Here is a 263,484-nt window from a genome sequence, read left to right as displayed (position 1 = left end):
GGGACTTCACGGGGGTATTGGTGAGGAGCTGGGGCAGGCGTGTTCCCTGCTGGGTCCCATCATGGCTCCAGAGCTCCTGAGTTCATGGCTGCCCCTGCAGAGCATGGGAGCCTGGGGCCAAGTTGGCAGCAGCTTCTGTGGGGCTGGATGCCCTCCAGATTCTGCTCGTGAGGCCCTGCAGCTCCCAGGGGCATCTCTGGGGCTGCCCACGCCATCCTGTCCATGGCCCAGAGCAGGGCCCTGGGCTCTGTCCCAGCGACCCTGAGCAGCCCTGCAGGAGAGGCAATTTGGGTGGGATGCGTCAGGGAAGTCTGCACACACACACACACACACACGTGCACACACACACGGCGCGTGTCAGAGAGGAGGCTCCCTGGTACCTGCACGCCCACCCTCTCAGCCCAGCTCTCCTTCTCCTCCTCTGCAGCTGCACCCAGGACAGCAGCACCAACTCCCCGAGCAGGTAACCTCTCCTTCCTGCCAGCACTGGGTCTCCCGAGGCCGGGCTGTGACCCACGGCCGGAGGGAAGGGGCTCCTTGCTGGGGTGGGAAACTGTCAAGAGGAGGCACCGGGGTAGCGGTGGGGGAGGTTGGGGAGGGCTGTCGTTTAACCAGCAGAGAGGGCACTTCCCCATATTGTCCCCCCAGGGTCCCCTACCCCTGGTGTAATGGGTTGAGGACTGGGGTATCCCGGCCCCCACCTCTCTCAGACCCGTTGCTGCCCTTTCTGTGTTCCTGCCATGCAGATCCCACCCCGGGCCGTGCGACCGGCAGCAGGAGAGTCTCATTGCCCGTTATCATCTGCATCATCCTGGGAGCCCTTCTCTGCCTGCTCCTGGCCCTCCTGGCCGGGCAAGTGCGAATCGCCAGGGCTGGGCGCAGAGGTGAGTCCTTCCCCCGCGATCCCGGGGAATGTGTCTCCCTGGCAAGGCCGGGGTGCTGTGGGGTGTCAGTGAGCGGTACAGGAAGAGCAGAGGGGACAAGAGTGTGTGCTGCCTGCTGTCCCACGTACCGCCCCATTGACTGCCTGAGCATGGGCCAAGGGTAGGGGGAGTGCAGAGATGGGGAGATGTAGGGATGGGGTGAAGAGAGAAATGGCAGAGTGGGGCTGAGGGAGATGGGAGGAGAGGGGAGACAGATGAGGACGAGCCACTGGCAGTGCTCTGGGCAGCACTGGAGGGGGTGTGGGGCATGGAGATGCTGGGAGAAGCGTGGGGCAGCAGGGTCCGTCCCTGTGGTGTCAGGCCCCCAGGCTGTTCCTCCACCCATCCCTGACCTCCCCGCGGCAGGGCAGGGGCCGTGCTATGGATCCATGGGGCAGAGACGGAGCAGCTCCAGGGGCAGAGGAAAGGTGGAACTGCTCCCAGCTCAGCACCAGGGGCCTGACCCAGGGTCCAGAGGGGCACAAGGGCTGTCTCTGAGGGGATGGTGCGAGGGCGTCACTGCCCCAGACCGTCTCCATGGGGACACTGCCCTGACTGAGGAAGTGGCAGCAGTGACCGGACATCGCAGCGGGTCTGTGCTGTGGGGACAGCCCTGGGCTGGCCCAGGGGAACAGGGCTGGGGGAGCAGAGCGGGATCCCCTCCCCTCTCTGCCCATCCCTGGGCCAGCCCTGCCTCTGTCCGCAGGCTCCCAGAGAGCTTGGGATCGTGTCCCTGACGCCGTGTATGAGGAGATCGGTTACAGCCCGGCATGGGAGAAGCAGGCGAGGTTCAGCGGCTCAGGTGGGTGAGGGTCCCTCATGGGGGGCCCATCTGCAGGGCTCTTTTCCCTGGCCCCCAGCCAGGGCTGACCCACTGCAGCCCCCTGGCCCATGGTCGCTGCAGCACTGGGGCTGTGGGGTCTGTGGGGAGAGCAGCCAGGTCCCGGGCCCAGGAGAGAAGCTTCCTCCCCACCAGCTCTGCCTGTCCCAGCCTGGGACAGCCCCTCTCTGCCTGCCCCTGCACCCCATGGGACACCTGAGGGCTGAGGGAAGGTGCTGTCCCAGGGCAGCTCTGGGAGCCCCTTTGAGATGGGGGTTGTCCCAGGGGAGCAGGCTGAGTTCTGAGTGCTCCTCTCCCCTCAGCCCTGGCTCTGGAGCTCCCCTGTCACCAGCAGCACTGTCCGCAAGCCGGGTCAGTGGGGCTCAACCCATCAAAGCTGCTGTGCCTCTCTCCAGGCTCCTATTCAGAGGGGTCCCTTACCAAGCTGCAGCCCTACCCTGGGGACAGCAAGGAGGAAGATGGTCCGGGGCCAGCACCAGGTAACAGGGGGCAAGAAGAGGTTGATCTCTCCTCCCTGCAGCCATGGGGTGGACAGCAGTGTCACTGAGTGTCACCCTCAGAGTTGGGTAGGACATGGCGGGGGGTCTCCTGTGGTGCTGCCCACACCATTGTCTGAGCCCCATGTCCCTGTGCAGCCTCCCATCTGCTACTCTGCAGGATGTCTCTTCTCACTGTCACCAGCTCCCCTCTCCTTTCAGACATCCCTGTCCTGCCCGGAGGTGACCCAGCGGATGGCTATGATGATGCCAGGGAGGTTTCTGACCCTGCGGAGGATCCAGCCCCTGAGCAGGGAGACTGGGAAAAGTCCAGGGTGCCAGAGGAGGGAGCAGGGCCCAGGGATGCATCCAGAGGTGAGAGGGAAAGATAGCACTGCTGGTTCCTGGGGTGCCATCCCTGCTGCCAGCGAGTTGCTGCCGTACTGAGAGCCCAGCCTCCTGGGATGGGGGAACCTGCCCTGGGAGTTTTCCTTGGGGAGACCGGGGCTGGGAGAGGGAGCTGAACATCTCAGGACTGGTGAGGAGAAGGGAGGAAGGTGATGTATAGACCAGGAGGAACACCCCATGGGGTGAACGTGCAGTGGCCTGCCTTGCTGCTTGCAGGGGCAAACCTGTGCTCCCAGAGAAGTGCTGGGGTCCCTGGAGCTGAGGGAGATGCCTGGTCTCTGTCCCCAGAGAGCACGGGCTATGACGATGCTGAAGAGGTGTCTCTGGTACATCCCCCTGAGGACACCAAGGCTGTGACACCAGAGCTCAGTGCACAACAGTCCCTGAGCCCTGGGCACAGAGAGCCCATCCCTGCCGTGCAGCTGGGTGCAGCCAGCCAGGAGGAGAGGTCTGTGCAGCTGGGAGAGCCGTGAGCATCAGGAAACCATCTCCTTTTTCCAACGGGCAGCAGAAAGAGCTGGGATTGCCTCTATTTTTATTGCCTGCTTTACACCTTCCTTCATGTGTGTTCTTATTAAAAGGCTTTGGGGTTTGAGCCAGAGCTGGTGCTTGCCTGCCCAGGTGTTGGGGTGTCCCCTGAGGCTGACTGGGGGGAGCAGAGCACACAGACATGGCAGTGGGGAAGGGGCACATCTCGGGGACTGCGGGCTCAGGGTCAGGCTTTGTGGCTGCTGTGCTTTGCGGAGGAGCTGCTCCTGGGCAGAGCTGTGTCACTGCAGCGCTGCCCAGTTGCCAGGAGCTCCCTCTGTCCCAGGAGCCCAGCCCAGCTCAGCACAAGGACCAGCCCAAGGCGTCACTTTTTCTTGCCCCTCTGGGCTCCCTTCAGGTGTCCCTGGGGCTCCAGGGGAACCTGCTGTGAAACAGGCTGAAGGAATCACTGAGGTTCCCTTCCTCAGCCAGGGAGACAGACTTCTTTCCAGCAGTGCCATTTCTCCTATCAGGAAAAAACTGGGCAGGAACATTGCCTTTCCTTGGCCCATCGTTAGGCAGGACACCCGGACAGTGCCAGGGAGGGATCTCCTTTACCCCTGCAGAGGGAAGGGATTCAGCTGAGTCAAAGGAGGCACCTCCTCCTGTGTTTTTAGTCCTGGGCCCAGAAAGGGACTTGGGTCCCTCCCATGCACACCACAATCTAGGATCTAAATCCATCAAAGGAGGTGGGATTCCTCTTGCCTCAGTTCAGGTGTGCACAAAATGGCCACCTGCATGTGAGCTCCTTGTCTCAGCTCTGATGCTAATTCCTGGAGATGGAGGGCAGCAGTGAGCTGCTCAGACACCAACACCTGGTGACATGTGAGGTCCTAGAGATGGCCCAAGACACGTGCAGGGAACTGCAAGCTCTACTGGAGCAATTTTCTGAGACCAGGCAACATCTGGAGGCATCTTCTTGGAGGTTGTTGGGCAAAGCCTTTGGCCAATTGAAATGACAGCAGATGCCAAAATTTAGGGCAACTGAAGCTTTCACTACTCAGTGTGTTCAAGGCTTCATCACGCATAACGGTAACTTGGAGAGACAAATACAATAGACACAAACAAACACCCCACAAACACCTTGCTCGTTCTTTCCCCAACTTTTATTGCTGAGCATGACGTCATGTGGTGTGGGATATCCCTTTGGTCAGCTGGGTCAGCGGTCCTGGCTGTGTCCCCTCCCAGCCTCTTGTCCATCCCAGCCTAGTTGCTGGTGGGTCAGCGTGAGAAACAGAGAAGGCCTTGATGCTGTGCAAGCACTGTTGAGCGATAGCTAAAACATCGGGGTGTAACCAGGACTGTTCTGGTCACAAATCCAACGCACGGCACCATATGGGCTGCTATGGAGAAAATTAACTCCATCCCAGTCAAAACCAGGGCAAGAAAGCCCATCCTACTCCTACCACGCAAGCGACACGCAGCAGAGAGGAGTGTTTGGGAACACTGGAGGGGCTGTTGCATCCCACAGCCATCCTGCTGATGGGATCCTTCGATCCCATCTCTTGTAACTACCCAAACGCAGCCAACCCCCAAACCCCACCTGCCCGGATGGGCTCCCAGTAGCAGAGACGTGGGGGCTGCTGCGAGAACCTGACCAAGGCTCCCACCGGGCTCGGGGGACAATGTGGCAACCAGGACTCCCGGGTCATGGTGCTGGGGCTGCCCTGAGCCACAAGGCTCCCATGGGAATGGCTCAGTCCCCTCGCGAGGGGGGCCATGCAGGGCCAGCTTACCCTGGGAGCTGTTACCTCGTGGCGTTCTGGCTCTGGGATGAAAAGGGGTCCTGCGTCCCCGCGGCTGAGGTGACCTTCAGCTCCCACAGGGCTCTCACGAGCCAGCTGGAAATGTCTCTGCTGTAAATCAGCCCTTTACCTTGGACTAGTCTCCTTTGGGAGAACCTCTGTTCCTTCCCATGGGATCCTCTTGTGCCACCGGGTTCATGCCCTGGGCTCTGGGGTGCCAATCCCTTTCTGGGGGTTAGATGGCCACAGGCCTGGTCCTGAGCCCTTCCCACATGCCCATTTCTGCTCCAGCCCTGCCCTGGGAGCAGAGTAAGGCTGGCTGGCTGAAACTGGGGCACAACCCAGCTCCGCAGCCATGGCAGTGTTTGTCTGGGCTGTTTGTGGACACCTGCATCTGTCACCGCCTGGGCGAGGAGCTTGGCGAGGGGCCGTGAGCTGGCTGGCCCGCAGCCTGACACCTCTTTCCCTTGCTTTCCAGAGGTTGTGGCTATCTGGGATGCTGTGTCTGCGTACATCCTGGGACAGCTGAAGCTGGACAAGGTGGGCTGGCATCTCGGCCCTCCTTTGCCCTGGAGAGAGAGCCTGGACCCCGGGGAGCAATCCCTCCCTCAGCATCATGGCAGCACACCGAGATAACCCTGTGTGCCCAGAGCTGCTTCTTGGTCAACCAGGAGAGAAACCAAGTCCAGATGTAGTCTGAGAAAGCATTTGGTGCCTGATAGGGCTTCACCCTTCCCTATGGTCAGAGTGGAGAGACCAAGCAGAGAGCCTGGGCATTACGCTGGGTCCGTGCCAAGGATAATCCCTGGGAACCAGTCCCATAGGTATTCCTTGTGCTGGAAATGCCTGGGATCTTCTCTATCCACGGGATGTTAGCCAATATTTTGAGGAGGGGAAGAAAACAAATGCAGAACACGGGCCTTTTCCAAAGCTTTCACTTTTCCCATCTCTAAAATACCCACTCATCAGCCTTTTTGTCTTTTTCCTGGGCAGGGTGTCGTGGTCACAGGACTCGGGACCTTCGCTATGGTCCAAGAGCGATTCCTCGGTGAAGAAGAGGCGCATGTGGTTCGAAGACCCGTCTTCCGGCTGGACATTGATGTGTTATGTGTGCAGGAGCTCGCGTTCCCCACAGTGGTTATCCCTGGTGAGAAGGCAGCGGCCACCCTCCGCTTTCCTCCTCCGTGTCTGGGGGTGGGTGCATGCTCGCTGCTCTTTGGAAAGGGCTGGGAGAAGTAGGGAATTGCCTCCAAAGGTCGGGGGAAGGCTTGAGCTCCTCTAAAACAAACCACTCCCCAAGAGCTGTTTTTATAAACCACCTTTTTGATGGCTTTTTGTTATGAATCTTCCATGGAAATTTGGCCTGCTGTGGCACTGACGACGTTCCTCCTCCTTGCAGACGATGTCAAGATCAAGCCACTGAACTACAAGTGGCTATCGCAAGTCACCTCCTTCCCGCGGCACGTGGTGGAGGACTGTGTGCAAGAGACCATACTCTTGTACTCCTTCCAGCTGAGGAACAGGCAGCGCCTCGCCTTCGCCTTCAAGGACATTGGCGTTTTGTCCTGCAAAGACGATGTCCTGTGCATGCGGTTTTATTACGACTGCGTCACAGGGCTGGAGAGCAAGGCCAGCCGGATTGCACTGCTGCACACTGTGAGTTGCTGAGGTTTTGAGGGCTGCTTCAATGTCTTTGGGAAGCCTATTGAAGGGGAGCAACCCAATCACCATTGGCCAGCCTGGACGTGGCAGGCCGGCCCAAACGCCTTTCCCTATGCTCACCCCCACTGACTCCTCCATTAGCAAAGAAAGTTTCTTCTGAGTTTCTGGGTCCTTGCCCTAACTAAAGCCCGGCAGTGTTATTGCGCAGTCTCAGTGTTTGCTGTGCAGCTTCTCCAGAGCAGAGCAAGGGCTAATGTTCATGGAGGAGGATTTGGAAGAGGGCTTTGGAGAAGTGGCGTTCCTTTGGAGCAGGAGACAGCTCTGCTTCCTTTGGGAGCCAAGAGAAGACTGCCTTGGAAACCTTCTAACAGCTCTGGGTCACTTTGCAGAGGCTGTGGATGCCAGCTGCAGCTGTCTGCGGTGGAGCAACCACGGCTCGGGGGATGCAGGCTGCTCCTGCCGAGGCGTTCCCGAGGTGAGTGCGTTTCCTCCGCGGCCCTTGACCGACCGAGCGGGCGGCTTTCCAGTTCCTGCTCAGCAGTGCACGTTGTCGGGGCTCGACACTCGGCATCGAGTCAGGGATCAATCCTGAAGTGATTGGTTTCTGGTTAACTAATGCTGAGTTGGGAATACGCGTGTATTCTCCTGGAGTGACCGGGCGTCGTGATTGTGTTTCTCACGCCCAGCCTGCCGTCATTCCCATCAGAGAGAACCGAGTGCACACGGAGAGGACTTCAAGCTCCATTTTCTGGTGTTGGGGGGAGATTGCCAGTAAACCCTGTGCGTGGCCACAAAGGAAAAGGGATGCCATGCCTCGCACGACAGTCAGGAGGGTTAGTGCGGGGAAGCTGCAGAGGGTGGGGGGTCACCCTTCTTCAAGCCTGTGTCATCATTTGCTCTCCAGGTTTCGGTTCATTGTGTTCAGCAGAGCGGTGGCCGAGGCTTTCTCCACCTGGCACAAGAAGGCTGCAGAAAGTCACAAGATCAGAAGACATACGGGAACGGGTCCCTGCTGTCCAGGTGGGGCCCTGCCCCACGCTGGGTGACCACAGCCCCACTAAAACGCACTCCCCACGGGGCTGCTCTGAAGAGCTTCCTCCTTTCCCAGGTGCACAGGGGCATCTTGACAAGCTGCTGCAGAGGCGGGCAAAGTTTTCCCTCCCCGTGCTGCCAAGCCAGGGGCCAGGCACGAGGCAGCAAGGCACACGGAAGAAGTCTTCTGCCAGGTGAGACCCTTGTGGGAAGGGAAGAAAGGGATCCTTGCACCCATGTAGGAGAGACATCCCCTTTGGACAGTCCGGCTGTAGGGACTCGGGAAGGTCCCTGCCACATGCCCCACGGTTTTTACGCGCTTGTTTCCCCCATTGCAGACCCCGTAGTGGGGAAGGCAGAGGATGCTGAGTGCACCCCACAGCACTTTGCTTGCCCTTACAACAGACCTGAGGGGCCCTCCTCCCCCATGCATCTGATGGGGCTCAGGAAAGGCTCCCCTGTGCCATGGGAAATGGCCCCACCTCCCCTGCTTCTTGCGCCAGCCTGGGGAACTTTGATACCAGACAAAAATGGGAGACCAACCTGCCCCGTGCTCATGCTGACTCCTGGTGTCTCTTTGCAGTGTGCTCCCGCCATGTCCAGGCAGCTCCCCCAGGATGAAGGAGGCAGGCAGGCAGGAGCCAGCTCCTCCAGCCAGGCCCACCGCTGCACTCCCGTCCTCTGAAGGCTGCAGGAGAGCGTTGCAGGTACGTGCGCTGCCTTGCTGCAACTACCATGCTGTTTGAGACTCAGCAAAAGCCTCTTTGTGCAGAGAGCCATCCTGAAAGGATCCCTTGGCGTGCGTTCATTGTAACCTGTCTGTCACGTCCTTCAGATCTTCTTCATGAAAAGGAAGGTGCTGCACACCCTTCCTGCCTGTTCTTCTTCCCTGGGCTGTCACGAAATGCTGTACTCTGCGCTGGGTACTGCTTTTCAGGTGTACTCGTCCCTGGGTAAAGAACTGGCTGGATGGCTGGGCCCAAAGAGTGGTGGTGAATGGAGTTTACTCCAGTTGGCGGCCGGTCACAAGCGGTGTTCCCCAGGGTTCTGCGTTGGGGCCAGTCCTGTTTAATATCTTTATCAATGATCTGGATGAGGGCATTGAGTGCACCCTCAGTAAGTCTGCAGATGACACCAAGTTGTGCGGGAGTGTTGATCTGCTTAGAGGGTAGGAAGGCTCTGCAGAGGGACCTGGACAGGCTGGATCGATGGGCCGAGGTCAATTGTATGAGGTTTAACAAGGCCAAGTGAAAGGTCCTGCACGTGGGCCACAGCAACCCCATGCAACGCTTCAGGCTTGGGGAAGAGTGGCTGGAAAGCTGCCTGGCAGAGAAGGACCTGGGGTGTTGGTGGACAGCTGGGTGAATATGAGCCAGTAGTGTGCCCAGGTGGCCAAGAAAGACAACGGCATCCTGGCTTGTATCAGAAATAGCGTGGCCAGCAGGAGTAGGGCAGTGATCGTGCCCCTGTACTCGGCACTGGTGAGGCCGCACCTCGAATCCTGTGTTCAGTGCTGGGCCCCTGTCCTGGTTTCGGCTGGGATAGAGTTGATTTCCTTCCAAGTAGCTGGTGTAGTACTGTGTTTTGGGTTTTAGTATGAGAATAATATTGATAATACGCTGATGTTTTGGCTGTTGCTAAGCGGTATTTACACTGGTCAAGGACTTTTCAGCTCCCCATGCTCTGCCAGGTGCAGAAGAAGCTGGGAGGGGACACAGCCAGGAGTGTTGATCCAAACTGCCCAAAGGGCTATTCCATACCATATGACGTCATGCTCAGTATATAAAGCTGGGGAAGCATAAGGAAGGTGGGGACGTTCGGAGTGATGGCATTTGTCTTCCCAAGAAACCGATACGCGTGAGGGAGCCCTGCTTTCCTGGAGATGGCTGAACACCTGCCTGCCCATGGGAAGGAGTGAAGGAATTCCTTGCTTTGCTTTGCTCGCGCGCGCGGCTTTTGCTTTCCCTATTAAACTGTCCTTATGTCAACCCACGAGTGTTCTCACTTTTACGCTTCCGATTCTCTTCTCCATCCAGCCGTGGGGGTGGGGGGAGTGAGTGAGCGGCTGCGTAGTACTTAGTTGCCGTCTGCAGCTAAACCACGACAGCCACCCACTACAAGAGAGACATTGAGGGTCTGGAGCGTGTCCAGAGAAGGGCAACGAAGCTGGGGAAGCGTCTGGAGCACAAGGCTGATGGGGAGCGGCTGAGGGAACTGGGGTTGTTCAGCCTGCAGAAAAGGAGGCTGAGGGGAGACCTTATCGCTCCCTACAACTGCCTGAAAGGAGGTTGTAGAGAGGTGGGGTCGGTCTCTTCTCCCAGGTAACAAGTGATAGGACAAGAGGAAATGGCCTCAAGTTGCATCAGGAGAGGTTTGAATTGGATATGAGGAAAAAATTCTTTACTGAAAGGGTGGTCAAGCATTGGAACAGGCTGCCCAGAGACGTGGTGGAGTCACCATCCCTGAAGGAGTTCAAAAATGTGTAGATGTGGCACTTCAGGACATGGTTTAGCAGGCATGGAGGTGTTGGGCTGACGGTTGGACTAGATGATCCTAGAGGTCTTTTCCAACCTTAATGATTCTATGATTCTATGATTCTATGCTGGTACCGCAGCAGAGGGGAAGGTGGCGGGAGTGGCGGCTGTGGCAGTGGCTGTTAGCAAAGGGGCTGGGAGGCTTCTCAGCTGCCGAGATCCCCCTATAAATACAAAATAAAGAGCTCTGGGGCTGTTCCCAGCTGGACTGACTGGTTTGTGCCTGGGGATGGATGTGTCTAAAGGGATTATGCACACCCCACGTGTGATCCCAGCACTGCTGTAGGGGCAGGAGGGAAGAAAGTCCACGCGTACCCCACATGTGCAGCCCCACTCCTGCACATCCCAACACACAGGCAGCACGACAGAGGAGGCTCTCGCACTCTTCCCAGGAAACCAGCACAGCCGGTGCCTCCCTGAAGGGCCTGCAGGCTCACGCACACAGCGTGGAGAAGCAGCAGCAGGGCCAGAAGTCTGTGTGTGATTACGGGACTGTGACCACACTGGGACCGCAGTGCGAGGGCTGCGTTGGAGGGACACAGGCTCTTCAGGAAGGACCCTCTGCGAAGGCGAGGAGGTGGACTTGCCTCCGGCTCGGGGCAGGACAGGAGCCAGCTTATGGGTCAGGATCAGCAGGCAGACCAACGTGGGTGCTGTGTTAGCAGGTATCTGCTGGAGACCTCCTGTTCAGGAGGAAGATGGAGATGAGGCCTTCTGCAAACAAGGGAAAGAAGCCTCACATTCGTAGGGCCTGGTCCTGCTGGGGGACCTGCACCACCCTGGTACCTGCTGGAAGGACAATCCAGCAGGGCTCTGTGGGATAATTGCTGGAGGTGACTGAGAAATTAAACTTATATTCCCAATTTTAGGTAAGGCACAGCGTTGAAGAAGCTTCCCGGGTGGAGTGCAGCTGACATGCAAGGAATCCATTCCATGGAAGTTCCCTAGGCCTGCAACCTTAGATGTCAGCAACGCCAGGGGAACTTGGTGTGTTGGCTCTAAGAGGCGCTGCTTGGAGGATGGAACAGTGTGGAGGCACCACGGCCAGGCTCTGTGATAACATGGGAACTTGAAGGTACCACAGAACCGATAAGCTGCATATTTGCTACCCTGGGCCAACCGCCTGTCATGTTTCTGACAAAATGCTGTCCTTTTGGTGAACTTTGCTCATTATAACATCGTTACAATACCAAAACACACCTCCATCCCAAAAGCTACCCGCCTCCAAGGTGCGACCACCCCTCACTCAGCTTGCGCTTTGAATTTTCCTACCTTATAACTTGAAAAGCAAAGCAAGAAAATTTTACACGAATCATAACAAAGGTATGTATGACTAGAGTCACTCAAACTCCACCTGGAAGGTAAAAATAGTATAAAACAGCTTAAGAGACAGAGAATGCTTACAGAAGACACCATCACGTACCACTCTGGCTTCTGGGATCAGTCGATGGGCTGAGCCTCTCTTCCCCCCCATCGGGACGCCTTTGGGTAAGATTCGAACACTTGGTTATACCAAGTGCTTCCCCGGGAAACTTAGAAATGTCTCTAGAGTTGCTTTCTCTCACGTGCCAGCGGGCATGGCAGAGCACAAAAGGTGCGAAAAGCCAGTGATCGCCGTGCCAAAAGCCACGATCTTTATCGGGGGGACGGGGTGAATCCTACCTGGATTCACCAGGTAGGTGAATCAGTCCATCCCATGACCACAGTCATGATCTGAGAGGTTTCTCTCGCGTGCTGGCACAGTCACCTCTTGCCTCCAGAGTTAAAAGGGGGCACAGCGTTGGTGAGTTCAACACCCACTGTGGATCACCATTCTTTAAGCGTCTTTCAGCTCTTGCAAGGTATCGTCAGCAACCAACCAGTCACCCCACAATAAACTATCAACCACCTAACAATATCCAGCGTTCTAGCACCAATTAACAATAGCAACGGGCGAACATGTGAGCACCATCCTGGGGTTGTATTGGGACGTCTAAGATACGGACGAGGCTCGGGGGGGTAATGCCGGTCGCATGGGTCAGGTTTAGGGGCATGTCAGTGTCACAAGTGGGATTCAGGGTAGCGGGAGTTTCAGGGGCGGGTTTTAAGGGAGTAGACTTCACGGTGGGCGTGGATTTCGTTCTGGTGCTCTTAATGCAGTTTATAATAATACAAATTACAACAATCCCAGTTATGATCGTTATCAGAGATTGAAGGAGGCTAGTCAGCCTCCCTGACATGGAAAACCCCAAACGCGTTAAAAACTTTCCCCAACCAATTAGTCCCTAGCGCAGCAGCCATTTCTGTCGTGTCTTTAGCTATCTTCTTCATCTTCTTCATCTGTTCTTGTAGTGGCACCGAAGTGTTCGGGATGTGGATGCAACAGTCGTCTACTGATAGATTCAGCCTCCTGTCTCGTCCCACTCGGTGGGTTGCGAGAGGGGTGAATCTTTTCAATTCCCCAACTGTTTGGGTACTGACAAAAGCCGATCTCTGCTCGGCAGAGCCGCATGGTCGGTAGAGTCACGACAATGGCTCAGAGGAACAGTCTGGCCAGCAACTTTATTAACTGGCAAATTCCACAAACGGACAAACTTAACGAACTGGCGAGCTTAACGAACGAACAGAGGCGATTTGGCAATGGAGCTATTTTCCGGGTAACCCGTCACAATTTATCCCAAACTTGCATATATATTGGAAGAGTAGAGGGAGAGAGAAGCGAGAAAAGGAAAGGAAAAGAGAGGAGGAAAGAGAAAGAAAAAGTATCACCACCCTTGGATCCCGCGATGACGATGACAGACGTGGCGATCCTCCAGTGGTGGGCGTGCGCGCTTCCCTGGGGGGGGGGCGAGCCTTTTATAGGCTAATCCCTGCCTCCAGGTACGCCCCTTCAGGACTTACATGGTTCTTGATCTAGAAAGTTCTCAATCTTCTGCGCAGGCACTGAGGGAGGGGGTGGTCGCAAGGGGTCTTCAGGCGGTTGCAAGCCCCTTCCTCAGATAAACCCTGTGTGACCTCTGGCCATACATGGTCAGGTCCGGCAGAACCCGGAACCGCACATCCTCCGACGCGTTCTCCACGTCCCACTCTCGCGCTCCCCCACCCCGTGCTGGCCGACCTGCCGTCGCCATGCAAATAGTGCCTCAAGTCGCCACAATGTTTGAGACATTAACTCGTTCAGTCTCTCACACCTTCTGAATACACCTTTCTCCTTCAATAGGATTCAGTCTAACATGGCTCGGTTTCAAATGGTCATCTTGCCGTTTTCTTGCCATTGATGGCTTAAGAAGCCATGCTGTCATGCGTAGAGTTTATTAGCACCTCTAGCTGTAGGCTCAGCTCTAGACTAGTGTGTCTGTTTTGCACTGGAGCGATCCCCATTCCAAAGATTGACTCTAACCACCACCCAGTCCTCGCTGGAGCATTTTTCCACCCCTTCCGTACAGCCCTCGGCACACGATTCCACCGTTGCTGCGGTAGGGGCCCTTCCCGGGTAATAGGACAGAGGAAAAGCATGGCTAACGTGCAGGCCAGTTTGGGGATAGTTGGGTATAGCTGGGAATAGAGACGGCCATCAGAGCACACCCACACTAAATTAGGAGGTGCAGAGACAAAAGATGTTTGGCACGAACCTGGAGTGCTGGTGAGGGGGCGACGATAGTCTCTTTTATGGCAAGGTAGGACAGAGGGACGTGAATAGCTGGTATTGCTGCATAAGCAGCCTTGTACCAAGGCTTCTGGGGCCGGTGGATATAGCCACACCAGGGGCATCTTACCTATAGCCTCGCACCCCATTTCCATTTGGCAGTCCCAGAGTGGACATTCCCCTGTTGGGTGTGCCTCATCTTTTCCTCCGTACCAACCAGGTACATAGGTGTACCTGGCCCACGTGCAACTGAGCGGGCGGTCGAATGAGTTGTTCTTGCATGCGCTAGGGCATTCGGTACAGTCTCTGTCAGGATGTTTGATACACCAAGAAGCGTTCAGTGGCTTGGTACACACCAGTGAGTGATCAGCAATGTCCCACAGACAGCCACGTTCGGTGGTTCCTCAGAGAACTTCGGGACAGGGTGTGGTGCTGTTGACGCCCACCCTGTGGCTTTATGGGTTGGTTGGAGAATGTAATTGCATTTAGCATCCCATACCGAACTAGCATTTATTGTGCCTGGTGGGCAGCTATAAACGATACGGGTATAGCCTACGTCCCCTATGCTTTCCCGGAACTTCCAGCTATAATTGTTATATTGATGCCGTGTTAATTCAAGGGCTAGAGATATGATGATGTCCTGGACAAAAATGGGTGAGGGGTCCTCCGCTGACCTGGGGGTGGGTAAACAGACTGTTACCCATCTTAGGTTCATCATCCATGCAAATCTTACCATCAGCTTTGCCACTACGTTGCCATCCAGGTCCGAGTTGTCCACATCAGTTGCCGTTGCCACCAGTAGGAGCAACAAAAGGTCCATCCCTCCATCGTCTTTAAGAGACTACAAAAAAAAAGGCCTCAATCCCCTGGACCGGGCTTTCAGGGTTAGAAGTCAGGGATTATCCACCGAGCACTAATACGGTGGGTTTTTCTGCTCCTGTCCAGAGCTTGCCAGGCATATAAGCCTCTGGGTTTTGCAGGGTCATGGGCACGATGCCAATGGAAGGTAGTTTCACCATTACAGGTTGGTCCACATATGTCCGTAGTAGGAACTGGTCCCTTTTATCGTCCAGTATAGGGTCATTGCCTGTTAATGGTCTCGCAGGACAGAACGCTCGGATTTTGGGGTTTCCATAACTTCCCCAGCAGTTGTTAACAAGAAAGACCACCTGTGGCAATCGCATGTCCCAGTTGTGGCGTGAGACATCAGCATATCTCTGAATTAATCCCATTGGCGTGGGGATAATATGGTGTATGGAACACCCATTCGATGTCTTCCCGTCAAGACCAGTCTTGCACCACAGTGGCTGTGAAATGCGACCCATTATTACTTTGGATGCACTTGGGGGTGGGTAAAACACAGAATCACCGAATCATCGCCCATCGATCCAGCCTGTCCAGGTCCCTCTGCAGAGCCTTTCCTACCCTCAAGCAGATCAACACTCCCGCACAACTTGGTGTCATCTGCAGACTTACTGAGGGCGCACTCGATCCCTTCATCCAGATCATTGATAAAGATATTAAACAGGACTGGCCCCAATGCAGAGCCCTGGGGAACACCGCTTGTGACCGGCCACCAACTGGAGTAAACTCCATTCACCACCACTCTTTGGGCTTGGCCATCCAGCCAGTTCTTTACCCAGCGAAGAGTACACCCATCCAAGCCATGAGCAGCCAGTTCCTCCAGGAGAATGCTGTGGGAAACTGTGTCAAAGGCTTTACTGAAGTCTAGATAGACAACATCCACAGCCTTTCCCTCATCTACTAGGCGGGTCACCTTGTCGTAGAAGGAGATCGGATTGGTCAAGCAGGACCTGCCTTTCCTGAACCCATGCTGGCTGGGCTTGATCCCTTGGTTATTTTCTACATGCAGTGTGATGGCACTCAGGATGATCTGCTCCATCAGCTTCCCCGGTACCGAGGTCAGGCTGACAGGTCTGTAGTTCCCCGGGTCCTCCTTCCGACCCTTGTTGAAGATGGGCGTCACATTAGCTAGTCTCCAGTCAGCAGGGACCTCCCCCGTTAGCCAGGATTGCTGGTAAATGATGGAAAGGGGCTTGGTGAGCACATCTGCCAGTTCCTTCAGTACTCTCGGGTGGATCTCATCAGGCCCCATAGACTTGTGAGTGTCTAAGTGGTGCAGCAGGTCACTAACCATTTCCCCCTGGATTATGGGGGCTCCATTCTGGTCCCCGTCCCTATCTTCCAGCTAAGGGGGCTGGGTACCCCAAGAACAATTGGCCCTGCTATTAAAGACTGAGGCAAAGAAGGCATTAAGTACCTCAGCCTTTTCCTCATCCTTTGTCGCTATGTTTCCCCCTGCCTCCAATAAAGGATGGAGAATCTCCTTAGCCCTCCTTTTGTTGTGAATGTATTTACAGAAACATTTTTTATTTCTATTGTCTTTTACCATAGTAGCCAGATTAAGTTCTAGTTGGGCTTTGGCCCTTCTAATTTTCTCCCTGCATAACCTCATGACATCCTTGTAGTCCTCCCGAGTTGCCTGCCCCTTCTTCCAAAGGTCATAAACTCTCTTTTTTTTCCTGAGTTCCAGCCAAAGCTCTCTGTTGAGCCAGGCCGGTCTTCTTCCCTGCCAGCTTGTCTTTCAGCATATGGGGATGGCCTACTCCTGCGCCTTTAAGATTTCCTTCTTGAAGAATGTCCAGCCTTCCTGGACTCCTTTGCCCTTCAGGACTGTCTTCCAAGGGACTCTGTCAACGATGCCCCTAAACAGGCCAAAGTCTGCCCTCCAGAAGTCCAAGGTAGCAGTTCTGCTAACCCCCCTTCTTACTTCTATGAGAATTGAAAACTCTGTCATTTCATGGTTGCTATGCCCAAGGTGGCCTCCAACCATCACATCATCCACAAGTCCTTCTCTGTTTGTGAACAACAGGTCCAGCGGGGCTCCTTCCTTAGTTGGCTCACTCACTGATTGTGTCAGGAAGTTATCTTCCTCACACTCCAGGAACCTCCTAGACTGTTTCCTCTCTGCTGTATTGCATTTCCAGCAGACATCTGGTAAATTGAAGTCCCCACAAGAACAAGGGCTAGCGATCGTAAGACTTCTCCCAGCAGAATATTTAATCTACCTCTTCATCCTGGTTGGGTGGTCTAGAACAGACTCCCACCACGATACCTGCCTTGTTGGCCTTTCCCCTGATTCTTACCCATAAACACTCAACCTTTTCATCACCATCGTCAAGCTCTAGACAGTCAAAACACTCCCTAACATTGCAGGGCTACCCCAGCGCCTCTCCTTCCTTGCCTGTCCCTTCTGAAGAGTTCACAGACATCCATTGCAGCACTCCAGTTGTGTGAGTCATCCCACCATGTTTTCATGATTGCAATTACATCAGAGTTTTCCAGCTGCACAACGGCTTCCAGCTCCTCCTGGTTGTTGCCCATGCTGCATGCATTGGTGTAGATGCACTTCAGCTGGGCTATTGATCCTACCACCTTTATTGGGGGAGAAGCCCTAATTTCTTTGTGACTGTTCTCAGGTGCTTCTGTGGTTTCTAACACATCGATAACCCTTGTGTCTTTGCTGCCACATGGACCCCCATCCCCTGCTTCCACTAGAATGGCTCAGGTGTTGCATGCATTAGCACAGGGACATTTCAAATGTGCTCTAGTGTACTCAGCACATCGTGGAGCAGCCTGAAGGACCTCGCTAGCACACTATCCTTCAAACACTGGTGTGCTGCCCCTAGGCTTATCTCTAGCGAGCCTGGTTTTATTCCTCCCCCCCTTCAAATCTAGTTTAAAGCTCTTTCAGTGAGCCCTGCTAACTCTTGCTCAGACATCCTTTTTCCCCTTTGAGACAGGTGCACCCCATCTGTCACCAGCAGGCCTGGTGTTGTGTAGACCAACCTATGATCAAAAAGCCCCAAATTCTTCCAGTGACACCAGTCACAGAGCCAGATGTTGATCAGATGGCTCTTCCTGTTTCTTCTCTCATCGTTCCCTGCAACTGGAAGGATAGAGGAGAACACTATTTGTGCTCCTGATCCCTTAACCAGTCGTCCCAAGGCCCTGAAGGCTCTTCTGATTGCTCTTGGACTTCTTATTGCAACTTCATCGCTGCCTACATGAAAAATCAATAATGGATAATAATCTGAGGGCCTTACCAGGGTAGGAAGTCTTCTCGTCACATCTTTAACCCATGCCCCAGGGAGGCAGCAGACTTCCCTAAGAAGTGGGTCAGGTTGGCATATTGGGCCTTCTGTTCCCCTCAGAAGACAGTCTCCTATGACAATGACCCATCTTTTTTTCTGAATGGAAGTGGTTTTGACGCAGGGCGCAGGCTGACTTAACTTTGGCAACGTCTCTAACCTAGATGGACCATTATCCTCATCATTGTTTGGATCCACTTGCAGAGCCTCATACCTATTGTACAAGGGCACCTGGGAAGGTGGGGTAGTCACGGAGGAGATGCACCTGCTGCGCCGGGCAGGAACTTGTCGCCATTCCCCTCCTATCCCTTCAGTCACCACATTCGGCCAGGTGGAGAAAGCGTAGGGAATCCTCCGCATCATGTGTCCTGTCTGCCTGACAGGCCTGTCCCAGGGAAGGCAGGGCACAATTCCAGTAGTCTCTCTCTCTCTCAGACTCTCTGATGCTCCTCAACCTACTCACCTCCTCCTGGAGCTCTGTCACTAAGTGGAGGAGTTCCCCTACCTGGGCGCACCTCCCACAGGTGTGCTCACTACTGCTGTCCCATACTGGCATAAGAGTAGGGCACACCCTGCAGCCTGACACCTGGGTGGCAGCACGTTCCCATTGGAGCTCTGTCTGTGAAGCCGTGTCAGTTGCGGCGGGTGCAGAGTTTAGAGAGGCCATGGCTTTCTGCCGGGTGGATACCATTGCTCCCTGGTCAAGCTGGCAGAGCTTCAGTGCCCTTCCTGTGTGCCCTTCCACGCAAACTGCCACACCACACCCTTGCTGATGTGCCACGCCCTGTTTGCCCATCCTGTTCACAGCATTCCTGATCGCTAGTGCTCCCTAGGGGCTTCTTTTATAGGTGGGGAGGGCTTGGCTGCTCTTGCTTCTGGCCCCACCCAGGACTCGTCAGCCACTGTCGCACAAGCTGCGGGCTCCTGGTGGCTCTCTCAGCTTCCCCTGAGTTTTCCCCAGTTCAGGAACCCCCCTCGTACACCACGTTAGAGCACTCCGCTGTGGATCGTGCCAGCACTGGAGCTGCTCGCCCCAGTGACTGAGATTGCTGGCTGCATGTGAGTGTGCTGGGCACCCATGCACTTGCCATGACACCACACTTCCTTTTATGCCATTACAATGAGTTGTCTTCAGTGCAAAGGTGTGGATGTGGTTTAGCTTTGTAGTGCCTTGAACTCCAGTAAATTCAGGGGATGGATCCTAGAGGGCCGTTCTGGAGCACACCTGCTGAATAGAATCATACAATCATAGAATCATAGAATATCTCCCGTTGGAAGGAACCCATAAGGATCATCGAGTCTAACTCCCTCTCCTCACAGGACTACCTAAAACTAAACCATATGACTAAGAGCATGGTCCGCTCCTTAAACTCTGAAAGACCTGGTGCCATGACCACTTCCCTGGGGAGCCTGTTCCAGTGACCGACCACCCTCTCAGTGAAGAACCTTTTCTTATCTGAGGAAATCCAATCTGAACTTCCCTGATGCAGTTTCATTCCATTTCTTCGTGTCCTATTGCTGGTCACCAGAGAGAAGAGATGAGAACCTCCTGCTCCGCTGCCCACCTTGATTGGGTAGCCTCTAGTAAGCACCAACCATGAGGTTTCCTTTGTTGGCTTGGCCCTCATCTTTACCCAGAAGCTCTCAACCTCTTCATCACTCTTTTTCCAAGACAGCTCTGGGCAGTCAATCCATTTGTTTACATAGAGGGCAGCCTCCCCACCCCTCCTTCCTTGCCTGTCCCTCCTGAACAGTTTATAGCCATCGCTTGCAGCACTCCGGTCATGTGATTCATCCCACCACGTTTCAGCGATAGTGATTAGATCCTTGCTTTCTAGCTGCACAGCAGCTTCCAGCTCCTCCTGTTCGTTACCCATCATGCATGCATTGGCATAGAGGCACTTCAGCTGGGCTATTGTCCTTGTCACCTTTGTAGAGGAACACGCCCTAATTCCCTTCAGGCCTTTCACTGCTGTTTCCCTGTAGGTTCCTAGCACACCAGCAGCCCCTGGCTCTTCTCTGTTGCTTAAAACTCCATCCCCCTCCCCCACTAAATCTAGTTTGAAGCTCTCCAGAGAAGTCTGGCCAGCTTGTTGGTGAAGACCCTCTTGCTGCCCTTGGTCGGGTGAATCCCATGAGCTCCCACCAGACCCAGCTTCAGACACATGGACACGTGCACAACTCTGAGTGCATTCACGTTCCCTGTGTGTGCTCTGTGCGACGTGGAAGGTGAGAAATGGTCGCTCATGCTTGCAGAGCCCCTTCTGACTGCACAGTTGAGATGCTCCACAGAAATGCTTCTTTCCTACTAGGGAATTTAAGGCACAGGCCAGAAGGGCAGGGGAGGGTAACCTAGCAGACAGGGAGCTTGCAGGCAGGTTCCTGATGTGGCAGGCAGCAAGCTGTCCAAGGCAGGTGAGAGAAATCTGACTGGGATGGTGGGGGTTTGCTCCTGGAGTCACACAGAGAAATGTAAGGGCTCTGAGTGAGGTGTCCACATCTGAGTTGGCCTCACGCACACCTCATACACATAAGGGGGCTCAGAGACAGGAGTCCTTCTCTTGCACGTGCAAGGACAGTGCACTGCAGCAGTCGTACGTCTCTCTGGCCTTCTCTTGCCATTCCCAGAGGCTGGAAGGCATCTAAGCCCTGTGATGTATCACCCTGCTCTGAACTCGTCTTAGGCACTACATGGCACAAGGCATAGTCACGGGGACCTAGATGCAAGGAAGCACATCCCAGCGGTTGTTGTCTGGGGTACGTTACTCACAAATTGCCGTGATCTTGGGAAACCTTCTGTCCCACAGGCCTTCAGAGCACCCCTAGGAGTAGCTGAAGGCACTTGTGTTCGCTCAAGTTCACCTCATCACACACACGAGATGTGCACTTCTGACCTAGTCATTTGGTGTCCATCTGTGGAGGGACAAATGACCTCTCCGAGCTGGTGTGAGTGGCCGGTGCTGGCACTGGCAGTTGTGAGGGGCTGGTCCATTACAATTGCCCTGGGGTAGCTTCCCCAGCGTGTCCAGAGGCCGTGGCACAGACCAGGTCCTGCTGTACTGATCCTTCATTTCTCTCCCAGGAGAGACCTGGCTGTGCGAGGGCTGCTCCAGGACTGCTGAGTGCCCCAGCCTGCACACTCATACGGTTGTGGTGTACGCTGATGTTATCCTCTCCTGGGCACTCGCCAGCCCAGCCCCTCGGGGGCTCTCCCCACCTCCTCAGCACAGCCCAGCAGAGCAGCCTAGTCTGGGCTGGCCCCACAGCAGTGCCTGCCACAGGGTGCTGCAGAGCTCTGGGCACTCACCCCACAGCCCCAGCCCCTCTGAAGGGCACAACAGCTGCTGGGGGACAGAGAGGGGTCTCAACCTCCCCATCTGCTCCAGAGCTGGAGGCTCACAATGGCACAAGGAAAAGGAGGTCAGTGAAACTGCAGGACCCATGGCCTTGGGTCCAGGAGATCCCCACTACAGACTGCCTGTGCCCCCTCAGTGCCAGCCCCTCTCCCAAGGCTCCCAAGGCTCCCAAGAGTCCTGACCCAGCGGCAGAGTACCTGTCCTGAGTGGGTGCCTGCAGAAAGAGATTTCCCTTTCTTACTGATTCCTCCCTGCCGGCACTGAAAAGCTCCCTTGCTTCCTGGCCAGCCATTCCCGGTTCCCTACTTGTGCTCCCCACAGGGCCCCATGCTGGTGGTGCTGCTCTGAAGAGTGAGGGAGCTGTGGTGCCCTGGGGCCGTGGGGTGACCCCACAGTGGCCATGCTGGTCAGGGTGGGAAGCAGACCCAGCTGGACTGGGGTCACTGCTGCTGAGCCCCTTTCCATCCTCCCTGATGGCTCAGGAGCCAAGAACAGGGCTTGGCAGGACAATGGGGTGTCTCCAACAGCACAAAGGGCAGCAGAGGGCTGCACTAGATCCAATCCAGCCTGTGGGGTTTCCAAGAGGGTATGCTGAATCACTCCCCAGTCTCATGTCCCTTTGCTTGCTGGCTCCTCACAGCCTCTCCTGGAACTGCAGAGCCTTCGTTAGCCCATGGGCTCCTCAGGTTTGCCTTTTCTTCTGGGTGACTCCTCCTGGGATGGTCATTCATTTTATGAGGTGCCACTCACTGCCCACCCAGGCTCACACAGTGTCCCTGGAGATCCCCTGAAATCTCCTGGCAGCTCCAGGTTCCTCTCCAGGATAACACCTGCAATCAGCCACTCCACAGGTGGGACAGTGCCAGGCAGATAAGTCAAAGACCATTTGCTGTCTGCTTGGACAGGTGCCACCAAGGAGGGAGCTCTAGGTCCAGCCCTTGGTCCCTAACAGATCCCCCTGGGACTCTGACCCTGTCCTCCAGAATCTGTGGACAACCCCAGAACACCAAGAGGACTTTTCAAGGAGCAGCTCCTTGGGTGTATTCCTGGCACCAGCTTTGTAAAGGCCTCTGACCCTGCCCTGAGGAGACCCTTTAGTGACAGTGGTGCTAGCAGGGAGGCCAGCTCTGACACAGTGGTTCACATGGCCTGCTCCTGCCTGCAGCCACAGGGATGCCACTACGGACACAACGGGACTGTCAAATGTTGCACAAGACCTTAGGACTGACACAAACGCAAGGACACGGCAGGACATCATGGAGTGACCAGCACTGAGAAGACCATGTCCTGCTGCTGTCAATGGCCGTGGCGCCAGGGAATCAGCAGCGCTGACTCACAGGCAAGAGAGAGGGAGTGCCCGCTGAGGCAGCGAGGGGCAGCCCCGAGTGCCACCAGGGCTGCTCATCCATGTGGCAGCTTGGATCCTGAATCCCTTCTGCCTACTGGGGCTGGGCCCCAAGCTCCAGAGATATAAGAGACAGGGAGTAGAGACAAATGATTACCTTTTGGTTTAGCTATGCAAAGAGCCTGCTTCCTTATGTACAGTAGGTTTACCAGCCAGAAAAAAAAAAGGTTTGAAGGTTAAGAAGAAGTTGGATGAATAATATTATTTAATTGGAGTTAATATTATCACAGGTTTAACAAACAAATACAAAATAAAGAAACAGAAGAACAAAAGATAGGCTGGATTTCAGGCTGAGTTCCTGGGAGTTGTGTGAGGGTGGTGGGCACCTTATTAATGCTGGAATGATGTGTCTTCATATAGGACGCTCAGGGCATCCTTGCTCAGGGCATCCTTGAGCTCCTTGCTCCTCATGCTGTAAATGAGGGGGGTCACTGCTGCAGGCACCACCGAGTACAGAACTGCCATGACCAGGTCGAGGGTTGGGGAGGAGATGTAGGGGGACTTCAGACAGGCAACCATGGTACTGCTGATAAACAGGGAGACCACGGCCCGGTGGAAAAGGCTTTGTGCCACCCTTGCTCAGAGGGGATCCTCAGCACAGCCCTGAAGATCTGCACGTAGGACAGCACGATGAAAACAAAGCATGCCAAAGTAAAAGAGGCATTAACCACGAGGAGTCCAACTTCCCTGAGGTAGGAGCGTGAGCAGGAGAGCTTGAGGATCAGGGGGATTTCACAGAAGAACTGGTCCAGGGCATAGCCTTGGCAGAGTGGTATGGAAAATGTCTTGGCAGTGTGCAGCAGAGCACAGAGAAACCCACTGCCCCAGGCAGCTGCTGCCACATTGGCACAATCTCTGCTGCCCAGGAGGGTCCCGTAGTGCAGGGATTTGCAGATGGCAACGTAGCGGTCATAGGACATGACAGTGAGAATAGAATACTCTGCTGCAATCAGGAAGACAAACAGAAAGACCTGTGCAGCACATCCCAGGTAGGAAATGGCCCTGGTGTCCCAGAGAGAATTGGCCGTGACTTTAGGGAGAGTGGTGGGGATGTAACCCAGGTCGAGGAGGGAGAGGTTGAGGAGGAAGAAGTACATGGGCGTGTGGAGGCGGTGCTCACAGGCTACGGCAGTGATGATGAGGCCGTTGCCCAGGAGGGCAGCCACGTAGATGCCCAGGAAGAGCCAGAAGTGCCAGAGCTGCAGCTTCCGCATCTCTACAAATGCCAGGAGGACGAACTCGGTGATGGAGCTGCTGTTGGTCATTTGCTTCCTCTGTGCATGGGGACCTGTCCAAGGAGGAAAAGGCAGCAAAGAGTTAGGACAGACAACTCTGAGCAAAACCTATCCCATTTCTCACAGAAACCCCCCACATGACCTCTCCTTCCAGAAGGACCTTTGTGCAGCTCCCTGGCATGAGCTCTGTTCTTTGCTGGCTGAGGGTGCAATGGGGAGCAGGGGACTCTGCTGTGGGCTCTGGAGGAGTCAGTCCTGCTGTGCACCCCCAGGCAGATAGGAACCAGGAGTGATCTCTCTTTAAATCCACTCATGATATCAAAGAGAGTTCAGCATTGTCCCTCCCAGTTCACCCAGCTGCAGAGGAGAGCTGTGGGGGTTTGGTTTTGTTTATTTTGTTCCTGTCCCCTGTCCCACCTGAGGAGTGTTTGTTGAAGGCAGACGTCCTTGGCATTCCTGCTACACTACCAGCGTATCCTGAGAGCCCTGGCAGGCAACGGGACAGACCCTTGGTGCAAAGGGAGGAGACGGTCTGTCTATCAGTCATGCTCTCAGCTGCCCTTGGCTCACACCTCTCTGAGCTGGAGGATGATCATGCTCAGCTCTTCCCCTGAAAGGGAATGTAATAGTGCTCAGAAGAGAGGAATCTAGTTTCAAAATGCAGATGACCTCCACGCTCCCCTCCCCAGGGAAGAGCTGTGAGCTTCTGGATGCCTTGAAGATGGGGTGTCCTTAACAGAGAGCCAGCTTTATCCCCACCCTACAGACTGCATTGCCCAGAGACACACAGGTTAGAAGGGGGCTTGGGCACCTTGCTCCCATGGACACAGCTGCATGGCAGGACCTGCAGGGTCAGTTGCTGAGCTGCTGCTCAAGCCCCCACCCCAGAGAGCCTGAAAACAGGAGCAGCCGCAGCAGGGCCAGGTGGAGAAACAAGGAGAAATGCCCCAAGGCTTCTGCCAAGTGAGGCAAGGCCAGGGAGGGACAGATGGGCGCTCGGGAGAGTCTCCTCTGCTGCAGCTCTGGCTGCAGAGGAGGCAGCGGTGGCCCTGGAGCCAAGAGCCTTGAGGGCAGAAGCTCTGCTGGGTGGGAGAGGAGACTGAGAGGGCTTGTTTGGGGGAAAACATGTTCAGTGAAGGGCTGACAGGGAGATGCTGAAATCCACCCTCCCAGCCTTTGCTGTCAGCACTTTTCTCTCACTCCCTGTCCATGTCTCTGCTGCCTGGATCCATCCCTGCCAGGAGCTGCTTCTCTGTCCCCATGTCTTCTCCCCGTGCCAGTGCCCACAGACTCCATCCCACCTGCTGTGTGCTCCGGTCTGTCCTGCAGACCCCCTCCTGGCAGCAGGGCACTGCCCAGGAGCATGTCTGTGTTGGCAAGTTGTAAGGAGCAGGTCAGATAAACCCTGAGGATAACACACACAAGTGACGAGGCTTTCAGTAGGCAAAGGAGCAGGTGAAAGGACTTAATCCGTTTCCTCACAGACCTACTGACCTCTCAGACTCATGCTGTAAGAAGTCTCAGTCTCTTGTCCAAACCTGACAGCTCCATTGCCATTTTCCCCCCCAAACAGGGCAGGAAACTGAAAGCACAGACCTCAGAAAGCACCTTTCCTTCCAGGTAGTCCCTGCCTTGATGTGCTTCTTGAAAAGCTGCCTCTGGCAATGTCCTGCAGTGACCTGGAGCTGTGAGCAACCCTGACCCATGCAGCACCCTCTTGACAGCAGAGGGACTCTGCCCTGCCCTGCCTTGCCTTACCCTGCTGGTGGTCGCTCCTTCCACCCACAGCTTCCCTTGCAGCGCCATGGGGAGCTCCCCGGGCAGGATGAGCGCTGACCCTGGCAGGCGGCAGAGTCCTTGCCCCAGCACACAGCTCCCTGGGGCACAGGGACCGGGGACCCTGCTCTGAAGGACAGCCCTAGGCACCCCTGGGTGCACACCCACCTTCACACCCTTGCAGCCATCCCTGGGAGAAGAAAGTCATCACGCCCTGTCTGTCTGACGGTGCAGCAGGGAAGCCCTGCTCTGGAGCACATCCTCCTCCTCTACGTTGGAGAGAGATCTCTGTAGGCCACGACAGCTTTATGAGACCCCTCCACGAAGCTCGTGTTCATTACCCTGCACCGAGAGAATTACCGCGTAGAGGGCTGTGAAGATTTCTCCCCCAGTGAGCTCTCAGTCGTCCATCCAGCCCAGACCACCTTTAACATCTCTCTGCCTTGCTTGTCTCCCCTCAGCACCTGCAGGCAGCAGCTCAGCCCTGCTGCACTTTGCAGAGGAGCTGCTCCTGGGCAGAGCTGTCTCTCTGCAGCGCTGCCCACTTGCCATGAGCTCCCTCCGTCCCAGGAGCCTGGCCCAGCTCAGCAGCAGTGGACCAGCCCAAGGCTTTTTAATGACCCCTCTGGTGGGTTTGGGGCAGAGTCTATGAACCTCAGACACTGAGAGGAAGTTGAAGAAAGCTCTCAAGAAGTCAAAGTCTGATGCAAACTCCAAAGTCTCAGAGAGCATTAATAGGTCCCACAGAGGACCGTTATCAACAAAGCCTCCCAGGGGCTGGTTAGAGCAGGAAGCTGGAGGCAGTGATGACAGGTAGGCAAAGGCAATGTAAAGGTGGCTCTGACGCTGAGTAAACCGGGATGTGTCACATTAAGCCCAAGGGCCAAGCCCTGACTCCCGGCCCCTGGGAAGGGAGATCTGTCCCTCATCCCTCCCATCCTACTGCTCTCTTTTCTGCCTTTGCTCTGGTTTCTGCTCCAGCTATTGCTACTTCTTCCGCTTTGCAAGCACCTCTCTGACAAGAAATTATAGGGCCAGGACTGGAACATGGTCAGCTTTCTGTGGGAACACTTTGTGTGCCTTTTCCACCTGCTGATTTGGTTTTGGGGCAACAACAAGTGCTCAGACTGTGGGATGATCCAGACAAGGTGATACAAACTATATGCGACACCTTCCACATTGATGACCCTTTGTGGGCTGACATGCAGCAACGATTTGAGGTGTTCTTTACTCCAGATGAAAAAATGAAAATCTGGGAAACAAGTCGCAGATGAGCCAGGGAAGCACAGGGCAGAACCCCATGGCCAGCCAATGACCCAGGATGGGATCCCAACTTAGCAGCTGATAGAGGTACTCTGAAAAGAGTGAGAGGGGGATTCTTAGAGGCATTAGAAAGACTCTAAATTGGGCTAAGGCCCAAGGATGTCAGCAAGGAAATACCAACCCCCACCTCTGAACATTATGCCCGATTGGCTAAACAAATAAGAATGTTTGGAGGGGTCGACCCTGAGAAGGAGGAAAATTGATCTTTAATGGTATCTTCCTCTGTAGGTCAGTCAGCCCCAGGTATGAAGAAATATTCTTTCTAAACATGTGCCAGGATGGCAGGGCAAAGCATTGGATGAAATAGTCAGCATTGCTACGTTCGTGTTTAACGGGACAGATTAAAGACAGCTGAAGCAAAAAAGAAAGAACAGGAAGAGAAAGCTAGTCTGTTGGTAGCGGCATTAAGTAGCTACCCGAGACTAAGAGGATGGGGACACAGAGGTTTTCAAGGTAAGGGCAGAGGAGGAAATTTTAGGAGCAATGGACCTCAAGGAACTAGAGACTGTTGTAATTATTGTGGACAACAAGGCCATGGGAAGCGGGAGTGCCCACTATGACCAAAGGGCCTCCCCAAAGGACCTCTCAATCCTCCGGTGCAATCTTTCCCTGCTGTATGCAACAGGGGCAGGTAGATTTCACCCAGGATTGACAGTTAGCAGGGACCTATTGTGCAGTCACTACAGGAGTCTCTGAACGGGAAATATTTTGCCCTTGTTCTTACGAGAATCTGGTCTTAAACTTTTCGACTGATGAACAGAATTAGCCCTGTCTAATAGATACAGGGGCAACATTTTCTACCTTCAAACAGTATACCTATTCATCTGGACTCTCAATACCTTTTGCCATTTACCTGGGAGAGATACAGCTAACATGGACAAGGCTTTGCTGGGTCCTCCATTATGTTTTCTAAGAATTTTAGTAAAAGATTTGCAGGATGTTGTGTTTACAAATGGATATGTTTTGATACAATATGTTAATGATCTATTGGTAGCCAAGGAATCTTATATAGGTGACACCCGTACCTTACTGTTTGCCTTGGCTGAGAAGGGCCATGGGGCTTCTCCATGTAAGTTACAATTTCTGAGAGAGAAATGTAAAATACCTGGGTTACATTCCACAACAAGGGGAGCGTTGTTGATCCAAGGACTGTATTAAAACCATTCAAAATCTTCCTCAACCAGTTACTGAAAGCAAATGTGAGCCTTTTCCGGAGCTGTAGGATTCTGCTGCCCCTGGATAGCTGCTTCTGGGGAAATGGCAAAACCCCTGATACAGACTACTGCTCAAGATGCTGGAGAAGCCCTTCACTGAACAACAAATAAGGTAAAGGCATCTGAGCTTTTGAAGCAAGCATTAGTGACTGCACCTGCTCTGGGATTGCCAGACTATGGTAAACTGTTGACCTTGTTTGTACATGAAGATATTTAGAGTATGGCAGCCAAACCCAGGACCGTCTGGCAGCTCCAGGATCCTTTGCTTGTATCCCTAAGACAGCTGCTGCAGCACTCCTGGTTGAACAGAGTGAAAATGTGGTGTTTGGATCCTCTCTAGTGGTGCTAGCACCACATGAAATTGAAATGCCCACTACGGGACCCCCCAGAGATGATGCCAGCCTCAAACCAGGGGTCTCTAAGCAGAATTGTCTCTGAGCCCTCTCCAGCCCCTTGGGTAAATGGGGGCTGGGACTGGCCCCTCTTCTTGGGGCACCAGGGACCCTGGGATGAGGGAATACTGGGAGGTGGGAGGACAACTCGGGGCACGGGCAATGGGGATGGCCGGGTGACGGGGTTCTTCAGTCACTGGAGCCACTGGGGAGCACTGGTGAATGTTGGGCACAGGGAGATGAGAGCTCGGCTTGGGGGAAGTGCTGGGGTGGTTGCAGTGCCCAGCTACAGCCCACCCCATTTCCCTTGCACTGCAGGCCCCAAACTGGTCCAGTCCCCAGCCACAGCCTCCCCAGAGCAGAGAACAGAGGGGAATATCCCCTGCCCTGGCCCTCACCCTGCCACTGCCTGGGGCCACCGTGCCCTCCCACACAACCTGGGTCCCACTCTGCAGAGCTGCCCCCAGATGGTGGGTCCCAGTGACCCCGTGCCCAACAAGGCTCTGGCTCCAGGCCCGTCCCTGGCTGGGACTTGGCCACAGCTCACCAAAGGCCCTTGTCCCCACACAGTGTCCCTTCAATGCCCTCATCCTCGGCCCTGGCCAGCGCTGTCACTGAGCATGATGTGGCCATCCAGAGGCACAGGATGAAGCGGGCACTTGTCCCCAGGCAGCCACTCGGAGCTAATTGTGGGAATGGAGCTCCCCTGGCAAGAGGAGGGATGTTTGTCCCCACAGCATTTCTGATAAGCTTTATTTGCGCAGAGCCCGTGGCACAAGGAGCCCGTTCAGCAAGACTGATGGTTCCCGAGAGTGCCTGCTCAGGGGGAGTCTGGGGAGGGGGGTAAAGCAGCCTGGACGCCTGGGCTCCCACCAGCCCTGGCAGCAGGCAGAGCCCACAGAGGAGGGCAGTGCTGGGGGAACTGGTGAGGAGCAGGTCCTGGGGCACTCCACATGCTGGAGCCCAGAGGCAGGGGCAGTCGTGGGAGAGCAGCCTGACACCTGGGGTGTCACTCTCCTTCGGGAAAGCCTGGTGGCAGGGGAGTCCTGCAGAAGAGGGGCTTAGATCAGCCTGGGTGATGGAGCTGTCTCCCCAGGGTCACTGCCAGGCTTCCCCATACTGATATTTCAGCTATCGTCCTCTCTACTAACAAGGCTTTAGCCACTTGGTGTGTTTGATTATGGCGCACGTTTTACATTCATGGATAACCTGTGCAATGGCATCCATGGTCAAGTCCACCCCTCAATCATGACCCATTTGTATGTTGCAACCCTTACTACATGTCCTGATGTGTCATGGGTCCATCGAGCTATAAATAGCTCACCCTTATGTTCCCAGTCCAGATCCACCTGAGCCACTTCAATTCTAGCAGCCTGGTCCACCTGCTCGTTGTTTTGATGTTCTTCAGTGGCCCGACTCTTGCATACATGAGCATCTACGTGACGTACTTTTACAGCTAGGTTCTCCACCCAGGTAGCAGTATCTTGCCACAATTCAGACACCTGGATGGGTTTGCCTCTGTGCTGCCAGTTGGTCCGCTTCCATTGCTGTAGCCACCCCCACAGAGCATTTGCCACCACCCATGAGTCAGTATAGAGATAAAGGACTGGCCATTTTTCTCATTCAGCAATATCTGAGCCAGCTGGATGGCTTTCACCTCTGCAAACTGACTCAATTCACCTTTTCCTTTCGTGGTCTCTGCGATTTGTTGTATAGGACTCCACGCAGCAGCTTTTTCCACCTCCGGTGTTTTCTCCCAGTATGACAGGATGCGTCTGTAAGCAGGGCATATGGCTTCTCTTTCTCTAGTCATTTATTACACAGTGGGGCCTCTTCAGCACGAGTCACCTCCTCTGGTAACACTCCAAAGTTTTGGCCTTCTGGCTGGTCCATGATCACTTCCAAGATTCCTGGGCGGTCGGGGTTTCCCATTCAAGCCTGTTGCCTTACCAGCGCAACCCACTTACTCTGTGTAGCATCAGTTGCATGATGTGTAGAGGGGACCCTCCCTGTGAACATCCAGCCCAGCACAGGCAATCGAGGTGCCAAGATGAGCTGTGCTTCAGTACCAACTGCTTCTGAAGTGGCTCAAAGCCCTTCATATGCTGCTAATATTTCTTTTTTAGTTGGAGTGTAGCAGGCTTCGGATCCTCTATAACCCCAGCTCCAAAACCCTAGAGGTTGACCTTGGGTCTCTCCAGGTGCTTTCTGCCAGAGGCTCCAGGTGGGACTGTGGTCCCTGGCTGTGGTGTAAAGCATGTTTTTCACATCTTGTCCTGTCTAGACAGGCCCAAGGGCTACTGCACAAACTGTCTCTCGTTTAATTTGTTCAAAGGCTTGTTGCTGCTCAGGGCCCCATCAAAACCGTTTGTCTTCTCAGTCACTCGATACAAGAGGGCTTATGATCAGACTATAACCTGGAATATGCACTCTCCAAAAGCCCATGACACCTAAGAAAGCTTGTGTTCCTTTTTTGTTAGTTGGTAGTGACAAATCTGTTATTTTCTTGATCCCATCCATTGGCCTATGACAATGCCCATCTTGCTATTTTATTCCTAAAAACTGGATCTCCTGTGCAGGTCCTTTGACCTGACTTTATTTTATGGCAAAACCAGCTTTCAGAAGAATCTCATTTATTCTTCTCCCTTTCTCAAACACTTCCTCTGCTGTATTGCCCCACACCATGGTGTCATCCATATACTGCAGGTGTTCAGGAGCTTTGCCCTGTTCCAGTGCAGTCTGGATCCGTCCATGGCAAATGGTAGGGCTGTGTTCCACTCCAGGGCAGCTGATTCCAGGTGTACCGAATACCCCTCCAGGTGACAGCAAACTGTGGCCTGCACTGCTGCCAAAGGGATTGAGAAAAACACATTAGCGATATCAATTGTTGCATACCACTTGGCTGCCTTTGACTCCAGTTCATATTGGAGTTCTAGCATGTCCGGTGCGGCAGCACTCAGCGGAGTGCATGCCTGCACTCAGTGGAGGCATGACTTTGTTCAGGCCACGCTAGTCCACTGTTAGCCTCCACTCTCCGTTAGATTTTTGCACTGGCCATATGGGAGTGTTAAAGGGTGAGCGAGTCTTGCTGATCACTCCTTGGCTCTCCAGTCGCTGAATCCCCGCTTACGGATGGGAACCAGGGAGTCTCGATTGGTGCGATATTGTCACCAGTGCACTGTCATGGTAGCAAATGGCACCTGCTCTTCTTTAACCTGCAGCAACCCCACCACAGAAGGATCCTCTGAGGGACCAAGCTAAGCACCAAGCAGGCAAGCTAAACAGCTGTTTAATCTTCTCCGTACTCAAGACAGCTATACCAAAAGCCCACCAGTACCCTTTTGGGTCCTTGAAGTACCCTCTCCAGAGGCGGTCTATGCCAAGGATGCATGAAGCCTCTGGACCAGTCACAACAGCATGCTTTTGCCACTCTTTCCCAGCCTCCAACACAGACGGTTCTCGGGATCCTCCCGTCACTCCAGAAATACAGATGGATTTTGCCCCTTTGTAATCTGCTGGCATTAAAGTACACTGTGCACCAGTGTCCACCAGAGCTTTATACTCCCGTGGGGCTGATGTGCCAGGCCATTGAACCCACCCAGTCCAGTAAACTCGGTTGTCCCTTTCCTCTGCCTGGCTGGACACAGGGCCCCTTTATTCCTGGTCAGCGTATTCATTACTTGGTTTTTGTAACTGCAAAGCCAAAGTCCCTTCCTCAGGGTCGAAAGTAAGATCAGCCCTTCTACTCTGCCCAACAGAAACTGGAGCAGTAATTCTCCTGGATGGATGGAGGCCTTTTGGCTGTTGTTTTTTCTTGCAGCTCCTGTACCCGAGCTTCTAGTCTCCAGGTAAGTTCACCATCCCACTTTCTCATGTCCTCTCCCTGGTCGTGCAGATAGAACCACAGGGTGGCACGTGGTGTGTGCCACCAGCACCCTTTCCCTTGAGCAGAAGGCGGCTGACTCTTAAGAGCTGAGACATTGGTCGGTATGAGAGAGGAAGGCATCCTTTTTTAAATGCTGGAACAATTGTTGGGACAGTTTCTCCACAGCTGAGCTGCAGGCCCGTAGGGAGGAAGTGAGATTCTCTTTCAATTCCTGCAGTTGGCTGGCCAGTCCATCCACAGTTGGTGCCTCCGTGTCTGTCCAGCTCATTATCGCCAGGGTGTTGGCATATGACGTCGGTGCACTTTGTGTGACCTTTGGCCACATGGACCGCATGCACTGGATTTCATGCAGTCTTTGGATGCCTGGTTGTTCTCCCGGTTGCTGTAAATCACCTCCACCATGGGTAATTCCCACAGATACTGTTTGCCTCCCTCAGTGGTGTTCCACTTGTTTGGGAATTTGGAAGATCTTCCTTGAAGTGTTACCTTTCCTTCACACTCAACAGGGGTTGCCTCCAGAGGCTGAGGAATGACGGCCCTTTTCCAAACCCTTTGTCAATGGCCTTATCCCTAGCAAGGGATCCCAGCTGCCGGGCTTCCTTACCCTCTAATTCTGACTTTTGGCCCCAATATCCCAGCATTGGAGCAACCAGCTGATAATTTGCTCCCCTGGATGACGGCTGAAATCTTTTTGCATATCTTGCAAGTTGACCTCAGCTTCCATTCTTCCTTCTTGACTATAGGGGCAACTGATATAGTGGAGGGCTGGGTCTCTGGTTTAGACACAGTGTCTGTTTGTATGTCTCTAGATGCAGAGACCCTTTCTTCTCCTTGAGGGTGCTGAATAGTGCTGAACAGTGCTCAGCAGGCGTAGGCCAGGCCCCAGCACAGTGCGACAAGTTGTGTTTCTTTGGCATAGCCAAGGCCAGGGCACCCTTTTTTCAAATGTTCTCTCACTTCATCAGGATCCCGCACTTGTTTGGGTTGAAGTCCCAGACCATCAGAGGTGACAACCATTCTAGGTACCTGCCCATATTCTCCCACATGCCTTGCCACCCATAACCACACTGCCTCGGGGCCTAGGTGATATTCCAAAACAGTTGGTTAACTTTAGAAAAAGCTGAAAAAATACTCTTGAGAAGTGCCAATAGGAGTATTTTGGTTACCCAAGGATGTTCAAGATACTGAAAAGTTATTGTAATGAGGGAGAAAACATCTGCCACGCAGGAGAAGGTGATGAAGGTGCCATTCTGTGTTTCCTCCACTGAAAACCTCTCGGAGGAGAAAAGGTGAAAAGTGTCGTTGTCAATTGTCTCCATGAGATGGTTCCCAAAGTAGAGTAATGGCATCAGTGCAGAGCTCAAATAGCCGAGTAAGCTCAAGGCCAGTACTTTTATAATATATCTCCCAGACAAAACAGCACCAAGCGCTACAGAGCACAGCAAACGGCAAAAGCCCAAACCAGCCAAAACCAGAGACCCCCTGCTGAGTCCCGTCCTTCCCCCCCACCCTCCACATGAACTAAGGGACACTGGGAACGGGAGGGTACTGGGAGATGGGAAGCAAGATGGAACCATGGGGAAAACAGGACCCCCACTGTCCGTCTGTCCCCACTGACATGCCTGCCAGTGCTGCAGAGCGGCCTCTCCCCTCTCCTCCCACTCCCCCATCCCTTCTCCTCCCCTTTCATGCCTGCCTCTGTTGGTTTCTCTCTCCCTCCCTGCCTCCATCCCTGGCTTTCCTGCAATGGGGCAGGGGAAGATGCATCTCCAAATGGTAGAGGGGAGAGCTGAGGTGATTGCTTAGGCTCCAACCCTATATACGTATGCAAGATGAACAGATAAACCAAGTGTTTCCACCAAAGAAGAAGTAGCACATGCACTTTTCTTTGTCTCCCCTTTCCCCCTGTAAAACAATGGGATACCTCACTGCAGCTCAAAGCCTGAGGAGAACAACCGTGCTAAAACTGTATTTGGAAAATAAATGTGGTAAAACTTCCACTGCCTCACAGAAGTGACTGCAGGAAAAACAGAGAAACTTCCAGAAGTGCTCTCAGCCCTGCTCGCAGAAGGTGGAGGGATTAGCTACACTTTAGACCAACCTGGTGAAGTCTCTTGTCCATCTCTTTGTCAAACTGGCAACCTCGTGACATTTTACTTTTCAAGATGCTACTGTTACAAAACCATGAGCACGTCCTTTTCGATACCGTTAAACCAGCAGATGGGATCTTCCTGAATAGCACCTTTACTGTTAAGTGGATCTCAAATGCCATCCACCTGATTTGCGTTTATCTCAAAGGCAGCCTTGACCTCTCCTAAGTCAATTTTCCTCAATTATGATAGTGCATACAGTTCATCAATTCTTTTCAAAATAACTTTGGAATACAAATCACGTCACAGCATATTTCAATATGGTAAACAATTCAACACTGTGTAACTTAGCTATCTAATAAATAACACACAGAGCAGAAGCAGTCAAAATGAGAATCTTCCAGGTGACTGCCTGCTCTTTGGGCAATTTCCAGAACAAGTGTTCAGGTCACTTGCCTTAAATCTCTTCACAACTGATCCACAACAGATCTCTTCTTTATACTTAGTGTCCCGTAAAGATACAACCATATCCATAACCCTTAGAAATGACATGTAACGTCAGTGAAGAATCTGAGCCATTTACAGTTCCTGTGAACCACTTATTTTTCTTTCTTTCAAGCCATGACAGGAGTCTGTATCATCCTCAGAACAAAACCAGTGACACCTTGGTTTCACTGAAATGCAGGCAAACCTCCCACGGACTTCAAAACCTCAACTTGATTTTTACCACCGGCCTTTGATTCCCATCTTGTGTCTCATAAAAATAAATTATCCTCACACCCTCATAGACAGAGGACTAAAATAGAGCACTATTTTGCTTTCAGACATGTAACATGGACTGCTGGATGGTTTTGGAAGTGAATGGCGATTTAGAAGCACAGTGTGGTAGCTTGAATTACTGTGGCACATAATAAACAGAGGATGAGTTTAGAGAGGAGCGTGCCAGCCTTACAAAGTGTTCATGGATCTGCTATCATACTGTTGATGTCCCATGAACTCAGTACAGGCAATGAGTCCAATGCATTCAAAGCTGCTGTTGCTCAGTGCAGCTAGTGGATTTGCTGGGCATTACATGTGGTTACTTCTGACTATCAGCTGCCAAAAGAGACAAGTAAATACGTGCTGCACCTCCTGACTGAGACCTTACTGGCCCTATCTCCTCCCAGTTCTATCTCACAGCACCAGTAAAAATGCTGGTCTTCTCATTATGCAGAAAGAAATAAATACCTGTCCTGTCATCTACCTCTTCCGATAGTTGTGGGCATCTACAAGGAGGCAAAACAGGGGTGCCTGAGCTTGTTGACCCAAAATATGCCCATCTTCATTATGAGTAAGTCCCTGCTAACAGAGGTACCAGCTATTCCCTCTGCTGTTTGGGGCACCTGAATCCTTGAAGAGAGCAGTGATGGCAGATGACGTGAGTGTCACAACTGGAAAGAATGGGTGCATCGATGCCGGATTGCTGGAAAAGGTCTTGCGTGGCTGGTGTGAGCCAGGCCAGCAGCTGCACCCAGCGGCTCTCCCCACTCAGAGTGGAGAGCTGAACCACTTGCGTACAATCCCACACTGCCGCTGCCCCACACTGGCCAGAGGATGCTGCCCAGGGCCCCAGGATGGTGATGTTTGGGCGAGGGGTGCTGTGAAGGAAACCACCCTGGAAAGCCAGGAATAGCTGCAGGGTACACACAGGGGGAGTGGGAAAGGGACGCAGTGCCCCTGGGGAGACAGCTCCATCACCCAGGCTGATCTAAGCCCTGCTCCTGCAAGACTCCCCGGCCACCAGGCTTTCCCAAAGCAAAGCAACATCCCTGGTGTCAGGCTGCTCCCCCACGACTGCCCCCGCCTCTGGGCTCCAGCTTGTCCCCACGGGAGCAAGGGAGCCCCAGGCGTGCGGGGTGCCCCAGGACCTGCTCCCTCCTGGTCCCCCCAGCACTGCCCTCCTCTGTGGGCTCTGCCTGCTGCCAGGGCTGGTGGGAGCCCAGGCGTCCAGGCTGCTTTAACCCCCCCAGACTCCCCCTGAGCGGGCACTCTCGGGAACCATCAGTCTTGCTGAACGGGCTCCTTGTACCACGGGCTCTGCGCAAACAAAGCTTATCAGAAATGCTGTGGGGACAAACATCCCTCCTCTTGCCAGGGGAGCTCCATTCCCACAATTAGCTCCGAGTGGCTGCCTGGGGACAAGTGCCTGCTTCATCGTGTGCCTCTGGATGGCCACATCATGCTCAGTGACAGTGCTGGCCAGGGCCGAGGATGAGGGCATTGAAGGGACACTGTGTGGGGACAAGGGCCTTCGGTGAGCTGTGGCCAAGTCCCAGCCAGGGACGGGCCTGGAGCCAGAGCCTTGTTGGGCACGGGGTCACTGGGACCCACCATCTGGGGGCAGCTCTGCAGAGTGGGACCCAGGTTGTGTGGGAGGGCACGGTGGCCCCAGGCAGTGGCAGGGTGAGGGCCAGGGCAGGGGATATTCCCCTCTGCTCTCTGCTCTGGGGAGGCTGTGGCTGGGGACTGGACCAGTTGGGGGCCTGCAGTGCAAGGGAAATGGGGTGGGCTGTAGCTGGGCACTGCAACCACCCCAGCACTTCCCCCAAGCCGAGCTCTCATCTCCCTGTGCCCAACATTCACCAGTGCTCCCCAGTGACTGAAGAACCCCATCACCCAGCCGTCCACATTGCCCATGCCCCGAGTTGTCCTCCCACCTCCCAGTATTCCCTCATCCCAGGGTCCCTGGTGCCCCAAGAAGAGGGGTCAGTCCCAGCCCCCCATTTACCCAAGGGGCTGGAGAGGGCTCAGAGACCATTCTGCTTAGAGACCCCTGGTTTGAGTTTGGCATCATCTCTGGGGGTCCTGGAGTGCTGGGAGGTGAGGAACACTGGGAGATGGGGGGATCTGGCTTTGTGGCGCCCTTGGAGGACGGTTTCATGTTGGAGCATTGGGGGCGTCATCGTAGGGTGTCCGGCTGTCAGGGGCGCACTGCCTGTTCCCCCTTGCCACCCGCAGATGCCTGGGTCCTTATCCGTGCAGCTGCCCCATGCTGGCCCTCCACATCCCCTGCAATTAAGCTTCTTGTGCACCAGAGCCCAGGTTCCTCAGTGAATGGTTGGACCTGTCCCCTGCCTGGGAGGGTCCACCGCAAACTCCTGTGAGGGCCCCCACCGGTTTCTTGGGTTCTGGGAGATTTAGGGGCATCCCAGGGTAATGCCACACTGGGCAAGGGGCTCTGGGTGCCATATGGATCCCAGGAGAGCCAAGTCCTGTCCTGGGTATATTGAGGGCTCCAATTCCTGTCTCCTTCCCCAGCTCTCTGCAGAGAGAGACGGTGGGGACAAGGCCTCTCTCATGTCCCAGCGGATGTTGGGGGCTCATTTTGGGCTCTGTCTTTCAGGACTGGAACTGGTGGTGACACCCCTGTCCTGTCCCCTCCAGCGGCATGAGGACATGATCATCCCTGGATGACCCCAGCTGATCCCCTGGGAGCCCTGGGCCATTTCCCTCTAATGAGCAATAAACCCCTTCAGCAAAGCTACGCTCTGTGTGTGTGTGTGTGTCCGTGTGTGTGTGTCCACGTCCCCTCTGCCAGCGCCTGGACACCTGGGACCTCTCTGGCTGTACCACCGCAATGAGCAGAGTGGCTGAGGGAGCCCCGAAGCCTGGGGCGTGTCTGTCAAGGAGATCCCTTTCCCACCACCATGTGTCCCCATATAAGGGCAGCTTTGGGCAAACTGGTGCCAGCCCTTGGGGCAGCCAGTGTTTTGGAGGCACAGCGGGAAACAGGTTCTTACCAGGGCTCTAGTGAGCACCATCCCCCAAATAGCACAATTTGGTTTGGGGGCAGGAGAGGAGCACGGAGAGGCAGCCCAGACGCCTGGGTCTTCTGCTCTGCTCTGGGAGGGGTGGTGGGTCCCTGCCCCATGGGCTCAGCACTCCTGGGTTCAGAGATTTCAGAGCCCCACGCCGGGCCCATGCGCCTTCCTGGACCCCCAGCCCACACCCTTCTCTGGGCCACCCCCCATCACAGGCCAGGAAGGCATGTCGAGGCCTCCAGACACTGCAGAGGATCCCCCACGGATATGTGGCCCAGCTTCATCACCATGGGAGTGGGAGAAGCTGGTTCCCTGGCCGTGAGCCCCTGTGCGACTTCTCTGGTGTCTAGGAGTGAGGTTCATCACCAGCTGCAGTTGGTATCTCCACAAAAAGGCACAGGCAGGGCTGCTCCCTCTAGCCTGGAGGCCTGCTCTCAGGAGTCCTGGTGATCTGGGGGGCTGGAAGTGGCCAACAGGGCCAGACCTTCTTAGGGGAGGAGGAGGGCTGGGGAAATCAGGGGCACATGATGGCAGTGCTGTCATTGAATCGTTATGGCCTCACCTTGGGAGAGAGGTCTGTGACAGCTGGGCTAAAACTCAGTCCTTGTCTCTGTGCTGTGCTTCTCCTGCCTCTCCCAAGCCCTCACACTGCTAATGGCTGATGTCACAACCTCTCAGGGAAAGTCCACAGCAGTCTGCAAAGCTCATTCTTGTCCTCAGGGCAAGGCAAGGCAGGGCAGGGCAGGGCAGGGCAAGGAAGGGCAAGGCAAGGCAAGGCAGGGAAAGGGAAGGGGAAGGGGAAGGGGAAGGGGAAGGGGAAGGGGAAGGGAAGGGAAGGGAAGGGAAGGGAAGGGAAGGGAAGGGAAGGGAAGGGAAGGGAAGGGAAGGGAAGGGAAGGGAAGGGAAGGGAAAGGAAAGGGAGTGTGCTGTCAGGGCTGACACTCACTGGGTCTCTCCCTCCAGCCCCAGAGGCAGCTCTTCTCCCAGGGCTATTGGTGTTCACAAGCTGTTCAGCTTTATGTGCAGGGAGAAGGCAGACAGATTCCACAGGGCCTATTCAGGCCAGATGGTCTGGGAGCTGCTGCTGCTGGAGATTCGGAGATGTCTGTGCTGGGACACTGGCCCTTGTGCCCAAGCCCATGGCATGTCCCCAGCGCTGCTGATCAGCCTCTCCTGGCTCAGGGATGGGACCTTGGCCTTAACGTACATCGACCCTCGGGGAAAAGTGTCTTGGTGTCGACGCGCCGTGAGAGGCAGGACAGTCTCTTGCGTTTGAAGAGAGAGACAAACATTGGAGGAGTCCTTTCTTCTTCAGCCAACCGCATCCCATCTTGAAACACTTTCCCAGGGGCCAGTCCTGCCCTTGGATGGGAAGGGAGCAGGGCAGGGCCCTGACACCAGAGGCTGCTGCACTGCATCCCACGAGGGTGGCCAGGAAACCCCTGCTTCCCGGGTGCTGGTGGGAGCAGGGGGATGAGCAATGAGTTATGGAGAAAAGCATTAGCTTTAGGTGTTCCAAAGATGGCAATAGAGGGACACCCGACAAGTATAATACTAAGCTTAATACAAGCATTCCAAAAATTGAGTGGCAATGGGGAAACTGAACAGCCCCCTAATGTCCCAGCACCGACACAAGACTCCACAGGGAGACCAAAACCCTTTTAAACCTCTCAGGGGGAATTGCAAGCCTCGAAGTCAAAAAACGAATAGCGCCAGGACGGCAATTGGGCCTGCCCGTCCAGCGCGTGGAAGCCTACCAATGGCTAAGCGAAGGAGGCCCTTACATTTTAATTCCAGTTGGCCCTCAACGACAACTGATAAAATTTCTAATAGACACAGGAGCACAAATTTCAATATTAACACAACAGGATGCTGAGAAGCTGGGCATGCGACCCAGAGGGCAGAGAATTAAAGTCATCGGAGTAAACGGAGCAAGTGTTAATTTGCTAAACCGCAAATGTTAATTTATGGCTCCCGGGCGAGAAGCACGTCGTCTACTCGCTTTGCAATTGAAAAGCACAATGAAAACATTTTAGGTTTTGATGTTTTGGCCGGATGAACCTGGCACCTGCCAGATGGCAACGTGTGGTTTTTCGGTACAAGTACCGACCCCAGCCCCAGTAGAAACTGGGAAGCTACAGCGCGTGTACTCCTGGATTTTCTATCGTTGCTCGCCCACTGTACTCACTTTTGCAAAAGGGAAAACCATGGAAATGGAACCCAGAACACAAAGAGGCAGTCAAAACTCTACTACAGGAATTAAAGGCATGTCAGTCACTGGGGCCAGTACACCCCCGCGACCCTATTATAGCAGAATGGGGTTTTGCAGAAGATGGTACTTACTGCAATCTAGTCCAGACCGGGCAGAGCAGGCCAAAGAGGCCTTTAATGTTTAGCTCAACCGCATTTAAAGAGACAGAACAAAGATATTCCAAGTGGGAAAAGGGACTTTTGTCTTCAGTCCGAGCAGTTAAACAAGTTGAGCCACTAAGGGATCACCTGTCCGGAAAAACCCCGCCGGGACTTGTATTGTTTTGCCCTTCCAGGAACGATACCGGGAATGATACCAGCACACCTCCCCTGGAGATCAGGTTAACAATCGGAGGATCGCTCATCCTTCTCACAGGAGCAATCATTGCCAGCGTGAACCAAATTCAGTTCACGTGTGGACAAACCCGACCCACAGGGTGGAGACCCTCACTTCTTTTATTTATGCTAATCAATATGGTAACTCTAGTACATTCTGCACCATACATGTTTCTCAGTGATGGGTGCAATCTACTGTAACAGCAATTATAGGAGAAGGCGATGAGAGCACCTTGCTCACTGAGTTTCGAAAGGTAATTTGGGATAATGCCATTCAATTCAAAAGGGATTTCCAGTCTTAGTGGCATCCAGTTAATTTCACTTATGACCCCACTGATGGCAAAGCCACAGCTTTTGTTCTAACAATACGCAATGCTTCGGTGTACACCATCTACCCGATCGTTGCGCTGGGATTAAATCCCAATGGAACTGTCCTCCATCCGTTAGAACACAGAGCGTGGGCCCAACCAAATGGGACCAAATGGCAAACTATTGATGTGGATGCGTGTGTTGTACGCAAACAGCAGGGGTTTATTTGTGAAAGTAATACCATTAAGGGCCAAGACATTTGTCTTGACACTGAACAAAATGTTTGTCATTTGGAAATACATCCTGATGAAACCCCTGAAACGGTACTTGTATATGTTGGAAATGGATGTGCTTGCATGAGAACCCTTTGTGATTCGATATTTACAGACAACACCACTGTAGAGACATATACTCACTCCAATATCTGTATTTGTAATTCTAACAACATTATGGGATGCAACTTTAACTATTCAGCTCCTGTCACGTCTCACCAATTGATACAATGTAACTGTACATTGCATCGAGATTTATTGCCTACCCCCGTTGGAATGAATCTCACATTGAGAAGACGACTGTTGCAACACGATGACCTGAGTCAATTGCTAAAACGAACTCGGAACAACGGACAAAGAACCCTGATTACCATCCATCACGATGCAGAGAGGATACACCCTGTCCCAGAAAGAGTGAAGAAAGATGGAGAACATCACTGGTGGGAAACTCTTTTTGGATGGTCACCAACAGCAACTGGAATTTTGAATTTGACGCTGCGTCCAACTGTAGTTTTGTTAGTTTTGACCTTATTACGTTTACTGCTTATAACCATTCTGTATGTCAAAGTTTTGTGAAAGATGAAACAAATTATGTCAATCCAACATGTAAGATTTATAGAACCAACTGGGTTTATATGTGAAATGGTATATAACTAGCATTAATTGTGACACTTAAACTAAACAACTTCTCAAATAATCGGACTCTTACCACTGATCTGCAATACGCCCCATATTTATGACACAGAGGCAAGAGGTAACCATACTACCACTCTCTGAGTCGATAAAGTGGATTGACTGTAGTCATGGGGTGGAGTGTGGCAGATGCACTCGACCCCTTAACCAAACCAGTGGTAGTTTGGTTCCGGCTCCAAAGGAGGTAAAGGCCTGAGCTGTGGCCAGGTTAAGAACTCCTCTGGTCCCGACCTGTTCTCTGAAAACCCACAAAGGAGCAGAGTGACCCAGTGAGCATCGATAACATGAGCTTGGAACACCGATCACGTGATTAACACATGAAGAGCGGGCGGCTTTTCCAAGACTCATTTCTCAAGGAACAAAGAAAGCTGTGGGTACAAGGAGTCTCATGCATACCTTTCCCATCGCATGAGACAACATGCCCAGTCTCCCCCAACGTGCCCCACATCCTCGGCGTCTCCCCACACCCCCAACATCCCCCGCCCCTCCCCACCCCTCCGTCCCTGTCCCCAGGCACGACGCAGAGTGGCTGGCGCCGGAAGCCCGGGGACGCCTGGAGCGGCTGCGCCTCCCGGACCACGTGGAGGCTGAGCGGGCGCACAGAGCGCTGCTGGAGCTGGAGGCCCTTGGGTCAGCCATCTTCCCAGCATGCACTGCCCAGGGGGCACACAGCTCCTCTGCCTGCCCGCAGACACCGGGGCATGCACTGGGGGCTTCTGCCTGCTCGGGGGCACCGGGGTCCTCCGCCTTCCCAGGGCACACTGGGGGGACAGGAGGAGGCCGGGCTTTCCCAGCATGCACGGGGGCCCTCCACTTTCCCACGGGGCATTGGGGGTCGCTGCCTCCCCAGCATGCCTCGGGGTCCTCTGCTTTCCCAGCACGCACCACGGTCCTCCACCTTCCCAGGGGGCATGGGGCGAGGGGGTGGGGTGCGCAGTGGGTGGGGCCCGTGGTGGGCGGGGCGTGCGACTCTGCTTCCTCCCCCCCTCAGCGCGGCAGTGGAGAGCGCGGGGTGGCCCGGGCGGAGGCACAGGCCCGGGTGGAGGCCGCCCGCATCGAGGGCGAAGCTGCCATCCTGCAGGCCAAGCTGAAGGCGGAGGCCATCGCCACAGAGACGGGGTGGGGCTGGGGGAGGGGGAGTCATGCGGGGGGGCGGGGCCCACCCTGGGGAGGTGCCCCATGCTAGCCCTGCCCCAGGAGGCGGAGCTGTCACAGCTGGAGCGGCTGCAGGCCCAGGAGGTGCGGGCCCAGCGGGCGGGGGGGGAGGCGGAGGCGGCGCGGGCCCAGGGCTGGCAGACGTGGAGGCCTCAGGGGGGGGGGAGGTGGCGGCTGCCCTGGGGCCCGAGACCACCTGAGACATCGCCCAGGCAGGGCCCGAGCTCCAGGTGAGGGGCGGGGCTTGGTGGGGCAGGGCCACCGGGGTGGGGCCAGGGGAGGGTCTGGGGGGTGGAGCTAACTGGAGGGGGTGGTGCCCGAAGGAGGCGTGGCCACCTGGAGAGGGTGAAGCCTGTTGAAGGGTGCAGAGGCGGAGCCTTGGCTGGGGGGTGGGGTCTTGCTGGAGTGGGAGGGGCTTTGCTGGCATGGAGTCTTCAGGGGGTGGGGCCTCCATGGGGTGGAGCTTCTCATGATGGGGTGTGGCTGGAGGGTGCAGGGAGTGTTGGGGTGGGGTTTGCTGAGGTGGGGCGTGGCCTGCCGGGAGGCGTGGCCAGCACTGTGCCCACCCCCAGGTGAAGCTGCTGCAGGGCCTGGGGCTGCAGTCCACCCTCTTCACCGACGGCACCGCCCCCCTCGGCCTCTTTGCCACTCCCCAGGGGCTGCTGGGGCTGGCCCCTCCTCAGAAAGCTCCCCCGCCATGCCCCACCCTCTGAGGACCCAGGCATCTGGGCTCCCCTCCCTCCCTGGGACCCCAGTGTCCAGAGCAGCTGGAACCAGCCCAATAAAGCGAGCAGGGGGCAATGGTGGTGTCTGCGTGATGCTGTGATGTCATAGTGATGCAGGGCCTGGGGCAGTGATGGCAGAGGTGGCAATGCTTGCAGTTGCAGCTGCATAACTGTTAACTCCCCAGTGCCCATGGGGCGGGGTGCTGGGGGCTGTGATGTCAGCGATGAGGGCAGCGGGGGCAATACTGTCATAGTCCTGGGGGGGTCGGGAACTGCAAGGTCAGCAGTTGGGTACCGGGACAAGCAATGTCACAGTGACGCCAGGGGCTGCGGTGCTGTAGCCCAGAGGACCAGGGGACCGTGAGGTCAGAGCTAGGTCGGTATGGGGGGGCCTGTGATTTCACAGCGGCACAGCGACCCCCATATTGCATAATCGGGTAGAAGGGACCTCGTAATACCCAGCCTTGCACACTCGCCTCTGGCCTATCCAGTACTCGGGTGGGGGCTGCCAGGGGAGCGTCAGGCCAGAGCCCGCAGCCCACAGGAGCCTCTGGCCCCTCTCCCATGTGGTTTCCCTTGCTCCGGTCTCCCCAGTCGCTGCCCCACGGACCCCCCACGAACCGTGGGCTGGCTCCGAGTGCTGTGCTCGTCAGGAAGGGGTTCAATAAGCAGGCAGGACGGGCTGCGCTGGTCATGCCTAGGGCATAGCGTGACCAACCAGCAAGCTATTTTTGCGTGATGGACCCTTTTTATCCCTCTATTTTCCCCTACTTGTTCCTCCCCGAATCCTCTGGATCCTTCCATTTGGTTCTTCCCCAAAACATCTTGCGTGATGCAGAGACGTTCATCCCGAGCACCCCTTGAGTTGTCCTGTGGGCACGCTGGCACTTACTCATCACGATAGGTTTCATACCTGGACCGCGGGGCCGAGCTTTTCCCAGGACAGCCCTGGCAGGAGCCCGGGCGGGCTGCGCCTTCCTTTGAGTCTGTAATTTGGGTTCCTGCTGCTGTGCCCCTGCTCTCCTCTGGGCTTGTGAAGACAGGTGGGCCGATGAGCCCTGTGGTGGGACATGGAGAAGCTGCTGCAGGGTATTTTTTGAGGTGGCGGGGGGGGGTTTCTCCACCTGCTGGGCTCCGTTGCGGGTGTGCAGACAAGCTTTTATCATACAAGCTGATGTCCTCTCACAAGTCCAGGTATAAATTCCAGCCTCTCGCCTCGCACAGCCCTTCCCAGCCGACCCTTCCACCCCCAAGGAACGCGCTCCTGGAGCAGGAGGCTTGGTTGTCGCGGATGGAGTGAGAGTGCACTTCACTCGTAAGAGAGAAGTAAAAATAGAGTTTATTGATACAGAATAGGGAGTTAACAAAGTTCAATGCGACAGTGGTTTAACAAGATTTGATGGCAAGGTACACTTGATTATTTACTGCATAGAGGACAGGGTCAGACAAAACTGTCAGGGAGACCCTCCCGTTGAGTCATGAGGTTCGGAAAAGGATCCCCTTGCTTTCTAAACTCCTTCTCAGAGAGGAGTCTAGGTGCGGCTACATCCAATCCTAGTCCCAGCCTTGGTCAACGGTTTATGTCTAAAGGATTATATGCGCACAATCAATCCTTTATATCACTTAGCTAAGATTTCAAAGTTTAGCATGCTATTAGTCACTTACCGAGGATGTGTTGCGGCAAGGAATCCCTCAACCTCGAGGAGTAACCTTGAGAGGCGTCCCTGCTCAAGGGGAGATCCTGGCGTGCAGCCCGCTGCCGTGCAGGAGAGCTCAAAGGGCCCTGGGCTGTCCACTATTTAAGGAGTAAGATGATTGACTTATGGTCATATTTGCATATCGGCAAGACGTTTAGATCACTGCGTCAGGCAGCCCTTGGTCAAGGTCCAGCATAAGCTGGATGCAGCTATCAGGATGACTCCCACTGATGGTTACTGCTTGTGCAGGGAGGGGGGAGCACACCGCCACATTGGTGCTGCTGCCAGCTGCCTCCTAAGGGGTTTGTAGGTCCCCGTTGCGCAGCCAGCCCAAATTGTACGTTAAACGTGAATAGCAAACGGGCTGCTGCTCCCGGACTCGGTGAATTACCACGTGTGTCAAGGAGGCGCGTTTACGCGGTAGCACCTGGCCCCGTATCATGAAGGTTTCCATCCCTACAAACCCAGTGTCCCCACGTAAGCCGCTCTGCAGCGCGCAACGCTCTGGTGTTCGCAGGGCTGTCCTTCCCCGGGGTTCCCTACACCAACCCCTATTTCTTGACCGCAGCAAAGGAGTCCTGCCCTCCAAACTGAAATCCCGTACCCCCCCAGGTACTTACCAGGTCACACAAATCAAAATACATATGGACTGTGCAAACCCAATTCCTCACTTTTTAACGAGCACAGCTGTGGTGGCTGCAGGGGCTGTCATTCCCCTCGGTTCCCTGCTCCCATCTGTATTTCCTGATATCGGTAAAGTTTTGCACTTCAAATTCAAACCCCACACCTCCCGGTGCACTACCCAGTCCCATACGTAACCTCCTCGCACCTCTTGACCCACAGCTTACCAATGCAGCTATGGAAACAAATGCAGCTATGGATATACACATATGGATATCTGTACCTCACAGAGCATTTTCATTGCAAAGTTGCCTGCAGCGTATTAGTAGCTTTCACAGCAGATCGCAAGCTGCTTGCAGTGTTGTGGCCGCTCGGGGACCGTGAGTGCAGGCAGAGCTGCCTGCTGCTTCCGAACGTACCTCCTCCACCGACAAACCGTGCTGCCTGCGTGCCACAGGGAGCAGACAACAGGGCATCTGACAGCTTGCCCCCAGTCTCTCGGGGCAATTGGCCACAACCACGGTCAGCTCAGGCTTGGGCTGCCTTGGGCAGTTCTAGCACAATTAAAGCAGGAGCATCAGGTGAGCTACAGCCCTGATCTGAACGGGGCACAGCGATGGAAAAGGGGTGTTTCAGGTGGCATGAGAGGTCCCTGTGCCTGCAGGGGTGGGCGAGGGTGCCCGGGTGGGGTGTAGCAGCCCTGTTGGTCAAGCTGGCCCCACGCTGGTAACGACCCTGTGCTTAACAGCAGAGCCAGGGTCAGCCCCAGCCCGGCCCCTGCGCTGGGGACTGGCCTTGCGAATTGACTGTAGGTGTTGGAGAGGGCGTGGGGGAGGCGGTTCAGGCAAGAGGACACATTTCAGGCCTCCCTGACATGACCTCTCCTCCCTGCACAAGAAGGGGAGCAGTCTGAGCTCCAGATGGGCAAAGATGCGCATGGGAGCCACCCATGCAACAGCAGTTGTTGGAAGAAAGACTGGAGAAGCGCAAGGGACTGAAAATAGGCAGGACATCCTCCCAAACACATGACCAGGAGACTGGCAAAACCTAAATGAAGGTTAGGTGTCAGGGGAGAGGAGCCTGCCAGCCCTTTTTTGAAGGCAGCAGGACAACAGCATCAAAACATCAAGGATGGAGAAGAAAGATGGAGAAGAAAGAAAACCAGCCCACTCCAGTGTGGCCTTCTCTTGCCAAAGAGCTCTCCAGCCCCATCACCTTCACTGCTGCACCTACGAGCCACCAGGGACCACAGCCACTGGTGTGAACCAAGGGGCACCAGCTCCACGGAGTGTGTGCTTGCAGCAAAGTTAGAAGCGTTAATGGCTTGCACGTTGGTACAGCCCTTGGCAAGACAGGACACAGAGCAGCCTGCAGCTCCTGGAGGAATGGCCCTTGCAGGCCGGGAGCTCACTCGGCCCTAAGAAGCTGGAGGAATCACAGCCCTGCCTGCAGCACCAGCAGAATGAGTGCTGGAATCTGGTGGAGAAGGTGCTGGAGGTGGAGAATCATAGAATCATAGACTCACAGAATGGTTTGGGTCAGAAGGGACCTTCAGAGATCATCTAGACCTACCCCCACCCCACCATAGGCAGGGATATCTTCCACTAAATCAGGTTGCTCAAAACCCCGTCCAACCTGACCTCAAACTCTTCCAGGGATGGGACATCCACAACTTCTCTGGGCAACCTGTGCCAGTGTGCCACCACCCTCATCGTAAACAATTTCTTCCTTACATTCAATCTAGATCTACCCTCTTCCAGTTTCAAACCATTGCCCCTTGTCCTGTCACTACAGGCCTCGGTAAAAGTCTCTCTCCATCTTTCTTATAAGCCCCCTTTATATATTGAAAGGCCACAAGAAGGTCTCCCCAGAGCCTTCTCTTCTCCAGGCTGAACCACCCCAACTCTCTCAGCCTTTCTTCACAGGAGCGGTGTTCCAGCCCCCTGATTATTTTCATGGCCCTGCTCTAACAGGGCCATGTCTTTCTTGTGCTGGAGACCCCAGAGCTGGATGCAGTGCTCCAGGTGGGGTCTCACCAGAGCAGAGTAGCTTCCCCCATGTCAGACCGAGCCAGCTCCAAGTCAGACCCACCGCTGGCCAAAGCTAAGCCCAGCAGCAGCAGTGGTAGGACTCTGTGATAACATGGTTAAGAAAAGGTAAAACAACCACTGAACAACAGCAGCTGGGAGAGAGGAGTGAGAATATGTGAAGACAGAAAGGACTTTGTCCTTCAGAAGACAAGTGTTTTCCATGGCTACTTCTATTCTTAATTGCCAACATGTAATTATTGTCTTACATGTAATTATTGTCTTAAAAGCTAGGACATCAGCATTGCAACCCAGCAAATACAGGATCAACACTATAACAAGTCACCATCCTGTAGAGACTTTCTCTCCAGCACTTAATGGTAGCAAGTTTCACTATATATACACACTCAAGGTCCACTTTCTTCAAAATATCAGTGAAATCTTCTCTAAGGGGCTTCAATGAATGAAGATATTTATAGATACTTTCATGAAACCATAATTTTTGTTTTCACGGGTATCAAGTGCTATCAGAAGAAAAAGCTTGTGGCTCAGTATGCAGAAGTGATGTCAAACATGAATGAGAAGGATACACAAGTGCATAGCATTAAGTGCATAGCTTAAGGAGGGCTTTTTCCATATGCTTTTGAAGTACACTGGTACCCTGTGTACCTCATCAAAACGATTGTATAAAGACAGCTGATGGTTAATACAGCCGATATCACAGGAATACAAAAAGTAAGCCAGTCACACTCTTGCTTTGACTTGAATATTCAGGAAAAAAAAAAATCTAAAGACCCATACATTTAGATACAGATTAGAAGGTTTCTACACCTCTTATATACCGCCAAAGAACATGTTACACTGCTTATAAGAACAAGCCTGTTCTATACAATTTACAAGGTGACAAAGCCCATGGTAAAGCTTTACTATAGTAACACCAACACATTTCAAAGAAGAATATGCTGATGCTTTCAGAGATGACTTTCTGCAGTAAAACCAAAGCAACAGGGCGCATCAACCTTTTCTCTCCACGAGACAGGTCCGTACATTTCTTCTTGAAGGACATCTTCTGGCATACAAAAGACAGGATTGACAGCCTTCATTTGTTCTTTGCCTAATAAAGACAGTCCAGCAATTCCACGTAAGGTGTGAAATGGAACCACCTGGGAGAAGAAAGAAAGTTTGTGTTCATCTCCAAAAGCCATCCAGCTTTCATTTGTACAGGATAAAGCTTTTGTTTGTTAGCAAGAAAACTGCAAACCTCCATGGCTGAAGACGATGCTGCAACTGAATAAACTTTTGTCTTGCCTGTCAACACATATCAGAGCAATTTCCGTGGCATGCGTTTACAGCACTATGATTTACTCGGAGATGCTTGTAGATCGTTTGCTGCTAAGACAATTTTCAACTCCGCATTCAGCAGGAAGCACTCGCATGTCCCCAGTAACACGTAATGGCATCGGACAGCAGAGGCAAAGATAACAAAGACTGGAAAGGTAAATTTGATCACCTCCAAATGCCTCTTCCATAAATTCCCCATTTACTCTTCAGCAACAATATAATGCTCTTTAACAGTCTCTGAATACAGAGCTTTGCTGTAAAATCTTAAGAGGGGAGCAGCAACCTACTGTGCTATAAAACTGAAAGGACAAAATACAAGGAAGAAAAAAAACCCACCACCCAAAGAGACAGCAGCAGTTATCTGGTATCCCAGTATTCCTTCACTGCATGAACTTTCCCCCAAAGCATCTGTCATCACACAACCGCAAGAGACTATTTAAAGGCTCATGGCACGAGCATCCCGTCAGCAGCGTTAATTAGTCATTCTACAAAATCCTTTCTAAAATTACCCATGGGGTCTGGTGCAGGGTACATCCTGTTGGTATAAGTGGATCTTATCATAAAGGTTGTATATGGCAGCAAACTGAGGGGAATTATCATGTTATAACCACACGTAGGAGCCCCAACCACTGGTCACAGCCCAGAAGGTAAAACTACACTAGCATAACAAATCCTGCTCCTCGGTGGTTTGGCAAACACATTGCAGGTATGGTCAAAGCACACGGATGTCTATGTTTACTTGCTCCTTCTCAGAACCAATATGTGGCCATTAGAGGAGGGGTAAAATAAGTACCTAATAAAATAATACTTAAAAGAACAGTACACCTTAGGAACAGCAAGGCAAACTTTCCTTGTGTAGATGGGCATGACCAGAAAGGGGAATGTTCCCCACTGGCAAGGGTGTAAATGAAGTTACTCATTGCAGACTCAGCCTCTTGATGAACAGGACGTATTTTCAGGGAAGCCTGAATGCCTAGGTGATGTTTGGCCAGGTCATCCTCTGCTCCTTTCTGCAATTCTTCTTTAAAAGCAAATACAAAAGGAAAAACCTGCTAATAAGCACAACTGCTATATTAGGTTCCAAGCAGCTAGTTCCTGATGACTATAAAGGTTTCTCTGTCTTCTTTTTCTTAAGTGGTTCAAAACTTGAAATACAATCACAATGTCAAATCAAAAGACTACAGTCTAAAACTAATTTTTTTTAAAAAACCTAACAGGATCTGTTAGCAATGAGTTTCTGCAGGTTTCTGGGTCAAAGCAAAGACACCTGTAAGCAGCAGTGTTTCTATGGCTGTGCCCACTTCCGCAATAGATACGCTAGGTAAAAATAATACAAAAGGACTCCTAACATAACATGCAAAGACGCCCAAAGGTGCCTGCGTTAGGTATAGAAGAACTCTGCAAACTTGGTCTTCTGGCAAGAGAGAAATAGCTCAAGTTTAATCCCAAGACCAGAAAAGCATTAGGACTTTGAACATTTAAACATTTACATGCTTTTCTTGGGGCATTCTGAAGAGAAAAAGGTCTTTCTGTGAGCTCCTCAGAAATTAACAAACCTTTCCATTTTAACACCCCCAAACCACTTTCCAAGTGGCAGAGAAGAATAGAGATCCCCTACCCCACCAGTGCAAAGAATGTATCGGCTTACAAAGAAACAGAAAGCTGCATCAGTTGGTAACACATCTGTGGAGAAAGGAAAAGACAGCTGTAATAAAAATAGCTACAATTTCCCCCAACCTTTGCCAAATAAGCAGCCAAGTGTTCTAGAGGAGTTGCACTGAGGTCTTGTAACACCTTTAATTTTATCTGATGAGCGCCCTTGAAAGACATGATCTTAATTTGCCACTTTACTTGGCCAATCTCAATTACTTCCATTTGAAACGAGACAGAACAGACCATGTTAAATAAACCTTAACGTGCTCTCAGCCACAGGGAAAATCCATACCACCAGCCTCTTCATAATGATACCCCCAAATCTTCCTCCATCTAGACAAATGCCAGTGAGAGGATTCATTCAGTGGGTGGGCTGGCACAGAACAGACATTGGGCTGTAGGGATTCTGAATAGTAATTTCTGACTCATTTAGCTCAGGCAAAAGCACCAAGTGTTGAAGACTAATTAACCCACAGTGGTCTCTAGAAGCTTACAAATTGGTGCTTTTTTTTTTCTAATAGTATTTTTACCGAGATCTTCTAAGTGGTCTTGTGAGAAACAATTTGCATGGTATGTGTTTTGTGAACCAGAATTAAGAACAGCAACTGACCACGGTGTGGGATGTCGCAGTGCAAGTGCAATGTAAAATATCACGTGCTCCCCAAGTAAGCCTTCTAAAGCAACTCTACCCTATTCTTTCCCTCTAATTAAACTGCAGCTTTGCAGAACGCTTACGTCTGGGTCACAAGTTACACTCAGATGAGAAAAAACACTTTTTCAGTTGAAGATTTCCATTAAGAAAACTTTATTTAGTTAAGGTTTGTTTACTATGTCTCCTGGTCTGTCAGCAAATCCTCCCATCTCCCCATCCTGGCAAGCCACAAGAAAGCAGCGCAGTTTCTCTCCCTCAATGCGAGGTAACCTGCCAGTCACCCCCAGAGATGCTAGCACCTCCCATGAAAGACGCACATCAGGGAGCTGGCAAACAGAGCAGCAGAACATTAGCTGATTGTGTTTTAAACGTGGCATTGCAAATGGTATCGGTGATTCTGCAAACGACTAGCTGTGCTATCGCAATACTGTTGCAGAGAAACAAGGGTTTCTTCGTGGTAAAAATTTGCAGATGCAGTCTCTTTTTAGATGACCTCTTCCCTTCAAGAAACAAAAATGCAAGAATGTGATTTTCAAACAGCCTTCACACCTTCTACGGGAGAGGCTAAAAATCCACAGCACCCTCTTCATGAGTAATTTTTCAAATTTTTTTTTGGGGGAAAAAAAGAATCTGTTGGGTGATTAGCCATTTGTCAGAGGAGTTTATTCCAGGATACACAACTCCCTACTGTGACACAAAACACTATTATACCTGGGATTAGCATCCAGTAAAACAGTAATTTTTCTACAAACCCTAAAGAAGAGAGAATTCCCAATGGCAGAAATATTCAGGCCCTGATTTAACAGGCTACTGATTCAGGTGGTCAGCAAGACATACTTCAGTACATATACTTTCCTGACGTGAGGCCTCAAACAAAGAGTAGCTAAAGGCTGGGTGACAAGTGGTAGCGACAAAATGAAGAAGCAAAACCAAAGCCAGTTCACAAAGCATTTCTTGAAAGTCTTGACATTTTCCACAGATTCTTCAAATTTAGAAAAAATAATCTCTATTGAGCTCTGAACAAACAAAGAAACAAACAAACATCTGATACCTTCTCTGGTCACCCGTTGAGTGCTCCAGACAGTACCTGATGTTCACAAAGCCACCAACACAGCAAGTCAACATTTATTTGATGTAACCGGTCTGTTATAGCCAGTAATCCCGTGACACAATAGACCCAAAATTACAGAAATACGCTTGTATTGAAAAACTAAGTATAGTTTAGCAGAGTAAACGCAGGAAGATCTCAAAGCAGGAATCCAGTCCTGTACGCATGATGCAAAATAAGCACGTATCTCACCTTTTAGTTTCAAATGAGTTTTACTTTTCCATTAGATTAATGTTGCTGTTATATAAAGTTCCAGTTACACAATGCAATTACAGAATGGTAGTGTTTAACTAGTATTACACTAGAACAAAGTTGGGAAAAAGATCCTAAAGGATCAGGCAGAGCACTGCTGATTTCTTTAAACACAACCCAGAGAGTACTCAAACTGCTTTCTGCAGGCTGGATACGGCCTTTAGGATGATTCTGCATCCAGCCTGTGGTTTGATCCTGTACATTCCTCTTACCTTAAGGCTCACAGAGGGCAAGCTACAGACCAAATGGACAGCTTAACCCTGATCATTAACGTTCCTGGGAGTCCCACATACATCTACCACCAGGCTTATTTACAACGTGTCATGTAACACACAGGCATTGACAAATCCCACTGTTTTCCCTGGGAAATAACATTTGCGACACTTCTGGCCACATTGCAGGCGGTCACTAGGAAAGTACAAATTGCAGGAAACAACAGTATCACCCAAAGCCTGCTCATAATCACCTTCCCCTGATAAGAAAACACTCCCTCCCCTGCCCCGCCCAAAACCCAACAAACAACCAACAAAAACAAAAGCACACACAGCAACAGGGATATGCCTATCCAAGAATACTGCAAGGTACTTGAAATATTCCCCGAAGATTTCTGAACTGCTGTGCAAGCAAAGTAGCTGCCATTTACAGCATTTAAAAAAGTGTGTGAATATGGATAACAAATTTAACCCTTCCAGGAAATGCCAACTGCAAACGCAAAAAGCAATGTACAACCCCAAACAAAAAGATATCATTATTTAATTATACATTCTAATAGACAGTCACCTATTTCTGTGTGCATCAATACCTAGAAAATCCAAACCTTTACTCTTCCTCTGGCCATACACATCTTTCACCTCAACATACACCAAGAAGAATTTGTAAAATCCAAAGGCAATTTTCTACAAGATTCCACTAAAACCTGTAGCGAAGAAATATTTTGAGCAGACTGCTACAAAGTTCATGAAGAATGCAGACAAAATCACCAGTAAAGGAACACTAAAAGCACAAGGTTCCCAAAAGGGAATATTTTTGTTAGGAGATGAATACTAAAGTTTTGCCCATCAGATTATTTATTAATAATTTACTGAAATAGTTGTCGTCATTGGTATCCAACAGCGCTCAGTCCCTAAGTCTGCAATCATCAAGACCATGAATTGCCAGTGGTTGTTTCTACAGCCACCCCTGTTACATTTACCTGGACATGCCGAGGGTCGACAGAAGATGAGGATTGTCACCTCTGCAGGCACCTACTGCACCACATCTGTGCGGACGCGATTTGACGAACGCCAGAATTTTGTCTGTCTGCCTTCGGTGCAGCTGCCGCACGAGATCCATTGCTGTCCGCCCCCGGAAACACTGCTCATCCTCAAATACGCCGACAGACTGCACCCCTAGCAGGGCATGAGATTAGTTCTGAATCACCTAAGCACAGCATCAAAACAGAGCAATGAAAACGCCTCAGTTAACATTTACAAAGGTTGCAGCGTGTCAAACATTTTCCCGCCCGTTAACAACTTAGGGTGTACTAACCACTCATACGTGTTACGTGCATTAGGCACACGTGCCATACATGTATGTACGCATACATATGTACAGGCACATGTGGGTGTATATACCTACACTACTACATTTCCTTGCCCCCCTCTATTTTCTAGTCCAGGAGTATCAAGCTCAATGTCAAGTGAAACACATGCAAGCAGTGAGGCACCTACTCACTTCAGATCAGCAGGTATTATCTTGGCATCCAAACTAACACCACACCACCCCAACGACTCTCAAAAATAACATGTCTGTTATTTTTAAGACTAACACTTCAGACTATCATTCTGTTATTTTACAACTAACATTTCATGAAACTTACTGTCAAGTGCCAAAGCTGCCACAAGCTGAAATGGCACTAGGAAGGGAATTCTCATATGCATCTCTCTCTCTCTCTTCTCCACCTACGCTCCCCGTAAGCATTATTTTCTTGATGCAGTACTGCATGTTTTCAGCACAGGTACAACAGTCATAAGCAATAGTGCCTCCACTTCCTTTGGGGACACTAAACAATAACTGCAACTTTTTGTCCCCCTCCAGACATAAGCAGCTATTGACATTTTCCACCTCCCGCAACCAGAATCCAGTTGTCGTGGGCTACGTCTGCTGACCCACAACTGTAAAACCAGCGCTACTTGCAGTGTTTATCAACCCGAGCAAGCACAGAGCAGTGCTGTGGCCAGACTCGGTACGTTCTCCCATCAAGAGAGCCATATGGAAATACAGCTACAGTCTCCTTGCAGGTAGAGGAACAACAAGAAGTTCGCTTCCCAGGTCTCAGAGTCATTCTAGAGCTAAACTGATCAGCTTCAGATTTGTGCACAGATAATACGTGCCAACACCCATCACAGACCCAGGGGAACTAACAAAGCAGCTCCCTTGGTACGTCACGGGGGACCGCAGGGCAAGAGAGGAGCAGCTGGGGAGCACGCACCCAACCCCTAACTCTCACCGAGGGAGGGAGAGTTATTACGCTCACTAAAAGCACAGCTGGGCTGAACTAAGTCAATACTTACCGAGCCACCTCTCCTCGTCCCACACGAAGCTCTACGGGCCATGTGTTTCTCCAAAAGTAACCTGCTCGGGCATCAGCTTTTCTTATCGCGTCCCGTCGCGGTGTCACCTTTAAAAAGCACCGACAAAACATCAGTTGCGGTGTCAGCTCACTGGGTTTTCGTGCCCGGGGGCAATTCGGGCAACTCATCAGCAGTAAGCGCCTCTTTGGACACAGACCTTTCTCCGCCCACCCTGACCACGGGCACATTTCCTGCTGCACTTCCCGGCCTGGCAAAACCCTCTCTGAGGAAGCCTCCCAACGAGGCCGAGGTGAACCACCAGCTCGCCACTGACCGCCCCGACCAGCAGAAGACCTAGACCCTGCTGAGGGGGCCCAATGCAGGCCCCGAGGCCTCCCCGGGGACAGGCAGCCACCCAGGGCCACTACAGTGGGGTCCTGCCAGGCACTGCCTCCTGCCCTGCCCCGTGGCATAACGCTCCAATGCCTTCATTAATAACCATTTCAAATTCTCTCAAAACCCTTATGCTCTCTATTCTGACACCACTATTTGAAGGATGTTCCTACTGGATTTGCAAGCTGAAACACAGTCCTACAAGTTGTTCAGTGAACAGACTCACAGAATCATTTAGGTTGGAAGGGACTTCTTGAGATCATCTCGTCCAACCCCATGTACGGAACTCCACAATATTTTTTATTTTTATTTTTAACAACGAGGGGATGTGTAATACATTCAATAATTATTTAATTTTATTTCATGGTCCGAGATCAAATTAGCTTGGAAGGATTACACTGCATACATACAATGCCTTGTGACCTACGACTGCTGTGCTTAGGTACCCTTTTCAGGCAAACGGGTACAAAGGCCACTAAAGAGTAAAGTCTGTAATTGGACACAAATACTGGTTTCACACACAACACAATTCTTGATCATAAGCAGCCAAATGACAGTAGTGTTTTGGTGGGTGTGAGGACAAAGGTACAATGAAATAACCTACCTCGCTCCTTCATTGATCATATGAAGATACAACAGGAGAATTACATCAATGCCATTTCCAAAATAGGCATTTGAGTCACATCAGAGATTTGTAATATTCACTTATCTTACCACGTTGCTAATCCACTGCTTTGTACTTGTGATAACAGAAAAGTCTCATTATATTTTCTCAGCTTAATCTCTACATTTCAGTCTCCTTCTGAACTTCAACTGTTTTCTTTTGGTTGGTTGGTTGTTGTTACCAGACCTCCCCAAACCCTGCTACTGGAGCAAAATAGTCAACGTTCAATGTAACATCAAGCACGCACGCTGAGCACGCACGCTGAGCACGCACTGCCCCGCGAATCCCTGGTTGTCAATCTGACACAAAGGACTCCACCTACTCTGACAAAATTCTAATGAAGGACCGAGATGTACCTGCAGCCAGGGGGATAACCAATTGCACTACTAACCTGTAAGACAGGTGCGTACAAACTTCAAAAAGGGACACAAGATCAAGCACGCCTCTAGGAATGAAAGTTAGATGGAGAGCTCTAAACAGACTATCTGGAAGGAAAACCAAGGTAGAGATCTATACTTTTAAATTGACTTGCTAAGGGGACGACTTTCTGCGGGCATGAAAATTGGCCATCTGATTGGCTCTGTCATGACTTCTAAAAAGCAAGTCAAAAAACTCTAGAGATGGGGAAATGCTTTAAGTCCAGCAGTGCCTCCTCTTCACCTCGGTCAGAGAAGTGGGTTGCCAGCTTCCCAAATAACAGGGACTTTCCAGACCTTGCTAGGGTGGGAAGAAGGAAGGCTGCCTCATGTGCATTTCTTCATACCTGTTTCAGTTGTTTTTTTTTTTTTTTCCCCCAAATGATAACGAGTCTCAACCCAGCTTCTCAGATCTGTCTACCTATTTCTTCATTTACTTTAACTAAGGGACAGGCATTTGGCAGACAAGGAAGGTACATCAACAGGCATCACTGATGGATCTGTGACCAGTACACCCCGCTGCGATACAGGGGATGCCTGCACCATGACGGAGCGGGAAGGGGGAACACCCTCACCGTCAGCTAAACCCCGAGACACCACCTCCGCTGTTCTTCCTCTGCCGAGGACTAAGCGAGCGACACATGGACTTTTTAAAGTCAGAGCCTACATTACAATGCTTGTATCATGCACTAATTCTTAACCATTTGACCAGATCTGCAGAGGGTCCAGGTGACTGAAAAGTCTTAAGGAAATTAAAATCTAGGTAATAGGAAAGCTGTGCTCATTGCTAGAAAATCCTGTCTGGCAATAAGCTACACTGACTGCTAAAGTCTTTCTAGAATAATAAAGCTCCAAATATAACTACAACCCTGCAGCCAGTTCTCATTCTACCAAGGTGCCTTAACATCAAGAGCCTGGCTGTCCCCATAGCATCGGGTAGGGTCAGGTGACACAGATCTCAGAAAGAAACCTTTATAGGCAGTATGGGATGCTGGCTAATTTAAAACGTCTCCCCATAAAGAAAAACTCACCCGTCCTGCATGCGATTCAGAACCAAATCCACCATCCGAGCTCGTAAAGGATAAAGACAAATCCGACTGCATTCCCCACATCAAGAGCATCCAGTTTTCCCTGCAAGGCAGAACAGCAACTAATGCACCACCCTAGCCAAGCTCACTGCTGCAGAAGCTTCAGCAGTGCTAGTGAGAAGGGTCTGCACTTGTGCAAGCGACGATATAGGTCTTACCAGAAGTGCCAGGAGTGCTGCAGCGCAGAGGGAGAACCTTGTAGCTATTTCCCCTAGAAGGCAGGAGGGGAGGGAATGAAATCAATATATATTTATTTTCTTTTAACAACAACAAAAATACATTCAAATCACCATTGAAAATATGGAACAAAATGCTAAAACCCCTGGGTTTCTATTGAACAAAGACTAACCTAACTAAACAGTGCCCCTGTACTCTTTCCTTTTCCATCCCACAGATAATCTCCTCAATAATCAACAAGCGCACATTACAACTCCAGTGATCTCTGTGGCTACTGTGCATCAAAGAAAACAACTCCTTTGCAGCTGGTGTATATATCCACATATATATCCAAATAAACTCAAACAGTGTAACTTGCAAAGAGCTATGTGACCTTAAACTTTCCCTGTAGTGCCCTACTGGATAACTGCAGAGCTGCGGACTCTCAGAAATACTGGGGCACAACTCCTGGCCTGCCCGAGATGTTCCTGGCTCCCTCAGGTATCTGGGCAGAAGCAGAAACTATTCCTGGTTTTACAGCAAGACTGACCAGAGCTGCAGATTTTCTTTTGCATACTTACACCTAGAAGCTAAACCAAAACAAGCCACCCCTGCAGATGAGCGACTGCTGGGCATGTCCACACCAACAGACACTTGGAGCAATTCATAACCCAAGTCAACATTTTAGGTTGGACCTGGCCACAAGTTATGAAACAAAGTACCTCTGAGGTCCAACTGATGCCAGTCCTTTCTTCTTACAAAATCCACAGACCGCAGGAAGAAAGAGAACACACACTCTCCTCTGCTACATCTGGTACCACACTCCTTCAGTTGAGCTTTTATCGCCTTTCAGAAATAATATAAGAAACCCCAAATGCAAAGATATCATCATTGCTTTTTCTCCTTAAAAAGCAAATCGGAACACCTGACTGCTCACTGCAATCCAAGGAAGATGTGACGTGACCCTTCCAACATCAGGGATGCGTACGTGGGACTAAACAGTGTCTGTGAATCAAGAACACGCACGCTCCTTAAGACAGGCTGGTGAAGTCTACCACCGCATCTCCACATCACCATTTGCTAACACTGCTCAGCTTTGGGTAACTCCAGCGGCATTCAGTTAACGTCAAAGCATCTCCTAGTAACAGCCAGTATTAAGCCAAGAACTATACCTGCCACCTAAATGGGAGAAAACTCAAACTGTGGCCCCTCCTCCTTACACTGGGTCAGAGCTGGGAACAGTAACTTGATTCCACAGTTTGGAAAAGCTCCAAGGTCGCAGCCAAAAGACACTGGAGTTTCCTGGGTCTCAGAGTAATTCTAGAGCTAAAGGGGTGATAGACATCAACTCTAGATCAGATAATACATGCCAACACTCATCACTGACCCAAGAAAGCTACCTCCTCCTGTCCTACCCAAGGCTTCCAAATGCAACACACTTTCTTCCTCAAACAGGATGCTACCGTATTTGTTTGTAACACCATTAAGAGATTTCTTCCTTGAGATGGGACTAGAGAGACATTACACAAGCAATCCAGCCACTGGTCGGAAGCACTGGAGCCTTTTGGGTACTGCTTTTCACCACGGTTTGCACAAGAAGGAAAATAAATACAGGACAGATGGTGAGAAACTGAATCTACAATGGAGCGCGCTATGGTGAACAAATAGGATCGAGACCAAGTCCTTTTTCTCAGCACAACACTACACACCAAAGAAAGGAACGCTGAACTGACCGTCATAATCCTCAGAAAAAAACAACCCCTAACTCTCACCGAGGGAGGGAGAGTTATTACGCTCACTAAAAGCACAGCTGGGCTGAACTAAGTCAATACTTACCGAGCCACCTCTCCTCGTCCCACACGAAGCTCTACGGGCCACGTGTTTCTCCAAAAGTAACCTGCTCGGGCATCAGCTTTTCTTCTCGCGTCCCGTCGCGGTGTCACCTTTAAAAAGCACCGACAAAACATCAGTTGCGGTGTCAGCTCGCTGGGTTTCCGTGCCCGGGGGCAATTCGGGCAACTCATCAGCAGTAAGCGCCTCTTTGGACACAGACCTTTCTCCGCCCACCCTGACCGCGGGCACATCTCCTGCCGCACTTCCCGGCCTGGCCGAACCCTCCCCACGGAAAGGGCGCGAAGGAAACCTCCCGACGAGGCTGAGGCGAACCACCAGCTCGCCGCTCACCCGCCGAGGGGTCCGGCCTCCCCTCACGGGCGCCTCCCCTCACGGGCGCCTCCCCTCACGGGCGCCTCCCCTCACGGGCGCCTCCCCTCACGGGCGCCTCCCCTCACGGGCGCCTCCCTCACGGGCGCCTCCTCACGGGCGCCTCCTCACGGGCGCCTCCTCACGGGCGCCTCCCCTCACGGGCGCCTCCCCTCACGGGCGCCTCCCCCCGCCGGCACGCCCGGCCCGGCCCGGCTCAGCCTCATTGCCGGGTCCCACCGCACCGCCGGATCTGGAGCGACCGGGGCCGAAGCCCCCGCGCCGCCCCAGGGCTGCAGAGGCCAGCGGGGCCGGGCCGGGCCGGGTCCTTTCCCGCCGCGCGGTGCGCAGCACCCACCTCCGCCGCCGCCCGCGCCGGAAAGAGCGGCAGGCCGCGGGGCGGGGCAAAGGCAGCTCCCGGCAGGACCCCGCTATCGCTGCCCGCGCCGTTCGCCGGGGCCGCGCTGGCGCACTGAGGCGGCGCCGCGGCCGGGCAGGACCCGGCGGTCAGGAGCGATGCCCTGCGGCACGGAAGGACCCCGCCCGGAAGCGGGGGTCTCCACACCGGCCCCGCGGCGAAGCCGGTCCTGGAGCGCAGCCCCAGAGCAGGTGAGGGCGACTGCGCTTCCCTTCAGAAACAAACCCCTCGCCTTCCTAATGAAAACTGATTGCTTTGCTTGCGCTGTTAATTACCAACGTTGGACTCTGGCAGACGTGATCCGTGCCGGGCGGGAACAGCATTTTGAGACTATAAGTGAAAAACTGTGTATAGTGCTGGCTGGCATAGAGCAACTGAAAATAAGGTCTCTTTTGGGGGGTTGTTTTTTCGGGGTGGGTGGGTATTTTGGGGGCGTTGTGGCGTTATGGGGGGGCGTTGGGGTTTTTGAGCGGTTTTGATGGGGGGAGGGGTGTTGGGTGGTGTTTTCAATACAGCAAATGCTTGTCTGGCATGCCACAGTATTGATCTTCCCGCAGGTAAGCAAGGTGGCGGTTTACAGCCATGAAGCACGTCCTTAAGCAATGTCAACGTCGTACGTGGTGACAGGATTTGCACCGTCCAGCACTACCTTCAGAGGGCGGCTGACAGGGACCGTAGTGAAGCAAGGGCGTTTCGGTGAGTAGCTGCAAATGAATTCACAGAAGGGTTCAGGCGGGAAGGGACCTCTGGAGGTCACCTAGTCCACCCCCGCTGCTCATGCAGGGCCACCCAGAGCCTGCGTCCCAGGACCACGTCCGGTTGGGGTTTGACTGTCTCCAAGGATGGAGCCTCCACAACCTATCTGGGCAACCCGTGCCAGCGTTTGAGCCACCCTCACAGTAAAGAAAAGTGTGTTTTCTTGTGTTCGGGTGGGATTTCACGTGTTTTAATTTGTGCCCCTTGCCTCCTGCCCTGTCGGTGTGCTCTACTGAGGATTGCCTGGCTCCCTCCACTTCCATCCCATGAGGTGTTCGTGCACATTGATAAGATCCCCCTGAGCCTTCAGCAGGCTTCAACAGTCCCAGCTCTCTCAGCCTCATGCTCCAGACCCTTCATCATCGTCATGGCCCATCCCTGGACTCTCGCCAGTACATCCGTGCCTTGGACGTGGGGATCCCAGCACTGGACACAGCACTCCAGGTGCGGCCCCACCAGCGCTGAGCGATTTCCCCAAGAAGTCTGGGGAAAGTGTGTTCTGCCAGCGCTGAAAGAAGGGTCTACCCAATGTAAAAGAAAAAATCCCACAAAAATTCCTCCTTCTCAGCTGGTCTTGCTGCAAACATAGTCAAGTATATATACTGATGGAAAGGAATAATGGGTTTAAATACACTGGATTTGGAATAAACGTGATGCTGTAAGTCATTCTTAAGGAAAAGTTACATGCTTTCCCTTGAATCATCCTAACTGAACATTTACTCGCTTAGGAAGTGTAGTAGTGAAAGAGGCCATGCTCTCTGAAGCTGATATTCTGTTACTACTGGATAGTATCTAAATCCTTAAGGCCGACACACGTGCAGACAACAGCAACGCAGCCCTTGGTATTGCGGAGCTGGACAGGCTGTTCCGCTGCTGGGGGCTGTGGCACAGTGAGAACTGCAGTACAGCTGTAACATACTTCACACACCGGACAACCTACCTGAAATACAATTTAAATGATATGACGAGCAAAGTGAATAAAAGCAACTGCAGCTCTCTGCTTAAAAATAGTTTTTATTAAAATGCAGCAATGCCTGTCAGAAATACCATTTTGATCATCTCATTTTACAGTGTGTTTAAACGTTGTGTTGTGAGGTTCTCATTTCTTGGCCCTTACTGCATTTGGGCTTTTGGGGCAATACCCAAGTTTAGAACAGCATTGTTATAACTGAAAATAAGGCAGTTTCCTACAGGTTCTTTCGCATGGGATCAGTTAAAATGAAAACATGTATCAAACTGAATGATCATACTTCTTTTTTCCCACTATGATAAAAACACATACCGGTATTTCTCAAGAGCTGTACTCAACATTCATCTGTAAAGAAGTCGTCTTGCTTAAGACACAAGAAAACAAGTATTTTCTTCATAAACGTTACAGGTTTCTGTGAGGCACAGAGATAAACGCTTTGACTGACAATTTCGGTCTGCTGGACTCGGGTCAATAAGATGGTTAAGTTACAGAAAAGAAGCCCTATTAAGCTGTATCTTTTGAAAACAAAACCTCGTTTTTGTTCATACTGACTCATGGATGTGTGTAAAATACAGATAATCTACAAGTAGCAATCCAGTCACCATTGAGAAAAAGAACGCCTATCTGTGTTGTAGTTGATGAGAACGCATGTTTCTGAAAGGTCCAGAAGTCAATATGTATTTGCTTTCACTTTTTTTAAAAGATGCAAGTTTCTAGGGGCCACAAAACCACACTGTTGGCATATTTATTTTAGCAAGGCCTGACCTAGAGACCATATGCTGCAACATGGTATTCCTGAGGAAACAGAATTGCTTTTTAAAATTTCCCTGAGATTTATTAATTTGATATCCACCCAAACTCCAGTGCGAAAACAGTGGGAGCAAATCTGTATCATAAACAATACAGGAATACCTAAAATCCAATTCCTTGTTACATGCTCAATGCCTTCACAGACAAAAAAAAATTTCAAAAATCAAAAAATCTGAATTTTGTTCACTTTTTTGATCATACAAATTTTACAGGGAAGGTGTTTACCTCTTCTCCCACCAAAAGCCAAAGATTTGAGTGAAAGAGAATGAGTGGGCAAAGATGACAACCAATCACTTTGGAATTCAGAAGTGTTTAGAAAACACCAAGTTTGTTCATCAGAAGGAATGAAGTGAGGGAATGGACGGGGAGTACAGAAGTAGCGCTTAATGGTGTACGCAAGAAAAAGATTTGGAAGGAAAAGGGGGTTTTCCACGCCTTTCTAATTGTATTGAGAAACGCCCTAAAATCCTCTTCCATGGGAACACAGAACACTACAGCAGCACCAGACGTGCTTGATACATTTCTTTAAGCCTTGTATTTGCCAACATGTTCACGAGCTATGATCATCCTTTGAATCTGAGCAGTTCCCTCATAAATCTGAAAAGAAGCATTAAAATAATGTTAGCTGATCATTTTTAAAAAAAATTTCACGGATCTTTCTACACTTGTAAACCTTCATAGCGCTAATCCGGTGTGGATTAGGATGTGCACAAGGACAGAGAAAACTGAAAAAATTCCAGTGTGACTTGACTAACTACAGTGGGCTAAATGCAATAAACCACATACAAGATATTGAGAGACAGTCTTGTTCTCTCAGATGCTCTCATCAAAACTCAATAGGTTCTCATGAAATTAACAGACATAGCGGGTGAAGAAGGATGGGGAAAATGTCTTAGCTAGGGAAGAAAATACATAATTCAGGTTTTACAAAGTAGGTTTTAAAACAGTGGGTGGAGGGGAGGAGGTGACCTGTGCTGAAAGTGGTGTATTTTTTTTTGACTAGCCTTTCAAAGCTATACAAATGTTCCCTTTCATCCATTTATTCCCTTCAACACAGTATTTCTTTTTTTCTTTCTTTTTTTGTTTTTAACCATGTATTCTTGCATTTTCCTCTAGAAACATGCTGCATCTTCCCTCTGTTCTATCTGGCTTGCTGGCAGCAAAGCCAGAGATACACAACAAAACACATCTGCGGGTCTAATGCAGAAAGAAGGCCGTACACTCCACAGGTACAGCACAACATCATTCCAGGGCAACACAGTTCAGGGGTGTAAGTGTTTCAGCTCCCAGTTCTGCCAAAACTTGCTTTGGCAAATTGCTCAAAGGCATGCAAATTCACTTTCTCTGTACTCATAAAATAGGGATAATCTTCCCAAACCTTACAGAGCTTTTCAAAAATAAAGACACTATAACCTGTGGTCACATTCGTTTTTTGGTTCGGAGGCAATTGTTCATCCTCAGAGTGAATTCTCTGACTGCTGCTGCTTACCCCATATCGATCCAGTTCATCGAGCAGATTTTGCTTTGTCAATACTAGCTGCCCTCTGGAGTAAACCGAAGTGGAAGCCCTCCTCTCTGCATACACCCAACACCCTCCAAACCCTAACGAAGACATAATGGTCCAAGCCTACAGCTGGACCCTTACAACAACGTACGTAGTGGGGACGTTCAGTCTAAACAGGCCTGCTGTGAACTCAGCCTCCCCAAACCGCGTACAGGAGATGCAGGGGCCTCGGCAGCTCCTCCTGCCATCTGCTAATCTGCTCCTGCTGCACTAAATTACTCGCTGATGGAGACAACCATGAAACTCAAGTGTAAAGACATTGAAACCCATGGTCTTCTTAAGTAACTGCGAGAAAGGTTTTGGTTTGTAAGCCAACGGGAGTAGTTCCAAGAATCCTTGACAATTAAAGAAGGGAAGTTTTCTGAATTTGAGAAACTAAGTTACAAGTTTCTATCATAGTAGCCTAGATTTGTAGCCAGACAGAAACCTAGAGCAAAATGCGGACATGGAAGAATTTCACAGTATGACACAATTCTGCTACTGTGTTTACTGGTAATTGTGTCATACTGAGAAATATCAAATATGTGGAAGAAAACAACAGGTGGAAAACCAAGTTTCTGTCCATGAAACATATGGCCAAAAGCATATGCCATTGGAATTGGGCAGTAATATAGGGAAGGGTAATCAAGAGACAAGGATGACATAATTGTAAAGAGAAAAGCCTTTCCTGTATTCTTTTGGGGATGAAGGGGAGCAGAAAAACACCAAAAATGTAATATGAAATCTGATTAATTTGAATAATTTTAAAAAAAAAGTCTACCTAGCCACACATTTGTGATGGATCAGTGTAATGGAAAATCTGAATAACTGGGATCCTGTAAAATCAGTCTCAACTTTCAAAGAAACTTCTAACCCTCCCACCCTCTTTCTCTAGAAACACATAGAACCTAACAGGAAAAAAGCCCGATCATAACAAAATTCAATTACTTATTCATTTCCTCGCTTGCAGGAGTGCAATTAGTACTCAGAACCTTTAGATTCCAAACCAGCAGTCTTCTGTCCTTAGATAGAGAAAAATTCTTGGCTAGTGAGAATACTTTTCATCTCAAAGTCAGCTGTAAGAGAAATTTCAACTACCTAGAGTGACAGCTGTCATAACTAACGTTGCAGATCATGGTTCACATGCATTTCTTGATGTCATCTATTTTGATATGTTTTATCTAGTCATTATTAATGTCAGAAAGATTACTGGTTTTCCTGACCATAATTAAATCATTCTTGCTGAATTCTTGAAGAATTATGACATGGAATAATTTCTTGGTAATCATACTGCAGAAGAAGATCTGGGGATTATGGGTGACTACAGGCTAAACATGAGTAAATATGAGCTAATCACTCCAGGCTGTGCCACACCTCTGTTAATACAACATACGCAAGATACTGAATCCATGATACTCCGTGCTGGTGATATCTCAGCTGAAGTAATCTGCCCAGTTTATGATACCAAAGTTTCAGACAGAAGGTTTAGAGCAGAACAAGAAGTGATGAAGAGAACAGCATTATACATCTCTACTTACAGAACACCAAAGCAAGCATTGGTATTTTGATCAGTGTTCTCTACAGCGTTTTTTTCTAAGAGTTCAAAAGCTTCCGAATGAAGAGTCCAAGAATTTCAGAGTTCCCAAGTCAGAAAAACAAAACCACACCACTAAATTTATTTCTCTTGCGTAGGCTAACTTGTTGATCTAATGCAAAGAGTTTTGTATGCAAGAATTTGCCTGATTTGAATGCCCTTTCTTTAAATGGCAGGATTATTGTACTCATCCTCAAAACTTTTTTTATATGTACATCATGATTTCAAACAAGCAGCCATTCATTTATTTTATATACAATGTATGCATTACTATAAAGATCGCATTCTCTCTTTTACTCACCTGGTAGATTTTAGCATCTCTCATTAGTTTTTCTACAGGATATTCAGTATTAAATCCATTTCCTCCAAAAATCTGCACTGCGTCCGTAGCTACTTGGTTTGCAACATCGCCAGCGAACGCCTTTGCAATGGAAGCATAGTAGGTGTTCCTGCGACCAGCATCGACTTCCCACGCAGCTCTTTGGTAAGCCATCCTAGCCAATTCCACTTTCATTGCCATTTCAGCAAGCATGAAAGACACCGCTTGGTGCTATGAATGATGGGATCAACTAGGTTAACATTGCCTGCTTAAAATCCTATGACATCCAAGAAAGAATACAGTCTTCTTAATTTCTTCATTTGTGAATTCAACACACTCAGGAAATAGTACTTGAGGAGTTCTACAGAATTTGGATCGGGCTTTCATAACTGTATGTTGAATTAGACTTTTAAGTTTTTAATTCTAAAATCCACTTAGTCACAGGGATTAAGTACTGAATTGCGAAGTTGTGCTTGACTTTTTACGAGATCTGTATTTAGTCTGATGTTTATTGATGCTTCTTTAAGCATGGTAAGCAGTGTGGTTGGCAATGTATTCTACTAGCATTAATACCGTGAGTCTTGTTTTACGTACCTCAGGGAGGTTTTTTCCTTCCCTGAAAATCCCTGTTCATTAGAATTGAAGAACTTAAGTATGTCCGGACAGTACATGAGTTTCAGGGTTCGGGGCGGAGTTTTCTTTGTGATTTTACTATTATCATCAATAAGTTATTGAAGAATCCCAGGAGTTACTGCGTAGCTAGATTTACTTCGATAGTGCTGACCTAGATACTTGAAAACCCAAGCAATGGCAGAGATATAATAAATCACACGTCCAAAACGTCAAGGAACAACCTTGAAAATTCACTAGTAGTGCATCTGGTGTGAAAACATAGCTTTTTGATATATTTATTTTTATATCTTCAACTTACTTCAACGATTGGCTTCCCAAAGGTTTTTCTCTCCAAAGCATATTTAGTAGCTTCATCGAGTGCTCTTTTTGCCAACCCAACAGCCCCAGCTGCTACCTGAATTAAATATAGCACAGAATGAAAATCCGGAATTCCTATTATATTTTTTAAGTAACTTATTTCTGATACTTACGGGTGGTCTGGTCTTATCAAAAGCTCCCATTGCGATTTTAAAGCCAGCTCCCTCAGCTATTAATACATTTTCTTTCGGAACTCTCACATCTTCAAAGACAATACCTCTTGTATCAGAGCAGCGCTGACCCATATTCATTTCCTGAAAAGGGAAGTTTACAGAGGGGCAACTAAACTGGATTCTTTCAAGGTGCAACATGTTTTCATTCTTTAGTTTGCTCAGAGCATAAAGCAAGCTTCCCCCCCCGCCCCCCCAAAACACTTCAGTTTTATCTAAAAATCACCATATACACAACAAATACTAGTTTTGCAGTTACAGACCAGCACACCCTTAATTTTCAAAGCCGGGCAGTTTACTTTCTCCATATGTAAAATTAATTCTGTAGCTGTAATCGCTCGTTTGTCTTTTTCTACTTCAGTTATGTCCTTTGAGATGGGAGAGGAAAAAGTAAAGAACCTAAAATGCAGGCAGAAGTAAAATACAGCTGTACGACAAACAAACAAATAGATAAATGAGATTTTCAAGTTTTCCGATTCCTTTCCTAATGCTCAATGTCCAATTTTGCCTGCTACTAAAAACAGTACTTTCCTTGTTTTCTGCCCCCCACCCCTAAGAGAACTAGCACCAGTGCCTCCGAGGCCTATTCCTTGAGCAGGAGGAGCTAAAAGTAAAGCACACTGTGTGTTTACGGTTAAAGTTGTCCCCCCCTGCTTCTCACACTTTCAAGGCATGCTACTTCACATTAATTGGCACTTATCGATTAAATGGTTCTCAAAGATTCTTTTGCAGCTGTGCAAAGTCATCTTACTTTAGACCATTCCAAATAATTCCTTAGCTGGATTAATCAAATTATAATTAAGTATGTCTTATGAACAGTTTCTGGATGCTGCGAAAATGAAAAGATCATTGTACGTGAGCACATGAAAATGTTCAGTTGCTTCACAGTCTTTTTTCTTTAATGGCAATTTGTTGCATTATTGGTTTAGAAGCGAATAGTAATTCCTGGCCTGTCAAATCAGAGATACACTCTTCACCTTTCTTCCAATTTGGATTCCAGGGCTATTTGCTTCCACAATGAATCCAGTAAAGGCTTTGCTTGCAGGAGCTTTTGGATCTGGATTGGTACGAGCTAGCAAAAAATACCTAGTGTAAAACAAAGAAGAGGGGAGTCAGTTTATCCTCACAATTAACAGTCAGATACTTCTTTAGCTAACATGTTAAATGTTTTAATGTGTGTTTGTACCATATAATAAATCTAGCAATAAGTTAACAACCCTTTTTTCTTGTCCCTTCCAAAAATAAACTGAAAGGGAATGAGGGAGAGGAAGTGTCAGTGCATCCCTTACCGCAAAAGTCAAGATTTAATAAAATTACTTCAGATCAACATGCAAAGGTTCTCCACCTTTCCCATGTATTGTAAGTCTTAATATTACAACCAGCTTCACAAATAGCACAAAAGAAACCTATTCACAGCACATACATAAAAATTATTGCTTAGGAAATACAGTATTGCATGCAAAATGTTATGTTATCCTCTTGATTTCAAATATCTTAATTTTATTCTTCCAAGTATAAGTTGTAAATAAGTTTTTTCTGTTAGAAACTAAACAGTTGTAAATCACATTTATGGGGTTCAATAACATCAAAAGATAGCTGGTAGATTCCCTTTGATGGTTATGCCTTGAACAAGGAAATAAATAACGAGAAAATTCAACTTCATACATACGTATATTTACATTTTATACATAAATGACCTTACATTAATACATAAACATACAAAGTTTTTCCTCTTGAATTAAAAAGAATTTATGTGTTGGGGATGAGCATGATCTTATGTGAGACACGATGAAAAGGTCTATCTTGTAAAGCACGTTCCATAGACACCAGAGCAAAATCTGGATTCTTTGACACTTGGAAGAAGTCTTCCCTTAAGAAAATAAAATGTAACACCACAATCCTAAAATTTTTCTGTCTTCACTAAAAGTGGGAGATGTTTCCAGTAGAATCAGAAGCAACTGATCTCGGTCACCACACCCACAAAGCAAGGTCCCTTGTAACATAAGCCTCTTGAGTACTGTGCAAGTTAACTCTCACTGTTGCTGCCCTTCCCTGAAGAGAAAGCGGAATGAATTTTGTCTGATAGCAGCAAACTTTGAGAGGCGTTCTTGAATGGAGCTGTCATGTCATTGCTCAGTTTCCTTTTTAGGCATTGTCCTGATAAACTGGTCACGGATTGAAGTGCAGTGTGGTGAAACATAATGAACGTTCAGATTTGTAACAGATCTTTAAAGAAACGCTCGTATCCAGCTTGGGGGGGACGACACGTCAGTTTAGAACAGAGTAACAGAAAAGGTAATGCGAGTCAAAAGTCAACACACCAGTTTGCTTTCCCACCATTTGTGATCCACATCTTCTGGCCATTAATAACATATTCATCTCCTTTCTTCTCAGCCTTTGTTTTTATACCTGCCACATCAGAGCCTGCTCCAGGCTCTGTTACGCAGTAAGCCTAAAAGAAAATAAAATGCAAAATCTTGAGGAATAAAAGTTCTGGTTTTAAGCAACCACAAATTATTGCAGAATTATGTGCAGCAAACTGATCTGTAAAACTTAAGCGAACTGCGTGGAAAACCCCAAAATATTACATCAAAAACTCAACAACTGTCTGAGCAAGAATCCAAACATGTAGGGTTAATCTTCCTTATAAATCTGTAATAATACTTAAAATTGTCTTTCGCTTTAATGATAAACAGAACCATTCTGTAACTTTTACTAAGTCATCGCTTCCTTATGCTTCACAAACTCTGATATGAAAGCCGAGGATCTTTAAAATCTGAAAATCAGAGCACAGAGTAACATTCTATGGTTACCGTGCTCTTCATTTTATGAGGCTTAGTTGTTCAGATTTTAACACATTGCACATGAATCTTTACTTCTTTCTGTGTAACGAGTACTGCTTAGATAATATTTAAGATTCATAAATGCAGTTTAATGCCCATCTGAGTTGAGTTTCTGCCCATATAAACCTTGCATTTTTCTTAAACTCCTACACCTTCTCTTGAAAGTGCATGAAAAGGTATTCCTTTTCGGTAAGTGACTTAGGATGGTTTTCCAGGTAATATCTTCTATTTGCTTATTGAATACATCTAACTGAAAATCCTTTGACTTTCAGTAAATGCCACTGCGTATTTACAAACCAAAACAGGCTAAGTTGTGAGTAGATATCACTGTTTTCAACCAACCAACCAACCTGATTAATACGGTTTAGGAACAATCTACAGCGTTCCTAAGTTACACTTACACACATCATCGGTTCCTCGGTCATTCTTCCTAAGTATTTTTTCTGCTGCTGCTCATTTCCTGCAATGATTACTGGCATTTGCTGAAAGAAAATATTTAGACCATTAATCCATCTTTTTAAAGGGCACAGACTGTAGTTTAAAGGAGGTAAGAAAAGACAGAACTTACCCCTAGGGAGTTTGCCTCAATGGCAGTTTGAACCCCCGTACACCCGTAAGCTAACTCTTCCGTAATAAGGCATGCTTCAAAACTGCCAAGGCCAAGACCACCTACAGGTGAAATATTTGACTAACACGAGTTTGAAGTGGAACATACTAGTGATTTCCAAAAATTACTTATCAAAAACGTATTCCCCCACGTACATTTGATTCTGCACTGTGTTTGATTAGACATTCCCATGCAAGCTTTTGAAAGAAAGTGTTGTCAGATTAGTAACAGATGACTTAAAAACGACACTTTGCAGTTCCAGGGTGACTGTGTGCTTGACGTGGGACAAGTTGCACAAAATGGCAAGAACGTACCACTAGAATCCTTTGACTACTTCACATCTGAGAATTTTCTTAAGGGTTCTTAGGAAGTAGAGAAAGGGCCACAAGGGCTCCTGAGGTACCACAGCACTTAGGAATAAAAAAAAAAAGTGTCTGTATCGTCAGAAAACCAACCCTGACAGAAGCCAGCACTTTGGGAAGCGCATAAAAATACAGCAACAATACAGCAATACTTCCTCAAAATATTTTCCCCAGCCTTCAGGTGACTTCCTCAGCCAAAAGTGTCTTTGGTATCTTACCCCTGACAGACATTTCTCTGAATTTGCCCAGTCTCTTTTTGAACCTATGTACAATTTTAGCGTCAATACCACCCAGGGGCAATGAGTTTTCCCAGATTAACTACACACTGAGTGTAGAACCATCTCCTTTCATTTAGTTTGAACCTGCTGTCTGCTGACTTCATTTGAGGCCTTCTAGTTGTACTGAAGGGGACAGCGAGCTATGAATCCCTTTTCACGCGCTCCGTGACACTGGCGTTTTAGGCATTTCTCATACAGAAGCTGTTCGGTACCTTTTATCATCTTTGCCATCTTTCTAGGAACCTCCTCCATTTCCACAACACCCTTTTGAGGTGGAAGGATCAGACAGCATATGGAATTAAAGAGGCAAGTGCTATTTGGATTTGAGAAGCAGCATCATTCATGGCTTCTGCTTTTTTCTGCATTCTCTTCTTAATTTCTGACCTTAAATTTATGGTTTAGACCACTTCTGGGCATTATGCTGACATCTTCACAAAACTATATATTATTCTCTCCCCAAAATCTCTTCTTTTTTTAAAATCTCTTTTTTTTTTTTCCCAGAGGTGGTAACTTGTTCAGAAGAGACCATTTTATCTGGGAAGTTTGGATTGCTTCTTTCCTTTCTTGTGGGCATCATTTTTCCTATTTTGAATTTCATCTGCCATTTTAACAGTCACCCACTTTCACGACCTTCTCCTACAGCTCTTCGCACCTGCCTCATCTTTTCTGTATTGAATAACTTAGTATTATCAGTAAACTCTATGACCTCACTATCGACATCCTTTTCCACATTGTTTAGAGATATCCCAAATAGCACAAGCGCCAGCAAGACTGTGCTGCTGATTTTTCCACTATGAAACCTGATGATTTTTCAAATTCATTTTGGAAGTTTGAGCATTTTGTACCAACCAGGCATCCTTTGTTCACACGCTTCTTAGCTACTTCAGAGAACTCCAGTTATTTTTTGTGCCATGACTTCCTTTTAGGAAAACCCTTCTCTAGCACACCATGTTTATGTGTGTGCACTCTAGCTGTACTTCGTCTTACTTGCTCTTAATTTACATGGTATATCAGGCTTACTGGTATGTATTTTCCCAGCTCTCCCTTGGAGACCTTGTAAAGCAATGGTGTCCAATTTGTCACTTGCAAGTTTTAATTTAATATCCAAGTGGTTACACATTGCAATAGTCCAGCTATTTCAGCCTTGAGTTTCCCTAGAATTTGTGACTGAATACATGTTATCCTCCCAATTGCACCTTTTGTCTCTTTGTTCCTTAAGCTTGTTAATTACATTTTTGATCCAAGATACACCCTCTGATGAGTCTTCAAAAAAAATAGGGTCTGCTATGGACATTTCCCCAACTTCCTTTTCAGGTAACAGAACTGCAAAAACAAAAATCTAAAATGTAACATTTTTTCCATGGTGGTCATATACCTAAGCACTGCCAAAGCACTGCTGTACCGCACGTCATCTAAACCGGAAAACTGTCCTTCTGGAATAAACTCTTAATTTGCTCCCGCCTGTGTCAGAGACTACATCAAAATATGACTTCTAATTTCTCTGCCTCATCAGCTGACACAGCGCACCATGGGGAACATTAGGCAGTTGTAATCACGGTAGAAAATCTGGTCATAAATTACTAACTCGTGATCTAATTTGTTGCCTGATTATATGCACCCCTAGTAACACTTGTGTGTGTCAACCTCCCTACTGATTAAATTTAGAGTATTCAAGTATGCAACTGTTCATTGTATACAGAATCCAGAATGACACATATAAACCTCCTCTAAGGCCTCTTCTTTGTTTTATTTTACAGCTTAAAAAGAATGTTTACTTACCACAGCTTTCTGGTATATGTGAATTTATAAGACCAAGTTCCCAAGCTCGTTTTATGAGCGGAAGAGGATACTGAAATAAAGAGGGACAATCACTTTCTGATTCATCACAGTTAACTTTTTTACTTTTACGCAGGTTAAGATAAAAATCTCTTTTTTCTCCCCTACTGCGTGGTAGATTTACCTCTCCAGTTTTGTCATATTGTGCAGCAACAGGAATAATTTCCTCCACAGCAAATTTACGAGCAGTAGCTTGAAACTCTTTCTGTTCATCAGTAAGTTCTATTAAAAAAAGAAAATAAAAAATAAAGTCACAAATTCTGTACTTTCTTTCATTTTGCCAGTTGTCAGACTACGAGAAAAGAAAAACCACGTCTTGGTTCCTTCCAGGACAATTCAAACCGCCAGGACCCACCTTCCCGGGCCTCTCCAGAATCCAAAGAAGCTCAACTTCCTCTTTCTCTCTAGAGAAAACCTCCGCTGATCTCTAACGAACGCCTACAATGCACGCACTTACTTCTGACAAAATTATCCACAAATACTGAAAATGGAGTAGGAAGGACCATGTAACATAAAATGTATTACCAAAAGAAACGAGAAGCATGCTGTGCTAATTAAATGAAGGAGGAGATGGAGGCAGATAAACGTTCCTTATTTGATAATTCTGGCTGCTCAGTTTCAAACAGCTAGCTGCCGACCCACTAAATTTGCTTTTACGTATAGAATATGCCAAGATGAGGATGAATTTCTTTATAATGTTTCTCTATAACCAAGTTCAACTAAGACTATGTACAGTTATTTTAACGTTTTAAAAGCCAGTGTGAGATAATTATTCAAAGCTAAGGCAGCTTTGGCAATAAAACAGCTCAAGACAGACCTTAGTTAAAAAAAGAAGAAAATCTCATCAATATCAGACACGCCCTGGCTTTCCTGAGCTGGAGACGACAGTAATTTTGGTTTTCAAATCCTTTTTAAAAAAGAATAGAAATCTATTCAGAATAAACACCTTCATTGTAAATTCATACTGAACTGCAATACAGTTGCTTGGGGTTTTTTTCCTAACTCTGCAATTTGTCCTTAACTGTTTTATTACTTTCAAAAACTGCAATCCTTACCAAAGCTAAAGCCAGCTCCGGGTTTGCTTATATGTACGTTTTGAGCAGGTTTACTAGAATGGGATCTCCATCCACGCCCTGCAATGGTTCGGAGCATCTGCTAAAGAAAAAAAGAACATGAGGTGTAAGAGCTTTGCAGCTCAAGTCTCATCAAGCTACTGGCCTGACTGCAGCACAACTGCACAACGAAGCATGAAGAACGCCGGCAAGAATAGGTATCAACACAGCGAAAAAAAGTCTTTTCAGAGAATACTGAAAACATCTATAAAGCTAAAAGGTGAAGAAATGCAGGAGGACCACTGCTAGGCATAGAAGCGCTGAATACTGAAGTGTTAAGTGAGTGTATTAATAGTTCAGGATTGTATTTTCTGGTAGGCAATACATTACTCGTTTGGAGTTTTCACAAGCCACAGCCGTTGCAAAATGGTATGTTGCTTTCACCTACGTTTTACCTTCTTGTCTAAGCTTTCTTACCTAACTGCTACCACCATTAGGTAGAAAAACAAAACAATCAAACAATACCAACAAACATCTACAAAGATCTCCATCCTCCCAAACGTTTTATACCTTATTTTATCTGGAAACAGACAAGAAGAAGAGGAGACTGAGAAAAAGCCAGGTAATTGTAATCCCTTTTTTTTTTTTTTTTTTTAAAGGATGATCCAGTCATATACAGCTTATTCATCAAAAAGTTGTCTCTAAACTAGAAGAAGTCCTGAATTCAAAATAATGCTAAAGGTGATACCCTACATGAAAGAAGCTGTCCAATTTATGCTAGAGAACTTAAGCCTATCATGGTTTTCATCCCAGGGTGGTATGCAAGGTCAGCACCGAAGGTTACCCCGAAAAAACCCGACACTCCCCTCAACAAAAGGAAATACGAATTGGACGGGGGGGGGGGTCACACCCGGAGGTGGCACAGAGGGGTGACAAAGGACCACGGTTCACAACGTGCAAGGATTTGGGCGATCACCTGCCTGCTCCGTTAACCTCCCTGTTGTGTGGATTCAGTGACAAGCCCCCGGTAGCCATGCTCAAACCCAACTCCTCACGCACCTCCCTTGGAGGGTTCCGCCAGCTCCGCCACCTTTGGAAACGCCACCGCGGCGCATTTGTGGTGGGGCTGAACTCCAACCGCCCGTGCCCGAAGCGTCGCCTTCGATCTGCGAGGGACCGGCTGCCGTCGGGCGGAGCCGCCTTCTCTGACCGCCGCTGTCACAGCGACGCTTTGGGCAGGTGGCCGCGTCCCGCCGGGGGACATTGCTGCTGCCCGAGGGAGGGGACGGCTGCCAGCCGCCCTGACCCAGCGCCCTCCACCTTTCCCCTAATCCAGGAGCGACTCTGGAAACGGGGAGAGCGGGAAAAGGGCCGGTGTGAGCACGGTACTGCCTGAGCTGTGACCCCTTCGTTCTGCCTGGTGGGAAGCTGGGAGGTTACGGGTGGTTGGGTAACTCCTTCTTACAGAAGGAAGATCTTTAACTCCTAACAGGAGGGTTAGTACTTCAGAAAACAACTTTGATACGCCACGTATGAAAAAATGCCACCGGCAGCGCAGCCAGGTACGCGTCGGGAAAGGCAACAACGGGGCCGTGAGGGGAAGCAGGGCGCCCGGGGGGGCCGCCTCCAGGCCTGGCGGCCGGCCCGATGGCGGGCCGAGAACCCCCGGGGTCGGGGCCGGCAGCGCCCGCCCGGGCCCTGACGCCGACGGCTGCGGCACGGCCCCCCGCCCTCAAGCCGGCACTACGGCGGGCGGCAGCCGGGCTCGCCCCGAGGCCTCCGGCCCTTCGCCCTCCAGCGCTCCCCGTCCCCCCCGGCCGCCAGGGCCCGTCCCGGCCGCTCACCCGGCTGGCTCTGAACGCGGACATCTTGGGGAAGGCGCCCGGCGGCCGCGGAGGCTCCCGGCAGTGCCCGGCCGGGCGGGTCAGGGCGGGGTGGGCAGCGGGGGGCGGCGCCGGCGGAGGCCTGCGGGGCCCGGGCCGGCCCGCCCTGCCCGCCCGGCCCGGGTGCTCTCTCCCCCGCAAAGGCCAGGCCCGGCGGCGGCTGCCGGACCCCCCCCTCCCCCGGCTGAAGGGGCGTTTATGCCCTTCGTTTACTGCGGGCTCCGCAGCTTTTCGCCTGCCCGCTCTCCGGCCCACGGCTTTCCTGTCAGCGGGAAAGTCTCTCCCTCCGCCTGCTCTCCTGTATTCCCCTCTCCCGGGGATCATCAACCCCGTTTCGGGGGTGCACCGGGAACGGGGACCGGGGCACAGGCCCCGCTCTGCCCAGTTTTGCCCGTCGGGATTTTTCCCTTCTCTGCAGGAAACAATTTTCATTTCCCTGCACGGTGAGTGCCCGGAGCTGGTCGCCTTCTGGTAACGTCTGGGCTCGCTACCACAAAAGAACAAAATGGACTGGCTTTGCTGGGCTTTTACAATTCATTTGTAGTACAAACCTGAGCTTTAATGCCATTCTGCATTTGAGACACCATAGTGCTGTGTACAGGGTGGGGAGTGTTGTAGAATGCCCTTGTGAATGAACTCGGTTCTGGTTCTATGCTAAAGCAAAAGCATCGATCTTGGAAATTACCTGCTGGGCTGTGAAAAACACTTTTTTGAATATTATTCATTCAGTGGATTAAAGCAGTGTTATTTCAGGCTTTATTAAAATAACATTTTCAAGAGAAATCGCTACTTTGATTTCTCTAGGAACAACCTTTTTTGATATGAAATTTTTAACAGAATTACTGAAATATAAAGCTGTGTTCTGGAAGCTGGATTTTGGATAGCATTTTACTTTGTGTAACACTTCAAAGTCAGGTATGCCGAATATTTTTAGCCCCGTTATTGCTTTGGTGGGTTTGATTCTTGATTGCTTGGTTCGTTGCTGACAACTATGACTATTGATTTTGTACTTAACTGTCGTGGTTTAACCCCAGCCAGCAACTAAGCACCACCCAGCCGCTTGCTCACTCCCCCCCGGTGGGATGGGGGAGAGAATCAGAAGAGTAAAAGGGAGAAAACTCGTGGGTTGAGATAAAGACAGTTTAATAGGGAAAGCAAAAGCTGCGCACGCAAGCAAAGCAAAACAAGGAACTCATTCACTCCTTCCCATGGGCAGGCAGGTGTTCAGCCATCTCCAGGAAAGCAGGGCTCCATCATGCGTAGCGGTTACTTGGAAAGACAAACGCCATCACTCCGAACGTCCCCCCCTTCCTCCTCCTTCCCCAGCTTTATATACTGAGCATGATGTCACATGGTATGGAATAGCCCTTTGGGCAGTTTGGATCTACTGTCCTGGCTGTGCCCCTCCTAGCTTCTTGTGCACCTGGCAGAGCATGGGAAGCTGAAAAGTCCTTGCCTAGTGCAGCAACAACTAAAACATCTCTGTATTATCAACACTGTTTTCAGCACAAATCCAAAACATAGCCCCATACCAGCCACTATAAAGAAAATTAACCTGTCTCAGCTGAAACCAGGACAAGTGGTATCTGCAATGGTATGTGCGTCTGCAATGGCATCTGCATCTGCAATGACATCTGCATCTGCAAGGGTGCCTGCAACTGCACGGGCATCTCTAGTGGTATCTGCAATGGCATCTGCATCTCCCGTGGTATCTCCATCTGCAACAGTCTGTCACCTGCAATGCTCTCTCTGTTGCTGTTTGCACCTGGAGTGGCCTCTGCAATGGTGTCTGTATCTTCCGTTGAATTGGCTTCTTCACAGGTATCCGCAGCTGTTTAAGCATCCGTAATGGTGTCTGCATCTGCCAGGGTATCTCACTCTGGAAAGGCACCTGCATCGGCAATGCTCTTGGCATTGGTTTCTGCATCTGCAGTGTTATGAGGAATGGAGTGTGCGTCTGCAAAGATATCTGCAATGATGCCTGCAGTGGTATTTGCTTCTGCAGTGCCATTTCAGTGGTGCTTGCATCTGGAGTGGCATCTGCGCCTGCAAAGGCAGCTGCAGTGGTATCTGCATCGGGAGTGGTATCTTCAATGGCATCTGCAGTGGTATCTTCAGTAGCACCTTATCTGTGTTTATTGGTATCTGTAGTGGAATCTGTAGGTGCAATGGTACCTGTAGGTGCAACAGTATCTGTAACTCCCACTGTACCTGTATGGGCAACTGTGTCTGTATGTGTTTCGGTATCTATAGTTCTTTCTCTGCCTGTATCTCTGTGTGTAATTGTGTCCACCTCTGGAATCATACCTGTGCCCGTCATTGTATTTCTATCTCTCCAGGTACTCAATGCCTTCTTTGCCTCAGTCTTTAATAGTAAGACCAGTTGTTCTTGCCATACGCAGCCCCCTGAGCTGCAAGACAGGGATGTGGAGCAGAATGAAGCCCCCATAATCCAAGGGGAAATGGTTAGCGACCTGCTACACCACTTACACACACACAAGTCTATGGGGCCAGATGGGACCCACCCAAGGTACTGAGGGAGCTGGTGGAAGTGCTCACCAAGCCACTCTCAATCATTTACCAGCAGTCCTGGCTAACCAGGGAGGTCCCCGTTGACTGGAGGTTAGCAGATGTGACGCCCATCTACAAGAAGGGCCGGAAGGAGGATCTGGGGAACTACAGGCCTGTCAGTGTGACCTCAGTGCTGGGGAAGGTTATGGAGCACATCATCTTGAGCACCATCACGCATCACATACAGGACAACCAGGTGATCGGGCCCAGTCAGCATGGGTTTATGAAAGGCAGGTCCTACTTGACTAACCTGATCTCCTTCTCTGACAAGATGACCCGCTCAGTGGATGAGGGAAAGGCTGTGCATGTTGTCTCCTGAGACTTCAGTAAAGCCTGTGCCTGCGGGATGCTCAGCCATGGGGTGAGAACACGTAGGGAAGGGCTGGACTGCTTTCACGGGGCAGTGTTTAGCTCCAGTCGTGTGAAAGCATGCTGTCAGAGCTCTCTGCCTTGATGACACTAAGGATATCAGTGCTCTCCCCTCGTCCTCATCCTGCAGTGTTTTGGCTGAGGCATAAACATGAACTGGAGAGAGACGGTTGTACTCCCTCACGCACACCTCCTCTCCCTGCAGCTGAAGGCGAACAGACCAGATCTTTGGGGGTGTGTTGTTTTATTAGAATCATATCAGAGCTATTAGAGGAGCTGTGTAGAGGGAATGTCGGAGTCCAAAAGTGGGAGCAGGTGCCTGGGGCTTGATCAGTGTCACCTGGAAGGGGAAAAGTGAGGAAAAAAGGGTGACCATGGTGCCTTGTTCTCAAGAAGAGTTGTCTTCAGTGAAGGCCGTCTGGCATAACAAGTTGCTGTATGTGCATTTGCCCTTTGTTGTGCATTGCTGCAGGCATGTCTGGGCAGTTTTACCTAACTCCCCCTGTCCCAGTGGCACGCTTGTTGGAAACCTCCTGCGTGAACAGGACATTTCTAATGGTCTGTTGCTGGTAGTGACTGGCATTTCTCCCCTTTTTGGGGAGGAATATAAAGGCAAGAGAGAAAGACTTTGGGGTGGGTAAAATGCATCCCTCAAGTGTTTTCAGAAGGCCACTCAACAGCAAAGATCTTGTGTTTGACGCAAAATGGAGTGACATGGCCAGTCCACCTGGCAGGGCAAGGTCATGGCTGGAGCTGAGCTGGCACTGGAACTTGCTCCAAGTCCAGAGGCCTTCTAGCTCCAGCCACATGTTGCTAGATGCCCCTGCCCTCCCAGCTGACCCCAGTGCATGAGAAATGTCCCCTCTTGGGTCTGCTTGTCCTGTCTGCAGCGGAGTGTCCTCCTGAGGAGCTTGTGATGTGTGAGCACGTATCAGCATTGAATGGCTGAGCTAGTGGAGAGGCAAAGAGATGTTCTTTGGCGTCTCTCTGCTGGGCTTTGGGCCAAGGCAAGGGAGCAGGCCTGCATCCTGCATTTTGTCACTCCAGTCAGGTGGTCTGGAGTTGTCAGAAGCCCTGTCAGAAGGGGGAGATGCTTAAGGGCTGGTTGTTGCAAAGCAGAGGAGGAGAGGCGGGCAGGCTGCCTTACCTTTCCCAGGCAGTAGTCTGCCGGCCCCGGCTTCACTGTTTTGTCGCCTCCAAGTCTACTTTTGGTTCCCATCGTGTACATGGGAGCCCGTTTTTTGTAGACGTCCAGTTCCACCTTGGGGAATGCAGCAGGACCTGGCGTCTGTAAGAGAGGCAAGGAGGTGGCTGGGTACAAAAGGCAGGTGTTGATGCTTGCCGCGTGCCCACGCGGGCTGTGCTAGTTGAGCTGGCTGGCCAGAGGAGTGGTGTGAGGGGCATGGAGCGATTGGAACAAGGGCACCTCCTGTTCCCCTGCAGAGAGGCAGATTTCCCAGAGGAGGAGGAGGGAGATTCCCATTGGTGCTGATGAGCTCTGCCCCACCAAAACTGTTAGTGTTGGACAGTGAGGCACAGCAGGTGTTGGTATGCTGTTAACAGCAAGAGAGCCAGGGGACCTGTGGCTTCCTGGGTTTTGCTGCTGGTGCAGGGCAGTGTGCGTTAAGAGAGGCTGCAGAAGGTGTGGGAGCCCTTCTGCCCTGAGGAGAGCAGCTGAGCTTCAGCTGCTGCCACGAGAGAGCAGAGAAGCGTAGCTCACCTTGGAGAGGTCTTCAGCAAAGCCCCTGTGCTTGCTCTTCCCTTTCAGGGAGTAGCACGGGCTGGCGTGGGTGTAGGCTGTGTTGGGTCCCACCAGCCTAGGCAGGGTGTAGGTGCCAGGACCTGGAAGGGGAATGGGAAGAGAGCGTGTGAGTCCTGTGGGGAGAGGGGCAGCAGCTGGGTGGGAGAGAAGCAGCCTGCTGCGAGGAGCAGGAAGGATGTCTTGTCCCTCCTCCCACTGCCTCTTTCTTCTGTCGCATGTGGTGTGTGTTGGCAGCTCCAAGCCTGAGTTGCCCGTTCTTCTGTGGGATGAGAGAAGTTGGTGCTCTGGGGCATCAAGCAAGCTTGTCAAGAGACCGTTGCGTCCTGCTGCGGAGGCTTTTCCCTAGGCCTGTTGAAAAAGCTGGGCAGCAGATTTTCCCTGGAGGACACGCAGGCTGCAAGTGTGTGTATTTCCCCACTTTCCCTTACCTGGAGTTTGGTCGGTTTTGACCGCCTTGTGCCGGAAGGCCATGGACTGCACCGGCGCGCATTTGTAGAGGTGTTTGTTGGCCTTGTCGGTGGAGTAGTCACCTAAGGCAGAGGAGAAGCGGAGAAAAGCAATGAAGCTGGGCACTTTTGCTCAAGCCAAAGAGGAAAGGTCAGGAGGAGGGGCTCAGCCTTGTTTGCTTTGTGTCTGGAAACCTCTGAAGCTCCTTCAGGGCGTGAGCTGATGGTTTTGTACCCCAGTAGCACAGGGCAAAAGTAAGGCGTGCTTGTGTTGCCTGAAAGAAGGGCTGGAGAAATGGTACTCACTTGGTCCAGGAGTGATCTCGGTCTTAATCTTGGGAAGTCCGCAGATGTGCTGTGCTGGAGCCACGTACTTCCCGTTCCTGGTGATGGAGGGCGGGACGTAGTACCGAGGACCCGGAGAGCAGCTGTCTGCGACGGGAGGCTTGGCCCCTCGAAAAGTGTAGGCAGGGGCTTTGGTTTTGGTGGGATTGTGAGCCAGGTAACCTAGGAAGAAAAGCCTATGAAGAAAAGGACACCTGCCTGCAACTGAATATTTAAAGTTAGTTTTAAGTGGAGTAGTTGGAGTTGCTGGCCTCAAGAAATTCCTTCCCATGTGATTTTTTCCTCCAAGACTGATACCAGCAGGCCAATACAATGGTACAATGACTTCCAGCAAGAACAATGTAGGCACTGTGCAATTAATCAGAAGATCACCAGAATGCTATTGTTATGAAGTATGAAACGCCGACACAGTTGCTAAGCTAACTGAAAGCAAATGGAAAGATCGCCTCTGTGATGTTTTGCTTTCCCGGAGCCCCGATGGGAAAGAAATGGAAACTTTACTGCTATTACCAAGGAGGAGAAGAAGAAGAATAGGAAGAGAAGATGAAGTCTGAGAGGAGAAGACGAAGAAGGAGAAGAAGAGGGGAAGAGAAGGAGGAGAAGACAAAGACGAGGAGAAGAAGAAGAGGAGAAGAAGAAAAGGGTGAGGTGGGAGCACCAAGTTTGTCGCGAAGACACAAATGAAGCTTGCTGCTGTGCACTCAGGGGTTAAGGCCCTGCTAAGGCCACCTCTGTGCTCAGCAGAGTCAAGCAGCTCTTTCCTGGGGCTTTCCCAGGAGCAGCCTGAGCCTTCCTCTGGCAGGCCTTGTGTCCTTGCTGCAGCTGAGAGCATGGAGGCTTGGAGCAAAGGGGAATGGAGCTGTGGCTGCTCGTCCCCTGGAGGCAGTGGATGTGCCGCCCCCGCCTTGCAATGGTGGTTTTACCTGTTGTCCCGGGGACTGAGTACTTGGGTCCCGGGCTGGTGAACTGGGCCATGATGGGGCCGCGTGGGCGATGAGGTCTCCAGGTGCCCACCCAGGCTCCGTCCATGGTGGAGGTGGCTACAAAGCCTACGGCGAGAGCAGGAGAGTTGCTGAGGGCCTTCCCTGACAGAGGCCCTCTGTGAAGCCTCCCCGGGAGGAGCAGCAGTGCTTCACCTTTCTCAGCCTTGGCCATCGCACTGCCTGTGGGTGAGCTTGTCGGCTGCGGCAGCTCTCGGTCGCAGAGCGCTGCGAGGGTGAGGGCAGGCAGCTATCGGGCAGGAGAGGTTGTGGTGTCAGCTGCCAGGCGGCCCTGTGGAGAGACTTTGGCTCGTCATGGAGACGCACTGTGACATCATACAGGCTCCTGGTGCCTGTCATATGTGCTGTTGCACCATACGGCTGATGGGGGAGCTGGGGATGTCCAGCTTGCAGGGCTAGACCTTCATGAGGTCTGCACAGCAGAAACATGCAGTGAGGGAAAACTGATGTGATTTTTGCATTTAATTTAGCAGCCTTATGTTCTTATACCTTTGGGCTCACATCATAATATGAATGTGAAGAAAATAAAGATATTCAGTGAGTACTCCTTGGTGCCGGCAGCTGGGTATTAGCAGGTGTCAAATGCTGTTTGGTATCTTGTTAGCTCCTGGAAGTTTGGAGTTCCTTAGATTTATGTTGTCTTTAGCACTTGGCAAGTATCTGAGTCTGCAAGAAAAAAAGGAGAACAATGTTTAGAAAAAGGTCAAAAATATATGTACATGAAAAAAAAAATCTGCTGAAGTTGAAGGAGATGCTAAACTTTTCTGATTATGAGTATTTGGATTGGCACCTGGTCTGAAATCTGCCACAGCAGTTTCTTGGGAAAACACAAGAAAAATCCATGGGAAAGGTAGCCACAGAAACTGCGGCCTCGGGAGTCTGTCCTGGTGCTCATAGCCATTTAGGAAAGAAACAAGGCTTGGAGCTAGGACTAGTTCCCAAGAGTAAAACGTTGCTAGAGGATTTTCCTTCTCCCTTCTTCTCTTTTGCCCATGCATCTGCGGCGTTGGAGGAAGCAGCATGAATGGGCCGTGTGTGCTGGCTGAGAGGAGGAAGTTTTACTTTATGGGATTGCTAAGGGAAGAGCAGATTCTCACAGCCAAATCCAGTTACTTCTGCTTCAGAAAGAAGGGCCCCATTCTCCCCTCGCTGACACCGCTCTGAATCCAGCACCCATTCAGGGAGGTTTTTACCAGTGTGGAGAGTCTCAGTCAAAATGCCTCCTAATGCACCCTTGCCTCTTCTCCATTTCCTCTGTACCTGTGCTACATGGGAAATCCCGAGCTGCTTTTGCACAGGGTGATCAGGCCATGGGAATCAATGGGAAATGCAGGAAGGAAGGGGTGTCCTTCAGCTGTGCTGGACAGTGTGGGACTGTCTGAGGAACAGGTGAGCAAAGAGGATGATCTGGAAGAAAATGTTAAAACTTTCCTAAGATAAAAGTATTTTTTCACAGTAATGTTCTTGCAGCTCATCAGCTTAGCCACATTTCCTCACTTTTTGCTCGTCCACTTGTCTAATTCTGTACTGCCAACAGTTCAGATATTATAGAATCATGGAATCATTGAGGTTGGAAAAGACCTCTACGCTCATCGAGTCCAACCGTAAAGCGAACAGTGCATTACGAAGCCGTGTCCCTAAGTGCCACATCTGCACGTCCTTTAAACACCTCCAGGAATGGTGACTCAACCACTTCCCTGGGCAGCCTGTTCCAGTCCTTAAGAACCCTGTCAGTGAAGAAATCTTTCCTACTATCTTGGGAAAAGAGACCGACACCCACCTGGCTACAACCGCCTGTCAGGAGGCTTCATCAGCACCTGGAAGGCAGTGGATCTCAAGTGAGGCAAGGGGCGCCCACCCCGATCCACAACGGTCCTGCTTGTGCACAGCCTGTGCAGGCCTCTCCCTGGGAGCTTGGACTTCTCTCGCCCAGGGCTCAGCCTGTAGCTCTTCCTCAGGAAAGCAGTCCCAGCACCTCCCGACATCATTCTTCGCAGGCACCAGTTCCTCAGCGGACATCAGACAGACAGACGCCTAGAACCAAACTTGCTGGGGAGGATGCTGCCCTGAGGCTTCTCCCTTTCTTGGAGGCTGATGTACCTGGACTGAACAACAGGCATAAGCCAAATAGTACTCACTGTCCTTGCACTAACGAACTCACGCGAGAGCCCAAAGCCAGATGCCTTCCCTGCTCTCACTCTCACCTGTCCAACAGCTCTAAATCTTCCCAAAGCAGATGAATGGGCCTAGCAGGGAAGGCATGAAGCCACACTCCAGCCAACCACACAGACCCCACACCAACCAAAGGCACGGGCAGAACCAAGCAAGAAACTCACAGGCCACCTTTGCACTGACTTTGAGCTAGAAGCACTGAGCTAGAACAGGGCGACAGCAACCACCACTGCCAAACACGGCCAAAACTGCCAATCACATTGCATTTTCACACGTGTCCTGATCAGACACTTCTGCCTTTCTCTCCTACATTGTACTCTTCAGTACAGGAATATGCACCTGGTTAATCTTCTCTTTAACAGGTTATTACATAATTCAGCTATCCAAGACAGAGAGGGAGTGAGAGAGAAAGAGAGAAATGCAGATGAACTAAACTACAAAATAACATCATTGACTACAAAGCAAAAGACCCAGAGACCAGCTGTTGGTTTTATAGGGACAAAAGCAGATGCAGGCAGAATACACAGAAGTGTTTCCAGGTGAAAACCTAGCACAAGACTAAAGATCCGTGATCGTACCCAGTATCACTAGAATGAAGAGGATGCTGTCAGAGCTGGTCTGACGTGTGCCAAGACATAAATAATAAATGCAAGTTGCTGCTTCCATCCAGCTTGAACATGTTAACTGCCATCCCTGTCCTTTTTCTGACTAGCCAGACAGCAAACCATCCCTGGAAGCCTCGTTCACTAGGCAGTTGTCTGACAAAGCGCTTTGTGACAAAAAGCAACAAGACAATTCAACAGGAGCAGAGGCTGCGCAAATTCAATGCTTGCCAACCGTCTTCTACAGAGCAGAAACGAAGGGGAACCCAGGACAAGTCAGAGGCCTTGCCAAGTGATGTTTAGTGCCACAGCAAGTCCACTGGCAGAAAACCTCTTGAGCTTCAGTGGGACTTGGGAAGGGATTTCTGAAAGCCTCTGTCCTCCACGGCTACCCCAGCAGCCAGCAGTGGAGCAGCGCTGCCCGGCTCCCCTCCTGCAGCTCTGCCAAGCAGAACAGCAGGCACAATGCAAAAGTCGTTCTCCATCAATGGCCCTGAGTGATCTGCATCAGAGATTCAAAAGAAGGAATAAGGCAATTAAACTACAAGCAGAAACACATCATTTACTCCCAAGGCAGAGCAGACAGCACGGTGTGTACTATCCCAAAGTACTCTAACCGTGAGAGACACGATTACCTCGAGCAGGGCAAGTTACAAACGTCTGAGGATGGCACCCCAGCTCTTCTCAAGGGTGGGCAGCCAGGTACCTGAGGTGCTGAAACAAGCAGCCAGAGAGCGCAGCGTGACCACGCTGGTGCCCAGCACCTTATGAGATGCACTGCTGGCACTGCTGCAGGGACAGGGCTTGTTTCCACTGGAGCAGATGCTGCTTTCAACAGCTTTCCACCCAATGGCACCCCCAAACAGGAAATAACCCTTAGACCTGCTACCATTGCCCAAACCCAGGAACAAACCCTCTATCCAGATGCACCCCACACCTGGCTGCCCTCCAACCTCCACCATTCTGGGATTCTGTGAAAGGTGGCCTTGCATGTGTTGACAGGGACCTTGTCGATCGCAGGCACGCCTAAAGTGGCGAGCACAGGAACAGGAACGGGGCCACCTGCATGGGGATGTGGACAGCACTAAGAGGGGGGACTAGGATGTACGGAGCAAGGGGGTGGGGACCTGGAAAATCTTGGGGTTTGGGGACATTACAAGCATGTGACGGGGTGGCACCAAGCACAGAGATGGGGACCTCATTGAGGGTGGAGTTGGTGACAGTGCTGAGCATGTGTACTGGTTTTGGATGGGATAGAGTTAACTTTCTTCATCATAGCTGCCCTGGTTTCAGCTGGGATAGCATTAATTTTCTTTCTAGTAGCTGGTATAGTGCTGTGGTTTGGATTTAGGATGAGAATAATATTGGTAACACACTAGTGTTTTAGTTGTTGCTAAGTAATGTTTACACTGTTCAAGGACTTCTCAGCTTCCCGTGCTCTGCCAGGTGCACAAGAAGCTGAGAGGGGGGCACAGCCACAGAGGCCAAAGGGCTATTCCATACCATATGCCATCATGCTCAGTATATAAGCTGGGGGGAGTTGCCCAGGGGGCAGCGATTGCTTCTCAGGGATGGCTGGGCTTTTGTCTGTGGCACAATCCCCTAATTGTGCAGTTGTGTCTGTCTCTGGAATTGTATTTATTTTGTGCCTCTATCTGCAACTCTATTGGCAACTCAGTGTGAACTCGTGTCTGTAATTCTATCAATCTGTGTGATGGCACCAGTACCTGTATTTCTGATGGTGCCAATATCTGTGTGTCTAATGGCATCGGGACCTGTAACTGTATCTGCACTGCCAAATTATCTGCAATGGTGTGTGCAATGCTAACTCCTTCTGCAGTGCCATCTGGAATAGTATTCGTGTCTGCAAAGGGATCTGCATCTGCAGTGCCATTTGCAATGCTAAGAGTGCCTGCAGGGGCCCCTGCATCTTCAGTGATACCTGCATCTGCAGTGGCCTCTGCCTCTCCTCTTGTACCCGCACCTGACTTTGCATCAGCAATGCTCTCTGCAGGGGTTTCTACAGTGGTATCTGCAGCTGCAGCAGTATCCGCATCAGAAATGTGACTGCATCTCCAATGGTATTGGCTTTGGTGTCTGCATCTGCAACGTTATCAGGAATGGTATGTGCTTCTGCAAAGGTCTGCGTAATGGTTTTTACAATGGTATGTGCATCGACAACGCCATCTGCCATGGTGTCTGCATCTGAGATGGCATCTACCTCAGCAATGCTATCTGCATCTGCTATGGCATCAGCAATGCTATCTGCATCATCAGTAGCATCCGCAATGACCACTTGCGGTGCAATGGTGTCTAATGGTTCCTCTGTCTGTCACGGGACCTCAGTCGGTAATGGTGTCACTTGCTGTATCTGCTGCTTTTGGTGTCATTGAAAGTGCACTTGCACCTGTGACTGTACTTGTATCCTGAATTGTACGTGCAATTGTACCTGCATCTGGAATTGTATCTGTTTTGTGCCTGTAGCTGCACTTGTATCGGCAATTCAATGCGAGTCCGTGCCTGTAATGATACTGGTCTCTGTGATGATACTGGTACCAGTATATTTGATGGTGCCAGTACCTGTGTCTCTAATGGTATCTGTATCTGTACCCATAACTGTACCTGTAACTGTATCTGCATTGCTGATGGTATCTGTATCTGCACATGTACTTGCAACGGTTTCTGTAGGCGCACATGTAATTCCCTCTCTAGCTGAAATAGTAACCGCAAGGGTATCTGTGATGGTATCTGTACCACTAAGGGTCTCAGTACCTGTGTGACTGTCTGTAATGCTATCGCCTTGTGTGTACTGGCACTGGGATCTGTAACAGTACCGGCAGTGGCATCTGCAAGGGTGTTGGTGTCTGTATCGGTATGTGTAATGCTATCGAGAGCTGCAGTGGGATCAGCATCTCCAATGGCCTCTGCACCTGCAATGGTATCTGTGTCTGCAGTGCCATCTGCAATGGTTTCTTCAAGTGCAGCGGTACCTGCCTCTGCAGCGTTATTTGCTTTGCCAACGGCACCTGCAGGGTTATCAGCAGTGGTTTGTTCATCTGAAATGGTGCCTGCAACAGTGTTTGAATCTGCAACGGCATCTGCAAGGCATCTGCATCTGGAATGCTAGCTGTGCCTCTGTACTGTCATCTGCAGCTCTCCAGTGCAGATGCCATTGCAGGTGCAGATGCCATTGCAGATGCAAAGACAATTGCAGGTGACGTTGTGGGTGGAGATGCTATTGAAGATGCAGGTGCCATTGCAGGTGCCACTGCAGATGCAGAAACCATTACAGCACCACTGGAGATGCAGATGCCATGTCAGACACCACTGCAGATGACGATGCCGTTGCAGAGGCAGGTACCTTTGCAGACACCGTTGCAGACGGAGATGCCGTTGAAGATTCTTTTCAGGATATGGGCATCGATGCCACTGGAGATGGCCTTGCAGATGGAAGTACAGTTTCAGCTGCAATTGCCTTTCGAGTTGCTCTTGAAGATGCTGAAGCCATTACAGACACCCAATTCAGATGCAGAGACTCCCTGGACCTTCAATGGTATGTCTATCACTACCTGTACGTGTAATGGCACCTCTCTCTGTAATGGGTTCCCCTCTCAGGAATGAGATTGGTGTCTGTATCTGATCTGTAGGTGTAATGGAATGGGTACTCGTGTCTGTGGCTCTTCCTGTGGCTGTAATTGCATGTGTAATTCTGTCTGTATCTATGACTGCACCTGCAATGGTATGTGTAATGGTGCCTGGGACTGTACTTGTATCTCTGATGGTAGGTGTTTTCTGGCTGTAGCTGCCCTTGTATCTGCCATTGCACCTGCAATGGAATGGGTATCTTCCTCGTGGTATTGCTGTCTGGCTGTGTCTGAAAAGGCATTGTCAAGGATATCTGCAATGGCATCTGCAGCTGCAATGCTATCTGCAGCTGCAAAGGGATCTGCATCTGCAGTGGCATTTGTCATGCTGTGAGTGTCTGCATCGGCCTCTGCATCTTCAGTGGTATCAGCATCTGAAATGGCCTCTGCCTCTCCTCTTGTGCCTGCACCTGACTTTGCATCAGCAATGCTCTCTGGGCAGAAGGGCGAGGGGCAGAGCACAGCTGGAGCCAGAGGAGCCCAGCTGAGCTGGGGCTGCCTGGCTCCTCACGGGATGGAGGGAGGGAAGGGTGTGGGGAGGGATGGCCATGACTTGTTCTGGGAATGCTGCCTCAGACCCCAGCCAGAACTAGGGCCGTGCCTCCCCACCACCTCTTGCCTAAACTTCTGCCCTCCTGTTACAGCTGCTTCTTGCCACCAACTGGTTCCCAAGGCTGGGCCTGGCCAGAGGAGGGAGGAGAGTTGGGGTTGCCCTTTTTGGCTCATCAGGCTGGAGAATGACATCCTTAGCTGCATCACAAGGGCAGACACGGAGAGAGGGATGATACTGGCACAGAGAGTCTGGAGAGATGTTTGAGCTCAAGATCTGCAGGCAAGACTAAGTCAAGCCCTGCCTCTGGAGACTCTGCTTCCCAGACCACCATGGGATGGAAGGGGACCCTCTGCTGATGCACTCTCATGGACAGATGTCCCCACCACCGACAGACAGAGCTCCTCCAAGGGTCACGCCGGGTGCTGCAATAGGAGGCAGAGGCAGGCACTAAGCAGGAGCTGGGCTTGAGGGATGGTTCCTCTCCCCAGGGTGATATGCCAGCCAAGGAACCTTCTCCAACGGCACTGGACAGACCATGGAGGCAAACTGCATGTGGCCAGGCTTAGCATTGACCTCAGCACGGGCTGAATCACAGACCTCCTGGTGCTGAAGTCTCCTTGAGGGATATCTGCTGCAGGGAACGTGCCTTCCCACACTTTACCCTCGGCACTTCCCAGAAGGACCATTTCCTCACTGGGATCTAATAACACAGAGAACGCTGAGTGCTGACCATGGCTGCCCTTTCCCCAGGGCCTCCCTAACCTCCCTGTGCCTCAGGCTGTAGACAAAAGGGGGTTGTCCAAGGGCGTGATGGTGTAGAAGAAGAAGAAGACGACCACTTTGCTGAGCTGCCTTAGCGGGTCTGTTCTGGGCAGCAGGCAGACAAGGATGTGGGTGACACAAACAACAGTGATGATGGTGAGGTCGGAGGGTGACGTGACCCTGACCCGAAGACCTTTGAACACCCAGAGGTCACCGACCCACATCACCATCAACCTGAATGGGCACCAGGCTGTGCTGAGCTGTGCTGAGCTGTGCTGCACGGATCTCCTGGCCAGAGGATAAACTCAGCCACCTCATTGCACCAGAGGAGCCTGCAGGCAGGGGAGGCACCTCAGCTCCCAGGATGCTGTGGGGTGAGGGACTGCAGTTCAGAGTATGCTGCTGGGTGAAAGACTACGCTCCCAGCATGCCACAGGCCCATGTCTGCCTGCCTTTTCATCTGTTGATGTTCATGTAGAAATCTTGCCTCTGTCCCTTCATGTCCCTCCCCAGATCAACTCCAGGTCAGCCTTGGCTTTCCTAGCCCTATCCCTCACCATCAGACAGCAGCTCTTGACTTCTCCTGGGTCACCTCCCTCTGTCCCCACCTCTTGTACCTTCCTTTCCATGCCTGAGCTCAGTGAGGAGCTCCTCACTCAGCCATGCTGGCCTCCTGCTGCCGTGGCTTGATTTCCTCCTTGGCAGGAGGGACCTTTCTTGAGCTTGGAGGAGGTGGTCCGTGAATATCAAGTAGCTCTCCAGGACCCCTCTTCTCCCCAAGGCCATATCCCATGGGATTCTTCCAAACCTATCTTGGATGTGCAGGAGTGGGGCTGCACGTTTTCAAGCTGTGGGCTATGTGTGGAATTTTTTCCCTCCTGCACCTATGAGCAGTACTGGGATCACACATGCTGTGTGCATAATCCCTTTAGACACATCCATCCCCAGGCACAAACCAGTCAGTCCAGCTGGGAACAGCCCCAGAGCTCTTTATTTTGTATTTATAGGGGGATCACGGCAGCTGAGAAGCCTCCCAGCCCCTTTGCTAACAGCCACTGCCACAGCCGTCGCTCCCGCCACCTTCCCCTCTGCTGCGGTACCAGCATCTAGTGCTAGGGAGGAAGAAAGAGAAGCGTGTGATCATATGGACAGGGAGAAGGCAGAGAAATCCTGCAGGCGTAGCTCAGGCCACCTGTGATGGGATCTGCTTGAGATGAAGCCTCAACATGTCTGTGAAGTGGGAGAGGCCCCTGAGGGCCAAGGCCATGAGAAGGTCCCAGGTGCAGCTGATCAGCCTGGGGCTGAGTCAGGCTGGGCCAAGACCTTGAGTGTCCCCTACAGGTGTCCCCCCTCGGGGCAAGGTGTCTTGGCCCAGGGCTCTGCAAGGGCAGGACAAGCTCTCTGGTTTGGAAAGGGGAGAGCCAGCCATCAGAGGATCCCTCTGTCTTCAGCCAGGACTTGCACATCCCACATGGAAAGCCAATTCTGGGTGCCCAGGCAGTCCCCTTGGGTGTCAGGGAGGTCCAGCCCAAAGGCAGCCTCCAGAACCTGCTTCTGTCTCGCGAGGGCTGTCAGAGCAATGCCCTCTTTCCCCCAGGGCTGCCCTCAGTGGAGGGATGGGCCTTGCAGCCGGGGGAAGCACCATCCCTTTTTGGAGATAGTTACCAGGGGAGCTGCCTCTGCTGCTCTTGATGCCGCCTCTTGTTCTCAGCGACGTTCCTGTATATTTCCCTCCGTGCTTGATGCGGCTCCAGCCTTCTGAGGACCTGGACCGCTCGTGGGGAAAGGTGGCTGCAACAACAAGGAAACATCATCCCTCAGCCTGTGCCAGAGACCCCTTCTGCCGCTCCCCTCGTCCAGCCCCTGCACCCACCCGATCCCCTGTGTACCCACCCTTCCACCCTGTGGTGAGTTTTGGGCCTCAGCTGTGGGGGTAACCCAGGTCATGCCCGTGTTAGGAGACATCAGAGGGCGTCCTATGCAAGGCCAGGATGCAGGGACGGGGGTCCTGGACATCTCTGCAGGGTCACGGCTGCTCAACTGGCCCAGGCTGTGGCCAGAGCTGGTGCGCACTTACTCAGGCTGGAGTCTGTCCAGCTGGGCTGCTGCTGCCATCTCCTCTGCTGGGAGAGGGTGTTCAGCCTTCCTCCACCTCTTGTTGACCTCCTTTCTCCTGGGCTGGGCTGGAGGGTGGGGAGTCCTAGTGCCTCCAGGCCCGAATGCCTGCCAAGGAGGAGATGCTCTCAGCAAACCAGACGAAACAGAGGTGCTGATTCCCAGAGGACCTCTTGAAAGGAGCCTGCAGCAGGACCTGGGAGCCGGGAGACTCAGCACCGCATGCCCGTCATCACGGCTGATGGCTGCTTTTGCCCCTCAGATCCTGCTGCCAGTCTCTCCCTGACAGGGATGAGCAGGCAAACCCCTGCCCTGCAGCTGGGTGTCAGTCCCGCTCCCACCCCCTGGAGACCTGCCGCCCCCGGTGCCCCGACAGAGAGGGTCGCTGCTGTTCTCGGCGGTGTCAATCACTGCCCGTACCTGGGGCGGCTGTCGGTCCTCCCCTGCAGACCAGGCTTCCCACACTGCCCATTCTGCCTTTGCTTGCTCCAGCCGCTCTTGCCACTTGGGCTTCACTTGCTCCCACTCTGCAGACAGCTGCCAGACCTCCTGGAGGGGATGGAAACACAGCCGCAGGCAGGATTAGTCTCAGCTCCTGGAGGGGCTTGCTTTGGTTCTGACCTTCATTGGTGCCCCTTGCCTCAGGCGATCGGTCGGCAGCGCTCTGCCCCTTTCAGGATGGCTCTCTGCACAAAGAGGCTTTTGCCGAGTCTCAAACAGCATGGTAGTTGCAGCAAGGCAGCGCACGTACCTGCAACGCTCTCCTGCAGCCTTCAGAGGATGGGAGTGCAGCGGTGGGCCTGGCTGGAGGAGCTGGCTCCTGCCTGCCTGCCTCCTTCATCCTGGGGGAGCTGCCTGGACATGGCGGGAGCACACTGCAAAGAGACACCAGGAGGAGTCGGCATGAGCATGGGGCAGGTTGGTCTCCCATTTTCGTCTGGTATCAAAGCTCCCCCGGCTGGCAGAAGAAGCGGGGCAGGTGGGGCTGTTTCCCATGGCACAGGGGAGCCTTTCCTGAGCCCCATCAGATGCATGGGAGAGGAGGGCCCCTCAGGTCTGTTGTAAGGGCAAGCAAAGTGCTGTGGGGTGCACTCAACATCCTCTGCCTTCCCCACTACGGGGCCTGCAATGGGGGAAACAAGCTCGTAAAAACCGTGGGGCATGTGGCAGGGACCTTCCCGAGTCCCTACAGCCGGACTGTCCAAAGGGGATGTCTCTCCTACATGGGTGCAAGGATCCCTTTCTTCCCTTCCCACAAGGGTCTCACCTGGCAGAAGACTTCTTCCGTGTGCCTTGCTGCCTCGTGCCTGGCCCCTGGCTTGGCAGCATGGGGAGGGAAAACTTTGCCCGCCTCTGCAGCAGCTTGTCAGGAAGCCCCTGTGCACCTGGGAAAGGAGGAAGCTCTTCAGAGCAGCCCCGTGGGGAGTGCGTTTTAGTGGGGCTGTGGTCACCCAGCGTGGGGCAGGGCCCCACCTGGACAGCAGGGACCCGTTCCCGTATGTCTTCTGAGCTTGTGACTTTCTGCAGCCTTCTTGTGCCAGGTGGAGAAAGCCTCGGCCACCGCTCTGCTGAACACAATGAACCGAAACCTGGAGAGCAAATGATGACACAGGCTTGAAGAAGGGTGACCCCCTACCCTCTGCAGCTTCCCCGCACTAACCCTCCTGACTGTCGTGCGAGGCATGGCATCCCTTTTCCTTTGTGGCCATGCACAGGGTTTACTGGCAATCTCCCCCCAACACCAGAAAATGGAGCTTGAAGTCCTCTCCGTGTGCACTCGGTTCTCTCTGATGGGAATGACGGCAGGCTGGGCGTGAGAAACACAATCACGACGCCCGGTCACTCCAGGAGAATACATGCGTATTCCCAACTCAGCATTAGTTAACCAGAAACCAGTCACTTCAGGATTGATCCCTGACTCGATGCCGAGTGTCGAGCCCCGACAACGTGCACTGCTGAGCAGGAACTGGAAAGCCGCCCGCTCGGTCGGTCAAGGGCCGCAGAGGAAACGCACTCACCTCGGGAACGCCTCGGCAGGAGCAGCCTGCATCCCCTGAGCCGTGGTTGCTCCACCGCAGACAGCTGCAGCTGGCATCCACAGCCTCTGCAAAGTGACCCAGAGCTGTTAGAAGGTTTCCAAGGCAGTCTTCTCTTGGCTCCCAAAGGAAGCAGAGCTGTCTCCTGCTCCAAAGGAAAGGCACTTCTCCAAAGCCCTCTTCCAAATCCTCCTTTCATGAACATTAGCCCTTGCTCTGCTCTGGAGAAGCTGCACAGCAAACACTGAGACTGCGCAATAACACTGCCGGGCTTTTTTTAGGGCAAGGACCCAGAAACTCAGAAGAAACTTTCTTTGTAATGGAGGAGTCAGTGGGGGTGAGCATAGGGAAAGGCGTTTGGCCGGCCTGCCACGTCCAGGCTGGCCAATGGTGATTGGGTTGCTCCCCCTTCAATAGGCTTCCCAAAGACATTGAAGCAGCCCTCAAAACCTCAGCAACTCACAGTGTGCAGCAGTGCAATCCGGCTGGCCTTGCTCTCCAGCCCTGTGACGCAGTCGTAATAAAACCGCATGCACAGGACATCGTCTTTGCAGGACAAAACGCCAATGTCCTTGAAGGCGAAGGCGAGGCGCTGCCTGTTCCTCAGCTGGAAGGAGTACAAGAGTATGGTCTCTTGCACACAGTCCTCCACCACGTGCCGCGGGAAGGAGGTGACTTGCGATAGCCACTTGTAGTTCAGCGGCTTGATCTTGACATTGTCTGCAAGGAGGAGGAACATCATCAGTGCCACAGCAGGCCAAATTTCCATGGAAGATTCATAACAAAAAGGCATCAAAATGTGGTTTATAAAAACAGCTCTTGGGGAGTGGTTTGTTTTAGAGGAGCTCAAGCCTTCCCCCGACCTTTGGAGGCAATTCCCTACTTCTCCCAGCCCTTTCCAAAGAGCAGCAAGCACGGACCCCAGCCCAAGACACGGGGGAGGAAAGCGGAGGGTGGCCGCTGCCTTCTCACCAGGGATAACCACTGTGGGGAACGCGAGCTCCTGCACACATAACACATCAATGTCCAGCCGGAAGACGGGTCTTCGAACCACATGCGCCTCTTCTTCGCCGAGGAATCGCTCTTGGAGCATAGCGAAGGTCCCGAGTCCTGTGACCACGACACCCTGCCCAGGAAAAAGACAAAAAGGCTGATGAGTGGGTATTTTAGAGATGGGAAAAGTGAAAGCTTTGGAAAAGGCCCCTGTTCTGCATATGTTTTCTTCCCCTCCTCAAAATATTGGCTAGCATCCCGTGGATAGAGAAGATTCCAGGCATTTCCAGCACAAGGAATACCTATGGGACTGGTTCCCAGGGATTATCCTTGGCACGGACCCAGCATAATGCCCAGGCTCTCTGCTTGGTCTCTCCACTCTGACCATAGGGAAGGGTGAAGCCCTATCAGGTGCCAAATGCTTTCTCAGACTACATCTGGACTTGCTTTCTCTCCTGGTTGACCAAGAAGCAGCTCTGGGCACACAGGCTTATCTTGGCGTGCTGCCATGATGCTGAGGGAGGGATTGCTCCCCGGGGTCCAGGCTCTCTCTCCAGGGCAAAGGAGGGCCGAGATGACAGCCCACCTTGTCCAGCTTCAGCTGTCCCAGGATGTACGCAGACACAGCATCCCAGATAGCCACAACCTCTGGAAAGCAAGGGAAAGAGGTGTCAGGCTGCGGGCCAGCGAGCTCACAGACCCTTGCCAAGCTCCTCACCCAGGGGGTGACAGATGCAGGTGTCCACAAACAGCTCAGACAAACACTGCCATGGCTGCGGAGATGAGCTGTGCCCCAGTTTCAGCCAGCCAGCCTTACTCTGCTCCCAGGGCAGGGCTGGGGCAGAAATGGGGATGTGGGAAGGGTTCAGGACCAGGGCTGTGGCCATCTAACCCCCAGAAAGGGATTGGCACCCCAGAGCCCAGGGCATGAACCCGGTGGCACAAGAGGATCCCATGGGAAGGAACAGAGGTTCTCCCAAAGGAGACTAGTCCAAGGGAAAGGGCTGATTTACAGCAGAGACATTTCCAGCTGGCTCGTGAGAGCCCTGTGGGAGCTGAAGGACACCTCAGCCCCGGGGATGCAGGACCCCTTTTCATCCCAGAGCCAGAACGCCACGAGGTACCAGCTCCCAGGGAAAGCTGGTCCTGCATGGCCCCCCTCGCGAGGGGACTGAGCCATTCCCATGGGAGCCTTGTGGCTCAGGGCAGCCCCAGCACCATGACCCAGGAGTCCTGGTTGCCACATTGTCCCCCAAGCCCGGTGGGAGCCTTGGTCAGGCTCTCGCAGCAGCCCCCAGCCCTGTCCAGCCACCCCCACAGCCCAGCAGCTGCAGCTTTTGACAGTGGATAGCTCCGCTGCGACCCCTCGGGAAGGAGCTCCCCAAACCCTTACCCTTGGTGGAGAGTTGCAGGAGCGTGGGGAACAAGCTGCTCAGCTCCAAGCTGATGGCCACAGTGCAGCAGCCTTCCATCGCGATTGCTGCTTGCCCTCAGCTCAGGGAAAGGGATGCTCTTTGCAGCTCCTCGCCCAAAACTCCTCTCTGACGTGCCCCTGCTCTGCCTGTCAGCAAGGGTCCTGCCTGTCAGCGAGGGTCCCCCAGCGCAGCCCCGCTGCCTCCCGACCCTGCTCCTGGCTGTGGAGCAGCTCCGAAGGGCAGCAGTCGGGAGTCCCCGAGCAGTGCCCAGCAGTACCCAGGCCTCGCCGGGAAGTGCCGTCACCGCCGCGGTGCTGGGGAGACCTCCCTGTGATGTGGGGCATCCCCCTGTGACATCAGCCCGCATCATTTGAAGGTGCATTATGACACCAGCAGGGAGCCAGCATAACTGGGGAGGGAGGAGATGGATTTCCCCTCTTGTCCTGGGAAACAGTCATCCCATTTCTCCCCAGTCCTCTTCCAAAAACCCTGTCTGCCCCCTGCACCAACATGTCTCTGCTACTGGGAGCCCGTCCGGGCAGGTGGGGTTTGGGGGCTGGCTGCGTTTGGGTAGTTACAAGAGATGGGATCGAAGGATCCCATCAGCAGGATGGCTGTGGGATGCAACAGCCCCTCCGTTGTGCCCAAACACTCCTCTCTGCTGCATGTCGCCTGCGTGGTAGGAGTAGGATGGGCTTTCTTGCCCTGGTTTTGGCAGGGATGGAGTTAATTTTCTCCATAGCAGCCCATATGGTGCCGTGTGTTGGATTTGTGACCAGAACAGTCCTGGTTTCACCCCGATGCTTTAGTTATCACTCAACAGTGCTTGCACAGCATCAAGGCCTTCTCTGTTTCTCACGCTAATCCACCAGCAACTAGGCTGGGATGGGCAAGAGGCTGGGAGGGGACACAGCCAGGACCACTGACCCAACTGACCAAAGGGATATCCCACACCACATGACGTCATGCTCAGCAATAAAAGTTGGGGAAAGAACGAGCAAGGTGTTTGTGGGGTGTTTGTTTGTGTCTATTGTATTTGTCTCTCCAAGTTACCATTATGCGTGATGAAGCCTTGAACACACTGACTAGTGAAAGGTTCAGTTGCCCTAAATTTTGGCATCTGCTGTCATTTCAATTGACCAAAGGCATTGCCCAACAACCTCCAAGAAGATGCCTCCAGATGTTGCCCGGTCTCAGAAAATTGCTCCAGTAGAGCTTGCAGTTCCCTGCACATGTCTTGGGCCATCTCTAGGACCTCACATGTCACCAGGTGTTGGTGTCTGAGCAGCTCACTGCTGCCCTCCATCTCCAGGAATTAGCATCAGAGCTGAGACAAGGAGCTCACATGCAGGTGGCCATTTTGTGCACACCTGAACTGAGGCAAGAGGAATCCCACCTCCTTTGATGGATTTAGATCCTAGATTGTGGTGTGCATGGGAGGGACCCAAGTCCCTTTCTGGGCCCAGGACTAAAAACACAGGAGGAGGTGCCTCCATTGACTCAGCTGAATCCCTTCCCTCTGCAGGGGTAAAGGAGATCCCTCCCTGGCACTGTCCGGGTGTCCTGCCTAACGATGGGCCAAGGAAAGGCAATGTTCCTGCCCAGTTTTTTCCTGATAGGAGAAATGGCACTGCTGGAAAGAAGTCTGTCTCCCTGGCTGAGGAAGGGAACCTCAGTGATTCCTTCAGCCTGTTTCACAGCAGGTTCCCCTGGAGCCCCAGGGACACCTGAAGGGAGCCCAGAGGGGCAAGAAAAAGTGACGCCTTGGGCTGGTCCTTGTGCTGAGCTGGGCTGGGCTCCTGGGACAGAGGGAGCTCCTGGCAACTGGGCAGCGCTGCAGTGACACAGCTCTGCCCAGGAGCAGCTCCTCCGCAAAGCACAGCAGCCACAAAGCCTGACCCTGAGCCCGCAGTCCCCGAGATGTGCCCCTTCCCCACTGCCATGTCTGTGTGCTCTGCTCCCCCCAGTCAGCCTCAGGGGACACCCCAACACCTGGGCAGGCAAGCACCAGCTCTGGCTCAAACCCCAAAGCCTTTTAATAAGAACACACATGAAGGAAGGTGTAAAGCAGGCAATAAAAATAGAGGCAATCCCAGCTCTTTCTGCTGCCCGTTGGAAAAAGGAGATGGTTTCCTGATGCTCACGGCTCTCCCAGCTGCACAGACCTCTCCTCCTGGCTGGCTGCACCCAGCTGCACGGCAGGGATGGGCTCTCCGTGCCCAGGGCTCAGGGACTGTTGTGCACTGAGCTCTGGTGTCACAGCCTTGGTGTCCTCAGGGGGATGTACCAGAGACACCTCTTCAGCATCGTCATAGCCCATGCTCTCTGGGGACAGAGACCAGGCATCTCCCTCAGCTCCAGGGACCCCAGCACTTCTCTGGGAGCGCAGGTTTGCCCCTGCAAGCAGCAAGGCAGGCCACTGCACGTTCACCCCATGGGGTGTCCCTCCTGGTCTGTACATCACCTTCCTCCCTTCTCCTCACCAGTCCTGAGATGTTCAGCTCCCTCTCCCAGCCCCGGTCTCCCCAAGGAAAACTCCCAGGGCAGGTTCCCCCATCCCAGGAGGCTGGGCTCTCAGTACGGCAGCAACTCGCTGGCAGCAGGGATGGCACCCCAGGAACCAGCAGTGCTATCTTTCCCTCTCACCTCTGGATGCATCCCTGGGCCCTGCTCCCTCCTCTGGCACCCTGGACTTTTCCCAGTCTCCCTGCCCAGGGGCTGGATCCTCCGCAGGGTCAGAAACCTCCCTGGCATCATCATAGCCATCCGCTGGGTCACCTCCGGGCAGGACAGGGATGTCTGAAAGGAGAGGGGAGCTGGTGACAGTGAGAAGAGACATCCTGCAGAGTAGCAGATGGGAGGCTGCACAGGGACATGGGGCTCAGACAATGGTGTGGGCAGCACCACAGGAGACCCCCCGCCATGTCCTACCCAACTCTGAGGGTGACACTCAGTGACACTGCTGTCCATCCCATGTCTGCAGGGAGGAGAGATCAACCTCTTCTTGCCCCCTGTTACCTGGTGCTGGCCCCGGACCATCTTCCTCCTTGCTGTCCCCAGGGTAGGGCTGCAGCTTGGTAAGGGACCCCTCTGAATAGGAGCCTGGAGAGAGGCACAGCAGCTTTTATGGGTTGAGCCCCACTGACCCGGCTTGCGGACAGTGCTGCTGGTGACAGGGGAGCTCCAGAGCCAGGGCTGAGGGGAGAGGAGCACTCAGAACTCAGCCTGCTCCCCTGGGACAACCCCCATCTCAAAGGGGCTCCCAGAGCTGCCCTGGGACAGCACCTTCCCTCAGCCCTCAGGTGTCCCATGGGGTGCAGGGGCAGGCAGAGAGGGGCTGTCCCAGGCTGGGACGGGCAGAGCTGGTGGGGAGGAAGCTTCTCTCCTGGGCCCGGGACCTGGCTGCTCTCCCCACAGCCCCCACAGCCCCAGTGCTGCAGCGACCATGGGCCAGGGGGCTGCAGGGGGTCAGCCCTGGCTGGGGGCCAGGGAAAAGAGCCCTGCAGATGGGCCCCCCATGAGGGACCCTCACCCACCTGAGCCACTGAACCTCGCCTGCTTCTCCCATGCCGGGCTGTAACCGATCTCCTCATACACGGCGTCACGGAAAGGCTCCCAAGCTCTCTCGGAGCCTGCGGACAGAGGCAGGGCTGGCCCAGGGATGGGCAGAGAGGGGAGGGGATCCCGCTCTGCTCCCCCAGCCCTGTTCCCCTGGGCCAGCCCAGGGCTGTCCCCACAGCACAGACCAACTGCGCTGTCCGGTCACTGCTGCCACTTCCTCAGTCAGGGCAATGTCCCCATGGAGACGGTCTGGGGCAGTGACACCCTCGCACCATCCCCTCAGAGACAGCCCTTGTGCCCCTCTGGACCCTGGGTCAGGCCCCTGGTGCTGAGCTGGGAGCAGTTCCACCTTTCCTCTGCCCCTGGAGCTGCTCCCTCTCTGCCCCATGGATCCATAGCACGGCCCCTGCCCTGCCGCGGGGAGGTCAGGGATGGGTGGAGGAACAGCCTGGGGGCCTGACACCACAGGGACGGACCCTGCTGCCCCACGCTTCTCCCAGCATCTCCATGCCCCACACCCCCTCCAGTGCTGCCCAGAGCACTGCCAGTGGCTCGTCCTCATCTGTCTCCCCTCTCCTCCCATCTCCCTCAGCCCCACTCTGCCATTTCTCTCTTCACCCCATCCCTACATCTTCCCATCTCTGCACTCCCCCTACCCTTGGCCCATGCTCAGGCAGTCAATGGGGCGGTACGTGGGACAGCAGGCAGCAAACACTCTTGTCCCCTCTGCTCTTCCTGTACCGCTGACACCCCACAGCACCCCGGCCTTGCCAGGAGACACATTACCCCAGGATCTCGGGGGATGGACTCACCTCTCTGCCCAGCCCTGGCAATTCGCACTTGCCCAGCCAGGAGGGCCAGGAGCAGGCAGAGAAGGGCTCCCAGGATGATGCAGATGATAACGGGCAATGAGACTCTCCCGCTGCCGGTCGCACGGCCCGGGCTGGGATCTGCATGGCAGGAACACAGAAAGGGCAGCAACGGGTCTGAGAGAGGTGGGGGGCCGGGATACCCCAGTCCTCAACCCATTACACCAGGGGTAGGGGACCCCGGGGGGACAATATGGGGAAGTGCCCTCTCTGCTGGTTAAACGACAGCCCTCCCCAACCTCCCCCACCGCTACCCCGGTGCCTCCTCTTGACAGTTTCCCACCCCAGCAAGGAGCCCCTTCCCTCCGGCCGTGGGTCACAGCCCGGCCTCGGGAGACCCAGCGCTGGCAGGAAGGAGAGGTTACCTGCTCGGGGAGTTGGTGCTGCTGTCCTGGGTGCAGCTGCAGAGGAGGAGAAGGAGAGCTGGGCTGAGAGGGTGGGCGTGCAGGTACCAGGGAGCCTCCTCTCTGACACGCGCCGTGTGTGTGTGCACGTGTGTGTGTGTGTGCAGACATCCCTGACACATCCCACCCAAATTGCCTCTCCTGCAGGACTGCTCAGGGTCGCTGGGACAGAGCCCAGGGCCCTGCTCTGGGCCATGGACAGGATGGCGTGGGCAGCCCCAGAGATGCCCCTGGGAGCTGCAGGGCCCCACGAGCAGAATCTGGAGGCCATCCAGCCCCACAGAAGCTGCTGCCAACTTGGCCCCAGGCTCCCATGCTCTGCAGGGACAGCCATGCTCTCAGGAGCTCTGGAGCCATGATGGGACCCAGCAGGGAAAACGCCTGCCCCAGCTCCTCACCAATACCCCCGTGAGGGGTCCCAGTCCTGCCACTCACCCGAACAGCGTACGGCAGCGTCCTCCTTATGCCGGCAGGCACCGCTGTCCCCAGGTCGGGCCCAGCAGTCCTGCAGAGATGGCTCTGTTCCCCGGCACTCCACCTCCTCCAGCCAGATGGGGCCCGTCCCCTCCCCAAATGCAGCCTCGTCCAGGGCAGACACTGCAGGGCCACAGCCCAGCTGCCTGCATGCCACCGCGGCATCCCGCATGTCCCAGGAGTCGTCGCACACCGTCCCCCAGGAGCCGCGGTGCCAGATCTCCACTCTGCCTGAGCACCCATTCTCGCCTCCCACGGCACGAATCTTCTCCCTGTCTGCAGAAGGCAGAGACCCTCAGAGCACTGGCACTGCAGGCAGAGCCCTGCCAGGGGAGAGGGGCCTGCAGAGGAGCAGCTACCTGTGCAGCTCGTGGAGTTTGGGCACACGGTCCCCAGCGCCGGGGGCGTTTCTGGCTGTCTCCCTGCAGAAGGAAATGCTGGGGTGAAGGGGCTGCTGCAGGGGGTCGTGCAGCAGAGAGTGGGGCTGAGCTCTGCTTGTGCCTCCCCATGCAGCCTCGCTCACGGCAGCAGCTGAACCCTGGTCATTCAGGGACACGCACGGCACTGTGGGGCACCCTGACTGCTCAGCCCCCAAGGCTCCCTGGGTCACAGAGCAGCAGGAGGGCGTCCGTGGAGGGGACGCTCCTCAGAGCCCTGGCTGGGCTCTTCTGAGACCTTGCCTGGAGACACCTCTGCCTCCCACGGGTGGCCTCTGTCTCTGCGTTTGACAATGCCCAGCAGGGAGCAGGAGCTGGGGTGACGCTGGTGGCTGGGTGGGTGAGAGTTACCATTGCAGGTGATGTGGGTCTCATCTCGCAGGTCATCGCATGACTTTGGGTGCCAGGGCGCGGAGGGACACTGCCAGAAGGAGCTGTTTCTCTCCCCACACTGCACGCGATCCAGCCAGGCGGGGCCAGGCAGCCTGCCATAGGTCGGGTAGGGTTCCAGGGACCCTCCGTCCCCACAGCCCAGCTCCTTGCATGCCAGCGACACCGTTTCGGGAGTCATTGAGTTTAAGCAGACGCTCCCCCACGTCCCGTTATAGAAAACCTGCAGGCGCCCGGCGCAGTTGCTGCTGTTCTCCAGCCTCAGGGCCACGAACTCTGGGAGGAAAGGCACCGAATGGGAACAGGCTGGTCCGGGGCTGTGGGAGCAGGGATGCCCCTGCACCCCCAGGCCCTCAGCCAGGCAAGGCATGGCCAGCAAGACCCCCTTGCACCCATGGGCAGAGAAAAATCCCTGATTGACAGACACCCCTGCCCTCCACGCTAATCCTCGAGGATGGCTCAGCTCCCCAGGGCCCCCGGGTGGGACTGAGGGGACCCATGCGTGGGCATAACCAGAGTGGGCTTGGGCAGGGGCTCAGAGGCAGCCATGAACAGCCTCGGCCGTTGCCAGCTCTCCCCTTGTCCTGGCCTCCCCGGGCACTGGGCTCCCAAAACCAGATCCCAGCACAGACCTGAGCAGACCACTCCTGCGTCCTCCTTGTGACCGCAGTTGTCTTGCCCAAAGGACCCTGCCGGGCAGTCCCAGAGAGCAGCTTCGGCCCCGGAGCAGTTCACGCCCTGCAGCCAGATCCGACCGGAGCCTTTCCCAAACCGAGCAGAGCCAACCGCCTCCGCCGCCCCTCCACAGCCCAGCTGGTGGCAAACGACAGTGGCGTCGGGCAGGTCCCAGCCATCATCACAGACGGTCCCCCAGCTGCCCTGGTAGTAGATCTCCACTCTGCCAGCGCAGCGCCCGGGCCCATTCACCAGCCGGACCTGCCGGCTCCCTGCAGCAGGAAGAAACCCCAGCTGCCATCAGGGGCCGGCTGCCCACCCAGCCCAGAGCCTGGGAGGGCCCCTGCAGTGCCACTCACCCCAGCAAACGACCCCCACGTCCTCTGCAATCCCTGCTGCCAGCGCGCTCTCGGGCACGGAGGTGTTGCAGAGGGTCAGGTTGGCCTCGTGCCCTGCACACCGCACCCCTCGCAGCCCCACGGGACCCGTCCCTCTCTGAGGCTTTGGGGGGTTGTAGGCTGCCTCTGCCTCTCCGCACTGCAGCTGCCGGCACACCACGCTGGCCTCCTGCATGTCCCACTGGTCATCCAGGACTCTGCCCCACGTCCCGCGCTGCAAGATCTCCACTCGCCCGTCGCACCGGCTCCCTCCACCCACCAGCCGCAGGGATGAGGAGCTGTCTGGGCCTGGGGAGAGCAGCCATGCCCCAGCCCTCAGCAGCACCAGACAGCCCAGAAGCCTGCAGCACCTCTCCAGGCTCTGGAACCCTCACGGTGCCCTGAAGCTCACCCACCTACCCCCAGCCCTCTGTGGTGAGCTTCAGGAGCAGCTTTCCACATGGCTGGTTTCCGCGTCCCTCAGCCTTCCTGGGCAAGACACTCTCTGCCCTTGCAGGGCCAGAGCCACCCAACACGTCCCTGCTGAGGCAGCTGGGGCAGCTCCCGCAGGAGGGAGCAGCAGCCGGCGGTGGCCTGGGGACAGGCAGCACCAGGACGAGCCTTGCCCAACCTCAGTGCTGGCATTGGCACTGCTGAGCTATGGGGCAGAGCCCACACGTCTCTGCCCTCTGCATCCCTGCAGACCTGGGACTGGGAGCCTGTGTGGCTGGCAGGGATCAGAGCAAGGGGGACCTTCCCCATCAAACAGGAAAAGTTTGGGACTTGTGCTGACCAGGAGTGAGGGCAAAGCCCAGCCCTGCTCTGCAGCTCACACCCCTGCTCTGCTGCTGCTGCTGCTGCTGGGGGCACCCAGACAGCCCCTGTGGGTGTGGGATTGGGCTCTGTGGGACTCACCTGAGCAAATGACAGCAGCGTTGCTCTCGTGGGAGCACGGCGAGGCCCCCAGGGCGGTCACTGGACACTGTCCCAGGTGGGCTTCAGTCCCGTTGCAGTGGAATGAGTCTCTCCAGACAGGGCCGGGTCCTCTCCCAAAATGCCCTCCTCTGGGAATGGACTCAGCAAACCCGCAGTTGAGGTGACGACAGAGAACGTGGGCGTCCGAGAAATCCCAGCGGGAGGCACAGAGGGTGCCCCAGGTCCCCAGCACCTCAAACTCCACCCTTCCCTCACATGCCGTGCTGCCGTTCACCAGCCTGAACCCTGTGAACTCGCGGACAGAGAATGATGAGAGAGGGCGGACTTGTGCTTTGGCTTCCTCAGAAGGTGGAGGAGGGGCCACATGGAGGAGAACCTGCCATCCTCCTCCTTCTGCACGATTTTAGGGCTGCAGACAACCACATCAGCCCTTCTGTCCTCATGCCCAGCACAGCACAGTCCCTGCCCTGCTCCCCTTCTCCCCAGCACAGCCCCGGATATGTAGCACCCCACCCTGAGTCCTTACGTGTGCAGGTGACACCAGCAGCGTTTTCATGGGTGCAGGGCTGGTCCCTGGGGGATCCCCTGGGGCAGAACATGAGGAAGGATTCATTCCCCACACACTGCAGCTCTCTGTTCCACATGGCACTGACACGTTCTCCAAAGTGAGCTGTCCCAGTGATGGACAGGGCTGTGCCACACTGGAACTCCCTGCAGACCACATCGGCAGCTTTGGGACCAAAGTCTGAGTCACAGACAGTTTTCCACTGGTTCCCATCACGGATCTCCACACGTCCTGAGCAGGGGCTGTCCCCTCCGACCAGCTGGACAAATCCTGGAGCAACCAAAGACCCCTGTAAGTTCCCAGAGCCCTCTGGCAGTAACCTGCCCACATCCCACCTAATCTCCAAGGAGGCCATAGGCAAGGAGCCCCACAACCACCCCAGCAGCTCCCAGTGGGTGCTGATGGCACAAACACACCAGGGACGCCCTGCCGCTCCCCATGCATCCTCACAGCACTTGTGGGTTTGCTTCTCTCCCAAACCCCCAGCCGCAGGCACTGCTCAGACAAACTGCTGCCGTCCTGGAGACCCTGGGCTTCCTGGCACCAGCCACAGGCACTGCAGCACCCGGGGCACAGGGAGACTGGCCAAGGCACTGCTGGCTGCTGCAGCCTGCTCTGCCTGCTGAGCTCAGGGCCAGGCTGAGGAACCCCTGGAACCGCCAGAAACACACCCTGGTCTCAGGGCGGTCTCAGGCTGTTGGGACACTGCTGTTAGATGGAACATGCCACAGGGTACAGGCATGGCACAGCTATATCTGCAGTGTCTGCACCAGCCCCCCACTCTGGCACCTGTCTGGGGAGGGGGTCCTCAGCCAGGGCCAGAGTGCACTGCCAGGCACGCACATCCCCATCAGCGGCAGGCAGAGGGCAGGAGAGCGGGCAGAGGAGCAGCCCTGGGCTGACACGAGCTCCCCGTGCAGGGACAGGCACCGAGGACGGTGCAAGTGTGGGCAAAGCCCCTGTGGCACAGGGCAACCAGGGGCTGGGGTGGGCAGGAGAGGCTGGGCAGTGGGTCAGCACTGACAGCATGGGGCCATGTCCATGTGGGCTGGTTCTTGTGGGATGACCCTGGGAGAGGAATGGGGTGCCATGTGCCACCCTGCTCCTCTGCCCGAGGCCAGCGCTTTTCCCCTTTGAGCATTCCCTTTGCTTAGGCCGAGGGACTCATGCCTGCCAGGAGGCAAAACCCAAAATTCCCCGGGCACCCTGCGCCCTTCCCCAGGGCTGTGGGTGGCCGCATGAGCAGCTCTCGGTGCCTCTGGCATGGTGGGACCTGGCCCCTGGCAATGCCAGACAGGTCCTGGCTGAATGGGAGATGAAAGATGGGAAGCAACAGACGCCAAGGGGCAGGGAGGAGGATTGATCTCCCAGTGCAGGCAATGACCGAGGGTGGGCTGAGCCACCTCAGGGGCCAGGCACAGGGTGGGCACCCGGGGTGGGTTTCCACTGGTCTTTCCTCAGGGACCAGGGACATCAGCAATGACAGTCCCAGCTTGGCAGTGTGACCAACCACCCTGGGCCCTGCTCCGGTGTCCACTCATTGTCCCTGAGGGCACAGCCAGGTCCCTTCCCCCATCCTGGCCTCAAAGGTGGGGAACAGGCTGGCCACTCACCTGAACATTTCACTCCAGCGTCCCAACGGTGATCACAGTAATTGTTACCCCATCCTCTGTGTGTGCAGTCAGACAGGGCAGACTCGGTGCCACCACAGCCAACATCAGCCATCCAAATGGGGCCAGATCCTGCCCCAAAATGTCCATACGTAGGAGCTTCAAGAGCAGACCCACAGCCCAGCTGCTTACAAACCACTGCAGCATCGTTCATGTCCCAGGAGAAACTACACACAGTCCCCCACTGGCCCTGGTGTTTCACCTCCACTCTTCCAGCACAGTGCCTGCCGCCATTCGCCAGCCTCACCTCCGCAGCCCCTTCAAACATCAACACAGGAATGGTCAGGAGAGTGCTGAGCCCCAGAGTGCAGGTCTGGAGGTCCCCCCTGCCCGGGCCAAGTCACAGGCACCAGGGTTGGATTCCTCCCTCCCCCTTCCGGGCTGTCCCTGGGGCAGTGTGGGGGTCCCCCCTCTTCCCATGGGCTGCAAAGTGCTGGGGGTGCCCAACAGCAGACCTCTGGGCCCTTCACCACCCCACAGCCTGCGGCACCTCCTCCCAACTCAACGACCCCTTGCCCCACACTGTGCCCGGCCCTGCACAGGGCACCCTCTCCCCACCAGCCCAGCAACCCCTGTACAGCCCCGTGCCCCCAGGCCCACAGCTCCCTCTCCCACCCACAGAGGCACAGGGAAAGGCACAGGGCCCATTGATTTGAGCACCTTCTGCCCCTCGTCTCAGTGGCACCTGCAAAGAAACCCCATTCTCAGCGGTATCCTGCTGACCCCACTGGTGCCTGCTGGACCCAGGCAGTGGGACAAGAGAACAGGCACTTACCCCTGCACTGCTGCACCCAGAGGAGCAGCCACAGCACCCGAGGGGACAGGAGTCCCTCCATCTCCATCCTGAGCCTCCTGCCCTGCTGGCACGGCCCTGTTGCGGTCCTCTCCCTCTCACGGCTCCTGGGGACTCATGGGGACAACAACGATGGGAGGGTAATATATCTCTGCAGATGCCGACCCAGCTGCAGGAGGAGCCAATCGAAGCAGCAGCACCTTTTTAGACATTATCGGGAGCTATCTCCCCTCTGACACAGCCCAGTCCTCCAATGAACTTCTCCAGCGCCGTTCATGACCATATATGAGGACATATATGTCCCGCTGCAGGTGTCATGATCGCTGTGATGGGGGATCGTCGTGGGACAAGCTGGGTGTGGAGGGGAAATGGGTCTGTCGCCCCTTGCACCCTGCTGTGGGACTGGGAGCACTGAGCACCTCCTATGCGGGGCTCATTCAAGAACCCATGAGGCAAGTGTCCAGCCAAGCCCGAGCTGTGGGAACCACGGAGCTGGGACTGCACCGGGATCTGTGTCAGGACGGGAAGGAAACAGCCCCTGGCCCTGCTACAGACCCCACTGTGCTGGGAACAGCAGCTGGGAAAAGGCTTTGGCCAGGGGAAGAGCTCCATCCCAGGAGTGCTGGCTCGCGCATGCGTCCCTGGAGAGCCCCACGGTGAGTCCCTCGCAGGAGCTGGAGCTGGGACATGTCCCTGCCCTGGCAGCAGCCATGCAGCCCAGAGGCTCAGCCGTGTCCCTGACTCTCAGCCTGTCAGCGAGGGGCTGTTATTCCCCGCGGGTGGATCGGGAGCTGGAGCCTGCAGGTGCACAAACCACAGCCCACGTGGCCTCGCAGCACTCGCCGCGCTCCCCGCGCAGCGCCCGGGCAGGAAGTGTGTGGTTTCCTCCTGGCACCGTGCCCAGGCACATCCCTGCGGTGCCCCCGAGCCACCCCCACCCCGACTGCCCCAGCCAGGGCTGCAGGGGCTGCTCCTTCGGCCTCGCAGACACGGGGCCGGGCAGATCCCGTCCCCCGTGATGCCCCTCTGCTACACACAACCGCTCCACACTGAGCCCCATGGGCACGGGGTGCCATCGGTTACGTGACCTCACATCCCTCCGACTGCCATCGCTGTATGCTCAGGAGTTTTACTGACAGTGACCTCACACCCTCCTGCTTCTGCTGCTGTGGGCTCATGAGTTACACTGTCACACACATGTGTGTGCTGTGTACGGGCTTCTGCTGACGATGGTTCTTCCACAAAGCCATATTTGGGTGGGGTCTAACGATTATGTTGATGACATCAGGAGCACCCACACAAGCCATAGGCCTGCTCTTGGCCTAAAAGCTACTCCGGCACCAGGGAAATCACAAGCTCGTACACAAGCCACGTGCATAGTCCTGGCCTATCCGCCCCTCAGCCGCAGGTGATGTCATAGCATCTAAACCTGCCAAGTGCCTGCGCCTGGCCTATCAGGTATTCAGACACCAATGACCTCACAAACACCTGCACAAGCTATTGCTCTGCTCTTAACCTATTATCTACTCAGGCACCAGTGACACCACAACAACCTCCACCACCCATGGGCCTGCTGCTGGCCCATCAGATACTAGGGCAGCAGTGACTTCACAAGCACCTACACAGCCCTCGTCCTGGCCTATCAGCTAATCATTCACAAATGACCTTGCCAACACCTACACAAGGCAGATGCTTACTCCGGGCCTACCAGCTTCGCAGGCACCTGTGACCTCAACAAATCCAACACAAGACATGTTTCTCCTGGTCTACCAGTTACTTAGGCATCACTGACATCACAAAGACATTCACAAGCCATGTGCCAGCTCCTGGCCTATCATTTCCTCAGACACCAGTGACCTTACAAGCACCTACACAATCCATAGGCCTGTTCCTGTCCTATTGGCTGCTCGGGCATGAGTGACCTCATAAGCACAGACACCAGCCACGGGTTGGCTCCTGGCCTGTCAGGTATTCAGCTGAGAGTCAACTCACAGGTACGTATCTGCCTATTTGCCATGTACTTGCCGTTGAGGTACTCGGGCTCCGATGACCTCACAAGCACCTATACAAGCCATGTATCTGGTCCTGGCCTATCAGCTACTTAGCCAAGAGTGACATCACAAGTACATACCCAAGCTGTGTCTCTCCCTCTTGCCTATCAGCTGCTCAGGCACCAGGGACCTGACCACCACATATCCACCTCTTTGCTATCTGCTCACCTATGAGATACAAGGGAACACGTGACCTCACAAGCTCCTACACAAACCATCAGCCTACTCTTGGCCTATCAGTTGCTCAGGCAGCAGTGACCTCACAAGCATATACCTACCTATTTGCTATGTGCTCGTCTTTTGGGATGGCTCCAGCTGACAGCTAAACACCTAACCAGTCCCTCGCTCTCTCCCTCCCAGGAGGGCAGGGGAGACAACTTGAAGGGCAAAAGCAAGGAAAAAACCCTCATGGGTCAAGATAAAACAGTTTAATAAGTGGAGGGAAAAAAAAGACAAGGAAACAAGGCATGGAGAGGCAATCACTCACACCAGCAGACCAATGCCCAGCCAGTCTCCGAGCAATGGCTACTTTGTGGAAACTCCCCTCCAAGTTTTAGTACTTAACAAGGCACCGTATGGCCTGCAGTATCTCTTTGGTCCGTTCAGGTCAGCTGTCCTGACTTTGTCCCCTCCAATCCTCTCGCCCACCCCCAGCCCTCCTCGCTGTGGGGTCAGAATGAGAAACAGAGAAGGCCTTGATGCTATGCCAGCACTGATCAGCAATAGCTACAACAGCAGTGTGTTCTCAACACTGTTTTAGCCACCAGCACAAAGCACAGCACCATAAGGGCTGCTATCAAGGAAATTCACTCCATCCCAGCCAGACCCCGGACAATCTCCAGCCCTTATTCCATACCATTTGAACCCTGCTCGCGTCCTGCAGTATTCAATGAATTTGCATCAACCACCACCGCTCCCTTTCCCATCCTTTGACATGACAGACACTCTACTGGGTTTGGCTGGTGTGGCTCAGGTGGAGCCTTTGGCGTAACCAGAAGGGGTGGCCGGTCCTGCCAGCCAATCATAACAGAGCACATGGCTGGTAGAGGAGAGTGGCTACCGGGGCAAATGGCCCCTGTGGCTGCTGGGAGGGGGCGGGACTTCCACCGGAAGCTGTTGGTCGGGGCACCTGCGCGTCGTGTCTCCCGTAGCAGTGGTGCCTGTGCTCCTGGCGTGTTCCGGGGCAGGGATCCCAACATGAACCAGGAAGGCACGTGGGGAGGTGAAAATGCTCCTCTTGAGCCGTGGTCAGAGAAGGGGTCAATGTGCTGCCAGAGCTTCCAGGTCTGTGCCTGACGTAAGAACCTTCCCACCCTCAAGCCTGCCCACGCTTCTCACAACCAACCAACCAACCCATAAGCCTCAAAACATCATATTTGCAACTTCATGGCAGGCAGGCAATGGCCCCAGTGTTTGGAAAATAGGTAAACATCACACCCATTTTTAAAAAGGGTAAAAAGGAGGACTCTGGGAACTACTCAACAGCCAACCTCAGCTCCGTGCCCAGTAAGATAATGGAACAGAATGTCCTGGAAGCCGTGTTGAAACAAATGGAAGATATGTTAAAAGAAATGGAAGACAGGGAGGTGATGAGAGAAAGCAAGCATGGCATCACCAAGGACAAATTGTGCCTGACGGATGTAGTGGCCTTCTGTGATGGAGTAACTGCGTCAGTGGAGAAGGGAAGAGCTGCAAGTGTCATCTACCTAAACTTCTGTAAGGCCTTTCAGAGGGTGCCCCAAGCATTCTTGCCTCTAAACTGGAGAGCTATGGGATTGACAGGTGGACTATTCCATGCATAAGGAACTGTCAGGATGGCCGCATCCAAAGAGTTACATTCAATGAACTCAATGTCCCAGTGGAAACCAGTAACGAGTGGTGTCCCTCAAGGGCCCCTGCTGGGAGCAGTACTGTTTAATATCTTCATCGGTGACATAGGCAGTGGCATTGAGTGCACCCTCAGCAAGTTTGCAGATGACACCAAGCTGAGCGGTACAGTTGATACTCTAGAGAGAAGTGATGCCCTCCAGAGGGACCTTGACAGGCTGCAGGAGTAGGCCCATGTGAACCTCACTGAGGTCAACAAGGCCAAGTGCAAGGTCCTGCACTGGGGTGGGGCAATCCCCCAAATCATTACAGACTACAGGATGAAGGGATTGAGAGCAGCCCTGCAGAGGAGGACTTGGGGGTACTGGTGGGTGAGAAATTGGACATGAGGCGTCAGTGTGTGCTTGCAGCCCAGAAAGCCAAGCGTATCCTGGGCTGCATGAAAAGAAGCGTGGCCAGCAGGTGGAGGGAGGTGACTCTCCCCCTCTACTCTGCTCTTGTGAGACCCCACCTGGAGTACTGCGTCCAGCTCTGGGGTCCCCACCACAAGAAAGACGTGGACCTGGTGAAGAGGAGGGCCACAAAAATGATGCGAGAGCTGGAAAACCTCTCCTGTGAAGAAAGGCTGAGAGAGTTGGGGTTGTTCAGCCTGGAGAAGAGAAGGCTTTTGGGAGACCTTCTTGCGGCCTTTCAATATATAAAGGGGGCTTATAAGAAAGACGGAGAGAGACTTTTACCAAGGCCTGTAGTGACAGGATGTTGCGTTAAGAGTTACTGGCACATAGGAGTCCAAGGATTGGCTGAGGGGGAACCCTCCCGTTGAGTCAGGAGGTTCAGACAGGACCCCCTTGCTTTCTAAACTCCTTCTCAGAGAGGAGTCTAGGTGCGGCTAAGTCCAGTCCTAGTCTCAGACTTGGTCAACAGTTATTTTCTAAGGACTGTATATGCAGCCATTCATCAGCGTAAAGGCGACAGCGTTAATTTGTAACGCGCTGCACCCCAGTCAAGTCGTGTTGCATAAACGATCATGGCCACACTTAAAGAGTCTGGTCGTGTTCAATAACTACCACGGCTAGATTAATGAAGAGTGCAGTTTATTAGAGCAACAGATACACAGATTCTTTGGATTACCGCTGATAAATTCACTGTCTGCAAAGCACGTGCCTATACCAAGAGTATGAGTGACACTGCCGGCTATAAACGCGTTAAAGATGATATAGCAACTCTAGAGAGATTTCTAAGATTCCCGGGAGGCACTTGGTATAACCAAGTGTTTGGATCTTACCCAAAGGCATCCCGATGGAGGGGAAAAGAGGCTCAGCCCGTCGCCTGATCCCAGAGGTCACAGTGGTATGCGATAGTGTCTTCCCTAACATTCGCTTTCTCTTAAGCCATTTTATACTATCTTTCACCTTTCAGGTGGAGCTTGAGTGACTCTAGTCATACATTTGTTTAGGAATGGTGTAAAGTTTTCTCACTTTGCTTTTCAAGGTATAGGGTAGGAAAAATTCAAAGCGCAAGCTCAGTGAGGGGTGGTCGCACCTTGGAGGCGGGTAGCTTTTGGGACGGAGGTGTGTTTTGGTATTATAATGATGTTATAATGAGCAAAGGTCATCAAAGGACAGCATTTTGTCAGAAACATGACAGACTGTTGGCCCAGGACAGCAAATGTGCAGCTTACTGGTCACACACAATACATTTGAGTTCCCATTTCATTGCAGAGCCTGGCCGCGGCGTCTCCACACCGTTCCACCCTCCGAACAGGACCTTCTTAGAGTCAGTACACCAAGCTCCCCTGGCGTCACCGACGTCTAAGGTTACAGGCCTAGGGAACTGCCATGGAATGGCCTTGCATGTCAGCCGCATTCCACCCGGGAAGCTTCTTCAATGCTGTGCCTTACCTAAAAGTGTGAATATAAATTTAATTTCTCAGTCACCTCCAGCAATTATCGCACACAGGATGAGGGGCAAGGGGTTCAAACTGGAAGAGGGTAGATCTAGAGTAGATGTAAGGAAGAAATGTTTTACGATGAGGGTGGTGAGACCCTGGAGGGGGCACAGCTGGGACAGCTGACCCCAGCTGACCAAAGGGATATTCCATACCATATGACGTCATGCTCAGCAGTAAAACCTGGGGGAAGAAGCAGAAAGGGGGGGACTTTTGGAGTTAGGGCATTTGTCTTCCCAAGTAACCGTTACGTATGATGGAGCCCTGCTTTCCTGGAGATGGCTGAACATCCGCCTGCCATTGGGAAGTAGTGAAGGAATTCCTTGTTTTGCTTTGCTTGCGTGCATGGCTTTTGCTGTAGCTATTAAACTGTCTTTATCTCAACCCATGAGTTTTCTCACTTTTACCCTTCTGATTCTCTCCCCCATCCCACCAGGGAGGAGTGAGCGAGCGGCTGCAGTCAGCCCTGGGGAACATGCTGCAACATCCCCTGAAGTAATCACCAACAGCGGAGAGCGTCTGATTCCAGCAGCGTGGTTTGTCCTAGCAGAGTGTGGTTCTCTATGACAGGTGTCAGTGTTCCCCTCTGGACACCGATATTCTTGTCCCATAACGAAAAGAACACACAGACAGGGACAGGGAGGGGGTTGGCTTCCCTTGTGCAGGGCAGGGATTCAGCTGAGGCAATGCAGGCATCTCATCTGCAGACGAGGAAGCCCTCGGGCTGAAGCAGGATTCAGCTCCCCTCTGACTTCACAGACCCAGAGGAGCTGGGAATTCTCCTGGCTCAGTTCAGGTGTGCACAAAACAGTTGGCAGCGTGTGAGCCCCTTACCTTTATTGAGCAGGGACTCAGGTGCTCACATACAGATCCTTTGTGATGACGGAGGTGCCAGAGGTGGTCCAAGACCTGTGCAAGGGTTGCAAGCCCTGATGGAAAATCTCTGAGAATACCCACCTCCTTCCTGAGCATCAGCTGAGGGCCAGAGGGGGAATGGGGATCTCCTTGGCCACCCACAATGACCCCAGACATTTAGGGAACCTGAATGTGCCTTGTAAAGTATCTCCCTGAGCTCATCAAAGCGAGGAGTGCCTGCCCCAGAAGGAGACCCAGGTCTCTCTCTCTCCAATGGACTCACTAAAGCTCCAGTCACTATAAAGCTAAGACACATCCACATCCCTGCACTGAAGACTTTTCTTTCAGAGCTCTCCTTTTAATGCCATTAAAAAAAGACAAAAAAAAGCCTCTAGTGCCATGCCAGGTGCCTGGGTGCCAAACGCAACTCCACTCAGTAGGCAAACACAGCACCGAACGTGCAGGAAAGCCGTGCCCTGTTAGAGCTGGTGTGGGGCAGACACCCAGGGCCTCCCAAAGGGGTCCAGTGACTGTGTGCCACTACCTGAATGACAACACCATGGCACTGCTGCAAGGTCCGTGGCATCTACAGCCGGGGTGATGCAGGGCTGGGAGGCAGATCACAACCAGGGTGCCCTGCCCTGTACCTGTGTTCTCAGCCCTTGACTATTCTCCTCTCTCTGAACCTCTACTCACCTGCCTCATGCTAAGAAAAGGGAAGTTGATAATAACAGACTCATAGACTGGCTGTGGTTGGAAAGGAGCCTTTAAAGATCATCTAGTACAACCCCCCTGCCATGGGCAGGGACGTCTTTCACTAGGTCAGGTTGCTCAAAGCCCCATCCAACCCGACCTTGAACACTTCCAGGGATGGGGCATCCACAAGTTCTCTGGGCAACCTGTTCCAGTGTCTCACCACCCTCGCCATAAATATCCAAATCCCAATAAAAATCTCTTCCAATATCCAAACTAAATTTACTCTCTTTTAAAAAACATTATCCCTTGTCCTATCACTACAGGCCCTGGTAAAAAGTCTCTCTCCATCTTCTTACAAGCCTTCTAGATATGGTGTATGGCTACAAGAAGGTCTCCTGTCATGGATCCTGATTTAGAATCCTGCCGACTACAGCAGTTTGTCACGGATGGGTGATTTAGACCTCTTAAAGAGGTCTCCTCTTAGCAGGGAGAGCTGAAGGAAGGCTCACTGAGGCTGCCATAGTTATGGAATAAAGTGGTTGGCTTGTAGTTAAATTACATGCGATGGAGAAGGGATGCCTGACACTCCTTGTACCCACAACTTTCTCTGTTCCTTGACAAATGAGTCTTGGAAGAATCACCTGCTATTCATGTGTTAATCGCATGCTCAGCGTTCCAGTTTCCAAGGCCATATGCATCAGTTCTCACCATGTCACTCTCATTCTTTGTGGGTTTCCAGAGAAGAGGTTGGAACTAGAGAAGTTCTTGGCCCAGTTATGGCTCAGGCCTTTACCTCCTTTGGAGCCTGAACCAAACTACCACTAGTTTGGTCAAGGAGTTGAGTGCATCCGTCACAGGGACTCGGCTCCTTCCTGTGCCTGCCACAAACTCACAGGTGGTGGATTCCGCTTGCCTCAGTTCAGGTGTGCACACAATACAGTCCTCCAAAGACTGGAGGAAATCAAATGTCCCTCCTATCTTCAAGAAGGGCAAGAAGGAGGAGCCGGGGAACTACAGGCCAGTCAGCCTCACCTCTCTCCCTAGGAAGGTGATGGAGCAGTGAATCCTGGAGACTATTTCCAGGCACATTGAACTGGTATGGCTGGCATGTAGATAACTTTCTTCATAGCAGCCCGTATAGTGCTGTGTTGGGATTGTGACCAAACCAGTGTTGACAACACAGCAATGTTGTAGCTATTGCTGAACCATGTTTGCACAGCCTCAAGGCCTTCCCTGTTTCTCTCTCTTCCTCCTCAGCGAGTAAATGATATTTGTTGAGGAGGGAAGAGCAGGGGACGTCATTTAGCAAGTCAAAGATTTACACTGTGTATTGGTGTCCATGTCCAGGTTTTGGTAGTGGGAGGGCTGCAGGGGTGGCCTCTGTGAGAGGAGACTAGGGGCTGCCTCCATGCCAGACAGAGCTGGTTCCACCCGGCTCCACAATGGAACCACCGCTAGCCAAAATCAACGAAGCTGGTGGAAACGGCTGTGAAAGTGTATTTAAGAAAGAATACAACTGCTAGAGTGTGAGAGGAGATAGGAAAAAAACAGTGTGAGAAACAGCCCTGCAAACTCCAAGGTTGGTGAAGAAGGAGGGAGAGGAGGTGCTTCAGGCAGCAGAGCAGATAGTTCCCTGCAGCCCATGGAGAGGACCACAGCAGAGCAGGTATTTCCCTGCAGCCCATGGAGGAGACCAGAGTGGAGAAGGTAAGCCCTGCAGTCCAGAGAAGACCCAACACTGGAGATGCTGGGTATTTCCTGAAGGAATGGTGGCTTGAGGAGAGCCCATGCTGGAGCAGGTTTGTCTTGAAGGACTGTAGCCCAGAAGAGGGACCCCACGGGAAAAGTGTTAGAAGGAAGGAGAAGCAGAGAGGAACTGTTATGGGCTGACCACAACTCCATTCCCCATCCCGAAGCACTGCTCAAGGGTAGAAGAGTAGGGAAGGAAGGAGGGAAGTTGAGCTGGGAAAAAAGAGTCGGGGGAGGCCTTCCATGGGGAAGGAGATAAGGTCTTCCAGCAGCCCCACGCTTCTTCCACCCTCAGCCTTTGCAGTTGCACGTGCCTGGCCTGTCTACCTGCCTTTGCCACTGCCACATTTGTACAAGGCCCACACACATCTTGGCACGCCCAGTGCAAGCTGGCCTGCCCCAAACCTGGAGCCCACCTGGGCTTGGAGGCAGGGAGGGGCCAGGTCCCCTGTGCCTGAGGCTGGGCACAGCTTTTCCCTGGGAACCTCCCTGAGGAGCGCTCCTCGTGTGTGTCAGCCTGTGTCCTGGCACGGGTGGCAAAGGGACAAAGGCTGCTGCAGCAGGGCTGAAGTAGCTCAGCTGGGAGAGCGTTAGACTGAAGATCTAAAGGTCCCTGGTTCAACCCCGGGCTTCAGCAATGATTTTCTCCCTCAGATTTTTGCAGAGCCCATCTGCCTTCTTCCAGCCTGCCCCAGCCCTGCTTGCTCCTTCACCTCTTGCCAGAGCATTGTCCCTGCTCTGTAGCTGCAGATCTGTGGCTTAGAAGGAGCCTTCTTCCAGCACCACAAGTGCCCAGCCTCCCCCGCGGCAGGACTCTCCATTCAGTGCTCCTCTGGGGTGCTCTCCAGCTGCCCCTCCTTCCCCGCTCCACAGAGAAAGGCACAGACTGGACTATCGTCCCACGGCAATGTGCACATCCTAGCCACCTGCAGATCTGCTGCCTCAGCCGGTTCCCCAGGGATGCTCCTCCAGAGAAGTTTGGCTTTTGTTGTGACTGACCGCAAGTGAGAGGATGGGGAGAGGGAGAGACTGTCTGTCCAAGCAAGGTTAGTGTCTTGCCAGCTTTTAACATGAGCTTGAAAATGCTTAGCTGCAAGGGACAGTGCCCGCAGGACTATCACTGCTCCAAAAGAGTCCTTCTAGGTCTTTCTTGAGTGAGAACGGGAGGGTCATTGCTGAGGATGGGCTTTGGGGCCATGTGTGCAAAGCAGAATAGATGAGCAGTCCATCCCCTTACCTGCACTCAACCACTCCAGAAGTTCACAGTGACTGTGGTTTGGTTTTGATTCCCCCAGACCCTCTCTGCCAGGCAGGGGCTCAGCGGGGAAAAATCCAAGGCATTGGGCAGCACAATGGCCCCAGCTGCACCACCACGAGGAGAGCATCCCTGAGTGTGGTCAAACCATCGGCCTTTCACTTAGGAGCTGACCATGCTCACCCACCCTGCCACAGAGACCCCAGCCAGGGCTGTTCCAGGGCACTGCTTTGCCCTCAGGACAGTCCTCAGTGCTGACAGAATGGGAACAACCCACATCCCCAGCCCCATGGAGACAGAAGCTTGCCCTTCTCCCCACATCCAGGGATGCTGGGGGCAGAGTGGTGCACGGGGAGGCCTGGTGCCTGGATGAGGGGGAGGTTTCTGCTCCTCTCCACCACACACCCTGGGGTGCCATCAGAGCCTGGGGGCACCTCACCCCAGGGAGGGCATTTCCCTCACCCTGTTGCTCTGTTCCTGCTGTGGAGCTGGGGACAGATGTGGCACAGAGGGGTGTTGCCCTGGGTGGCAGAGGAGGCTCAGGGGTTTTCTCGTCTCCATTGACCCCAGGGTGGTCCAGAGCATGGGAGAAGTGCCTGCAGCAAGAGGCTCCTCCTGCCCCATTGCCCTGCACAGACGTTGAAGGGGCAGTGCTCTGCAGTGCAGCCCTGTGCCAGGATCAGGCCCCAGTGGAGAGGCAATCCGGACCTCCCCCATCTCAGAGGGGTTCAAATGCTGTTTTCTGCTGAGGGTCCCTGGGCACCCAGGGGACAACAGGGCTGTGCTTGTCATAGTCACGTCACGGGAGAAGAGTGTCTCTCCTGCTGGCAGGTGTCAAGGGGATGTAGCTCAGTGGCAGAGCACCTGCTTTGCATGTGGGAGGCCCTGGGTTCAATCCCCAGCATCTCCAGGTGGTGCTTTTGCTCTGACTCCCCACACTCAGGTGGGTGTGGCTGGAGCTGGGGCACTGCTCCTCTCCACCCTGCCCTGCCCACCCAGGGTCTGGCCATGGGGTAAGGAGGGCTGTGTGTGCTGTCTCTGCTGAGCCCCCTCCCAGAGGAGAGGCAGGCAGCTGTGCTAGACCTGAGCTCATGTTCCCAGCCTGGGCACTGCCTTGCACCACAGACCCACACACCAGCCAGGGGCCCTGCTTGGCAGCAAAGCCCCTGTGGGGAGACAAGGGGTGGCCCTCAGGGCGGGAATAGGCATCAACAGCACACTGGGCTGCTGGCAATGCTGGCTGCACTGAGAGATGTGGTGTGAGGGTGTTAGTCCAGCCCAGGTGTCCTTTGGGACCAGGGCCACACTGCCCTGCTGGCTTTGCGGGGTAAGGGTGTGAGATTGTCCTGTCTCCATGTGGAGATCCCATACCACGTGGGAAGCACCCAGCTGTGCCAGCGGTTAGGGGTGTCTGAGCTGGAGGAGTGACATTCCTTACCCTGACCCTGTCTCCAGGGCATTTTCCCTCTGCCATCACCACTGGCTTGAGCAGAGCCTCGGCTCAGGAACACAAAGCTGCTGAGGTCAGGCACAGCCCTGCAGAGGTGGGACTGGTGGGGCCAGCACCCACTTCTTGTTCCTGGGGGGTTATGTGTCTCCATCCACCCTGTGCTGGTGGGAACAGGGAGGCACAGGCCTGTCCACAGCCTCTGGGGATGGCCACAGCACAGGTGGGGGTGGCCAGGAGATGGTGCCTCCCCTGGCAAAAAACACCTGCCAACACAATGGGGTGTGAGACACAGCCTTTCACTGCAGGCTGCCAAGCCCCTGGGAACAGTGGGCCTACGTTCAGAGAAATAATGTATAAAAGTGAAGAAAGGGCAGATAAAGATTCAAATAACCATACTTTTCCAGGTACAAGTGCAATCACAGGCACCGTTACACATACAATGGCAGATACAAGTACAGATTCAGTTCCACGAACAAGTACAGATACAAGTAGAGTCCCTGAGAGATACCAGAGGGATAGAGAGACCATTACACAGGAAGCTATTGATACAAATACAAATGTGGCTGCAAGTCCAGGTACCAGTAGAGATGCAGATACAAATGCCAGTACAGATGCAGGTACTCATATAGATATTATTACAGACACCGATACCAATACAGACAGAGACACCAATACCGAGACCTGCAATTGCACCTGAAATTCTATCTGCATCTGCCATCGTACCTTCAATGGTATCTGCAGCTCCTATGGCTTCTGCAACGGCATCTGCAATGGTATCTGCCTCTGCAGTAGCATCTGCTATTTGTGCTGGGAGGTGGCGGAAGGAGGAGACACCACGGGCCACAGTGGAGAGGAGAGACCCAGCAATGCCCCTCCAGCCTGCTGCTGGCCTGGCAGCAGCTCCAGCTGAAGCGTCCTCACAAGCACTGCCCAGCCATCAGCCTGCTGCTGGCCTATCCCCTGCAGGGACAGAAGTGACCTCACAAGGAACTTCCATGCCGTTTGCATGCTGCTGGCCTATCACCTGCAGAGAAAGATTTGACCTCACAGTGAATAGCCACGCCACGTTCCTGCTCCTCCCTACCTGCTGGCAGAAGTGGCACCACCAGCCCTCACCCAAGCCCTCACCTCACTGCTGGCCCCTTGCTGGCCCCCCAGCCTGCCTCTCCCCTGCCCCCCTGCCCTCTGCTCTCTGCGCTCGCACTGGCAGGCACCGAGCCCCACAGTGCCACACGCTGCACCTCCTGTCTTAGCTCACAAAGACCCTGTTAGAGTTTGCTTTGTTCCGACAGGGCGGAATAAAAAATACAACTGAAAGAAAATAAAAAGAATATTATGCACAACAGCTTATATTCCAAGCGTTTGTAACTTGTAGACAGATGCAGATGCCACTGCAGATGCCGATACCATTGCAACTGCCACTGTAGATGTAGATACCATTTCAGATACCACTGCAGATGCAGATACCATTACACATTAAGGTAGCATGGCAGAGGCAATTGCCACTGCAGGTGAGGACACCGCTGCAGAGGCAGATGCCACTGCAGATGAAGATTTCCTTGGAGGTATTGTTGCACAGACCATTAGGCCAAAGTTGTGATATTCCAAGGTTATGTAACTTGCACCCAACCTCTGTCCTCCCCAGAACCACCTTCTCCATTTTCTCCACCACACTCTACCCAGCAACAAATGTAAAGGAATAAGGAAATTAAGTCCCCTTTTAGTACATCAAATTAAGGAAACAAGACTGTCAATTGTGTTTTATGGTTATTGTCCGTGTTACATTGCTAAGTTCACAGATAAAAAGAGGAAGAAACTCCTATAAACTGGGTCAGAGGAATAGTAACTCTCTCAAAGTTTCTTCCAGACTCAGTCAACAAAATCAGCCACAAAAGGAATCATAGAATCATTTGGGTTAGAAAAGACCCTTAAGATCATTGAGCCCAACTGTAAACCTAAAATTGCCAAGTCCACCACGAAACCATGTCCCTAAGTGCCATGTTTATACGTCCAATGCTGAGCAAATGCCCCAGCTGCAGTTTTCTCAGAGGGGTCCTCCTGTTCCTGCAGTGCTTGTGCCTGCTGGCATTTGCAAGGTGCCTGCCAAGACAATGCTACGTGTAAAACATTCAGCCTCCAGCTGGTACATCTTTGACCTGCATTTGGAAGAGTAACTACGTTGTGCAACTCATCAATCCATAGAAAATCAAGGACATCAGTATTTGCATTATCCAGCCCCTCCACTCTCTGTTCATGCAAAGCAAAAAAAGCACAAAACGTTCCTACGAGGAAGGGATCAAACACAGGCTGGTATTTATCCTACAGAGTTGCAAAACCCCCACGGAGAAGAGGGAAACTTATTCCCTGGCATGCCAGGTTTTTTCTTCGGAAGTCTGTAAAGCAAGTGTCTTATGACGGGCCAAACTCAGCCTCTCCTGCTGCCTTGGCATGCACTGATCTAATGACACATTGCTTTACTGGGCTTGCAGATGAAGATGACGGTTAGCCTTGGGACAAGCTGAGGGTTTTCCAGGATTTTCTGCCCTGTTCAGCATTCATGATCTATGTCCCGTTTGGTAGAAGTAAAGATTGAAAACAGAAATGGATAAGGTTGATCAATGGTGAATCATTCTCATTTATATGGTATATATGGAATATATGGAATATAAAGGTGGATAATAATTATTATAATGGTGACAATTTTATTAGAAATAAGATGATATTATTCAAAATAAATAACATTATAAAGAAGGCTTGTCTTTTCTGTTGGCTACTGACTGGCTATTACTCTTACCATTCACGGACAGCTTAGTAGGAAGGAGATGCTGTTTTGTATTTCTGAGCCTTGTGAGTAGTTGTTTAGGATGTCCCCATAATGAAGACAGCCAAGCTAACTCCCTGACTTGCAACCGCACCAGGTAGAGAAGGAAAATGCTGTCGGGTTTGTGCTCTTGATCAGACATCTAACCATAGAAGTTTACCAGAGTGTGATTGCTCCCATGAAAGATACCTGGGTTTTATAAAAACCATTCTGCTTTTATAGCGCACAGTATTCCTAAACCTTGCCATTTTGAGCTGAAGGAGGAACAACCAATGCCTGAGGAGAAGCACCTTTGCTAATTTTGCAGTTAGAATTCTCCTCACAGGAGAATTTGGAGCAGGGTTATTTCTGTTTTCTGTGAGGAGCAGTTCCTACATGTGTCTAGTGTTTTGCATCACATGTGTTTTGCATCAAAAACTGATTTTGCTTATGAGCTGCCTTGACACAGGATTTGTGAGCCTGGCTTTGCCTCCTACCTCTCCTCCTTCTGCTTGCTGGCCATGGCTCCTTCTGGCTCTGCCAGGGTGGAGAGCAAAGCAGGGGTCTTTCAGGAGGCATATCTCTCTGGCGTGCCACGTGCGCCTCTAGTCCACGGTCACCTGGCTCTTCCGAGTCAAACTCTGGAAAGCAAAAGCACGAGGACTGATGCATGTTGGGGTCAGCTGAGCTTTAAAAGTCATGACTACCCCTGATGATTCAGTAGGGTAAACTAGATCCAAAGAATGTGCGGGAACATGACTTCTGTGAAGTACAAAAGGAAAAACTATGTCCCAAAAGAAAATGGACATCAGTTGTCTCCATCGGCCCTCTGATACCATCTGCTCTGCAAGCCCTGCTGCCCTCCTTGGGAAGGATTCCAAAAACAGTATGTCACTCAGGAGATGTCAGACCACTAGGTCTCACCATGAAGAATGACAAACGGTTCCTGGTTGAGTCAGTGGGGACCAGGCAAATGCAGCAGAAGGACAATGACAGCCCATCTGCTAACCATCTCTGTCAAAAACATGTCTCTTTCTTCATAATCTGATCTTCCTGAGAGGAAAAGGCAGAACAGGGAACACACCATCTATTGGGTCAGGACAACCATGGTCTCTTCCTACCCCTGCCAGAAGTGCCCTTGAGGAAACAGCACACCTGAAATGCATCTGCTTGATTGGAATTGTACCTGTCTCCCACAGCAGAGCTAAGAAACTTTCCATGGAAAATCACAGAATCATAAACTAAGGGCTATTGTGTACACAAGATGACCTGCACTTGTCAGTGGGAAGGGCACGAGACCCAAACTTCCACACCAGACCATGTCAAATGCTGTCTCAGTGGGGAAAAGCCTCTGTGCATCTGGGCAGCAGTGCAGCAGGCTCAGCAGGGCCCGAGCTGTGGGAATGTTCACAAACCTCAGGCCATGTCTGATGAGCATCTGGAAAGAGGAAAGAAAGAAGCCCTGGCTTGTTTCCCAGAGCGTGCGCTGTAACCTGAGGCAAGGTCACTGAACCTCTGGATAAAGGTCACCCTCCTTAGCATTGTTTGTTAGTGTTAACAGCAGCTAATTGTAGGGTGTTCTAATGGCAAGAATTAGGGAACCTTAACCCGAGGTGATGTTCCCAACTGCGTCAGGAAGTGATTGTTGTAGGTGCAGCTGAATCCATGAGGTTTTGGTTTTAGATGACAGTAAAACCCCTTCAGCATCCTACCTGCCTGCACATCAGCACGCTCCCTGCCATCCTCAGGCTCAGGTGCTTTTGGCTACAGCTTCCTCTGTGCTCGCTGTTTGGCCACTGCTCTTCTGTGGATTTCTCTCTGCCTTGGAGTCTAAGGACAAATATCTGGCATCCTCTGGGCTGAGGGGAGGAGGGAAAAATCCAGATTACTTCCTAGATGTACATGCTACTCAGGCTACCTGCTGGCCAGACTTATACGGAGAGCTGTAAACTAGATTTATGGGGGATGAGGTGAAGGAAAAGGAAGAAGAGGAAGAACATGAGGAGGATGAGAAAAAAGATGAGGAGGAAGAAGAGGAGAAGAATAAGCAGGAAGAGGGGGAAGGGGGAGGAAGAGGTAAAGGAAGATTTGGGGAGGAAGAAGAGGAGGAGGAAGAAGAGGAGGAGTAGGAGAAAGAACTAGAAGAAGAGGAGGAGGAGCAGGAAAAACAAAAGGAGGAAGAATAACAGGAGGAGGAGGAAAAGAAGGAGGATGAACGTGAGGAATAAAAAGAGAAGGAGGCAGAGGATGAGAAGGAGGAGAAGACAGAAGAGGAGGAGGATAAGGAAGAGGAGGAACAGGAGGCGCAGGAGGTACAAGAAAAGGAAAAAGAGGAAGAACATGCAGAGGAGGAAGAAAAAGGAAAAGAGGGAACAAGAGAACAGGTGGAACAGGAGGAAGAGGATAAAGAAAAAAAGGAACAGGAAGAAGAGGAGGAGGAGGAAGAGAATGAAGAAAATGAACAGCAAAAGGGAGAAAAGGAAGAAGAGCAGGAGAAGAAAGAACGAGAGGAGTAGAAGCAGGAAGAAAAGCAGGAACAGAAGAAGCAGAAGGAAGCAGGGAAGGAGGAGGAGGAAAAGGAGCAAAAAGAGGAAAAAGAAGAAGAGGAGGAACAGAAGGAGGAGAGGGACCAGGGACATCAGCAATGACAGTCCCAGCTTGGCAGTGTGACCAACCACCCTGGGCCCTGCTCCGGTGTCCACTCATTGTCCCTGAGGGCACAGCCAGGTCCCTTCCCCCATCCTGGCCTCAAAGGTGGGGAACAGGCTGGCCACTCACCTGAACATTTCACTCCAGCGTCCCAACGGTGATCACAGTAATTGTTACCCCATCCTCTGTGTGTGCAGTCAGACAGGGCAGACTCGGTGCCACCACAGCCAACATCAGCCATCCAAATGGGGCCAGATCCTGCCCCAAAATGTCCATACGTAGGAGCTTCAAGAGCAGACCCACAGCCCAGCTGCTTACAAACCACTGCAGCATCGTTCATGTCCCAGGAGAAACTACACACAGTCCCCCACTGGCCCTGGTGTTTCACCTCCACTCTTCCAGCACAGTGCCTGCCGCCATTCGCCAGCCTCACCTCCGCAGCCCCTTCAAACATCAACACAGGAATGGTCAGGAGAGTGCTGAGCCCCAGAGTGCAGGTCTGGAGGTCCCCCCTGCCCGGGCCAAGTCACAGGCACCAGGGTTGGATTCCTCCCTCCCCCTTCCGGGCTGTCCCTGGGGCAGTGTGGGGGTCCCCCCTCTTCCCATGGGCTGCAAAGTGCTGGGGGTGCCCAACAGCAGACCTCTGGGCCCTTCACCACCCCACAGCCTGCGGCACCTCCTCCCAACTCAACGACCCCTTGCCCCACACTGTGCCCGGCCCTGCACAGGGCACCCTCTCCCCACCAGCCCAGCAACCCCTGTACAGCCCCGTGCCCCCAGGCCCACAGCTCCCTCTCCCACCCACAGAGGCACAGGGAAAGGCACAGGGCCCATTGATTTGAGCACCTTCTGCCCCTCGTCTCAGTGGCACCTGCAAAGAAACCCCATTCTCAGCGGTATCCTGCTGACCCCACTGGTGCCTGCTGGACCCAGGCAGTGGGACAAGAGAACAGGCACTTACCCCTGCACTGCTGCACCCAGAGGAGCAGCCACAGCACCCGAGGGGACAGGAGTCCCTCCATCTCCATCCTGAGCCTCCTGCCCTGCTGGCACGGCCCTGTTGCGGTCCTCTCCCTCTCACGGCTCCTGGGGACTCATGGGGACAACAACGATGGGAGGGTAATATATCTCTGCAGATGCCGACCCAGCTGCAGGAGGAGCCAATCGAAGCAGCAGCACCTTTTTAGACATTATCGGGAGCTATCTCCCCTCTGACACAGCCCAGTCCTCCAATGAACTTCTCCAGCGCCGTTCATGACCATATATGAGGACATATATGTCCCGCTGCAGGTGTCATGATCGCTGTGATGGGGGATCGTCGTGGGACAAGCTGGGTGTGGAGGGGAAATGGGTCTGTCGCCCCTTGCACCCTGCTGTGGGACTGGGAGCACTGAGCACCTCCTATGCGGGGCTCATTCAAGAACCCATGAGGCAAGTGTCCAGCCAAGCCCGAGCTGTGGGAACCACGGAGCTGGGACTGCACCGGGATCTGTGTCAGGACGGGAAGGAAACAGCCCCTGGCCCTGCTACAGACCCCACTGTGCTGGGAACAGCAGCTGGGAAAAGGCTTTGGCCAGGGGAAGAGCTCCATCCCAGGAGTGCTGGCTCGCGCATGCGTCCCTGGAGAGCCCCACGGTGAGTCCCTCGCAGGAGCTGGAGCTGGGACATGTCCCTGCCCCGGCAGCAGCCACGCAGCCCAGAGGCTCAGCCGTGTCCCTGACTCTCAGCCTGTCAGCGAGGGGCCGTTATTCCCCGCGGGTGGATCGGGAGCTGGAGCCTGCAGGTGCACAAACCACAGCCCACGTGGCCTCGCAGCACTCGCCGCGCTCCCCGCGCAGCGCCCGGGCAGGAAGTGTGTGGTTTCCTCCTGGCACCGTGCCCAGGCACATCCCTGCGGTGCCCCCGAGCCACCCCCACCCCGACTGCCCCAGCCAGGGCTGCAGGGGCTGCTCCTTCGGCCTCGCAGACACGGGGCCGGGCAGATCCCGTCCCCCGTGATGCCCCTCTGCTACACACGACCGCTCCACACTGAGCCCCATGGGCACGGGGTGCCATCGGTTACGTGACCTCACATCCCTCCGACTGCCATCGCTGTATGCTCAGGAGTTTTACTGACAGTGACCTCACACCCTCCTGCTTCTGCTGCTGTGGGCTCATGAGTTACACTGTCACACACATGTGTGTGCTGTGTACGGGCTTCTGCTGACGATGGTTCTTCCACAAAGCCATATTTGGGTGGGGTCTAACGATTATGTTGATGACATCAGGAGCACCCACACAAGCCATAGGCCTGCTCTTGGCCTAAAAGCTACTCCGGCACCAGGGAAATCACAAGCTCGTACACAAGCCACGTGCATAGTCCTGGCCTATCCGCCCCTCAGCCGCAGGTGATGTCATAGCATCTAAACCTGCCAAGTGCCTGCGCCTGGCCTATCAGGTATTCAGACACCAATGACCTCACAAACACCTGCACAAGCTATTGCTCTGCTCTTAACCTATTATCTACTCAGGCACCAGTGACACCACAACAACCTCCACCACCCATGGGCCTGCTGCTGGCCCATCAGATACTAGGGCAGCAGTGACTTCACAAGCACCTACACAGCCCTCGTCCTGGCCTATCAGCTAATCATTCACAAATGACCTTGCCAACACCTACACAAGGCAGATGCTTACTCCGGGCCTACCAGCTTCGCAGGCACCTGTGACCTCAACAAATCCAACACAAGACATGTTTCTCCTGGTCTACCAGTTACTTAGGCATCACTGACATCACAAAGACATTCACAAGCCATGTGCCAGCTCCTGGCCTATCATTTCCTCAGACACCAGTGACCTTACAAGCACCTACACAATCCATAGGCCTGTTCCTGTCCTATTGGCTGCTCGGGCATGAGTGACCTCATAAGCACAGACACCAGCCACGGGTTGGCTCCTGGCCTGTCAGGTATTCAGCTGAGAGTCAACTCACAGGTACGTATCTGCCTATTTGCCATGTACTTGCCGTTGAGGTACTCGGGCTCCGATGACCTCACAAGCACCTATACAAGCCATGTATCTGGTCCTGGCCTATCAGCTACTTAGCCAAGAGTGACATCACAAGTACATACCCAAGCTGTGTCTCTCCCTCTTGCCTATCAGCTGCTCAGGCACCAGGGACCTGACCACCACATATCCACCTCTTTGCTATCTGCTCACCTATGAGATACAAGGGAACACGTGACCTCACAAGCTCCTACACAAACCATCAGCCTACTCTTGGCCTATCAGTTGCTCAGGCAGCAGTGACCTCACAAGCATATACCTACCTATTTGCTATGTGCTCGTCTTTTGGGATGGCTCCAGCTGACAGCTAAACACCTAACCAGTCCCTCGCTCTCTCCCTCCCAGGAGGGCAGGGGAGACAACTTGAAGGGCAAAAGCAAGGAAAAAACCCTCATGGGTCAAGATAAAACAGTTTAATAAGTGGAGGGAAAAAAAAGACAAGGAAACAAGGCATGGAGAGGCAATCACTCACACCAGCAGACCAATGCCCAGCCAGTCTCCGAGCAATGGCTACTTTGTGGAAACTCCCCTCCAAGTTTTAGTACTTAACAAGGCACCGTATGGCCTGCAGTATCTCTTTGGTCCGTTCAGGTCAGCTGTCCTGACTTTGTCCCCTCCAATCCTCTCGCCCACCCCCAGCCCTCCTCGCTGTGGGGTCAGAATGAGAAACAGAGAAGGCCTTGATGCTATGCCAGCACTGATCAGCAATAGCTACAACAGCAGTGTGTTCTCAACACTGTTTTAGCCACCAGCACAAAGCACAGCACCATAAGGGCTGCTATCAAGGAAATTCACTCCATCCCAGCCAGACCCCGGACAATCTCCAGCCCTTATTCCATACCATTTGAACCCTGCTCGCGTCCTGCAGTATTCAATGAATTTGCATCAACCACCACCGCTCCCTTTCCCATCCTTTGACATGACAGACACTCTACTGGGTTTGGCTGGTGTGGCTCAGGTGGAGCCTTTGGCGTAACCAGAAGGGGTGGCCGGTCCTGCCAGCCAATCATAACAGAGCACATGGCTGGTAGAGGAGAGTGGCTACCGGGGCAAATGGCCCCTGTGGCTGCTGGGAGGGGGCGGGACTTCCACCGGAAGCTGTTGGTCGGGGCACCTGCGCGTCGTGTCTCCCGTAGCAGTGGTGCCTGTGCTCCTGGCGTGTTCCGGGGCAGGGATCCCAACATGAACCAGGAAGGCACGTGGGGAGGTGAAAATGCTCCTCTTGAGCCGTGGTCAGAGAAGGGGTCAATGTGCTGCCAGAGCTTCCAGGTCTGTGCCTGACGTAAGAACCTTCCCACCCTCAAGCCTGCCCACGCTTCTCACAACCAACCAACCAACCCATAAGCCTCAAAACATCATATTTGCAACTTCATGGCAGGCAGGCAATGGCCCCAGTGTTTGGAAAATAGGTAAACATCACACCCATTTTTAAAAAGGGTAAAAAGGAGGACTCTGGGAACTACTCAACAGCCAACCTCAGCTCCGTGCCCAGTAAGATAATGGAACAGAATGTCCTGGAAGCCGTGTTGAAACAAATGGAAGATATGTTAAAAGAAATGGAAGACAGGGAGGTGATGAGAGAAAGCAAGCATGGCATCACCAAGGACAAATTGTGCCTGACGGATGTAGTGGCCTTCTGTGATGGAGTAACTGCGTCAGTGGAGAAGGGAAGAGCTGCAAGTGTCATCTACCTAAACTTCTGTAAGGCCTTTCAGAGGGTGCCCCAAGCATTCTTGCCTCTAAACTGGAGAGCTATGGGATTGACAGGTGGACTATTCCATGCATAAGGAACTGTCAGGATGGCCGCATCCAAAGAGTTACATTCAATGAACTCAATGTCCCAGTGGAAACCAGTAACGAGTGGTGTCCCTCAAGGGCCCCTGCTGGGAGCAGTACTGTTTAATATCTTCATCGGTGACATAGGCAGTGGCATTGAGTGCACCCTCAGCAAGTTTGCAGATGACACCAAGCTGAGCGGTACAGTTGATACTCTAGAGAGAAGTGATGCCCTCCAGAGGGACCTTGACAGGCTGCAGGAGTAGGCCCATGTGAACCTCACTGAGGTCAACAAGGCCAAGTGCAAGGTCCTGCACTGGGGTGGGGCAATCCCCAAATCATTACAGACTACAGGATGAAGGGATTGAGAGCAGCCCTGCAGAGGAGGACTTGGGGGTACTGGTGGGTGAGAAATTGGACATGAGGCGTCAGTGTGTGCTTGCAGCCCAGAAAGCCAAGCGTATCCTGGGCTGCATGAAAAGAAGCGTGGCCAGCAGGTGGAGGGAGGTGACTCTCCCCCTCTACTCTGCTCTTGTGAGACCCCACCTGGAGTACTGCGTCCAGCTCTGGGGTCCCCACCACAAGAAAGACGTGGACCTGGTGAAGAGGAGGGCCACAAAAATGATGCGAGAGCTGGAAAACCTCTCCTGTGAAGAAAGGCTGAGAGAGTTGGGGTTGTTCAGCCTGGAGAAGAGAAGGCTTTTGGGAGACCTTCTTGCGGCCTTTCAATATATAAAGGGGGCTTATAAGAAAGACGGAGAGAGACTTTTACCAAGGCCTGTAGTGACAGGATGTTGCGTTAAGAGTTACTGGCACATAGGAGTCCAAGGATTGGCTGAGGGGGGGAACCCTCCCGTTGAGTCAGGAGGTTCAGACAGGACCCCCTTGCTTTCTAAACTCCTTCTCAGAGAGGAGTCTAGGTGCGGCTAAGTCCAGTCCTAGTCTCAGACTTGGTCAACAGTTATTTTCTAAGGACTGTATATGCAGCCATTCATCAGCGTAAAGGCGACAGCGTTAATTTGTAACGCGCTGCACCCCCAGTCAAGTCGTGTTGCATAAACGATCATGGCCACACTTAAAGAGTCTGGTCGTGTTCAATAACTACCACGGCTAGATTAATGAAGAGTGCAGTTTATTAGAGCAACAGATACACAGATTCTTTGGATTACCGCTGATAAATTCACTGTCTGCAAAGCACGTGCCTATACCAAGAGTATGAGTGACACTGCCGGCTATAAACGCGTTAAAGATGATAAAGCAACTCTAGAGAGATTTCTAAGATTCCCGGGGAGGCACTTGGTATAACCAAGTGTTTGGATCTTACCCAAAGGCATCCCGATGGAGGGGAAAAGAGGCTCAGCCCGTCGCCTGATCCCAGAGGTCACAGTGGTATGCGATAGTGTCTTCCCTAACATTCGCTTTCTCTTAAGCCATTTTATACTATCTTTCACCTTTCAGGTGGAGCTTGAGTGACTCTAGTCATACATTTGTTTAGGAATGGTGTAAAGTTTTCTCACTTTGCTTTTCAAGGTATAGGGTAGGAAAAATTCAAAGCGCAAGCTCAGTGAGGGGTGGTCGCACCTTGGAGGCGGGTAGCTTTTGGGACGGAGGTGTGTTTTGGTATTATAATGATGTTATAATGAGCAAAGGTCATCAAAGGACAGCATTTTGTCAGAAACATGACAGACTGTTGGCCCAGGACAGCAAATGTGCAGCTTACTGGTCACACACAATACCTTTGAGTTCCCATTTCATTGCAGAGCCTGGCCGCGGCGTCTCCACACCGCTCCACCCTCCGAACAGGACCTTCTTAGAGTCAGTACACCAAGCTCCCCTGGCGTCACCGACGTCTAAGGTTACAGGCCTAGGGAACTGCCATGGAATGGCCTTGCATGTCAGCCGCATTCCACCCGGGAAGCTTCTTCAATGCTGTGCCTTACCTAAAAGTGTGAATATAAATTTAATTTCTCAGTCACCTCCAGCAATTATCGCACACAGGACGAGGGGCAAGGGGTTCAAACTGGAAGAGGGTAGATCTAGAGTAGATGTAAGGAAGAAATGTTTTACGATGAGGGTGGTGAGACCCTGGAGGGGGCACAGCTGGGACAGCTGACCCCAGCTGACCAAAGGGATATTCCATACCATATGACGTCATGCTCAGCAGTAAAACCTGGGGGAAGAAGCAGAAAGGGGGGGACTTTTGGAGTTAGGGCATTTGTCTTCCCAAGTAACCGTTACGTATGATGGAGCCCTGCTTTCCTGGAGATGGCTGAACATCCGCCTGCCATTGGGAAGTAGTGAAGGAATTCCTTGTTTTGCTTTGCTTGCGTGCATGGCTTTTGCTGTAGCTATTAAACTGTCTTTATCTCAACCCATGAGTTTTCTCACTTTTACCCTTCTGATTCTCTCCCCATCCCACCAGGGAGGAGTGAGCGAGCGGCTGCAGTCAGCCCTGGGGAACATGCTGCAACATCCCCTGAAGTAATCACCAACAGCGGAGAGCGTCTGATTCCAGCAGCGTGGTTTGTCCTAGCAGAGTGTGGTTCTCTATGACAGGTGTCAGTGTTCCCCTCTGGACACCGATATTCTTGTCCCATAACGAAAAGAACACACAGACAGGGACAGGGAGGGGGTTGGCTTCCCTTGTGCAGGGCAGGGATTCAGCTGAGGCAATGCAGGCATCTCATCTGCAGACGAGGAAGCCCTCGGGCTGAAGCAGGATTCAGCTCCCTCTGACTTCACAGACCCAGAGGAGCTGGGAATTCTCCTGGCTCAGTTCAGGTGTGCACAAAACAGTTGGCAGCGTGTGAGCCCCTTACCTTTATTGAGCAGGGACTCAGGTGCTCACATACAGATCCTTTGTGATGACGGAGGTGCCAGAGGTGGTCCAAGACCTGTGCAAGGGTTGCAAGCCCTGATGGAAAATCTCTGAGAATACCCACCTCCTTCCTGAGCATCAGCTGAGGGCCAGAGGGGGAATGGGGATCTCCTTGGCCACCCACAATGACCCCAGACATTTAGGGAACCTGAATGTGCCTTGTAAAGTATCTCCCTGAGCTCATCAAAGCGAGGAGTGCCTGCCCCAGAAGGAGACCCAGGTCTCTCTCTCTCCAATGGACTCACTAAAGCTCCAGTCACTATAAAGCTAAGACACATCCACATCCCTGCACTGAAGACTTTTCTTTCAGAGCTCTCCTTTTAATGCCATTAAAAAAAGACAAAAAAAAGCCTCTAGTGCCATGCCAGGTGCCTGGGTGCCAAACGCAACTCCACTCAGTAGGCAAACACAGCACCGAACGTGCAGGAAAGCCGTGCCCTGTTAGAGCTGGTGTGGGGCAGACACCCAGGGCCTCCCAAAGGGGTCCAGTGACTGTGTGCCACTACCTGAATGACAACACCATGGCACTGCTGCAAGGTCCGTGGCATCTACAGCCCGGGTGATGCAGGGCTGGGAGGCAGATCACAACCAGGGTGCCCTGCCCTGTACCTGTGTTCTCAGCCCTTGACTATTCTCCTCTCTCTGAACCTCTACTCACCTGCCTCATGCTAAGAAAAGGGAAGTTGATAATAACAGACTCATAGACTGGCTGTGGTTGGAAAGGAGCCTTTAAAGATCATCTAGTACAGCCCCCCTGCCATGGGCAGGGACGTCTTTCACTAGGTCAGGTTGCTCAAAGCCCCATCCAACCCGACCTTGAACACTTCCAGGGATGGGGCATCCACAAGTTCTCTGGGCAACCTGTTCCAGTGTCTCACCACCCTCGCCATAAATATCCAAATCCCAATAAAAATCTCTTCCAATAGCCAAACTAAATTTACTCTCTTTTAAAAAACATTATCCCTTGTCCTATCACTACAGGCCCTGGTAAAAAGTCTCTCTCCATCTTCTTACAAGCCTTCTAGATATGGTGTATGGCTACAAGAAGGTCTCCTGTCATGGATCCTGATTTAGAATCCTGCCGACTACAGCAGTTTGTCACGGATGGGTGATTTAGACCTCTTAAAGAGGTCTCCTCTTAGCAGGGAGAGCTGAAGGAAGGCTCACTGAGGCTGCCATAGTTATGGAATAAAGTGGTTGGCTTGTAGTTAAATTCCATGCGATGGAGAAGGGATGCCTGACACTCCTTGTACCCACAACTTTCTCTGTTCCTTGACAAATGAGTCTTGGAAGAATCACCTGCTATTCATGTGTTAATCGCATGCTCAGCGTTCCAGTTTCCAAGGCCATATGCATCAGTTCTCACCATGTCACTCTCATTCTTTGTGGGTTTCCAGAGAAGAGGTTGGAACTAGAGAAGTTCTTGGCCCAGTTACGGCTCAGGCCTTTACCTCCTTTGGAGCCTGAACCAAACTACCACTAGTTTGGTCAAGGAGTTGAGTGCATCCGTCACAGGGACTCGGCTCCTTCCTGTGCCTGCCACAAACCCACAGGTGGTGGATTCCGCTTGCCTCAGTTCAGGTGTGCACACAATACAGTCCTCCAAAGACTGGAGGAAATCAAATGTCCCTCCTATCTTCAAGAAGGGCAAGAAGGAGGAGCCGGGGAACTACAGGCCAGTCAGCCTCACCTCTCTCCCTAGGAAGGTGATGGAGCAGTGAATCCTGGAGACTATTTCCAGGCACATTGAACTGGTATGGCTGGCATGTAGATAACTTTCTTCATAGCAGCCCGTATAGTGCTGTGTTGGGATTGTGACCAAACCAGTGTTGACAACACAGCAATGTTGTAGCTATTGCTGAACCATGTTTGCACAGCCTCAAGGCCTTCCCTGTTTCTCTCTCTTCCTCCTCAGCGAGTAAATGATATTTGTTGAGGAGGGAAGAGCAGGGGACGTCATTTAGCAAGTCAAAGATTTACACTGTGTATTGGTGTCCATGTCCAGGTTTTGGTAGCGGGGGGCTGAAGGGGTGGCCTCTGTGAGAAGAGACCAGTGGCTGCCTCCATGCCAGACAGAGCTGGTTCCACCCGGCTCCACAATGGAACCACCGCTAGCCAAAATCAACGAAGCTGGTGGAAACGGCTGTGAAAGTGTATTTAAGAAAGAATACAACTGCTAGAGTGTGAGAGGAGACAGGAAAAAACAGTGTGAGAAACAGCCCTGCAAACTCCAAGGTTGGTGAAGAAGGAGGGAGAGGAGGTGCTTCAGGCAGCAGAGCAGATAGTTCCCTGCAGCCCATGGAGAGGACCACAGCAGAGCAGGTATTTCCCTGCAGCCCATGGAGGAGACCAGAGTGGAGAAGGTAAGCCCTGCAGTCCAGAGAAGACCCAACACTGGAGATGCTGGGTATTTCCTGAAGGAATGGTGGCTTGAGGAGAGCCCATGCTGGAGCAGGTTTGTCTTGAAGGACTGTAGCCCAGAAGAGGGACCCCACGGGAAAAGTGTTAGAAGGAAGGAGAAGCAGAGAGGAACTGTTATGGGCTGACCACAACTCCATTCCCCATCCCGAAGCACTGCTCAAGGGTAGAAGAGTAGGGAAGGAAGGAGGGAAGTTGAGCTGGGAAAAAAGAGTCGGGGGAGGCCTTCCATGGGGAAGGAGATAAGGTCTTCCAGCAGCCCCACGCTTCTTCCACCCTCAGCCTTTTTAGTTGCACGTGCCTGGCCTGTCTACCTGCCTTTGCCACTGCCACATTTGTACAAGGCCCACACACATCTTGGCACGCCCAGTGCAAGCTGGCCTGCCCCAAACCTGGAGCCCACCTGGGCTTGGAGGCAGGGAGGGGCCAGGTCCCCTGTGCCTGAGGCTGGGCACAGCTTTTCCCTGGGAACCTCCCTGAGGAGCGCTCCTCGTGTGTGTCAGCCTGTGTCCTGGCACGGGTGGCAAAGGGACAAAGGCTGCTGCAGCAGGGCTGAAGTAGCTCAGCTGGGAGAGCGTTAGACTGAAGATCTAAAGGTCCCTGGTTCAACCCCGGGCTTCAGCAATGATTTTCTCCCTCAGATTTTTGCAGAGCCCATCTGCCTTCTTCCAGCCTGCCCCAGCCCTGCTTGCTCCTTCACCTCTTGCCAGAGCATTGTCCCTGCTCTGTAGCTGCAGATCTGTGGCTTAGAAGGAGCCTTCTTCCAGCACCACAAGTGCCCAGCCTCCCCCGCGGCAGGACTCTCCATTCAGTGCTCCTCTGGGGTGCTCTCCAGCTGCCCCTCCTTCCCCGCTCCACAGAGAAAGGCACAGACTGGACTATCGTCCCACGGCAATGTGCACATCCTAGCCACCTGCAGATCTGCTGCCTCAGCCGGTTCCCCAGGGATGCTCCTCCAGAGAAGTTTGGCTTTTGTTGTGACTGACCGCAAGTGAGAGGATGGGGAGAGGGAGAGACTGTCTGTCCAAGCAAGGTTAGTGTCTTGCCAGCTTTTAACATGAGCTTGAAAATGCTTAGCTGCAAGGGACAGTGCCCGCAGGACTATCACTGCTCCAAAAGAGTCCTTCTAGGTCTTTCTTGAGTGAGAACGGGAGGGTCATTGCTGAGGATGGGCTTTGGGGCCATGTGTGCAAAGCAGAATAGATGAGCAGTCCATCCCCTTACCTGCACTCAACCACTCCAGAAGTTCACAGTGACTGTGGTTTGGTTTTGATTCCCCCAGACCCTCTCTGCCAGGCAGGGGCTCAGCGGGGAAAAATCCAAGGCATTGGGCAGCACAATGGCCCCAGCTGCACCACCACGAGGAGAGCATCCCTGAGTGTGGTCAAACCATCGGCCTTTCACTTAGGAGCTGACCATGCTCACCCACCCTGCCACAGAGACCCCAGCCAGGGCTGTTCCAGGGCACTGCTTTGCCCTCAGGACAGTCCTCAGTGCTGACAGAATGGGAACAACCCACATCCCCAGCCCCATGGAGACAGAAGCTTGCCCTTCTCCCCACATCCAGGGATGCTGGGGGGCAGAGTGGTGCACGGGGAGGCCTGGTGCCTGGATGAGGGGGAGGTTTCTGCTCCTCTCCACCACACACCCTGGGGTGCCATCAGAGCCTGGGGGCACCTCACCCCAGGGAGGGCATTTCCCTCACCCTGTTGCTCTGTTCCTGCTGTGGAGCTGGGGACAGATGTGGCACAGAGGGGTGTTGCCCTGGGTGGCAGAGGAGGCTCAGGGGTTTTCTCGTCTCCATTGACCCCAGGGTGGTCCAGAGCATGGGAGAAGTGCCTGCAGCAAGAGGCTCCTCCTGCCCCATTGCCCTGCACAGACGTTGAAGGGGCAGTGCTCTGCAGTGCAGCCCTGTGCCAGGATCAGGCCCCAGTGGAGAGGCAATCCGGACCTCCCCCATCTCAGAGGGGTTCAAATGCTGTTTTCTGCTGAGGGTCCCTGGGCACCCAGGGGACAACAGGGCTGTGCTTGTCATAGTCACGTCACGGGAGAAGAGTGTCTCTCCTGCTGGCAGGTGTCAAGGGGATGTAGCTCAGTGGCAGAGCACCTGCTTTGCATGTGGGAGGCCCTGGGTTCAATCCCCAGCATCTCCAGGTGGTGCTTTTGCTCTGACTCCCCACACTCAGGTGGGTGTGGCTGGAGCTGGGGCACTGCTCCTCTCCACCCTGCCCTGCCCACCCAGGGTCTGGCCATGGGGTAAGGAGGGCTGTGTGTGCTGTCTCTGCTGAGCCCCCTCCCAGAGGAGAGGCAGGCAGCTGTGCTAGACCTGAGCTCATGTTCCCAGCCTGGGCACTGCCTTGCACCACAGACCCACACACCAGCCAGGGGCCCTGCTTGGCAGCAAAGCCCCTGTGGGGAGACAAGGGGTGGCCCTCAGGGCGGGAATAGGCATCAACAGCACACTGGGCTGCTGGCAATGCTGGCTGCACTGAGAGATGTGGTGTGAGGGTGTTAGTCCAGCCCAGGTGTCCTTTGGGACCAGGGCCACACTGCCCTGCTGGCTTTGCGGGGTAAGGGTGTGAGATTGTCCTGTCTCCATGTGGAGATCCCATACCACGTGGGAAGCACCCAGCTGTGCCAGCGGTTAGGGGTGTCTGAGCTGGAGGAGTGACATTCCTTACCCTGACCCTGTCTCCAGGGCATTTTCCCTCTGCCATCACCACTGGCTTGAGCAGAGCCTCGGCTCAGGAACACAAAGCTGCTGAGGTCAGGCACAGCCCTGCAGAGGTGGGACTGGTGGGGCCAGCACCCACTTCTTGTTCCTGGGGGGTTATGTGTCTCCATCCACCCTGTGCTGGTGGGAACAGGGAGGCACAGGCCTGTCCACAGCCTCTGGGGATGGCCACAGCACAGGTGGGGGTGGCCAGGAGATGGTGCCTCCCCTGGCAAAAAACACCTGCCAACACAATGGGGTGTGAGACACAGCCTTTCACTGCAGGCTGCCAAGCCCCTGGGAACAGTGGGCCTACGTTCAGAGAAATAATGTATAAAAGTGAAGAAAGGGCAGATAAAGATTCAAATAACCATACTTTTCCAGGTACAAGTGCAATCACAGGCACCGTTACACATACAATGGCAGATACAAGTACAGATTCAGTTCCACGAACAAGTACAGATACAAGTAGAGTCCCTGAGAGATACCAGAGGGATAGAGAGACCATTACACAGGAAGCTATTGATACAAATACAAATGTGGCTGCAAGTCCAGGTACCAGTAGAGATGCAGATACAAATGCCAGTACAGATGCAGGTACTCATATAGATATTATTACAGACACCGATACCAATACAGACAGAGACACCAATACCGAGACCTGCAATTGCACCTGAAATTCTATCTGCATCTGCCATCGTACCTTCAATGGTATCTGCAGCTCCTATGGCTTCTGCAACGGCATCTGCAATGGTATCTGCATCTGCAGTAGCATCTGCTATTTGTGCTGGTCGGTGGCAGAAGGGGGAGACACCACGGGCCACAGTGGAGAGGAGAGACCCAGCAATGCCCCTCCAGCCTGCTGCTGGCCTGGCAGCAGCTCCAGCTGAAGCGTCCTCACAAGCACTGCCCAGCCATCAGCCTGCTGCTGGCCTATCCCCTGCAGGGACAGAAGTGACCTCACAAGGAACTTCCATGCCGTTTGCATGCTGCTGGCCTATCACCTGCAGAGAAAGATTTGACCTCACAGTGAATAGCCACGCCACGTTCCTGCTCCTCCCTACCTGCTGGCAGAAGTGGCCCCACCAGCCCCCGCCCCAGCCGTCACCTCACTGCTGGCCCCTTGCTGGCCCCCCAGCCTGCCTCTCCCCTGTCCCCCTGCCCTCTGCTCTCTGCGCTCGCACTGGCAGGCACCGAGCCCCACAGTGCCACACGCTGCACCTCCTGTCTTAGCTCACAAAGACCCTGTTAGAGTTTGCTTTGTTCCGACAGGGCGGAATAAAAAATACAACTGAAAGAAAATAAAAAGAATATTATGCACAACAGCTTATATTCCAAGCGTTTGTAACTTGTAGACAGATGCAGATGCCACTGCAGATGCCGATACCATTGCAACTGCCACTGTAGATGTAGATACCATTTCAGATACCATTGCAGATGCAAATACCATTACACATTAAGGTAGCATGGCAGAGGCAATTGCCACTGCAGGTGAGGACACCGCTGCAGAGGCAGAAGCCACTGCAGATGAAGATTTCCTTGGAGGTATTGTTGCACAGATCATTAGGCCAAAGTTTTGATATTCCAAGGTTATGTAACTTGCACCCAACCTCTGTCCTCCCCAGAAACAACTTCTCCATTTTCTCCACCACACTCTACCCAGCAACAAATGTAAAGGAATAAGGAAATTAAGTTCCCTTTTAGTACATCAAGTTAAGGAAACAAGACTGTCAATTGTGTTTTATGGTTATTGTCCGTGTTACATTGCCAAGTTCACAGATAAAAAGAGGAAGAAACTCCTATAAACTGGGTCAGAGGAATAGTAACTCTCTCAAAGTTTCTTCCAGACTCAGTCAACAAAATCAGCCACAAAATGAATCATAGAATCATTAGGGTTAGAAAAGACCCTTAAGATCATTGAGCCCAACTGTAAACCTAAAATTGCCAAGTCCACCACGAAACCATGTCCCTAAGCGCCACGTTTATACGTCCAATGCTGCACAAATGCCCCAGCTGCAGTTTTCTCAGAGGGGTCCTCCTGTTCCTGCAGTGCTTGTGCCTGCTGGCATTTGCAAGGTGCCTGCCAAGACAATGCTACGTGTAAAACACTCAAGCCTCCAGCTGGTACGTCTTTGACCTGCATTTGGAAGAGTAACCACGTTGTGCAACTCATCAATCCATAGAAAATCAAGGACATCAGTATTTGCATTATCCAGCCCCTCCACTCTCTGTTCATGCAAAGCAAAAAAAGCACAAAACGTTCCTACGAGGAAGGGTTCGAACGGAGGCTGGTATTTATCCTACAGAGTTGCAAAACCCCCACGGAGAAGAGGGAAACTTATTCCCTGGCATGCCAGGTTTTTTCTTCGGAAGTCTGTAAAGCAAGTGTCTTATGACGGGCCAAACTCAGCCTCTCCTGCTGCCTTGGCATGCACTGATCTAATGACACATTGCTTTACTGGGCTTGCAGATGAAGATGACGGTTAGCCTTGGGACAAGCTGAGGGTTTTCCAGGATTTTCTGCCCTGTTCAGCATTCATGATCTATGTCCCGTTTGGCAGAAGTAAAGATTGAAAACAGAAATGGATAAGGTTGATCAATGGTGAATCATTCTCATTTATATGGTATATATGGAATATATGGAATATAAAGGTGGATAATAATTATTATAATGGTGACAATTTTATTAGAAATAAGATGATATTATTCAAAATAAATAACATTATAAAGAAGGCTTGTCTTTTCTGTTGGCTACTGACTGGCTATTACTCTTACCATTCACGGACAGCTTAGTAGGAAGGAGATGCTGTTTTGTATTTCTGAGCCTTGTGAGTAGTTGTTTAGGATGTCCCCATAATGAAGACAGCCAAGCTAACTCCCTGACTTGCAACCGCACCAGGTAGAGAAGGAAAATGCTGTCGGGTTTGTGCTCTTGATCAGACATCTAACCATAGAAGTTTACCAGAGTGTGATTGCTCCCATGAAAGATACCTGGGTTTTATAAAAACCATTCTGCTTTTATAGCGCACAGTATTCCTAAACCTTGCCATTTTGAGCTGAAGGAGGAACAACCAATGCCTGAGGAGAAGCACCTTTGCTAATTTTGCAGTTAGAATTCTCCTCACAGGAGAATTTGGAGCAGGGTTATTTCTGTTTTCTGCGAGGAGCAGTTCCTACATGTGTCTAGTGTTTTGCATCACATGTGTTTTGCATCAAAAACTGATTTTGCTTATGAGCTGCCTTGACACAGGATTTGTGAGCCTGGCTTTGCCTCCTACCTCTCCTCCTTCTGCTTGCTGGCCATGGCTCCTTCTGGCTCTGCCAGGGTGGAGAGCAAAGCAGGGGTCTTTCAGGAGGCACATCTCTCTGGCGTGCCACGTGCGCCTCTAGTCCACGGTCACCTGGCTCTTCCGAGTCAAACTCTGGAAAGCAAAAGCACGAGGACTGATGTATGTTGGGGTCAGCTGAGCTTTAAAAGTCATGACTACCCCTGATGATTCAGTAGGGTAAACTAGATCCAAAGAATGTGCGGGAACATGACTTCTGTGAAGTACAAAAGGAAAAACTATGTCCCAAAAGAAAATGGACATCAGTTGTCTCCATCGGCCCTCTGATACCATCTGCTCTGCAAGCCCTGCTGCCCTCCTTGGGAAGGATTCCAAAAACAGTATGTCACTCAGGAGATGTCAGACCACTAGGTCTCACCATGAAGAATGACAAACGGTTCCTGGTTGAGTCAGTGGGGACCAGGCAAATGCAGCAGAAGGACAATGACAGCCCATCTGCTAACCATCTCTGTCAAAAACATGTCTCTTTCTTCATAATCTGATCTTCCTGAGAGGAAAAGGCAGAACAGGGAACACACCATCTATTGGGTCAGGACAACCATGGTCTCTTCCTACCCCTGCCAGAAGTGCCCTTGAGGAAACAGCACACCTGAAATGCATCTGCTTGATTGGAATTGTACCTGTCTCCCACAGCAGAGCTAAGAAACTTTCCATGGAAAATCACAGAATCATAAACTAAGGGCTATTGTGTACACAAGATGACCTGCACTTGTCAGTGGGAAGGGCACGAGACCCAAACTTCCACACCAGACCATGTCAAATGCTGTCTCAGTGGGGAAAAGCCTCTGTGCATCTGGGCAGCAGTGCAGCAGGCTCAGCAGGGCCCGAGCTGTGGGGATGTTCACAAACCTCAGGCCATGTCTGATGAGCATCTGGAAAGAGGAAAGAAAGAAGCCCTGGCTTGTTTCCCAGAGCGTGCGCTGTAACCTGAGGCAAGGTCACTGAACCTCTGGATAAAGGTCACCCTCCTTAGCATTGTTTGTTAGTGTTAACAGCAGCTAATTGTAGGGTGTTCTAATGGCAAGAATTAGGGAACCTTAACCCGAGGTGATGTTCCCAACTGCGTCAGGAAGTGATTGTTGTAGGTGCAGCTGAATCCATGAGGTTTTGGTTTTAGATGACAGTAAAACCCCTTCAGCATCCTACCTGCCTGCACATCAGCACGCTCCCTGCCATCCTCAGGCTCAGGTGCTTTTGGCTACAGCTTCCTCTGTGCTCGCTGTTTGGCCACTGCTCTTCTGTGGATTTCTCTCTGCCTTGGAGTCTAAGGACAAATATCTGGCATCCTCTGGGCTGAGGGGAGGAGGGAAAAATCCAGATTACTTCCTAGATGTACATGCTACTCAGGCTACCTGCTGGCCAGACTTATACGGAGAGCTGTAAACTAGATTTATGGGGGATGAGGGGAAGGAGAAGGAAGAAGAGGAAGAACACGAGGAGGATGAGAAAAAAGATGAGGAGGAAGAAGAGGAGAAGAATAAGCAGGAAGAGGGGGAAGGGGGAGGAAGAGGTAAAGGAAGATTTGGGGAGGAAGAAGAGGAGGAGGAAGAAGAGGAGGAGTAGGAGAAAGAACTAGAAGAAGAGGAGGAGGAGCAGGAAAAACAAAAGGAGGAAGAATAACAGGAGGAGGAGGAAAAGAAGGAGGATGAACGTGAGGAATAAAAAGAGAAGGAGGCAGAGGATGAGAAGGAGGAGAAGAAAGAACAGGAGGAGGATAAGGAAGAGGAGGAACAGGAGGCGCAGGAGGTACAAGAAAAGGAAAAAGAGGAAGAACATGCAGAGGAGGAAGAAAAAGGAAAAGAGGGAACAAGAGAACAGGTGGAACAGGAGGAAGAGGATAAAGAAAAAAAGGAACAGGAAGAAGAGGAGGAGGAGGAAGAGAATGAAGAAAATGAACAGCAAAAGGGAGAAAAGGAAGAAGAGCAGGAGAAGAAAGAACGAGAGGAGTAGAAGCAGGAAGAAAAGCAGGAACAGAAGAAGCAGAAGGAAGCAGGGAAGGAGGAGGAGGAAAAGGAGCAAAAAGAGGAAAAAGAAGAAGAGGAGGAACAGAAGGAGGAGAGGAGGAGGAGGAAAGAAATTGGAACAGGAGGAGGGAAAAAAGGAGGAGAAAGAGAGGAGGAAAAGGAAGAGCAGGTGTAAGTACCAGAGGAGGAAGAGGAGGAGAAGGGAGAGGAAGAAGGAGGAAGAAAATGAAGAGGAGGAAGATGACAAGGAGGAGGAAGATAAAGTGGAGGACGAAGAAGAAGAGGAAGAGGAAGAGGAAGAAGAAAAAGAGAAGGAAAAGGAGGAGGCTGTGTTGGAGGAGGAGGAGAAGGAGGGGTAGAAGGAGAAGGATAATGAAAACCAGGAAGAACAGGAGGAGGAAGAACTTGCGGAGGGTAAACATGCAGAGGCAGAAGAGGAGGAGGAGGAGGAGAAAGAGAAAGAGAAGGAGAATGAGGAAGAGGAAGTATTGGAGGAAGACAAAAAGGAGGAGAAAGAAGAAGAACAAGAGGAGGGGAAAGAGCAGGAGGAAGAACAGGATGAAGAACATGAGGAAAAACAAGAAGACACAGAGCAAGAGCAGGAAGAGGAGCAGTATGAGGAAGAACAGAAGGAGGAAAAGAAGGAAGGACAAGAGCAGGAGGAGGAGGAAGAAGAAGAAGAAGAGGAGGTAGAAGAGGAGGAAGAAAAGGAGGAAGACGATGTACAGGAGGAGGAAGAGAAGGAAGAAGAGCAGGAGGAGGAAAAGGGGAAGAAGAACAGCAGAAGAGGAAGGAGGAGGATGATGAAGAGGAATAACAGGAAGAAAAGAAGAGGAGGAAGAAGAGGAGGAGGAGGAGGAGGAAAAATAGAAGAACAGGAGGAAAAGCAGGAGGAGGAAGAGGAAGAGAAGGAAGATCAGGAGGAGGAGGAGAAGAAAGGAGAAAGAATGAGGATGAAGAGGAAAAGGAGAAGGAGGAGGAAGAAGAGGAGGAACTAAACAGGGAGAAAGGAGAACAGAAGGAGGAACAGGAGGAACAGGAGAAAGAGGAGAAGGAGGAAGAACAAGAGGAGGAGGAGGAGAAGGAGGAAATACAGGAGGAGGAACAACAGGAGGTGGAAGAGGAAGAGGAAGAAAACAGAAGGAGGAGGAAAATACAAAGATCAGGAGAAGGAGGAGGAAGAAGAGCAAGAGGAGGAGGAGGAAGAAGAGGAAGATGAGGAGGAAGAACAGGAGTAAGAAGAGGAAGAAGAGAAGGAGGAGGAACAGGAGGAAGAACAGAAAGTAGCACAAGAAAAGGAGGAGGAGGGAGAGAAGGAACAAGAGGAGGAAAAAGAGAAGAAAGAGGAATAAGAGGAGGAAGAAGAACAGCAAGAAGTACAGGGGGAGGAGGAACAGGAGGAGCAAAAGGAGGAACAAGACAAAAAAGAGCAGGAGATGGAGAAGGAGGAAGAGGAGGAAGAATCAGAGGAAGAGCAGGAGGAAAAAGAACAGGAGGAAGAGGAGGAAGAAAAAGGGGAAGGAAGAACAGGAAAAGGAGGAGGAGGAAAAGGAGGAGGAGAAGGAAGAGGAAATGCCTCCAAATTCCCTCTACCTTGTCAGCACATCAAAAGGAAGGAATGGAGCACCTGCCACATCCATTTATCCTTGGGGATTCACACAATTCAAGCCTTCTGGTGAAGCCATTACTCACAGGAGTCGTTCCACGGCGCTGCCGTCGCTACTTTCGGGAACAGAGGGGACAGCTCTGGATGACAAAGGCTGTCAGGACACTATCCAGAAAGAGAAGATCAGTGCAAGAAGATCCCTGTCACCTAATCGCAAAGAAATAATTCTAGGTCAATGAAATGAGGACCAAAACCAAAATACACAGAACAGCAGCAGTCACCAAACCTCTTCCAGTGGTAGTTTTAACTGCTGCAGAGCTGCACGCAGACAAACTTACCGTCACTGTCACAGGACCCCAAAAGAAGTCATAATGAGCAAACAGTAACCCTACCCATAGCCCATATCTGTCTAGCCTTTAAAGGTAGAACAGCTCAGCCTACAGCTCTGGAGGTATGGAGCAGCCTCTACTTAGACCCTGTGTCAACCTGCTCAACGATCTGTCTAGAAACTCAAATGATAATTACCCTTGAAAGAGGATGGAACCTGGGCGGAAGCAGGGAGAAAGAAAGACATTGGTGGAAAAAAGGAAAAGCGTAGGCACGTAACTAACAAAGGAAGGAGCCAAGTTATGCCAAAGACCAGCTCGGCCCAACTCGCTTTTGCTGGTGAAAAGCTGTGCAGCTTGGAGGATAAGAAGCTGAGTTTGGTGCTGGGATGCACACAAATGTCTGAGGTCAGATGCGAAACAGCACAACAACCTCGACAGGGCTCCTTTCCACTGTCCCCGTTCCTGTATGCATGCTGGGACTTCCTCGTTCCCTGAAGTCCTCCCACACTAACAGGGATGTGGCATCTGTCCAGTCCATGTGCCATGAGGAGAAACAGTTTTGACCATGAAGCACATAACTGCATCTGCAGAAGCAAAGGGGCAGAGGCACCCTGGCTTCGGAGATGCCCAAAGCTGCCCTGAGCCCCGGGAGCCCCTGGCACCTGGACATTTGCTTGGCCCTGAAGCCCTGGGGGGCCTGCCAGCACTGGGGAGCCCTGGGGACAGAAGGGAAGGACAGCGGGGAGAGTGACGGGGCTCTGTCCTTCCTTCTGGCCACAGGAGGATGCCCTGGGCCACGCCAGGACAGGGCCTCTCTCCTCCTCACAGACCGGGGCAAGGTGCGGCCTGAGGAAGGCCCTGGGCGCTTGGCTCAGCGCAGGAGGTGCGACCCGGGGCTCTCCTGCCAGGTGCCGGCCTGGCCAATACCAGTCGCTCCCCATCACACAGCTCCTCCTGCCCAGGGCTGTGGCTAGCAGCACAGACAGACCCGCATTTTGGGAAAGACTTGCCAATCCAGAGCAAATCCAGGGCAGCTCCCCTCCTGTCCCCTGCCCTCCCCTCCTCTCATGGCCCCTCCCCTTCCCCCCCCTTTCCCTCCCCTCCCTCCATGAGCACGCCCAGACCCCATGAGCGGACCAAGGGACAGCAGAGCTGTGCACACACCTTGCGCTGCTGAGAGAACAGCTCTGGCTGGAATGGCCCTTCTTGAAGGCTGTCTCCCCACAGGCCCAGTGTCGCAGCTGGCTGAGGAGCGAGCTGTGACAGGGGGTGAGATGCCGCGGCCGGCGGGCTGGGTTGGGTGAGCGCAGCAGGACGAGGCCTGTGCCCCGACAGGGCCCTTTCCAGGACAGCCTCTCTCCTCAGGAGAGGGCCTGGACAGAAGCTGCTGGCATTTGGCTTTATTCCTCTGAAGATGCCTGAATTAAACCCCCAAAAAGCTACAGGATAATAACCGGCAGCTCCTCCTGCCCAGGGCTGTGGCTGCCCGAAATCCTCCCCCATCACCAGGACCCAGCCCCGGGGTCTGTGGCGGTGCGGGGGGGCAGTGGTCACAGGGCAGCTCTGTGAGGAGAGGCCAGGGCTGCCTGTGCCAGCCCGGCAACAGCCGCGTCATTGGCCACAGCTGAGCCAATCAGCAGAGCCAGAGGTGGCCTGTCAGTCACAGGCAGCCTGGGGCGGGGCCGGAGGGGGCAGAGGCCAAGTGGCCTGAGGAGAAATGGGTGAGAGAGGGACAGCGGGCAGCCGGGGTGAGGGGGGAGCGGGCTGGGGCTGGGGCTGGGGCTGGGGCTGGGGCTGGGGCTGGGGCTGGGGCTGGGGGTAGGGGTAGGGGTAGGGGTAGGGATAGGGATAGGGATAGGACCACAGCCAGGCCCAGGCCCAGGCCAGGCCCAGGGGTGCAGCAGGCGCAGGAGCAGGTTTCTCCCAGCGTGGATGGGCCTGGGGAGGGACCTGGAGACCTCACCACCCACGGGCCCCAACATGGCCCAGTTCACCAGCCCTGGGCCCATGTGTTCAGCCCCGGGGACAACCCCACAACCAGGGTCAGAACGGTTCCTGCTGCTGCCCCGTGGGTCGCCAGCTCCCAGTCAGGCCTGAGCCAGAGTGCAGGTATCTGAGCTGGGGTGAGATGGAGGAGACTGGGAAACAGTTCATTGGGAAGATGCAACGGAAGAAGGCACAGTGTGTGTGGCACAGGGATTAACTGACACCCTCAGTTTCGTACCTGGATCAGTACTGCACTTGCACATTGAGCAAGCCCCAGTTCAGAGCAGAAATTGCTGTTGCCAGAGGGCTGGGTGCCAGAGGGCTGTTCCTGCTCTCTCCTCCACGGTGTGACCCGAGCGCACGACTGCCCTGCCTGCTCCTACCTTGGTGCTTTGGGACCTCAGGGGGGAAAAGGAAAGACGGACTCGTGTAGTTACGGGGTGTCTTGAGGTGTCCTGGGTTTGCTTTGCTAACCTCTTCTGTAACGTTTGCTGGGCTATTCACTGGATAGTTGCATAGAGAGGCAAATTAGGCCATGAACTATGTTTCCAATTCAGGGTTTCCTCTTACAGTAAAACATGCTTCCATTTTCTCATAGGTAGCAGCCTGAAAGATGAAGCAGCATGTGCCTCTTGTGAAAACAAGTAACGAAGGATGGTTGTATTCAGTTGATCCTTAATTGCTTCCTGGGTAGGAAAATGGTGCATTAATTTAATCTTTGTGTCTATGCAGGGCCCTGATAATGTTACTGTGTAGGCACCAAGTCTGTGGGTGTCTGGTGTTCTGCATATTTGTGACTGACCTTTCTTGTTTCTTTAATGAGGAAAATCTGGCTATGTACTCCTCAGGAGAGAAAGAAATGCAAAGAACTGATGAAGAAGGAGCTGCCAATCAAGGTTGGAGTGTAGGTTGGTTCTGGTTTTAAATTTTCTCAACTATTTTCTAGCAAAAGCCTTGTCTTAAACGGTTGAAATGAGCTGAACCACTGGGCATTTTTCATCCCTGCCCAGTTCTGTATCGCTATAGACTTCAGCAGCCATAGTCATGGACTCCAGGCCTGTCGTGTGGTGAGGTCAAAGCAGGTATTCAGAAGACAAAAAGGGTGGTTTTCCAAACTGTTTATGAGAGAGAAGGCAACAGCTGGCTGTAGACAGGTGGCAAGAGAAAGAAATGGGCAGTGCCACTCAGCATGAGGAACAGTGATGTGGGTACAGCGGCAGCATGACAGTTTCCATGGCCTTGAGCAGCACAGCAGGAATTTTCAGGCCGCAAGGCTGGCTGCCAGGGGTGTGTGAACAGCTCCTGTGGAGCGTGGAGATGGGCAGGGGAGAGGCCAGTGCTGTTCCTGTTGGTGTGTAGCAGGGGACAGTCGGTGGAAGCTGCTCTCAGGACATATAATTAAGAGGTGTCATCTTGGGACTCAGTGGGAAATCGCATGAGGAAGGAGGCTGAGTCATGAAAGGCCATCTTAACTGTATGTGTGAAGTGACGGAAACAACTTCAGGCTGTTAAGGAGAGTGTTAGTTGTGATTGAGGCAGGACGTGAGACAATGCTTGTAGGAGCTTTCTGAGTGGGTCAGAATGGGGCAAGAGTGCAAGTAAGGACAGAAGAGGCTGTGGCAGTAGTTGAGCTGATCAGATCTCAAATAAGAGGTGATTTGGGCAATACCTGGCGAAGTCAGCATCTTGTACGTGTTGCGCAGACTGCGTGACTTGACCGCTGGCAAGGACAGGAGTGTGCTAGGAGTGTTGGAGTGCCAAGGAATGGGGATGGCAGTGATCACAGACTCATTTCTCCATTTACTGTGGGCTGTCTGTATACCCCTTGTAACTTGTCTTGCATTCAGGAAGAAGTGCCACCCTTTTGGTGAAAAGAAAAAAAAAAAAGAGAAAGAAAGGTAGTGCTTTCCAAGGAATAAAATGTCATCCATTTTAATGAGCAGGTAGGTTATCTGTGGCAGAGCTAGGACTTGGGGTGACATTAGCATGCTTAGTCTTACCATTCTGGAGTGTTAAAAACATTTCCTTGAAACACTTTCCCAACAGAACAAGACCTAACTTTCTGAAAGAGCCGTTTTCCTAGGAGCTGCATCAGAGCTAAGCCGGATGAGAGAGTGTTGCCTGCTGTCAGTCACGGAGGCTGATGACAGGTCACCCATCAGTTTTGGCAAGGACAGAACAAGATGGGTACGTATGCGCCTGTGTGCTGATTGTCTTCAGGTTTTGCAGGTTGTAGGTTTGGCAGGACTGATTCTGTCGTTATCGTGATGGTAACAGCAAAACCTCCAGGCATCTGTGTAAGGCATTTTGGATTTGATGTGATTTGCAAGAGTACTTGAACAGTTTAATGTTCTGTTGAGGTATGGTAGTTGTAGTGTCATCAGAAGAGAGTGAAGACAGAGAAGATGAGGATGGCCAAGATACTCAAAAGTGTTACAAGCTATGACAGCTGAAACGTGTCATTTACAGTTTATATGAACTGTTTTCCTTCAATGTACTGTTCTTTTCAAAGATTTGCAGAGGATGTTTTGGTATTCCCATATCAGAACTCAGTGATTTTGAGTTAAAGCTCTCGAGTGAGATTTAAAAGAAAAAAAAGACCAATGTGTCCTGGAAGGAGAGTAATTACACAGACTCGATAGTCTTACTCATGTAGTTTTTCTGTTCTCCTTAAACAGCAGGTGTGTATTTTTTCGCTTGTGCTGTGCAGTGATTAAAAAGAAAAGAAAAACCTTTGAAACTTCCTCTGCAATTAGGGGTGGGTGAGACACATCACCTGTTCTGCCTTTTGCGCTATCCTGCTTTCTCTTAAACTTGTTTGTATCCTGACTCTCAATTCTTTGCTTTCACTACAGCCAAGACAACGTCAGATACTGTTTTCAGGCCGGTCGTCTCCTGTCAGGCAGAGATGTCCATGTAGACGTGCTCGGTCACAGAGGCCTTGCTGCAAAAGGACTGCCAGGTGGGTGCGTGGTTAGTGGTGGTTCTCCCTTATCCACAGAGCTGCCAGTCACGTCAGTGAATGATGCTTTGGAGGGGTTTCAGATGGGTGGTAATTACAGAAGAATAGTGTGGTTATTACTGTGGTAGTCTGAGGGTATGAGGGAAACAAAGATTTGGGGAGGAGAGGATACTTTTTATCAGCCATTACGTTTTTGTACAATTTTTTACAGTGTTTGTGGGTCACTGACCAGATGATCATGGAGGTGGTGGCTGAGATTGTGTAATGGAAATTCTTTTGTTCTGGAATTGAAGCCCCAATCACCCCCTAAAAGTCTGAGCCTACTGGAGCTGGAAGGATCCAGTTTGTTCTCTTAAAACTGAAGATACTTCAGTTAGAGGAAGAGCCTGTTTGGAAGTTTTAGTAGTATGGGGACAAAGGCCAGTTGGGTTCTGGGGCCCTCGTGGGAGGGGGCTGTTTCTGCCCCATGCCCTTGGCCTGGTGCTCAGAGCTGTGAAGGGGCTTTCCAAAATCCTGCTGGAAGGAGCCAGATGTGGGACGTGTGGCTGAGCTGGGGCACAGGGAGAACTCCTGGACTGGCCTTCAAATCAGCTCTCCCAGCAGAACATTGCCCAGGAGTCACTTTGAGTGTTGCTGTTCTCCTTCAGGAAGCCTGGTGCACACCGAGCACACCCAGAGCTGTTCCTGTGCCAGGAGAAGACTTCACGCACTGCTGAGGCTGATGGTGAGAGTTCCCGCCAGCTGTCCAGCTCAGGAAGATGCAGGTAAGATGCCACAGAGGAGGCACCGACTGGTTGTCACTTCTCTTGCGGGAACAGGATTTAACAGCAGAAGGGAGGCAGGACGAGAGGGCCCATGATGTCCAAAAGCACATCAGACAGCTGGGATAGTCACAATGAGAGCAGAGGGAGAAGGAGATGCAGGTGACCTGGCTGGGACAATGCTTCTGAGGTAACATGTGCCACACAAACACAGAGAGAGACAGAGGCACTGGGAGGTGGTGGAGGGGGTGAGAAAGGTGCCTGGGAGAGAGGGGAGCACGGGGAGATGGTGAAAAAGCCATGGTGTTGGAAGTGAGGACGCTCCTGCTGTGCAGGTGCTTGTGATGTCATAGGTGGCTGAGTAGGTGAGAGGGCAGGAGGAGGACCTGGCTTTTCCAGCTGCTTCTGATGTCACTGGTAGCTCAGTAACTGCCTGGGTATGAAGGGACACCTGGCTTATGAGGAGCTTGTGATGTCACTGGTGGCTCTGTGCTCTTAGGGCAGGAGCATGCAGCTGGCTTGTGGAGCTGCCTGTGACATCCTAAGTCCCTAAATAAGTTATAGGGCAGGAGGAGGCCCCTGCTTTGTTCTGCTGCTTGTGATGTCACATGATCCAAAGTAGGCGATAGGGCAGAAGCAGGCACCTGGCTTACTGTTTCAGGAATTACTCAGCCGCCACCTAGACCATGGCAGGAATTATGCAGGTGCCACCTGAGCAGGGCTCGGCCCTAGGTTCCTGCTCACAGAAGACGGGTCGCCAATCCACTGAGTAAATAAGTGGTTTATTTATGCGACAGGCAGAGCAGCTCGAGCTGGGTGCCTGCAAGGAGGGACCCCTACTGCAGATCACAGACCCCGATTATACCCTTACAGACAGATTTCCCAGAACGTACCACCCATCACCCGATCCCCAAGTCCAGTCATTTAATTCTGGTCGGTGGACTCTTGATTTCCTACTGGTTTTCTTGGTCACTGGGCTGGCCTTCTGCAGTTACCTCATTCTCTTGGAATTGTTTCCTTGGTCCTTTTCTTCTTTATTCAGCTTGCATCTGCCAGTTTCAGCTGGTTCTGTGTTTGCACCATTAGCTTTCTCAAATGTTTACTCTTGGTCAGTTCTTGCTGGCTAATGCGTCAACTCCTTTAACTTCTAGTGCTAAGCAAGGCTATTCATCCTAACAATTCCCAACACGGGTAACCGCAAACTCTACTGGAGCAACTCTGAGAGACTGGACAACATCTGGGGGCGTCTTCTTGGAGGTTGTTGGGAAATGCCTTTGGCCAATTGAAATGACAGCAGATGGCAACATTTAGGAAACTGAATCTTTCACTACTCAGTGTGTTCAGGGCTTCATCACGCATAACGGTAACTTGGAGAGACAAATGCCATAGACACAAACAAACACCCCCCACACACCTTGCTCGTTCTTTCCCCAGCTTTTATTGCTGAGCATGACGTCATGTGGTGTGGGATATCCCTTTGGTCAGTTGGGTCAGCGGTCCTGGCTGTGTCCCCTCGCAGCCTCTTGCCCATCCCAGCCTAGTTGCTGGTGGGTCAGTGTGAGAAACAGAGAAGGCCTTGATGCTGTGCAAGCACTGTTGAGCGATAGCTAAAGCATCGGGGTGTAACCAGGACTGTTCTGGTCACAAATCCAACACACGGCACCATATGGGCTGCTATGGAGAAAATTAACTCCATCCCTGCCAAAACCAGGGCAAGAAAGCCCATCCTACTCCTACCACGCAGGCGACACGCAGCAGAGAGGAGTGTTTGGGCACACCGGAGGGACTGTTGCATCCCACAGCCATCCTGCTGATGGGATCCTTCGATCCCATCTCTTGTAACTACCCAAACGCAGCCAACCCCAAACCCCACCTGCCTGGACGGGCTCCCAGTAGCAGAGACGTGTTGGTGCAGGGGGCAGACAGGGTTTTTGGAAGAGGACTGGGGAGAAAGGGGATGACTGTTTCCCAGGACAAGAGGGGAAATCCATCTCCTCCCTCCCCAGTTATGCTGGCTCCCTGCTGGTGTCATAATGCACCTTCAAATGATGCGGGCTGATGTCACAGGGGGATGCCCCACATCACAGGGAGGTCTCCCCAGCACCGCGGCGGTGACGGCACTTCCCGGCGAGGCCTGGGTACTGCTGGGCACTGCTCGGGGACTCCCGACTGCTGCCCTTCGGAGCTGCTCCACAGCCAGGAGCAGGGTCGGGAGGCAGCGGGGCTGCGCTGGGGGACCCTCGCTGACAGGCAGGACCCTTGCTGACAGGCAGAGCAGGGGCACGTCAGAGAGGAGTTTTGGGCGAGGAGCTGCAAAGAGCGTCCCTTTCCCTGAGCTGAGGGCAAGCAGCAAGCGCGATGGAAGGCTGCTGCGCTGTGGCCATCAGCTTGGAGCTGAGCAGCTTGTTCCCCACGCTCCTGCAACTCTCCACCAAGGGTAAGGGTTTGGGGAGCTCCTTCCCGAGGGGTCGCAGCGGAGCTATCCACTGTCAAAAGCTGCAGCTGCTGGGCTGTGGGGGTGGCTGGACAAGGCTGGGGGCTGCTGCGAGAGCCTGACCAAGGCTCCCACCGGGCTTGGGGGACAATGTGGCAACCAGGACTCCCGGGTCATGGTGCTGGGGCTGCCCTGAGCCACAAGGCTCCCATGGGAATGGCTCAGTCCCCTCGCGAGGGGGGCCATGCAGGACCAGCTTTCCCTGGGAGCTGGTACCTCGTGGCGTTCTGGCTCTGGGATGAAAAGGGGTCCTGCGTCCCCGGGGTGAGGTGTCCTTCAGCTCCCACAGGGCTCTCACGAGCCAGCTGGAAAAGTCTCTGCTGTAAATCAGCCCTTTCCCTTGGACTAGTCTCCTTTGGGAGAACCTCTGTTCCTTCCCACGGGATCCTCTTGTGCCACCGGGTTCATGCCCTGGGCTCTGGGGTGCCAATCCCTTTCTGGGGGTTAGATGGCCACAGCCCTGGTCCTGAACCCTTCCCACATCCCCATTTCTGCCCCAGCCCTGCCCTGGGAGCAGAGTAAGGCTGGCTGGCTGAAACTGGGGCACAACCCAGCTCCGCAGCCATGGCAGTGTTTGTCTGGGCTGTTTGTGGACACCTGCATCTGTCACTGCCTGGGCGAGGAGCTTGGCGAGGGGCTGTGAGCTGGCTGGCCCGCAGCCTGACACCTCTTTCCCTTGCTTTCTAGAGGTTGTTGCTATCTGGGATGCTGTGTCTGCGTACATCCTGGGACAGCTGAAGCTGGACAAGGTGGGCTGGCATCTCGGCCCTCCTTTGCCCTGGAGAGAGAGCCTGGACCCCGGGCAGCAATCCCTCCCTCAGCATCATGGCAGCACACCGAGATAACCCTGTGTGCCCAGAGCTGCTTCTTGGTCAACCAGGAGAGAAAGCAAGTCCAGATGTAGTCTGAGAAAGCATTTGGCGCCTGATAGGGCTTCACCCTTCCCTATAGTCAGAGTGGAGAGACCAAGCAGAGACCCTGAGCATTAGGCTGGGTCCGTACCAAGGATAATCCCTGGGAACCACTCCCATAGGTATTCCTTGTGCTGGAAATGCCTGGAATCTTCTCTATCCACGGGATGCTAGCCAATATTTTGAGGAGGGGAAGAAAACAAATGCAGAACAGGGGCCTTTTCCAAAGCTTTCACTTTTCCCATCTCTAAAATACCCACTCATCAGCCTTTTTGTCTTTTTCCTGGGCAGGGTGTCGTGGTCACAGGACTCGGGACCTTCGCTATGCTCCAAGAGCGATTCCTCGGCGAAGAAGAGGCGCATGTGGTTCGAAGACCCGTCTTCCGGCTGGACATTGATGTGTTATGTGTGCAGGAGCTCGCGTTCCCCACAGTGGTTATCCCTGGTGAGAAGGCAGCGGCCACCCTCCGCTTTCCTCCTCCGTGTCTGGGGGTGGGGTGCATGCTTGCTGCTCTTTGGAAAGGGCTGGGAGAAGTAGGGAATTGCCTCCAACGGTCGGGGGAAGGCTTGAGCTCCTCTAAAACAAACCACTCCGCAAGAGCTGTTTTTATAAACCACCTTTTTGATGGCTTTTTGTTATGAATCTTCCATGGAAATTTGGCCTGCTGTGGCACTGACGATGTTCCTCCTCCTTGCAGACGATGTCAAGATCAAGCCGCTGAACTACAAGTGGCTATCACAAGTCACCTCCTTCCCGCGGCACGTGGTGGAGGACTGTGTGCAAGAGACCATACTCTTGTACTCCTTCCAGCTGAGGAACAGGCAGCGCCTCGCCTTCGCCTTCAAGGACATTGGCGTTTTGTCCTGCAAAGACGATGTCCTGTGCATGCGGTTTTACTATGACTGCGGCACAGGGCTGGAGAGCAAGGCCAGCCGGATTGCACTGCTGCACACTGTAAGTTGCTGAGGTTTTGAGGGCTGCTTCAATGTCTCTGGGAAGCCTATTGAAGGGGGAGCAACCCAATCACCATTGGCCAGCCTGGACGTGGCAGGCCAGCCAAACGCCTTTCCCTATGCTCACCCTGACTGACTCCTCCATTAGCAAAGAAAGTTTCTTCTGAGTTTCTGGGTCCTTGCCCTAAAAATAGCCCGGCAGTGTTATTGCGCAGTCTCAGTGTTTGCTGTGCAGCTTCTCCAGAGCAGAGAAAGGGCTAATGTTCATGGAGGAGGATTTGGAAGAGGGCTTTGGAGAAGTGCCTTTCCTTTGGAGCAGGAGACAGCTCTGCTTCCTTTGGGAGCCAAGAGAAGACTGCCTTGGAAACCTTCTAACAGCTCTGGGTCACTTTGCAGAGGCTGTGGATGCCAGCTGCAGCTGTCTGCGGTGGAGCGACCACCGCTCGGGGGATGCAGGCTGCTCCTGCCGAGGCGTTCCCGAGGTGAGTGCGTTTCCTCCGCGGCCCTTGACCGACCGAGCGGGCGGCTTTCCAGTTCCTGCTCAGCAGTGCACGTTGTCAGGGCTCGCCACTCGGCATCCAGTCAGGGATCCATCCTGAAGTGACTGGTTTCTGGTTAACTAGTGCCGAGTTGGGAATACGTGTGTATTCTCCTGGAGTGACCGGGCGTCGTGATTGTGTTTCTCACGCCCAGCCTGCCGTCATTCCCATCAGAGAGAACCGAGTGCACACGGAGAGGACTTCAAGCTCCATTTTCTGGTGTTGGGGGCAGATTGCCAGTAAACCCTGTGCATGGCCACAAAGGAAAAGGGATGCCATGCCTCGCACGACAGTCAGGAGGGTTAGTGCGGGGAAGCTGCAGAGGGTAGGGGGTCACCCTTCTTCAAGCCTGTGTCATCATTTGCTCTCCAGGTTTCGGTTCATTGTGTTCAGCAGAGCGGTGGTCCAGGCTTTCTCCACCTGGCACAAGAAGGCTGCAGAAAGTCAAAAGATCAGAAGACGTATGGGAATGGGTCCCTGCTGTCCAGGTGGGGCCCTGCCCCACGCTGGGTGACCACAGCCCCACTAAAACGCACTCCCCACGGGGCTGCTCTGAAGAGCTTCCTCCTTTCCCAGGTGCACAGGGGCTTCCTGACAAGCTGCTGCAGAGGCGGGCAAAGATTTCCCTCCCCGTGCTGCCAAGCCAGGGGCCAGGCACGAGGCAGCAAGGCACGCGGAAGAAGTGTTCTGCCAGGTGAGACCTTTGTGGGAAGGGAAGAAAGGGATCCTTGCCCCCATGTAGGAGAGACATCCCCTTTGGACAGTCCGGCTGTAGGGACTCGGGAAGGTCCCTGCCACATGCCCCACGGTTTTTACGAGCTTGTTTCCCCCATTGCAGGCCCCGTAGTGGGGAAGGCAGAGGATGTTGAGTGCACCCCACAGCACTTTGCTTGCCCTTACAACAGACCTGAGGGGCCCTCCTCTCCCATGCATCTGATGGGGCTCAGGAAAGGCTCCCCTGTGCCATGGGAAATGGCCCCACCTCCCCCGCTTCTTGCGCCAGCCATGGGAACTTTGATACCAGACAAAAATGGGAGACCAACCTGCCCTGTGCTCATGCCGACTCCTCCTGGTGTCTCTTTGCAGTGTGCTCCCGCCATGTCCAGGCAGCTCCCCCAGGATGAAGGAGGCACGAAGGCAGGAGCCAGCTCCTCCAGCCATGTCCACTACTGCACTCCCGTCTTCTGAAGGCTGCAGGAGAGCGTTGCAGGTACGTGCGCTGCCTTGCTGCAACTACCATGCTGTTTGAGACTCAGCAAAAGCCTCTTTGTGCAGAGAGCCATCCTGAAAGGATCCCTTGGCGTGCGTTCATTCTAACCTGTCTGTCACGTCCTTCAGATCTTCTTCATGAAAAGGAAGGTGCTGCACACCCTTCCTGCCTGTTCTTGTCCCCTGGGCTGTCACGAAACGGTGTACTCTGCGCTGGGTACTTCTTTTCAGGTGTACTCGTCCCTGGGTAAAGAACTGGCTGGATGGCTGGGCCCAAGGAATGGTGGTGAATGGAGTTTACTCTAGTTGGCGGCCGGTCACAAGCGGCTTTCCCCAGGGCTCTGTGCTGGGGCCAGTCTTGTTTAATATCTTTATCAATGATCTGGATGAGGGGATCGAGTGCACCCTCAGTAAGTCTGCAGATGACACCAAGTTTTGCGGGAGTGTTGATCTGCTTGAGGGTAGGAAGGCTCTGCAGAGGGACCTGGACAGGCTGGATCGATGGGCCGAGGTCAATTGTATGAGGTTCAACAAGGCCAAGTGCAAGGTCCTGCACGTGGGCCACAGCAACCCCATGCAACGCTACAGGCTTGGGGAAGAGTGGCTGGAAAGCTGCCTGGCAGAGAAGGACCTGGGGTGTTGGTGGACAGCTGGATGAATATGAGCCAGTAGTGTGCCCAGGTGGCCAAGAAAGCCAATGGCATCCTGGCTTGTATCAGAAATAGTGTGGCCAGCAGGAGTAGGGCAGTGATCGTGCCCTTGTACTCGGCACTGGTGAGGCCGCACCTCGAATCCTGTGTTCAGTGCTGGGCCCCTGTCCTGGTTTCGGCTGGGATAGAGTTGATTTCCTTCCTAGTGGCTGGTGTAGTACTGTGTTTTGGGTTTTAGTATGAGAATAATATTGATAACACGCTGATGTTTTGGCTGTTGCTAAGCGGTATTTACACTGGTCAAGGACTTTTCAGCTCCCCATGCTCTGCCAGGTGCACAAGAAGCTGGGAGGGGACACAGCCAGGAGTGTTGATCCAAACTGCCCAAAGGGCTATTCCATACCATATGACGTCATGCTCAGTATATAAAGCTGGGGAAGCATAAGGAAGGTGGGGACATTCGGAGTGATGGCGTTTGTCTTCCCAAGAAACCGTTACGCGTGAGGGAGCCCTGCTTTCCTGGAGATGGCTGAACACCTGCCTGCCCATGGGAAGGAGTGAAGGAATTCCTTGCTTTGCTTTGCTCGCGCGCGCGGCTTTTGCTTTCCCTATTAAACTGTCCTTATGTCAACCCACGAGTGTTCTCACTTTTACGCTTCCGATTCTCTTCTCCATCCAGCCGTGGGGGTGGGGGGAGTGAGTGAGCGGCTGCATAGTGCTTAGTTGCCGTCTGCGGCTAAACCACGACAGCCACCCACTACAAGAGAGACATTGAGGGTCTGGAGTGTGCCCAGAGAAGGGCAACGAAGCTGGGGAAGGGTCTGGAGCACAAGGCTGATGGGGAGCAGCTGAGGGAACTGGGGTTGTTCAGCCTGCAGAAAAGGAGGCTGAGGGGAGACCTTATTGCTCCCTACAACTGCCTGAAAGGAGTTTGTAGAGAGGTGGGGTCGGTCTCTTCTCCCAGGTAACAAGTGATAGGACGAGAGGAAATGGCCTCAAGTTGCATCAGGAGAGGTTTGGATTGGATATGAGGAAAAAATTCTTTACTGAAAGGGTGGTCAAGCATTGGAACAGGCTGCCCAGAGAGGTGGTGGAGTCACCATCCCTGAAGGAGTTCAAAAAACATGTAGATGTGGCACTTCAGGACATGGTTTAGTAGGCATGGAGGTGTTGGGCTGACGGTTGGACTAGATGATCCTAGAGGTCTTTTCCAACTGTAATGATTCTATGATTCTATGATTCTGTGCTGGTACCGCAGCAGAGGGGAAGGTGGCGGGAGTGGCGGCTGTGGCAGTGGCTGTTAGCAAAGGGGCTGGGAGGCTTCTCAGCTGCCGAGATCCCCCTATAAATACAAAATAAAGAGCTGTGGGGCTGTTCCCAGCTGGACTGACTGGTTTGTGCCTGGGGATGGATGGGTCTAAAGGGATTATGCACACCCCACGTGTGATCCCAGCACTGCTGTAGGGGCAGGAGGGAAGAAAGTCCACGCGTACCCCACAGCTCAAACACGTGCAGCCCCACTCCTGCACATCCCAACACTCAGGCAGCACGACAGAGGAGGCTCTTGCACTCTTCCCAGGAAACCAGCACAGCCGGTGCCTCCCTGAAGGGCCTGCAGGCTCACGCACGCAGCGTGGAGAAGCAGCAGCAGGGCCAGAAGTCTGTGTGTGATTACGGGACTGTGACCACACTGGGACCGCAGCGCGAGGGCTGCGTTGGAGGGACACGGGCTCTTCAGGAAGGACCCTCTGCGAAGGCGAGGAGGTGGACTTGCCTCCGGCTCGGGGCAGGACAGGAGCCAGCTTATGGGTCAGGATCAACAGGCAGACCAACGTGGGTGCTGTGTTAGCAGGTATCTGCTGGAGACCTCCTGTTCAGGAGGAAGATGGAGATGAGGCCTTCTGCAAACAAGGGAAAGAAGCCTCACATTCGCAGGGCCTGGTCCTGCTGGGGGACCTGCACCACCCTGGTACCTGCTGGAAGGACAATCCAGCAGGGCTCTGTGGGATAATTGCTGGAGGTGACTGAGAAATTAAACTTATATTCCCAATTTTAGGTAAGGCACAGCGTTGAAGAAGATTCCTGGGTGGAGTGCGGCTGACATGCAAGGAATCCATTCCATGGAAGTTCCCTAGGCCTGCAACCTTAGATGTCAGCCATGCCAGGGGAACTTGGTGTGTTGGCTCTAAGAGGCGCTGCTTGGAGGGTGGAGCGGTGTGGAGGCACCGCAGCCAGGCTCTGTGATAACATGGGAACTTGAAGGTACCATGGAACCGATAAGCTGCATATTTGCTACCCTGGGCCAACCGCCTGTCACGTTTCTGACAAAATGCTGTCCTTTTGGTGAACTTTGCTCATTATAACATCATTACAATACCAAAATACACCTCCATCCCAAAAGCTACCCGCCTCCAAGGTGCGACCACCCCTCACTCAGCTTGCGCTTTGAATTTTCCTACCTTATAACTTGAAAAGCAAAGCAAGAAAATTTTACACGAATCATAACAAAGGTATGTATGACTAGAGTCACTCAAACTCCACCTGGAAGGTAAAAAAATAGTATAAAACAGCTTAAGAGACAGAGAATGCTTACAGAAGACACCATCACGTACCACTCTGGCTTCTGGGATCAGTCGATGGGCTGAGCCTCTCTTCCCCCCCATCGGGACGCCTTTGGGTAAGATTCGAACACTTGGTTATACCAAGTGCTTCCCCGGGAAACTTAGAAATGTCTCTAGAGTTGCTTTCTCTCACGTGCCAGCGGGCATGGCAGAGCACAAAAGGTGCGAAAAGCCAGTGATCGCCGTGCCAAAAGCCACAATCTTTATCGGGGGGACGGGGTGAATCCTACCTGGATTCACCAGGTAGGTGAATTAGTCCATCCCATGACCACAGTCATGATCTGAGCGGTTTCTCTGGAGTGCTGGCACAGTCACCTCTTGCCTCCAGAGTTAAAAGGGGGTACAGTGTTGGTGAGTTCAACACCCGCTGTGGATCACCATTCTTTAAGCGTCTTTCAGCTCTTGCAAGGTATCATCAGCAACCAACCAGTCACCCCACAATAAACTATCAACCACCTAACAATATCCTGCGTTCTAGCACCAATTAACAATAGCAACGGGCGAACATGTGAGCACCATCCTGGGGTTGTATTGGGACGTCTAAGATATGGACGGGGCTCGGGGGGGTAATGCCAGTCGCATGGGTCAGGTTTAGGGGCATGTCAGTGTCACAAGTGGGATTCAGGGTAGCGGGAGTTTCAGGGGCGGGTTTTAAGGGAGTGGACTTCACGGTGGGCGTGGATTTCGTTCTGGTGCTCTTAATGCAGTTTATAATAATACAAATTACAACAATCCCAGTTATGATCGTTATCAGAGATTGAAGGAGGCTAGTCAGCCTCCCTGACATGGAAAACCCCAAACGCATTAAAAACTTTCCCCAACCAATTAGTCCCTAGCGCAGCAGCCATTTCTGTCGTGTCTTTAGCTATCTTCTTCATCTTCTTCATCTGTTCTTCTAGTGGCACCAAAGCGTTCGGGATGTGGATGCAACAGTCGTCTACCGATAGATTCAGCCTCCTGTCTCGTCCCACTCGGTGGGTTGCGAGAGGGGTGAATCTTTTCAATTCCCCGACTGTTTGGGTACTGACAAAAGCCGATCTCTGCTCGGCAGAGCCACGTGGTCGGTAGAGTCACGACAATGGCTCAGAGGAACAGTCTGGCCAGCAACTTTATTAACTGGCGAATTCCACAAACGGACAAACTTAACGAACTGGCGAGCTTAACGAACGAACAGAGGCAATTTGGCAATGGAGCTATTTTCCGGGCAACCCGTCACAATTTATCCCAAACTTGCATATATATTGGAAGAGTAGAGGGAGAGAGAAGCGAGAAAAGGAAAGGAAAAGAGAGGAGGAAAGAGAAAGAAAAAGTATCACCACCTTTGGATCCCGTGATGGCGATGACAGACATGGCGATCCTCCAGTGGTGGGCTCGCGCGCGCTTCCCGGCGGGGGGGGGGGGGGGCCTTTTATAGGCTAATCCCTGCCTCCAGGTACGTCCCTTCAGGACTTACATGGTTCTTGATCTAGAAAGTTCTCAATCTTCTGCGCAGGCACTGGGGGAGGGGGTGGTCGCGAGGGGTCTCTCAGGCGGTTGCAAGCCCTGTCCTCAGATAAACCCTGTGTGACCTCTGGCCATACATGGTCAGGTCCGGCAGAACCCGGAACCGCGCATCCTCTGACGCGCTCCCCACGTCCCGCTCTCGCTCTCCCCCACCCCGTGCTGGCCGACCTGCCCTCGCCGTGCAAATAGCGCCTCAAGTCGCCACAATGTTTGAGACATTAACTCGTTCAGTCTCTCACACCTTCTGAATACACCTTTCTTCTTCAATAGGATTCAGTCTAACATGCCTCGGTTTCAAATGGTCATCTTGCCGTTTTCTTGTCATTGATGGCTTAAGAAGCCCATGCTGTCATGCGTAGAGTTTATTAGCACCTCTAGCTGCAGGCTCAGCTCTAGAATAGCGTGTCTGTTTTGCACTGGAGCGATCCCCATTCCAAAGATTGACTCTAACCACCACCCAGTCCTCGCTGGAGCATTTTTCCACCCCTTCCGTACAGCCCTCGGCACACGATCCCACCGTTGCTGCGGTAGGGGCCCTTCCCGGGTGATAGGACAGAGGGAAAGCATGGCTAACGTGCAGGCCAGTTTGGGGATAGTTGGGTATAGCTGGGAATAGAGGAGGCAATCAGAGCACACCCACACTAAATTAGGAGGTGCAGAGACAAAAGATGTTTGGCACGAACCTGGAGTGCTGGTGAGGGGGCGACGATAGTCTCTTTTATGGCAAGGTAGGACATAGGGACGTGAATAGCTGGTATTGCTGCATAAGCAGCCTTGTACCAAGGCTTCTGGGGCCGGTGGTTATAGCCACACCAGGGGCATCTTACCTATAGCCTCGCACCCCATTTCCATTTGGCAGTCCCAGAGTGGACATTCCCCTGTTGGGTGTGCCTCATCTTTTCCTCCGTACCAACCAGGTGCATAGGTGTACCTGGCCCACGTGCAACTGAGCGGGCGGTCGAATGAGTTGTTCTTGCATGCGCTAGGGCATTCGGTACCGTCTCTGTCAGGATGTTTGATACACCAAGAAGCGTTCAGTGGCTTGGTACACACCAGCGAGTGATCAGCAATGTCCCATAGACAGCCACGTTCGGTGGTTCCTCAGAGAACTTCGGGACAGGGTGTGGTGCTGTTGACGCCCACCCTGTGGCTTTATGGGTTGGTTGGAGAATGTAATTGCATTTAGCATCCCATACCGAACTAGCATTTATTGTGCCTGGTGGGCAGCTATAAACGATACGGGTATAGCCTACGTCCCCTATGCTTTCCCGGAACTTCCAGCTATAATTGTTATATTGACGCCGTGTTAATTCAAGGGCTAGAGATATGATGATGTCCTGGACAAAAATGGGTGAGGGGTCCTCCGCTGACCTGGGGGTGGGTAAACAGACTGTTACCCATCTTAGGTTCATCATCCATGCAAATCTTACCATCAGCTTTGCCACTACGTTGCCATCCAGGTCCGAGTTGTCCACATCAGTTGCCGTTGCCACCAGTAGGAGCAACAAAAGGTACATCCCTCCATCGTCTTTAAGAGACTACAAAAAAAAAAGGCCTCAATCCCCTGGACCGGGCTTTCAGGGTTAGAAGTCAGGGATTATCCACCGAGCACTAATACGGTGGGTTTTTCTGCTCCTGTCCGGAGCTTGCCAGGCATATAAGCCTCTGGGTTTTGCAGGGTCATGGGCACGATGTCAATGGAAGGTAATTTCACCATTACAGGTTGGCCCACATATGTCCGTAGTAGGAACTGGTCCCTTTTATCGTCCGGTATAGGGTCATTGCCTGTTAATGGTCTCGCAGGACAGAACGCTCGGATTTTGGGGTTTCCATAACTTCCCCAGCAGTTGTTAACAAGAAAGACCACCTGTGGCAATCGCATGTCCTAGTTGTGGCGTGAGACATCAGCATATCTCTGAATTAATCCCATTGGCGTGGGGATAATATGGTGTATGGAACACCCATTCGATGTCTTCCTGTCAAGCCCAGTCTTGCACCACAGTGGCCGTGAAATGCGACCCATTATTACTTTGGATGCACTTGGGGGTGGGTAAAACACAGAATCACCAAATCATCGCCCATCGATCCAGCCTGTCCAGGTCCCTCTGCAGAGCCTTCCTACCCTCAAGCAGATCAACACTCCCGCACAACTTGGTGTCATCTGCAGACTTACTGAGGGTGCACTCGATCCCTTCATCCAGATCATTGATAAAGATATTAAACAGGACTGGCCCCAACACAGAGCCCTGGGGAACACCGCTTGTGACCGGCCGCCAACTGGAGTAAACTCCATTCACCACCACTCTTTGGGCTTGGCCATCCAGCCAGTTCTTTACCCAGCGAAGAGTACACCCGTCCAAGCCATGAGCAGCCAGTTCCTCCAGGAGAATGCTGTGGGGAACTGTGTCAAAGGCTTTACTGAAGTCTAGATAGACAACATCCACAGCCTTTCCCTCATCTACTAGGCGGGTCACCTTGTCATAGAAGGAGATCGGATTGGTCAAGCAGGACCTGCCTTTCCTGAACCCATGCTGGCTGGGCTTGATCCCTTGGTTATTTTCTACATGCAGTGTGATGGCACTCAGGATGATCTGCTCCATCAGCTTCCCCGGTACCGAGGTCAGGCTGACAGGTCTGTAGTTCCCCGGGTCCTCCTTCCGACCCTTGTTGAAGATGGGTGTCACATTAGCTAGTCTCCAGTCAGCAGGGACCTCCCCCGTTAGCCAGGATTGCTGGTAAATGATGGAAAGGGGCTTGGTGAGCACATCTGCCAGTTCCTTCAGTACTCTCGCGTGGATCTCATCAGGCCCCATAGACTTGTGAGTGTCTAAGTGGTGCAGCAGGTCACTAACCATTTCCCCCTGGATTATGGGGGCTCCATTCTGGTCCCCGTCCCTATCTTCCAGCTAAGGGGGCTGGGTACCCCAAGAACAATTGGCCCTGCTATTAAAGACTGAGGCAAAGAAGGCATTAAGTACCTCAGCCTTTTCCTCATCCTTTGTCACTATGTTTCCCCCTGCCTCCAATAAAGGATGGAGAATCTCCTTAGCCCTCCTTTTGTTGTGAATGCTTTACAGAAACATTTTTTATTTCTATTGTCTTTTACCATAGTAGCCAGATTAAGTTGTAGTTGGGCTTTGGCCCTTCTAATTTTCTTCCTGCATAACCTCATGACATCCTTGTAGTCCTCCCGAGTTGCCTGCCCCTTCTTCCAAAGGTCATAAACTCTCTTTTTTTTCCTGAGTTCCAGCCAAAGCTCTCTGTTGAGCCAGGCCGGTCTTCTTCCCTGCCAGCTTGTCTTTCAGCATATGGGGATGGCCTACTCCTGCGCCTTTAAGATTTCCTTCTTGAAGAATGTCCAGCCTTCCTCCACTCCTTTGCCCTTCAGAACTGTCTTCCAAGGGACTCTGTCAACGATGCCCCTAAACAGGCCAAAGTCTGCCCTCCAGAAGTCCAAGGTAGCAGTTCTGCTAACCCCCCTTCTTACTTCTATGAGAACTGAAAACTCTGTAATTTCATGGTTGCTATGCCCAAGGTGGCCTCCAACCATCACATCATCCACAAGTCCTTCTCTGTTTGCGAACAACAGGTCCAGCGGGGCTCCTTCCTTAGTTGGCTCACTCACTGATTGTGTCAGGAAGTTATCTTCCTCACACTCCAGGAACCTCCTAGACTGTTTCCTCTCTGCTGTATTGCATTTCCAGCAGACATCTGGTAAATTGAAGTCCCCCACAAGAACAAGGGCTAGCGATCGTAAGACTTCTCCCAGCAGAATATTTAATCTACCTCTTCATCCTGGTTGGGTGGTCTAGAACAGACTCCCACCACGATACCTGCCTTGTTGGCCTTTCCCCTGATTCTTACCCATAAACACTCAACCTTTTCATCACCATCATCAAGCTCTAGACAGTCAAAACACTCCCTAACATTGCAGGGCTACCCCAGCGCCTCTCCTTCCTTGCCTGTCCCTTCTGAAGAGTTCACAGACATCCATTGCAGCACTCCAGTTGTGTGAGTCATCCCACCATGTTTTCATGATTGCAATTACATCAGAGTTTTCCAGCTGCACAACGGCTTCCAGCTCCTGGTTGTTGCCCATGCTGCATGCATTGGTGTAGATGCACTTCAGCTGGGCTATTGATCCTACCACCTTTATTGGGGGAGAAGCCCTAATTCCTTTGTGACTGTTCTCAGGTGCTTCTGTGGTTTCTAACACATCGATAACCCTTGTGTCTTTGCTGCCACATGGACCTCCATCCCCTACTTCCACTAGAATGGCTCAGGTGTTGCGTGCATTAGCACAGGGACCTTTCAAATGTGCTCTAGTGTACTCAGCACATCGTGGAGCAGCCTGAAGGACCTCGCTAGCACACTATCCTTCAAACACTGGTGTGCTGCCCCTAGGCTTATCTCTAGCGAGCCTGGTTTTATTCCTCCCCCCCTTCAAATCTAGTTTAAAGCTCTTTCAGTGAGCCCTGCTAACTCTTGCTCAGAGATCCTTTTTCCCCTTTGAGACAGGTGCACCCCGTCTGTCACCAGCAGGCCTGGTGTTGTGTAGACCAACCTATGATCAAAAAGCCCCAAATTCTTCCAGTGACACCAGTCACAGAGCCAGATGTTGATCAGATGGCTCTTCCTGTTTCTTCTCTCATTGTTCCCTGCAACTGGAAGGATAGAGGAGAACACTATTTGTGCTCCTGATCCCTTAACCAGTCGTCCCAAGGCCCTGAAGGCTCTTCTGATTGCTCTTGGACTTCTTATTGCAACTTCATCGCTGCCTACATGAAAAATCAATAATGGATAATAATCTGAGGGCCTTACCAGGGTAGGAAGTCTTCTCGTCACATCTTTAACCCATGCCCCAGGGAGGCAGCAGACTTCCCTAAGAAGTGGGTCAGGTTGGCATATTGGGCCTTCTGTTCCCCTCAGAAGACAGTCTCCTATGACAATGACCCATCTTTTTTTCTGAATGGAAGTGGTTCTGACACAGGGCGCAGGCTGACTTAACCTTGGCAACATCTCTAAACTAGATGGACCATTGTCCTCATCATTGGATCCACTTGCAGAGCCTCATACCTATTGTATAAGGGCACCTGGGAAGGTGGGGTAGTCACGGAGGAGATGCACCTGCTGCGCCGGGCAGGAACTTGTCGCCATTCCCCTCCTATCCCTTCAGTCACCGCATTCGGCCAGGTGGAGAAAGCGTAGGGAATCCTCCGCATCATGTGTCCTGTCTGCCTGACAGGCCTGTCCCAGGGAAGGCAGGGCGCAATTCCAGTAGTCTATCTCTCTCTCAGACTCTCTGATGCTCCTCAACCTACTCACCTCCTCCTGGAGCTCTGTCACTAAGTGGAGGAGTTCTGCTACCTGGGCGCACCTCCCACAGGTGTGCTCACTACTGCTGTCCCATACTGGCATAAGAGTAGGGCACACCCTGCAGCCTGACACCTGGGTGGCAGCACGTTCCCATTGGAGCTCTGTCTGTGAAGCCGTGTCAGTTGCGGCGGGTGCAGAGTTTAGAGAGGCCATGGCTTTCTGCCGGGTGGATACCATTGCTCCCTGGTCAAGCTGGCAGAGCTTCAGTGCCCTTCCTGTGTGCCCTTCCACGCAAACTGCCACACCACACCCTTGCTGATGTGCCACGCCCTGTTTGCCCATCCTGTTCACAGCATTCCTGCTCGCTAGTGCTCCCTAGGGGCTTCTTTTATAGGTGGGGAGGGCTTGGCCGCTCTTGCTTCTGGCCCCACCCAGGTCTCGTCAGCCACTGTCGCACAAGCTGCGGGCTCCTGGTGGCTCTCTCAGCTTCCCCTGAGTTTTCCCCAGTTCAGGAACCCCCCTCGTACACCACGTTAGAGCACTCCGCTGTGGATCGTGCCAGCACTGGAGCTGCTCGCCCCAGTGACTGAGATTGCTGGCTGCATGCGAGTGTGCTGGGCACCCATGCACTTGCCATGACACCACACTTCCTTTTATGCCATTACAATGAGTTGTCTTCAGTGCAAAGGTGTGGATGTGGTTTAGCTTTGTAGTGCCTTGAACTCCAGTAAATTCAGGGGATGGATCCTAGAGGGCCGTTCTGGAGCACGCCTGCTGAATAGAATCATACAATCATAGAATCACAGAATATCTCCCGTTGGAAGGAACCCATAAGGATCATCGAGTCTAACTCCCTCTCCTCACAGGACTACCTAAAACTAAACCATATGACTAAGAGCATGGTCCGCTCCTTAAACTCTGAAAGACCTGGTGCCATGACCACTTCCCTGGGGAGCCTGTTCCAGTGACCGACCACCCTCTCAGTGAAGAACCTTTTCTTATCTGAGGAAATCCAATCTGAACTTCCCCTGATGCAGTTTCATTCCATTTCTTCGTGTCCTATTGCTGGTCACCAGAGAGAAGAGATGAGAACCTCCTGCTCCGCTGCCCACCTTGATTGGGTAGCCTCTAGTAAGCACCAACCATGAGGTTTCCTTTGTTGGCTTGGCCCCTCATCTTTACCCAGAAGCTCTCAACCTCTTCATCACTCTTTTTCCAAGACAGCTCTGGGCAGTCAATCCATTTGTTTACATAGAGGGCAGCCTCCCCACCCCTCCTTCCTTGCCTGTCCCTCCTGAACAGTTTATAGCCATCGCTTGCAGCACTCCGGTCATGTGATTCATCCCACCACGTTTCAGCGATAGTGATTAGATCCTTGCTTTCTAGCTGCACAGCAGCTTCCAGCTCCTCCTGTTCGTTACCCATCATGCATGCATTGGCATAGAGGCACTTCAGCTGGGCTATTGTCCTTGTCACCTTTCTAGAGGAACACGCCCTAATTCCCTTCAGGCCTTTCACTGCTGTTTCCCTGTAGGTTCCTAGCACACCAGCAGCCCCTGGCTCTTCTCTGTTGCTTAAAACTCCATCCCCCTCCCCACTAAATCTAGTTTGAAGCTCTCCATAGAAGTCTGGCCAGCTTGTTGGTGAAGACCCTCTTGCTGCCCTTGGTCGGGTGAATCCCATGAGCTCCCACCAGACCCAGCTTCAGACACATGGACATGTGCACAACTCTGAGTGCATTCATGTTCCCTGTGTGTGCTCTGTGCGACGTGGAAGGTGAGAAATGGTCGCTCATGCTTGCAGAGCCCCTTCTGACTGCACAGTTGAGATGCTCCACAGAAATGCTTCTTTCCTACTAGGGAATTTAAGGCACAGGCCAGAAGGGCAGGGGAGGGTAACCTAGCAGACAGGGAGCTTGCAGGCAGGTTCCTGATGTGGCAGGCAGCAAGCTGTCCAAGGCAGGTGAGAGAAATCTGACTGGGATGGTGGGGGTTTGCTCCTGGAGTCACACAGAGAAATGTAAGGGCTCTGAGTGAGGTGTCCACATCTGAGTTGGCCTCACGCACACCTCATACACATAAGGGGGCTCAGAGACAGGAGTCTTTCTCTTGCACGTGCAAGGACAGTGCACTGCAGCAGTCGTACGTCTCTCTGGCCTTCTCTTGCCATTCCCAGAGGCTGGAAGGCATCTAAGCCCTGTGATGTATCACCCTGCTCTGAACTCGTCTTAGGCACTACATGGCACAAGGCATAGTCACGGGGACCTAGATGCAAGGAAGCACATCCCAGCGGTTGTTGTCTGGGGTACGTTACTCACAAATTGCCGTGATCTTGGGAAACCTTCTGTCCCACAGGCCTTCAGAGCACCTCTAGGAGTAGCTGAAGGCACTTGTGTTCGCTCAAGTTCACCTCATCACACACACGAGATGTGCACTTCTGACCTAGTCATTTGGTGTCCATCTGTGGAGGGACAAATGACCTCTCCGAGCTGGTGTGAGTGGCCGGTGCTGGCACTGGCAGTTGTGAGGGGCTGGTCCATTACAATTGCCCTGGGGTAGCTTCCCCAGCGTGTCCAGAGGCCGTGGCATGGACCGGGTCCTGCTATACTGATCCTTCATTTCTCTCCCAGGAGAGACCTGGCTGTGCGAGGGCTGCTCCAGGACTGCTGAGTGCCCCAGCCTGCACACTCATATGGTTGTGGTGTACGCTGATGTTATCCTCTCCTGGGCACTCGCCAGCCCAGCCCCTCGGGGGCTCTCCCCACCTCCTCAGCACAGCCCAGCAGAGCAGCCTAGTCTGGGCTGGCCCCACAGCAGTGCCTGCCACAGGGTGCTGCAGAGCTCTGGGCACTCACCCCACAGCCCCAGCCCCTCTGAAGGGCACAACAGCTGCTGGGGGACAGAGAGGGGTCTCAACCTCCCCATCTGCTCCAGAGCTGGAGGCTCACAATGGCACAAGGAAAAGGAGGTCAGTGAAACTGCAGGACCCATGGCCTTGGGTCCAGGAGATCCCCACTACAGACTGCCTGTGCCCCTCAGTGCCAGCCCCTCTCCCAAGGCTCCCAAGGCTCCCAAGAGTCCTGACCCAGCGGCAGAGTACCTGTCCTGAGTGGGTGCCTGCAGAAAGAGATTTCCCTTTCTTACTGATTCCTCCCTGCAGGCACTGAAAAGCTCCCTTGCTTCCTGGCCAGCCATTCCCGGTTCCCTACTTGTGCTCCCCACAGGGCCCCATGCTGGTGGTGCTGCTCTGAAGAGTGAGGGAGCTGTGGTGCCCTGGGGCCATGGGGTGACCCCACAGTGGCCATGCTGGTCAGGGTGGGAAGCAGACCCAGCTGGACTGGGGTCACTGCTGCTGAGCCCCTTTCCATCCTCCCTGATGGCTCAGGAGCCAAGAACAGGGCTTGGCAGGACAATGGGGTGTCTCCAACGGCACAAAGGGCAGCAGAGGGCTGCACTAGATCCAGCCTGTGGGGTTTCCAAGAGGGTATGCTGAATCACTCTCCAGTCTTATGTCCCTTTGCTTGCTGGCTCCTCACAGCCTCTCCTGGAACTGCAGAGCCTTCGTTAGCCCATGGGCTCCTCAGGTTTGCCTTTTCTTCTGGGTGACTCCTCCTGGGATGGTCATTCATTTTATGAGGTGCCACTCACTGCCCACCCAGGCTCACACAGTGTCCCTGGAGATCCCCTGAAATCTCCTGGCAGCTCCAGGTTCCTCTCCAGGATAACACCTGCAATCAGCCACTCCACAGGTGGGACAGTGCCAGGCAGATAAGTCAAAGACCATTTGCTGTCTGCTTGGACAGGTGCCACCAAGGAGGGAGCTCTAGGTCCAGCCCTTGGTCCCTAACAGATCCCCCTGGGACTCTGACCCTGTCCTCCAGAATCTGTGGACAACCCCAGAACACCAAGAGGACTTTTCAAGGAGCAGCTCCTTGGGTGTATTCCTGGCACCAGCTTTGTAAAGGCCTCTGACCCTGCCCTGAGGAGACCCTTTAGTGACAGTGGTGCTAGCAGGGAGGCCAGCTCTGACACAGTGGTTCACATGGCCTGCTCCTGCCTGCAGCCACAGGGATGCCACTACGGACACAACGGGACTGTCAAATGTTGCACAAGACCTTAGGACTGACACAAACGCAAGGACACGGCAGGACATCATGGAGTGACCAGCACTGAGAAGACCATGTCCTGCTGCTGTCAATGGCCGTGGCGCCAGGGAATCAGCAGCGCTGACTCACAGGCAAGAGAGAGGGAGTGCCCGCTGAGGCAGCGAGGGGCAGCCCCGAGTGCCACCAGGGCTGCTCATCCATGTGGCAGCTTGGATCCTGAATCCCTTCTGCCTACTGGGGCTGGGCCCCAAGCTCCAGAGATATAAGAGACAGGGAGTAGAGACAAATGATTACCTTTTGGTTTAGCTATGCAAAGAGCCTGCTTCCTTATGTACAGTAGGTTTACCAGCCAGAAAAAAAAAGGTTTGAAGGTTAAGAAGAAGTTGGATGAATAATATTATTTAATTGGAGTTAATATTATCACAGGTTTAACAAACAAATACAAAATAAAGAAACAGAAGAACAAAAGATAGGCTGGATTTCAGGCTGAGTTCCTGGGAGTTGTGTGAGGGTGGTGGGCACCTTATTAATGCTGGAATGATGTGTCTTCATATAGTTTCCTCAGGGCATCCTTGAGCTCCTTGCTCCTCATGCTGTAAATGAGGGGGGTCACTGCTGCAGGCACCACCGAGTACAGAACTGCCATGACCAGGTCGAGAGTTGGGGAGGAGATGTAGGGGGGCTTCAGATAGGCAACCATGGTACTGCTGATAAACAGGGAGACCACGGCCCGGTGGAAAAGGCTTTGTGCCACCCTTGCTCAGAGGGGATCCTCAGCGCAGCCCTGAAGATCTGCACGTAGGACAGCACGATGAAAACAAAGCATGCCAAAGTAAAAGAGGCATTAACCACGAGGAGTCCAACTTCCCTGAGGTAGGAGCGTGAGCAGGAGAGCTTGAGGATCAGGGGGATTTCACAGAAGAACTGGTCCAGGGCATAGCCTTGGCAGAGTGGTATGGAAAATGTCTTGGCAGTGTGCAGCAGAGCACAGAGAAACCCACTGCCCCAGGCAGCTGCTGCCACGTTGGCACAATCTCTGCTGCCCAGGAGGGTCCCGTAGTGCAGGGATTTGCAGATGGCAACGTAGCGGTCATAGGACATGACAGTGAGAATAGAATACTCTGCTGCAATCAGGAAGACAAACAGAAAGACCTGTGCAGCACATCCCAGGTAGGAAATGGCCCTGGTGTCCCAGAGAGAATTGGCCGTGACTTTAGGGAGAGTGGTGGGGATGTAACCCAGGTCGAGGAGGGAGAGGTTGAGGAGGAAGAAGTACATGGGCGTGTGGAGGCGGTGCTCACAGGCTACGGCAGTGATGATGAGGCCGTTGCCCAGGAGGGCAGCCACATAGATGCCCAGGAAGAGCCAGAAGTGCCAGAGCTGCAGCTTCTGCGTCTCTACAAATGCCAGGAGGACGAACTCGGTGATGGAGCTGCTGTTGGTCATTTGCTTCCTCTATGCACGGGGACCTGTCCAAGGAGGAAAAGGCAGCAAAGAGTTAGGACAGACAACTCTGAGCAAAACCTATCCCATTTCTCACAGAAACCCCCCACATGACCTCTCCTTCCAGAAGGACCTTTGTGCAGCTCCCTGGCATGAGCTCTGTTCTTTGCTGGCTGAGGGTGCAATGGGGAGCAGGGGACTCTGCTGTGGGCTCTGGAGGAGTCAGTCCTGCTGACAGCACCCCTGGTGCACCCCTGGTACTGGGGGTACACCCTGGTGACAGCACCCTGGTGCACCCCCAGGCAGATAGGAACCAGGAGTGATCTCTCTTTAAATCCACTCATGATATCAAAGAGAGTTCAGCATTGTCCCTCCCAGTTCACCCAACTGCAGAGGAGAGCTGTGGGGGTTTGGTTTTGTTTATTTTGTTCCTGTCCCCTGTCCCACCTGAGGAGTGTTTGTTGAAGGCAGACGTCCTTGGCATTCCTGCTACACTACCAGCGTATCCTGAGAGCCCTGGCAGGCAACGGGACAGACCCTTGGTGCAAAGGGAGGAGAGACGGTCTGTCCATCAGTCGTGCTCTCAGCTGCCCTTGGCTCACACCTCTCTGAGCTGGAGGATGATCATGCTCAGCTCTTCCCCTGAAAGGGAATGTAATAGTGCTCAGAAGAGAGGAATCTAGTTTCAAAATGCAGATGACCTCCACGCTCCCCTCCCCAGGGAAGAGCTGTGAGCTTCTGGATGCCTTGAAGATGGGGTGTCCTTAACAGAGAGCCAGCTTTATCCCCACCCTACAGACTGCATTGCCCAGAGACACACAGGTTAGAAGGGGGCTTGGGCACCTTGCTCCCATGGACACAGCTGCATGGCAGGACCTGCAGGGTCAGTTGCTGAGCTGCTGCTCAAGCCCCCACCCCAGAGAGCCTGAAAACAGGAGCAGCCGCAGCAGGGCCAGGTGGAGAAACAAGGAGAAATGCCCCAAGGCTTCTGCCAAGTGAGGCAAGGCCAGGGAGGGACAGATGGGCGCTCGGGAGAGTCTCCTCTGCTGCAGCTCTGGCTGCAGAGGAGGCAGCGGTGGCCCTGGAGCCAAGAGCCTTGAGGGCAGAAGCTCTGCTGGGTGGGAGAGGAGACTGAGAGGGCTTGTTTAGAACAACCGTGCTAAAACTGTATTTGGAAAATAAATGTGGTAAAACTTCCACTGCCTCACAGAAGTGACTGCAGGAAAAACAGAGAAACTTCCAGAAGTGCTCTCAGCCCTGCTCGCAGAAGGTGGAGGGATTAGCTACACTTTAGACCAACCTGGTGAAGTCTCTTGTCCATCTCTTTGTCAAACTGGCAACCTCATGACATTTTACTTTTCAAGATGCTACTGTTACAAAACCATGAGCACGTCCTTTTCGATACCGTTAAACCAGCAGATGGGATCTTCCTGAATAGCACCTTTACTGTTAAGTGGATCTCAAATGCCATCCACCTGATTTGCGTTTATCTCAAAGGCAGCCTTGACCTCTCCTAAGTCAATTTTCCTCAATTATGATAGTGCATACAGTTCATCAATTCTTTGCAAAATAACTTTGGAATACAAATCACGTCACAGCATATTTCAATATGGTAAATAATTCAACACTGTGTAACTTAGCTATCTAATAAATAACACACAGAGCAGAAGCAGTCAAAATGAGAATCTTCCAGGTGACTGCCTGCTCTTTGGGCAATTTCCAGAACAAGTGTTCAGGTCACTTGCCTTAAATCTCTTCACAACTGATCCACAACAGATCTCTTCTTTATACTTAGTGTCCCGTAAAGATACAACCATATCCATAACCCTTAGAAATGACATGTAACGTCAGTGAAGAATCTGAGCCATTTACAGTTCCTGTGAACCACTTATTTTTCTTTCTTTCAAGCCATGACAGGAGTCTGTATCATCCTCAGAACAAAACCAGTGACACCTTGGTTTCACTGAAATGCAGGCAAACCTCCCACGGACTTCAAAGCCTCAACTTGATTTTTACCACCGGCCTTTGATTCCCGGCTTGTGTCTCATAAAAATAAATTATCCTCACACCCTCATAGACAGAGGACTAAAATAGAGCACTATTTTGCTTTCAGACATGTGACATGGACTGCTGGATGGTTTTGGAAGTGAATGGCGATTTGGAAGCACAGTGTGGTAGCTTGAATTACTGTGGCACATAATAAACAGAGGATGAGTTTAGAGAGGAGCGTGCCAGCCTTACAAAGTGTTCATGGATCTGCTATCATACTGTTGATGTCCCATGAACTCAGTACAGGCAATGAGTCCAATGCATTCAAAGCTGCTGTTGCTCAGTGCAGCTAGTGGATTTGCTGGGCATTACATGTGGTTACTTCTGACTATCAGCTGCCGAAAGAGACAAGTAAATACGTGCTGCACCTCCTGACTGAGACCTTATGGCCCTATCTCCTCCCAGTTCTAGCTCACAGCACCAGTAAAAATGCTGGTCTTCTCGTTATGCAGAAAGAAATAAATACCTGTCCTGTCATCTACCTCTTCCGATAGTTGTGGGCATCTACGAGGAGGCAAAACAGGGGTGCCTGAGCTTGTTGACCCAAAATATGCCCATCTTCATTATGAGTAAGTCCCTGCTAACAGAGGTACCAGCTATTCCCTCTGCTGTTTGGGGCACCTGAATCCTTGAAGAGAGCAGTGATGGCAGATGACGTGAGTGTCACAACTGGAAAGAATGGGTGCATCGATGCCGGATTGCTGGAAAAGGTCTTGTGTGGCTGGTGTGAGCCAGGCCAGCAGCTGCACCCAGCGGCTCTCCCCACTCAGAGTGGAGAGCTGAACCACTTGCGTACAATCCCACACTGCCGCTGCCCCACACTGGCCAGAGGATGCTGCCCAGGGCCCCAGGATGGTGATGTTTGGGCCAGAGGTGCTGTGAAGGAAACCACCCTGGAAAGCCAGGAATAGCTGCAGGGTACACACAGGGGGAGTGGGAAAGGGACGCAGTGCCCCTGGGGAGACAGCTCCATCACCCAGGCTGATCTAAGCCCCGCTCCTGCAAGACTCCCCTGCCACCAGGCTTTCCCAAAGCAAAGCAACATCCCTGGTGTCAGGCTGCTCCCCCACGACTTCCCCCGCCTCTGGGCTCCAGCTTGTCCCCACGGGAGCAAGGGAGACCCAGGCGTGCGGGGTGCCCCAGGACCTGCTCCCTCCTGGTCCCCCCAGCACTGCCCTCCTCTGTGGGCTCTGCCTGCTGCCAGGGCTGGTGGGAGCCCAGGCGTCCAGGCTGCTTTAGCCCCCCCAGACTCCCACTGAGCGGGCACTCTCGGGAACCATCAGTCTTGCTGAATGGGCTCCTTGTACCACGGGCCCTGCGCAAACAAAGCTTATCAGAAATGCTGCGGGGACAAACATCCCTCCTCTTGCCAGGGGAGCTCCATTCCCACAATTAGCTCCGAGTGGCTGCCTGGAGACAAGTGCCTGCTTCATCGTGTGCCTCTGGATGGCCACATCATGCTCAGCGACAGCGCTGGCCAGGGCCGAGGATGAGGGCATTGAAGGGACACTGTGTGGGGACAAGGGCCTTTGGTGAGCTGTGGCCAAGTCCCAGCCAGGGACGGGCCTGGAGCCAGAGCCTTGTTGGGCACGGGGTCACTGGGACCCACCATCTGGGGGCAGCTCTGCAGAGTGGGACCCAGGTTGTGTGGGAGGGCACGGTGGCCCCAGGCAGTGGCAGGGTGAGGGCCAGGGCAGGGGATATTCCCCTCTGTTCTCTGCTCTGGGGAGGCCGTGGCTGGGGACTGGACCAGTTGGGGGCCTGCAGTGCAAGGGAAATGGGGTGGGCTGTAGCTGGGCACTGCAACCACCCCAGCACTTCCCCCAAGCCGAGCCCTTGTCTCCCTGTGCCCAGCATTCACCAGTGCTCCCCAGTGACTGAAGAACCCCATCACCCGGCCGTCCACATTGCCCATGCCCCGAGTTGTCCTCCCACCTCCCAGTATTCCCTCATCCCAGGGGCCCTGGTGCCCCAAGAAGAGGGGTCAGTCCCAGCCCCCCATTTACCCAAGGGGCTGGAGAGGGCTCAGAGACCATTCTGCTTAGAGACCCCTGGTTTGAGTTTGGCATCATCTCTGGGGGGGTCCTGGAGTGCTGGGAGGTGAGGAACACTGGGAGATGGGGGGATCTGGCTTTGTGGCGCCCTTGGAGGACGGTTTCATGTTGGAGCATTGGGGGCATCATCGTAGGGTGTCCGGCTGTCAGGGGCGCACTGTCTGTTCCCCCTTGCCACCTGCAGATGCCTGGGTCCTTATCCGTGCAGCTGCCCCATGCAGGAAGCTGGAGTGATGCCGGGGAAGGTGGCTGGATCAGTGCTGGAGGCAGGGCAGATGACTCTGTGCCGGGGCTGGGCTTGTTGCCAGGGCTGGTGTCTCCGCCAAGCCTGGCTTTGCCCTGGGGGCTCTTGGGGCAGGGAGGGGCAAGGAGGAGTCCTGGGAGGGATAAATTTGCCCCTCACCTTCTCCAGCTTCACCCAGGACTTACCACACCGCAGAGGAAGATGAAGGTCGCAGTGCTCAGCATGGCCCTGCTCTTCACCATCCTGCTGTGCACCCCGGAAGATGCTCAGGTGAGTCTCCAATGCCACGGGGAGGGGCTCAAGGCTGGCGATGGGTCTTGGTTGCAGGACATCAGCTCTCCTGCAGAATGAAATCATACTGGTGAGCACAAAACCCTTGACTTGGCCTCTCCTTTTCCCAAGCAAGGAGCTCCTCCAGGCACCGCTGCACCTCCAGCCCCAGGCAATGCAGCTTTCTCTCTCCCACAATTCCATCTGTTCGTCCCTTCCCCCACAACTAAACATCTAGTGCCCGGAGCCCGGGTTCCTCAGTGAGTGGTCGGACCTGTCCCCTGCCTGGGAGGGTCCACTGCAAACTCCTGTGAGGGCCCCCACTGGTTTCTTGTCTTGGTGCCCCCACATCCCTCCCTTTTGGGCCTCCCCATCCCATCCTTTTGGTCCCCTCAGACATCTCCTCCCCGGGATCTCCTCTGTGTCCTAGCTACAGGCCCCAAACGCCCTCCCTTTGGTCACTCCCAATGCCTTTCTTTCAGTCTTTCCCCTCAGTCCTTTGCCTTTCATCCTGTCCACTGCTGTAATGTCCCCAGATCCCATTCCTTGAACCCCCGACTGCCAAACACTCTCCCACTCCCCTTGTTTTGGTCCTCTGCAGTCCTCTTCCTCCTGCCCCCACCAACCACCTCACTTGAAGTCCCTGTATCCCCTCCACTTGGATTCCTTTACCCCTCCCTTGCATCCCACGCAGTCCTGTCCATTCAACGCCCCCAGCCCAGTTCCTTGGGCTCCACTAATTCACCCCACTGCCCTGTCTTTCGGTCTCCCCCTCTCCCATCCCCTTTGGAGTCCCCGAATTCCCCACACTACCCTTCTCTCCATCCCCACCCCTGGCCCCTGCATGAACAGGTATCCCAGGTGAAACTTGGAGGAACAGGCCTGGGGGAAGCAGAAGGGCTTTTCCCCCTCAGACCACGGGGAAGCCGTGGGACTGGGGGGACTGGGGACACCTGTGCCCCACCCACAGCCCCACCAAGGTCCAATCCAGACCACCCCTTTGCTCTTCTTCCCTAGGCATTCTTGGAAGCAAGTGGAAGTAACAGCCTGGAGGTAAGTAGTGGGGTGGACTTGGAGGGCATCCAGTCTGGGGAATGGGAGGGCAATTTGGTCCTCCCATCCCTTTCTGGGACCGGGGACATCCCAGTGACCAGTGAGGTCTTATGGTCTCTCTACAGTTGGGTTACGATCTGACGGAGACGGATCTGACGCCTGAGGTGGGTACCACGAGTTCTGCTGGCCCCAGACCCTCCCCTCCCATGGCCACGACACTCCAGGGTATCCTAGTATATGTCCCCGTACACCCCTCTGCAACCCCAGAGAACACCCCTGCACCCCAGTGTTTTGCCAGCAAGGCCCCCATCCCCAGGGCCGCCACTGCATTCCCATCCATCCCATTACAACCCACTACACCCCAGGATGCCCCAGTACACAGCCACACACCCAGGTGGGCCCCTTCCCCAGGACCCCCGCTGCTTTCTGTGCACCACCGTACAAACTCAAGTACCCCATTTTTTCCCCGGAGACACCTTCCCCAAGGACCCCATTGCTTTCCCCTGTCTCCCAGTACACCCCAGTGCGCCCAAGCATGTCCCTAACCCTCCTTTTCTCCCCAGGATGTTCTGCTTGACTTTTTGAGGAAGCATGCACGGTACAGACGCGTGGCTGCAGCTGTTCATGTCTAGGTGAGCAGCATCAGGGTGTCTCCAGCCTCACAAAGGATCCCTGAGCCCTCTGGGGTGGGCAGACCTTGGGTATGGAAGAGGGAAACAGAGGGGACTGTCCATGGTCCATGTCCCAGGGTGAGCTGGACAGAGCTGCCGCCATGCCTTTCCTTGCACCCAATGGGGCTCTACAGACCCAGCCCGTGCAGGCCAGGCAGAGCCTCTGGTGCTGTACAGAGCCCCAGGATCACTGTGAGGGCTGGGCAGGGTTCTGGGAGATTTAGGGGCATCCCAGGGTAATGCCACACTGGGCAAGGGGCTCTGGGTGCCATATGGATCTCAGGAGAGCCAAGTCCTGTCCTGGGTATATTGAGGGCTCCAATTCCTGTCTCCTTCCCCAGCTCTCTGCAGAGAGAGACGGTGGGGACAAGGCCTCTCTCATGTCCCAGCGGATGTTGGGGGGCTCATTTTGGGCTCTGTCTTTCAGGACTGGAACTGGTGGTGACACCCCTGTCCTGTCCCCCTCCAGCAGCATGAGGACATGATCATCCCTGGATGACCCCAGCTGATCCCCTGGGAGCCCTGGGCCATTTCCCTCTAATGAGCAATAAACCCCTTCAGCAAAGCTACGCTCTCTGTGTGTGTGTGTGTCCGTGTGTGTGTGTCCACGTCCCCTCTGCCAGCGCCTGGACACCTGGGACCTCTCTGGCTGTACCACCGCAATGAGCAGAGTGGCTGAGGGAGCCCCGAAGCCTGGGGCGTGTCTGTCAAGGAGATCCCTTTCCCACCACCATGTGTCCCCATATAAGGGCAGCTTTGGGCAAACTGGTGCCAGCCCTTGGGGCAGCCAGTGTTTTGGAGGCACAGCGGGAAACAGGTTCTTACCAGGGCTCTAGTGAGCACCATCCCCCAAATAGCACAATTTGGTTTGGGGGCAGGAGAGGAGCACGGAGAGGCAGCCCAGACGCCTGGGTCTTCTGCTCTGCTCTGGGAGGGGTGGTGGGTCCCTGCCCCATGGGCTCAGCACTCCTGGGTTCAGAGGAGATTTCAGAGCCCCACGCCGGGCCCATGCGCCTTCCTGGACCCCCAGCCCACACCCTTCTCTGGGCCACCCCCCATCACAGGCCAGGAAGGCATGTCGAGGCCTCCAGACACTGCAGAGGATCCCCCACGGATATGTGGCCCAGCTTCATCACCATGGGAGTGGGAGAAGCTGGTTCCCTGGCCGTGAGCCCCTGTGCGACTTCTCTGGTGTCTAGGAGTGAGGTTCATCACCAGCTGCAGTTGGTATCTCCACAAAAGGCACAGGCAGGGCTGCTCCCTCTAGCCTGGAGGCCTGCTCTCAGGAGTCCTGGTGATCTGGGGCTGGAAGTGGCCAACAGGGCCAGACCTTCTTAGGGGAGGAGGAGGGCTGGGGAAATCAGGGGCACATGATGGCAGTGCTGTCATTGAATCGTTATGGCCTCACCTTGGGAGAGAGGTCTGTGACAGCTGGGCTAAAACTCAGTCCTTGTCTCTGTGCTGTGCTTCTCCTGCCTCTCCCAAGCCCTCACACTGCTAATGGCTGATGTCACAACCTCTCAGGGAAAGTCCACAGCAGTCTGCAAAGCTCATTCTTGTCCTCAGGGCAAGGCAAGGCAGGGCAGGGCAGGGCAGGGCAAGGAAGGGCAAGGCAAGGCAAGGCAGGGAAAGGGAAGGGGAAGGGGAAGGGGAAGGGGAAGGGGAAGGGGAAGGGGAAGGGGAAGGGGAAGGGGAAGGGGAAGGGAAGGGAAGGGAAGGGAAGGGAAGGGAAGGGAAGGGAAGGAAGGGAAGGGAAGGGAAGGCAAGGGAAGGGAAGGGAAGGGAAGGGAAGGGAAGGGAAAGGAAAGGGAGTGTGCTGTCAGGGCTGACACTCACTGGGTCTCTCCCTCCAGCCCCAGAGGCAGCTCTTCTCCCAGGGCTATTGGTGTTCACAAGCTGTTCAGCTTTATGTGCAGGGAGAAGGCAGACAGATTCCACAGGGCCTATTCAGGCCAGATGGTCTGGGAGCTGCTGCTGCTGGAGATTCGGAGATGTCTGTGCTGGGACACTGGCCCTTGTGCCCAAGCCCATGGCATGTCCCCAGCGCTGCTGATCAGCCTCTCCTGGCTCAGGGATGGGACCTTGGCCTTAACGTACATCGACCCTCGGGGAAAAGTGTCTTGGTGTCGACACGCCGTGAGAGGCAGGACAGTCTCTTGCATTTGAAGAGAGAGACAAACATTGGAGGAGTCCTTTCTTCTTCAGCCAACCGCATCCCATCTTGAAACACTTTCCCAGGGGCCAGTCCTGCCCTTGGATGGGAAGGGAGCAGGGCAGGGCCCTGACACCAGAGGCTGCTGCACTGCATCCCACGAGGGTGGCCAGGAAACCCCTGCTTCCCGGGTGCTGGTGGGAGCAGGGGGATGAGCAATGAGTTATGGAGAAAAGCATTAGCTTTAGGTGTTCCAAAGATGGCAATAGAGGGACACCCGACAAGTATAATACTAAGCTTAATACAAGCATTCCAAAAATTGAGTGGCAATGGGGAAACTGAACAGCCCCCTAATGTCCCAGCACCGACACAAGACTCCACAGGGAGACCAAAACCCTTTTAAACCTCTCAGGGGGAATTGCAAGCCTCGAAGTCAAAAAACGAATAGCGCCAGGACGGCAATTGGGCCTGCCCGTCCAGCGCGTGGAAGCCTACCAATGGCTAAGCGAAGGAGGCCCTTACATTTTAATTCCAGTTGGCCCTCAACGACAACTGATAAAATTTCTAATAGACACAGGAGCACAAATTTCAATATTAACACAACAGGATGCTGAGAAGCTGGGCATGCGACCCAGAGGGCAGAGAATTAAAGTCATCGGAGTAAACGGAGCAAGTGTTAATTTGCTAAACCGCAAATGTTAATTTATGGCTCCCGGGCGAGAAGCACGTCGTCTACTCGCTTTGCAATTGAAAAGCACAATGAAAACATTTTAGGTTTTGATGTTTTGGCCGGATGAACCTGGCACCTGCCAGATGGCAACGTGTGGTTTTTCGGTACAAGTACCGACCCCAGCCCCAGTAGAAACTGGGAAGCTACAGCGCGTGTACTCCTGGATTTTCTATCGTTGCTCGCCCACTGTACTCACTTTTGCAAAAGGGAAAACCACGGAAATGGAACCCAGAACACAAAGAGGCAGTCAAAACTCTACTACAGGAATTAAAGGCATGTCAGTCACTGGGGCCAGTACACCCCCGCGACCCTATTATAGCAGAATGGGGTTTTGCAGAAGATGGTACTTACTGCAATCTAGTCCAGACCGGGCAGAGCAGGCCAAAGAGGCCTTTAATGTTTAGCTCAACCGCATTTAAAGAGACAGAACAAAGATATTCCAAGTGGGAAAAGGGACTTTTGTCTTCAGTCCGAGCAGTTAAACAAGTTGAGCCACTAAGGGATCACCTGTCCGGAAAAACCCCGCCGGGACTTGTATTGTTTTCCCCTTCCAGGAACGATACCGGGAATGATACCAGCACACCTCCCCTGGAGATCAGGTTAACAATCGGAGGATCGCTCATCCTTCTCACAGGAGCAATCATTGCCAGCGTGAACCAAATTCAGTTCACGTGTGGACAAACCCGACCCACAGGGTGGAGACCCTCACTTCTTTTATTTATGCTAATCAATATGGTAACTCTAGTACATTCTGCACCATACATGTTTCTCAGTGATGGGTGCAATCTACTGTAACAGCAATTATAGGAGAAGGCGATGAGAGCACCTTGCTCACTGAGTTTCGAAAGGTAATTTGGGATAATGCCATTCAATTCAAAAGGGATTTCCAGTCTTAGTGGCATCCAGTTAATTTCACTTATGACCCCACTGATGGCAAAGCCACAGCTTTTGTTCTAACAATACGCAATGCTTCGGTGTACACCATATACCCGATCGTTGCGCTGGGATTAAATCCCAATGGAACTGTCCTCCATCCGTTAGAACACAGAGCGTGGGCCCAACCAAATGGGACCAAATGGCAAACTATTGATGTGGATGCGTGTGTTGTACGCAAACAGCAGGGGTTTATTTGTGAAAGTAATACCATTAAGGGCCAAGACATTTGTCTTGACACTGAACAAAATGTTTGTCATTTGGAAATACATCCTGATGAAACCCCTGAAACGGTACTTGTATATGTTGGAAATGGATGTGCTTGCATGAGAACCCTTTGTGATTCTATGTTTACAGACAACACCACTGTAGAGACATATACTCACTCCAATATCTGTATTTGTAATTCTAACAACATTATGGGATGCAACTTTAACTATTCAGCTCCTGTCACGTCTCACCAATAGATACAATGTAACTATACCTTGCATCGAGATTTATTGCCTACCGCGTTGGAATGAATCTCACATTGAGAAGACGACTGTTGCAACACGATGACCTGAGTCAATTGCTAAAACGAACTCGGAACAACGGACAAAGAACCCTGATTACCATCCATCACGATGCAGAGAGGATACACCCTGTCCCAGAAAGAGTGAAGAAAGATGGAGAACATCACTGGTGGGAAACTCTTTTTGGATGGTCACCAACAGCAACTGGAATTTTGAATTTGACGCTGCGTCCAACTGTAGTTTTGTTAGTTTTGACCTTATTACGTTTACTGCTTATAACCATTCTGTATGTCAAAGTTTTGTGAAAGATGAAACAAATTATGTCAATCCAACATGTAAGATTTATACAACCAACTGGGTTTATATGTGAAATGGTATATAACTAGCATTAATTGTGACACTTAAACTAAACAACTTCTCAAATAATCGGACTCTTACCACTGATCTGCAATACGCCCCATATTTATGACACAGAGGCAAGAGGTAACCATACTACCACTCTCTGAGTCGATAAAGTGGATTGACTGTAGTCATGGGGTGGAGTGTGGCAGATGCACTCGACCCCTTAACCAAACCAGTGGTAGTTTGGTTCCGGCTCCAAAGGAGGTAAAGGCCTGAGCTGTGGCCAGGTCAAGAACTCCTCTGGTCCCGATCTGTTCTCTGAAAACCCACAAAGGAGCAGAGTGACCCAGTGAGCATCGATAACATGAGCTTGGAACACCGATCACGTGATTAACACATGAAGAGCGGGCGGCTTTTCCAAGACTCATTTCTCAAGGAACAAAGAAAGTTGTGGGTACAAGGAGTCTCATGCATACCTTTCCCATCGCATGAGACAACATGCCCAGTCTCCCCCAACATGCCCCACATCCTCGGCATCTCCCCACACCCCCAACATCCCCTGCCCCTCCCCACCCCTCGGTCCCTGTCCCCAGGCACAAGGCAGAGTGGCTGGCGCCGGAAGCCCGGGGACGCCTGGAGCGGCCGCGCCTCCCGGACCACGTGGAGGCCGAGCGGGCGCACAGAGCGCTGCTGGAGCTGGAGGCCCTCGGGTCGGCCATCTTCCCAGCATGCACTGCCCAGGGGGCACACAGCTCCTCTGCCTGCCCGCAGACACCGGGGCATGCACTGGGGGCTTCTGCCTGCTCGGGGGCACCGGGGTCCTCCGCCTTCCCAGGGGACACTGGGGGGGACAGGAGGAGGCCGGGCTTTCCCAGCATGCACGGGGGCCCTCCACTTTCCCACGGGGCATTGGGGGTCGCTGCCTCCCCAGCATGCCTCGGGGTCCTCCGCTTTCCCAGCATGCACCACGGTCCTCCACCTTCCCAGGGGGCATGGGGCGAGGGGGGTGGGGTTTGCAGTGGGTGGGGCCCGTGGTGGGCGGGGCGTGCGACTCTGCTTCCTCCCCCCCTCAGCACGGCAGTGGAGAGCGCGGGGTGTCCCGGGCGGAGGCACAGGCCCGGGTGGAGGCCGCCCGCATCGAGGGCGAAGCTGCCATCCTGCAGGCCAAGCTGAAGGCGGAGGCCATCGCCACAGAGACGGGGCGGGGCTGGGGGAGGGGGAGTCATGCGGGGGGGGTGGGGCCCACCCTGGGGAGGTGCCCCATGCTAGCCCTGCCCCAGGAGGCGGAGCTGTCGCAGCTGGAGCGGCTGCAGGCCCAGGAGGTGCGGGCCCAGCGGGCGGGGGAGGCGGAGGCGGCGCGGGCCCAGGGCTGGCGGACGTGGAGGCCTCGGGCGTGCGGGAGGTGGCGGGTGCCCTGGGGCCTGAGACCACCTGAGACATCGCCCGGGCGGGGGCCGGGGTCCAGGTGAGGGGGCGGGGCTTGGTGGGGCATGGCCACCGGGGGTGGGGCTGGGGAGGGCTCTGGGGGGTGGGGCTAACTGGATGGGGTGGGGCCCGAAGGAGGCGTGGCCACCTGGAGAGGGTGAAGCCTGTTGAAGGGTGCAGAGGCGGAGCCTTGGCTGGGGGGTGGGGTCTTGCTGGAGTGGGAGGGGCTTTGCTGGCATGGAGTCTTCAGGGGGTGGGGCCTCCATGGGGTGGAGCTTCTCATGATGGGGTGTGGCTGGAGGGTGCAGGGAGTGTTGGGGTGGGGTTTGCTGAGGTGGGGCGTGGCCTGCCGGGAGGCGTGGCCAGCACTGTGCCCACCCCCAGGTGAAGCTGCTGCAGGGCCTGGGGCTGCAGTCCACCCTCTTCACCGACGGCACCGCCCCCCTCGGCCTCTTTGCCACTCCCCAGGGGCTGCTGGGGCTGGCCCCTCCCTCAGAAAGCTCCGCCCCCCAGGCCCCACCCTCTGAGGACCCAGGCATCTGGGCTCCCCTCCCTCCCTGGGACCCCGGTGTCCAGAGCAGCTGGAACCAGCCCAATAAAGCGAGCAGGGGGCAATGGTGGTGTCTGCGTGATGCTGTGATGTCATAGTGAGGCAGGGCCTGGGGCAGTGATGGCAGAGGTGGCAATGCTTGCAGTTGCAGCTGCATAACTGTTAACTCCCCAGTGCCCATGGGGCGGGGTGCTGGGGGCTGTGATGTCAGCGATGAGGGCAGCGGGGGCAATACTGTCATAGTCCTGGGGGGGTCGGGAACTGCGAGGTCAGCAGTTGGGTACCGGGACAAGCAATGTGTCACAGTGACGCCAGGGGCTGCGGTGCTGTAGCCCAGAGGACCAGGGGACCGTGAGGTCAGAGCTAGGTCGGTATGGGGGGGCCTGTGATTTCACAGCGGCACAGCGACCCCCATATTGCATAATCGGGTAGAAGGGACCTCGTAATACCCAGCCTTGCACACTCGCCTCTGGCCTATCCAGTACTCAGGTGGGGGCTGCCAGGGGAGCGTCAGGCCAGAGCCCGCAGCCCACAGGAGCCTCTGGCCCCTCTCCCATGTGGTTTCCCTTGCTCCGGTCTCCCCAGTCGCTGCCCCACGGACCCCCCACGAACCGTGGGCTGGCTCCGAGCGCTGTGCTCGTCAGGAAGGGGTTCAATAAGCAGGCAGGACGGGCTGCGCTGGTCATGCCTAGGGCATAGCGTGACCAACCAGCAAGCTATTTTTGCGTGATGGACCCTTTTTATCCCTCTATTTTCCCCTACTTGTTCCTCCCGAATCCTCTGGATCCTTCCATTTGGTTCTTCCCCAAAACATCTTGCGTGATGCAGAGACGTTCATCCCGAGCACCCCTTGAGTTGTCCCGTGGGCACGCTGGCACTTACTCATCACGATAGGTTTCATACCTGGACCGCGGGGCCGAGCTTTTCCCAGGACAGCCCTGGCAGGAGCCCGGGTGGGCTGCGCCTTCCTTTGAGTCTGTAATTTGGGTTCCTGCTGCTGTGCCCCTGCTCTCCTCTGGGCTTGTGAAGACAGGTGGGCCGATGAGCCCTGTGGTGGGACATGGAGAAGCTGCTGCAGGGTATTTTTTGAGGTGTGTGGGGGGGTTCCTCCACCTGCTGGGCTCCGTTGCGGGTGTGCAGACAAGCTTTTATCATACAAGCTGATGTCCTCTCACAAGTCCAGGTATAAATTCCAGCCTCTCGCCTCGCACAGCCCTTCCCAGCCGACCCTTCCACCCCCAAGGAACGCGCTCCTGGAGCAGGAGGCTTGGTTGTCGCGGATGGAGTGAGAGTGCACTTCACTCGTAAGAGAGAAGTAAAAATAGAGTTTATTGATACAGAATAGGGAGTTAACAAAGTTCAATGCGACAGTGTTTTAACAAGATTTGATGGCAAGGTACACTTGATTATTTACTGCATAGAGGACAGGGTCAGACAAAACTGTCAGGGAGACCCTCCCGTTGAGTCATGAGGTTCGGAAAAGGATCCCCTTGCTTTCTAAACTCCTTCTCAGAGAGGAGTCTAGGTGCGGCTACATCCAATCCTAGTCCCAGCCTTGGTCAACGGTTTATGTCTAAAGGATTATATGCGCACAATCAATCCTTTATATCACTTAGCTAAGATTTCAAAGTTTAGCATGCTATTAGTCACTTACCGAGGATGTGTTGCGGCAAGGAATCCCTCAACCTCGAGGAGTAACCCTGAGAGGCGTCCCTGCTCAAGGGGAGATCCTGGCGTGCAGCCCGCTGCCGTGCAGGAGAGCTCAAAGGGCCCTGGGCTGTCCACTATTTAAGGAGTAAGATGATTGACTTATGGTCATATTTGCATATCGGCAAGACGTTTAGATCACTGCGTCAGGCAGCCCTTGGTCAAGGTCCAGCATAAGCTGGATGCAGCTATCAGGATGACTCCCACTGATGGTTACTGCTTGTGCAGGGAGGGGGGAGCACACCGCCACATTGGTGCTGCTGCCAGCTGCCTCCTAAGGGGTTTGTAGGTCCCCGTTGCGCAGCCAGCCCAAATTGTACGTTAAACGTGAATAGCAAACGGGCTGCTGCTCCCGGACTCGGTGAATTACCACGTGTGTCAAGGAGGCGCGTTTACACGGTAGCACCTGGCCCCATATCATGAAAGTTTCCATCCCTACAAACCCAGTGTCCCCACGTAAGCCGCTCTGCAGCGCGCAACGCTCTGGTGTTCGCAGGGCTGTCCTTCCCCGGGGTTCCCTACACCAACCCCTATTTCTTGACCGCAGCAAAGGAGTCCTGCCCTCCAAACTGAAATCCCGTACCCCCCCAGGTACTTACCAGGTCACACAAATCAAAATACATATGGACTGTGCAAACCCAATTCCTCACTTTTTAACGAGCACAGCTGTGGTGGCTGCAGGGGCTGTCATTCCCCTCGGTTCCCTGCTCCCATCTGTATTTCCTGATATCGGTAAAGTTTTGCCCTTCAAATTCAAACCCCACACCTCCTGGTGCACTACCCAGTCCCATACGTAACCTCCTCGCACCTCTTGACCCACAGCTTACCAATGCAGCTATGGAAACAAATGCAGCTATGGATATACATATATGGATATCTGTACCTCACAGAGCATTTTCATTGCAAAGTTGCCTGCAGCGTATTAGTAGCTTTCACAGCAGATCGCAAGCTGCTTGCAGTGTTGTGGCCGCTCGGGGACCGTGAGTGCAGGCAGAGCTGCCTGCTGCTTCCGAACGTACCTCCTCCACCGACAAACCGTGCTGCCTGCGTGCCACAGGGAGCAGACAACGGGGCATCTGACAGCTTGCCCCCAGTCTCTCGGGGCAATTGGCCACAACCACGGTCAGCTCAGGCTTGGGCTGCCTTGGGCAGTTCTAGCACAATTAAAGCAGGAGCATCAGGTGAGCTACAGCCCTGATCTGAACGGGGCACAGTGATGGAAAAGGGGTGTTTCAGGTGGCATGAGAGGTCCCTGTGCCTGCAGGGGTGGGCGAGGGTGCCCGGGTGGGGTGTAGCAGCCCTGTTGGTCAAGCTGGCCCCACGCTGGTAACGACCCTGTGCTTAACAGCAGAGCCAGGGTCAGCCCCAGCCCGGCCCCTGCGCTGGGGACTGGCCTTGCGAATTGACTGTAGGTGTTGGAAAGGGCGTGGGGGAGGCGGTTCAGGCAAGAGGACACATTTCAGGCATCCCTGACATGACCTCTCCTCCCTGCACAAGAAGGGGAGCAGTCTGAGCTCCAGATGGGCAAAGATGCGCACGGGAGCCACCCAAGCAACAGCAGTTGTTGGAAGAAAGACTGGAGAAGCGCAAGGGACTGAAAATAGGCAGGACATCCTCCCAAACACATGACCAGGAGACTGGCAAAACCTAAATGAAGGTTAGGTGTCAGGGGAGAGGAGCCTGCCAGCCCTTTTTTGAAGGCAGCAGGACAACAGCATCAAAACATCAAGGATGGAGAAGAAAGATGGAGAAGAAAGAAAACCAGCCCACTCCAGTGTGGCCTTCTCTTGCCAAAGAGCTCTCCGGCCCCATCACCTTCACTGCTGCACCTACGAGCCACCAGGGACCACAGCCACTGGTGTGAACCAAGGGGCACCAGCTCCACGGAGTGTGTGCTTGCAGCAAAGTTAGAAGCGTTAATGGCTTGCACGTTGGTACAGCCCTTGGCAAGACAGGACACAGAGCAGCCTGCAGCTCCTGGAGGAATGGCCCTTGCAGGCCGGGAGCTCACTCGGCCCTAAGAAGCTGGAGGAATCACAGCCCTGCCTGCAGCACCAGCAGAATGAGTGCTGGGATCTGGTGGAGAAGGTGCTGGAGGTGGAGAATCATAGAATCATAGACTCACAGAATGGTTTGGGTCAGAAGGGACCTTCAGAGATCATCTAGACCTACCCCCACCCCACCATAGGCAGGGATATCTTCCACTAAATCAGGTTGCTCAAAACCCCGTCCAACCTGACCTCAAACTCTTCCAGGGATGGGACATCCACAACTTCTCTGGGCAACCTGTGCCAGTGTGCCACCACCCTCATCGTAAACAATTTCTTCCTTACATTCCATCTAGATCTACCCTCTTCCAGTTTCAAACCATTGCCCCTTGTCCTGTCACTACAGGCCTCGGTAAAAGTCTCTCTCCATCTTTCTTATAAGCCCCCTTTATATATTGAAAGGCCACAAGAAGGTCTCCCCAGAGCCTTCTCTTCTCCAGGCTGAACCACCCCAACTCTCTCAGCCTTTCTTCACAGGAGCGGTGTTCCAGCCCCCTGATTATTTTCATGGCCCTGCTCTAACAGGGCCATGTCTTTCTTGTGCTGGAGACCCCAGAGCTGGATGCAGTGCTCCAGGTGGGGTCTCACCAGAGCAGAGTAGCTTCCCCCATGTCAGACCGAGCCAGCTCCAAGTCAGACCCACCGCTGGCCAAAGCTGAGCCCAGCAGCAGCAGTGGTAGGACTCTGTGATAACATGGTTAAGAAAAGGTAAAACAACCACTGAACAACAGCAGCTGGGAGAGAGGAGTGAGAATATGTGAAGACAGAAAGGACTTTGTCCTTCAGAAGACAAGTGTTTTCCATGGCTACTTCTATTCTTCATTGCCAACATGTAATTATTGTCTTACATGTAATTATTGTCTTAAAAGCTAGGACATCAGCATTGCAACCCAGCAAATACAGGATCAACACTATAACAAGTCACCATCCTGTAGAGACTTTCTCTCCAGCACTTAATGGTAGCAAGTTTCACTATATATACACACTCAAGGTCCACTTTCTTCAAAATATCAGTGAAATCTTCTCTAAGGGGCTTCAATGAATGAAGATATTTATAGATACTTTCATGAAACCATAATTTTTGTTTTCACGGGTATCAAGTGCTATCAGAAGAAAAAGCTTGTGGCTCAGTATGCAGAAGTGATGTCAAACATGAATGAGAAGGATACACAAGTGCATAGCATTAAGTGCATAGCTTAAGGAGGGCTTTTTCCATATGCTTTTGAAGTACACTGGTACCCTGTGTACCTCATCAAAACGATTGTATAAAGACAGCTGATGGTTAATACAGCCGATATCACAGGAATACAAAAAGTAAGCCAGTCACACTCTTGCTTTGACTTGAATACTCAGGAAAAAAAAAATCTAAAGACCCATGCATTTAGATACAGATTAGAAGGTTTCTACACCTCTTATATACCGCCAAAGAACATGTTACACTCTGCTTATAAGAACAAGCCTGTTCTATACAATTTACAAGGTGACAAAGCCCATGGTAAAGCTTTACTATAGTAACACCAACACATTTCAAAGAAGAATATGCTAATGCTTTCAGAGATGACTTTCTGCAGTAAAACCAAAGCAACAGGGCGTATCAACCTTTTCTCTCCACGAGACAGCTCCGTACATTTCTTCTTGAAGGACATCTTCTGGCATACAAAAGACAGGATTGACAGCCTTCATTTGTTCTTTGCCTAATAAAGACAGTCCAGCAATTCCACGTAAGGTGTGAAATGGAACCACCTGGGAGAAGAAAGAAAGTTTGTGTTCATCTCCAAAAGCCATCCAGCTTTCATTTGTACAGGATAAAGCTTTTGTTTGTTAGCAAGAAAACTGCAAACCTCCATGGCTGAAGACGATGCTGCAACTGAATAAACTTTTGTCTTGCCTGTCAACACATATCAGAGCAATTTCCGTGGCATGCGTTTACAGCGCTATGATTTACTCGGAGATGCTTGTAGATCGTTTGCTGCTAAGACAATTTTCAACTCCGCATTCAGCAGGAAGCACTCGCATGTCCCCAGTAACACGTAATGGCATCGGACAGCAGAGGCAAAGATAACAAAGACTGGAAAGGTAAATTTGATCACCTCCAAATGCCTCTTCCATAAATTCCCCATTTACTCTTCAGCAACAATATAATGCTCTTTAACAGTCTCTGAATACAGAGCTTTGCTGTAAAATCTTAAGAGGGGAGCAGCAACCTACTGTGCTATAAAACTGAAAGGACAAAATACAAGGAAGAAAAAAAACCCACCACCCAAAGAGACAGCAGCAGTTATCTGGTATCCCAGTATTCCTTCACTGCATGAACTTTCCCCCAAAGCATCTGTCATCACACAACCGCAAGAGACTATTTAAAGTCTCATGGCACGAGCATCCCGTCAGCAGCATTAATTAGTCATTCTACAAAATCCTTTCTAAAATTACCCATGGGGTCTGGTGCAGGGTACATCCTGTTGGTATAAGTGGATCTTATCATAAAGGTTGTATATGGCAGCAAACTGAGGGGAATTATCGTGTTATAACCACACGTAGGAGCCCCAACCACTGGTCACAGCCCAGAAGGTTAAAACTACACTAGCATAACAAATCCTGCTCCTCGGTGGTTTGGCAAACACATTGCAGGTATGGTCAAAGCACACGGATGTATATGTTTACTTGCTCCTTCTCAGAACCAATATGTGGCCATTAGAGGAGGGGTAAAATAAGTACCTAATAAAATCATACTTAAAAGAACAGTACACCTTAGGAACAGCAAGGCAAACTTTCCTTGTGTAGATGGGCATGACCAGAAAGGGGAATGTTCCCCACTGGCAAGGGTGTAAATGAAGTTACTCATTGCAGACTCAGCCTCTGGATGAACAGGACGTATTTTCAGGGAAGCCTGAATGCCTAGGTGATGTTTGGCCAGGTCATCCTCTGCTCCTTTCTGCAATTCTTCTTTAAAAGCAAATACAAAAGGAAAAACCTGCTAATAAGCACAACTGCTATATTAGGTTCCAAGCAGCTAGCTCCTGATGACTATAAAGGCTTCTCTGTCTTCTTTTTCTTAAGTGGTTCAAAACTTGAAATACAATCACAATGTCAAATCAAAAGACTACAGTCTAAAACTAATTTAAAAAAACCTAACAGGATCTGTTAGCAATGAGTTTCTGCAGGTTTCTGGGTCAAAGCAAAGACACCTGTAAGCAGCAGTGTTTCTATGGCTGTGCCCACTTCCACAATAGATACGCTAGGTAAAAATAATACAAAAGGACTCCTAACATAACATGCAAAGACGCCCAAAGGTGCCTGCGTTAGGTATAGAAGAACTCTGCAAACTTGGTCTTCTGGCAAGAGAGAAATAGCTCAAGTTTAATCCCAAGACCAGAAAAGCATTAGGACTTTGAACATTTAAACATTTACATGCTTTTCTTGGGGCATTCTGAAGAGAAAAAGGTCTTTCTGTGAGCTCCTCAGAAATTAACAAACCTTTCCATTTTAACACCCCCAAACCACTTTCCAAGTGGCAGAGAAGAATAGAGATCCCCTACCCCACCAGTGCAAAGAATGTATCGGCTTACAAAGAAACAGAAAGCTGCATCAGTTGGTAACACATCTGTGGAGAAAGGAAAAGACAGCTGTAATAAAAATAGCTACAATTTCCCCCAACCTTTGCCAAATAAGCAGCCAAGTGTTCTAGAGGAGTTGCACTGAGGTCTCGTAACACCTTTAATTTTATCTGATGAGCGCCCTTGAAAGACATGATCTTAATTTGCCACTTTACTTGGCCAATCTCAATTACTTCCATTTGAAACGAGACAGAACAGACCATGTTAAATAAACCTTAACGTGCTCTCAGCCACAGGGAAAATCCATACCACCAGCCTCTTCATAATGGTACCCCCAAATCTTCCTCCATCTAGACAAATGCCAGTGAGAGGATTCATTCAGTGGGTGGGCTGGCACAGAACAGACATTGGGCTGTAGGGATTCTGAATAGTAATTTCTGACTCATTTAGCTCAGGCAAAAGCACCAAGTGTTGAAGACTAATTAACCCACAGTGGTCTCTAGAAGCTTACAAATTGGTGCTTTTTTTTTCTCTAATAGTATTTTTACCGAGATCTTCTAAGTGGTCTTGTGAGAAACAATTTGCATGGTATGTGTTTTGTGAACCAGAATTAAGAACAGCAACTGACCACGGTGTGGGATGTCGCAGTGCAAGTGCAATGTAAAATATCACGTGCTCCCCAAGTAAGCCTTCTAAAGCAACTCTACCCTATTCTTTCCCTCTAATTAAACTGCAGCTTTGCAGAACGCTTACGTCTGGGTCACAAGTTACACTCAGATGAGAAAAAACACTTTTTCAGTTGAAGATTTCCATTAAGAAAACTTTATTTAGTTAAGGTTTGTTTACTATGTCTCCTGGTCTGTCAGCAAATCCTCCCATCTCCCCATCCTGGCAAGCCACAAGAAAGCAGCGCAGTTTCTCTCCCTCAATGCGAGGTAACCTGCCAGTCACCCCCAGAGATGCTAGCACCTCCCATGAAAGACGCACATCAGGGAGCTGGCAAACAGAGCAGCAGAACATTAGCTGATTGTGTTTTAAACGTGGCATTGCAAATGGTATCGGTGATTCTGCAAACGACTAGCTGTGCTATCGTAATACTGTTGCAGAGAAACAAGGGTTTCTTCGTGGTAAAAATTTGCAGATGCAGTCTCTTTTTAGATGACCTCTTCCCTTCAAGAAACAAAAATGCAAGAATGTGATTTTCAAACAGCCTTCACACCTTCTACGGGAGAGGCTAAAAATCCACAGCACCCTCTTCATGAGTAATTTTTCAAATTTTTTTTGGGGGAAAAAAAGAATCTGTTGGGTGATTAGCCATTTGTCAGAGGAGTTTATTCCAGGATACACAACTCCCTACTGTGACACAAAACACTATTATACCTGGGATTAGCATCCAGTAAAACAGTAATTTTTCTACAAACCCTAAAGAAGAGAGAATTCCCAATGGCAGAAATATTCAGGCCCTGATTTAACAGGCTACTGATTCAGGTGGTCAGCAAGACATACTTCAGTACATATACTTTCCTGACGTGAGGCCTCAAACAAAGAGTAGCTAAAGGCTGGGTGACAAGTGGTAGCGACAAAATGAAGAAGCAAAACCAAAGCCAGTTCACAAAGCATTTCTTGAAAGTCTTGACATTTTCCACAGATTCTTCAAATTTAGAAAAAATAATCTCTATTGAGCTCTGAACAAACAAAGAAACAAACAAACAAACATCTGATACTTTCTCTGGTCACCCGTTGAGTGCTCCAGACGGTACCTGATGTTCACAAAGCCACCAACACAGCAAGTCAACATTTATTTGATGTAACCGGTCTGTTATAGCCAGTAATCCTGTGACACAATAGATCCAAAATTACAGAAATATGCTTGCATTGAAAAACTAAGTATAGTTTAGCAGAGTAAACGCAGGAAGATCTCAAAGCAGAAATCCAGTCCTGTACGCATGATGCAAAATAAGCACGTATCTCACCTTTTAGTTTCAAATGAGTTTTACTTTTCCGTTAGATTAATGTTGCTGTTATATAAAGTTCCAGTTACACAATGCAATTACAGAATGGTAGTGTTTAACTAGTATTACACTAGAACAAAGTTTGGAAAAAGATCCTAAAGGATCAGGCAGAGCACTGCTGATTTCTTTAAACACAACCCAGAGAGTACTCAAACTGCTTTCTGCAGGCTGGATACGGCCTTTAGGATGATTCTGCATCCAGCCTGTGGTTTGATCCTGTACATTCCTCTTATCTTAAGGCTCACGGAGGACAAGCTACAGACCAAATGGACAAGCTTAACCCTGATCATTAACGTTCCTGGCAAGCCCACATACATCTACCACCAGGCTTATTTACAACGTGTCATGTAACACACAGGCACTGACAAATCCCACTGTTTTCCCTGGGAAATAACATTTGCGACACTTCTGGCCACATTGCAGGCGGACACTAGGAAAGTACAAATTGCAGGAAACAACACTATCAACCAAAGCCTGCTCATAATCACCTTCCCCTGATAAGAAAACACTCCCCCCCCGCCCCGCCCCAAACCCAACAAACAACCAACAAAAACAAAAGCACACACAGCAACAGGGATATGCCTATCCAAGAATACTGCAAGGTACTTGAAATATTCCCCGAAGATTTCTGAACTGCTGTGCAAGCAAAGTAGCTGCCATTTACAGCATTTAAAAAAGTGTGTGAATATGGATAACAAATTTAACCCTTCCAGGAAATGCCAACTGCAAACGCAAAAAGCAATGTACAACCCCAAACAAAAAGATATCATTATTTAATTATACATTCTAATAGACAGTCACCTATTTCTGTGTGCATCAATACCTAGAAAATCCAAACCTTTACTCTTCCTCTGGCCATACACATCTTTCACCTCAACATACACCAAGAAGAATTTCTAAAATCCAAAGGCAATTTTCTACAAGATTCCACTAAAACCTGTAGCGAAGAAATATTTTGAGCAGACTGCTACAAAGTTCATGAAGAATGCAGACAAAATCACCAGTAAAGGAACACTAAAAGCACAAGGTTCCCAAAAGGGAATACTTTTGTTAGGAGATGAATACTAAAGTTTTGCCCATCAGATTATTCATTAATAATTTACTGAAATAGTTGTCGTCATTGGTATCCAACAGCGCTCAGTCCCTAAGTCTGCAATCACCAAGACCAGGAATTGCCAGTGGTTGTTTCTACAGCCACCCCTGTTACATTTACCTGGACATGCCGAGGGTCGACAGAAGATGAGGATTGTCACCTCTGCAGGCACCTACTGCACCACATCTGTGTGGACGCAATTTGACAAACGCCAGAATTTTGTCTGTCTGCCTTCAGTGCAGCCGCCGCACAAGATCCATTGCTGTCCGCCCCCGGAAACACTGCTCATCCTCAAATACGCCGACAGACTGCACCCCTAGCAGGGCATGAGATTAGTTCTGAATCACCTAAGCACAGCATCAAAACAGAGCAGTGAAAACGCCTCAGTTAACATTTACAAAGGTTGCAGTGTGTCAAACATTTTCCCGCCCGTTAACAGCTTAGGGTGTACTAACCACTCATACGTGTTACGTGCATTAGGCACACGTGCCATACATGTATGTATGCATACATATGTACAGGCACACGTGGGTGTATATACCTACACTACTACATTTCCTTGCCCCCCTCTATTTTCTAGTCCAGGAGTATCAAGCTCAATGTCAAGTGAAACACATGCAAGCAGTGAGGCACCTACTCACTTCAGATCAGCAGGTATTATCTTGGCATCCAAACTAACACCACACCACCCCAACGACTCTCAAAAATAACATGTCTGTTATTTTGAAGACTAACACTTAAGACTATCATTCTGTTATTTTACAACTAACATTTCATGAAACTTACTGTCAAGTGCCAAAGCTGCCACAAGCTGAAATGGCACTAGGAAGGGAATTCTCATATGCATCTCTCTCTCTCTTCTCCACCTACGCTCCCCATAAGCATTATTTTCTTGATGCAGTACTGCATGTTTTCAGCTGTCGTGGTTTAGCCCCAGCCAGCAACTAAGCACCACGCATCCGCTCGCTCACTCCCCCCTGGTGGGATGGGGGAGAGAATCAGAAGAGCAAAAGTAAAACTCGAGGGTTGAGATAAAGACAGTTTAATAGGGAAAGCAAAAGCCGCGCACGCAAGCAAAGCAAAGCAAGGAATTCCTTCACTACTTCCCATGGGCAGGCAGGTGTTCAGCCATCTCCAGGAAAGCAGGGCTCCATCACGCGTAATGGTTACTTGGGAAGACAAACGCCATCACTCCAAATGTCCCCCCTTCCTTCTTCTTCCCCAGCTTTATATACTGAGCATGATGTCATGTGGTATGGAATAGCCCTTTGGTCAGTTTGGATCAACTATCCTGGCTGTGTCCCCTCCCAGCTTCTTGTGCACCTGGCAGAGCATGGGAAGCTGAAAAGTCCTTGGCTAGTGCAGCAACAACTAAAACATCTCTGTATTATCAACACTGTTTTCAGCACAAATCCAAAACATAGCCCCATACCAGCCACTCTAAAGAAAATTAACTCAATCTCAGCTGAAACCAGGACATCAGCACAGGTACAACAGTCATAAGCAATAGTGCCTCCACTTCCTTTGGGGACACTAAACAATAACTGCAACTTTTTGTCCCCATCCAGACATAAGCAGCTATTGACATTTTCCACCTCCCGCAACCAGAATCCAGTTGTCATGGGCTACGTCTGCTGACCCACAACTGTAAAACCAGCACTACTTGCAGTGTTTATCAACCCGAGCAAGCACAGAGCAGTGCTGTGGCCAGACTCGGTACGTTCTCCCATCAAGAGAGCCATATGGAAATACAGCTACAGTCTCCTTGCAGGTAGAGGAACAACAAGAAGTTCGCTTCCCAGGTCTCAGAGTCATTCTAGAGCTAAACTGATCAGCTTCAGATTTGTGCACAGATAATACATGCCAACACCCATCACAGACCCAGGGGAACTAACAAAGCAGCTCCCTTGGTACGTCACGGGGGACCGCAGGGCAAGAGAGGAGCAGCTGGGGAGCACGCACCCAACCCCTAACTCTCACCGACGGAGGGAGAGTTATTACGCTCACTAAAAGCACAGCTGGGCTGAACTAAGTCAATACTTACCGAGCCACCTCTCCTCGTCCCACACAAAGCTATACGGGCCACGTGTTTCTCCAAAAGTAACCTGCTCGGGCATCAGCTTTTCTTATCGCGTCCCGTCGCGGTGTCACCTTTAAAAAGCACCAACAAAACATCAGTTGTGGTGTCAGCTCGCTGGGTTTCCGTGCCCGGGGGCAATTCGGGCAACTCATCAGCAGTAAGCGCCTCTTTGGACACAGACCTTTCTCCGCCCACCCTGACCATGGGCACATTTCCTGCTGCACTTCCCAGCCTGGCAAAACCCTCTATGGGGAAACCTCCCAACGAGGCCCAGGTGAACCACCAGCTCGCCACTGACCGCCCCGACCAGCAGAAGACCTAGACCCCGCTGAGGGGGCCCAATTCAGGCCCCGAGGCCTCCCCGGGGTCAGGCAGCCACCCAGGGCCACTTACAGTGGGGTCCTGCCGGACACTGCCTCCTGCCCTGCCCCGCGGCGTGACGCTCCAATGCCTTCATTAATAACTATTTCAAATTCTCTCAAAACCCTTATGCTCTCTATTCTGACACCACTATTTGAAGGATGCTCCTACTGTATTTGCAAGCTGAAACACAGTCCTACAAGTTGTTCAGTGAACAGACTCACAGAATCATTTAGGTTGGAAGGGACTTCTTGAGATCATCTCGTCCAACCCCATGTATGGAACTCCGCAATATTTTTTATTTTTATTTTTAAAAATGAGGGGATGTGTAATACCTTCAATAATTATTTAATTTTATTTCATGGTCCGAGATCAAATTAGTTTGGAAGGATTACACTGCATACATACAATGCCTTGTGACCTACGACTGCTGTGCTTAGGTACCCTTTTCAGGCAAACGGGTACAAAGGCCACTAAAGAGTAAAGTCTGTAATTGGACACAAATACTGGTTTCACACACAACACAATTCTTGATCATAAGCAGCCAAATGACAGTAGTGTTTTGGTGGGTGTGAGGACAAAGGTACAATGAAATAACCTAACTCGCTCCTTCATTGATCATATGAAGATACAACAGGAGAATTACATCAATGCCATTTCCAAAATAGGCATTTGAGTCACATCAGAGATTTGTAATATTCACTTATCTTACCACGTTGCTAAGCCACTGCTTTGTACTTGTGATAACAGAAAAGTCTCATTATATTTTCTCAGCTTAATCTCTACATTTCAGTCTCCTTCTGAACTTCAACTGTTTTCTTTTGGTTGGTTGGTTGTTGTTACCAGACCTCCCCAAACCCTATTACTGGAGCAAAATAGTCAATGTTCAATGTAACATCGAGCACGCACGCTGAGCACGCACTGCCCCGCGAATCCCTGGTTGTCAATCTGACACAAAGGACTCCACCTACGCTGACAAAATTCTAATGAAGGACTGAGATGTACCTGCAGCCAGGGGGATAACCAATTGCACTACTAACCTGTAAGGCAGGTGCGTACAAACTTCAAAAAGGGACACAAGATCAAGCACGCCTCTAGGAATGAAAGTTAGATGGAGAGCTCTAAACAGACTATCTGGAAGGAAAACCAAGGTAGAGATCTATACTTTTAAATTGACTTGCTATGGGGACGACTTTCTGCGGGCATGAAAATTGGCCATCTGATTGGCTCTGTCATGACTTCTAAAAAGCAAGTCAAAAAACTCTAGAGATGGGGAAATGCTTTAAGTCCAGCAGTGCCTCCTCTTCACCTCGGTCAGAGAAGTGGGTTGCCAGCTTCCCAAATAACAGGGACTTTCCAGACCTTGCTAGGGTGGGAAGAAGGAAGGCTTCCTAATGTGCATTACTTCATACCTGTTTCAGTTGGGTTTTTTTTTTTCTCCCCAAATGATAATGAGTCTCAACCCAGCTTCTCAGATCTGTCTACCTATTTCTTCATTTACTTTAACTAAGGGACAGGCATTTGGCAGACAAGGAAGGTACATCAACAGGCATCACTGATGGATCTGTGACCAGTACACCCCGCTGCGATACAGGGGATGCCTGCACCATGACGGAGCGGGAAGGGGGAACACCCTCACCATCAGCTAAACCCTGTGACACCACCTCCGCTGTTCTTCCTCTGCCGAGGACTAAGCGAGCGACACATGGACTTTTTAAAGTCAGAGCCTACATTACAATGCTTGTATCGTGCGCTAATTCTTAACCATTTGACCAGATCTGCAGAGGGTCCAGGTGACTGAAAAGTCTTAAGGAAATTAAAATCTAGGTAATAGAAAAACTGTGCTCATTGCTAGAAAATTCTGTCTGGCAATAAGCTACGCTGACCGCTAAAGTCTTTCTAGAACAATAAAGCTCCAAATATAACTACAACCCTGCAACCAGTTCTCATTCTACCAAGGCGCCTTAACATCCAGAGCCTGGCTGTCCCCATAGCATTGGGTAGGGTCGGGTGACACAGATCTCAGAAAGAAACCTTTATAGGCAGTATGGGATGCTGGCTAATTTAAAACGTCTCCCCATAAAGAAAAACTCACCCGTCCTGCATGCGATTCAGAACCAAATCCACCATCCGAGCTCGTAAAGGAAAAAGACAAATCCGACTGCATTCCCCACATCAAGAGCATCCAGTTTTCCCTGCAAGGCAGAACAGCAACTAATGCACCACCCTAGCCAAGCTCACTGCTGCAGAAGCTTCAGCAGTGCTAGTGAGAAGGGTCTGCACTTGTGCAAGCGACGATATAGGTCTTACCAGAAGTGCCAGGAGTGCTGCAGCGCAGAGGGAGAACCTTGTAGCTATTTCCCCTAGAAGGCAGGAGGGGAGGGAATGAAATCAATATATATTTATTTTCTTTTAACAACAACAAAAATACATTCAAATCACCATTGAAAATATGGAACAAAATGCTAAAAACCCCGGGTTTCTATTGAACAAAAACTAACCTAACTAAACAGTGCCCCTGTACTCTTTCCTTTTCCATCCCACAGATAATCTCCTCAATAATCAACAAGTGCACATTACAACTCCAGTGATCTCTGTGGCTACTGTGCATCAAAGAAAACAACTCCTTTGCAGCTGGTGTATATATCCACATATATATCCAAATAAACTCAAATAGTGTAACTTGCAAAGAGCTATGTGATCTTAAACTTTCTCTGTAGTGCCCTACTGGATAACTGCAGAACTGCGGACTCTCAGAAATACTGGGGCACAACTCCTGGCCTGCCCGAGATGTTCCTGGCTCCCTCAGGTATCTGGGCAGAAGCAGAAACTATTCCTGGTTTTACAGCAAGACTGACCAGAGCTGCAGATTTTCTTTTGCATACTTACACCTAGAAGCTAAGCCACCCCTGCAGATGAGCGACTGCTGGGCATGCCCACACCAACAGACACTTGGAGCAATTCATAACCCAAGTCAACATTTTAGGTTGGACCTGGCCACAAGTTATGAAACAAAGTAACTCTGAGGTCCAACTGATGCCAGTCCTTTCTTCTTACAAAATCCACAGACCGCAGGAAGAAAGAGAACACGCGCTCTCCTCTGCTACATCTGGTACCACACTCCTTCAGTTGAGCTTTTATCACCTTTCAGAAATAATATAAGAAACCCCAAATGCAAAGATATCATCATTGCTTTTGTTCCTTAAAAAGCAAATCAGAACACCTGACTGCTCACTGCAATCCAAGGAAGATGTGACATGACCCTTCCAACATCAGGGATGCGTACGTGGGACTAAACAGTGTCTGCGAATCAAGAACATGCACGCTCCTTAAGACAGGCTGGTGAAGTCTACCACCGCATCTCCACATCACCATTTGCTAACACTGCTCAGCTTTGGGTAACTCCAGCGGCATTCAGTTAACGTCAAAGCATCTCCTAGTAACAGCCAGTATTAAGCCAAGAACTATACCTGCCACCTGAACGGGAGAAAACTCAAACTGTGCCCCCTCCTCCTTACACTGGGTCAGAGCTGGGAACAGTAACTTGATTCCAGTTTGGAAAAGCTCCAAGGTCGCAGCCAAAAGACACTGGCGTTTCCTGGGTCTCAGAGTAATTCTAGAGCTAAAGGGGTGATAGACATCAACTCTAGATCAGATAATACATGCCAACACTCATCACTGACCCAAGAAAGCTACCTCCTCCTGTCCTACCCAAGGCTTCCAAATGCAACACACTTTCTTCCTCAAACAGGATGCTACCGTATTTGTTTGTAACACCATTAAGAGATTTCTTCCTTGAGATGGGACTAGAGAGACATTACACAAGCAATCCAGCCACTGGTCGGAAGCACTGGAGCCTTTTGGGTACTGCTTTTCACCACGGTTTGCACAAGAAGGAAAATAAATACAGGACAGATGGTGAGAAACTGAATCTACAATGGAGCGCGCTATGGTGAACAAATAGGATCGAGACCAAGTCCTTTTTCTCAGCACAACACTACACACCAAAGAAAGGAACGCTGAACTGACCGTCATAATCCTCAGAAAAAACCAACCCCTAACTCTCACCGAGGGAGGGAGAGTTATTACACTCACTAAAAGCACAGCTGGGCTGAACTAAGTCAATACTTACCGAGCCACCTCTCCTCGTCCCACACGAAGCTATACGGGCCACGTGTTTCTCCAAAAGTAACCTGCTCGGGCATCAGCTTTTCTTCTCGCGTCCCGTCGCGGTGTCACCTTTAAAAAGCACCAACAAAACATCAGTTGCGGTGTCAGCTCGCTGGGTTTCCGTGCCCGGGGGCAATTCGGGCAACTCATCAGCAGTAAGCGCCTCTTTGGACACAGACCTTTCTCCGCCCACCCTGACCACGGGCACATTTCCTGCCGCACTTCCCAGCCTGGCCGAACCCTCCCCACGGAAAGGGCGCGAAGGAAACCTCCCGACGAGGCTGAGGCGAACCACCAGCTCGTCGCTCACCCGCCGAGGGGTCCGGCCTCCCCTCACGGGCGCCTCCCCGCGTCCCCCCGCCCTCCGCCGGCACGCCCGGCCCGGCCCGGTTCAGTCTCACTGCCGGGTCCCACCGCACCGCCGGATCTGGAGCGACCGGGGCCGAAGCCCCCGCGCCGCCCCAGTTCTGCCGAGCCGAGCCGAGCCGAGCCGAGCCGAGCCGAGCCGAGCCGAGCCCCTTCCCGCCGCGCGGTGCGCAGCACCCACCTCCGCCGCCGCCCGCGCCGGAAAGAGCGGCAGGCCGCGGGGCGGGGCAAAGGCAGCTCCCGGCAGGACCCCGCTATCGCTGCCCGCGCCGTTCGCCGGGGCCGCGCTGGCGCACTGAGGCGGCGCCGCGGCCGGGCAGGACCCGGCGGTCAGGAGCGACGCCCTGCGGCACGGAAGGACCCCGCCCGGAAGCGGGGGTCTCCACACCGGCCCCGCGGCGAAGCCGGTCCTGGAGCGCAGCCCCAGAGCAGGTGAGGGCGACTGCGCTTCCCTTCAGAAACAACCCCCTCGCCTTCCTAATGAAAACTGATTGCTTTGCTTGCGCTGTTAATTACCAACGTTGGACTCTGGCAGACGTGATCCGTGCCGGGCGGGAACAGCATTTTGAGACTATAAGTGAAAAACTGTGTATAGTGCTGGCTGGCATAGAGCAACTGAAAATAAGGTCTCTTTTGGGGGGTTGTTTTTTCGGGGTGGGTGGGTATTTTGGGGGCGTTGTGGCGTTATGGGGGGGCGTTGGGGTTTTTGAGCGGTTTTGATGGGGGGAGGGTGTTGGGTGTTGTTTTCAATACAGCAAATGCTTGTCTGGCATGCCACAGTATTGATCTTCCCGCAGGTAAGCAAGGTGGCGGTTTACAGCCATGAAGCACGTCCTTAAGCAATGTCAACGTCGTACGTGGTGACAGGATTTGCACCGTCCAGCACTACCTTCAGAGGGCGGCTGACAGGGACCGTAGTGAAGCAAGGGTGTTTCGGTGAGTAGCTGCAAATGAATTCACAGAAGGGTTCAGGCGGGAAGGGACCTCTGGAGGTCACCTAGTCCACCCCCGCTGCTCATGCAGGGCCACCCAGAGCCTGCGTCCCAGGACCACGTCCGGTTGGGGTTTGACTGTCTCCAAGGATGGAGCCTCCACAACCTATCTGGGCAACCCGTGCCAGCGTTTGAGCCACCCTCACAGTAAAGAAAAGTGTGTTTTCTTGTGTTTGGGTGGGATTTCATGTGTTTTAATTTGTGCCCCTTGCCTCTTGCCCTGTCGGTGGGCTCTACTGAGGATTGCCTGGCTCCCTCCACTTCCATCCCATGAGGTGTTCGTGCACATTGATAAGATCCCCCTGAGCCTTCAGCAGGCTTCAGCAGTCCCAGCTCTCTCAGCCTCGTGCTGGCCCATCCCTGGACTCTCGCCAGTACATCCGTGCCTTGGACGTGGGGATCCCAGCACTGGACACAGCACTCCAGGTGCGGCCCCACCAGCGCTGAGCGATTTCCCCAAGAAGTCTGGGGAAAGTGTGTTCTGCCAGCGCTGAAAGAAGGGTCTACCCAATGTAAAAGAAAAAATCCCACAAAAATTCCTCCTTCTCAGCTGGTCTTGCTGCAAACATAGTCAAGTATATATACTGATGGAAAGGAATAATGGGTTTAAATACCCTGGATTTGGAATAAACGTGATGCTGTAAGTCATTCTTAAGGAAAAGTTACATGCTTTCCCTTGAATCATCCTAACTGAACATTTACTCGCTTAGGAAGTGTAGTAGTGAAAGAGGCCATGCTCTCTGAAGCTGATATTCTGTTACTACTGGATAGTATCTAAATCCTTAAGGCCGACACACGTGCAGACAACAGCAACGCAGCCCTTGGTATTGCGGAGCTGGACAGGCTGTTCCGCTGCTGCGGGCTGTGGCACAGTGAGAACTGCAGTACAGCTGTAACATACTTCACACACCGGACAAGCTACCTGAAATACAATTTAAATGATATGACGAGCAAAGTGAATAAAAGCAACTGCAGCTCTCTGCTTAAAAATAGTTTTTATTAAAATGCAGCAATGCCTGTCAGAAATACCATTTTGATCATCTAATTTTACAGTGTGTTTAAACGTTGTGTTGTGAGGTTCTCATTTCTTGGCCCTTACTGCATTTGAGCTTTCGGGGCAATACCCAAGTTTAGAACAGCGTTGTTATAACTGAAAATAAGGCAGTTTCCTACAGGTTCTTTCACATGGGATCAGTTAAAATGAAAACATGTATCAAACTGAATGATCATACTTCTTTTTTCCCACTATGATAAAAACACATACCGGTATTTCTCAAGAGCTGTACTCAACATTCATCCGTAAAGAAGTCGTCTTGCTTAAGACACAAGAGAACAAGTATTTTCTTCATAAACATTACAGGTTTCTTTGAGGCACAGAGATAAACGCTTTGACTGACAATTTCGGTCTGCTGGACTCGGGTCAATAAGATGGTTAAGTTACAGAAAAGAAGCCCTATTAGGCTGTATCTTTTGAAAACAAAACCTCGGTTTTGTTCATACTGACTCATGGATGTGTGTAAAATATAGATAATCTGCAAGTAGCAATCCAGTCACCATTGAGAAAAAGAACACCTATCTGTGTTGTAGTTGATGAGAACGCATGTTTCTGAAAGGTCCAGAAGTCAATATGTATTTGCTTTCACTTTTTTAAAAAGATGCAAGTTTCTAGGGGCCACAAAAACACACTGTTGGCATATTTATTTTAGCAAGGCGTGACCTAGAGACCATGTGCTGCAACATGGTATTCCTGAGGAAACAGAACTGCTTTTTAAAATTTCCCTGAGATTTATTGATTTGATATCCGCCCAAACTCCAGTGCGAAAACAGTGGGAGCAAATCTGTATCATAAACAATACAGGAATACCTAAAATCCAATTCCTTGTTACATGCTCAATGCCTTCACAGACAAGAAAAAAATCAAAAAATCTGAATTTTGTTCACTTTTTTGATCATACAAATTTTACAGGGAAGGTGTTTACCTCTTCTCCCACCAAAAGCCAAAGATTTGAGTGAAAGAGAATGAGTGGGCAAAGATGACAACCAATCACTTTGGAATTCAGAAGTGTTTAGAAAACACCAAGTTTGTTCATCAGAAGGAATGAAGTGAGGGAATGGACGGGGAGTACAGAAGTAGCGCTTAATGGTGTACGCAAGAAAAAGATTTGGAAGGAAAAGGGGGTTTTCCACGCCTTTCTAATTGTATTGAGAAACGCCCTAAAATCCTCTTCCATGGGAACACAGAACACTACAGCAGCACCAGACATGCTTGATACATTTCTTTAAGCCTTGTATTTGCCAACATGTTCACGAGCTATGATCATCCTTTGAATCTGAGCAGTTCCCTCATAAATCTGAAAAGAAGCATTAAAATAATGTTAGCTGATCATTTTTAAAAAAATTTTCACGGATCCTTCTACACTTGTAAACCTTCATAGCGCTAATCCGGTGTGGATTAGGATGTGCACAAGGACAGAGAAAACTGAAAAAATTCCAGTGTGACTTGACTAACTACAGTGGGCTAAATGCAATAAACCACATACAAGATATTGAGAGACAGTCTTGTTCTCTCAGATGCTCTCATCAAAACTCAATAGGTTCTCATGAAATTAACAGACATAGCGGGTGAAGAAGGATGGGGAAAATGTCTTAGCTAGGGAAGAAAATACATAATTCAGGTTTTACCAAGTAGGTTTTAAAACAGTGGGTGGAGGGGAGGAGGTGACCTGTGCTGAAAGTGGTGTATTTTTTTTTGACTAGCCTTTCAAAGCTATACAAATGTTCCCTTTCATCCATTTATTCCCTTCAACACAGTATTTCTTTTTTTATTTCTTTTTTTGTTTTTAACCATGTATTCTTGCATTTTCCTCTAGAAACATGCTGCATCTTCCCTCTGTTCTATCTGGCTTGCTGGCAGCAAAGCCAGAGATACACAACAAAACACATCTGCGGGTCTAATGCAGAAAGAAGGCCGTACACTCCACAGGTACAGCACAACATCATTCCAGGGCAACACAGTTCAGGGGTGTAAGTGTTTCAGCTCCCAGTTCTGCCAAAACTTGCTTTGGCAAATTGCTCAAAGGCATGCAAATTCACTTTCTCTGTAGTCATAAAATAGGGATAATCTTCCCAAACCTTACAGAGCTTTTCAAAAATAAAGACACTATAACCTGTGGTCACATTCGTTTTTTGGTTCGGAGGCAATTGTTCATTTTCAGAGTGAATTCTCTGACTGCTGCTGCTTACCCCATATCGATCCAGTTCATCGAGCAGATTTTGCTTTGTCAATACTAGCTGCCCTCTGGAGTAAACCGAACTGGAAGCCCTCCTCTCCGCATACACCCAATACCCTCCAAACCCTAACGAAGACATAATGGTCCAAGCCTACAGCTGGGCCCTTACAACAGCGTACGTAGTGGGGACGTTCAGTCTAAACAGGCCTGCTGTGAACCCAGCCTCCGCAAACCGCATACAGGAGATGCAGGGGCCTTGGCAGCTCCTCCTGCCATCTGCTAATCTGCTCCTGCTGCACTAAATTACTCGCTGATGGAGACAACCATGAAACTCAAGTGTAAAGACATTGAAACCCATGGTCTTCTTAAGTAACTGCGAGAAAGGTTTTGGTTTGTAAGCCAACGGGAGTAGTTCCAAGAATCCTTGACAATTAAAGAAGGGAAGTTTTCTGAATTTGAGAAACTAAGTTACAAGTTTCTATCATAGTAGCCTAGATTTGTAGCCAGACAGAAACCTAGAGCAACATGCGGACATGGAAGAATTTCACAGTATGACGCAATTCTGCTACTGTGTTTACTGGTAATTGTGTCATACTGAGAAATATCAAATATGTGGAAGAAAACAACAGGTGGAAAACCAAGTTTCTGTCCATGAAACATATGGCCAAAAGCATATGCCATCTGGAATTGGGCAGTAATATAGGGAAGGGTAATCAAGAGACATGGATGATATAATTGTAAAGAGAAAAGCCTTTCCTGTATTCTTTTGGGGATGAAGGGGAACAGAAAAACACCAAAAATGTAATACGAAATCTGATTAATTTGAATAATTATTTTTTTTAAAAGTCTACTTAGCCACGCATTTGTGATGGATCAGTGTAATGGAAAATCTGAATAACTGGGATCCTGTAAAATCAGTCTCAACTTTCAAAGAAACTTCTAACCCTCCCACCCTCTTTCTCTAGAAACACATGGAACCTAACAGGAAAAAAGCCCGATCATAACAAAATTCAATTACTCAGTCATTTCCTCGCTCGCAGGAGTGCAATTAGTACTCAGAACCTTTAGATTCCAAACCAGCAGTCTTCTGTCCTTAGATAGAGAAAAATTCTTGGCTAGTGAGAATACTTTTCATCTCAAAGTCAGCTGTAAGAGAAATTTCAACTACCTAGAGTGACAGCTGTCATAACTGACGTTGCAGATCATGGTTCCCATGCATTTCTTGATGTCATCTATTTTGATATGTTTTATCTAGTCATTATTAATGTCAGAAAGATTACTGCCTTTCCTGACCATAATTAAATCATTCTTGCTGAATTCTTGAAGAATTATGACATGGAATAATTTCTTGGTAATCATACTGCAGAAGAAGATCTGGGGATTATGGGTGACTACAGGCTAAACATGAGTAAATATGAGCTAATCACTCCAGGCTGTGCCACACCTCTGTTAATACAACATACGCAAGGTACTGAATCCATGATACTCCGTGCTGGTGATATCTCAGCTGAAGTAATCTGCCCAGTTTATGATACCAAAGTTTCAGACAGAAGGTTTAGAGCAGAACAAGAAGTGATGAAGAGAACAGCATTATACATCTCTACTTACAGAACACCAAAGCAAGCATTGGTATTTTGATCAGTGTTTTCTACAGCGTTTTTTTCTAAGAGTTCAAAAGCTTCCAAATGAAGAGTCCAAGAATTTCAGAGTTCCCAAGTCAGAAAAACAAAACCACACCACTAAATTTATTTCTCTTGCGTAGGCTAACTTGTTGATCTAATGCAAAGAGTTTTGTATGCAAGAATTTGCCTGATTTGAATGCCCTTTCTTTAAATGGCAGGATTATTGTACTCATCCTCAAAACTTTTTTTATATGTACATCATGATTTCAAACAAGTAGCCATTCATTTATTTTATATACAATGTATGCATTACTGTAAAGATCGCATTCTCTCTTTTACTCACCTGGTAGATTTTAGCATCTCTCATTAGTTTTTCTACAGGATATTCAGTATTAAATCCATTTCCTCCAAAAATCTGCACTGCGTCCGTAGCTACTTGGTTTGCAACATCGCCAGCGAACGCCTTTGCAATGGAAGCATAGTAGGTGTTCCTGCGACCAGCATCGACTTCCCACGCAGCTCTTTGGTAAGCCATCCTAGCCAATTCCACTTTCATTGCCATTTCAGCAAGCATGAAAGACACCGCTTGGTGCTATGAATGATGGGATCAACTAGGTTAACATTGCTTGCTTAAAATTCTATGACATCCAAGAAAGAATACAGTCTTCTTAATTTCTTCATTTGTGAATTCAACACACTCAGGAAATAGTACTTGAGGAGTTCTACAGAATTTGGATCGGGCTTTCATAACTGTATGTTGAATTGGACTTTTAAGTTTTTAATTCTAAAATCCACTTAGTCACAGGGATTAAGTACTGAATTGCGAAGTTGTGCTTGACTTTTTACAAGATCTGTATTTAGTCTGATGTTTATTGATGCTTCTTTAAGCATGGTAAGCAGTGTGGTTGGCAATGTATTCTATTAGCATTAATACCGTGAGTCTTGTTTTACGTACCTCAGGGAGGTTTTTTCCTTCCCTGAAAATCCCTGTTCATTAGAATTGAAGAACTTAAGTATGTCCGGACAGTACATGAGTTTCAGGGTTTGGGGCGGAGTTTTCTTTGTGATTTTACTATTATCATCAATAAGTTATTGAAGAATCCCAGGAGTTACTGCGTAGCTAGATTTACTTCGATAGTGCTGACCTAGATACTTGAAAACCCAAGCAATGGCAGAGATATAATAAATCACACGTCCAAAACGTCAAGAACAACCTTGAAAATTCACTAGTAGTGCATCTGGTGTGAAAACATAGCTTTTTGATATATTTATTTTTATATCTTCAACTTACTTCAACGATTGGCTTCCCAAAGGTTTTTCTCTCCAAAGCATATTTAGTAGCTTCATCGAGTGCTCTTTTTGCCAACCCAACAGCCCCAGCTGCTACCTGAATTAAATATAGCACAGAATGAAAATCCGGAATTCCTATTATATTTTTTAAGTAACTTATTTCTGATACTTACGGGTGGTCTGGTCTTATCAAAAGCTCCCATTGCGATTTTAAAGCCAGCTCCCTCAGCTATTAATACATTTTCTTTTGGAACTCTCACATCTTCAAAGACAATACCTCTTGTATCAGAGCAGCGCTGACCCATATTCATTTCCTGAAAAGGGAAGTTTACAGAGGGGCAACTAAACTGGATTCTTTCAAGGTGCAACACGTTTTCATTCTTTAGTTTGCTCAGAGCATAAAGCAAGCTTCCCCCCCCGCCCCCCCGAAACACTTCAGTTTTATCTAAAAATCACCATATACACAACAAATACTAGTTTTGCAGTTACAGACCAGCACGCCCTTAATTTGTCAAAGCCGGGCCGTTTACTTTCTCCATATGTAAAATTAATTCTGTAGCTGTAATCGCTCGTTTGTCTTTTTCTACTTCAGTTATGTCCTTTGAGATGGGAGAGGAAAAAGTAAAGAACCTAAAATGCAGGCAGAAGTAAAATACAGCTGTACGACAAACAAACAAACAAATAGATAAATGAGATTTTCAAGTTTTCCGATTCCTTTCCTAATGCTCAATGTCCAATTCTGCCTGCTACTAAAAACAGTACTTTCTTTGTTTTCTGCCCCCCCCCACCCCTAAGAGAACTAGCACCAGTGCCTCCGAGGCCTATTCCTTGAGCAGGAGGAGCTAAAAGTAAAGCACACCGTGTGTTTACGGTTAAAGTTGTCCCCCCCTGCTTCTCACACTTTCAAGGCATGCTACTTCACATTAATTGGCACTTATCGATTAAATGGTTCTCAAAGATTCTTTTGCAGCTGTGCAAAGTCATCTTACTTTAGACCATTCCAAATAATTCCTTAGCTGGATTAATCAAATTATAATTAAGTATGTCTTATGAACAGTTTCTGGATGCTGCAAAAATGAAAAGATCATTGTACGTGAGCACATGAAAATGTTCAGTTGCTTCACAGTCTTTTTTCTTTAATGGCAATTTGTTGCATTATTGGTTTAGAAGCAAATAGTAATTCCTGGCCTGTCAAATCAGAGATACACTCTTCACCTTTCTTCCAATTTGGATTCCAGGGCTATTTGCTTCCACAATGAATCCAGTAAAGGCTTTGCTTGCAGGAGCTTTTGGATCTGGATTGGTATGAGCTAGCAAAAAATACCTAGTGTAAAACAAAGAAGAGGGGAGTCAGTTTATCCTCACAATTAACAGTCAGATACTTCTTTAGCTAACATGTTAAATGTTTTAATGTGTGTTTGTACCATATAATAAATCTAGCAATAAGTTAACAACCCTTTTTTCTTGTCCCTTCCAAAAATAAACTGAAAGGGAATGAGGGAGAGGAAGTGTCAGTGCATCCCTTACCGCAAAAGTCAAGATTTAATAAAATTACTTCAGATCAACATGCAAAGGTTCTCCACCTTTCCCATGTATTGTAAGTCTTAATATTACAACCAGCTTCACAAATAGCACAAAAGAAACCTATTCACAGCACATACATAAAAATTATTGCTTAGGAAATAGAGTATTGCATGCAAAATGTTATGTTATCCTCTTGATTTCAAATATCTTAATTTTATTCTTCCAAGTATAAGTTGTAAATAAGTTTTTTCTGTTAGAAACTAAACAGTTGTAAATCACATTTATGGGGTTCAATAACATCAAAAGATAGCTGGTAGATTCCCTTGATGGTTATGCCTTGAACAAGGAAATAAATAACGAGAAAATTCAACTTCATACATATGTATATTTACATTTTATACATAAATGACCTTACATTTATACATAAACATACAAAGTTTTTCCTCTTGAATTAAAAAGAATTTATGTGTTGGGGATGAGCATGATCTTATGTGAGACACGATGAAAAGGTCTATCTTGTAAAGCACGTTCCATAGACACCACAGCAAAATCTGGATTCTTTGACACTTGGAAAAAGTCTTCCCTTAAGAAAATAAAATGTAACACCACAATCCTAAAATTTTTCTGTCTTCACTAAAAGTGAGAGATGTTTCCAGTAGAATCAGAAGCAACTGATCTCGGTCACCACACCCACAAAGCAAGGTCCCTTGTAACATAAGCCTCTTGAGTACTGTGCAAGTTAACTCTCACTGTTGCTGCCCTTCCCTGAAGAGAAAGCGGAATGAATTTTGTCTGATAGCAGCAAACTTTGACAGGCGTTCTTGAATGGAGCTGTCATGTCATTGCTCAGTTTCCTTTTTAGGCATTGTCCTGATAAACTGGTCACGGATTGAAGTGCAGTGTGGTGAAACATATTGAACGTTCAGATTTGTAACAGATCTTTAAAGAAACGCTCGTATCCAGCTTGGGCAGGACGACACGTCAGTTTAGAACAGAGTAACAGAAAGTCAAAAGTCAACACACCAGTTTGCTTTCCCACCATTTGTGATCCACATCTTCTGGCCATTAATAACATATTCCTCTCCTTTCTTCTCAGCCTTTGTTTTTATACCTGCCACATCAGAGCCTGCTCCAGGCTCTGTTACGCAGTAAGCCTAAAAGAAAATAAAATGCAAAATCTTGAGGAATAAAAGTTCTGGTTTTAAGCAACCACAAATTATTGCAGAATTATGTGCAGCAAACTGATCTGTAAAACTTAAGCGAACTGCGTGGAAAACCCCAAAATATTACATCAAAAAAACTCAACAACTGTCTGAGCAAGAATCCAAACATGTAGGGTTAATCTTCCTTATAAATCTGTAATAGTACTTAAAATTGTATTTCGCTTTAATGATAAACAGAACCATTCTGTAACTTTTACTAAGTCATTGCTTCCTTATGCTTCACAAACTCTGATAGGAAAGCCGAGGATCTTTAAAATCTGAAAATCAGAGCACAGAGTAACATTCTATGGTTACCGTGCTCTTCATTTTATGAGGCTTAGTTGTTCAGATTTTAACACATTGCACATGAATCTTTACTTCTTTCTGTGTAATGAGTACTGCTTAGATAATATTTAAGATTCATAAATGCAGTTTAATGCCCATCTGAGTTGAGTTTCTGCTCATATAAACCTTGCATTTTTCTTAAACTCCTACACCTTCTCCTGAAAGTGCATGAAAAGGTATTCCTTTTCGGTAAGTGACTTAGGATGGTTTTCCAGGTAATATCTTCTATTTGCTTATTGAATACATCTAACTGAAAATCCTTTGACTTTCAGTAAATGCCACTGCGTATTTACAAACCAAAACAGGCTAAGTTGTGAGTAGATATCACTGTTTTCAACCAACCAACCAACCTGATTAATACGGTTTAGGAACAATCTACAGCGTTCCTAAGTTACACTTACACACATCATCGGTTCCTCGGTCATTCTTCCTAAGTATTTTTTCTGCTGCTGCTCATTTCCTGCAATGATTACTGGCATTTGCTGAAAGAAAATATTTAGACCATTAATCCATCTTTTTAAAGGGCACAGACTGTAGTTTAAAGGAGGTAAGAAAAGACAGAACTTACCCCTAGGGAGTTTGCCTCAATGGCAGTTTGAACCCCCGTACACCCGTAAGCTAACTCTTCCGTAATAAGGCATGCTTCAAAACTGCCAAGGCCAAGACCACCTACAGGTGAAATATTTGACTAACACGAGTTTGAAGTGGAACATACTAGTGATTTCCAAAAATTACTTATCAAAAACGTATTCCCCCACGTACATTTGATTCTGCACTGTGTTTGATTAGACATTCCCATGCAAGCTTTTGAAAGAAAGTGTTGTCAGATTAGTAACAGATGACTTAGAAACGACACTTTGCAGTTCCAGGGTGACTGTGTGCTTGACGTGGGACAAGTTGCACAAAATGGCAAGAAGGTACCACTAGAATCCTTCGACTACTTCACATCTGAGAATTTTCTTAAGGGTTCTTAGGAAGTAGAGAAAGGGCCACAAGGGCTCCTGAGGTACCACAGCACTTAGGAATAAAAAAAGTGTCTGTATCGTCAGAAAACCAACCCTGACAGAAGCCAGCACTTTGGGAAGCGCATAAAAATACAGCAACAATACAGCAATACTTCCTCAAAATATTTTCCCCAGCCTTCAGGTGACTTCCTCAGCCAAAAGTATCTTTGGTATCTTACCCCTGACAGACATTTCTCTGAATTTGCCCAGTCTCTTTTTGAACCTATGTACAATTTTAGTGTCAATACCACCCAGGGGCAATGAGTTTTCCCAGATTAACTACACACTGAGTGTAGAACCATCTCCTTTCATTTAGTTTGAACCTGCTGTCTGCTGACTTCATTTGAGGCCTTCTAGTTGTACTGAAGGGGACAGCGAGCTATGAATCCCTTTTCACGCGCTCCGTGACACTGGCGTTTTAGGCATTTCTCATACAGAAGCTGTTCGGTACCTTTTATCATCTTTGCCATCTTTCTAGGAACCTCCTCCATTTCCACAACACCCTTTTGAGGTGGAAGGATCAGACAGCATATGGAATTAAAGAGGCAAGTGCTATTTGGATTTGAGAAGCAGCATCATTCATGGCTTCTGCTTTTTTCTGCATTCTCTTCTTAATTTCTGACCTTAAATTTATGGTTTAGACCACTTCTGGGCATTATGCTGACATCTTCACAAAACTATATATTATAACCCCCAAAATCTCTTTTTTTTTTAAATCTCTTTTTTTTTTTTCCCCAGAGGTGGTAACTTGTTCAGAAGAGACCATTTTATCTGGGAAGTTTGGATTGCTTCTTTCCTTTCTTGTGGGCATCATTTTTCCTATTTTGAATTTCATCTGCCATTTTAACAGTCACCCACTTTCACGACCTTCTCCTACAGCTCTTCGCACCTGCCTCATCTTTTCTGTATTGAATAACTTAGTATTATCAGTAAACTCTATGACCTCACTATCGACATCCTTTTCCACATTGTTTAGAGATATCCCAAATAGCACAAGCGCCAGCAAGACTGTGCTGCTGATTTTTCCACTATGAAACCTGATGATTTTTCAAATTCATTTTGGAAGTTTGAGCATTTTGTACCAACCAGGCATCCTTTGTTCACACGCTTCTTAGCTACTTCAGAGAACTCCAGTTATTTTTTGTGCCATGACTTCCTTTTAGGAAAACCCTTCTCTAGCACACCATGTTTATGTGTGTGCACTCTAGCTGTACTTCGTCTTACTTGCTCTTAATTTACATGGTATATCAGGCTTACTGGTATGTATTTTCCCAGCTCTCCCTTGGAGACCTTGTAAAGCAATGGTGTCCAATTTGTCACTTGCAAGTTTTAATTTAATATCCAAGTGGTTACACATTGCAATAGTCCAGCTATTTCAGCCTTGAGTTTCCCTAGAATTTGTGACTGAATACATGTTATCCTCCCAGTTGCACCTTTTGTCTCTTTGTTCCTTAAGCTTGTTAATTACATTTTTGATCCAAGATACACCCTCTGATGAGTCTTCAGAAAAAATAGGGTCTGCTATGGACATTTCCCCAACTTCCTTTTCAGGTAACAGAACTGCAAAAACAAAAATCTAAAATGTAACATTTTTTCCATGGTGGTCATATACCTAAGCACTGCCAAAGCACTGCTGTACCGCACGTCATCTAAACCGGAAAACTGTCCTTCTGGAATAAACTCTTAATTTGCTCCCGCCTGTGTCAGAGACTACATCAAAATATGACTTCTAATTTCTCTGCCTCATCAGCTGACACAGCGCACCAGGGGAACATTAGGCAGTTGTAATCACGGTAGAAAATCTGGTCATAAATTACTAACTCGTGATCTAATTTGTTGCCTGATTATATGCACCCCTAGTAACACTTGTGTGTGTCAACCTCCCTACTGATTAAATTTAGAGTATTCAAGTATGCAACTGTTCATTGTATACAGAATCCAGAATGACACATATAAACCTCCTCTAAGGCCTCTTCTTTGTTTTATTTTACAGCTTAAAAAGAATGTTTACTTACCACAGCTTTCTGGTATATGTGAATTTATAAGACCAAGTTCCCAAGCTCGTTTTATGAGCGGAAGAGGATACTGAAATAAACAGGGACAATCACTTTCTGATTCATCACAGTTAACTTTTTTTACTTTTACGCAGGTTAAGATAAAAATCTCTTTTTCTCCCCTACTGCGTGGTAGATTTACCTCTCCAGTTTTGTCATATTGTGCAGCAACAGGAATAATTTCCTCCACAGCAAATTTACGAGCAGTAGCTTGAAACTCTTTCTGTTCATCAGTAAGTTCTATTAAAAAAGAAAATAAAAATAAAGTCACAAATTCTGTACTTTCTTTCATTTTGCCACTTGTCAGACTACGAGAAAAGAAAAACCACGTCTTGGTTCCTTCCAGGACAATTCAAACCGCCAGGACCCACCTTCCCGGGCCTCTCCAGAATCCAAAGAAGCTCAACTTCCTCTTTCTCTCTAGAGAAAACCTCCGCTGATCTCTAACGAACGCCTACAATGCACGCACTTACTTCTGACAAAATTATCCACAAATACTGAAAATGGAGTAGGAAGGACCATGTAACATAAAATGTATTACCAAAAGAAACAAGAAGCATGCTGTGCTAATTAAATGAAGGAGGAGATGGAGGCAGATAAACGTTCCTTATTTGATAATTCTGGCTGCTCAGTTTCAAACAGCTAGCTGCCGACCCACTAAATTTGCTTTTATGTATAGAATATGCCAAGATGAGGATGAATTTCTTTATAATGTTTCTCTATAACCAAGTTCAACTAAGACTACGTACAGTTATTTTAACGTTTTAAAAGCCAGTGTGAGATAATTATTCAAAGCTAAGGCAGCTTTGGCAATAAAACAGCTCAAGACAGACCTTAGTTAAAAAAAGAAGAAAATCTCATCAATATCAGACACGCCCCTGGCTTTCCTGAGCTGGAGACGACAGTAATTTTGGTTTTCAAATCCTTTTAAAAAAAGAATAGAAATCTATTCAGAATAAACACCTTCATTGTAAATTCATACTGAACTGCAATACAGTTGCTTGGGGTTTTTTTCCTAACTCTGCAATTTGTCCTAAACTGTTTTATTACTTTCAAAAACTGCAATCCTTACCAAAGCTAAAGCCAGCTCCGGGTTTGCTTATATGTACGTTTTGAGCAGGTTTACTAGAATGGGATCTCCATCCACGCCCTGCAATGGTTCGGAGCATCTGCTAAAGAAAAAAAGAACATGAGGTGTAAGAGCTTTGCAGCTCAAGTCTCATCAAGCTACTGGCCTGACTGCAGCACAACTGCACAACGAAGCATGAAGAACGCCGGCAAGAATAGGTATCAACACAGCGAAAAAAAGTCTTTTCAGAGAATACTGAAAACATCTATAAAGCTAAAAGGTGAAGAAATGCAGGAGGACCACTGGTAGGCATAGAAGCGCTGAATACTGAAGTGTTAACTGAGTGTATTAATAGTTCAGGATTGTATTTTCTGGTAGGCAATATATTACTCGTTTGGAGTTTTCACAAGCCACAGCCGTTGCAAAATGGTATGTTGCTTTCACCTACGTTTTACCTTCTTGTCTAAGCTTTCTTACCTAACTGCTACCACCATTAGGTAGAAAAACAAAACAATCAAACAATACCAACAAACATCTACAAAGATCTCCATCCTCCCAAATGTTTTATACCTTATTTTATCTGGAAACAGACAAGAAGAAGAGGAGGCTGAGAAAAAGCCAGGTAATTGTAATCCCTTTTTTTTTTTTTTTTTTTAAAGGATGATCCAGTCATATACAGCTTATTCATCAAAAAGTTGTCTCTAACCTAGAAGAAGTCCTGAATTCAAAATAATGCTAAAGGTGATACCCTACATGAAAGAAGCTGTCCAATTTATGCTAGAGAACTTAAGCCTATCATGGTTTTCATCCCAGGGTGGTATGCAAGGTCAACACCGAAGGTTACCCCGAAAAAAACTGACACTCCCCTCAACAAAAGGAAATACGAATTGGACGGGGGGGGGGTGTCACACCCGGAGGTGGCACAGAGGGGTGACAAAGGACCACGGTTCACAACGTGTAAGGATTTGGGCGATCACCTGCCTGCTCCGTTAACCTCCCTATTGTGTGGATTCAGTGACAAGCCCCCGGTAGCCATGCTCAAACCCAACTCCTCACGCACCTCCCTTGGAGGGTTCCGCCAGCTCCGCCACCTTTGGAAACGCCACCGCGGCGCATTTGTGGTGGGGCTGAACTCCAACCGCCCGTGCCCGAAGCGTCGCCTTCGATCTGCGAGGGACCGGCTGCCGTCGGGCGGAGCCGCCTTCTCTGACCGCCGCTGTCACAGCGACGCTTTGGGCAGGTGGCCGCGTCCCGCCGGGGGACATTGCTGCTGCCCGAGGGAGGGGACGGCTGCCAGCCGCCCTGACCCAGCGCCCTCCACCTTTCCCCTAATCCAGGAGCGACTCTGGAAACGGGGAGAGCGGGAAAAGGGCCGGTGTGAGCACGGTACTGCCTGAGCTGTGACCCCTTCGTTCTGCCTGGTGGGAAGCTGGGAGGTTACGGGTGGTTGGGTAACTCCTTCTTACAGAAGGAAGATCTTTAACTCCTAACAGGAGGGTTAGTACTTCACAAAACAACTTTGATACGCCACGTATGAAAAAATGCCACCGGCAGCGCAGCCAGGTACGCGTCGGGAAAGGCAACAACGGGGCCGTGAGGGGAAGCAGGGCGCCCGGGGGGGCCGCCTCCAGGCCTGGCGGCCGGCCCGATGGCGGGCCGAGAACCCCCGGGGTCGGGGCCGGCAGCGCCCGCCCGGGCCCTGACGCCGACGGCTGCGGCACGGCCCCCCGCCCTCAAGCCGGCACTACGGCGGGCGGCAGCCGGGCTCGCCCCGAGGCCTCCGGCCCTTCGCCCTCCAGCGCTCCCCGTCCGTCCCGGCCGCCAGGGCCCGTCCCGGCCGCTCACCCGGCTGGCTCTGAACGCGGACATCTTGGGGAGGGCGCCCGGCGGCCGCGGAGGCTCCCGGCAGTGCCCGGCCGGGCGGGTCAGGGCGGGGTGGGCAGCGGGGGGCGGCGCCGGCGGAGGCCTGCGGGGCCCGGGCCGGCCCGCCCTGCCCGCCCGGCCCGGGTGCTCTCTCCCCCGCAAAGGCCAGGCCCGGCGGCGGCTGCCGGACCCCCCCCCCCGGCTGAAGGGGCGTTTATGCCCTTTGTTTACTGCGGGCTCCGCAGCTTTTCGCCTGCCCGCTCTCCGACCCACGGCTTTCCTGACAGCGGGAAAGTCTCTCCCTCCGCCTGCTCTCCTGTATTCCCCTCTCCCGGGGATCATCAACCCCGTTTCGGGGGTGCACCGGGAACGGGGACCGGGGCACAGGCCCTGCTCTGCCCAGTTTTGCCCGTCAGGGTTTTTCCCTTCTCTGCAGGAAACAATTTTCATTTCCCTGCACGGTGAGTGCCCAGAGCTGGTCGCCTTCTGGTAATGTCTGGGCTCGCTACCACAAAAGAACAAAATGGACTGGCTTTGCTGGGCTTTTACAATTCATTTGTAGTACAAACCTGAGCTTTAATGCCATTCTGCATTTGAGACACCGTAGTGCTGTGTACAGGGTGGGGAGTGTTGTAGAATGCCCTTGTGAATGAACTCGGTTCTGGTTCTATGCTAAAGCAAAAGCATCGATCTTGGAAATTACCTGCTGGGCTGTGAAAAACACTTTTTTGAATATTACTCATTCAGTGGATTAAAGCAGTGTTATTTCAGGCTTTATTAAAATAACATTTTCAAGAGAAATCGCTACTTTGATTTCTCTAGGAACAACCTTTTTTGATATGAAATTTTTAACAGAATTACTGAAATATAAAGCTGTTTTCTGAAAGCTGGATTTTGGATAGCATTTTATTTTGCGTAACACTTCAAAGTCAGGCATGCCGAATATTTTTAGCCCCGTTATTGCTTTGGTGGGTTTGATTCTTGATTGCTTGGTTCGTTGCTGACAACTATGACTATTGATTTTGTACTTAACTGTCGTGGTTTAACCCCAGCCAGCAACTAAGCACCACCCAGCCGCTTGCTCACTCCCCCCCGGTGGGATGGGGGAGAGAATCAGAAGAGTAAAAGGGAGAAAACTCGTGGGTTGAGATAAAGACAGTTTAATAGGGAAAGCAAAAGCTGCACACGCAAGCAAAGCAAAACAAGCAACTCATTGACTCCTTCCCATGGGCAGGCAGGTGTTCAGCCATCTCCAGGAAAGCAGGGCTCCATCACGCGTAGCAGTTACTTGGGAAGACAAACGCCATCACTCCGAACGTCCCTCCCTTCCTCCTTCTTCCCCCAGCTTTATATACTGAGCATGATGTCACATGGTATGGAATAGCCCTTTGGGCAGTTTGGATCAACTGTCCTGGCTGTGTCCCCTCCCAGCTTCTTGTGCACCTGGCAGAGCATGGGAAGCTGAAAAGTCCTTGCCTAGTGCAGCAACAGCTAAAACATCTCTGTATTATCAACACTGTTTTCAGCACAAATCCAAAACATAGCCCCATACCAGCCACTATAAAGAAAATTAACCTGTCTCAGCTGAAACCAGGACAAGTGGTATCTGCAATGGTATCTGCGTCTGCAATGGCATCTGCATCTGCAATGACATCTGCAAGGGTGCCTGCAACTGCACGGGCATCTCTAGTGGTATCTGCAATGGCATCTGCATCTCCCGTGGTATCTCCATCTGCAACAGTCTGTCACCTGCAATGCTCTCTCTGTTGCTGTTTGCACCTGGAATGGCCTCTGCAATGGTGTCTGTATCTTCCGTTGAATTGGCTTCTTCACAGGTATCCGCAGCTGTTTAGGCATCCGTAATGGTGTCTGCATCTGCTGTGGTATCTCACTCTGCAATGGCATCTGCATCAGCAATGCTCTTGGCATTGGTTTCTGCATCTGCAGTGTTATGAGGAATGGAGTGTGCGTCTGCAAAGATATCTGCAATGGTGCCTGCAGTGGTATTTGCTTCTGCAGTGCCATTTCAGTGGTGCTTGCATCTGGAGTGGCATCTGCGCCTGCAAAGGAAGCTGCAGTGGTATCTGCATCTGGAGTGGTATCTTCAATGGCATCTGCAGTGGTATCTTCAGTAGCACCTTATCTGTGTTTATTGGTATCTGTAGTGGAATCTGTAGGTGCAATGGTACCTGTAGGTGCAACAGTATCTGTAACTCCCACTGTACCTGTATGGGCAACTGTGTCTGTATGTGTTTCGGTATCTATAGTTCTTTCTCTGCCTGTATCTCTGTGTGTAATTGTGTCCACCTCTGGAATCATACCTGTGCCCGTCATTGTATTTCTATCTCTCCAGGTACTCAATGCCTTCTTTGCCTCAGTCTTTAATAGTAAGACCAGTTGTTCTTGCCATACGCAGCCCCCTGAGCTGCAAGACAGGGATGTGGAGCAGAATGAAGCCCCCATAATCCAAGGGGAAATGGTTAGCGACCTGCTACACCACTTACACACACACAAGTCTATGGGGCCGGATGGGACCCACCCAAGGTACTGAGGGAGCTGGTGGAAGTGCTCACCAAGCCACTCTCAATCATGTATCAGCAGTCCTGGCTAACCAGGGAGGTCCCCGTTGACTGGAGGTTAGCAGATGTGACGCCCATCTACAAGAAGGGCCGGAAGGAGGATCTGGGGAACTACAGGCCTGTCAGTGTGACCTCAGTGCTGGGGAAGGTTATGGAGCACATCATCTTGAGCACCATCACGCATCACGTACAGGACAACCAGGTGATCGGGCCCAGTAAGCATGGGTTTATGAAAGGCAGGTCCTACTTGACTAACCTGATCTCCTTCTCTGACAAGATGACCCGCTCAGTGGATGAGGGAAAGGCTGTGCATGTTGTCTCCTGAGACTTCAGTAAAGCCTGTGCCTGCGGGATGCTCGGCCATGGGGTGAGAACGCGTAGGGAAGGGCTGGACTGCTTTCACGGGGCAGTGTTTAGCTCCAGTCGGGTGAAAGCGTGCTGTCAGAGCTCTCTGCCTTGATGACACTAAGGATATCAGTGCTCTCCCCTCATGTTCATCCTGCAGTGTTTTGGCTGAGGCATAAACATGAACTGGAGAGAGACGGTTGTACTCCCTCACGCACACCTCCTCTCCCTGCAGCTGAAGGCGAACAGACCAGATCTGTGGGGGTGTGTTGTTTTATTAGAATCATATCAGAGCTATTAGAGGAGCTGTGTAGAGGGAATGTCGGAGTCCAAAAGTGGGAGCAGGTGCCTGGGGCTTGATCAGTGTCACCTGGAAGGGGAAAAGTGAGGAAAAAAGGGTGACCATGGTGCCTTGTTCTCAAGAAGAGTTGTCTTCAGTGAAGGCCGTCTGGCATAACAAGTTGCTGTATGTGCATTTGCCCTTTGTTGTGCATTGCTGCAGGCATGTCTGGGCAGTTTTACCTAACTCCCCCTGTCCCAGTGGCACGCTTGTTGGAAACCTCCTGCGTGAGGAGGACATTTCTAATGGTCTGCTGCTGTTCGTGATTGGCATTTCTCCCCTTTTTGGGGAGGACTATAAAGGCAAGAGAGAAAGAGTTTGGGGTGGGTAAAATGCATCCCTCAAGTGTTTTCAGAAGGCCACTCAACAGCAAAGATCTTGTGTTTGACGCAAAATGGAGTGACATGGCCACTCCACCTGGCAGGGCAAGGTCATGGCTGGAGCTGAGCTGGCACTGGAACTTGCTCCAAGTCCAGAGGCCTTCTAGCTCCAGCCACATTTTGCTAGATGCCCCTGCCCTCCCAGCTGACCCCAGTGCATGAGAAAAGTCCCCTCTTGGGACTGCTTGTCCCGTCTGCAGCGGAGTGTCCTCCTGAGGAGCTTGTGATGTGTGAGCACATATCAGCATTGAATGGCTGAGCTAGTGGAGAGGCAAAGAGATGTTCTTTGGCCTCCCTCTGCTGGGCTTTGGGCCAAGGCAAGGGAGCAGGCCTGCGTCCTGCATTTTGTCACTCCAGTCAGGTGGTCTGGAGTTGTCAGAAGCCCCATCAGAAGGGGCAGATGCTTAAGGGCTGGTTGTTGCAAAGCAGAGGAGGAGAGGCGGGCAGGCTGCCTTACCTTTCCCAGGCAGTAGTCTGCCGGCCCCGGCTTCACTGTTTTGTCGCCTCCAAGTCTACTTTTGGTTCCCATCGTGTACATGGGAGGCCTTTTTTTGTAGACGTCCAGTTCCACCTTGGGGAATGCAGCAGGACCTGGCGTCTGTAAGAGAGGCAAGGAGGTGGTTGGGTACAAAAGGCAGGTGTTGATGCTTGCCGCGTGCCCACGCGGCCTGCGCTAGTTGAGCTGGCTGGCCAGAGGAGTGGTGTGAGGGGCATGGAGCGATTGGAACAAGGGCACCTCCTGTTCCCCTGCAGAGAGGCAGATTTCCCAGAGGAGGAGGAGGGAGATTCTCATTGGTGCTGATGAGCTTTGCCCCACCAAAACTGTTAGTGTTGGACAGTGAGGCACAGCAGGTGTTGGTATGCTGTTAACAGCAAGAGAGCCAGGGGACCTGTTGCTTCCTGGGTTTTGCTGCTGGTGCAGGGCAGTGTGCGTTAAGAGAGGCTGCAGAAGGTGTGGGAGCCCTTCTGCCCTGAGGAGAGCAGCTGAGCTTCAGCTGCTGCTGCGAGAGAGCAGAGATGCGTAGCTCACCTTGGAGAGGTCTTCAGCAAAGCCCCTGTGCTTGCTCTTCCCTTTCAGGGAGTAGCACGGGCTGGCGTGGGTGTAGGCTGTGTTGGGTCCCACCAGCCTAGGCAGGGTGTAGGTGGCAGGACCTGGAAGGGGAATGGGAAGAGAGCGTGTGAGTCCTGTGGGGAGAGGGGCAGCAGCTGGGTGGGAGAGAAGCAGCTTGCTGCGAGGAGCAGGAAGGATGTCTTGTCCCTCCTCCCACTGCCTCTTTCTTCTGTCGCATGTGGTGTGTGTTGGCAGCTCCAAGCCTGAGTTGCCCGTTCTTCTGTGGGATGAGAGAAGTTGGTGCTCTGGGGCATCAAGCAAGCTTGTCAAGAGACCGTTGCGCCCTGCTGTGGAGGCTTTTCCCTAGGCCTGTTGAAAAAGCTGGGCAGCAGATTTTCCCTGGAGGACACGCAGGCTGCAAGTGTGTGTATTTCCCCACGTTCCCTTACCTGGAGTTTGGTCGGGTTTGACTGCCTTGTGCCGGAAGGCCATGGACTGCGCCGGCGCGCATTTGTAGAGGTGTTTGTTGGCCTTGTCGGTGGAGTAGTCACCTAAGGCAGAGGAGGAGCGGAGAAAAGCAATGAAGCTGGGCTCTTTTGCTCAAGCCAAAGAGGAAAGGTCAGGAGGAGGGGCTCAGCCTTGTTTGCTTTGTGTCTGGAAACCTCTGAAGCTCCTTCAGGGCGTGAGCTGATGGTTTTGTACCCCAGTAGCACAGGGCAAAAGTAAGGCGTGCTTGTGTTGCCTGAAAGAAGGGCTGGAGAAATGGTACTCACTTGGTCCAGGAGTGATCTCGGTCTTAATCTTGGGAAGTCCGCAGATGTGCTGTGCTGGAGCCACGTACTTCCCGTTCCTGGTGATGGAGGGCGGGACGTAGTACCGAGGACCCGGAGAGCAGCTGTCTGTGACGGGAGGCTTGGCCCCTCGAAAAGTGTAGGCAGGGGCTTTGGTTTTGGTGGGATTGTGAGCCAGGTAACCTAGGAAGAAAAGCCTATGAAGAAAAGGACACCTGCCTGCAACTGCATATTTAAAGCTAGTTTTAAGTGGAGTAGTTGGAGTTGCCGGCCTCAAGAAATTCCTTCCCATGTGATTTTTTCCTCCAAGACTGATACCAGCAGGCCAATACAATGGTACAATGACTTCCAGCAAGAACAATGTAGGCACTGTGCAATTAATCAGAAGATCACCAGAATGCTATTGTTATGAAGTATGAAACGCCGACACAGTTGCTAAGCTAACTGAAAGCAAATGGAAAGATCGCCTCTGTGATGTTTTGCTTTCCCGGAGCCCCGATGGGAAAGAAATGGAAACTTTACTGCTATTACCAAGGAGGAGAAGAAGAAGAATAGGAAGAGAAGATGAAGTCTGAGAGGAGAAGACGAAGAAGGAGAAGAAGAGGGGAAGAGAAGGAGGAGAAGACAAAGATGAGGAGAAGAAGAAGAGGAGAAGAAGAAAAGGGTGAGGTGGGAGCACCAAGTTTGTAGCGAAGACACAAATCAAGCTTGCTGCTGTGCACTCAGGGGTTAAGGCCCTGCTAAGGCCACCTCTGTGCTCAGCAGAGTCAGGCAGCTCTTTCCTGGGGCTTTCCCAGGAGCAGCCTGAGCCTTCCTCTGGCAGGCCTTGTGTCCTTGCTGCAGCTGAGAGCATGGAGGCTTGGAGCAAAGGGGAATGGAGCTGTGGCTGCTCGTCCCCTGGAGGCAGTGGATGTGCCGCCCCCGCCTTGCGATGGTGGTTTTACCTGTTGTCCCGGGGATTGAGTACTTGGGTCCCGGGCTGGTGAACTGGGCCATGATGGGGCCGCGTGGGCGATGAGGTCTCCAGGTGCCCACCCAGGCTCCGTCCATGGTGGAGGTGGCTACAAAGCCTACGGCGAGAGCAGGAGAGTTGCTGAGGGCCTTCCCTGACAGAGGCCCTCTGTGAAGCCTCCCCGGGAGGAGCAGCAATGCTTCACCTTTCTCAGCCTTGGCCATCGCACTGCCTGTGGGTGAGCTTGTCGGCTGCGGCAGCTCTCGGTTGCAGAGCGCGGCGAGGGTGAGGGCAGGCAGCTATCGGGCAGGAGAGGTTGTGGTGTCAGCTGCCAGGCGGCCCTGGGGAGAGACCCTGGCTCGTCATGGAGACGCACTGTGACATCATACAGGCTCCTGGTGCCTGTCATATGTGCTGTTGCACCATACGGCTGATGGGGGAGCTGGGGATGTCCAGCTTGCAGGGCTCGACCTTCATGAGGTCGGCACGGCAGAAACATGCAGCGAGGGAAAACTGATGTGATTTTTGCATTTAATTTAGCAGCCTTATGTTCTTATACTGTTGGGCTCACATCATAATATGAATGTGAAGAAAATAAAGATATTCAGTGAGTACTCCTTGGTGCCGGCAGCTGGGTATTAGCAGGTGTCAAATGCTGTTTGGTATCTTGTTAGCTCCTGGAAGTTCGGGGTTCCTTACATTTATGTTGTCTTTAGCACTTGGCAAGTATCTGAGTCTGCAAGAAAAAAAGGAGAACAATGTTTAGAAAAAGGTCAAAAATATATGTACATGAAAAAAAAATCTGCTGAAGTTGAAGGAGATGCTAAACTTTTCTGATTATGAGTATTTGGATTGGCACCTGGTCTGAAATCTGCCACAGCAGTTTCTTGGGAAAACACAAGAAAAATCCATGGGAAAGGTAGCCACAGAAACTGCAGCCTCAGGAGTCTGTCCTGGTGCTCATAGCCATTTAGGAAAGAAACAAGGCTTGGAGCTAGGACTAGTTCCCAAGAGTAAAACGTTGCTAGAGGATTTTCCTTCTCCCTTCTTCTCTTTTGCCCATGCATCTGCGGCATTGGAGGAAGCAGCATGAATGGGCCGTGTGTGCTGGCTGAGAGGAGGAAGTTTTACTTTATGGGATTGCTAAGGGAAGAGCAGATTCTCACAGCCAAATCCAGTTACTTTTGCTTCAGAAAGAAGGGCCCCATTCTCCCATCACTGACAGCGCTCTGAATCCAGCACCCATTCAGGGAGGTTTTTACCAGTGTGGAGAGTCTCAGTCAAAATGCCTCCTAATGCACCCTTGCCTCTTCTCCATTTCCTCTGTACCTGTGCTACATGGGAAATCCAGAGTTGCTTTTGCACAGGGCGATCAGGCCATGGGAATCAATGGGAAATGCAGGAAGGAAGGGGTGTCCTTCAGCTGTGCTGGACAGTGTGGGACTGTCTGAGGAACAGGTGAGCAAAGAGGATGATCTGGAAGAAAATGTTAAAACTTTCCTAAGAAAAAAGTATTTTTTCACAGTAATGTTCTTGCAGCTCATCAGCTTAGCCACATTTCCTCACTTTTTGCTCGTCCACTTGTCTAATTCTGTACTGCCAACAGTTCAGATATTATAGAATCATGGAATCATTGAGGTTGGAAAAGACCTCTACGCTCATCGAGTCCAACCGTAAAGCGAACAGTGCATTACGAAGCCATGTCCCTAAGTGCCACATCTGCACGTCCTTTAAACACCTCCAGGAATGGTGACTCAACCACTTCCCTGGGCAGCCTGTTCCAGTCCTTAAGAACCCTGTCAGTGAAGAAATCTTTCCTACTATCTTGGGAAAAGAGACCGACACCCACCTGGCTACAACCGCCTGTCAGGAGGCTTCATCAGCACCTGGAAGGCAGTGGATCTCAAGTGAGGCAAGGGGCGCCCACCCCGATCCACAACGGTCCTGCTTGTGCACAGCCTGTGCAGGCCTCTCCCTGGGAGCTTGGACTTCTCTCGCCCAGGGCTCAGCCTGTAGCTCTTCCTCAGGAAAGCAGTCCCAGCACCTCCCGACATCATTCTTCGCAGGCACCAGTTCCTCAGCGGACATCAGACAGACAGACGCCTAGAACCAAACTTGCTGGGGAGGATGCTGCCCTGAGGCTTCTCCCTTTCTTGGAGGCTGATGTACCTGGACTGAACAACAGGCATAAGCCAAAAAGTACTCACTGTCCTTGCACTAACGAACTCACGCGAGAGCCCAAAGCCAGATGCCTTCCCTGCTCTCACTCTCACCTGTCCAGCAGCTCTAAATCTTCCCAAAGCAGACGAATGGGCCTAGCAGGGAAGGCATGAAGCCACACTCCAGCCAACCACACAGACCCCACACCAACCAAAGGCACGGGCAGAACCAAGCAAGAAACTCACAGGCCACCTTTGCACTGAGTTTGAGCTAGAAGCACTGAGCTAGAACAGGGCGACAGCAACCACCACTGCCAAACACGGCCAAAACTGCCAATCACATTGCATTTTCACACGTGTCCTGATCAGACACTTCTGCCTTTCTCTCCTACATTGTACTCTTCAGTACAGGAATATGCACCTGGTTAATCTTCTCTTTAACAGGTTATTACATAATTCAGCTATCCAAGACAGAGAGGGAGTGAGAGAGAAAGAGAGAAATGCAGATGAACTAAACTACAAAATAACATCATTGACTACAAAGCAAAAGACCCAGAGACCAGCTGTTGGTTTTATAGGGACAAAAGCAGATGCAGGCAGAATACACAGAAGTGTTTCCAGGTGAAAACCTAGCACAAGACTAAAGATCCGTGATCGTACCCAGTATCACTAGAATGAAGAGGATGCTGTCAGAGCTGGTCTGACGTGTGCCAAGACATAAATAATAAATGCAAGTTGCTTCTTCCATTCAGCTTGAACATGTTAACTGCCATCCCTGTCCTTTTTCTGACTAGCCAGACAGCAAACCATCCCTGGAAGCCTCGTTCACTAGGCAGTTGTCTGACAAAGCGCTTTGTGACAAAAAGCAACAAGACAGTTCAACAGGAGCAGAGGCTGCGCAAATTCAATGCTTGCCAACCGTCTTCTACAGAGCAGAAACGAAGGGGAACCCAGGACAAGTCAGAGCCCTTGCCAAGTGATGTTTAGTGCCACAGCAACTCCACTGGCAGAAAACCTCTTGAGCTTCAGTGGGACTTGGGAAGGGATTTCTGAAAGCCTCTGTCCTCCACGGCTACCCCAGCAGCCAGCAGTGGAGCAGCGCTGCCCGGCTCCCCTCCTGCAGCCCTGCCAAGCAGAACAGCAGGCACAATGCAAAAGTCATTCTCCATCAATGGCCCTGAGTGATCTGCATCAGAGATTCAAAAGAAGGAATAAGGCAATTAAACTACAAGCAGAAACACGTAATTTACTCCCAAGGCAGAGCAGACAGCACGGTGTGTACTATCCCAAAGTACTCTAACCGTGAGAGACGATTACCTCGAGCAGGGCAAGTTACAAACGTCTGAGGATGGCACCCCAGCTCTTCTCAAGGGTGGGCAGCCAGGTACCTGAGGTGCTGAAACAAGCAGCCAGAGAGCGCAGCGTGACCACGCTGGTGCCCAGCACTTTATGAGATGCACTGCTGGCACTGCTGCAGGGACAGGGCTTGTTTCCGCTGGAGCAGATGCTGCTGTCAACAGCTTTCCACCCAATGGCACCCCGAAACTGGAAATAACCCTTAGACCTGCTACCATTGCCCAAACCCAGGAACAAACCCTCTATCCAGATGCACCCCACACCTGGCTGCCCTCCAACCTCCACCATTCTGGGATTCTGTGAAAGGTGGCCTTGCATGTGTTGACAGGGACCTTGTCAATCGCAGGCACGCCTAAAGTGGCGAGCACAGGAACAGGAACGGGGCCACCTGCATGGGGATGTGGACAGCACTAAGAGGGGGGACTAGGATGTATGGAGCAAGGGGGTGGGGACCTGGAAAATCTTGGGGTTTGGGGACATTACAAGCATGTGACGGGGTGGCACCAAGCACAGAGATGGGGACCTCATTGAGGGTGGAGTTGGTGACAGTGCTGAGCATGTGTACTGGTTTTGGATGGGATAGAGTTAACTTTCTTCATCATAGCTGTCCTGGTTTCAGCTGGGATAGCATTAATTTTCTTTCTAGTAGCTGGTATAGTGCTGTGGTTTGGATTTAGGATGAGAATAATATTGGTAACACACTAGTGTTTTAGTTGTTGCTAAGTAATGTTTACACTGGTCAAGGACTTCTCAGCTTCCCGTGCTCTGCCAGGTGCACAAGAAGCTGAGAGGGGGCACAGCCACAGAGGCCAAAGGGCTATTCCATACCATATGCCATCATGCTCAGTATATAAGCTGGGGGGAGTTGCCCAGCGTGCAGCGATTGCTTCTCAGGGATGGCTGGGCTTTTGTCTGTGGCACAATCCCCTAATTGTGCAGTTGTGTCTGTCTCTGGAATTGTATTTATTTTGTGCCTCTATCTGCAACTCTATTGGCAACTCAGTGTGAACTCGTGTCTGTAATTCTATCAATCTGTGTGATGGCACCAGTACCTGTATTTCTGATGGTGCCAATATCTGTGTGTCTAATGGCATCGGGACCTGTAACTGTATCTGCACTGCCAAATTATCTGCAATGGTGTGTGCAATGCTAACTCCTTCTGCAGTGCCATCTGGAATAGTATTTGTGTCTGCAAAGGGATCTGCATCTGCAGTGCCATTTGCAATGCTAAGAGTGCCTGCAGGGGCCCCTGCATCTTCAGTGATACCTGCATCTGCAGTGGCCTCTGCCTCTCCTCTTGTACCCGCACCTGACTTTGCATCAGCAATGCTCTCTGCAGGGGTTTCTACAGTGGTATCTGCAGCTGCAGCAGTATCCGCATCAGAAATGTGACTGCATCTCCAACGGTATTGGCTTTGGTGTCTGCATCTGCAACGTTATCAGGAATGGTATGTGCTTCTGCAAAGGTCTGCGCAATGGTTTTTACAATGGTATGTGCATCGACAACGCCATCTGCCATGGTGTCTGCATCTGAGATGGCATCTACCTCAGCAATGCTATCTGCGTCTGCTATGGCATCAGCAATGCTATCTGCATCATCAGTAGCATCTGCAATGACCACTTGCGGTGCAATGGTATCTAATGGTTCCTCTGTCTGTCACGGGACCTCAGTCGGTAATGGTGTCACTTGCTGTATCTGCTGCTTTTGGTGTCATTGAAAGTGCACTTGCGCCTGTGACTGTACTTGTATCCTGAATTGTACGTGCAATTGTACCTGCATCTGGAATTGTATCTGTTTTGTGCCTGTAGCTGCACTTGTATCGGCAATTCAATGCGAGTCCGTGCCTGTAATGATACTGGTCTCTGTGATGATACTGGTACCAGTATATTTGATGGTGCCAGTACCTGTGTCTCTAATGGTATCTGTATCTGTACCCATAATTGTACCTGTAACTGTATCTGCATTGCTGATGGTATCTGTATCTGCACATGTACTTGCAACGGTTTCTGTAGGCGCACATGTAATTCCCTCTCTAGCTGAAATAGTAACCGCAAGGGTATCTGTGATGGTATCTGTACCACTAAGGGTCTCAGTACCTGTGTGACTGTCTGTAATGCTATCGCCTTCTGTGTACTGGCACTGGGATCTGTAACAGTACTGGCAGTGGCATCTGCAAGGGTGTTGGTGTCTGTATCAGTATGTGTAATGCTATCGAGAGCTGCAGTGGGATCAGCATCTCCAATGGCCTCTGCACCTGCAATGGTATCTGTGTCTGCAGTGCCATCTGCAATGGTTTCTTCAAGTGCAGTGGTACCTGCCTCTGCAGCGTTATTTGCTTTGCCAACGGCACCTGCAGGGTTATCAGCAGTGGTTTGTTCATCTGAAATGGTGCCTGCAACAGTGTTTGAATCTGCAACGGCATCTGCAAGGCATCTGCATCTGGAATGCTAGCTGTGCCTCTGTACTGTCATCTGCAGCTCTCCAGTGCAGATGCCATTGCAGGTGCAGATGCCATTGCAGATGCAAAGACAATTGCAGGTGACGTTGTGGGTGGAGATGCTATTGAAGATGCAGGTGCCATTGCAGGTGCCACTGCAGATGCAGAAACCATTACAGCACCACTGGAGATGCAGATGCCATGTCAGACACCACTGCAGATGACGATGCCGTTGCAGAGGCAGGTACCTTTGCAGACACCGTTGCAGACGGAGATGCCGTTGAAGATTCTTTTCAGGATATGGGCATCGATGCCACTGGAGATGGCCTTGCAGATGGAAGTACAGTTTCAGCTGCAATTGCCTTTCGAGTTGCTCTTGAAGATGCTGAAGCCATTACAGACACCCAGTTCAGATGCAGAGACTCCCTGGACCTTCAATGGTATGTCTATCACTACCTGTACGTGTAATGGCACCTCTCTCTGTAATGGGTTCCCCTCTCAGGAATGAGATTGGTGTCTGTATCTGATCTGTAGGTGTAATGGAATGGGTACTCGTGTCTGTGGCTCTTCCTGTGGCTGTAATTGCATGTGTAATTCTGTCTGGATCTATGACTGCACCTGCAATGGTATGTGTAATGGTGCCTGGGACTGTACTTGTATCTCTGATGGTAGGTGTTTTCTGGCTGTAGCTGCCCTTGTATCTGCCATTGCACCTGCAATGGAATGGGTATCTTCCTCGTGGTATTGCTGTCTGGCTGTGTCTGAAAAGGCATTGTCAAGGATATCTGCAATGGCATCTGCAGCTGCAATGCTATCTGCAGCTGCAATGCTATCTGCAGCTGCAAAGGGATCTGCATCTGCAGTGGCATTTGTCATGCTGGGAGTGTCTGCATCGGCCTCTGCATCTTCAGTGGTATCAGCATCTGAAATGGCCTCTGCCTCTCCTCTTGTGCCTGCACCTGACTTTGCATCAGCAATGCTCTCTGGGCAGAAGGGCGAGGGGCAGAGCACAGCTGGAGCCAGAGGAGCCCAGCTGAGCTGGGGCTGCCTGGCTCTTCACGGGATGGAGGGAGGGAAGGGTGTGGGGAGGGATGGCCATGACTTGTTCTGGGAATGCTGCCTCAGACCCCAGCCAGAACTAGGGCCGTGCCTCCCCACCACCTCTTGCCTAAACTTCTGCCCTCCTGTTACAGCTGCTTCTTGCCACCAACTGGTTCCCAAGGCTGGGCCTGGCCAGAGGAGGGAGGAGAGTTGGGGTTGCCCTTTTTGGCTCATCAGGCTGGAGAATGACATCCTTAGCTGCATCACAAGGGCAGACACGGAGAGAGGGATGATACTGGCACAGAGAGTCTGGAGACATGTTTGAGCTCAAGATCTGCAGGCAAGACTAAGTCAAGCCCTGCCTCTGGAGACTCTGCTTCCCAGACCACCATGGGATGGAAGGGGACCCTCTGCTGATGCACTCTCATGGACAGATGTCCCCACCACCGACAGACAGAGCTCCTCCAAGGGTCACGCCGGGTGCTGCAACAGGAGGCAGAGGCAGGCACTAAGCAGGAGCTGGGCTTGAGGGATGGTTCCTCTCCCCAGGGTGATATGCCAGCCAAGGAACCTTCTCCAACGGCACTGGACAGACCATGGAGGCAAACTGCATGTGGCCAGGCTTAGCATTGACCTCAGCACGGGCTGAATCACAGACCTCCTGGTGCTGAAGTCTCCTTGAGGGATATCTGCTGCAGGGAACGTGCCTTCCCACACTTTACCCTCGGCACTTCCCAGAAGGACCATTTCCTCACTGGGATCTCATAACACAGAGAACGCTGAGTGCTGACCATGGCTGCCCTTTCCCCAGGGCCTCCCTAACCTCCCTGTGCCTCAGGCTGTAGACAAAAGGGGGTTGTCCAAGGGCGTGATGGTGTAGAAGAAGAAGAAGACGACCACTTTGCTGAGCTGCCTTAGCGGGTCTGTTCTGGGCAGCAGGCAGACAAGGATGTGGGTGACACAAACAACAGTGATGACGGTGAGGTCGGAGGGTGACGTGACCCTGACCCGAAGACCTTTGAACACCCAGAGGTCACCAACCCACATCACCATCAACCTGAATGGGCACCAGGCTGTGCTGAGCTGTGCTGCACGGATCTCCTGGCCAGAGGATAAACTCAGCCACCTCATTGCACCAGAGGAGCCTGCAGGCAGGGGAGGCACCTCAGCTCCCAGGATGCTGTGGGGTGAGGGACTGCAGTTCAGAGTATGCTGCTGGGTGAAAGACTACGCTCCCAGCATGCCACAGGCCCATGTCTGCCTGCCTTTTCATCTGTTGATGTTCATGTAGAAATCTTGCCTCTGTCCCTTCATGTCCCTCCCCAGATCAACTCCAGGTCAGCCTTGGCTTTCCTAGCCCTATCCCTCACCATCAGACAGCAGCTCTTGACTTCTCCTGGGTCACCTCCCTCTGTCCCCACCTCTTGTACCTTCCTTTCCATGCCTGAGCTCAGTGAGGAGCTCCTCACTCAGCCATGCTGGCCTCCTGCTGCCGTGGCTTGATTTCCTCCTTGGCAGGAGGGACCTTTCTCGAGCTTGGAGGAGGTGGTCCGTGAATATCAAGTAGCTCTCCAGGACCCCTCTTCTCCCCAAGGCCATATCCCATGGGATTCTTCCAAACCTATCTTGGATGTGCAGGAGTGGGGCTGCACGTTTTCAAGCTGTGGGCTATGTGTGGAATTTTTTCCCTCCTGCACCTATGAGCAGTGCTGGGATCACACATGCTGTGTGCATAATCCCTTTAGACACATCCATCCCCAGGCACAAACCAGTCAGTCCAGCTGGGAACAGCCCCAGAGCTCTTTATTTTGTATTTATAGGGGGATCGCGGCAGCTGAGAAGCCTCCCAGCCCCTTTGCTAACAGCCACTGCCACAGCCGTCGCTCCCGCCACCTTCCCCTCTGCTGCGGTACCAGCATCTAGTGCTAGGGAGGAAGAAAGAGAAGCGTGTGATCATATGGACAGGGAGAAGACAGAGAAATCCTGCAGGCGTAGCTCAGGCCACCTGTGATGGGATCTGCTTGAGATGAAGCCTCAACATGTCTGTGAAGTGGGAGAGGCCCCTGAGGGCCAAGGCCATGAGAAGGTCCCAGGTGCAGCTGATCAGCCTGGGGCTGAGTCAGGCTGGGCCAAGACCTTGAGTGTCCCCTACAGGTGTCCCCCCTCGGGGCAAGGTGTCTTGGCCCAGGGCTCTGCAAGGGAAGGACAAGCTCTCTGGTTTGGAAAGGGGAGAGCCAGCCATCAGAGGATCCCTCTGTCTTCAGCCAGGACTTGCACATCCCACATGGAAAGCCAATTCTGGCTGTCAGGGAGGTCCAGCCCAAAGGCAGCCTCCAGAACCTGCTTCTGTCTCGCGAGGGCTGTCAGAGCAATGCCCTCTTTCCCCCAGGGCTGCCCTCAGTGGAGGGATGGGCCTTGCAGCCGGGGGAAGCACCAGCCCTTTTTGGAGATAGTTACCAGGGGAGCTGCCTCTGCTGCTCTTGATGCCGCCTCTTGTTCTCAGCAACGTTCCTGTATATTTCCCTCCGTGCTTGATGCGGCTCCAGCCTTCTGAGGACCTGGACCGCTCGTGGGGAAAGGTGGCTGCAACAACAAGGAAACATCATCCCTCAGCCTCTGCCAGAGACCCCTTCTGCCGCTCCCCTCGTCCAGCCCCTGCACCCACCTGGTCCCCCGTGTACCCACCCTTCCACCCTGTGGTGAGTTTTGGGCCTCAGCTGTGGGGGTAACCCAGGTCATGCCCGTGTTAGGAGACATCAGAGGGCATCCTATGCAAGCCCAGGATGCAGGGACGGGGGTCCTGGACATCTCTGCAGGGTCACGGCTGCTCAACTGGCCCAGGCTGTGGCCAGAGCTGGTGCGCACTTACTCAGGCTGGAGTCTGTCCAGCTGGGCTGCTGCTGCCATCTCCTCTGCTGGGAGAGGGTGTTCAGCCTTCCTCCACCTCTTGTTGACCTCCTTTCTCCTGGGCTGGGCTGGAGGGTGGGGAGTCCTAGTGCCTCCAGGCCCGAATGCCTGCCAAGGAGGAGATGATCTCAGCAAACCAGATGAAACAGAGGTGCTGATTCCCAGAGGACCTCTTGAAAGGAGCCTGCAGCAGGACCTGGGAGCCGGGAGACTCAGCACCGCATGCCCGTCGTCACGGCTGATGGCTGCTTTTGCCCCTCAGATCCTGCTGCCAGTCTCTCCCTGACAGGGATGAGCAGGCAAACCCCTGCCCTGCAGCTGGGTGTCAGTCCCGCTCCCACCCCCTGGAGACCTGCCGCCCCCGGTGCCCCGACAGAGAGGGTCGCTGCTGTTCTCGGCGGTGTCAATCACTGCCCGTACCTGGGGCGGCTGTCGGTCCTCCCCTGCAGACCAGGCTTCCCACACTGCCCATTCTGCCTTTGCTTGCTCCAGCCGCTCTTGCCACTTGGGCTTCACTTGCTCCCACTCTGCAGACAGCTGCCAGACCTCCTGGAGGGGATGGAAACACAGCCGCAGGCAGGATTAGTCTCAGCTCCTGGAGGGGCTTGCTTCGGTTCTGACCTTCATTGGTGCCCCTTGCCTCAGGCGATCGGTCGGCAGCGCTCTGCCCCTTTCAGGATGGCTCTCTGCACAAAGAGGCTTTTGCCGAGTCTCAAACAGCATGGTAGTTGCAGCAAGGCAGCGCACGTACCTGCAACGCTCTCCTGCAGCCTTCAGAGGACGGGAGTGCAGCGGTGGGCCTGGCTGGAGGAGCTGGCTCCTGCCTGCCTGCCTCCTTCATCCTGGGGGAGCTGCCTGGACATGGCGGGAGCACACTGCAAAGAGACACCAGGAGGAGTCGGCATGAGCACGGGGCAGGTTGGTCTCCCATTTTCATCTGGTATCAAAGCTCCCCTGGCTGGCAGAAGAAGCGGGGCAGGTGGGGCTGTTTCCCATGGCACAGGGGAGCCTTTCCTGAGCCCCATCAGATGCATGGGAGAGGAGGGCCCCTCAGGTCTGTTGTAAGGGCAAGCAAAGTGCTGTGGGGTGCACTCAACATCCTCTGCCTTCCCCACTATGGGGCCTGCAATGGGGGAAACAAGCTCGTAAAAACCGTGGGGCATGTGGCAGGGACCTTCCCGAGTCCCTACAGCCAGACTGTCCAAAGGGGATGTCTCTCCTACATGGGTGCAAGGATCCCTTTCTTCCCTTCCCACAAGGGTCTCACCTGGCAGAAGACTTCTTCCGCGTGCCTTGCTGCCTCGTGCCTGGCCCCTGGCTTGGCAGCATGGGGAGGGAAAACTTTGCCCGCCTCTGCAGCAGCTTGTCAGGAAGCCCCTGTGCACCTGGGAAAGGAGGAAGCTCTTCAGAGCAGCCCTGTGGGGAGTGCGTTTTAGTGGGGCTGTGGTCACCCAGCATGGGGTAGGGCCCCACCTGGACAGCAGGGACCCGTTCCCGTATGTCTTCTGATCTTGTGACTTTCTGCAGCCTTCTTGTGCCAGGTGGAGAAAGCCTGGGCCACCGCTCTGCTGAACACAATGAACCGAAACCTGGAGAGCAAATGATGACACAGGCTTGAAGAAGGGTGACCCCCTACCCTCTGCAGCTTCCCCGCACTAACCCTCCTGACTGTCGTGCGAGGCATGGCATCCCTTTTCCTTTGTGGCCATGCACAGGGTTTACTGGCAATCTCTCCCCAACACCAGAAAATGGAGCTTGAAGTCCTCTCCGTGTGCACTCGGTTCTCTCTGATGGGAATGACGGCAGGCTGGGCGTGAGAAACACAATCACGACGCCCGGTCACTCCAGGAGAATACACGCGTATTCCCAACTTGGCATTAGTTAACCAGAAACCAGTCACTTCAGGATTGATCCCTGACTCGATGCCGAGTGTCGAGCCCCGACAACGTGCACTGCTGAGCAGGAACTGGAAAGCCGCCCGCTCGGTCGGTCAAGGGCCACGGAGGAAACGCACTCACCTCGGGAACGCCTCGGCAGGAGCAGCCTGCATCCCCCGAGCCGTGGTTGCTCCACCGCAGACAGCTGCAGCTGGCATCCACAGCCTCTGCAAAGTGACCCAGAGCTGTTAGAAGGTTTCCAAGGCAGTCTTCTCTTGGCTCCCAAAGGAAGCAGAGCTGTCTCCTGCTCCAAAGGAAAGGCACTTCTCCAAAGCCCTCTTCCAAATCCTCCTCCATGAACATTAGCCCTTGCTCTGCTCTGGAGAAGCTGCACAGCAAACACTGAGACTGCGCAATAACACTGCCGGGCTTTTTTTAGGGCAAGGACCCAGAAACTCAGAAGAAACTTTCTTTGTAATGGAGGAGTCAGTGGGGGTGAGCATAGGGAAAGGCGTTTGGCCGGCCTGCCACGTCCAGGCTGGCCAATGGTGATTGGGTTGCTCCCCCTTCAATAGGCTTCCCAAAGACATTGAAGCAGCCCTCAAAACCTCAGCAACTCACAGTGTGCAGCAGTGCAATCCGGCTGGCCTTGCTCTCCAGCCCTGTGACGCAGTCGTAATAAAACCGCATGCACAGGACATCGTCTTTGCAGGACAAAACGCCAATGTCCTTGAAGGCGAAGGCGAGGCGCTGCCTGTTCCTCAGCTGGAAGGAGTACAAGAGTATGGTCTCTTGCACACAGTCCTCCACCACGTGCCGCGGGAAGGAGGTGACTTGTGATAGCCACTTGTAGTTCAGCGGCTTGATCTTGACATTGTCTGCAAGGAGGAGGAACATCGTCAGTGCCACAGCAGGCCAAATTTCCATGGAAGATTCATAACAAAAAGCCATCAAAAAGGTGGTTTATAAAAACAGCTCTTGGGGAGTGGTTTGTTTTAGAGGAGCTCAAGCCTTCCCCTGACCTTTGGAGGCAATTCCCTACTTCTCCCAGCCCTTTCCAAAGAGCAGCGAGCATGCACCCCACCCCCAGACACGGAGGAGGAAAGCGGAGGGTGGCCACTGCCTTCTCACCAGGGATAACCACTGTGGGGAACGCGAGCTCCTGCACACATAACACATCAATGTCCAGCCGGAAGACGGGTCTTCGAACCACATGCGCCTCTTCTTCGCCGAGGAATCGCTCTTGGACCATAGCGAAGGTCCCGAGTCCTGTGACCACGACACCCTGCCCAGGAAAAAGACAAAAAGGCTGATGAGTGGGTATTTTAGAGATGGGAAAAGTGAAAGCTTTGGAAAAGGCCCCTGTTCTGCATTTGTTTTCTTCCCCTCCTCAAAATATTGGCTAGCATCCCGTGGATAGAGAAGATTCCAGGCATTTCCAGCACAAGGAATACCTATGGGACTGGTTCCCAGGGATTATCCTTGGCACGGACCCAGCGTAATGCCCAGGCTCTCTGCTTGGTCTCTCTACTCTGACCATAGGGAAGGGTGAAGCCCTATCAGGCGCCAAATGCTTTCTCAGACTACATCTGGACTTGCTTTCTCTCCTGGTTGACCAAGAAGCAGCTCTGGGCACACAGGCTTATCTTGGCGTGCTGCCATGATGCTGAGGGAGGGATTGCTCCCCGGGGTCCAGGCTCTCTCTCCAGGGCAAAGGAGGGCCGAGATGCCAGCCCACCTTGTCCAGCTTCAGCTGTCCCAGGATGTACGCAGACACAGCATCCCAGATAGCCACAACCTCTGGAAAGCAAGGGAAAGAGGTGTCAGGCTGCGGGCCAGCGAGCTCACAGACCCTTGCCAAGCTCCTCACCCAGGGGGTGACAGATGCAGGTGTCCACAAACAGCCCAGACAAACACTGCCATGGCTGCGGAGATGAGCTGTGCCCCAGTTTCAGCCAGCCAGCCTTACTCTGCTCCCAGGGCAGGGCTGGGGCAGAAATGGGGATGTGGGAAGGGTTCAGGACCAGGCCTGTGACCATCTAACCCCCAGAAAGGGATTGGCACCCCAGAGCCCAGGGCATGAACCCGGTGGCACAAGAGGATCCCATGGGAAGGAACAGAGGTTCTCCCAAAGGAGACTAGTCCAAGGGAAAGGGCTGATTTACAGCAGAGACTTTTCCAGCTGGCTCGTGAGAGCCCTGTGGGAGCTGAAGGACACCTCAGCCCCGGGGATGCAGGACTCCTTTTCATCCCAGAGCCAGAACGCCACGAGGTACCAGCTCCCAGGGAAAGCTGGCCCTGCATGGCCCCCCTCGCGAGGGGACTGAGCCATTCCCATGGGAGCCTTGGGGCTCAGGGCAGCCCCAGCACCATGACCCGGGAGTCCTGGTTGCCACATTGTCCCCCGACCCGATGGGAGCCTTGGTCAGGCTCTCGCAGCAGCCCCCAGCCCTGTCCAGCCACCCCCACAGCCCAGCAGCTGCAGCTTTTGACAGTGGATAGCTCCGCTGCGACCCCTCGGGAAGGAGCTCCCCAAACCCTTACCCTTGGTGGAGAGTTGCAGGAGCGTGGGGAACAAGCTGCTCAGCTCCAAGCTGACGGCCACAGTGCAGCAGCCTTCCATCGCGCTTGCTGCTTGCCCTCAGCTCAGGGAAAGGGACGCTCTTTGCAGCTCCTCGCCCAAAACTCCTCTCTGACGTGCCCCTGCTCTGCCTGTCAGCAAGGGTCCTGCCTGTCAGCGAGGGTCCCCCAGCGCAGCCCCGCTGCCTCCCGACCCTGCTCCTGGCTGTGGAGCAGCTCCGAAGGGCAGCAGTGGGGAGCCCCTGAGCAGTGCCCAGCAGCGCCCAGGCCTCGCCGGGAAGTGCCGTCACCGCCGCGGTGCTGGGGAGACCTCCCTGTGATGTGGGGCATCCCCCTGTGACATCAGCCCGCATCATTTGAAGGTGCATTATGACACCAGCAGGGAGCCAGCATAACTGGGGAGGGAGGAGATGGATTTCCCCTCTTGTCCTGGGAAACAGTCATCCCCTTTCTCCCCAGTCCTCTTCCAAAAACCCTGTCTGCCCCCTGCACCAACACGTCTCTGCTACTGGGAGCCCGTCCAGGCAGGTGGGGTTTGGGGTTGGCTGCGTTTGGGTAGTTACAAGAGATGGGATCGAAGGATCCCATCAGCAGGATGGCTGTGGGATGCAACAGTCCCTCCGGTGTGCCCAAACACTCCTCTCTGCTGCGTGTCGCCTGCGTGGTAGGAGTAGGATGGGCTTTCTTGCCCTGGTTTTGGCAGGGATGGAGTTAATTTTCTCCATAGCAGCCCATATGGTGCCGTGTGTTGGATTTGTGACCAGAACAGTCCTGGTTACACCCCGATGCTTTAGCTATCGCTCAACAGTGCTTGCACAGCATCAAGGCCTTCTCTGTTTCTCACGCTGACCCACCAGCAACTAGGCTGGGATGGGCAAGAGGCTGCGAGGGGACAAAGCCAGGACCACTGACCCAACTGACCAAAGGGATATCCCACACCACATGACGTCATGCTCAGCAATAAAAGCTGGGGAAAGAATGAGCAAGGTGTGTGGGGGGTGTTTTCTTGTGTCTATGGCATTTGTCTCTCCAAGTTACCGTTATGCGTGATGAAGCCCTGAACACACTGAGTAGTGAAAGATTCAGTTTCCTAAATGTTGCCATCTGCTGTCATTTCAATTGGCCAAAGGCATTTCCCAACAACCTCCAAGAAGACGCCCCCAGATGTTGTCCAGTCTCTCAGAGTTGCTCCAGTAGAGCTTGCGGTTACCCGTGTTGGGAATTGTTAGGATGAATAGCCTTGCTTAGCACTAGAAGTTAAAGGAGTTGATGCATTAGCCAGCAAGAACTGACCAAGAGTAAACTTTTTGAGAAAGCTAATGGTGCAAACACAGAACCAGCTGAAACTGGCAGATGCAAGCTGAATAAAGAAGAAAAGGACCAAGGAAACAATTCCAAGAGAATGAGGTAACTGCAGAAGGCCAGCCCAGTGACCAAGAAAACCAGTAGGAAATCAAGAGTCCACCGACCAGAATTAAATGACTGGACTTGGGAATCGGGTGATGGGTGGTACGTTCTGGGAAATCTGTCTGTAAGGGTATAATCGGGGTCTGTGATCTGCAGCACAGGTCCCTCCTTGCAGGCACCCAGCTCGAGCTGCTCTGCCTGTCGCATAAATAAACCACTTATTTACTCAGTGGATTGGCAACCCGTCTTCTGTGAGCAGGAACCTAGGGCCGAGCCCTGCTGAGGTGGCACCTGCATAATTCCTGCCATGGTCTAGGTGGCGGCTGAGTAATTCCTGAAACAGTAAGCCAGGTGCCTGCTTCTGCCCTATCGCCTACTTTGGATCACGTGACATCACAAGCAGCAGAACAAAGCAGGGGCCTCCTCCTGCCCTATAACTTATTTAGGGACTTAGGATGTCACAGGCAGCTCCACAAGCCAGGTGCATGCTCCTGCCCTAAGAGCACAGAGCCACCAGTGACATCACAAGCTCCTCATAAGCCAGGTGTCCCTTCATACCCAGCCAGTTACTGAGCTACCAGTGACATCAGAAGCAGCTGGAAAAGCCAGGTCCTCCTCCTGCCCTCTCACCTACTCAGCCACCTATGACATCACAAGCACCTGCACAGCAGGAGCGTCTTCACTTCCAACACCACGGCTTTTTCACCATCTCCCCGTGCTCCCCTCTCTCCCAGGCACCTTTCTCACCCCCTCCACCACCTCCCAGTGCCTCTGTCTCTCTCTGTGTTTGTGTGGCAGACGTTACCTCAGAAGCATTGTCCCAGCCAGGTCACCTGCATCTCCTCCTCCCTCTGCTCTCATTGTGACTATCCCAGCTGTCTGATGTGCTTTTGGACATCATGGGCCCTCTCGTCCTGCCTCCTTTCTGCTGTTAAATCCTGTTCCCTCAAGAGAAGTGACAACCAGTCGGTGCCTCCTCTGTGGCATCTTACCTGCATCTTCCTGAGCTGGACAGCTGGCAGGAACTCTCACCATCAGCCTCAGCAGTGCGTGAAGTCTTCTCCTGGCACAGGAACAGCTCTGGATGTGCTCGGTGTGCACCAGGCTTCCTGAAGGAGAACAGCAACACTCAAAGTGACTCCTGGGCAATGTTCTGCTGGGAGAGCTGATGTGAAGGCCAGTCCAGGAGTTCTCCCTGTGCCCCAGCTCAGCCACACGTCCCACATCTGGCTCCTTCCAGCAGGATTTTGGAAAGCCCCTTCACAGCTCTGAGCACCAGGCCAAGGGCATGGGGCAGAAACAGCCCCCTCCCACGAGGGCCCCAGCCCCCACCTGGCCTTTGTCCCCATACTACTAAAACTTCCAAACAGGCTCTTCCTCTAACTGAAGTATCTTCAGTTTTAAGAGAACAAACTGGATCCTTCCAGATCCAGTAGGCTCAGACTTTTAGAGGGTGATTGGGGCTTCAATACCAGAACAAAAGAATTTCCATTACACAATCTCAGCCACCACCTCCATGATCATCTGGTCAGTGACCCACAAACACCGTACAAAATTGTACAAAAACGTAATGGCTGATAAAAAGTATCCTCTCCTCCTCAAATCTTTGTTTCCCTCATACCCTCAGACTACCACAGTAATAATCACACTTTTCTTCTGTAATTACCACCCATTTGAAACCCCTCCAAAGCATCATTCACTGACGTGACTGGCAGCTCTGTGGATAAGGGAGAACCACCACTAACCACGCACCCACCTGGCAGTCCTTTTGCAGCAAGGCCTCTGTGACCGAGCACGTCTACATGGACATCTCTGCCTGACAGGAGACGACCGTTCTGAAAACAGTATCTTACGTTGTCTTGGCTGTAGTGAAAGCAAAGAATTGAGAGTCAGGATACAAACAAGTTTAAGAGAAAGCAGGATAGCGGAAGAGGCAGAACAGGTGATGTGTCTCACCCACCCCTAATTGCAGAGGAAGTTTCAAAGGTTTTTCTTTTCTTTTTCTTTTAATCACTGCACAGCACAAGCGAAGAAATACACACCTGCTGTTTAAGGAGAACAGAAAAACTACAAGAGTAAGACTATCGAGTCTGTGTAATTACTCTCCTTCCAGGACACATTGGTCTTTTTTTTCTTTTAAATCTCACTCGAGAGCTTTAACTCAAAATCACTGAGTTCCGATATGGGAATACCAAAACATCCTCTGCAAATCTTTGAAAAGAACAGTACATTGAAGGAAAACGGTTCATATAAACTGTAAATGACACGTTTCCGCTGTCATAGCTTGTAACGCTTTTGAGTATCTTGGCCATCCTCATCTTCTCTGTCTTCACTCTCTTCTGATGACACTACAACTACCATACCTCAATAGAACATTAAACTGTTCAAGTACTCTTGCAAATCACATCAAATCCAAAATGCCTTACACAGATGCCTGGAGGTTTTGCTGTTACCATCACGATAACGACAGAATCAGTCCTGCCAAACCTACAACCTGCAAAACCTGAAGACAATCAGCACACAGGCGCATACGTACCCATCTTGTTCTGTCCTTGCCAAAACTGATGGGTGACCTGTCATCAGCCTCCGTGACTGACAGCAGGCAACACTCTCTCATCCGGCTTAGCTCTGATGCAGCTCCTAGGAAAACGGCTCTTTCAGAAAATCAGGTCTTGTTCTGTTGGGAAAGTGTTTCAAGGAAATGTTTTTAACACTCCAGAATGGTAAGACTAAGCATGCTAATGTCACCCCAAGTCCTAGCTCTGCCACAGATAACCTACCTGCTCATTAAAATGGATGACATTTTATTCCTTGGAAAGCACTACCTTTCTTTCTTTTTCTTTTTTTTTTTTCTTTTCACCAAAAGGGTGGCACTTCTTCCTGAATGCAAGACAAGTTACAAGGGGTATACAGACAGCCCACAGTAAATGGAGAAATGAGTCTGTGATCACTGCCATCCCCATTCCTTGGCACTCCAACACTCCTAGCACACTCCTGTCCTTGCCAGTGGTCAAGTCACACAGTCTGCGCAACACGTACAAGATGCTGACTTCACCAGGTATTGCCCAAATCACCTCTTATTTGAGATCTGCTCAGCTCAACTACTGCCACAGCCTCTTCTGTCCTTACTTGCACTCTTGCCCCATTCTGACCCACTCAGAAAGCTCCTACAAGCATTGTCTCACGTCCTGCCTCAATCACAACTAACACTCTCCTTAACAGCCTGAAGTTGTTTCCGTCACTTCACACATACAGTTAAGATGGCCTTTCATGACTCAGCCTCCTTCCTCATGCGATTTCCCACTGAGTCCCAAGACGACACCTCTTAATTATATGTCCTGAGAGCAGCTTCCACCAACTGTCCCCTGCTACACACCAACAGGAACAGCACTGGCCTCTCCCCTGCCCATCTCCACGCTCCACAGGAGCTGTTCACACACCCCTGGCAGCCAGCCTTGCGGCCTGAAAATTCCTGCTGTGCTGCTCAAGGCCATGGAAACTGTCATGCTGCCGCTGTACCCACATCACTGTTCCTCATGCTGAGTGGCACTGCCCATTTCTTTCTCTTGCCACCTGTCTACAGCCAGCTGTTGCCTTCTCTCTCATAAACAGTTTGGAAAACCACCCTTTTTGTCTTCTGAATACCTGCTTTGACCTCACCACACGACAGGCCTGGAGTCCATGACTATGGCTGCTGAAGTCCATAGCGATACAGAACTGGGCAGGGATGAAAAATGCCCAGTGGTTCAGCTCATTTCAACCGTTTAAGACAAGGTTTTTGCTAGAAAATAGTTGAGAAAATTTAAAACCAGAACCAACCTACACTCCAACCTTGATTGGCAGCTCCTTCTTCATCAGTTCTTTGCATTTCTTTCTCTCCTGAGGAGTACATAGCCAGATTTTCCTCATTAAAAAAACAAGAAAGGTCAGTCACAAATATGCAGAACACCGGACACCCACAGACTTGGTGCCTACACAGTAACATTATCAGGGCCCTGCATAGACACAAAGATTAAATTAATGCACCATTTTCCTACCCAGGAGGCAATTAAGGATCAACTGAATACAACCATCCTTCGTTACTTGTTTTCACAAGAGGCACATGCTGCTTCATCTTTCAGGCTGCTACCTATGAGAAAATGGAAGCATGTTTTACTGTAAGAGGAAACCCTGAATTGGAAACATAGTTCATGGCCTAATTTGCCTCTCTATGCACCCATCCAGTGAATAGCCCAGCAAACGTTACAGAGGAGGTTAGCAAAGCAAACCCAGGACACCTCAAGACACCCCGTAACTACACGAGTCCGTCTTTCCTTTTCCCCCCTGAGGTCCCAAAGCACCAAGGCAGGAGCAGGCAGGGCAGTCGTGCGCTCGGGTCACACCGTGGAGGAGAGAGAAGGAACAGCCCTCTGGCACCCAGCCCTCTGGCAGCAAAAATTTCTGCTCTGAACTGGGGCTTGCTCAATGTGCAAGTGCAGTACTGATCCAGGTACGAAACTGAGGGTGTCAGTTAATCCCTGTGCCACACACACTGTGCCTTCTTCCGTTGCATCTTCCCAATGAACTGTTTCCCAGTCTCTTCCATCTCATCCCAGCTCAGATACCTGCACTCTGGCTCAGGCCTGGCTGGGAGCTGGCGACCCACAGGGCAGCAGCAGGAACTGTTCTGACCCTGGTTGTGGGGTTGTCCCTGGGGCTGAACACATGGGCCCAGGGCTGGTGAACTGGGCCATGTTGGGGCCTGTGGGTGGTGAGGTCTCCAGGTCCCTCCCCAGGCCCATCCACGCTGGGAGAAACCTGCTCCTGCTGCACCCCGAGCATGGCCTGGGCCTGGGCCTGGGCCTGGCCATGGTCCTATCCCTATCCCTATCCCTATCCCTATCCCTATCCCTATCCCTACCCCTACCCCTACCCCTATCCCTAAACCTCTCCCTCTCCCTAGCCCCAGCCCCAGCCCCAGCCCCAGCCCCAGCCCCAGCCCCAGCCCCAGCCCCAGCCTGCTCCCCCCTCGCCCCAGCTGCCCCCCGCCCCTCTCTCACCCATTTCTCCTCAGGCCAGTTGGCCTCTGCCCCCTCCGGCCCCGCCCCAGGCTGCCTGTGACTGACAGGCCACCTCTGGCTCCGCTGATTGGCCCAGCTGTGGCCAATGACACGGCTGTTGCCGGGCTGGCACAGGCAGCCCTGGCCTCTCCTCACAGAGCTGCCCTGTGACCACTGCCCCCCCGCACCGCCACAGACCCCGGGGCTGGGTCCTGGTGATGGGGGAGGATTTCGGGCAGCCACAGCCCTGGGCAGGAGGAGCTGCCGGTTATTATCCTGTAGCTTTTTGGGGGTTTAATTCAGGCATCTTCAGAGGAATAAAGCCAAATGCCAGCAGCTTCTGTCCAGGCCCTCTCCTGAGGAGACAGGCTGTCCTGGAAAGGGCCCTGTCGGGGCACAGGCCTCGTCCTGCTGCGCTCACCCAACCCAGCCTGCCGGCCGCGGCATCTCACCCCCTGTCGCAGCTCACTCCTCAGCCAGCCGGGACACTGGGCCTGCGGGGAGACAGCCTTCAAGAAGGGCCATTCCAGCCAGAGCTGTTCTCTCAGCAGTGCAAGGTGTGTGCACAGCTCTGCTGTCCCTTGGTCCGCTCATGGGGTCTGGGCGTGCTCATGGAGGGAGGGGAGGGAAAGGGGGGGAAGGAGAGGGGCCGTGAGAGGAGGGGAGGGCAGGGGACAGGAGGGGAGCTGCCCTGGATTTGCTCTGGATTGGCAAGTCTTTCCCAAAATGCGGGTCTGTCTGTGCTGCTAGCCACAGCCCTGGGCAGGAGGAGCTGTGTGATGGGGAGCGACTGGTGTTGGCCAGGCCGGCACCTGGCAGGAGAGCCCCAGGTTGCACCGCCTGCGCTGAGCCCAGCGCCCAGGGCCTTCCTCAGGCCGCACCTTGCCCCGGTCTGTGAGGAGGAGAGAGGCCCTGTCCTGGCGTGGCCCAGGGCATCCTCCTGTGGCCAGAAGGAAGGACAGAGCCCCGTCACTCTCCCCGCTGTCCTTCCCTTCTGTCCCCAGGGCTCCCCAGTGCTGGCAGGCCCCCCAGGGCTTCAGGGCCAAGCAAATGTCCAGGTGCCAGGGGCTCCCGGGGCTCAGGGCAGCTTTGGGCATCTCCGAAGCCAGGGCGCCTCTGCCCCTTTGCTTCTGCAGATGCAGTTATGTGCTTCATGGTCAAAACTGTTTCTCCTCATGGCACATGGACTGGACAGATGCCACGTCCCTGTTAGTGTGGGAGGACTTCAGGGAACGAGGAAGTCCCAGCATGCATACAGGAAGGGGGACAGTGGAAAGGAGCCCTGTCGAGGTTGTTGTGCTGTTTCGCATCTGACCTCAGACATTTGTGTGCATCCCAGCACCAAACTCAGCTTCTTATCCTCCAAGCTGCACAGCTTTTCACCAGCAAAAGCGAGTTGGGCCGAGCTGGTCTTTGGCATAACTTGGCTCCTTCCTTTGTTAGTTACGTGCCTACGCTTTTCCTTTTTTCCACCAAGGTCTTTCTTTCTCCCCGCTTCCACCCAGGTTCCATCCTCTTTCAAGGGTAATTATGGTTTGAGTTTCTAGACAGATCGTTGAGCAGGTTGACACAGGGTCTAAGTAGAGGCTGCTCCATACCTCCAGAGCTGTAGGCTGAGCTGTTCTACCTTTAAAGGCTAGACAGATATGGGCTACGGGTAGGGTTACTGTTTGCTCATTATGACTTCTTTTGGGGTCCTGTGACAGTGACGGTACGTTTGTCCGCCTGCAGCTCTGCAGCAGTTAAAACTACCACTGGAAGAGGTTTGGTGACTGCTGCTGTTCTGTATATGTTGGTTTTGGTCCTCATTTCATTGACCTAGAATTACTCCTTTGCAAGTAGGTGACGGGGATCTTCTTGCAGTGATCTTCTCTTTCTGGAGAGTGTCCTGACAGCCTTTGTCATCCAGAGCTGTCCCCTCTGTTCCCGAAAGTAGCGACGGCAGCGCCGTGGAACGACTCCTGTGAGTAATGGCTTCACCAGAAGGCTTGAATTGTGTGAATCCCCAAGGATAAATGGATGTGGCAGGTGCTCCATTCCTTCCTTTTGATGTGCTGACAAGGTAGAGGGAATTTGGAGGCATTTCCTCTTCCTTCTCCTCCTCCTTTTCCTCCTCCTCCTTTTCCTGTTCTTCCTTCCCCTTTTTCTTCCTCCTCTTCCTCCTGTTCTTTTTCCTCCTGCTCTTCCTCTGATTCTTCCTCCTCTTCCTCCTCCATCTCCTGTTCTTTTTTTGTCTTGTTCCTCCTCTTGCTCCTCCTGTTCCTCCTCCCCCTGTACTTCTTGCTGTTCTTCTTCCTCCTCTTATTCCTCTTTCTTCTCTTTTTCCTCCTGTTGTTCCTTCTCTCCCTCCTCCTCCTTTTCTTGTGCTACTTTCTGTTCTTCCTCCTGTTCTTCCTCCTTCTCTTCTTCCTCTTCTTACTCCTGTTCTTCCTCCTCATCTTCCTCTTCTTCCTCCTCCTCCTCTTGCTCTTCTTCCTCCTCCTTCTCCTGCTCCTTCTCCTGATCTTTTTATTTTCCTCCTCCTCCTGTTTTCTTCCTCTTCCTCTTCCACCTCCTGTTCTTCCTCCTCCTGTATTTCCTCCTTCTCCTCCTCTTCTTCATCCTTCTCCTCTTTCTCCTGTTCTTCCTCTTCCTCCTCCTGTTCTCCTTTCTCCTTGTTCAATCCCTCCTCTTCTTCCTCCTCCTCCTCCTTTTCCTCTTCATCCTCATTCTTTTCTTCTTTCTCCTCCTGCTCCTGATCTTCCTTCTCTTCCTCTTCCTCCTCCTGCTTTTCCTCCTGTTCTTCTATTTTTCCTCATCCTCCTTCTCCTCTTCTTCCTCCTCTTCCTTTCTTCCTGTTATTCCTCTTCATCATCCTCCTCCTTCCTCTTCTGCTGCTCTTCTTCCACTTTTCCTCCTCCTGCTCTTCTTCCTTCTGTTCCTCCTCCTGTACATCGTCTTCCTCCTTTTCTTCCTCCTCTTCTACCTCCTCTTCTTCTTCTTCTTCCTCCTCCTCCTGCTCTTGTCCTTCCTTCTTTTCCTCCTTCTGTTCTTCCTCATACTGCTCCTCTTCCTGCTCTTGCTCTGTGTCTTCTTGTTTTTCCTCATGTTCTTCATCCTGTTCTTCCTCCTGCTCTTTCCCCTCCTCTTGTTCTTCTTCTTTCTCCTCCTTTTCGTCTTCCTCCAATACTTCCTCTTCCTCATTCTCCTTCTCTTTCTCCTCCTCCTCCTCCTCCTCTTCTGCCTCTGCATGTTTACCCTCCACAAGTTCTTCCTCCTCCTGTTCTTCCTGGTTTTCATTATCCTTCTCCTTCTACCCCTCCTTCTCCTCCTCCTCCAACACAGCCTCCTCCTTTTCCTTCTCTTTTTCTTCTTCCTCTTCCTCTTCCTCTTCTTCTTCATCCTCCACTTTATCTTCCTCCTCCTTGTCATCTTCCTCCTCTTCATTTTCTTCCTCCTTCTTCCTCTCCCTTCTCCTCCTCTTCCTCCTCTGGTACTTACACCTGCTCTTCCTTTTCCTCCTCTCTTTCTCCTCCTTTTTTCCCTCCTCCTGTTCCAATTTCTTTCCTCCTCCTCCTCTCCTCCTTCTGTTCCTCCTCTTCTTCTTTTTCCTCTTTTTGCTCCTTTTCCTCCTCCTCCTTCCCTGCTTCCTTCTGCTTCTTCTGTTCCTGCTTTTCTTCCTGCTTCTACTCCTCTCGTTCTTTCTCCTCCTGCTCTTCTTCCTTTTCTCCCTTTTGCTGTTCATTTTCTTCATTCTCTTCCTCCTCCTCCTCTTCTTCCTGCTCCTTTTTTCCTTCATCCTCCTCCTCCAGTTCCTCCTGTTCTCTTGTTCCCTCTTTTCCTTTTTCTTCCTCCTCTGCATGTTCTTCCTCTTTTTCCTTTTCTTGTACCTCCTGCGCCTCCTGTTCCTCCTCTTCCTTATCCTCCTCCTGTTCTTTCTTCTCCTCCTTCTCATCCTCTGCCTCCTTCTCTTTTTATTCCTCACGTTCATCCTCCTTCTTTTCCTCCTCCTCCTGTTATTCTTCCTCCTTTTGTTTTTCCTCCTCCTCTTCTTCTAGTCCTTTCTCCTACTCCTCCTCTTCTTCCTTCACCTGTTCTTCCTCCACCAAATCTTCCTTTACCTCTTCCTCCCCCTTCCCACTCTTCCTGCTTATTCTTCTCCTCTTCTTCCTCCTCATCTTTTTTCTCATCCTCCTCATGTTCTTCCTCTTCTTCCTTTTCCTTCACCTCATCCCCCATAAATCTAGTTTACAGCTCTCCATATAAGTCTGGCCAGCAGGTAGCCTGAGTAGCATGTACATATAGGAAGTAATCTGGATTTTTCCCTCCTCCCCTCAGCCCAGAGGATGCCAGATATTTGTCCTTAGACTCCAAGGCAGAGAGAAATCCACAGAAGAGCAGTGGCCAAACAGCGAGCACAGAGGCAGCTGTAGCCAAAAGCACCTGAGCCTGAGGATGGCAGGGAGCGTGCTGATGTGCAGGCAGGTAGGATGCTGAAGGGGTTTTACTGTCATCTAAAACCAAAACCTCATGGATTCAGCTGCACCTACAACAATCACTTCCTGACGCAGTTGGGAACATCACCTCGGGTTAAGGTTCCCTAATTCTTGCCATTAGAACACCCTACAATTAGCTGCTGTTAACACTAACAAACAATGCTAAGGAGGGTGACCTTTATCCAGAGGTTCAGTGACCTTGCCTCAGGTTTCAGCGCACGCTCTGGGAAACAAGCCAGGGCTTCTTTCTTTACTCTTTCCAGATGCTCATCAGACATGGCCTGAGGTTTGTGAACATTCCCACAGCTCGGGCCCTGCTGAGCCTGCTGCACTGCTGCCCAGATGCACAGAGGCTTTTCCCCACTGAGACAGCATTTGACATGGTCTGGTGTGGAAGTTTGGGTCTCGTGCCCTTCCCACTGACAAGTGCAGGTCATCTTGTGTACTCAATAGCCCTTAGTTTATGATTCTGTGATTTTCCATGGAAAGTTTCTTAGCTCTGCTGTGGGAGACAGGTACAATTCCAATCAAGCAGATGCATTTCAGGTGTGCTGTTTCCTCAAGGGCACTTCTGGCAGGGGTAGGAAGAGAACATGGTTGTCCTGACCCAATAGATGGTGTATTCCCTGTTCTGCCTTTTCCTCTCAGGAAGATCAGATTATGAAGAAAGAGACATGTTTTTGACAGAGATGGTTAGCAGATGGGCTGTCATTGTCCTTCTGCTGCATTTGCCTGGTCCCCACTGACTCAACCAGGAACCGTTTGTCATTCTTCATGGTGAGACCTAGTGGTCTGACATCTCCTGAGTGACATACTGTTTTTGGAATCCTTCCCAAGGAGGGCAGCAGGGCTTGCAGAGCAGATGGTATCAGAGGGCCGATGGAGACAACTGATGTCCATTTTCTTTTGGGACATAGTTTTTCCTTTTGTACTTCACAGAAGTCATGTTCCCGCACATTCTTTGGATCTAGTTTACCCTACTGAATCATCAGGGGTAGTCATGACTTTTAAAGCTCAGCCGCTCTCCCAACATGCGTGCGTTTGCTTTCCTCGTGCTTTTGCTTTCCAGAGTTGGACTCAGAAGAGCCAGGTGACCGTGGAATAGAGGTGGACATGGCACGCCAGAGAGATGTGCCTCCTGAAAGACCCCTGCTTTGCTCTCCACCCTGGCAGAGCCAGAAGGAGCCATGGCCAGCAAGCAGAAGGAGGAGAGGTAGGAGGCAAAGCCAGGCTCACAAATCCTGTGTCAAGGCAGCTCATAAGCAAAATCAGGTTTTGATGCAAAACCGGACTAGACACATGTAGGAACTGCTCCTCACAGAAAACAGAAATAACCCTGCTCCAAATTCTCCTGTGGGGTTAACTGCAAAATTAGCAAAGGTGCTTCTCCTTAGGCATTGGTTGTTCCTCTTTCAGCTCAGAATGGCAAGGTTTAGGAATACTGTGCCCTATAAAAGCAGAATGCAGTGGGAGAGGAGTTGGGAGGGGGGCTGTGAGCAGCAATAGATTTGAGGTGAGCAGCAAAACCCAGGTATCTTTCATGGGAGCAATCACGCTCTGGTAAACTTCTATGGTTAGATGTCTGATCAAGAGCACAAACCCGACAGCATTTTCCTTCTCTACCTGGTGCGGTTGCAAGTCAGGGAGTTAGCTTGGCTGTCTTCATTATGGGCACATCCTAAACAACTACTCACAAGGCTCAGAAATACAAAACAGCATCCTCCTTTCTACTAAGCTAAGTAGCCAGTGAATGGTAAAATATTAGCCAGTCAGCAGCCAACAAAAAAGACAAGCCTTCTTTATATTGTTATTTATTTAGAATAATATCATCTTATTTCTAATAAAACTGTCACCATTATAATAATTATTATCCACCTTTATATTCCATATATTCCATATATACCATATAAATGAGAATTATTCACCATTGATCAACCTTATCCATTTCTGTTTTCAATCTTTACTTCTACCAAATGGGACATAGATCATGAATGCTGAACAGGGCAGAAAATCCTGGAAAACCCTCAGCTTGTCCCAAGGCTAACCGTCATCTTCATCTGCAAGCCCAGTAAAGCAATGTGTCATTAGATCAGTGCATGCCAAGGCAGCAGGAGAGGCTGAGTTTGGCCCGTCATAAGACACTTGCTTTACAGACTTCCTAAGAAAAAAACTGGCGTGCCAGGGAATAAGTTTCCCTCTTGTCCGTGGGTGGTTCTTCAACAGTGAAGGATAAATACCAGCCTGTGTTTGATCCCTTCCTCGTAGGAACGTTTTGTGCTTTTTTTGCTTTGCATGAACAGAGAGTGGAGGGGCTGGATAATGCAAATACTGATGTCCTTGATTTTCTATGGATTGATGAGTTGCACAACGTAGTTACTCTTCCAAATGCAGGTCAAAGGTGACCCAGCTGGAGGCTGAATGTTTTACACGTAGCATTGTCTTGGCAGGCACCTTGCAAATGCCAGCAGGCACAAGCACTGCAGGAACAGGAGGACCCCTCTGAGAAAACTGCAGCTGGGGCATTTGCTCAGCATCGGACGTATAAATGTGGCACTTAGGGACATGGTTTCGTGGTGGACTTGGCAATTTTAGGTTTACGGTTGGGCTCAATGATCTTAAGGGTCTTTTCTAACCCAAATGATTCTATGATGTATTTTGTGGCTGATTTTGTTGACTGAGTCTGGAAGAAACTTTGAGAGAGTTACTATTCCTCTGACCCAGTTTATAGGAGTTTCTTCCTCTTTTTATCTGTGAACTTAGCAATGTAACACGGACAATAACCATAAAACACAATTGACAGTCTTGTTTCCTTAATTTGATGTACTAAAAGGGAACTTAATTTCCTTATTCCTTTACATTTGTTGCTGGGTAGAGTGTGGTGGAGAAAATGGAGAAGAAGTTTCTGGGGAGGACAGAGGTTGGGTGCAAGTTACATAACCTTGGAATATCAAAACTTTGGCCTAATGATCTGTGCAACAATACCTCCAAGGAAATCTTCATCTGCAGTGGCATCTGCCTCTGCAGCGGTGTCCTCACCTGCAGTGGCACTTGCCTCTGCCATGCTACCTTAATGTGTAATGGTATCTGCGTCTGCAGTGGTATCTGAAATGGTATCTACATCTACAGTGGCAGTTGCAATGGTATCGGCATCTGCAGTGGCATCTGCATCTGTCTACAAGTTACAAACTCTTGGAATATAAGCTGTTGTGCATAATATTCTTGGCTTCTTTTTATTGTCTTTCATTTTTATTTTTTATTCCGCCCTGTTGGAACAAAGCAAACACTGACAGGGTCTTTGTGAGCTAAGACAGGAGGTGCAGCGTGTGGCACTGAGGGGCTCGGTGCCTGCCAGTGCCAGCGCAGAGAGCAGAGGGCAGGGGGGCAGGGGGCAGAGAGGCAGGTTGGGGGACCCGCAAGGGGCCAGCAGCAAGGTGACGGCTGGGGCGGGGGCTGGCTCGGGCCACTTCTGCCAGCAGGTAGGGAGGAGCAGGCACGTGGCATGGCTATTCACTGTGAGGTCAACTCTTTCGCTGCAGGTGATAGGCCAGCAGCATGCAAATGGCATGGAAGTTCCTTGTGGCAAATGGCATGGAAGTTCCACTTCTCTCCCTGCAGGGGATAGCCCAGCAGCAGGCTGATGGCTGGGCAGTGCTTGTGAGGACGCTTCAGCTGGAGCTGCTGCCAGGCCAGCAGCAGGCTGGAGGGGCATTGCTGGGTCTCTCCTCTCCACTGTGGCCCGAGGTGTCTCCCCCTTCTGCCACCAACCAGCACAAACAGCAGATGCTACTGCAGATGCAGATACCATTGCAGATGCCGTTGCAGATGCCATAGGAGCTGCAGATACCATTGAAGGTACGATGGCAGATGCAGATAGAATTTCAGGTGCAATTGCAGGTCTCGGTATTGGTGTCTCTGTCTGTATTGGTATCGGTGTCTGTAATAATATCTATATGAGTACCTGCATCTGTACTGGCATTTGTATCTGCATCTCTACTGGTACCTGGACTTGCAGCCACATTTGTATTTGTAGCAATAGCTTTCTGTGTAATGGTCTCTCTATCCCTACTGGTATCTCTCAGGGACTCTCCTTGTATCTGTACTTGTTCGTGGAACTGAATCTGTACTTGTATCTGCCATTGTATGTGTAATGGTGCCTGTGATTGCAATTGTACCTGGAAAAGTATGGTTATTTGAATCTTTATCTGCCCTTTTCTTCACTTTTATACCTTATTTCTCTGAATGTAGGCCCACTGTTCCCAGGGGCTTGGCAGCCTGCAGTGAAAGGCTGTGTCTCACACCCCATTGTGTTGGCAGGTGTTTTTTGCCAGGGGAGGCACCATCTCCTGGCCACCCCCACCTGTGCTGTGGCCATCCCCAGGGGCTGTGGACAGGCCTGTGCCTCCCTGTTCCCACCAGCACAGGGTGGATGGAGACACATAACCCCCCAGGAACAAGAAGTGGGTGCTGGCCCCACCACTCCCACCTCTGCAGGGCTGTGCCTGACCTCAGCAGCTTCGTGTTCCCTGAGCCGAGGCTCTGCTCAAGCCAGTGGTGATGGCAGAGGGAAGAGGACCTGGAGATAGGGTCAGGGTAAGGAATGTCACTCCTCCAGCTCAGACACCCCTAACCGCTGGCACAGCTGGGTGCTTCCCACGTGGTATGGGATCTCCACATGGAGACAGGACAATCTCACACCCTTACCCCGCAAAGCCAGCAGGGCAGTGTGGCCCTGGTCCCAAAGGACACCTGGGCTGGACTAACACCCTCACACCACATCTCTCAGTGCAGCCAGCATTGCCAGCAGCCCAGTGTGCTGTTGATGCCTATTCCTGCCCTGAGGGCCACCCCTTGTCTCCCCACAGGGGCTTTGCTGCCAAGCAGGGCCCCTGGCTGGTGTGTGGGTCTGTGGTGCAAGGCAGTGCCCAGGCTGGGAACATGAGCTCAGGTCTAGCACAGCTGCCTGCCTCTCCTCTGGGAGAGGGCTCAGCAGAGACAGCACACACAGCCCTCCTTACCCCATGGCCAGACCCTGGGTGGGCAGGGCAGGGTGGAGAGGAGCAGTGCCCCAGCTCCAGCCCACACCCACCTGAGTGTGGGGAGTCAGAGCAAAAGCACCACCTGGAGATGCTGGGGATTGAACCCAGGGCCTCCCACATGCAAAGCAGGTGCTCTGCCACTGAGCTACATCCCCTTGACACCTGCCAGCAGGAGAGACACTCTTCTCCCGTGACGTGACTATGACAAGCACAGCCCTGTTGTCCCCTGGGTGCCCAGGGACCCTCAGCAGAAAACAGCATTTGAACCCCTCTGAGATGGGGGAGGTCCGGATTGCCTCTCCACTGGGGCCTGATCCTGGCACAGGGCTGCACTGCAGAGCACTGCCCCTTCAACGTCTGTGCAGGGCAATGGGGCAGGAGGAGGCTCTTGCTGCAGGCACTTCTCCCATGCTCTGGCCCACCCTGGGGTCAATGGAGAGGAGAAAACCCCTGAGCCTCCTCTACCACCCAGGGCAACACCCCTCTGTGCCACATCTGTCCCCAGCTCCACAGCAGGAGCAAAGCAACAGGGTGAGGGAAATGCCCTCCCTGGGGTGAGGTGCCCCCAGGCTCTGATGGCACCCCAGGGTGTGTGGTGGAGAGGAGCAGAAACCTCCCCCTCATCCAGGCACCAGGCCTCCCTGTGTACCACTCTGCCCCCCGGCATCCCTGGACGTGGGGAGAAGGGCAAGCTTCTGTCTCCATGGGGCTGGGGATGTGGGTTGGGCTCAGGGACCTTCCCATTCCGTCAGCACTGAGGACTGTCCTGAGGGCAAAGCAGTGCCCTGGAACAGCCCTGGCTGGGGTCTCTGTGGCAGGGTGGGTGAGCATGGTCAGCTCCTAACTGAAAGGCCGATGGTTTGACCACACTCAGGGATGCTCTCCTCGTGGTGGTACAGCTGGGGCCATTGTGCTGCCCAATGCCTTGGATTTTTCCCTGCTCAGCCCCTGCCTGGCAGAGAGGGTCTGGGGGAATCAAAACCAAACCACAGTCACCGTGAACTTCTGGAGTGGTTGAGTGGAGGTAAGGGGATGGACTGCTCATCTATTCTGCTTTGCACACATGGCCCCAAAGCCCATCCTCAGCAATGACCCTCCCGTTCTCACTCAAGAAAGACCTAGAAGGACTCTTTTGGAGCAGTGATAGTCCTGCGGGCACTGTCCGTGCAGGCAAGCATTTTCAAGCTCATGCTAAAAGCTGGCAAGACACTAACCTTGCTTGGACAGACAGTCTCTCCCTCTCCCCATTGTCTCACTTGCGGTCAGTCACAACAAAAGCCAAACTTCTCTGGAGGAGCATCCCTGGGAAACCGGCTGAGGCAGCAGATCTGCAGGTGGCTAGGATGTGCACATTGCCGTGGGACTATAGTCCAGTCTGTGCCTTTCTCTGTGGAGCGGGGAAGGAGGGGCAGCTGGAGAGCACCCCAGAGGAGCACTGAATGGAGAGTCCTGCCGCGGGGGAGGCTGGGCACTTGTGGTGCTGGAAGAAGGCTCCTTCTAAGCCACAGATCTGCAGCTACAGAGCAGGGACAGTGCTCTGGCAGGAGGTGAAGGAGCAAGCAGGGCTGGGGCAGGCTGGAAGAAGGCAGATGGGCTCTGCAAAAATCTGAGGGAGAAAATCATTGCTGAAGCCCAGGGTTGAACCAGGGACCTTTAGATCTTCAGTCTAACGCTCTCCTAGCTGAGCTACTTCAGCCCTGCTGCAGCAGCCTTTGTCCCTTTGCCACCCGTGCCAGGACACAGGCTGACACACACGAGGAGCGCTCCTCAGGGAGGTTCCCAGGGAAAAGCTGTGCCCAGCCTCAGGCACAAGGGACCTGGCCCCTCCCTGCCTCCAAGCGCAGGTGGGCTCCAGGTCTGGGGGAGGCCAGCTTGCACTGGGCGTGCCAAGATGTGTGTGGGCCTTGGACAAATGTGGCAGTGGTGAAGGCAGGTAGACAGGCCAGGCACGTGCAACTGCAAAGGCTGAGGGTGGAAGAAGCGTGGGGCTGCTGGAAGACCTTATCTCCTTCCCCATGGAAGGCCTCCCCCCATTCCTTTTTCCCCAGCTCAACTTCCCTCCTTCCTTCCCTACTCTTCTACCCATGAGCAGTGCTTCGGGATGGGGAATGGAGTTGTGGTCAGTCCATAACAGTTCCTCTCTGCTGCTCCTTCCTTCTAACACTTTTCCCATGGGGTCCCTCTTCTGGGCTACAGTCCTTCAAGACAAACCTGCTCCGGCATGGGCTCTCCTCAAGCCACCATTCGTTCAGGAAATATCCAGCATCTCCAGTGTTGGGTCTTCTCTGGACTGCAGGGCTTACCTTCTCCACTCTGGTCTCCTCGATGGGCTGCAGGGAAATACCTGCTCTGCTGTGGTACTCTCCATGGGCTGCAGGGAACTATCTGCTCTGCTGCCTGAAGCACCTCCTCTCCCTCCTTCTTCACCAACCTTGGAGTTTGCAGGGCTGTTTCTCACACTGTTTTTTCCTATCTCCTCTCACATTCTAGCAGTTGTGTCCTTTCTTAAATACACTTTCACAGAGGTTCCACCAGCTTCGTTGATGGGCTCGGTTTTGGCCGGCGGTGGGTCCATTGTGGAGCCGGGTGGAACCAGCTCTGTCTGGCATGGAGGCAGCCCCTAGTCTCCTCTCACAGAGGCCACCCCTGCAGCCCTCCCACTACCAAAACCTGGACATGGACACCAATACACAGTGTAAATCTTTGACTTGCTAAATGACGTCCCCTGCTCTTCCCTCCTCAACAAATATCATTTACTCGCTGAGGAGGAAGAGAGAGAAACAGGGAAGGCCTTGAGGCTGTGCAAACACGGTTCAGCAATAGCTACAACATTGCTGTGTTGTCAACACTGGTTTGGTCACAATCCCAACACAGCACTATACGGGCTGCTATGAAGAAAGTTATCTACATGCCAGCCATACCAGTTCAATGTGCCTGGAAATAGTCTCCAGGATTCACTGCTCCATCACCTTCCTAGGGAGAGAGGTGAGGCTGACTGGCCTGTAGTTCCCCGGCTCCTCCTTCTTGCCCTTCTTGAAGATAGGACGGACATTTGATTTCCTCCAGTCTTTGGAGGACTGTATTGTGTGCACACCTGAACTCAGGCAAGAGGAATCCACCACCTGTGGGTTTGTGGCAGGCACAGGAAGGAGCCGAGTCCCTGTGACGGATGCACTCAACTCCTTGACCAAACTAGTGGTAGTTTGGTTCAGGCTCCAAAGGAGGTAAAGGCCTGAGCTGTAACTGGGCCAAGAACTTCTCTAGTTCCAACCTCTTCTCTGGAAACCCACACAGAAAGAGAGTGACATGGTGAGAACTGATGCATATGGCCTTGGAAACTGGAACGCTGAGCATGCGATTAACACATGAATAGCAGGTGATTCTTCCAAGACTCATTTGTCAAGGAACAGAGAAAGTTGTGGGTACAAGGAGTCTCAGGCATCCCTTCTCCATCGCATGGAATTTAACTACAAGCCAACCACTTTATTCCATAACTATGGCAGCCTCAGTGAGCCTTCCTTCAGCTCTCCCTGCTAAGCAGCTGGCTGCACGGCAGTGATCTCCCCTTGAGCTGGGACGCCTCTCAGGGTTACTCCTCGAGGCTGACAGATCTTTTACCAACTGCAGGTCTTTGATAAGTGACCAGTATCGCGCATAACCTTGTATTATAGTGCACTAAGATTTTGTCTTGGTAACTTCCATTTTTGCATTGGTAACTTTGATTCTGTACTGGTAACTTTGAATCATTGTTATATCCTTTGTGCAGTAAGTAATGGAGTGCAGCTTGGCCTTGAACTTTGTTAAGTTTCAAGAAAACCACTTTTGCTGATACCTTTGGCGGTGGTTCTTTAAGAGGTCTAAATCACCCATCCGTGACAAACTGCTGTAGTCGGCAGGATTCTAAATCAGGATCCATGACAGGAGACCTTCTTGTAGCCATACAACATATCTAGAAGGCTTGTAAGAAGATGGAGAGAGACTTCTTACCAGGGCCTGTAGTGATAGGACAAGGGATAATGTTTTTTAAAAGAGAGTAAATTTAGTTTGGCTATTGGAAGAGATTTTTTATGGTGAGGGTGGTGAGACACTGGAACAGGTTGCCCAGAGAACTTGTGGATGCCCCATCCCTGGAAGTGTTCAAGGTCGGGTTGGATGGGGCTTTGAGCAACCTGACCTAGTGAAAGACGTCCCTGCCCATGGCAGGGGGGTTGTACTAGATGAGCTTTAAAGGCTCCTTTCCAACCACAGCCAGTCTATGAGTCTATGAGTCTGTTATTATCAACTTCCCTTTTCTTAGCATCAGGCAGGTGAGTAGAGGTTCAGAGAGAGGAGAATAGTCAAGGGCTGAGAACACAGGTACAGGGCAGGGCACCCTGGTTGTGATCTGCCTCCCAGCCCTGCATCACCCCGGCTGTAGATGCCATGGACCTTGCAGCAGTGCCATGGTGTTGTCATTCAGGTAGTGGCACACAGTCACTGGACCCCTTTGGGAGGCCCTGGGTGTCTGCCCCACACCAGCTCTAACAGGGCACAGCTTTCCTGCACGTTCGGTGCTGTGTTTGCCTACTGAGTGGAGTTGCGTTTGGCACCCAGGCACCTGGCATGGCACTAGAGGCTTTTTTTTCTCTTTTTTTAATGGCATTAAAAGGAGAGCTCTGAAAGAAAAGTCTTCAGTGCAGGGATGTGGATGTGTCTTAGCTTTATAGTGACTGGAGCTTTAGTGAGTCCATTGGAGAGAGAGAGACCTGGGTCTCCTTCTGGGGCAGGCACTCCTCTCTTTGATGAGCTCAGGGAGATACTTTACAAGGCACATTCAGGTTCCCTAAATGTCTGGGGTCATTGTGGGTGGCCAAGGAGATCCCCATTCCCCCTCTGGCCCTCAGCTGATGCTCAGGAAGGAGGTGGGTATTCTCAGAGATTTTCCATCAGGGCTTGCAAGCCCTTGCACAGGTCTTGGACCACCTCTGGCACCTCCGTCATCACAAAGGATCTGTATGTGAGCACCTGAGTCCCTGCTCAATAAAGGTAAGGGGCTCACACGCTGCCAACTCTTTTGTGCACACCTGAACTGAGCCAGGAGAATTCCCAGCTCCTCTGGGTCTGTGAAGTCAGAGGGGAGCTGAATCCTGCTTCAGCCCGAGGGCTTCCTCGGCTGCAGATGAGATGCCTGCATTGCCTCAGCTGAATCCCTGCCCTGCACAAGGGAAGCCAACCCCCTCCCTGTCCCTGTCTGTGTGTTCTTTTTGTTATGGGACAAGAATATCGGTGTCCAGAGGGGAACACTGACACCTGTCATAGAGAACCACACTCTGCTAGGACAAACCACGCTGCTGGAATCAGACGCTCTCCACTGTTGGTGATTACTTCAGGCGATGTTGCAGCATGTTCCCCAGGGCTGACCGCAGCCGCTCGCTCACTCCTCCCTGGTGGGATGGGGGAGAGAATCAGAGAGGTAAAAGTGAGAAAACTCGTGGGTTGAGATAAAGACAGTTTCATAGGTACAGCAAAAGCCGTGCACGCAAGCAAAGCAAAACAAGGAATTCCTTCACTACTTCCCAATGGCAGGTGGATGTTCAGCCATCTCCAGGAAAGCAGGGCTCCATCACACGTAACGGTTACTTGGGAAGACAAATGCCCTAACTCCAAAAGTCCCCCCCTTTCTGCTTCTTCCCCCAGGTTTTACTGCTGAGCATGACGTCATATGGTATGGAATATCCCTTTGGTCAGCTGGGGTCAGCTGTCCCAGCTGTGCCCCCTCCAGGGTCTCACCACCCTCATCGTAAAACATTTCTTCCTTACATCCACTCTAGATCTACCCTCTTCCAGTTTGAACCCCTTGCCCCTTGTCCTGTGTGGGATAATTGCTGGAGGTGACTGAGAAATTAAACTTATATTCACACTTTTAGGTAAGGCACAGCATTGAAGAAGATTCCCGGGTGGAATGCGGCTGACATGCAAGGCCATTCCATGGCAGTTCCCTAGGCCTGTAACCTTAGAC

General features: G+C 51.7%; 9 protein-coding genes, 2 long non-coding RNA genes and 10 other non-coding genes across 77 annotated transcripts; 6 read left to right on the top strand and 15 right to left on the bottom strand.

Moving 5' to 3' along the window:
- Positions 1–22,901: 22,901 nt before the first annotated feature.
- Positions 22,902–61,478, bottom strand: LOC140645032 (olfactory receptor 14J1-like). Of its 11 annotated transcripts, none has more exons than XM_072848260.1 (8): positions 60,837–61,064; positions 60,620–60,726; positions 59,506–59,629; positions 58,786–58,838; positions 58,571–58,670; positions 56,067–56,173; positions 24,360–24,552; positions 22,902–23,995 (listed from the first exon to the last, which is right to left on the bottom strand). In XM_072848260.1, the coding sequence occupies exons 7-8, from the start codon at positions 24,487–24,489 to the stop codon at positions 23,211–23,213; spliced, it is 915 nt and encodes a 304-aa protein (XP_072704361.1). In that variant the 5' UTR covers positions 24,490–24,552; positions 56,067–56,173; positions 58,571–58,670; positions 58,786–58,838; positions 59,506–59,629; positions 60,620–60,726; positions 60,837–61,064; the 3' UTR covers positions 22,902–23,210. The 11 variants fall into 11 exon arrangements, 9 of the variants coding, with proteins under 9 accessions (XP_072704361.1, XP_072704360.1, XP_072704356.1 ...); XM_072848259.1 differs by lacking the exon at positions 59,506–59,629 and adding an exon at positions 57,515–57,568; XR_012039916.1 differs by lacking the exons at positions 22,902–23,995; positions 24,360–24,552; positions 59,506–59,629 and adding exons at positions 45,485–45,747; positions 45,829–49,671; positions 54,707–54,933.
- On the bottom strand, positions 55,822–55,904 carry LOC140645061 (small nucleolar RNA SNORD45). The gene has a single exon (XR_012039938.1). It is a non-coding gene; the product is annotated as a small nucleolar RNA SNORD45 (small nucleolar RNA).
- LOC140645059 (small nucleolar RNA SNORD45) lies at positions 60,087–60,171 on the bottom strand. Its single transcript, XR_012039936.1, has one exon. It is a non-coding gene; the product is annotated as a small nucleolar RNA SNORD45 (small nucleolar RNA).
- On the top strand, positions 61,456–76,406 carry LOC140645036 (uncharacterized). 15 transcript variants are annotated; one of them, XR_012039927.1, is made up of 5 exons: positions 61,456–61,594; positions 61,961–62,099; positions 65,056–67,560; positions 75,585–75,813; positions 76,193–76,406. It is a non-coding gene; the product is annotated as an uncharacterized lncRNA (long non-coding RNA). The 15 variants fall into 15 exon arrangements; XR_012039922.1 differs by lacking the exons at positions 75,585–75,813; positions 76,193–76,406 and adding exons at positions 72,885–72,951; positions 74,766–74,790 and having other exon boundaries at positions 65,056–70,850; XR_012039925.1 differs by lacking the exons at positions 75,585–75,813; positions 76,193–76,406 and adding exons at positions 72,885–72,951; positions 74,766–74,784.
- On the bottom strand, positions 63,161–77,563 carry LOC140645031 (medium-chain specific acyl-CoA dehydrogenase, mitochondrial-like). Of its 7 annotated transcripts, none has more exons than XM_072848250.1 (12): positions 77,378–77,560; positions 75,537–75,636; positions 74,606–74,703; positions 74,425–74,494; positions 71,967–72,067; positions 71,800–71,880; positions 70,877–71,007; positions 69,533–69,641; positions 68,499–68,639; positions 68,327–68,422; positions 67,378–67,626; positions 63,161–64,536 (listed from the first exon to the last, which is right to left on the bottom strand). In XM_072848250.1, exons 1-12 carry the CDS (start codon positions 77,399–77,401, stop codon positions 64,465–64,467), a joined length of 1,272 nt encoding a protein of 423 aa, XP_072704351.1. In that variant the 5' UTR covers positions 77,402–77,560; the 3' UTR covers positions 63,161–64,464. The 7 variants fall into 7 exon arrangements, with proteins under 7 accessions (XP_072704351.1, XP_072704349.1, XP_072704350.1 ...); XM_072848248.1 differs by adding an exon at positions 76,593–76,877 and having other exon boundaries at positions 74,425–74,703; positions 77,378–77,461; XM_072848249.1 differs by adding an exon at positions 76,593–76,877 and having other exon boundaries at positions 74,425–74,703; positions 75,537–75,633; positions 77,378–77,461.
- A 3,046-nt stretch (positions 77,564–80,609) lies between these two features.
- Positions 80,610–83,944, bottom strand: LOC140645035 (ciliary microtubule associated protein 1A-like). Its single transcript, XM_072848265.1, has 6 exons — positions 83,833–83,944; positions 82,871–83,071; positions 82,547–82,648; positions 82,077–82,198; positions 81,504–81,644; positions 80,610–80,696 (listed from the first exon to the last, which is right to left on the bottom strand). Exons 1-6 carry the CDS (start codon positions 83,936–83,938, stop codon positions 80,610–80,612), a joined length of 759 nt encoding a protein of 252 aa, XP_072704366.1. The 5' UTR covers positions 83,939–83,944.
- Positions 83,945–95,205: 11,261 nt separating this feature from the next.
- Positions 95,206–98,259, bottom strand: LOC140644966 (coiled-coil domain-containing protein 81-like). Its single transcript, XM_072848155.1, has 6 exons — positions 98,181–98,259; positions 97,374–97,435; positions 96,767–96,920; positions 96,258–96,514; positions 95,777–95,862; positions 95,206–95,347 (listed from the first exon to the last, which is right to left on the bottom strand). Exons 1-6 carry the CDS (start codon positions 98,257–98,259, stop codon positions 95,206–95,208), a joined length of 780 nt encoding a protein of 259 aa, XP_072704256.1.
- Positions 98,260–100,342: 2,083 nt separating this feature from the next.
- Positions 100,343–127,715, bottom strand: LOC140645030 (scavenger receptor cysteine-rich type 1 protein M130-like). The gene is made up of 16 exons (XM_072848246.1): positions 127,595–127,715; positions 126,763–127,077; positions 108,504–108,818; positions 106,852–107,160; positions 106,305–106,619; positions 105,372–105,698; positions 104,970–105,284; positions 104,299–104,613; positions 103,870–103,932; positions 103,472–103,786; positions 102,998–103,033; positions 102,576–102,713; positions 101,739–101,834; positions 101,221–101,304; positions 100,849–101,001; positions 100,343–100,599 (listed from the first exon to the last, which is right to left on the bottom strand). The coding sequence occupies exons 1-16, from the start codon at positions 127,659–127,661 to the stop codon at positions 100,343–100,345; spliced, it is 3,420 nt and encodes a 1,139-aa protein (XP_072704347.1). The 5' UTR covers positions 127,662–127,715.
- Positions 119,044–119,116, top strand: TRNAF-GAA (transfer RNA phenylalanine (anticodon GAA)). Its single transcript has one exon. It is a non-coding gene; the product is annotated as a tRNA-Phe (tRNA).
- TRNAA-UGC (transfer RNA alanine (anticodon UGC)) lies at positions 120,573–120,644 on the top strand. The gene has a single exon. It is a non-coding gene; the product is annotated as a tRNA-Ala (tRNA).
- Positions 127,716–137,301: 9,586 nt separating the features above from the next.
- Positions 137,302–137,374, top strand: TRNAF-GAA (transfer RNA phenylalanine (anticodon GAA)). Its single transcript has one exon. It is a non-coding gene; the product is annotated as a tRNA-Phe (tRNA).
- A 1,457-nt stretch (positions 137,375–138,831) lies between these two features.
- On the top strand, positions 138,832–138,903 carry TRNAA-UGC (transfer RNA alanine (anticodon UGC)). The gene has a single exon. It is a non-coding gene; the product is annotated as a tRNA-Ala (tRNA).
- Positions 138,904–173,109: 34,206 nt separating this feature from the next.
- Positions 173,110–204,854, bottom strand: LOC140645002 (olfactory receptor 14J1-like). Of its 16 annotated transcripts, XM_072848204.1 has the most exons (13): positions 204,720–204,854; positions 204,135–204,241; positions 202,313–202,365; positions 202,098–202,197; positions 201,043–201,096; positions 199,607–199,713; positions 198,349–198,539; positions 197,683–197,909; positions 192,503–192,646; positions 188,052–188,196; positions 178,696–178,850; positions 174,611–174,805; positions 173,110–174,189 (listed from the first exon to the last, which is right to left on the bottom strand). In XM_072848204.1, the coding sequence occupies exon 13, from the start codon at positions 174,164–174,166 to the stop codon at positions 173,405–173,407; it is 762 nt and encodes a 253-aa protein (XP_072704305.1). In that variant the 5' UTR covers positions 174,167–174,189; positions 174,611–174,805; positions 178,696–178,850; positions 188,052–188,196; positions 192,503–192,646; positions 197,683–197,909; positions 198,349–198,539; positions 199,607–199,713; positions 201,043–201,096; positions 202,098–202,197; positions 202,313–202,365; positions 204,135–204,241; positions 204,720–204,854; the 3' UTR covers positions 173,110–173,404. The 16 variants fall into 16 exon arrangements, 8 of the variants coding, with proteins under 8 accessions (XP_072704305.1, XP_072704301.1, XP_072704300.1 ...); XM_072848200.1 differs by lacking the exons at positions 178,696–178,850; positions 198,349–198,539; positions 201,043–201,096; XM_072848199.1 differs by lacking the exons at positions 188,052–188,196; positions 198,349–198,539; positions 201,043–201,096.
- On the bottom strand, positions 199,362–199,444 carry LOC140645060 (small nucleolar RNA SNORD45). The gene has a single exon (XR_012039937.1). It is a non-coding gene; the product is annotated as a small nucleolar RNA SNORD45 (small nucleolar RNA).
- LOC140645058 (small nucleolar RNA SNORD45) lies at positions 203,602–203,686 on the bottom strand. The gene has a single exon (XR_012039935.1). It is a non-coding gene; the product is annotated as a small nucleolar RNA SNORD45 (small nucleolar RNA).
- On the top strand, positions 204,832–219,234 carry LOC140645004 (uncharacterized). 8 transcript variants are annotated; one of them, XR_012039887.1, is made up of 5 exons: positions 204,832–204,970; positions 205,336–205,474; positions 205,562–210,908; positions 216,226–216,292; positions 217,741–218,017. It is a non-coding gene; the product is annotated as an uncharacterized lncRNA (long non-coding RNA). The 8 variants fall into 8 exon arrangements; XR_012039888.1 differs by lacking the exons at positions 216,226–216,292; positions 217,741–218,017 and adding an exon at positions 218,148–219,234; XR_012039886.1 differs by lacking the exons at positions 216,226–216,292; positions 217,741–218,017 and adding an exon at positions 218,109–219,234.
- On the bottom strand, positions 207,762–220,879 carry LOC140645001 (medium-chain specific acyl-CoA dehydrogenase, mitochondrial-like). 5 transcript variants are annotated; one of them, XM_072848195.1, is made up of 13 exons: positions 220,716–220,823; positions 219,931–220,215; positions 218,874–218,973; positions 217,944–218,041; positions 217,763–217,832; positions 215,312–215,412; positions 215,145–215,225; positions 214,220–214,350; positions 212,888–212,996; positions 211,846–211,986; positions 211,674–211,769; positions 210,726–210,974; positions 207,762–207,881 (listed from the first exon to the last, which is right to left on the bottom strand). In XM_072848195.1, the coding sequence occupies exons 3-13, from the start codon at positions 218,968–218,970 to the stop codon at positions 207,810–207,812; spliced, it is 1,245 nt and encodes a 414-aa protein (XP_072704296.1). In that variant the 5' UTR covers positions 218,971–218,973; positions 219,931–220,215; positions 220,716–220,823; the 3' UTR covers positions 207,762–207,809. The 5 variants fall into 5 exon arrangements, with proteins under 5 accessions (XP_072704296.1, XP_072704298.1, XP_072704294.1 ...); XM_072848197.1 differs by having other exon boundaries at positions 218,874–218,970; XM_072848193.1 differs by lacking the exon at positions 219,931–220,215 and having other exon boundaries at positions 220,716–220,879.
- Positions 220,880–223,940: 3,061 nt separating this feature from the next.
- LOC140645043 (ciliary microtubule associated protein 1A-like) lies at positions 223,941–227,269 on the bottom strand. Its single transcript, XM_072848272.1, has 6 exons — positions 227,164–227,269; positions 226,202–226,402; positions 225,878–225,979; positions 225,408–225,529; positions 224,835–224,975; positions 223,941–224,027 (listed from the first exon to the last, which is right to left on the bottom strand). Exons 1-6 carry the CDS (start codon positions 227,267–227,269, stop codon positions 223,941–223,943), a joined length of 759 nt encoding a protein of 252 aa, XP_072704373.1.
- Positions 227,270–238,519: 11,250 nt separating this feature from the next.
- On the bottom strand, positions 238,520–242,580 carry LOC140644965 (coiled-coil domain-containing protein 81-like). The gene is made up of 6 exons (XM_072848154.1): positions 242,568–242,580; positions 240,688–240,749; positions 240,081–240,234; positions 239,571–239,827; positions 239,091–239,176; positions 238,520–238,661 (listed from the first exon to the last, which is right to left on the bottom strand). Exons 3-6 carry the CDS (start codon positions 240,199–240,201, stop codon positions 238,520–238,522), a joined length of 606 nt encoding a protein of 201 aa, XP_072704255.1. The 5' UTR covers positions 240,202–240,234; positions 240,688–240,749; positions 242,568–242,580.
- Positions 242,581–257,569: 14,989 nt separating this feature from the next.
- TRNAA-UGC (transfer RNA alanine (anticodon UGC)) lies at positions 257,570–257,641 on the bottom strand. Its single transcript has one exon. It is a non-coding gene; the product is annotated as a tRNA-Ala (tRNA).
- A 1,468-nt stretch (positions 257,642–259,109) lies between these two features.
- Positions 259,110–259,182, bottom strand: TRNAF-GAA (transfer RNA phenylalanine (anticodon GAA)). The gene has a single exon. It is a non-coding gene; the product is annotated as a tRNA-Phe (tRNA).
- Positions 259,183–263,484: the final 4,302 nt, after the last annotated feature.

This window comes from Ciconia boyciana, chromosome 30 (assembly GCF_034638445.1).
Source record: "Ciconia boyciana chromosome 30, ASM3463844v1, whole genome shotgun sequence".
In the NCBI taxonomy this organism is placed as follows: domain Eukaryota; kingdom Metazoa; phylum Chordata; class Aves; order Ciconiiformes; family Ciconiidae; genus Ciconia; species Ciconia boyciana.
This window is presented reverse-complemented; position numbering and strand designations above follow the sequence as displayed.

Bases quoted from the DNA above. Each gene is read 5' to 3' on its own strand.
- LOC140645043 (XM_072848272.1), bottom strand. From the start codon at position 227,269: ATGGACGGAGCCTGGGTGGGCACCTGGAGACCTCATCGCCCACGCGGC. The intron at 224,976-225,407 runs GTGAGCTACGCA...CCTCTCTTACAG, and splicing joins TTGCTGAAGACCTCTCCAAG to ACGCCAGGTCCTGCTGCATT. The intron at 224,028-224,834 runs GTAAGGCAGCCT...TTCCCCTTCCAG, and splicing joins CAGACTACTGCCTGGGAAAG to GTGACACTGATCAAGCCCCA.
- LOC140645035 (XM_072848265.1), bottom strand. From the start codon at position 83,938: ATGGACGGAGCCTGGGTGGGCACCTGGAGACCTCATCGCCCACGCGGC. The intron at 83,072-83,832 runs GTAAAACCACCA...TTTTCTTCCTAG, and splicing joins CTCAGTCCCCGGGACAACAG to GTTACCTGGCTCACAATCCC. The intron at 82,649-82,870 runs GTGAGTACCATT...CCTCTGCCTTAG, and splicing joins CGAGATCACTCCTGGACCAA to GTGACTACTCCACCGACAAG.
- LOC140645032 (XM_072848255.1), bottom strand. From the start codon at position 24,489: ATGACTGATAGACAGACCGTCTCCTCCCTTTGCACCAAGGGTCTGTCC. The intron at 23,996-24,359 runs GTGGGACAGGGG...CTCCTTGGACAG, and splicing joins CTTCAACAAACACTCCTCAG to GTCCCCATGCACAGAGGAAG.
- LOC140644965 (XM_072848154.1), bottom strand. From the start codon at position 240,201: ATGGTCCAAGAGCGATTCCTCGGCGAAGAAGAGGCGCATGTGGTTCGA. The intron at 239,177-239,570 runs GTGAGTTGCTGA...GTCACTTTGCAG, and splicing joins GGATTGCACTGCTGCACACT to AGGCTGTGGATGCCAGCTGC. The intron at 238,662-239,090 runs GTGAGTGCGTTT...TTTGCTCTCCAG, and splicing joins CCTGCCGAGGCGTTCCCGAG to GTTTCGGTTCATTGTGTTCA.
- LOC140644966 (XM_072848155.1), bottom strand. From the start codon at position 98,259: ATGGAAGGCTGCTGCACTGTGGCCATCAGCTTGGAGCTGAGCAGCTTG. The intron at 96,921-97,373 runs GTGGGCTGTCAT...TTTCCTGGGCAG, and splicing joins GACAGCTGAAGCTGGACAAG to GGTGTCGTGGTCACAGGACT. The intron at 96,515-96,766 runs GTGAGAAGGCAG...TCCTCCTTGCAG, and splicing joins CCCCACAGTGGTTATCCCTG to ACAATGTCAAGATCAAGCCG.
- LOC140645030 (XM_072848246.1), bottom strand. From the start codon at position 127,661: ATGGAGATGGAGGGACTCCTGTCCCCTCGGGTGCTGTGGCTGCTCCTC. The intron at 106,620-106,851 runs GTAAGGACTCAG...TCTCTGTCCGCG, and splicing joins TGCTGGTGTCACCTGCACAC to AGTTCACAGGGTTCAGGCTG. The intron at 101,835-102,575 runs GTGAGTCCATCC...CTCTGTCCGCAG, and splicing joins TGCCAGGGCTGGGCAGAGAG to GCTCCGAGAGAGCTTGGGAG.
- LOC140645001 (XM_072848193.1), bottom strand. From the start codon at position 220,739: ATGTCCGCGTTCAGAGCCAGCCGG. The intron at 218,974-220,715 runs GTGAGCGGCCGG...TTTTTTCTTTAG, and splicing joins CCGCGTTCAGAGCCAGCCGG to CAGATGCTCCGAACCATTGC. The intron at 214,351-215,144 runs GTAAGTGTAACT...ATTTTCTTTTAG, and splicing joins CCGAGGAACCGATGATGTGT to GCTTACTGCGTAACAGAGCC.
- LOC140645002 (XM_072848204.1), bottom strand. From the start codon at position 174,166: ATGACCAACAGCAGCTCCATCACCGAGTTCGTCCTCCTGGCATTTGTA.
- LOC140645031 (XM_072848247.1), bottom strand. From the start codon at position 77,401: ATGTCCGCGTTCAGAGCCAGCCGG. The intron at 71,008-71,799 runs GTAAGTGTAACT...ATTTTCTTTTAG, and splicing joins CCGAGGAACCGATGATGTGT to GCTTACTGCGTAACAGAGCC. The intron at 69,642-70,876 runs GTGTGTTGACTT...GTTTTACACTAG, and splicing joins AATGGTGGGAAAGCAAACTG to GTATTTTTTGCTAGCTCGTA.